We start from the raw sequence: 259,221 nt of genomic DNA, 5'->3' as shown, positions 1-259,221 counted from the left end.
CCACCCTCCCATCCCACTCCCCATGCAGCCCACCCACCTCCCGTCCTTCCCATCCCTCCCAGCCCCGGGCCTCAGGCTCCAGTCCCTCCCCACGGGCTGCTCACCCCAGCCTGCCCCGGAAGGCTTTGGGGCCATCTTTCTCTTGGAGATGCCCCTCCCCAGCTCCATCCCTGCTCTCCAGCCCCCCAACCTCCTCTGGACACAAACAAGAGGCACTACAGGGATGGCTCCACTGCTGTTCATTGCGTTGGAGAAGCATGGAATTGCCAGGAGGAGCAGAAACACTGCTGGGGCTCCTGAGTGGGGCAGGAGAGGAGCTGGGCTGTCTGGAGGGGAAGGCAGCCTGGGGGGAATTTCTAGAGGATGTCAGAGGGGGCATGATGCCTTAAGATTTTAGCCTTTCTGTTTTTCATATCCGGTTCTGCATTAGTGCATAACTCTAAACTCCATGGAAAGTGTTAGTTAACTGTCTGCACATTTTGGTCAGACAAAACAATCCCTCTAGGCCTGAAGTTCAAGGACACTCTACTGCCTCAGGCCCAGAAAAGTACAGACAAAAATGAAGTGGGGGAGGGCAAAATGGGGCTAAATGACTTCATTACCTGAAGCTGTAATTGGAGGATTAACCCTTGATTTGTAAATGGACCAAACTTAGATCTGTCTGAAAAACTCATGACCATTGTCCATTTTGGGTGCAGCCCCTCTCGGAGGCTTTGAGAGCCCAAGGTGAACCTTTTGAAGGCCTTTCATCAAAGCTTCCTTTTATTCTCTTCACCTGCTCTGGCCTCTGTTCCAGGGAGCCAGCCCAAGGCATCAGGCAGACAGGGGCTGGAGGGGGCAGGAGGGCTCTGGGTGCCACCAATCCCAAATCTCCCACTGGAGAGCAGCAGAGCCCAACAGGCCACACCTGCAGCCAGGGAGAGGCCAGGGACTGGGAACCCAGGAACTGGGATGGGATGGGATGGGATGGGATGGGATGGGATGGGATGGGATGGGATGGGATGGGATGGGATGGGATGGGATGGGATGGGATGGGATGGGATGCGATGCGATGCAATGCGATGCGATGCGATGCGATGTGATGTGATGCGATGGATGAGGAGTGATAACAAAATCAGACAGAATAAAGTTGCTAACACACACCAGTGGTGTTACCAAGGGAAGTATTATGCAGCAGGACATGCAGAAGGATCTCTCAATTTTTTTGTGTGTGTTGTGAGACTTTACAACCATGTTTTTATTCATTATAACCACATATAGACATTAAAAAGTTTTTCTTTTCTTAAGAACACTGTGAAAAACGCCAATCACTTGTTTTTAAAATTTTTAAAAGTTTAATAGTAATTAAATGGTTAAAGAAATGGTAACACAATTAGAGTAATAACAATTTGGACATATTGAATTAAGACATCATGGGACAATAAAAACAAAGAGTTACGGATGTCCAGGTACCTTTTTCTGGTCATCACGAGCCCGAAAAAGGACACCCCTTAACAAAGGATTAACCCTTAAGAACAATGACCCGTTGCATATTCATACACTTCATGCATGATTTATAGATTCCATTCAAACACAGGATTCCATCTGGTCAGTGTCAGCTTCTTCCTTCTAATCCTAACAGCACCTCCAAGGCGGGAAGAAGTTAGTTTCTTCTGATAAGAAGGCAATAAATTCCCTTTCTATGAAAGATTTAGGTGTCCTGTGGCTGCTATCTTGCTGCGAGTCCTTTCTGTTAAACAAAGCATCTTACATAACATAGTTTCTATTTTAACAATTTTCATAACCTAAAACTGTATTTAACACAGGACTTAAGAGAATTAATACAGCATTACTTTCAAACACAACACATACAATATTCATTTTAATATTTGCGAAAAGCCAATCATAAAATACATGCATTTTTCACAACATCTTAGACAAAAACATTAATACCAGTTTCCTAGAACTCCCTTCCATGCATCCACTTCCTACTGGGAGTCCTCTGATGGCACTGGAGATTCATTGAGAGGGGCTTCTAGTGGTTGTATTCACTGAGTGCTGTGATATTAAAGATGACCTTGCCTTGAACTTTTCCTTTGGCCATGTGCTCTTGCTTCTTGTTACAGAACTTACCCCAAAACCATTGCAGGCCTCCAAATCTGTTTCTGCACTGGCTCCAGCCACCAGGGTCCACATCTTTATGTATGTTTATCAATTTGCCCAGTTAATCTTTAAGCAAATTCAGGAGAGTTGAAAAAGTTTATTCTCTCTTCTTTATCAATCCCCTGCACACCAGCCCAACCCTCCCACCCTCGCTCCCACCCCAGCATTTCCACTGCTCTCTTCCCCTGCACATCTCACTCCTCCCCACTGAATCCTTCCCACTGCAGGGAGCTGCTGAGGAGCCACATGGTCCATCCCTGGATTCTCCAAGCACTGACTGCCCATCCATTCTGACCACAGCCAGGGCCACATCCCACTGCCTGCCCAGCGTCCATCCATGGAGGTGACCACCGTGTCCCCATCTCCTGCCTCACCCACTGAAGGAGATGATCTGTGTGAGACAGATGTCACCAGTGCGGCCATACACAGTGTGACACTGCTCATCTGCCTCTGTGGGCTGGCTGGGAACGGGGCTGTCATCGGCCTCCTCAGCCTGAAAAGCAGGAACGCTGGCATATTTGACCTGGCTGTCATTGACTTCCTCTTCCTCCTCTTTGCAGTGCCCTCTGCCCTCTTCATCCTGGTGGAAGATTTGTCTTGCTCTCCCATCCTGCCCATGATGTACATGAACTTCGTTTTCCATCTGTCATTGGTCTCCTACTACTGGCGCTGTTCCGGCTGACACGCAGCAGCCCAGTGCGTTATATGCACAACTTCTGCAAGTTCTGCTGCCGCTGCGACCTTCCTCTGCATCTGGTGTGGGTGGTGGACACTGTCCAATACTGGGCCATCTTTGCTGTCTTCACTGTCCTTCCCACGGCAACATTCCTGTGCCCAACACAGCAGCAGGAGCTCTGCAGGGCATCTCTTATCCCTGTGTACACCATCACCCTGCTCCTCTTTGCTGTACCTGTGGTCATTTCTCACACAGTTGATTTCATTAAGGCCAAGAGGGGTTCCCAGCAGCAGCAACCCAAGAGGCGTGACATCGTTATCGTCATCATTGTGCTCTTCACTTTGCTCCTTAGTCTCTGCAATTTCCTGCAGCAGCTCAGTTACACGGTTGTGCCCTCCCAGGTTGTTTTCCTGCTCACCTGTGTCTACAGCAGCATCAAACCCTTAATCTACCTCTTGGCAGGGAGGTGCAGGAGGCCCTGCTCTGTGGAGTCCCTCCAGCTCTCCCTCCAGAGGGTCTTTGAGGAGCCAAAAGACAAAAAAGCCCACAGAAAGGATAGTGCCATGGACACGGGGGTCTGAGCCGGCTGATCCCTTCCACTGCTCTGCTGAAGGACCCGGGGAAAGTGGCTGAGAGATTCCTTATGTCTCCTTATTAATCAATATCCATGGGATCATCCTCCTCGTCATGTTGTATTTCTGCAGGAGAAGGGAGTAGGAGCATTGCCTTGGGTGATTTTTGTGGGATGCTCTGCAGGGAGCACATTGCAGCATGGCTTTCCTCCTCCCTCCTGGATCCACATGGCTCCAAGCAGTGCAGCTGGGCTCAGTGCTGTTCCCCAGCTCTATTCCCCATGGAATGACCCTCATGGCCTCGGCCCCAGGGAATGAACTCCATCTCCTTTGGCTCAGCAGATGAGTTCCATGGTGTTTTCAGGGAGCTCTTGCCTGCAAAGAATGGGACACCTTCATCCCTGGGGACACACCCAGCACTACAGGGTGGCAGTGATTTCCCAAATCCCTGCAGGGCTGGTGCCTCTGGATGGCAGGAGAGGGGTTGGGATCACAGGGAGCATCCTTCCCCTTCTGTCCAGCAGAGCCAGCCCTGCATTCCCTGCTGATGGGAAGGGACACCAGGTAGGGCTGCAGAGCTGGGGAGGGACAGCAACATTCCCTTATCCTTTCTGTGGGAATGTCTCACATTCTTGAATTCCACAATTAAATCCTTCTGAATATCAAAGTGCCGGATGAAAGGTGAACTCTGCTGAAGCCTGGAACAGGTGAACAAAAAGAGCTTTAAACATGGAAATTCCCATCACCAGATGCTTCGACCATTTAATTGCACAGAAATTAGAGGGTTATGCTGCTCTTCTGCAGAATGGGGCCATCCATCCTCTGGTTCCTCAGCATCAGTGTCCAGGGAAGCCCTTGGGCACCTCCATCCTGAACCTGGCCACCCTCAGGAGGAGCTGCACAGCCACTCTGCACAGCAGCTCCAGACACAGTCCAGCCTCTCCTGATCTTTGTTTCCCGAGCGGTAATTCCTGACCCAGAATTTGTGGAATAAATAACATCCAGGCTTCACTGCAGGGCTGCTTTGGTAAAACACTGTCCAAAATGGTTCATTTCCTTCTTTTATCCCATTCTAAAGCCTCTGGCTGGTCTGGGAGCAGGACAGGTTCCTGTCTCATACCAGAGCCCTTCCTAAGGCACGTGCCTGCAATGGTTGGGATGATGTTGGCAGTGCCAAGAGCTCCTGATTCCTGCTGGGAGAGACTTGGGCAGCAGCCACATCTCTTGCTCAGGGGGAAGTTGTCCCTCCTTTTCCCACTGCCTTAAATCCAGGGAAAACCAACATGTCACTGCTTCTGGAAAGGGAAGTGAGAATGAAAGTCATGTGTGCAGTCAGGCTTTGGAGACACACATGAGGTTAAACACATAAGGAGCGTTTATTAACAGAGTTGAGAGACTTTGATTTTCAGATGGTTTTTCTCTCCCTGACTCCCATTTCCTGTCCATTGGAAAGTCAAAACTTTCCACGGTGGAACCCCTTGTCCAGGGAAAAACAACTCAGCCAGGGCGTCCCTCCCAAGGCAAGTGCAGAAGGACCATTATCCTTCCATGTACTTATTCTGCTTCCCAGCATGTTCCTTGTCTCCAGTGTGATCCAAACCACTCCCGACCTGAGCTTCCTTTCAAAAGAACAAGACTTCAAAGCAAAAGTTTTCCTGGCTGTACCTGCCCATGGAAGAAGGAGAGATGGAATGAGATGATCTCTACCGTTGGTTCCAACCTCTCCTGTGGTGACTTTATGAGCTGAATTGTGTCCCCATTCATCTGTTTAGCCCAGAAATAGGTTTTGCACATTTCAGTACTGGTTCTTGAGCAAAGAGGGGAAGAGCAGATGCAGCAGTTTGTTTCCAGAAGCTGCACTCACTCCTCCCCATTCCTGCTCCCAGACCGTGCTGTCTGCAGCACAGACATGCAGCACAGAGCTCTCCTTTGCTTTTGGGTTTTTTCAGCTGGCTGAGGCAGAGAAGTTCCCTGGACTGTGATTTTCCTTTTGCTTGGAACTGTTCAAACCTGCTCTGGACTAAAAACCCAGAAGAGCACTGGAAGCTCACACCTGTGGCTCACTGGGGCCTGGGACACGGCATTTTCCAGCACCAGAGGGACTGATAACGGACTGAGTGAGCCAAACTAAACTCCACAACAAGGACTGTCTGAATTTGCCAACCATTCAGAACAGCAAGAGATTTTATTCTTTAATATTGTTTTAATTTCTTCTCCTTGTGTACACTTTGCTTGTTAAATAAACAGATTTTTCCACTTTTCTCTCAGGAAATCTTTTGCTGAACCAGCTGGGGGAGGGGCTGCTTGAATTTGTTTTCTAGAGAGATCCCATTTGAAGGTTTCCTCCCAAATTTGCCCAAAACCAGCACACAACCCAAACCATTCCATGAGGATTCCGTGTGTCACCAGTAACAGCCCCAGGCAGGAGTTCCCCTTCTGCACACAGCACCAGCCTGACAAAGCTCAAGGAGCATTTGGACAATGCTCTCAGGCACAGGCTGGGATTGTTGGGGTGTCCTGTGCAGGGCCAGGAGCTCAACTCCATGGTGCTTGTAGATCCCTTCCCACTCTGGATATTTTACTAGTCTATATTGTGATGACTCTGTTACATGATGATTCCACCTGATGATGGTTCCACTGTGTTGTCCCTATGCCCTGGCTCTGGCACTAAAACCTCAAAAGCCATCTGCAAGGCAACACTACCAGAGGGGGTGAATTCCTTTGCACAGCTCCCAGCCAGGCAGTCAATCAGAGGGAGGGCACTGCTCTGGGCACAGTTGAGCAGGAGAGAGGGGTGGGGGCAAAGACGGAGAAGTCAAACGCCCTCAGCAAGAGCCAGTGCCCAACATCAGCAGTGAAGAAGGGGAAGGAGATGACAGGAGCAGCAGGAGCAGGGCACAGAGCTTCCCTGGCAGCTGTTTCCATGAGCAGCACAGGAGCCTGGCCAGCAGGGCCAGAGCAGAACAGGTCAGGCTGAGCACTGAGAAGGGGCAGCTCAGCACCAAGGCCATGGGCACCAAAGGGCAGCAATGGAGGGTGGCAGTGAGCAGGAAGGAAAGCAGCCAGAGCAGGGCACACAGGAGCACCGGGAAGCACTGGGAGCAGGGGCAGGGCCAGCAGGACACGGGAGGACAAACAGAGCTGTGACAGCACTGAGGGCTGTCAGAGAGGAGACAGCAGCAGTGAAAGCCAAGAGGATGGGGACCTTCAGCCCAGCTGTCACAGCCCACGAGCCCAGCTGGTGGCAGAAGCTCTCTGGGACAGAAAATATCCCCAGGCTGATGGTGATGGAGAGCAGGAAGGTGGAGCCAGCCATGGCCAGGCTGAGCACACAGGGGGTGATGGGGTTCCTGTGGATGCAGAAGCTGAGGAGCCAGAGCACAGCCCCACTCCCACCATCCCACACAGGCACAGCAGCAGCAGCAGCAGCAGCGGGACAGGCACTTTGCTCCACTGCCTGTTGTCACACTGGCTCCAGTTGTCGTGGCTCTCCTCATTCCAGCTCCCCTGGGATGCCTTCCCACCGGGCTGGCTCCAGCAGGCAGGGCTGGCTCCCTCCGTGCCAGGGGACAAAGTGCTCATGGGGACACCTCTGCTGCTTCTCCTGCCCTCACACAGCTGCAGGGGTGACAAACAGACACACCAGAGCAACGCTGCTGTCCCCCAAACGTGGCTTTTCCCATCTTTTCCCACCCACAGCTTCCATGTGGAGCAGCACAGGGAGGGGTGAGGGACTTGACAGATGGCAAAGAGGATGTGGGAGCCTGGTCCTGTGTGCCTGGCACCAAAGCCAGGGAGATACCTCCTTCCTGGCTGTGGAAATGACAGAGCTGGAGCAGGAAAACAATTGGAGTAGGAGAGGATTGCCCATGGAGATATCAGAGAAATAATGCCTTTGGGATGGATCTGAGCTGGACTCTCAGGTGTCAGGTGTTGATATCACTGAGCTGCTAGATTCCTTCAGCAGGACACTCCTTCCAATATTCCCTCCTTTTCCCACAGTGTTTATGGGTTTGAATTCCCTACAGACCTCAATTCTGCCCCCAAAATCAATAACCGGGTTCTACCCAATGAGGGGGCCCTGATGAAGGTGGAAGAGAAGAGTCTGACCTGGTTTCCTCTGGCAGCCTGGAGAACTTGCCTGCAGTGCCCTGCCCTCAGCTGCCAGGCTCCAGCTGCTGTCCCTGGGCCGGGATCTGCAGGAGGTTCCCTGGAATGGTCCCTTGGGAATGTGGAGCGCAGCCCGCGGGCTGAGCCCGAGCAGCGTCCGGCGCGGGCTCTGTCCCAGCTCCTGCCACAGCCCCTGCTCTCCGTGCTGCCTCGTGTTCTCCAGGGCTCTCACACACAGGCAGCTGCCTCAGAGCCTGCCACGGGCTCAGGGCTCTGCTCCTCAGCTGCTCTTCACTCTGCCCGGCAAATGAGCAACGGGAGAGAGCCTCAGCAACCACACCTGTGCCCAGAGCACTTGGGCTCCATCTCAGCTGCATCTTTCACTTTAAAGCAACCCCAATCCCAAAATCTTGTCTTTTGAACAGCCTTAACTTGCCCCGTTTCGTACCTGTGGTGGATCCTTAGGATCCTGCGAGTCCTAAATATCGTTGAATGTCCTGGTAAACTTCCCCTTGTATATCACATTTTCAGTAGTGCTTCACCTTCACCAAACAGTTTTTAACAAGATTAATGCAATAATTAATTTTGTACATGAGCTGGAGCACTGGCACACAGCAGAGGGATGATTTAGGATTTCAGCAATGGCATTTCTTCTGAGAAGAGGCAAATCCATGCTGCTCTCTTGGCTTTAATCCTTCGAAAGTTGCAGGTTTCATCTGAGTCATGCTCTACACTCCCATGGCAGTCAGACACCAGCCTACAGTGAATTCCAAGGAATTCCTGGAAAGCTGAGGTGAGATGATTCCCACCCAGGCTGACATGTGCCTCAGGGATCTGGGATGCTCCTCCTGCAAACTGCTGGCCCTGGAGCCAGAACTGTCACCTCTCTTCCCTGCTGACACCGTGTTTGTGTCCCCAGCTATGGAATCTCACATCCCCTCACCAGCCCAGTCCTTTCAAGGGCAAACACTTCATGATCCAGGAGCTGATGGGGCTCCAAGGAGAGGTGGAGAGGGACTTTGGACAAGGGCATGGAGTGACAGGACAAGGGGGAATGGCTTCCCACTGACAGAGGGTGGAGTCAGATTGGATATTGGGAAGAAATCCTTCCCTGTGAGGGTGCTGAGGCCCTGGCACAGGCTGCACTGTGAGGCTGTGGCTGACCTTGGATCCCTGAAAGTCGCCAAGGCCAGGCTGGATAGGGTTTGTAGCAATCTGGTATACTGGCAGTTATCTCTGCTTTCAAAGGGACAGTCTGGGATCAGGTGTCACAAACGACCCCAAGTGTTCCCAGAACCGAGGAGGAGCAGGAGCAGCTCTGGAGAAGGGCTGGCAGGGAGTTCACAGCACCCTGGTCCCTGATAGCTTTCACTGCATCATCAGGGGGATTGGCAGTAATTAGGGTGGGCTCCAAGTGCTGATAGCCTGGCTGCAAGCAACTGAGTGCTGTCCTTCCCTTGAGCTGTGCAAGCCTGGGGGAGAATGCAAAAATGGGAATTCTTGCCTCAGTTTTGCTTCTTCGGGCAAAGGGGTAGTTTTGGCAATGGTTCTGGAGCTTTTCCTAGAATGGGAGCAGTTGCTGACAAGCAGCCAGACTCTTCACCAGCACTGCCAGCACTGTCAGCAGCATTCCAGTGCCACCAGCACCACCAGCATCCCTCTGCTGCTGGAGTGAAAATGAGCCCTCAGGGAAGAGAAATGAGGAATGGTAGAGAGAAGGCAGTTGGAGAATGAGACATTCTGCAGGGAAGGAATGTTTCTCATCAGAAGAAAATGAGAAGCCATTTGCAAAGTTCAACATGTGGACATTTGACCAAAGCCAATTCCTTTTTGGACAAGAAAAAAAAAAAATCAAGATATATAACTCTGAGGGAGTGGAGCTCTGACGCAGCTGAAGTTGTAAAACAACTTCCGACTGCCCTATGGCCCCACCGAGCCTTGGGGAGCAACACCCGGACAGGGAACACAGAGGAGCCAGCAGGATGGGAGTGGGGAGCTCCTGGTGACCTGGGCACTTTGTTCTTCATGTCCCTGACCTGGCAGGAGCCGCTTTAGGACATGGATCCCAAAGGAGCAAGAGGGACCAGGAAGCGCCGCTGATCTGCACAGAGCCCTTTGCCTGCTGCTGCCCCACAGGGAACAGGTCAGTGGAATGTTTGCCTTCCTCCCTACCCCACCTTCCTCTCCTGCAGCAGCTGCTCTGTTCCTGACACCCTCTCCCAGTGACTGCAGGGCCCTCCCCAGGTCCCCCATCTTCTGTCCTGTGCCTTACTTTCACATTCTCTGCAGAACAGCCCAACCCTCCCACCTCACTCCTTCCCACTGAATCCTTCCCACTGCAGGGAGCTGCTGAGGAGCCACATGGTCCATCCCTGAATTCTCCAAGCACTGACTGCCCATCCACTCTGACCACAGCCAGGGGCCACATCCCACTGCCTGCCCAGCGTCCATCCATGGAGGTGACCACCATGTCCCCATCTCCTGCCTCACCCACTGAAGGAGATGATCTGTGTGAGACAGATGTCACCAGGGTGGCCATACACAGTGTGACCCTGCTCATCTGCCTCTGTGGGCTGGCTGGGAACGGGGCTGTGCTCTGGCTCCTTGGCTCCCGCTGTTTCTCCAGGAACAGCACCATCTTTTACATCCTCATGCTTACTCTTCTGGACTTCCTCTTCCTCCTCATTCTGTTGCCCTCCCCTCTTCTCTTCCTGCTGGGGAATGTGTCCTGCTCTGTCACCATGCCCTTGCAGTATGTGTGGTTTCTTTTCAGGGTGCCACTGGTGTCACACACCTTTTGTCTGTACACACTGACATCCATCAGCATCCTGAGGTGCCGCTCCATCCACTGCCCGCTTTGGCTCTGCTGCCACCGTCCCCAACACCTGTCATGGGTGGTGCTTGCCCTGCTCATCACTTTCATCACTCTCTTTGCCACCATGATTTCTCTGTGTTTTGTCCAGCTATCTGAGCACTGCTGGGTGTCTCTCATCTCTGTGCACGCCTTCAACCTTCTCCTCTGTGCTCCCGTCGTGCTCATTTCCAGCACAATCCTCTTCATTAAGGTCAAGCCTGGCTCCCATCAGCAGCAACCCAAGATACTCAACATTGTTATCTGCCTCATTGTGCTCTTCACTCTGCCCCTCAGCCTCTGGAATTTACTGCAGTACCTCGGCTACACCATTGTGTCCTCCCAGGTTGTTTTCCTGCTTGCCTGCATCCACAGCACCATCAAACCCTTCATCTACTTCCTGGTGGGGAGGTGCTGGAGGCCCTGCTCTGTGGGGTCCCTCCGGCTCTCCCTCCAGAGGGTCTTTGAGGAGACAGACACTGCCCACAGCCATGATCCTGCCATGGACACAGTGCTCTGAGCCTGTTGAATCTTCCCGCTGCACTACTGAGGGACTCTGGGACTGTGGTTGAGGGACTCCTTAATGCACCTGATGATTAAATATCTAAAGTGTCACCGTCCCTGTGCTGGTGCATCACCCAACCCCTTTCCAATGAGGGCAATGGCAGATTTGTCTTTACAAACATGCTGTGGGTCTGCTGGTAGATACAACTAGCACTGGGAGATAAAAGAAACAATGGGAAGGATTCCACTGATTGATGAATGGAAGAAGATATTTCCATCTACTAATAAACTTTAGATTTGCTGATAAATGAAATTAGACATCAAAACGTGAAAGGAAGAATGGGGAAGAAAAACCCCTAAATTGTATAATAATTAAAAATTAAAAGGACAGGTTATACATTAGAGGGAAATCGTTAGCATCAGGTGTATTAGGCAGTCTGTACCTCTCAAGTACCTGAGCCAGTGGGGAAAGGGAGAAGGGAAATGCGGCCAGGAAATTAGAAGAAAAAGGGAGGCTATGTCCTCCAAATTTTGAGACATCCCAGAGGAATGCCTCATAGCCTCTACCTTCAGTCAAATAAAGTCAAAGGACTCCTCAGTCTCCTGTTTGGACATAAACCTCTGATGTTTGTGGATTAATTTTCCTAAAATCAGGTTGGACATAAACCTCTGATGTTTGTGGATTAATTTTCCTAAATCAGGTTGCACTGGGATCTCAGAAAGGCTCCTTAGGCCTCAGCCTTGAGGAGCAGCCCCTGGGCTCAGCTCCTGTGGCGCTGATCAGAAACACCCTCTGCTCCCAGCAACTGCTGCTGTCCAACCTCCTCCTGGGCTTTCATCAACAACCTTGGAAATTCTTGTACTGCCCTGGATGCCACAACATCCCTGCTCTGCCACTGTCCCAGGAAGATGCCGGCCCCAAGTGTGGCCAGGCGGAGCCATTGCTGTGAGTGCCGCCCATGCCTTGGGGCCCTGTGAGCAGCGGCCCCAAAGGAGAGCCTTGGAGCTCTGCTGGGCCCAGCAGCGCTGAGCAGAAGCTCCCTGGCACTGGGGCCTCTCCCAGCTGGGATCTCTCCCGGCTGCTGCCCTGGGCTGATCCCCGAACGCCGATGGCTCCTGGGCCCATCCCCCCAGGGCTCCAGGCCCAGCCCTTGGCCCAGGGAGGAGATGCAAAGGGATCCGCAGGGAGCATTTCACTGCCTGCCAGGGCAATTGCTCACAGGCACCTTGCACTCACTCTGCCTGGCTGGCTGGCTGTGTGCACACACGTCTGCATCTGCTGGGGCAAATGGGGCAGAAATGCTGCTCTCTCAGCTGTGTTAGTACCTGAGACATCTCACTGGGGCAGGCCTGTGAAGAACTGTAAGGCGTAGGTTAAATGCTCTTAAGGGATATTCCTCTGTTGAATGGCTAATTTTAAGCTATAACTGAAGTACTGCTAAGTTGGAGTGCTGTAAATCTTTTAGGCCATTTTCCTTTTTATACTTACCCTCCTTTTTATCCTTTTCTTGCATCCTTTTCTCACATGCCTTGCACTCAGACACCAACACACACAGGGACAGCACTTTGGTGTGCTGTTGCTTATTATTAAACCTTTTTACTGATTTTACTGGTTTTTACTGCTTGCCTTGCTGGTGGTTTTGTGCCTTCAGAAATTCTTCCTCTGCCCTGGCTTTGGCCTCTCCCTCAGCAGGCTCAGATGGTGCAGCTCCAAGGGGAGGAGCAGTCCGTGCTCCTCAGCACAGCCACCCCCTTCCAGGAGCAGGGTGACATCTGTGTTTGTCACCGTTGTCTCCACGGGGCATCAACCCCCTCCCTGTGGCTTGTCTGAGGTCTCTGAGCTGGGGCTGTTCAGCCTGGAGAAGGGAAGGCTTCAGGGAGACCTTAGAGCCCCTTCCAGGGCCTAAAGAGGCTCCAAGAACTGGAGAGGTGCATTGGAGAAAGGCCTGAAGTGACAGGACAAGGGGGAATGGCTTCCCACTGCCAGAGAACAGGGTTAGGGGGAATATTGGGAAGAAATTCCTCCCTGTGAGGGTGCAGAGGCCCTGGCACAGGTTCCCGGCGATGCTCTGGCCTCCCCATCCCTGGAGGTGTTCCAGGCCAGGCTGGATGGGGTTTGAAGCAGCCCAGTCTAGTGGAAGGTGTCCCTGCTTGCAAAGGGTGAGATGAGGAAAAAACAACCACAAGTATTCCCAAGGCTGACGAGAAGGATGAGCTCTGGTGAAGGGCTGCAAGGGGCACCCCAGCACCCCAACATCTGTTCTCCAATAACTTTTATTGCATCATCAGGGGTACTGTCAGTAAGAAATGTGGGCTCTGATTCTGATAACCTGCTGCAAGCCTGTCGTGGTTTGGCACTGGCCAAACGCCAGGCACCTGTGAAAGCCGTTCACTCACCTTCTCCTGCTCTCAGCTAGGCAGAGGAGAGGGAGACAAAAATTAACAAAGGGCTCATGAGTTGAGATGAGAACTTGGAGAAAAAACACTTCAAGAGTAAAACAACAGGTTCAAATTTTCTGGTAGTATATAAATTTATTATAAATAGAGGCAGAGGATGATAATGAGAAGCAATAAAAATATTTGAACCACTTTTTTTCTCCCCAGGCCCTCCCTCCTTCCCACGAACAGTGCAGGGAGACAGGGGAAAGGGGTTCTTTACCAGCATTGAAGCACTGCCAATAAAACACTGCCTGGGAAAATCAGGTTATACATTAAACTAAGATAGAGGACATATTCTGGTAGGAATTGAAACAAACAAAAAACCAATCGCATAACGTAATAAATTGGAAGCATTTGGAGAGTATCTATTAAAAATCTCGGATATTATAGTGAATGAAAATGCCTAAAAATTGATGTTTCTTTGGACATGCCTATGGCAAATAAATTTCCAATATGTTCACAATTTTGACTCAAAATTGTTATTAGTCTAACACATTTATTCGGTTAGTCTTAAAATGTCTTGGTGTCAGAAGGGACACAGCCATGGCTTGTGCTCCCTGAAGCAACCATGATCCCCAGTGCCCAGAGTTGGGATGGCACAGACAAGATGGCCAAGGGGCTCAGCATTCCCCACCGTGAGTGCTCTGTGAGTGTTACAAAAAAGATCTCCCCAGAGATATTTAATTTTTAATTCTGTGAGCAGGTGCAATGGTGTCTCTTCCTTCAGAAACTCTTCCTCTCCGCTGCCTTCAGCTGCTCCCTCAGCATGCTCAGGTGGTGCAGCAGCAAGGAGAGGAGGAGGCCGTGATCCTCAGCACAGCCACCCCTTCCAGGAGCAGGGTGAGACCTGTGTTTGTCACCATGGGCTCCACGGGGCATCACCCCCCACCCTGGGGCTTCCCTGAGGCCACCAGCCCCACCACACCCCACACCTTCTCTCCAGCCCCACCACACCCCACACCTTCCCTCCAGCCCCACCACACCCCACACCTTCTCCCCAGCCCCACCACACCCCACACCTTCCCTCCAGCCCCACCACACCCCACACCTTCTCTCCAGCCCCACCACACCCCACACCTTCTCTCCAGCCCCACCACATCCCACACCTTCCCACCACATCTTCCCAGCAGCTCCATCATGTCCCACCCGTCCCACACCACCCTCCCATCCCACTCCCCATGCAGCCCACCCACCTCCCATCCTTCCCATCCCTCCCAGCCCCGGGCCTCAGGCTCCACTCCCTCCCCACGGGCTGCTCACCCCAGCCTGCCCCGGAAGGCTTTGGGGCCGTCTTTCTCTTGGAGATGCCCCTCCCCAGCTCCATCCCTGCTCTCCAGCCCCCCAACCTCCTCTGGACACAAACAAGAGGCACTACAGGGATGGCTCCACTGCTGTTCATTGGGCTGCAGAAGCATGGAATTGCCAGGAGGAGCAGAAACACTGCTGGGGCTCCTGAGTGGGGCAGGAGAGGAGCGGGGCTGTCTGGAGGGGAAGGCAGCCTGGCGGGAATTCCTAGAGGATGTCAGAGGGGGCATGATGCCTTAGGAGTTTAGCCTTTCTATTTTTCATATCCTGTACTGCATTAGTGCATAACTCTAAACTCAATGGAAAGTGTTAGTTTATTTTCTGCACATTTTGGTCAGACAAAACAATCCCTCTAGGCCTGAAATTCAAGGACACTCTACTGCCTCAGGCCTAGAAAAGTACAGACAAATGTGAATTGGGGGAGGACAAACTGGGGCTAAGTGATTTCATTACCTGGAGCTGTAATTGGAGGATTAACCACTGATTTGTAAATGGACCAAACTTATATCTCTCTGAAAAACTCATGACCGTTGTCCATTTTGTGTGCAGCCCCTCTCGGAGGCTTTGAGAGCCCAAGGTGAACCTTTTGAAGGCCTTTCATCAATGCCTCCTTTTATTCTCTTCACCTGCTCTGGCCTCTGTTCCAGGGAGCCAGCCCAAGGCATCGGGCAGACAGGGGCTGGAGGGGGCAGGAGGGCTCTGGGTGCCACCAATGCCAAATCTGCCACTGGAGAGCAGCAGAGCCCAACAGGCCACACCTGCAGCCAGGGAGAGGCCAGGGGCTGGGAACCCAGGAACTGGGATGGGATGGGCTGGGATGGGATGGGATGGGATGGGGTGGAGTGGGGTGGGGTGGGGTGGGGTGGGGTGGGATGGGGTGGGGTGGGATGGGATGGGATGGGATGGGATGGGATGGGATGGGATGGGATGGGATGGGATGGGATGGGATGGGAGAGTGGGATGGAGATAAAGATGAGGTGTGATACCAAAATCAGACAGAATAAAGTTCCTAACACCAACTAATGGTGCTAGCAAAGGAAGTATTGGGCAGCAGGCCATGCAGAAGGATCTCTCCTTATTTCTGTTTGTGTTGTGAGACTTTACAACAGTGTTTTCATCCACTATAACCATACATAGACATTAAAGGTTGTTCTTATCTAGTACCTAAACAGCATTTTCCTAGAACTCATTTCCATGCATCCTCTTCCTTCTGGAAGTCCTTTGATGGCCCTGGAGGTTCATTGAGAGGGGTCCCTGGTATGCGTGTTCACTGAGTGCTCTGATATTAAAGGTGACCTTGCCTTTAACTTTTCTTTGGCCATGTGTTCTTGCTTCTTGTTACTGAATTTGCGAATTTTCCCTAAAGCCCTGGAGGCCTCCTTATCAGTTTCTTCGCTGTTTCCAGCCAAGATTACGATCCTGTGTTCTCCTGAGGACCACATTGGAGTTGGGCTTTCCTCCTCCCTCCTGTGTCCTAGAACTCTACAGCCAGGAGGAGCAGAGACACTGCCAAATTCTCAGTTGGAGTGGGGCAGGATCCTGGTTTGGGGAGGAAAAGGGAGCTCCGGGAGGATGTGGGGTTTTGGAGGTGGTTTCGGAGTGGTCAGGAGAGGGTCAGAGTGGATTGGAGGGGGTCTGGATCCCAGCAGTCGTCGAGGAGAGCAGAGCCTGACACACCACACTCAGAGAGGGGCAGCGGCTCCATCTGGGAAACCTGTGGGATGTGATAGGGTGGGGTGAGGATGGAGAGTGGGGTGGGGATAGGAAGCAAAGATGAGCATGGGATGGGGATAGAATTGGGAGAAGCACAGCTCTGCTTCCTTGGGCCCACGCCATGTTTTGGCAATGATCATGGAACGCTATTCCCAGATTGGAAATTACTCCTGGAGAGCACCCAGCTGCCTCACCTGCCCTGCCAGCACTGCCGACATTTCAGTGCCACCAGCACCACCAGCATCCCCCTGCTGCTGGAGGAAGCACGGCTTCTCAGGGAAGAGAAATGAGGAATGCTACAAACCTGTTGGGAGAGGGAAGGCAGTCCAAGAATCGATCTTCTCCTGGGAAGTACAGTTTCCTATGAGAAGGAATTGCACAGCAATTCACAAAGTCCATTTGAAAAAATTGAAAAAAAATGAAGATCAGTAACCCCAAGGCTGCAGAACTATTATGTAGCCAAACTTGCAAAACCACTTTTGACTGCCCTGTGACCCCACTGACTCTGGGGAACAACACCAGGACAGGGAACAGAGAGGATTCAGAGGGTCAGGAGGGGGGAGCTCCTGGTGATCTGGACACTTTCTCCTTCATGTCCCTGACCTGGCAGGAGCTGCTTTAGGATATGGATCCCAAAGGAGCAAGAGGGACCAGGAAGCGCCGCTGATCTGCACAGAGCCCTTTGCCTGCTGCTGCCCCACAGGGAACAGGTCAGTGGAATGTTTGCCTTCCTCCCTACCCCACCTTCCTCTCCTGCAGCAGCTGCTCTGTTCCTGACACCCTCTCTCGGTGACCACAGTGGCCTCTCCAGCTCTCTCCTTCACTGCCCTGTGCTTCCCATCTGTGTCTTCTTCTGAACTCCCAAGCCTCCTACCTTTGTCTCCCAGCAATTTTCACTACTCTCCTCCCCTGCACATCTCACTCCTCCCCACTGAATCCTTCCCACTGCAGGGAGCTGCTCAGGAGCCACATGGTCCATCCCTGGATTCTCCAAGCACTGACTGCCCATCCACTCTGACCACAGCCAGGAGCCACATCCCACTGCCTGCCCAGCATCCATCCATGGAGGTGACCACTGTGTCCCCATCTCCTGCCTCACCCACTGAAGGAGATGATCTGTGTAAGACAGATGTCACCAGTGTGGTATGATTCATGCTAATAAAAATTGGAACAGTAATCAATATTGATACAGTAAATAATATTTGGGAATAATAAAATCGTTAAAGTTGTAATGCCAAAGAAGGGAGGGAGAGGAGGGGCTCCACCACTCCCCCCTCCTGGCAGATGTTCAGAAGGACAGGAGGAAAGAAGCTGAAAATGCAGTTCCTAAAAATGAGCAGAAAGGCAGCAATACCTGCTTGGGTCCCAGAAAATGCTAATTATAAGGGACTTATTGTCTTGATATGTAGATGCAGTGATACATTAGTCTTAGCTTACATTGAACAGGCTTGGTGCGCATGTGTAACCCAAATGTGAATTAAAGGACACAGAGGAAGACTACAAAATGAAGATCAGACGTCCCCCAAAGACTTGTGCGACCACCGAAATGAGTGGTGGCACATGCACGGTAAAGTGGTGATAAGGGCAGAGATAGAGATATGACAAACCGAAAATGGGAGGAGATGGCGTTTGCACATGGCATATAAGGAGGAATCTTCAGTTGGCAAGCTTGTACTTGATGTGGCAAGGGTCCCAGAACCCTGCACTCCGTACCCCGTGGTTATCATTTGCCTATGTGCTATTATTGGAACCAAATTATCCCTTCTTTTCATCAAATTATATTCTATCCAATTTTATATTTTTTTATTTTAACTATTTAATTAAAATGGTTACTACTTTTAATATTGTTTGGTTATTATTATGATGGGATAATTGTGCAAACATAACACTCTGCAGGGAGCACATTGCAGCATGGCTTTCCTCCTCCCTCCTGCATCCACATGGCTCCAAGCAGTGCAGCTGGGCTCAGTGCTGTTCCCCAGCTCTATTCCCCATGGAATGACCCTCATGGCCTCTGGCCCAGGGAATGAACTCCATCTCCTTTGGCTCAGCAGATGAGTTCCATGGTGTTTTCAGGGAGATCTTGCCTGCAAAGAATGGGACACCTTAATCCCTGGGGACACACCCAGCACGGGGTGGTGGTGATTTCCCAAATCGCTGCAGGGCTGGTGCCTCTGGATGGCAGGAGAGGCGTTGGGATCACAGGGAGCATCCTTCTCCTTCTGTCTTATAAAAAAAACCCCGAAATCTTTAAGCTTTGGAGTTTTTCTAATACGAGTACTGTGCTCACACTGAGTTGTAATGCTGATCTCTGACCATGGTGGGCAGTCGAAGCCCGAAGCGCTGCACAAGCTCCGGGAAGGCGGGACGGAGGAGGAGCTGTGTTGGAAAACCAGAATGTGTCTGAATGTGGGGATGGATTACAAAAAAAAATTCAAAATCAGTAACTCAGAGGCTGTGGAACTCCAAGCAAGCCGAAGATGTAAACCCACCGTGCCCAGGCACTGAGACATACGAAACAGCAGCAGGTCATGGCACAGAGAGGAGCCGGCTGAATGGGGAGCTCCTGGTGACCTGGGCACTTTCTCCTTCATGTCCCTGACCTGGCAGGAGCCGCTTTAGGACATGGATCCCAAAGGAGCAAGAGGGACCCGGAAGCGCCGCTGATCTGCACAGAGCCCTTTGCCTGCTGCTGCCCCACAGGGAACAGGTCAGTGGAATGTTTGCCTTCCTCCCTACCCCACCTTCCTCTCCTGCAGCAGCTGCTCTGTTCCTGACACCCTCTCCTGGTGACTGCAGGGCCCTCCCCAGCTCCACCCTCCTCTGCCCTGTGCATCCCATCTGTATCTTCACACTGAGATCAACTGAAATAAGCTTTCTAACACAATGGGAAGCATTTGGAAGCCGGAATTCTTTACCTGCACAGCATGCACAGAAGGATCTCTCCCTGATCTGTGTGTGCTGACAGGGGTTACAACAGGGGTTTTATCATAAGTATGTGAAAAATGCATGTATTTTATGATTGACTTTTCACAAATATTAAAATGAATATTATATGTATTGTGTTAGAAAGTAATGCTGTATTAATTCTCTTAAGTAGTGTGTTAAATATAGTTTTAGATTATGAAAATTGTTAAAATAGAAACTATGCTATGTAAGATGCTTTGTTTAACAAGAAGGGCTTGCAGCGAGATAGCAGCCATAGGACGCCTAGATCTTTCAGAGAAAGGAAATTTATTGCCTTCTTATCAGAAGAAACTAACTTCTTCCCGCCTTGGAGGCGGTGTTAGGATTAGAAGGAAGAAGCTGACACTGACCAGACGGAATCCTGTGTTTGAATAGAATTTATGCATCATGTATGAAGTGTATGAATATGCAACGGGCTATTGTTTTTAAGGGTTCATCCTTTGTTAACGGGTGTCCTTTTTCGGGCTCGTGATGCCCAGAAAAACGTACCTGAACGTCCGTAATTCGTTGTTTTTATTGTCTCATTTTGTCCTAACCATTTTATTACTATTAAACTTTTAAAAATTTTAAAAACAAGTGATCGGCGTTTTTCACATTTTGGTAGCAGAGGATGGTTACTAACACATCGCTGCCGGTGCTTCAGGAGAGTCAGAGTGAGGAAGGCACGCCCTGCCCTCTTTGGCAGACTCGCTCTGTTTCCTTGGAAGTGACCGACAGACGCAGGTTACGGTCTGTGGACAAAAGAAGGCAATAAAACAAAGAGAAGGGAAAAAGGCTCCCTACAACTGCAGTAATTGGCCCCCTAAGACTAGTAGTGCCCATTAGAACCCGGGAAGGAAAAAGGATTGGTAAGTATTTCTCGGGGTGGGGGGGAAGGAACGGGGGGATGAATGTGTGGGCATGGGAGGCGGGCTGGTGGTCCCAGACCTGCCAAGTGAGTGCGGGATCTCCTATGCTGTGTTTTCGACTTTTCGCGAGAAAAATGGCCAGTAAAGAGACGAAGCGAGTGATAAGAGAGTGAAAGAATCCCCCGGGGTAACTGGGACTGGGTCTCAGGGAGGGGTTGGACCACTCGGAGGTAGGGAGCAAGGTTTCCTAGCCCAATCCACTAGGAAACGGGACAGGAGGGACCCCTAAAACCTGCTGTGTTGAGGGATTTATATTCCAAGAGCATCCAAGAGCAGGGTTGAGCAGAATTCTGTCGGAGTGAGGATACGCCCGAGAAGACTCAGGGTGGGACAACACAGCTAGATTGAGGGATGAAAATTTGACCCAACAGCATCCAGGGTTGGACAATACAGCTGGATTGAGGGAGGAAAATTTTGCCTAACAATATCTGGGGTTGGACAACACAGCTAGATTGAGGGATATAAAAGTGGCCAAGAACATCCAGGGTTGGACAACACAGCAAAACAAATTAAATGCTCAAGAGCATCTGTAGTTGTACCACACCGCTGGGTTGAGGGACAGAAAATGCCCAAGAGCATCTGGGGTTGGACAACACGGCAGGACTGAGGGAAAATTACCCGAGAGCATCTGGGGTTGGGCAACATGGCAGGATTGAGGGAAAAATTGCCCAAGAGCATTTGGGGTTGGATAACACAGCTGGGTTGAGGGATATCCAATAGCACCGGGACTGGCCAGGAACACCTAAACTTGAAATAGGTGATGTGAAAGTAAAAGGTACCTTATTGTTGTTTTGTGGTGTGTGAGAGTGACACACACACAGAGTCAGCCTCAGCTTCCTGGGCAGGTGGGAAGGGGGAGGCAGTGGAAAGAGGAGTGAGTGACCTGCACACCAGGCTGTAGCTCCCGGGTAGGTGGGGGCTTCTGGGCCGAAGAGGAGTGAGTGAGCTGCGAACCAAGCTAGCGTTCCCTGGGCGTGAGGGGCCGTAGCTGAAGAGTGTGGAAGACACACAGACAGCCTCACAGGTGAACGGGCACCGGAGGCAGCCAGAGTCAGGCCCGATGACACTGAGACCTGGAGGCAAACCCTAAGGCGAAAGAGGGGGCCACAAGGACCTGTGATTTTCTAGCAATAAGGATCCACTTTGTGTCTTGAGGATGTGAAGGAATGTGTGAAAGTGAATGAGAAATAAAAGTGAGTGAATGTAGACGAATGAAAGTATAGGTAATGTAGATTGTGCATTTTAAGCCTTACCATATCTCCTTGGAGGGAGGTAGATTGTATTGAAAAGCAGTGTGAGAAAAAGGGGGTTTTTTGGGTATAAGTAGTTGAAAGAAAAGTGGCATTTAAGTTGTTAGTAAAAAGTGAAAAACAGAAGCAAGAGACAAATAGATAGAATATTGAAAAATGAGACAGAAATCCAGTAAGGTGGATACAGGAAAAGAAAAGCAGGAAAAAATTACCAACAGAAATACCCCAAGATAGCACTTTGGGAGTTATGTTAACAAACAGAAATACAAATCCTTGCAAAATACAGGGTATGCAGAAGTTAATGAGAAAAAACATGCAAACTTGTGAATTATATACTTAAAAAGAGCATTAGAAAATTTAACACAAAAGAAAGGAGTTATATATTGATTCAAGGTATGCCTTTAGAGTAGTACATACATTAAGAAAAAATTTAAAAAGGGAGATTACTTAATTAAAGAAGAAAAAGATTCGTACATGAGAAACTTATTTTTGAGGTTTTAGAGGCATTAAAATTACCTAAGAGAGATAGCAATAGTACATACAAAAGGACACCAAAAGGTAAAGACCCAGAAATAAGAAGAAATAATTTGGCAGATCAGGAAGCTAAAGATGCAGCAGAAAATAGAGCTGAAAGAGTTAATATTAACTCCAAATGAAGAAAAATTGGAAATTCCAAAGTTTAGAGAAGCAAAAAAAGGGAATTAAAACAAGATAGGTGGTGAACAAGATAAATCGGGGAAATAGAAACATCTTGATGGAAGACAATTAGATAATAAAGCACTTACTAGGGAATAGCGGAGGACATGTATCAAAAAGCCCGGTGAGATACTCAGGCTTTGTGTGACCATATTTTTAAAGAACTGTGGGTGCACTGAGACTTTAAGAGTAGAAAAACAAGTACCTGAAACGTGTATAATTTGCCAAAAGAGAAATAAAAGGGTGATGAGAAAAACAATATGAGAAGGTTGTGAGTTAGCTCGTCGACCATTTCAAAGTATCCAAGCAGAAGTTTAGATTTGTTAAGCTCTGGATTTATTTGTAAAAACCGTTTAATCCAGAAGAAAAAGAGTATACCACATAATGGGGAGGGAGGAGGCTGTAAGAAAATAACAATGTTTTGAAGAGCATTAAAAGCAAAACGGGGAAAGTATAAAGCTGAGAACAAATCACCTCATCCATTCCCGCTCGTTCGTTCCCCCACCCGTTCGCACCACCCCTCCCAGCCCCTGTGCCGGCTACGGTACAGTCCGTCTGTCCCAGTCCGTCTGTCCTGGTCCGTCTGTCCCAGTCCGTGTGTCCCGGTCCGTCTGTCCCGGTCCGTGTGTCCCAGTCCGGCCGCCTGGCCCGCGGCCGCTCCGCAGTTCGTGCCGGGGCTGGGGGTCTGTCCTGCCGTGTGCACCGTGGTTACCGCGCTCACCGCACCGAGGTGGGGGTCCCGTCTGTCCCGTCTGTCCCGTCTGTCCCATCCCCGGCTGCCCCGGCTCTGTCGGCTCCCGCCGCCGCAGTCGGGGTCAGTCCCAGCTCTGTCTCTGCCGGATCAGCCACCGTGTGGGGGCATCCACGCTCCAGCTCGGCCTGCACCAGAACAGCCCTCGGGCCACCCCGGCTGCACACCCCGCCTTTGGAGCACCCACACCCTGAGCTGGGCCGATCCCCTCGGGCCACCCCGGCTGCAGACCCCGCCTTTGGAGCACCCAGACCCTGAGCTGGGCCGATCCCCTCGGGCCATCCCGGCTGCACACCCCGCCTTTGGAGCACCCAGATCCTGAGCTGTGCCGATCCCCTCGGGCCATCCCGGCTGCAGACCCTGCCTTTGGAGCACCCAGACCCTGAGCTGTGCCGATCCCCTCGGGCCATCCCGGGTGCAGACCCCGCCTTTGGAACACCCACACCTTGAGCTGGGCCGAGTCTCCCCGTCCTGCCCTGAGCTCCGTTCCCTTGGTAACCACAGCTCCGGCTGCTCAGGAGAACTCTCTATAGAAATCACCTTATCGAAACACTAAAAGTTCAGTTGAAAGAAAGCCCTCTCCAGATTCCTCCTAAAAATACGGGAGAAAGGCTATAGAAGATAAAAATCCAAAAAGAATGGGATAAAGGGATCGGTCTATTTCCATTAAGAGAGGTTCTCATAGGAGGGCACAGATCAGAGGTTTTAAATGCTCCTTTGACTTCGTCTGAGGTCTGAAATTTTAGGAAATAAATGAAAGTGATCCCATAGGCATAGCTGAACAATTAGACCAATTTTTAGGTCCAAACATTTATACTTGAGAAGAGATGTGGTTGGTAATGGAAATAATGTTTTTCTCAAGAAGAAAGGCAATTAATCAGAGCAACTGAAATAAAATCTTAGGGAAAAGATAATCCACGGAGACCCCCAGAGAAGACAAAATGCCAACTGTATCTCCTGAGTGGGGTTAAAATAATGAGGAGGGTAGTAAATACATGAATAATTATTGTAATTACATAACCAAGAGAATAAATGAGACAGCATATCAAAGCAAAATGTGAAAACAAAAGGTTTTTGAGGGACAGCTTTTAGAGGGGAAAGAAGGAACTCCAACTAAATAGATAAACAAACTTGAGAGAATAAGGAAAATGGTCCTAGGTAAGCGGAAGATCTGGAAATCTTTAAAGAAATGGGCACATAAAAAAATAAGTCATAAGCTCTAATTTTTTTGGGGGGGACAAATACCATCTGTAGCCTGTGATAACTTTAAAAGTGGGTCCCCAAGAAGAAGAATTGGAATTTGTAATAGACACAGGGGCAGAGAGAACCTGCCTGTTAAATGTTCCAAAAGGTTATAGTGTGAGCAAACATATGGTGAAAGTAACAGGGCAAAAAGAGAAAGTTTTACATTTCTAGTCATTAAAGATGTGGTAATTGAGGGAAGAAACTAAAATTTAGATGGGAGATGTGTTATTGGTACCAGGGGCAGGTAGCAATTTATTGGCAAGAGTCTTACAGGTGCCATTAAGAATAGGAGTTATATCAGAAAACAGGAAAATGACAGCTAGAGTTTTGAAATTAGGCCAAGAAGATGAAGAAAAAAAAAATCAACAAAGAAGTTTAGGCTGGAGAAGGAAATAGGAGAGGATTAAATACCGACCCCATAAGGGTTACAATTGAGAGAGAAGAAAGAGACAAGTTGAAGTACAGATGTAGTTGGGAAACTCTGAGATGTTAGAATGTGACGTGATGACATCTTGGTGCTAGAAGAGAGTAGAAGTGTGAATGAAGGTTTTGCATGAAAGGCAGAGAAGTGTCTTAACACATGGTTGTTAAGAGGTTATTCAATACCACTGGGGTCCAGAAAGGCCTTAGCAGAACGGGCCCTGCTTGAAGAGAAAAGAGGATAAGTTGACTAGAGAAAGAAAAAGAATATCAGGAGCACCTGGGGACGCCAGGTTTGGGGTTGTCAGTTTGGGAGGTGTCTGAGCGCTCCCTACGAGCGGCGGGGTCTCGGGCGCTGCGGCAGGGACCGATCCATGGAGGTGACCCAGGCGGTGCTGGCAGCACAGGACACAGGTTTGTGGCCAGGAGCGGGCCGGCTCCGGGGCGGAACTGCCGGGGGGCTCCCAGACTGTCGGGGTGCCAAGTCCAGGATGGCAGTGTCAGCCCGGTAAGTGGGCCGAGAGAGAGAAGGAAAGAGAAAGAGAGAGAAGAGAGAGAGAGAAGGAAAGAGAAAGAGAGAGAAGAAGAAGGAGAGAAGGAAAGAGAAAGAGAGAGGAGAGAGAAGAGAGAGAGAGAGGGCAAAAAGACCCAAGGCATAACCCCAGGGTCCCCATGCCTGTGGCTGCTCTCCCCTGCTCTGGCCCTGCAGCCAAGGGGCAGCACCGGGGAAAGGCCAAGAACAGCACTGACAGCAAGGCTGTGAAGAGAGGGGGAAGGGGCCAGCACTAAAAGATAAAATCAAAGCAGAGATTGATGACTCTCCAAACCTCACAAAGTAGTTTGTTTGTCTTAAGTAAGAAGTTTTTTGGTTTTTTTCTTTTGTGTCATTTGTTTGCTGTTATCGAGAAGGTTTTATTCCTAAAGAAGAAGAGGCTGCTGTAGAGAAAGCTTTTAGATAAACCCAGAAAGTTTAGAAAGAAAGCGAATAGTAAAAGTTAATGCAGTATAATCTTTCCTTTATTACTATGCTATTAAGAAGTCCTTTCCAGGTACTACTGAAGCAACAATCAAAATCATGGAAAGAGAGTGAATTCATACCAGCAGAATCAAAGGACTTGTGAAGAAACCTGAAAAATGGACTATCACATTTAAACCGGGTGATACCGAACTGACTTTCCAATGGAGACTGAGTGGTAATAGTTTGGGAAAACCCAAATGATCCAAGAAATGTACAAAGAATAACATTGAATTAAGAAATAAGATAACACTTATAACACTAGTTTCGATCACTACCTGAATAAAACATCTCCTTGGGGAAGGAATACCTCAGATAGAAGGATCAAGAATGTTTTTGTATTCTGACCTTAGCCTGAGAATTGTACAGGGGAGAAGGGGAATTACCATTTCCATTAGTGAACTTTATTTGATTCATTCCCATACTGGACATGCTAGCTGGGTTATAAGTAAATGCTTAAATTGTGAGAGTAATTTCTATTGTGGTTCACAAAATTTATGCTCTTATTGCAAGAAGTGTTAAAGTAATAACATGGTTTTGTGGATGGGAATTATTAGTGCCTGTTGAATGAGAGATACCTGAAGAACAGTAAGAGACCACAGTTAAAGGGTGTCAAAAACAATTTGCCTGGAAATTAGTTAAGAGAAAGTAACAAGGAAATAGAGGGCAAGACCAGATTGGTGTCTGTATTCACCACCGAGAAGATCAAATACACCTGCTGTGGGTTGCAGCCTCACAGGCATGGGAGGTGGGAGTATAAGCCATACTGGACCTCTGTTATTCCTGTTTCTGGCACTCATTTGTTGTCTTTTCCCTTTCGTGGCACCAGCAAGATCGTGTCACAAATGCTACAAAAAGCATCACATGGCAAGACACCAAAGTTCCTCCTTTATTACACACACCCATGTCAACAGCCACTGTTATAACCCATCCAAATTAGAAACCTGTAGGCAAAACGGAGTAAATTATTGGATTACAAGAAACTTAAGAAAAAGTGGTTATAGATTTAGAACTGAACGTTCAAAAGAAGACAGATGGATTTGTTTTAAATCTAATCTTGAAGATACGGTTCAAGATTTGGTAAAAAAACAAATAATAAACGAAAAGGTAAAACCAGCACAGCAATCTAACTCTGTATTGACTCCAAATTATCTCTTGAGTCGTACTACAAGACTCCAAGCACTTAGAGAAATTATAGCAAATAAGGCTGCCCAGGCATTAGAGTTAATATTAGGTCAGCTAAGCCAAACAAAACCTGTAGAGTATTAGAATAAGTTGGCTTTAGACTATTTATTGGCCAAAGAAGGGGGTATTTGAGGAAAGTTCAATATACCAGATTACTGAAAATTGATGACCACAGAAAAGTCATTCTAGCAAAAGCAAAAGAAGTCAAAGAATAAAAAATTATATATGCATATAATAACTGAGGTACCAGTCCAAAAATTAGAATACAATATTAAAATCTAGCTGGTGGGGTAATGTATTAGAAGAAATTAAGATCTTTCATTTTGCGTTACAACCGTTTTTATATTTCTTCCTTGTGTAATCCGCTGTTTTATTTTGCCAGCATAGTCCAGAAGATGCAAATAGATAAGAAATATTGCTCAAGCCAAATGATTTACAAAGAATAAGAGTGGGGATTGTGAAAAATGCAGATATTTTAAGATTGGCTTTTCGCAAAAATTAAAATGAATATTATATGTGTTGTGTTAGAAAGCAATGATGTATTATTTTCTAAAGTACTGTGTTAAATATAGTTTTAGGTTATAAAAATTGTTAAAATAGGAACTAAGCTATGTAAGATGCTTTGTTTAAAAGAAAGGACTCGCAGTGAGATAGCAGACACAGGACACCTAGATTTTGCAGAGAAAAAGAATTTATTGCCTCCTTATCAGAAGAAACTAACTTCTTCCCACCTCGAAGGCACTATTAGGATTAGAGGGAAAAAGTTGATGTAGACCAGATAGAATCCTGTGTTTGAATGGAATTTATGCATCATGTATGAAGTGTATGAATATGCAATGGGCTATTTTTTTAAGGGTTAATCCTTTGTTAACAGGTGTCTTTTTTCAGGCTCATGCTGCCCAGAAAAAGGTACCCAGACGTCCGTAACTCTTTGTTTTTATTGTCTCGTATTGTCTTAATTCAATTTCTCCAAATTGTTATTACTCTAATTGTGTTACTATTCTTTTTAACCATTTTATTACTATTAAAATTTTAAAAAATGTTAAAAACAAGTGATTGGCATTTTTCACACTTGCTGTAGTTTAATACAATTCTAAACTTTTAAGTGAAGCGTCGTTTCTCACAAGAAAGAAAAAGACCACTTGATTTTTAGGGGAAAATGAAAAAAATCAAGATCAATAACACAGAGGCTGTGGATCTCTGAGCAAGCCGAAGTTGTAAAATCACCGTGACCCAGGCACTGAGACTTTCGGAACAGCAGCACGTCATGGCACAGAGAGGAGCCGGCTGAATGGGAGCTCCTGGTGACCTGGGCACTTTCTCCTTCATGTCCCTGACCTGGCAGGAGCCACTTTAGGACATGGATCCCAAAGGAGCAAGAGGGACCAGGAAGCGCCGCTGATCTGCACAGAGCCCTTTGCCTGCCGCTGCCCCACAGGGAACAGGTCAGTGGAATGTTTGCCTTCCTTCCTACCCCACCTTCCTCTCCTGCAGCAGCTGCTCTGTTCCTGACACCCTCTCCTGGTGACCGCAGTGCCCTCCCCAGCTCCTCTCTATTCTCCTGTGCATCCCGTCTGTGTCCTAATACTGAAATGGGCCACAACAAACTTTCTAACACAATGCAAAGCATGAGGAAGCAGGAATTCTTGACCTGCACAGCACACAGAGGGATCTTGCCTTGTATTGTGTGTATGGTGAGATTTTACAACAGGGAATTATTCCATTAGAAACCATGTAGGCATTTAGATTTTTTTTTTAATTAATACATAAACACAATTTTCCTAGAACTCATTTCCATGCATCCACCTCCCCCTGGAAGTCCTTTCATGATCCTGGAAGTTCATTAAGCAGTGTCTCTCTGGGGGTCACTTTCAATGAATGCTGCCATATTAAAGGTACCCTTGCCTTGAACATTTCCTCTGGCCATGCACTGTTGTTTTTTGTTCCAGAATTTGCCCCAAATCACTGCAGGCCGCCTTATCTGTTTCTGCACTGCTTCCTGCCATGTTTGTCATCCTGTGTGCCAGCCTTTACATCCTGTGAGAAACAAACACTCACTTTTTAAAATTTTAAATGGTCAATAAACCTTAATAAAAATGCAACTAAAGGACTAAATAAGGAGAAGCAGGCCTGGGAGCTTCCCTCATGGCTGCCCACCACGTCGCTGGCTGATCTTCAAGATGGATGCTTCACCTTGGATACCCCAGGGGCTGCATCAGCTAAACCTGGCCCCTCCCAAAGTCTGTCAGTCAGCCCTTCTTTGTGTTTATGTCTGGAGCCTGCTTTCCTGCAGCTTGACTGGAGGGTCAGGTGTTCTCATGCTGCGACTCTTCCCCCCCCAGCAACAACCTTTTGTACAGCCCTTCTTTCCACCTGTTCTAGATGACTCAGGCTCTCTGATGGCAACAGTACAGAGGGGAGAGAAGGGGACTATGGGGGGAACAGGGGACATCTAAACAACAGACTACAATAACATAATTATATATCAATAAAGCTTCTCTTAATATTCACACAGTATTAATCCCTTAACTGTGAGAGCCAATCATCTCATTATCCATCTATAACACATCCTTTAAAATTTTGGCAACTTTTCTTTTGAAGAAATTCAGAAGAACTGAAAATGTTTATTCTCTGTGTTATTTATCAGCATCCTGCCAAACAGCCCAACCCTCCCACTTCCCTCTCCCACTCCACCATTCCCACTGCCCTCCTCCCCTGCACATCTCACTCCTCCCCACTGCATCCTTCCCACTGCAGTGAGCTGCTGAGGAGCCACATGGTCCATCCTGGATTCTCCAAGCACTGACTGCCCATCCACTCTGACCACAGCCAGGGGCCACATCCCACTGCCTGCCCAGCGTCCATCCAGGGGATGAGCATCACGTCCCCCCTGCCATCTCACCCACTGAAGGAGATGATCTGTGTGAGACAGATGTCACTGATGTGGCCACACACAGTGTGACACTGCTCATCTGCATCTGTGGGCTGGCTGGGAACGGGGCTGTGCTCTGGGTCCTGGGGTTCCGCATCCACAGGGACACCATGAAACCCATCACTGCCTACATCCTTGATTTGGGCATCATCAACTTCCTCTTCCTCATCTTCATGGTCCCCTCCACTCTGCTCTTCCTGCAGGAGCATTTCTCCTGCTCCTCCATCATGCCCCCAGCATCCATACGCTTCCTTTTCCTCCTCTTCCGGATGTTCCACAGCGTAGGGCTGTACCGGCTGACAGCCATCAGCATCGAGAGGGGCAGGTCCATGCTCTGCCCACCTGGCCTCTTCTGCCACCTTCCCCAGGGCCTCTCATGGGTGGTGGTCAGTGCCGTGCTCTGGGCCCTTTCCATCACTGCCATCGCTGCCATTTCTGCAGTGAATTCCCTGTGCCAGTCACAGGAACACAAGCTCTGCTGCCGCGGGGCTCTCATCTCCCTCTACATCCTCAACTCCCTCGTCTTTGCTCCATCCATGATCGTTTCCAGCACAATCCTCTTCATTCACTTCAAGGGTAGCTCCCAGCAGCAGCAATCCAAGAGCCTTGACATCATTGTCTTCCTGGCTGTGCTCCTCACTCTCCCCCTCAGTCTCTGGAATTTCCTGCAGCAGCTCAGCTACACCACTGTGTCACCCTGGGCTGTTCTCCTGTTTGCCTGCATGCACAGCAGCATCAACCCCTCATCTACATCTCAGTAACAAAGTGCTGGAGGCGCTGCTCCATGGGGTCCCTCAGGGAGTGCCTCCAGAAGTTGTTTGAGGAGCCAGAAGGGAGCACTGCCCCCAGTAATGATGCCACCATGGACAGGGGGGTCTGAGCCTGTTGAACCCTTCAGTGCCCCCATGCAGGACCATGGGGCAGTGACTGAGGATCACCCTCCCACCCTTATTCCTGCAGGGAAAGGGAGAACAGGCATTGAAAAGGGTCATGTGGGAGGGATGCTCTGCACAGAGCACATTGGAGCATGGACTTACTTCTTCCTCACAGGTCCTAGAGCATTTTACCCCCAAATGCATCCTTCCCAACACAGCTGTGACCCCAGAATTCCCCCTGGCACCTGGTTCCTGCATCCCACTGAGGTCTGATATCAATAAACAGCACCGTGAACCCTGTGCTGCCTTTGCCCCCTCTGCCAGGGCTTCCCGGCTTCCTCTGGCTGCTGCTGCCAGCCGGGAATGTGGCTGGAGGGAGGGGACAGAGAGGAAGTTAGCCAGGAATTCTGTGACTGCTTAGAAATTTCTGTAATGAACTATGTTTAATTAGTCAAGGCTTATTTGACTGTGGTTTTTTAACTGGTTTTGATTTAGATCTCTATTGGCTGAGTGTCAGTATTAAACTTTGTCAGCGCATACCCCATAGAGAACTTACTCAATAGATGGAGAAAAGAAATCAATAAAGTACTTTGAATGGTTATCATATAACCAGAAAAAATTGGATGTCATAGAATAAGAATGATATCTTGAGAAGGTTAGGATTTCAAAGGCCTAAGCATACCAAAAGATGCAATAAAAAACTAGCAAGATATAAATTGCAATGGCAATAAGAGAGCCATATCCAAGTCGTGTACGTTACATTTATAAAATGTTGTTTACTGAAAAAAAATCCTGCTTATACATTTAACTAAGATAGATGGCATATTCTAGTACTAATTAAAAGAAACAAAACACCTATACAATGACGTAAGAAATTGGGACCACATTTGGGAGTATGTATAAAAAATCCTTAATATTATATTGCATAAACATGCCTGAAATGTATTTTTTTTCTTTAAAGCTGTCTCTGGCAAATGTATTTCCAATATGTTCACAATTTTGCCTCAAAATTGTTATTAGTCTAACACACTTTTGCTGTTAGACTTCCACATCTTGGTTTCAGAGGGGACACAGCCATGGCTTGTGCTCCCTGAAGCAACCATGATCCCCAGTGCCAGAGCTGGGCTGGCACGGACCCGATGGCCCAGGGGCTCAGCATTCCCCACCCCGAGGGCTCTGTGAGTGTCACAGCAGAGATCTCCCAAAAGATCTTTAATTTTTAATTTTGAGAGCCAGGTGCAAAGGTCTTTCTGCCTTCAGAAATTCTTCCTCTCCGCTGCCTTCAGCTGCTCCCTCAGCAGGCTCAGGTGGTGCAGCAGCAAGGAGAGGAGGAGGCCGTGATCCTCAGCACAGCCACCCCCTTCCAGGAGCAGGGTGACATCTGTGTTTGTCACCATGGGCTCCACGGGGCATCACCCCCCTCTCTGGGGCTTCCCTGAGGCCACCAGCCCCACCACACCCCACACCTTCTCTCCAGCCCCACCACACCCCACACCTTCTCTCCAGCCCCACCACACCCCACACCTTCTCTCCAGCCCCACCACACCCCACACCTTCTCTCCAGCCCCACCACATCCCACACCTTCCCACCACATCTTCCCAGCAGCTCCATCATGTCCCACCCCTCCCACACCACCCTCCCATCCCACTCCCCATGCAGCCCACCCACCTCCCGTCCTTCCCATCCCCCCCAGCCCCGGGCCTCAGGCTCCAGTCCCTCCCCACGGGCTGCTCACCCCGGCCTGCCCCGGAAGGCTTTGGGGCCGTCTTTCTCTTGGAGATGCCCCTCCCCAGCTCCATCCCTGCTCTCCAGCCCCCCAACCTCCTCTGGACACAAACAAGAGGCACTACAGGGATGGCTCCACTGCTGTTCATTGCGCTGCAGAAGCATGGAATTGCCAGGAGGAGCAGAAACACTGCTGGGGCTCCTGAGTGGGGCAGGAGAGGAGCGGGGCTGTCTGGAGGGGAAGGCAGCCTGGCGGGAATTTCTAGAGGATGTCAGAGGGGGCATGATGCCTTAGGAGTTTAGCCTTTCTATTTTTCATATCCTGTACTGCATTAGTGCATAACTCTAAACTCCATGGAAAGTGTTAGTTAACTGTCTGCACATTTTGGTCAGACAAAACAATTCCTCTAGGCATGAAATTCAAGGACACTCTACTGCCTCAGGCCCAGAAAAGTACAGACAAATGTGAATTGGGGGATCCAAACTGGGGCTAAATGACTTCATTACCTGAAGCTGAAATTGGAGGATTAACCCCCGATTTGTAAATGGACCAAACTTATATCTGTCTGAAAAACTCATGACCATTGTCCATTTTGGCTGCAGCCCCTCTCGGAGGCTTTGAGAGCCCAAGGTGAACCTTTTGAAGGCCTTTCATCAAAGCCTCCTTTGATTCTCTTCACCTGCTCTGGCCTCTGTTCCAGGGAGCCAGCCCAAGGCATCAGGCAGACAGGGGCTGGAGGGGGCAGGAGGGCTCTGGGTGCCACCAATGCCAAATCTCCCACTGGAGAGCAGCAGAGCCCAACAGGCCACACCTGCAGCCAGGGAGAGGCCAGGGAATGGGAACCCATCGGGATGGGATGGGATGGGATGGGATGGGATGGGATGGGATGGGATGGGATGGGATGGGATGGGATGGGATGGGATGGGCTGGGCTGGGATGGGATGGGATGGGATGGGATGGGATGGGATGGGATGGGATGGGATGGGATGGGATGGGATGGGATGGGATGGGATGGGATGGGATGGGATGGGATGCAATCAAGAGTGGGGTGGAGATAGGGATGAGGTGTGATACAAAAGTCAGACAGAATAAAGTTCCTAACACCAACTAATGGTGCTACCAAAGGAAGCATTAGACAGCAGGACACGCAGAAGGATCTCTCCTTATTTCTCTGTGTGTGTTGTGAGACTTTACAACACTGTTTTTCTCCATTATAAGCATACATACATAGTAAAATTTTTTCTTGTCTAGTACATAAACACCATTTTCCAAGAACACATTTCTAGGCATCCACTTCCTACGGAAGAATCTTTTATGTCCTGGGGTTCATTCAGAGGGGACTCTGATAGTCATATTCACTGAGTGCTGTGATATTAAAGGTGACTTTGCCTTCAACTTTTCCTTTGGCCATGTGCTCTTGCTTCTTTTTACAGAACTTGTCCCAAAACCACTGCAGGCCTCCTTATCTGTGTCTGCACTGGCTCCAGCCACATTTATCACCCTAGGTCCACATTTTATATTAATTTATCTCTCTGACCAGTTAGTCTTGGAGCAACTTCAGGGGCGTTGAAAATGTTTATTCGCTCTAATTTATCAATCCCCTGCAAAGTAGCCCAACCCTCCCACCTCCCTCTCTCACCCACCATTTCTACCACTCTCCTCCCCTGCACATCTCACTCCTCCCCACTGAATCCTTCCCACTGCAGGGAGCTGCTCAGGAGCCACATGGTCCATCCCTGGATTCTCTAAGCACTGACTGCCCATCCACTCTGACCACAGCCAGGGGCCACATCCCACTGCCTGTCCCACATCCATGCATCCATGGAGGTGAGCACCGTGGCCCCTATTTTAACCTCACCAACTGATGGACCTGGTCAGTGTGAGATCAGTGTCTCCAGCGTGGCCATGGACTTTGTGACGCTGGCCATTGGCCTCTGTGGGCTGGCTGGGAACGGGACTTTCCTCTGGCTGGTCCACATTAATGCCATCACGAATTCATCTTCTACCAAGCCATCGCCGATGTCCTCTTTCTCATCTTCATGGTCCCCTCTACCCTGCTTTTCCTTGTGGAGGAAGTGTCCTGTTCTGCTATAATGCCCCCAATGTATTTGAGCTTGCTTTTCCAGCTGTCGCTGTTCACCTACACCATGGGGCTGTACCGGCTGACATTCATCAGCATCGAGAGGTGCAGGTCTGTCCTCTGCCTGGTATTCTGTGGCTGCCAATTTCCTGAGTGCTTGCTGTTGGTGGTGATGAATGTCCTGTTCTGGGCCCTCCTCTTCATGGTCATTGCTGTCAATCCCATGGTGACTTCCCAGTGCCAGTCACACGAGCAGGAGCAATGCTGGGTGGTTCTCACCTCCATGTACTCCCTCAATGTCTTCCTATTTGCTGCACCCATGCTCATTTCCAGCACAATCCTCTTCATTCATCTCAAGCCTGGCTCCCAGCAGCAGCCACACAAGAGGCTTGACATTGTTGTCTTCCTCGTTGCACTCGTCAGTCTGCGCCTCAGTCTCTGGTTTCTCCTGCAGCAGCTCGGTTACATCACTGTGTCCGTTCAGGTGGTTTTCCTGCTCACCTGCATCACCAGCAGCATCAAACCCTTTCTCTACTTCTTGGTGGGGAGTTGGAAGAGAGACTACTCCATGGGGAGCTGCTGGAGACACTGCTCCATGAAGAGCTGCAGGACGCACTCCTCGATCCAGTCCCTAAGGGAGGCAATCCACAGGGTGTTTGAGGAGCCAGAAAAATACACTGCCTGTGGAGATGATCCCTCTGTGGACACGGGGGTCTGAGCCTGTTGATTCCTCCTACTGCACTGCTGAAGGACCCTGGGACAGTGGCTGAGAGATTCCTTGAGTCTCCTGATCAATAAATACCCACAGGATCACCCTCCCTGTGCTGCTGCATCCCCAGCCCCTTTCCAGGCCGCTCTGGGCTCTGATCCATGCTTGGGAGGCCTCAGCCTTGAGGAGCAGCCCCTGGGCTCAGCTCCTGTGGCGCTGATCAGAAACACCCTCTGCTCCCAGCAACTGCTGCTGTCCAACCACCTCCTGGGCTTTTATCAACAGCCTTGGAAATTATTGTACTGCCCTGGATGCCACAGCATCCCTGCTCTGCCACTGTCCCAGGAAGCTGCCGGCCCCAAGTGTGGCCAGGCTGAGCCATTGCTGTGAGTGCCGCCCATGCCTTGGGGCCCTGTGAGCAGCGGCCCCAAAGGAGAGCCTTGGAGCTCTGCTGGGCCCAGCAGCGCTGAGCAGAAGCTCCCTGGCACTGGGGCCTCTCCCAGCTGGGATCTCTCCCGGCTGCTGCCCTGGGCTGATCCCCAAACGCCGTGCACACACGTCTGCATCTGCTGGGGCTAATGTGGCAGAAATGCTGCTCTCTCAGCTGTGTTAGTACCTGAGACATCTGAGCGAGTCAGGCCTGAAAGGAACTATAAGACATAGGTTAAATGCAGTTTAGAGATGTTCCTCTGTAAAATGGCTAACTTTAAGCTATAACTCAAATACTGCTAAATTTGAGTGCTGCAAATCTTTTAGGCTCTATTCCTTTTTATCCTTACCCTCCTTTTTACCCCTACCCTGTGTCCTTTTCTCACATGCCCTTGAACACACACAAACACACAGAGGGATAGCACTTTGGTGGGCTGGTGCTTATTATTAAACCTTTTTACTGATTTTACTGGTTTTTACTGCTTGCCTTGCTGGTGGTTTTGTGCCTTCAGAAATTCTTCCTCTGCCCTGGCTTTGGCCTCTCCCTCAGCAGGCTCAGATGGTGCAGCTCCAAGGGGAGGAGCAGTCCGTGCTCCTCAGCACAGCCACCCCCTTCCAGGAGCAGGGTGACATCTGTCTTTGTCACCGTTGTCTCCACGGGGCATCAACCCCCTCCCTGTGGCTTCTCTGAGGTCTCTGAGCTGGGGCTGTTCAGCCTGGAGAAGGGAAGGCTTCAGGGAGACCTTAGAGCCCCTTCCAGGGCCTAAAGAGGCTCCAAGAACTGGAGAGGCGAGTTGGACAAAGGCCTGAAGTGACAGGACAAGGGGGAATTGTCACAGACATCTTTTCCTAAAAATCCTTTCTTTAGGATTTTTCCTTCTGGGAAGCTGAGGCCCCAGAGAAAGAATGTAAACAGTGGTTATCTGGTGCTGTGGAATGCAAAAGGTGCACCTGTGATTGGCCCATGTTGCTTGTGTACAATTAAGGGCCAATCAAGAATCAGATCTCTCTGGGACAGGATCAGAGAGAGCTCCTTTGTTGATTCATTCTTTTTGTATTCTTAGCTTACCAAGTTTCTGAACTTTCCTTCTATTCTTTTTAGTATAGTCTGAATGTAATATATGTCATAAATTAATAAATCCAGCCTTCAGATCATGAAGTCAAGATTCTCGTCTGTCTCTTCACTCCTGCAACCCTTGCAAGCCTGGCAACAGAGAATGGCTTCCCACTGTCAGAGAACAGGGTTAGGGGGAATATTGGGAAGAAATTCTTCCCTGTGAGGGTGGAGAAGCCCTGGCACAGGTTCCCAGAGATGCTCTGGCCTCCTTATCTCTGAAGGTGTTCCAGGCCAGGCTGGATGGGGTTTGAAGCAGCCCAGTCTAGTGGAAGGTGTCCCTGCTTGCAAAGGGTGAGATCAGGAAAAAACAATCACAAGTATTCCCAAGGCTGAGGAGGAGGAGGATGAGCTCTGGTGAAGGGCTGAAAGGGGCACCACAGCACCCCAACATCTGGTCTCCAATAACTTTCATTGCATCATCAAGGGTACTGTCAGTAAGAAATGTGGGCTCTGATGCTGATAACCTGCTGCAAGCCTATCATGTTTTGGCACTGGCCAAACGCCAGGCACCCACAAAAGCCGTTCGCTCACCTTCTTCTGCTCTCAGCTGGGCAGAGGAGAGGGAAACAAAAATTAAAAAAGGGCTCATGAGTTAGGATGAGGACAGGGAGAAAAAACACTCCAAGAATAGAAAAAGTGATTCAAATTTAATGGTATTGAGTAAATTTATAATTAACAGATTCAAAGGATGATAATGACAAGCAAAATAAACCTTTAAAACATCTTTCTTTCCCCTAGACCCCTCCATCGTTCCCACCAGCAGTGCAGGGAAACAGGGTGAGGGGGTTCTTCGCCAGCATTAAAGCACTGCCAATAAAACACTGTTTACCTGGAAACGACCCGTGTTTTCCATTAAACAATAAGGGACTGCATATTCTGGTAGGAATTAAAACAAACAAAACACCGATATCAAAATATAATAAATTGGGAATACTTTGGAGAGTATCTATAAAATGTCTGGGATATTATAGTGCATAAAAATGCCTGGAAATTGTTGTTTCTTTGTACATACCTATTGCAAATAAATTTCTAATATGTTGACAATTTTGACTCAAAATACTTATTAGTCTAACATGCTTTTGCTGTTAGACTTAAAATGTCTTGATTTCAGAGGGGATACAGCCATGGCTTGTGCTCCCTGCAGCAACCATGATCCCCACTGCCAGAGCTGGGCTGGCACGGACACGATGGCCCAGGGGCTCAGCATTCCCCACCCCGAGTGCTCTGTGAGTGTCACAGCAGAGATCTCCCAAAAGATCTTTAATTTTTAATTTTGAGAGCCAGGTGCAAAGATGTCTCTGCTTTCAGAAATTCTTCCTCTCCACTGCCTTCAGCTGCTCCCTCAGCAGGCTTAGGTGGTGCAGCAGCAAGGAGAGGAGGAGGCCGTGATCCTCAGCACAGCCACCCCCTTCCAGGAGCAGGGTGACACCTGTGTTTGTCACCATGGGCTCCACGGGGCATCACCCCTCTCCCTGGGGCTTCCCTGAGGCCACCAGCCCCACCATACCCCACACCTTCTCTCCAGCCCCACCACGCCCCACACCTTCCCACCACATCTTCCCAGCAGCTCCATCATGTCCCACCCCTCCCACACCACCCTCCCATCCCACTCCCCATGCAGCCCACCCACCTCCAGTCCTTCCCATCCCTCCCAGCCCAATTCCAGCCTGGAATTGCCAGGAGGAGCAGAAGCACTGCTGGGGCTCCTGAGTGGGGCAGGAGAGGAGCGGGGCTGTCTGGAGGGGAAGGCAGCCTGGCGGGAATTTCTAGAGGATGTCAGAGGGGGGCCATGATGCCTTTGGATTTTAGCATTTCTATTTTTCATATCCCTTACTGCATTAGTGCATAACTCTAAACTCCATGTAAAAGTGTTAGTTAACTCTCTGCACATTTTGTCAGACAAAACAATCCTTCTAGGCCTGAAATTCAAGGACACTCTACTGCCTCAGGCCCAGAAAAGTACAGACAAAAGTGAATTGGGGAGGGCAAACTGGAGGGCAAGAAATTTCTTCATTTCCTGAAGCTGTAATTGGAGGATTAACCCCTGGTTTGTAAATGGACCAAACTTATATCTGTCTGAAAAACTCATGACCATTGTCCATTTTGGGTGCAGCCCCTCTCGGAGGCTTTGAGAGCCCAAGGTGAACCTTTTGAAGGCCTTTCATCAATGCCTCCTTTGATTCTCTTCACCTGCTCTGGCCTCTGTTCCAGGGAGCCAGCCCAAGGCATCAGGCAGACAGGGGCTGGAGGGGGCAGGAGGGCTCTGGGTGCCACCAATGCCAAATCTGCCACTGGACAGCAGCAGAGCCCAACAGGCCACACCTGCAGCCAGGGAGAGGCCAGGGAATGGAAAACCATTGGGATGGGATGGGATGGCATGGCATGGCATGGCATGGCATGGCATGGCATGGCATGGCATGGCATGGCATGGCATGGCATGGCATGGCATTGGATGGACATGGCATGGCATGGCATGGCATGGCATGGCATGGCATGGCATGGCATGGCATGGCATGGCATGGCATGGCATGGCATGGCATGGCATGGCATGGATGAGGAGTGATACCAAAATCAGAATAATTTTCCTAACACCAATTAATTGTGTAACCAAGTGAAGTATTGGGCAGCAGGACACACAGAAGGTTCTCTCCTTATTTCTGTGTTTGTAATGAGACTTTACAATATGTTTTCATTCATTATAACCATACATTAAAAAGTTTTTCTTATCTAAAACACCATTTTCCTAGTACTCATCTCTATGCATCCACTTCCTCCTGGGAGTCCTCTGACGGCCCTGGAGGTTCATTGAGAGGGCCTTCTGATGGTTGTATTCCTTGAGTGCTGTGATATTAAAGGAGCCATTGCCTTGAACTTCTCCTCTGGCCATGTCTGCCATCTTCTTGTTACAGAACTTGCCCCAAAAATACTCTGTGCCTCCCTATCTGTTTCCCCACTTGTTCCAGTCATGTTTATTACCCTGGGTCTATATTTTTGCATACATTTATCTATTTGCCCAGTTAGTCTTTAAGCAACCTGTAAAGAGCTGATAATGTTATTGTCTGTTATCAATCCTCTGCATACCATCCTCAGCCCAACCCTCCTCCTTCCCTTCTCCCACCCCACACCGCCTCCCCTGCACATCTCACTCCTCCCCACTGAATCCTTCCCACTGCAGGGAGCTGCTGAGGAGCCACATGGTCCATCCCTGGATTCTCCAAGCACTGACTGCCCATCCACTCTGACCACAGCCAGGGGCCACATCCCACTGCCTGCCCAGCGTCCATCCATGGAGGTGAGCACCGTGTCCCCATCTACTGCCTCACCCACTGAAGGAGATGATCTGTGTGAGACAGATGTCAGCAGCGTGGCCATACACAGTGTGGCACTGCTCATCTGCCTCTGTGGGCTGGCTGGCAACGGGGCTGTCATCGGCCTCCTCAGCCTGAAAACCAGGAACTCTGGCTTCTTTGACCTGGCTGTCATGGACTTCCTCTTCCTCCTCTTTGCGGTCCCCTCTGCCCTCCTCATCCTGATGGAAGACGTCTCCTGCTCTCCTATCCTGCCTTTGATGTACATGAACTTCGTTTTTCAGCTTTCAGTGTTCTCCTGCTACTGGGCACTGTACCGAGTGACAGTCGGCACACGCATGCGACACATGCGGAACTTCTTAAAGCTCTGCTGCCGCTGTGTCCCTCCTCTGCGACTGAGGTGGGTGGTGGACACTATCCAATACTGGGCCTTCTTTGCTCTCTTCACTGTCATTCCCTCAGTGACATTCCTGTGCCCATCAAACCGGCAGGAGCACTGCCGGGCAGCTCTCATCTCCGTGTACACCCTCATGCTGCTCCTCTTAGTTGTACCCATGCTCGTTTCAAGCACAGGTGATTTCATTCAGGCCAAGTGGGGCTCCCAGCAGCAGCAGCCCGAGAGGCGCGACATCGTTATCTTCATAATTGGGCTCCTCACTCTCCTCTTCAGCGTCTGGAATTTCCTGCAGGATCTCGGTTATATCACTGTATCCTCACAGGTTACTTTCCTGCTCGCCTGCATCCACAGCAGCATCAAACCCTTCATCTACTTCTTGTTGGGGAGGTGCTGGCAGCCCTGCTCCATAAAGTCCCTCCGGCTCTCCCTCCAGAGGGTCTTTGAGGAGCAGAAAAAAAACACTACTCGCAGGAATGATGCCACCGGGGACACAGGGGTCTGAGTCTGTTCATCCCTCCCCCTGCTCTGCTGACCTTGGACAGTGACTGAGGAATTCCATAGGTCACCTCATTAATCAACACCTAATGGATCACCCTCCCTGTGGTGCTGTATTCCTGCAGGAGAAGAGAGCAGGGGCATTGCCTTGGGTGATTTTTGTGGGATGCTCTGCAGGGAGCACATTGCAGCATGGCTTTCCTCCTCCCTCCTGGATCCACATGGCTCCAAGCAGTGCAGCTGGCCTCAGTGCTGTTCCCCAGTCTATTCCCCATGGAATGACCCTCATGGCCTTGGCCCCAGGGAATGAACTCCATCTCCTTTGGCTCAGCAGATGAGTTCCATGGTGTTTCCAGGGAGCTCTTGCCTGCAAAGAATGGGACACCTTAATCCCTGGGGACACACCCAGCACGGGGTGGCAGAGATTTCCCAAATCCCTGCAGGGCTGGTGCCTCTGGATGGCAGGAGAGGAGTTGGGATCACCAGGAGCATCCTTCCCCTTCTGTCCAGCAGAGCCAGCCCTGCATTCCCAACTGATGGGAAGGGACACCAGGTAGGGCTGCAGAGCTGGGGAGGGACAGCAACATTCCCTTATCCTTTCAGTGGGAATTTGTCACATTCTTCAATTCTAGAATTGAATCCTTCTGAGGAAAGTGCAGGGTCGATAGTGAACTCCACTGAACTCCTGTGCCTGTATCCATAAAGTACACGGAACATGGAAATTCCCATCTCCAGATGCTTGGACCATTGAATTGCACAGAAATTAGGGGATTCTGCTGCTCTTCTGCAGAATGGGGCCATCCATCCTCTGGTTCCCCAGCATCAGTGTCCAGGGAAGCCCTTGAGCACCTCCATCCTGAACCTGGCCACCCTCAGGAGGAGCTGCACAGCCACTCTGCACAGCAGCTCCAGCCACAGTCCAGCCTCTCCAGATCTTTGTTTCCAGAGCGGTAATCCTGGCCCAGAATTTGTGGAATAAATAACATCCAAACTTCACTGCAGGGTCTGCTTTGGTAAAACACTGTCCAAAATGGCTCATTTCCTTCTTTTATCCCATTCTAAAGCCTCTGGCTGGTCTGGGAGCAGGGCAGGTCCCTGTCTCATACCAGAGCCCTTCCTAAGGCACGTGCCTGCAATGGTTGGGATGATGTTGGCAGTGCCAACAGCTCCTGATTCCTCCTGGGAGAGACGTGGGCAGCAGCCACATCTCTTGCTCAGGGGGAAGTTGTCCCTCCTTTTCCCACTGCCTTAAATCCAGGGAAAAGCAATGTGCCACTGCTTCTGGAAAGGGAAGTGAGAGTGAAAGCCATGTGTGGTGAGTCAGGTTTTGGAGGCACACATGAGGTTAAACAGCTAAGGAGCATTTACTAACAAAATTGTTAATAATTGACAGAAGAAAGAGACTTTGACATCTGAAAAGGTTTTTCTCTCCCTGACTCCTGTTTTCGTGCCCATTGGACACCAGAAACTGTCCATGGTGGGACCTCTTGTCCATAGAAGAGCAACTCAGCCAGGGAGTCCCTCCCAAGGCAAGTGCAGAAGGACCATTATCCTTCCATGTACTTTTTCTGCTTCTCAGCACCTTCCTTGTCTTGTGTGTCACCCAGGCAACTCCCTACCTGAGCTTCCTTTCAAAAGATCAATACTTCAAAGCAAAAGATTTCCTGGATGTCCCTGCCCATGGCAGAAGGAGAGATGGAATGAGATGATCTCCACAGTTCCTTCCAACCTATCCCGGAGTCACTTTATGAGCTGAATTGTATCCCCATTCCTCTGTTTAGCCCAGAAATAGGTTTTGCACATTTCAGACTGGTTCTTGAGCAAAGAGGGGCAGAGCAGATGCAGCAGTTTGTTTCCAGAAGCTGCGCTCACTCCTCCCCATTCCTGCTCCCAGACCGTGCTGTCTGCAGCACAGACATGCAGCACAGAGTTCTCCTTTGCTTTTATGCTTTTTCAGCTAGCTGAGGCAGAGAAGTTCCCTGGACTGTGGTTTTCCTTTTGCTTGGAACTGTTCAAACCTGCTCTGGACTGAAAACACAGAAGAGCCCTGGGAGCTCAAACCTGTGGCCCACCGGGGCCAGGGACGCGGCATTTTCCAGCACCAGAGGGACTGATAAGGGACTGAGTGAGCCAAACTGCACTCCACAACAAGGACTTGCTAAATTTGCCTACTCTTCAGAAGAGCAAGAGATTTTATTGTTTCATATTGTTTTCATTTCTTATCCTTGTGTATACTTTGCTTGTTAAATAAACAGTTTTTTCCACTTTTCTCTAAACAAATCTTTTCCTGAACCAGCTGGGAGGGAGGGGCTGCTTGAATTTATTTTCTAGAGGGATCCCATTTGAAGGTTTCCTCCCAAATTTACCCGAAACCAGAACACAACCCAAACCATTCCATGAGAATTCCTCATGTCACCCACAACCCCCCCAGGCAGGAGTTCCCCTGCTGCGCACAGCATCAGCCTGGCAGAGCTCAAGGAGCATTTGGACAATGCTCTCAGGCACAGGCTGGGATTGTTGGGATGTCCTGTGAAGGGCCAGGAGCTCAACTCCGTGACCCTTGTAGGTCACTTCAAACACAGGATTATATATTGTTCTATATTGTGATGACTCTGTTTCACGATGATTCCACCTGATGATGACTCCCCTGTGTTGTCCCTATGCCCTGGCTCTGGCACTAAAGCCTCAAAAGCCCTCTGCAAGGCATCACTACCAGAGGGGTGAATTCCTTTGCACAGCTCCCAGCCAGGAACTAAATCAGAGGGAGGGCACAGCTCTGGGCACAGGTGAGCAGGAGAGAGGGGGTGGGGGCAAAGACAGAGAAGTCAAACGCCCTCAGCAACAGCCAGTGCCCAACATCAGCAGTGAGGAAGGGGAAGGAGATGACAGGAGCAGCAGGAGCAGGGCACAGAGCTTCCCTGGCAGCTGTTTCCATGAGCAGCACAGGAGCCTGGCCAGCAGGGCCAGAGCAGAACAGGGCAGGCTGAGCACTGAGAAGGGGCAGCTCAGCACCAAGGCCATGGGCACCAAAGGGCAGCAATGGAGGGTGGCAGTGAGCAGGAAGGAGAGCAGCCAGAGCAGGGCACACAGGAGCACCGGGAAACACTAGGAGCAGGGGCAGGGCCAGCAGGACACGGGAGGGCAAACAGAGCTGTGACAGCACTGAGGGCTGTCAGAGAGGAGACAGCAGCAGTGAAAGCCAAGAGGATGGGGACCTTCAGCCCAGCTGTCACACCCCACGAGCCCAGCTGGTGGCAGAAGCTCTCTGGGACAGAAAATATCCCCAGGGTGATGGAGAGCCGGAAGGTGGAGCCAGCCATGGCCAGGCTGAGCACACAGGGGGTGATGGGGTTCCTGGGGATGCAGAAGCTGAGGAGCCAGAGCACAGTCCCATTCCCACCATCCCACACAAGCACAGCAGCAGCAGCAGCAGCGGGACAGGCACTTTGCTCCACTGCCTGCTGTCACACTGGCTCCAGTTGTCATGGCTCTTCTCATTCCAGCTCCCCTGGGATGCCTTCCCACTGGGCTGGCTCCAGCAGGCAGGGCTGGCTCCCTCCGTGCCAGGGGACAAAGTGCTCATGGTGACACCTCTGCTGCTTCTCCTGCCCTCACACAGCTGCAGGGGTGACAAACAGACACACCAGAGCAATGCTGCTGTGCCCCAAATGTGGCTTTTCCCATCTTTTCCCACCCACAGCTTCGATGTATAGCAGCACAGGGAGGGGTGAGGGACAGGACAGATGGCAAGGAGGATGTGGGAGCCTGGTCCTGTGTGCCTGGCACAAAGGCCAGGAAGATACCTCCTTCCTGGCTGTGGACAGGACAGAGCTGGAACAGGAAAACAACTGGAGAAGGAGAGGATTGCCCATGGAGATATCAGAGAACAAATGGCTTTGGGATGGATCTGACCTGGACTCTCAGGTGTCAGTTGATATCACTGAGCTGCTGGATTCCTTCATCAGGACACTCCTGTTTCAATATTCCCTCCCTTTTCCCATATTATTTATAGCTCTTAATTCCCTACAGGCCTCAGTTCTGCCCCCAAAATCAATAACCAGGTTCCACCCAATGAGGGGGCCCTGATGAAGGTGGAAGAGAAGAGTCTGACCTGGTTTCCTCTGGCAGCCTGGAGAACTTGCCTGCAGTGCCCTGCCCTCAGCTGCCAGGCTCCAGCTGCTGTCCCTGGGCTGGGATCTGCAGGAGGTTCCCTGGAATGGTCCCTTGGGAAAGGGGAGCGCAGCCCGCGGGCTGAGCCCGAGCAGCATCCGGCGCGGGCTCTGTCCCAGCTCCTGCCACAGCCCCTGCTCTCCGTGCTGCCTCGTGTTCTCCAGGGCTCTCACACACAGGCAGCTGCCTCAGAGCCTGCCACGGGCTCAGGGCTCTGCTCCTCAGCTGCTCTTCACTCTGCCAGGGAAATGAGCAACGGGAGAGAGCCTCAGCAACCACACCTGTGCCCAGAGCACTTGGGCTCCATCTCAGCTTCTCTTCCATTTTAAAGCAACTCCAATCCCAAAGTCTTGTCTTTTGAACCGCCTGAACTTGTCCCCTCTCATTTCTGGGCTGGATCCTTAGGGCCCTGCACTACAAATATGCTGTTAAACTTAGATTTCTGGTTCAAATCTAGTTTTCCCCCTTGTATACTGTAAGTTCAGTGGTATTTCACCTTCACCATACAGTTTCCAAGAGGATTCATACAATAATAAATTCCGTGCATGAGCTGGAGCACTGGCACAGAGCAAAGGGATGATTTAGGAGTTCAGCCATGTCATTTCTTCTGCGAAGAGGCAAATCAATGCTACTCCCATGGTATTGGAATGTTGGGGGACACAAGACAGATGATGGACTTTGGACTTGGCTGACATAAGAAATTTCATAACAGGATGCCTTGGCAAAAGCAAACAGAACTTTGAAAATTAGACCTAGATTGCAAAAGAATAAATCAGGCAGTTTTACCAGAAAAAGAAAATCCCATTAAACTCTGCAAGCAAGAGATGTTGTTATATGCATAAGGTTGTGTATGTGATTTTAACATAACCATTCTAGTACACATTACGAGTCTCCCTGAAATAGTATATAAACGTTTGTATCCCACAATAAAATCATATTCTGATCACCGAGTCAGTTTCTCCATCTCTCTCCATTGCTGACAGCATGGCTTTAATCCTTCGAAAGTTGCAGGTTTCATCTGAGTCATGCTCTACACTCCCATGGCAGTCAGACACCAGCCTACAGTGAATTCCAAGGAATTCCTGGAAAGCTGAGGTGAGATGATTCCCACCCAGGCTGACATGTGCCTCAGGGATCTGGGATGCTCCTCCTGGAAACTGCTGGCCCTGGGACCAGAACTGTCACCTCCCTTCCCTGCTGACACCATGTTTGCGTCCCCAGCTATGGAATCTCACATCCCCTCACCAGCCCAGTCCTATCAAGGGCAAACACTTCATGATCCAGGAGCTGATGGGGCTCCAGGAGAGGTGGAGAGGAACTTTGGACAAGGGCATGGATGGAGTGACAGGACAAGGGGGAATGGCTTCCCACTGACAGAGGGTGGGTTTAGCATGGATATTAGGAAGAAATCCTTCCCTGTGAGGGTGCTGAGGCCCTGGCACAGGCTGCCCAGAGGGATGGAGTCAGGTAAAAACAAACACAAGGGCTCCCATGTCTGAGGAGGAGGAGGATGAGCCCTAATGAAGGGCTGGAAAGGGGATCACAGGAGCCCAAAATCTGGCCCCTAATAGCTTTCATTGCATAGTCAAGGGGATTGGCAGTAATCAGAGTGGGCTCCAAGTGCTGCTGACCTGGCTGCAAGCAACTGAGTGCTGTCCTGACTTTGGGCTGTGTGAGCCTGCATTGCAATGACAGAAATGAGAATTCTCAGCTCAGTTTGCTTTCTTGGGCACAGGGGAGGTTTTGGCAATGATCCTGGACCTCTTCCTAGAAGGGAAGTTGTTTCTGTGCACTCAGATGCTGTGAGCACTTCCAGCACTGCCAGCAGCATTCAGTGCCACCAGCCCCACCAGCAGCTCTCTGCTGCTGCAGGGACAATGACCTCTCAGGGGAGATAAATGAGGAATGGTCAAAACCTGCAGAGAGAGGGGAAGTATTTGGAGAATGTCCCATCTGAAAGAGTTTTTGTAATCAGGAGGAAACCAGGAGCCATGCAAAGAAATCTGCCTGTTGAGCTACTTCCTCTATGGCAGAAAAACAGTCAAAACAAGTAACTCCGAGGAAGTAGCCGAAGATGTAATTTCCTACTCCCTCCTGACTCCATCAAGCCTTGGGAAACAACACCAGGAAAGGGAACAGAGAGGAGCCAGCAGGATGGGAATGGGGAGCTCCTGGTGAGCTGGGCACTTTCTCCTTCATGTCCCAGACCTGGCAGGAGCCGCTTCAGGACATGGATCCCAAAGGAGCAAGAGGGACCAGGAAGCGCCGCTGATCTGCACAGACCCCTTTGCCTGCTGCTGCCCCACAGGGAACAGGTCAGTGGAATGTTTGCCTTCCTCCCTACCCCACCTTCCTCTCCTGCAGCAGCTGCTCTGTTCCTGACACCCTCTCCTGGTGACTGCAGGGCCCTCCCCAGCTCCTCCCTCCTCTGCCCTGCACTTCCCTTCTGCATCTCCTGCTGAACAGTCCAAGCACACTGCTTCCCTCTCACACCCCACCATTCCCACTGCACTCATGCCCTGCACATCTCACTCCTCCCCACTGAATCCTTCCCACTGCAGGGAGCTGCTGAGGAGCCACATGGTCCATCCCTGGATTCTCCAAGCACTGACTCCCCATCCACTCTGACCACAGCCAGGGGCCACATCCCACTGCCTGCCCAGAGTCCATCCATGGAGTTGACCATCGTGTCTCCATCTCCTGCCTCACCCACTGAAGGAGATGATCTGTGTGAGACAGATGTCACCACTGTGGCCACCCACAGTGTGACCCTGCTCATCTGCCTCTGTGGGCTGGCTGGGAATGGGGCTGTGCTCTGGCACCTTGGATCCCACTTTTTGTGCAGGAACAGCACCATCCTTTACATTCTTGTGCTGACTTTTTTGGACTTCCTTCTCCTCCTCTTTGTTTTGCCCTCCACCCTGCTCTTCCTGCTGGAGAATGTGTCCTGCTCTATCATCATGCCCTTGCAGTACGTGGGGTTGCTTTTCAGGCTGTCAGCGGTGTCACACAGCGTGTGGCTGTGCACACTGACATTCTTCAGCATCAAGAGGTGCAGGTCCATCCACTGCCCACTCTGGCACTGCTGCCACCATCCCCAGCAGCTGTTGAAGGTGATGCATGCCCTGCTCAGAGCCTTCTTCATCACTTTCATCATTGTCATTGCCATAATATTTTCTCCATGCATTGTCCTGCTATCTGAGCACTGCTGGGTTTTTTACATCTCCATGCACGCCTTCAACCTCCTCCTCTGTGCTCCCTTCATCCTCATTTCCAGCAAAATTGTCTTCACTCATTTCAAGCATGGCTCCCATCAGCAGCAACCCAAGAGACTCGATATTGTTATGTGCCTCATTGTGCTCTTCACTCTGCCCCTCATCCTCTGCCATTTCCTGCAGGAACTCGGCTACACCGTTGTGCCCTCCCATGTTCTTTTCCTGCTCATCTGCATCCACAGAAGCATCAACCCCATCATTTGCTTCTTGGTGGGGAGGTGCTGGAAGCCCTGCTCTGTGGGGTCTCTCCAGCTCTCCCTCCAGAGGGTCTTTGAGGAGCCAGAAGAAAACACTGCCCACAGCCATGATCCCACCATGGACACGGGAGTCTGAGTCTGTTGATTTCTCCTCCTGCACTACTGAAGGACCCCGGGACAGTGGCTGAGAGATTCCTTGAGTCTCCTGATCAATAAATACCCACAGGATCACCCTCCCTATGCTGCTGCATCCCCAGCCCCTTTCCAGGCCGCTCTGGGCTCTGATCCGTGCTTGGGAAGCCTCAGCCTTGAGGAGCAGCCCCTGGGCTCAGCTCCTGTGGCGCTGATCAGAAACACCCTCTGCTCCCAGCAACTGCTGCTGTCCAACCACCTCCTGGGCTTTCATCAACAGCCTTGGAAATTATTGTACTGCCCTGGATGCCACAGCATCCCTGCTCTGCCACTGTCCCAGGAAGCTGCCGGCCCCAAGTGTGGCCAGGCTGAGCCATTGCTGTGAGTGCCGCCCATGCCTTGGGGCCCTGTGAGCAGCGGCCCCAAAGGAGAGCCTTGGAGCTCTGCTGGGCCCAGCAGCGCTGAGCAGAAGCTCCCTGGCACTGGGGCCTCTCCCAGCTGGGATCTCTCCCGGCTGCTGCCCTGGGCTGATCCCCGAACGCCGACGGCTCCTGGGCCCATCCCCGCAGGGCTCCAGGCCCAGCCCTTGGCCCAGGGAGGAGATGCAAAGGGATCCGCAGGGAGCATTTCACTGCCTGCCAGGGCAATTGCTCACAGGCACCTTGCACTCACTCTGCCTGCCTGGCTGGCTGTGTGCACACACATCTGCATCTGCTGGGGCAAATGTGGCAGAAATGCTGCTCTGTCAGCTGTGTTAATACCTGAGACATCTCACTGGGGCAAGCCTGGAAGGAAGTATCAGGCATAAATAAGTTTAAATGCTGCAAAGTGATATTCTTCTGCTGAATTGCTAAGTTTAATGTATTACTCAAGTACTTTTAAGTTTGAGTGCTGTAAAGTTTTTGGGCCATTTTCCTTTTAATCCTTCACTGTCTTTTTGTCATATGCCCTTGAACACACACAAACATACAAATAGGGGTAGCACATTGTTTTGCTTAATATTAAACCTGGTTTTTACTGATATCCTTGCTGGTGGTTTTGTGCCTTCAGAAATTCTTTCTCTGCCCTGGCTTTGGCCTCTCCCTCAGCAGGCTGGGATGGTGTAGCTTCAAGGGGAGGAGCAGTCCGTGCTCCTCAGCACAGCCACCCCTTCCAGGAGCAGGGTGACATCTGTGTTTGTCACCGTTGTCTCCACGGGGCATCAACCCCCTCCCTGTGGCTTCTCTGAGTTTTCTGAGCTGGGGCTATTCTGGGGGTCTCTGAGCCTGGAGAAGAGAAAGCACCAGGGAGCCTTCACCTTGGTGCTGCCATGTTCTTTCTCCTCACATGTCCTCACCTCCCTCTCTTCTCTGACTAGAAGAAAAACTGCTGCCCTTAATAACCGTTGCCAACAACTTCTACCCGTTCAAAGATTCTTCCTATATTCTGCAGTGCCGAGAGGTTGGTCGTGTCCAGGATCCACACTGAGAAATTGCTCGCCATGTTTTCACCAGCACCCACATGATCCTGCCACCACCACGCAGGCAGCAGCCGCCGCCACTGGTGCTGGTGCAATTCAGCACATCTCTATATGTGGGGTGCTGAGAAGGCGTAGCTGCCACTGCTGCCCCTGCCCTTCTGCCACAGCACGGCTGGCTCGGGGCAGCCAGGCAGGCAAGGCTTGCCACAGGCCACACCAAGATGGCAGCGGCCGCCGCAGGATGGCCCCAGCAGCGGTGCCTCGCCATCCCTGGTAAAAACTCTGTGTGTGCTGTTTTGATTTTCTTCTTGAAAATGTCTTCACGGAGGTGTCACCAACCTCTCTAATTGGGCCAGCAGCATGTCCATTTTCTGAGCCATCAGAAACTTGCCCTGTCAGACATGGTGGAAGCTTCCAGCAGCTTCTAACAGGAGCCCCTTCCTGTGGCTCTCTCCTCCTACCAAAAAACCAGGCTGTGCCAAATCAACACAAAGCAACTGTTTGTGGCCCTTCCCTTGGGCAGTGTGAGCCTGCATTTGAATAAAACAAATGGGAATTCTTGCCTCAGCTCTGTTTCCTTGGGCCCAGGGCAGGTTTTGGCAATGATCCCAGACCTCTTACCAGCAAGGGAGTTCTTTCTGACAAGCAGCCTGATGCTCCAGCAGCACTGGCAGTGCTGACACCATTATGGTGCCACCAACACTACCAGTATCCCTCTGCTGCTGGAGGGATTATGACCCTTCATGCAAGAGAAATGAGAAATGGCAGAAACATGTCAGGAGAGGGAAGGCAGTCAGAGAATGGGACATGGTCCAAGGAAGGAGAGTTTCGAATCAGGAAGACAAGACGACCGATTCTGTTCTTTGAGTGGAGTTTTGACAAAACTCACTGCCTTTGTAGCAAAAAGAAAACCAACCCAACCCAACCAATGGAAGTGAAACTCTAATGCAGCCAAAGTTGCAATTTCTTACTCCCCATGACCCCACCAAGTCTTTGGGATACAACTGTGAGATAGGGCACGAAAAGAGTCAGTGGGATGAGAATGCAGTGCTCTCGGTGACCTGGGCACTTTCTCCTTCATGTCCCTGACCTGGCAGGAGCCGCTTTAGGACATGGATCCCAAAGGAGCAAGAGGGACCAGGAAGCGCCGCTGATCTGCACAGACCCCTTTGCCTGCTGCTGCCCCACAGGGAACAGGTCAGTGGAATGTTTGCCTTCCTCCCTACCCCACCTTCCTCTCCTGCAGCAGCTGCTCTGCTCCTGCCACACTCTCTCAGTGACCGCAGGGCCCTCCCCAGCTGCCCCCTTCTCTGCCCTGTGCATCCCATCTGTTTCTTGCCAATGAAATCGGCTGAAATAAACTTTCTAAAACAATAGGAAGCATTTGGAAGCAGGAATTCCCTACCTGCACAGCACACACAGAAGGATCTCTTTTTGATCTGTGTGTAACGAGACCTTACAGCAGGGGTTTTATCCATTATAACCATACATAGATATTTAAAAGTCTTTTTCATCTAGTACATAAACACCATTTTCCTAGAACTCATTTCCATGCATCCATTTCTTACTTGGAGTCTTTTGATGCTTCTGGAGGTTCATTGAGAGATGTCTCTGGTGTTCGTATTCACTCTGATATTAAAGATGACCTTGCCTTGAACTTTTTCTTTGGCCATATGCTCTTGCATCTTGTTATGGAACTGGCCCCAAAAATACTGCAGGCCTCCTTATCTGTGTCTGCACTGGCTCCAGGCACATTTATCACCCTAGGTCCACATCCTTACTTCCTTTAATCTTTTAGTGGCCCCCCACTTAGGGGCCCCTAATCTTTGAGCAACTTAAGGGGAGTTGAAACTATATATTCTCTCTTATTTATCAATCCTCTGCAAACCAGCCCAACCCTCCGACCCCACCGTTTCCACTGCCCTCCTCCCTGCACATCTCACTCCTCCCCACTGAATCCTTCCCACTGCAGGGAGCTGCTGAGGAGCCACATGGTCCATCCCTGGATTCTCCAAGCACTGACTGCCCATCCACTCTGACCACAGCCAGGGCCCACATCCCACTGCCTGCCCAGCGTCCATCCATGGAGGTGACCACCGTGTCCCCTCTTTTCACCTCACCGACTGACACACCTGCTCAGTGTGAGATCAATGTCTCCAACATGGCCACAGACTTTGTGATGCTGCTCGTTGGCCTCTGTGGGCTGGCTGGGAATGGAGTTGTTCTCTGGCTCCTGCATGTTAATGCCATCACCCACTTCATCTCCAAACAGGCCATCATCGACTTCCTCTTCCTCATCTTCATGTTGCCCTCCACCCTGCTTTTCCTTGTGGAGGAGGTTTCCTGCTCTGCTATAATGCCCCTGATGTATTTGAGCTTGCTTTTCCAGCTGTCGCTGTTCACCTACATTATAGGGCTGTACCGGCTGACGTTCATCAGCATTCAGAGATGCAGATCCATCCTCTGCCTGGTATTCTGTGGTTGCCAACTTTCCGAACACTTGTTGTGGGTGTTGATGACTGCCCTGTTCTGGGTCCTCCTCTTTGTTTTCATCGCTGTCAATCCCACGGCGACTTCCCTGTGCCAGTCACACGAGCAGGAGCAATGCCAGATGGCTCTCACCTCCATGTACGCCCTCAACCTCTTTCTATTTGCTGTACCCATGGTCATTTCCAGCACAATCCTCTTCATTCATCTCAAGTCTGGCTCCCAGCAGCAGCAACACAAGAGGCTTGACGTTGTTATCTTCCTCATTGCACTATTCAGTCTGCCCTTCAGTCTCTGGTCTCTCCTGCAGCAGCTCGGTTACACAGTTGTGTCCTCCCAGGTGGTTTTCCTACTTGCATGCATCAATAGCAGCATCAAACCATTTATCTGCTTCTTGGTGGGGAACTGGAAGAGAGACTGCTCTATGGGGAGCTGCTGGAGACAGTGCTCCATGGAGAGCTGCAGGAAGCACTCCTCCATCCAGTCCCTAAGGGAGACAATCAACAGGGTCTTTGGGGAGCCAGAAGAAAACACTGCCTGTGGAGATGATCCTGTTGTGACCAGCGGGGTCTGAGCCTGTTGATCCCTTCCACTGCACTGCTGAAGGACCCCGGGACAGTGGCTGAGAGATTCCTTGAGTCTCCTGATCAATAAATACCCACAGGATCACCCTCCCTGTGCTGCTGCATCCCCAGCCCCTTTCCAGGCCGCTCTGGGCTCTGATCTGTGCTTGGGAGGCCTCAGCCTTGAGGAGCAGCCCCTGGGCTCAGCTCCTGTGGCGCTGATCAGAAACACCCTCTGCTCCCAGCAACTGCTGCTGTCCAACCACCTCCTGGGCTTTCATCAACAGCCTTGGAAATTATTGCACTGCCCTGGATGCCACAGCATCCCTGCTCTGCCACTGTCCCAGGAAGCTGCCGGCCCCAAGTGTGGCCAGGCTGAGCCATTGCTGTGAGTGCCGCCCATGCCTTGGGGCCCTGTGAGCAGCGGCCCCAAAGGAGAGCCTTGGAGCTCTGCTGGGCCCAGCAGCGCTGAGCAGAAGCTCCCTGGCACTGGGGCCTCTCCCAGCTGGGATCTCTCCCGGCTGCTGCCCTGGGCTGATCCCCGAACGCCGACGGCTCCTGGGCCCATCCCCGCAGGGCTCCAGGCCCAGCCCTTGGCCCAGGGAGGAGATGCAAAGGGATCCGCAGGGAGCATTTCACTGCCTGCCAGGGCAATTGCTCACAGGCACCTTGCACTCACTCTGCCTGCCTGGCTGGCTGTGTGCACACACGTCTGCATCTGCTGGGGCAAATGTGGCAGAATTGCTGCTCTCTCGGCTGTGTTAATACCTGAGACATCTGACTGGGGCAGGTCTGGAAGCAAGGTTAAGGCATGAGATACCATTCCAGCTAAATGATGTTCATGTCCTTTCTTTGTTAAATTGTTTATTTTCATGTACAAAAGCAGGAATGGCTGGCGGAAGCAGAGACACTGCTCATGGTCCTGGGTGGAGCAGGGCAGGAGCGGAGCTGTCACAGGGGAAAAGATGGAGCCAGGGAGGGTCTGGAAGTTCTCAGAGGGGTCCAGAAGGGTAAGAAGGTTCTGTAAGTGTCTGGAGGAGGTCAGGAAGGGTCTGGATGCTGCTGATCCCAAATGTCCCAATTGGAGGGCTGCAGAGCCTGATGGGCAGCGCTTCAAGGTGGGGAGCAGCACTGGATGGGGTGGGATGGCATGGCATGGCATGGCATGGCATGGGGAGAGTAGTGGAGATCAGAATGGGAGTGATACCAAAATCAGCCAGAATAAACTTTCAAACACAATGGGAAGCATTAGGAAGCAGGAATTCTTTACCTCCAAAGGACACACAGATTGATCTCTCCATATTTCTGTTTGATGTGAGACTTTACAACAGGGTTTTTATCCATCACAACTACACAGAGTCAATAAAGTGTCTTTTTTTATATAATAGATAAACATCACTTTACTAGGACTCATTTCCATGCATCCATCTCCTTCTCCAAGTCTTCTCCTGATCCTGGAGGATCATTCAGAGGGGTCTCTGGTGGTTGCATTCACTGAGTGCTGAGATATTAAAGGTCACCTTGCCTTGAACTTTTCCTTTGGCCATGTGTTCTTACTGTTTGTTACAGAACTTGCCCCAAAACCACTGCAGGCCTCCAAATCTGTTTCTGCACTGGCTCCAGGCACATTTATCATCCTGTGTGATCCTGAGGAGCACACTGGAGCTGGGCTTTCCTCCTCCCTCCTGGGCCCTAGAACCCTATGGCCAAGAGGAGCAGGGACACTGCCGGGGGTCCCAGATGCATCAGGGCAGGATCATGGCATTGGGGGTGGAAAAGGAGGGCCTGGGGATGGTGTGGGGTGTTGCAGGCGGTTTCAGAGGGGTCAGGAGAAGCTCGGAGCGGGTTGGAGGGGGTCTGGATGCCGACAATCCCAAATCTCCCCACTGGAGGAGAGCAGAGCCTGACAGGCCACGCTCAGAGTGAGGAAACAGCTCCATCTGGGAAGCCAGTGGGATGTGATAGGATGGCATGAGGATGGAGAGCGGGGTGGGGATGGGGATGGGGATGGGGATGGGGATGGGGATGGGGATGGGGATGGGGATGGGGATGGGGATGGGGATGAGATGGGATAGGATAGGGAGCAGCTGAGTTGTGCTTCCTTGGGACCAGAGCATGTTTTGGCAATGATCCTGGAGCCCTTCCTGGAATGGGAGTTGCTTCTGAGAAGCACCCAACTGACTCATCAGCACTGCCAGCATTGCCAGCATTCCAGTGCAACCAACTTCCCCCTGCTGCTGGAGGAACAATGAGCCCAAAGGGAAAGGAAACAAGGAGTGGCAGAAGCCTTTCTGGAGAGGAAAGGCATTTGGAGAGTGGGACACACTGCAAGGAAGAAATGTTTCTAATCAGCATAAACTTATGAGCCAAAGTGTTTCATTTGGAGCTTTTGACAAAAGTCACTTCCTCTGTAGCAAAAAAAAAAAAAAAAAAAAAAAAATCCACCCAGGATAAATATCTCTGAGGAAGTGGAGCTCTGACATAGCCAAAGATGCAATTTCTCACTGCTCGGTGACTGCACTGAGTCTTGGAGGGCAAACACAGGATTGGGCACAGACAGCAGGTGGTGGGACATGAGTGAGGATCTCCTGATGACCTGGGCACTTTCTCCTTCATGTCCCTGACCTGCCAGGAGCCGCTGTAGGACACAGAGGAGCAAGAGGTACCAGGAGGTACCAAGAGGGACCAGGAAGCGCCGCTGATCTGCACAGACCCCTCTGCCTGCTGCTGCCCAGTGAACAGGTCAGTGGAATGTTTGCTTTCCTCCCTACCCCACCTTCCTCTCCTGCAGCAGCTGCTCTGTTCCTGACACCCTCTCCCACTGACTGCAGGGCCCTGCCCAGCTCCCCCCTCCTCTGCCCTGTGCTTTCCTTTTACATCCCCTGCCAAACAGCCCAACCCTCTCACCTCCCTCTCCCACCCCACCATTTTCACTCCCCTCCTTCCCTGCACATCTCACTCCTCCCCACTGAATCCTTCCCACTGCAGGGAGCTGCTGAGGAGCCACATGGTCCATCCCTGGATTCTCCAAGCACTCACTGCCCATCCACTCTGACCACAGCCAGGGGCCACATCCCACTGCCTGCCCAGCGTCCATCCATGGAGGTGAGCACTGTGTCCCCATCTCCTGCCTCACCCACTGAAGGAGATAATACATGTGGAATTGATATCACCGATGCGGCCGTAGTTGGCATCATGCTGCTCATCTGCCTCTGTGGGCTGGCTGGGAACGGGGCTCTGCTCTGCCTCCTCAGGTTCTGCAGGAACGCCATCACAGTCTATATCTTCCATTTGGCTGTCGCCGACTTCATCTTCCTGTTCTTTGTGGCCACCTCCCTCCTGCTCCACCTGCTGGAGGAACTTTCCTGCTACACTATTACACTCCGGGAGTACCTGAAGTTGTTTTTCCAGCTCTCGCTGTTCTCTTACACCACGGGGCTGTACCTGCTGACAGCCATCAGCGTCGAGAGGTGCACATCCGTCCTCTGCCCGCTCTGGTACCGCTGCCACCGTCCCCGGCACCTATCAGGGTTCATGACTGTCCTTCTCTGGACCCTCCCCTTTGTTACAGTGGTTATCCTGTGCCTGTCACTGAGGCCCCAGCACTGCCAGGTGTCTCTCATCTCCATGAATGCTCTCAGCCTCCTGCTCTTTGCTCCAGCCATGCTCATTTCCAGCACAATTCTCTTCATTAAGGTCAAGTGTGGCTCCCAGCAGCAGCAACTCAAGAGACTTGACATCGTCATCTTCCTCACTGTGCTCTTCGTCCTCCCCTTCACTCTCCCACTCAGCCTCTGGAGTTTTCTGCAGCAGTTTGGCTACACCATGGTGTCAGCCCAAGTGGTTTTCCTGCTCGCCTGCACCCGCAGCACCATCAACCCCTTCATCTGCTTCTTGGTGGGGAGCTGCAGGTGGCCCTGCTCCATGGAGGGTTGCAGCAGGCCCTGCTCCATGGGGTCCCTAAGGAAGGCCCTCCTGAGAGTCTTTGGGGACACAGAAGAAAACGGTGCCCGCAGCAATGATCCCATCATGGACATTGTGCTCTGAACCTGTTGATTCCTGCCACTGCACTGCTGAATAACCCCGCGACAGCAGCTGAGGGATTCCTTGAGTGACCTGATCAATAAATATCCACAGTATCACCCTCCCTCTGCTGGTGCATCCTCACCCTCTTTCCAGTCCACGCTAAGATCTCATAAACGCTCCTGGCCAATGAATTCCGTTGTGCTGATGCTTAGTATTAAAGCCAGTTTTTACTAATTCCCTTGGTGGTGACTTTTTCAGCGATCTCAAACACTCGTTTGGAGCGCTCTCGCGGTGTAATCCCGCAGGAGAAGGGAGCAGCGGCATGTGGGAGGGATGCTCTGAGGGGAGCACACGGGAGCAGGGCTCTCCTCCTCCCTGCCGGGTCCTGGAACTCCATGGCCAGGAGGGGCAGAGCCACTGCCGGGAGTCCCGGCTGGAGCGGGGCAGGAGCGGGGCTGTCGGGGTGGAAGGTGGCCCGGCGGGGGCTGGTCTGGGGTGTCCGAGGAGATGAGGAAGGCTCAGGAGGGCATCGCAGGGATCGGAGGCTGCCTGGCTGCTGGCGATCCCAAGGCTGGGCACCGGAGGGCAGCAGAGCCCGACGGGCCGCGCTCGGAGCAGGGAGCGGCCGCCGGCCCGGAAAGCGGCGGGATGGGTGAGGATGGGATGGAGAGCGGGATGGGGAGCAGGGGTGAGGATGGGATGGGGACAGGTCGAGGAAGCTCAGCTGAGCGTCCTTTGGGCCTTTGGGGAGGTTTTGGCAAGGATCCCGGAGCTCTTCCCAGAATGCGAAATGCTTTTGAGAAGCACCCAGCCGCTTCATCATCAGCGCTGCCGGCACTGCCGACATTCCAGTGCCACCAGCACCACCAGCATCCCTCTGCTCCTGGAGGGACAGTGACCCCACAGTGAAGGGAAATGAGGAATGGTAGAAGCCTGTCGGGAGAGAGGAGGCACTTGGAGAAAGGGACATTCGACAGGGAAGGAATGTTTCTAATCAAAAGGAAATGATGAGCCAATTGCAAAATTCAGTTTGAGGAGTGTCTGGCAAAAGCCACTTCCTTACTGGAAAAAAAAAAAAAAAAAAAAAAAAAAAAAAAAAAAAAAAAAAAAAAAAAAGATAAATGACTCAGTAGAAGTGGAGCTCTGACGAAGCCAAAGATGCAATTTCCGACTCCCCCGTGATTCCACCAAGCTTGGGAAGCAACACCAGGACAGAGCACAGAGAGGAGCTGGCTGGGCATTTGGAGAGTGGGCAGTGAGGACCTCCTGGTGTTGACCTGGGCACTTTCTCCTTCATGTCCCTGACCTGGCAGGAGCCGCTTTAGGACATGGATCCCAAAGGAGCAAGAGGGACCAGGAAGCGCCGCTGATCTGCACAGAGCCCTTTGCCTGCTGCTGCCCCACAGGGAACAGGTCAGTGGAATGTTTGCCTTCCTCCCTACCCCACCTTCCTCTCCTGCAGCAGCTGCTCTGTTCCTGCCACCCTCTCCCACTGACTGCAGGGCCCTCCCAGCTCCTCTCTCTCCTCTGCCCTGTGCTTCCCTACTGCATGTCCTGGCAAACAGCCCAACCCTCTCCTACCCCACCATTCCCACTACCCTCCTCCCCTGCACATCTCACTTTTCTCACCTGAATCCTTCCCACTGCAGGGAGCAGCTAAGGAGTGTTGTGGTCCATTCCTGGATTCTCCAAGCACTGACTGCCCATCCACTCTGACCACAGCCAGGGGCCACATCCCACTGCCTGCCCAGCGTCCATCCATGGAGGTGACCACCGTATCCCCATCTCCTGCCTCACCCACTGAAGGAGATGATCTGTGTGATATTGATGTCACCGATGCGGCCAAAGACAGTGTGACACTGCTCATCTGCCTCTGTGGGCTGGCTGGGAACGGGGCTGTGCTTTGGCTCCTCCAAAGGAACCCTACCACCAGTTACATCATCAACCTGGCCTTCGCCAACTTCTCCTTCCTCCACTTCATGGTCCTCTCCACCCTGCTCTATCTTCTAGAGGAATTGTCCTGCTACACAATCATGCCCCTGGTGTTCATGAGGGCACTTTTCCCACTCCTGCTCTTCTCCTACAACCTGGGGCTGTACCTGCTGACAGCCATCAGCATTGACAGGTGCACGTCTATCCTCTGTCCACTCTGGTACCGCTGCCGCCGTCCCCAGCGCCTCTCATGGGTGATGTGTGCCCTCCTCTGGGCCCTCTGCCTCACTGTCATTGTCACAATGACTGCCCTGTGCCAGTCACGAGAGCATGACCACTGCCAGGTGTCTCTCATCACTATGTACGCCCTCAACCTCTTCCTCTTTGCCCCAGCCATGCTCATTTCCAGCACAATCCTCCTCATTAAGTTCAAGTGTGGGTCCCAGCAGCAGCGACCCAAGAGACTCGACATTGTTATTTTCCTCGTTGTGCTCTCCTTCCTCCTCTTTGCTCTCCTTCTCAGCCTCTCCAATTTCCTGCAGCAGCTTGGCTACACCATTGTGTCCTCCCAGGTTCTTTTCCTGTTCGCCTGCATCCATAGCAGCACCAACCCCATCATCTACCTCTTGGTGGGGAGGTTCAGGAGGCCCTGCTCCGTGCAATCCCTACGGCTCTCCCTCCAGAGGGTCTTTGAGGAGCCAGAAGAAAACACTGCCCACAGCCATGATCCTGCCATGGACACAGCCTTTCCAACCTGTTGATTTCTTCCACTGCTCTGCTGAAGGACCTTGTCAGAGTGGCCGAGGGTTTCTTTGAGTCACCTGATTAATAAATATCCATGGGATCACCCTCCCTGTGGTGCTGTAATCCTGCAGGAGAAAGGAGCAGGGGCAATGACAGTGGCCATGTGGGAGGGATGCTCTGCAGGATTCTCATTGGAGCATGGCTGTGCTCCTCCCTCACAGGTCCTGGAGCACTGTTCCTCAAATGGATCCTTCCCAACACAGCTGTGATCCCAAAATTCCCGCTGGCACCTGGTTCCTGCATCCCACTGAGGTCTGATATCAATAAACAGCACCGTGAACCCTGAGGTGCCTTTTTCCCCTCTGCCAGCGCTTCCCGGCTTCCTCTGGCTGCTGCTGCCAGCCGGGAATGTGGCTGGAGGGAGGGGACACAGCCATGGCTTGTGCTCCCTGCAGCAACCATGATCCCCAGTGCCAGAGCTGGGCTGGCACGGACACGATGGCCCAGGGGCTCAGCATTCCCCACCCTGAGTGCTCTGTGAGTGTCACAGCAGAGATGTCCCACGAGATCTTTTATTTTTAATTTTGTTCCTCTCCATGCCTTCAGCTGCTCCCTCAGCAGGCTCAGGTGGGGCAGCAGCAAGGAGAGGAGGAGGCCGTGATCCTCAGCACAGCCACCCCCTTCCAGGAGCAGGGTGACACCTGTGTTTGTCACCATGGGCTCCACGGGGCATCACCCCCCTCCCTGGGGCTACCCTGAGGTCACCAGCCCCAGCACACCCCACACCTTCTCCCCTGCCCCACCACACCCCACACCTTCTTTGCAGCCCTACCACACCCCACACCTTCTCTCCAGCCCCACCACACCCCACACCTTCTCTCCAGCCCCACCACACCCCACACCTTCCCACCACATCTTCCCAGCAGCTCCATCATGTCCCACCCCTCTCACACCACCCTCCCATCCCACTCCCCATGCAGCCCACCCACCTCCCCTCCTTCCCATCCCTCCCAGCCCCGGGCCTCAGGCTCCGGTCTCTCCCCACGGGCTGCTCACCCCAGGCTCCCTCACACGGTTTTTGGGGAGTGTTTCTCTGGGACATTCCCCTCCAGGGCTTCACCCGCCGTGTCCCGTCCCCCAGCCTCCCAGGAGAGGGACCAGAGGCGACAGCGGGATGGATCCATTAGCGTTTATTGGGGCAGAGGGATGGCCAGGAGTGGACACACAGCCGGGGATCCTGGGAGGAGCGGGGCTGTCAGGGGGGAAGGCGGCCCTGGGAGGGGATCTGGGATCTCAGAGGGGATCGGGAAGGGTCCGGATGCCGGCAATCCCAAATATTCCCACAGGAGGGCAGCAGAGCCCGGCGGATCGCGCTCGGAGGAGATGCCGGCTGGGAAACCGGCGGGGTAGCACGGCACGGCATGGGATAGGTACGGGCAACAGGGAAGGGGAGCCGAGATGAGCATGGTTTGGGGGTGGGACTGGGGTGAGAATGCAGATAGGATGGGGATGCAATGATAGGGACAGGAATAGGGACAGGGAGAAGGACATGGAAAGGGATAGGGATAGGGACAGGGACAGGGACAGGGACAGGGACAGGGGTAGGGACAGGGATAGGGACAGGGACAGATGGGATAGGGATAGGGATAGGGATAGGGATAGGGATAGGGATAGGGATAGGGATAGGGATAGGGATAGGGATAGGGATAGGGACTGGGACCAGGACAGGGATAGGGATAGGGACAGGGACAGGGACAGGGACAGGGACAGGGACAGGGACAGGGACAGAGATAGGAACAGGGGTAGGGATAGGGATAGGGACAGGGACAGGGACAGGGACATGGATAGGGATAGGGATAGGGGTAGGAATAGACACAACAACATGGATCAGTGGGATGGGAAAAGGAATGGAAAAGCTGTGGGATGCATCCTGACTCACAGCTGCAGGAAGATGACCTGCAGGCCTGGCTGGGAGTGAGGGTGGGCAGCTGAGCATGAAGCCAGCGTGGGCAGCATGGCTGGTGGCACCACAGTGGCCTCTCAGCTGGACACTGTGGTGGTCCCTGTCTCCTCAAAGACCCTCCGGAAGGCGACCCGGAGGGACACGACGGAGCAGCGCCTCCAGCAGCTCCCCACCAAGAAGTAGATGAAGGGGTTGATGCTGCTGTTGATGCAGGCAAGCAGGAAAACCACCTGGGAGGACACGACGCTGGGGCTGAGCTGCTGCAGGAAATTGGAGAGGCTGAGGGGCACCCCAAAGATGAGGAAGAAGAGCACAGTGAGGAAGATAACGACGTAGAGCCTCTTAGGCTGACGTCTCTTGGAGCCACACTGGACCTTGATGAAGAGGATCACGTTGGAGATGACCATGGGTGGAGCAAAGATGAGGAAGCTGAGGGCGTACATGGAGATGAGAGCCACCCGGCAGTGCTCGTGCTCGTGTGACAGGCACAGGGAGGTCACCACGACCATGACAGCGATGGAGAGGGCCCAGAGCAGGGCACACACCACCCACGAGAGGCGCCGGGGACGGCGGCAGCGGTACCAGAGGGGGAAGAGAATCGAGCCACACCTCTCGATGCTGATGGCCGTCAGCAGGTACAGCCCCATGTTGTAGGAGAGCAGCGACAGCAGGAGAAGGGACCTCAGGTACTTCAGGGACACAACAGTGGAGCAGGACACGTCGTCCAGCAGGTAGAGCACGGAGGAGGGGACCATGAAGAGGAGGAAGGTGAAGTCGGCGACGGCCAGGTTGAGGATGTAGACAGTGATGGGGTTCCTACGGATGTGGAATCCCAGGAGCCAGAGCACAGCCCCGTTCCCAGCCAGGCCACAGAGGCAGATGAGCAGAGTGACACCATTTACGGCCACATCGGTGACATTGATCCCACAGGAATCATCTCCCTCAGTGTCCATCAGGGAAGATGAGAGAGGTGGGGATGTCTTGTTCAGCTCCATGGTGGGAGGGGGGATGTGTCCCCAGCTGTGGGCAGAGCAGAAGGGGGTTAATGGGACCCCAGGGGATGTGACAAGGAGGGGATCCCAGTGAGGCGGCACAACAGGGCTGGGGACAGGGGGGCCGTGGGATGGCTGGGGGTGAGGTGAGGGCAGGGGGAGGGTTGGATCAATCCAGCCATCCCGATTGAGGACAACCATGGGAGCGGTGAGAGGGGCTTTGGGGACATCCAGGGAGAAACAAGCAGTGCCCAGGGCTGGACTCTGGTCCCAATCCCCTACCTTTCCTTGGAGCCAACCTGTTGGTGTGTCCGAGCAGGGCACGCTCCCTCCCTCCGGTGCTCCTCACCACGGTCTTCTCCAGTGAGGAAAACTGAGGTCTCCACGTCCTCAGAAGCTCCAAGCAGCCTATTTGTCCCCAAATAAAACTGCTCTTTGGGGCGTTTCTGCACAATCACAGGTCAGGCACTGAGAGCACTGGGCAGTTGCACACAGGCTGCCTCTTCTCCCGTCAAAATTCTCTTGGTCTTGCGGGAAAGGAAATGTTTTGTCCGAGCAAATACCCCAGAGGACGAATAGTGCAGCAGTTACATCTCACTGTGAAAGAATCTTGATGCTTTTAGGATTGAACCTGATATCTCATTAGACTGGTAATTGCCACCTTCCTAATTGTTTGATAGTGCTCCAGCCTCCTCTCCCCATCCTGCCCCGATGCTGGCATCCTTCTGAGATTGTTCATTACCGCGTGCATTTGCCTCCCAGCGTGAGAATCCCTCTCCACCAACTTCATCCTGCTCCAGGCCTGGGTGAGAATTTGGAATTTGTTGTCTGAGCCATCACTCTGGATTCACTCCAGTTGGTTTGGGGGCCCTCCTGGACCGGCTGGTACTCACTGAGAGAGCCTGGAGAGGCTGGTGGCAAAGTGGGGGGGTGACAGGGGACAGCACACCCCACATCCCTGTCTGCAACCCTACACAAGAAGCACCCATTCACCCCCACCAAAAAGTTTTGGGGTGGCAGAAGAGGGGAGGGGAGAGGGTCTTGGGCACATCCAAACATGGGGAGCATGGGTGACATGGCTGCTGGGATGGCATGTCCCTGAGCAAAGCGGGGTGTCACAGCCTGTCCCAGCCGGGTTGCAATCACTAGGAAAAGACAGGAGTGGGTGGCTGTCCCCTCACCCCGGTGCCGGGCACAGAGAGCCCGGCGGGGCACAGCACGGGTGTGACAGCCGGCCTGGCGGTGACAGCGGGGGCCAGGGCAGTGAGTCACTGCCACCCCCGTGCCTGCTCCACCCCTGGACTTTGCCTCCCGCGGATGCTCGGGGCAATAAACCCCAGGCTTGGAGGCGTCGGGGAGGGCACCGGGGTCCCATCGCTGGGGGCTGCGCTGTGCAGGGGGATCTGCACGAACGGGATCGGGATGGGGTGTGGGATCTGGAGTCGGATCAGAGAATGGAGTGTGCCTGAGTCGGCGGGCCGGAGTGCGAGGGAGCGGCACCCAGGCAGGCAGGACAGGCAGGTGGCAGCGTGACGCTTGTGCACGGCGCCGGGAGAAGGTCACCTGTGCGCCAGGACACTCGTACGTGTGTCCCGACCGCTGTCACAGCCCCGGGCGGGCGGGCGGGCCCGGCGGGCGGGTGACACGGGTGACAGCCGCACCCTGGAGCGGGCGGGCGCTTCCCGCCTGCCCGTCCCCATCCCTGTCCCCGCCGAGGCCACTCGGGCTCCGTGGCCCCAGCGGACACCCCCATGCAGCGGGAGCGCGGGGAGCAGAGCCCAGGAGCCCCTGAAACCGAGGTCAAGGCTGTCGTCGTCGGGGATGGCGGCTGCGGGAAGACGTCGCTGCTGGTGGCCTTCGCCAAAGGGGACTTCCCCAAGGTACGGGATGCCTGTCCCCTGGGGGGTGCGGGACTGTCCCCGGGCCTGCGGGAGCGGTGGCGGGCAAAGGGCGGTGGGACAAACATGGTGGCAGCAGCGGGGCCCTCTGAGGCGGGACATGGGGACGGGGGGACAGGGGCTAGCCCAGCTTGGGGCTGATGGGGGTCTGTGACACCTCTGCCTCTCTTGGGGAGTCCTGGGGGAAAACAGGGTTTGTCACTCGGTGAGGGCACATAAGGGACTCGGGGAGTGCAGGGAAGGGGGGCAGCCACAGAGACCCCAGAACCCCTGTCCTGAATCCCCAGGTCCCCCTGGAGCATCCATGTGCCCTGGGATGGGGACAAAGGTGGTTCCCATCCCTCTGCCCCGGGGAGGATGCACCATTTCCTGCTGCCTGCTTCCTTCCCTGTGCTCTGTCCTGTCCCCACTGGGGTCCCCTCTGTCACTGCCCCCCACAGCCGCCTGTGTGACCTGTGTCCTGTCCCCTGCCAGGTCTATGTCCCCACCGTGTTCGAGAAGTACACAGCGTCCCTCCAGGTTGCCGGCAAGCCCGTGAAGATCCACCTGTGGGACACAGCAGGTGGGACAGCAGGGGACAGCCCGGGCTGGTGTGCCCCCCACTCTCCCACCCGGGCGTTTTGGGGTGTCCCACACATGTGGTCATGTTTTGTCCCCTCCAAGGGGTCCCCATCACCGTGGCAGAGGCGGGGTTGACCCACAGCCATCCCCACAGATGTCACTTTCACGGTGTGTCATGGTTTCCTTCTCCACCCGGCAGGACAGGAAGACTACGACAGGCTTCGCCCTCTGTCCTACTCAGATGCCAACGTTGTCCTCATGTGCTTTGATGTCACCGACTCCAACAGCTTTGACAACATCCTAACAAAGGTAACGCAGCCCCGGGGGTGCCGCCTGTCACCTGTCCCCATCCCTGGGTGGCATGTGCCCATCCCGGGGTGACATGTCCCTTCACAGTGGTACCCGGAGGTGAACCACTTCTGCAAGGGGGTCCCGGTGCTGCTGGTGGGCTGCAAGACGGACCTGCGGCAGGACCAGGAGGCGCTGCAGAAGCTGAAGGACGGGCGGATAGAGCCCGTCTCCCGCCAGCAGGTGGGTGTCACCTCCGGGTGACAGGTGACACGGCACAGGACAGGACAGCGGGGTCCTGGGGAGGTGTGACTCTGTGTGTGTGTCCCCGCAGGGAGAGGCCATGGCCCGGCAGGTCCACGCCGTGTCCTACATGGAGTGCTCGGCCAGGTACCAGGACAACGTCGGGAACATCTTCGTGACAGCCTGCAATGTCGCCATCAGCGCCGCCCGCCGGAGGCAGCGCAAGGCGGGACCCAGGAGGGGCTGCGCCATCCTCTGAGCCCCCCGGCTCGGCACAGCCCCCTCGGACAGCCACTGCTGTCCCCGAGCTCCGACACCTCTGCCTCCGCCACCGGAGCGCCGCCGCCACCCGCCCGGCCCGGGGCTGGCACCGTCGGTCACCGCGGGGTGACAGCAGGAAAGCATTCCTGGCATGAACTGTCACACGCCTGCATCCCAGAGTTCCTTTCCAGCTGGGGATGCCGCTGGGGATGTCCCTGTCCTGCCAGGAATCCATCCCAGCGTCCTGTGCCAGCACCCCCTGCCAGCCGGGCTCTGGGGACACAGAACTGATTTGGGGCTCCCCTTCCCGCTGGCAGGCCAGCGCCGGAGGGGGACACGGGGTCACTGCAGGGCCATCCTCTGCCATTAAAATGACTCAAAACTCATCGGCCTGAGCGGTCCCTGGGGCAGGGGCAGCCCCTGCATGGCCTGGGGGCGTCGGGGACCCTGGGTGGGTGTTGGGGACACAATGTGGGCGTCAGGGACATGGTGTGGGTGTCGGGGACATGGTGTGGGTGTCAGGGACATGGTGTGGGTGTCGGGGACATGGTGTGGGTGTTGGGGACAGGATGTGGGTGTTGGGGACATGGTATGGGTGTCAGGGACATGGTGTGGGTGTCAGGGACATGGTGTAGATGTCGGGGTTATGGTGTGGGTGTCAGGAACATGATGTGGGTGTTGGGGACATGGTGTGGGTGTCAGGGACATGGTGTAGGTGTCGGGGTTATGGTGTGGGTGTCAGGAACATGATGTGGGTGTTGGGGACATGGTGTGGCTGTTGGGGTCAGGATGTGGGTGTTGGGGATGTGGTGTAGGTGGGTGTTGGGTTCCCGCCATGGGCCCAGGTTGGATGAGAGACCACCGGGATGGGGTCATCATCTGATTTTGGGTTGAGGTATGTGTGGGCATGTGTCCAGGTGTGTGCTGCACATACAAGTCTATAACCACATGTATAGTTATATATATATGCTTTATATACATATTTCTATATAATGTATATCTAACTATAGAGTTAATGTATAGCCATCCATATCCCTATATTTATTTTATATATCACTGCATACAGTTAGGCTGTAACTATCTATAGAACTATGTATAGTTTATAAAACACTGTTTATAGTGTATAACTAAGGAGCTGTACTAGTTACCCAGGTGGATGTAGGTGCCTGCCTGTGTCTCTGCATTCAGACCCCCATATAGGCGTGTACAGCCGTGCGGGCACCCGCGAAGCCCGCGGGGACACCGAGGGGCCTCACGGCGGAGCGTTTTGTGCCACGAACACCCCAAAATCCCACCGGGGCTCCCCCTCTCCGGCCCCCCCGCCAGGGGCGTGGCCACGTGGGGAAGGGGCGTGGTTATGGAGGGGGCGTGGTTTGTGCGGGGGTGGGCGGGGCCGGGCCCGAGACGCGCGCGCGCGGGGCGGGGCCGGGCCGGGCAGCGCAAGGCGCACGCGCGGGCTGTGGGGGGGCCCGTGCGCGCGGCGCGTGCGCGTGGCGTCGGTGTGTATGTGAGGCTCTGACGGGTTCAAAATGGCGGCGGCGGCTCCTGTGTGAGGAGGGGGAATCGCGTCCCGGCCGGGGGGCGGCGGCGCAGGGGGGGCACCGCGCGGGCGGGACGGGGCGGGCGGCGCCGGCGGAGCCCCGGCACTCGGCGGCGGGAGGGGTGCGGTGGCGGTGGAGGCGGCGGCGGCGGTGGCGGGGGGACGCGGGCCGCGGCGGCGGGGGGCGGCCGGCGGGGCTGTCAGCGCCCGCTGCCCGCGCCGGGAGCGGCGGGGCCGGGGGCGCGGCGGGCCCGGGGCGCGATCGCTGCTGACCGGGGGTTCCTCCTCCTCCGTCTGTTCTGTTCCCCTCACCCCGTGCCGGCGGTAGAAGAGGACAAAGGCGCAGGAGAGACCTGGTGAGCACCGCGGGGTCACCGGCGAGCCCCGAGTTTGTGCGGGGCCCCGGAGCGCGGCCGGGCGGGAGCGGGCGCGGGCGGCTCTCCCCTTGCCGGGCCCCGGGAGGCCGCGTCGGGAAGTTGAGGAGGGGGCGGCGGGTGCCGGCTGACAGCTCCCCGGGGACCGTCCCTCCCTCCCTCCCGCCTCCCGTCCTGCCCCGGCGGGGGCGGGCTGGGGTGGCCCGGCGGGCCGGGGCTGGCCCCTTCCCCCGCGGCGGGGCCGGCGCGCCGAGCTCCGCTTGTCCGGTTGTTTATAAACAGAGTTCAGCAAGTGTGGGGAACTGCCTCCTTCGTCTGAGCCGGAGTCCGTGCCGTGGCTCCAAGGGAGGCAGGGGTGGGGAAGGTGCTGGCGGGACCGGGAGCGCTCGGGGGTCGGGGAGGAGCAGGATGGAGCGAGTTCGCCCTGCGTGGTCGTAGCGGTTCTGTAACACTGAGGGGATGGCAGATCCCCTTCCTCGATCCTATTCCCCGATTCTCCTCCCCGAAGGTCCGACTTAGGCGTAGTGTTGGGGATTAAGAGCCGTGCCATACCCAGGCTTTGGTTGGTTTCTGTCCCTTTAAAAAAAAAAAGTGTAGGTGCCATCTGACGCCCTGGGAGGTTTTCCCAGGTTGGTTTGAGGTGTCACAAGGTGGCACATTTGGAGAGCTCAGCATTTAGGTCTCCTCCAGCCAGGAGTTAGATCCCTAACTGCTCCCCTGTTTGGGTGCTAGGTGTAAGAGATCCCATATGCCTTCCCCGCTCATGGGACACATCCTGTAGCACTGTAGTTTCTCCCGGGTGCCACGGTACAGGATATCCCAAGGCCAATGATTGTGTTGTTTGGAAAAGGATTTGACTGCACCTTCCCTGGTTTTTATCCCACTGTGGGCCAGAGGAGCCGCTGGTGGTAGTGTGGAGCCAGGGTGGGAGACCTGCAGCTCCTGTTGTGTTACAGGAGAGCTGGTGAAGTCCTTTACCCTGACATTTATTCTGAGTTAAAATGGGAGCCTTAGAGGTTGGCATGGGCTCATCCACTGGGTTCTCCCAGCCCCCAGGGCAGGGTGGGGTTGGCCCCGAGAGGAGAAGGGAAGTGAGGGGTGTGGGTGTCCCTGTGCCTTTTTTCACTGTTTGCCTCTGGCTCCCAAGGAGGAAGAGGACGACGACAGCAGCCCTGGCGTGTCCTTCTCGCTCTCCTCCGAGGAGTCGGAGATGGAGCCCGAGGAAGAACGGATCCGATACAGCCAGAGACTGGTCAGTGGTGCCCTTGGGACAGTCCTGTTCCAGGCTTGCTTCTCTTGCAGCTGCAGAGGGGAAGGGCTTTTCCTGGCAGCAGGGTTGAACCACCCAGATGCTGCCTGCTCAGAGGTGTGGGTTTGGCTCTGGTGGCTTTGTGGGTCCTTTTGTGTCACTGAGTTTGTCCTTACGAAGGGAATTTGGCTGCTGAGCTCTGGAAAGGGAGATTGGAGACTGAAGCTGGGGAAGGAGCTTTGGGGTAGGAACATGAAACTGGTGTCAGTGTAGTTTCTGTCACAACAGGTTTTTTTATGTGTGTTTGTGACAAGCAGAGGACCTGAAACACTGTGTGTTACCAATCTTGGTTTAGGTGGCTGTGAAAGCTGAGGGAACCAGCTCCAGCTTCAGGCTTCAGTTTTCCTGTGCCTGTATCTCTTCCCAGTGTTTTCTTCTGAAGGGAGCTGTTCCAGCATTCAGGTCCCAGTCAGGCCCTGTCAGGAGCTCTGGTGTTTGTGCTGGGACTGCATTAATCCAATGGAAATTGGGCTGTAACTGGGAGCAGCTTGGGAGCAACTGCTCTTAGAGTCTGAGGTGGTATTCCCAGAGATCCCAGGGAGGGAGGGAAGCTGCTGTGCCTCCCACACTGTTTTGAGGCAGCTGCAAGCCCCCAGGGAGGGCAAGTGGCAGCTCTGTGGTGGAGGGAGTCCCTCTCTGAGTCACATCTGTACCCCTCACCTTCAAGGGGCTGCCCATAAAGGTGAATCCTTATCCTTTAATTCTCTGGAATCATTTGGTGTGAGGCTGGGTGGTTCTTGGCATTAGGCTTTGTCCTCAAGATGAGCAGTTCTGGGTGCTGGGGAGTTCCCCAGTGCTTTGGTGGATGTTTTAATTTGGCATCAGTGCAGTCCCACCTCCTCCCTCATCCTGACACATCTATTCCCACAGCTGTGCAGGATGCAGCTCAAGGTGCTGGTTTGGCTGGGGAGTGATCCAGGACTAACCCAAAACATCTGGATAAAGATGTGGCAGGTGAAAGGGGCTATCAGCCAGGAACTTGTCAGTTGAAGAATGCTTATCATCTCTCAAATGGAAATCAGGAGGAGCTGGTGTCCTGGTGCAGGTGGGCTGGGCTCCAGCAGGATGTGCTAAGCTGGATAAATGCCTGCAGGCTGATGAGCTCCGTGCTTAAGGGGTTTGGGAGGGCACATGGGCAGCAGGGTGAGACTCACCTGGACTTGTGTGCTGTCTGTGCTGGCCTGAGGCCCAGGAGGAGGCATGACCCCTGTGGGGTGGCTGAGGCTTAACTCCTACCTCCTGCCATGCTTTTCCTGGAAACTTCCAGCTCATTATGTGCTCCTGATGTGTCAGTGATGCTCTCTTGCTGAAGGACCCTTAAAAGATGATTATTTTTCTTCTGTAGAGCATGATTTGACTTATTTGAATATCCCACATATGCCTTGGCCTTGGGAGCTGGGTTAGTAGGCCTGAATGAGAAGTTCCAAGTAGGGAAGCAGTGAGCTGCTGGTACAGTGTGTTTCTGCTGCTGTCAGCTGTGTTTCTGGTCTGTGACTGGGGCTCAAATAGCAAAAAATAAAAAACCAGTATTTTAAAAAACCAGTCCAGGTGTGATAGTAGTTCTACCAGCCAAACAACCTGAACCTGAAGTTTATGGTGGTGAAGGAGCTGAATTAATTGTGTGGTTTGATGGTGCCAGCTGAGATGGCAGAGGCAGTTTGTTCCCTGGTGTGTCAGGTAATCACACTGGCAGCATCCTTTTCCTGACTAGTTTCTGTGGGACATAGATGAAATCTTGAGTGTTCTGTGTTATTCTATTTAATTTGCACTAATGTTGCCTTCCCCTGCTTTGACAAAAATCTGATGTGTGTCTGTTTTGTGAATGAATCTATCAGTGTTGGTGAAAGATCTGGGTTTGGAGGAGAATTTCACCTCTTCTTCAGGTGTGGTAACCTTCCTTCAGGAATTCTCTGCTGGTCACACATGCCTGTGTGGCACAGTGACACTGACTGGATGGGCTGCACTGCCCTAACTGTACTCGTTCCCTAGTTCAGGCTCTGCATCCATGACTGCCAGGGTAACACAGGCCTGGGTGAGGGCTCTGGACTCAGGGATATCTTGGGAGGATGTCTTGCACCCATCCATGACCATCTGTGGGAGAAGCTGTGTCCTGGTGAGCTCTGGGAGGCTCACACAGGCAGTGTGGAGTGTGGAGAGGACACAGAGGAGCAGGTTATGGGCTATCCATGCTCCTCACCAGACACTGGGAGCAGTGCAGATGGGACTTGCAGGCACTGTGGAGCAGTTTCCTGCTAATTCTGTGTGAGTGTTGTTCTGCCCAGCTCTGTAACGAGGCAGATCCTGGGGCTTGGGCTGAGGTTCCAGCATTTCAAGCTGGAGTTGTGTGTTTGCAGGCCCTTAACCAAGGAGCTGAAATGCTCTATTGTGTCCTGAGCCTGAGTGACAGTCCAGCCCTGGCACTAACAATGCCACAGTCCCTCTCTGAGACTTGGAAGTCTCTGCTGGCTGTCACTGGGTGGTTGCACCCAGCCCATGTCACACCAGGCTGTTGGGCTCCCACGAGGAGCCTGGACTCCTGAAAGGCTCTGCAGAAAAAGATCCATTGGGCTGCTGCTCACAGAGGCTGCCTGCCCTTCTGCAGAGCAGCCCTGCCATGTTCCTGGGTGCTGGAAGTGTGAGGAAATCTCACCTTCTGCCTGCTCCAGGGCTCATTTTGGCAGGGCTGTGCTGTGAACTGAGACTAGCAAGGCCCTGTGAATTGCAAGCTGGGATTAGCACATTACCACAGTGCTGCCATGTGCTTGCAGTGACAATGTTCAGGGTGAGAAATGAAGGGCAGCAGCGCTGGATCACTTCAGAATGACTTGGGAGCACAGCAGGGGAGGGCCATTATCCGAAGGACAAATCCTGCTCATCACAGCCTTCCCAGCAGTCTGGATCTCAGGGTGTGGTTCCCAGTTAGGATTGCCGGGGTGGTAGAGCTGGTTGAGGAGGTTTTCTCCCTCAATCAGTGAGTGCTCCTGGAGCTGATGGCCCTGAGGTGAACATTGCCTCAGGGAATTGTGCATCATGCCCTGGATAGAAGTTGGCAGGGGGGAGGCACAGTCCCAGCTGTTGTCTGTGCTGGGGTAGTGAGCAAACCTGACGGGGCTGAAAGTCTGAGATGGGGAGACAGGGTGGGGTAGGAACCTCTTAAACTGGCTCTGCTGCTGGAGAGAGCCCGGGGAGGAGCCTCGCCCTCCCTGGGGGCTCTGTGGGCTGAGCCACAGCCCCTGCTGGGGTGTTGGGCCCCGGTGACCATCCCTGGCTGGGTGCAGTGTCACCCTTGTGGCTGTGGGAAGAGCTGTGACACCCACGAAGGGAAATGGGCTCGTGGAGCAGGAGATCAAAGTGCTGTGTGTGCTGGAGAGTTAGGGAGGTGAGAGGGAGCTGGAGTGCTGTGCTCTATCCCATGGTCTGAGGCAGTCTGTGTCCTGCCCTAGCACTGCCCTGCCCTCTGGTCAGATCCTTGTGTGAAATCTGAGAGGAGGCTCTGCCTGTCCCTACCAGCCAGAGCAGAGGCCTCTCCTGTAAACAGCAGTTACCAAACCTGCCCTTACATGTCTGTGTCCACCCCGAGAGAGCTCAGATGGGCTTTGCAGCATGTGCAGCCATCAGCTGGGGGGTGAAGCCTGGGGAGTGTGCAGGACAAGGTTTTTCCTACAGCCTTGCATGCTGTGGAGTGATCCCAGCTCAGCCCATGCCTGAGGGATGGCACTGCTGGCTCTGACCAGTGCCCAGATTCCCAGCAGCTGGAATCTTGTGGTTTCCAACTTGTTTGTACCCTTTCTGCAGGATGATAGTTCTGCAGGGTGATAGTTCAGGACACAAGTCCTGCAGGAAGGCCCACACATGTTGACAGGACACTTGTGACATGTGACATTTTTTCTCACAGGATAGGAATAAATTGAGGGATAAATGGCCTCAAAGCTGAGGGAGGGATGTCAGGGGGAGCAGGCTGTGGGCTGCCTGTGTCAGGTAAGATGGGAAAGAGGAGGATGCAGCTTCCTACCTTCCCTGTGTTGCTCCATCTTGAGTGTTTCACAGTATCCCAACAGTGGGATGTGAGGAGCAATCCCATCAGGACCAGCCCAAGTTTTGGTTTGTCCTGTAAAGCTGCTCACTGCCAGGTAATGATCCCTGGGGATTGCTGGTGTTTGTCACCCCCAGGTACTGGGGGGGGGTGACAGAGGCCAGTCCTGCTGCATTCTGGCTGTTCCAGGGCTGCTCCCACTGATTGGGGACTCACATGAGTGCACTGGGGTGACCCTGCCTGTGTCAGATACTGAGCATGGGATGAGCCCCAGGCACTGGGTTGAGAATTTGAGTGGTTTTACATCACCTGCCCCTTCTTCCCCACATTTGAAATGTGACACTGGCAATTCCTGTCAAGCCAAGCTCCTTCCTGGAGTTCCTCTGTGTCCTCTGTGTGAAACCCAGCTTGGCCAAATGTCCCTGCTGGACACACCTCAGCTGCCCAGTCTAGTCAGGACCCGGGCAAGGGGGGTAATTAATCTCTCCCACATGCCTCAAACTGGAGGCACTACAAATGAGTCATTCCCAATGACCCAGGTGTAATAAATGAGCTCTAAATAATTCAGGGGCTGTTCAGATTTGGTCTGGGCAGGGCTTTGGTGGAAACTAGCAGCAACTGAAGGCTATTCTTGGAAAGCTTTAGAAATCCCTTTGAGCACTTAGATCCTGCCAGATGCATGACTGTGCTGGTCCCTGGGAGAATACGTCCCTGAAACCAAGTGGATGCAGTTCCCTGCCAGCAGAGAGGGATGCAGGAGGTAAGGATCTGCTGCATTCTTACTGTCCCAAGCCTGGCTGTGCCCTGAGTGTGTCCTGGAAGCTGCAGTGTTGACTAAGCAAGGAGCAAAATACCACAGAAGCACTTCAAGTTACCTGTGAGTTACCAAACAATCTCTGCAGGCTTCATTTATGTTCCTATACTAACCAGGAATAAGTTTTCCCAGGATTACCCCAGCTGGAGGTGACACTGACAAGTCAGGAGAGCAGTCCCTGTGCCCCCAGTGCCTTTTTAGTTATGTCAGGAGGCACCCAGATGTACAGCTCACTGGCTGGGTTTGGGGCAGGAAGGGCACATGTGGGAAAGTGGTGATATTCTCAGAAGGTGCAGAAACAAGGTGCTGCACTCATCTTGTCCTCTGAAAATGTATAAGGAAGCAATTCTCTTCAGGATGAGATCTCTGGTGCTGCTGCTGAGGGAAGAGTGTTTCTGTTTCCAGAGGAGGAAATGATGGCTGAGCCTTGGGGGCTGTGAGGAACTTTGGTGTTGTTCCTCCCTTTCCACAGTGGCCTGCACTCCCTGAGCTGCTGATGCTCCCTGTTTACCTCTTTTCCCAGTTCTTGGCAGCCAGGTGGGGAGCATCCAGAGCTGGCTGTGACTGTTGCTTTCTGCCACTTGAGGTGGTTCAGGTGAACCTGGTGACAAAGTGTATCCTGGGAATCCATGGATGATATGGGTGGAGAGGAGGTGGAGCTGTTGGACACATCTGTCCCGTTCCTGTGTCCATGCTTGTGCATCTCTGTTGCTGTAGCAACAGCACTGGGAGTAAACAGCAATGAGCTGGCTTTCCAGGGATTCTGAATCCCTCTGGAAGTTCCAGGAACTTGGACCAGAGAAGTTTTTGGGTTGAGATTTGCTCAGGGTTGCAGGGTGGTAGATTTTTCATATTTTAGCTGTTGCTCTGTACATGTATGAGTTTTATTAAAGCTGCTCCTTTAGGTCAAGGAGGAGGCTCTGTGAGCTTTGTTCATGCTGCTCCTCAGGGCTGGGAGCTGAGTACACAATCCTGTTGTGTTTTAGCCAGCCCTGACAGAGTTTGGGAGAAAATACTGCTTGAGAAAAGTCCTCCTTGTTCTTCCATGTACCCCTGGCTCCTGGGAGCTGTAATCTTGGGATAGAGCTGAGGCAGCTGGAAGTGGAAAGGAGAGGGCTGGCAGTGCATGCTCCTTTAAGGTCAGGCTGCCTCAGTGTCTTTAATTTGCTGTGCATAAATATTTCCATGTGTCACTGAGCCCCTTTGCCCCATTTGGAGTAAGGAAGGGACGAGTGCTGGGCTCCTTATGGAGGAGAGGGGGAGGGAGTGTGTGCAGGGATGGTGTAACAGCACAGAGTCCAGAGGAAATATCCTTCCTAGGAGCTGGATTCCCACATTGTCCATGTTCTTCCCAATGGCCCTGGGCTGTTTTCCCTCTCCCTGAGCATCCTCAGCCCCATAGCCTGCAATGCAGCCAGCCTGCTGCTGTTCCCTTTAAAAAACGGTGTCAGCTGAGCAGGAATTGCAGTGCAAACCTCAAAGCTTCCTGCGTTTTTGTTATTCCAGTACTCCTGTGGTCCAGCTTCTCTCAGGCTGGGTGATGGGACAGAACTGGCAACAGGTTTTGGCAGAGCTGGGTGGGGACACTGAGAAATTCGGAGGGTGAGCACTTCCCTCAATAATAATAAAAAAAAGATTAAAAAATCCAAGCTAGCCCTGTGATCTCTGTGTGTTGGAGACAGAGAGGTCTCCAGCAAGGAATGAAGTCACTGAGGGCTGGCCTGCTACTGCTGCATCAGCTGCACCTCTGAGGGCATATGGCTCTGTCTGTCCCTTGTCCTGGGTCTCTGCCTCCTGGTCTGTGTGGGCTCAGTGCTGGGAATATGGACTAAATGTGTATCATTTTCAAGCCAGCCATTTTGGAGCAGTTTGGTCTGTTTTGTTCCATTTGGGGGGAATCTGTTGCCTTCCTGCACAAAGCAAAAGGAGGAGCAGAGCTGGTACTGCTCATCTACCTCACTGCACAGGGCTCGTGCTGGGGATACCTGACAGGGAAAGGGCTGCACACAGGCTTTTTTCTTGGATTTCTACTGATTGGGAAGGGAGTGGGATGTAATTCAAGAGGTTTTCTCAGTCTTCTCCAGAAATGAGAGGGCTGAATACCAAAGGATGGTTTTTAGCACTGAGGGTCAGCGCTCAGCCTTGAAATGGTGTGGATGGTTTGATGGTCCTTCAAGAGGTTCTCCAGGCTTGCATGGAATCCAGGCAGGATTTCTCCTGATGCCATGGCTGGTGGTGGCAATGGGCAGTCTGGGGGTTAGCAGTGCCATCAAAGCCCTTTGGGACAGTGGCTGTGTGTGACAGAGGATGCAGGTGACTGGAGTGAGGAGCTGTATCCTTTCCTAGGAGCAGTGCCTCCTTTTTGGGACTGCTGCCAGAGCTGCCCATCTGTGATCTGATCTAGCATGTTCCTCTGCCTCGTGGTTTTGCTGCTGTTACTGGTCACTGTGTGCTTTGGGAGCAGCTGTGGAGCTCTGCTTGGCCCCTCCATGCTCCCTCCCCACCTGCCTTGCTCCAATTCCTCAGTTACTCCTCGTGTACGTTCGATTTTGTAACCCAAAAGTACAAAGCAAAGCGTTCTCCCCGGTCATTCTGAAATGCTGCCAGCCTTGCTCGTGATAGGAATCCCTCCTGGAGCTGGGAAGCCTGGAAGGGCTCCAGTTTTGTGTAGATCCTGTTTGCTCCTCAGCCTGCTGCTTGGAGTCTGTCTTTGTCCAGGGATGTGCCACCTGGGATACACCCATTCAGCACTCCAGCTTTTGAGAGAAATGGGAGGTGGTGAGGGGCATTAAACTTGAGTTAAGCTCAGTGGTTCCTCTTGTCTGGGTCTCTGCAGGGGATTGTGCTGTTGTTTAGATCCTAAGTGGTGCCTGCCATATCTGGGGGAGCAGGGAGTCCAGGGTTAAGGTGGGAGAGGCGCAGAGGGCAGGAGCCTGCTGCTGCTGTGCTGGTGCTCCAGAGCTTAGAGCCCAGCCCAGGAGCTGAAGTGGGAGGTGCAGCCTTGGAGGGGAGAGGGATATAGAAAGGAAAAGCTCTTGTGCTTAAGATAAGCAGTGACCTGGCAGGCTGCTGATTGTCATAATCTTGGTGCCTTGGTTCTTCACACTCTATCTGGAAACTCTGGCAAGGGAGGATCTTCCCTGCATAGCCCATTCTGGCATTGGCACCTGCTGTGCCCTGGCCTGTCTGATCACAGCCTGGCTGCTTCCCTGCCTGTCCATCCTCCTGTCAGGCTGCCTTGTGGCTTCCTGGAGAAATAGATGTTGTTCTTCCCACTTTGCCACTGCTGAAATTGCTGGGGATTCTCAGCACAAGGTCTCAGGCAGAATCCTGGGCTTGCCTGAGGTGCTCACTAGAGATCAGAACACCCATCAAGAGATTCAAATGTTGCAGATCTGGATTTATCTAGGCAAGAGCCACAGTTTGCTGTAAAAATATGTGAGAAGTTAAATTCCTTAACTGAGGAGAGTTGAGCTGGTTGATTTATTATCAATTTGGGGGCATTTCAGCAGAGTAAACCTGCAAAGGGATGGGGTAAGGAAGAAATGCACTGTTCTATGGATACACTGGGAGCCAGGGAGAAGTTAAAACCTGCAACAGGGGGATTTTGGGATTGGAAATGGAGGTGAAACTTTCCTGCATTCTTCATGTCAGAGGAGTAGAAGAGAGTTGTGGGAGACTTCACACAGGCAAGCTGCTCTGAAAAGACAACAAGCAGAGGGAGAGGAAAAGTGAGAGGGGTGCTCTGGTCTCCTGAGGGGGAAGGAGCTGTGGCATAGCAGGAAGAGGTTCCTGGTGACTGGGAGATGGAGCTGAGGGAGGGGATGGCAGCAGACAGGACAGGAAGTGACTAAAATACTGTGGTGTGTGTTGGTTGTTGGTTTCACTCTTTAAATACATGAGGCTCTTTCAGCGAAAGGACGGCTTGTTCTTTTCTTCAAATGTGACCTTGTACTCGTTCTCCCCTCAAAAAAACCTCACAGGAGAGGAGTTTTCTGGCTCTCTTCAGCTGACTGTCAGCTCCTTTGCTGTTAGAGGGAGCTGTGTTCCATGGAGGCAGCGCTTGCTGATGGAAAGAGGTTTCCAAGGAAGGATTTTGGAGAATGCCACTGTGGAGATTTCCCTGGAATCCCTGGGTGAAGGAGAATGGAGGTGAAAGAATCAGAATAGAAGGGATATCTGTCAGCAGGATTAATATTCATGCTTCCTATTTCCTCCATTAATTGAAAGGTACCCAGGAGGGTCAGAAAGAAATGGTGAAGGACAGCTATCTTAGGTGGGAATTGCTGGCTGGCTGGTCTTGGAGGATGAATAAAGTGCCTTTATCTTGACCCTGCCTGACACAGAGAGAAAAGGTTTGGACCACTTGACAGTTCTTCCTTAGTAAAACTCTCAGCAGGATGAAAAATGCCTGAATTCTAAGAGAAAGCTGGGAAAACAAAGTGATATTTAAATATTGCTGCTTAGTACTGAATTCTGAGGTTGTCCTACAGATAATGTGATGTGCCTGACTCTGTGCCCTTTCTTCTCTGGAGCTGAACTCCACCCAGAACGTTCTCACAGGTGGCAGTTTTGGGGACATCTGCTGATCTCATTTTGGGAAGCTGTGTCCCTGGCTGAACTGGTTGATGCTGGAAGGTCTCCCAATAGTGGAGTCACTCCCAGGAAAAAGCAGTTCTGGTCTAAGAGTCCAGGCCTGTGAGTTGCTGATGTTCTCTGGATGGGCTGTAGGAACGTGCTGGGAAGGGATACTCAGCCAAGCCCCATCCCTAGCACAGGCTGTGGGACAAGGGTGGCCCAGCTCTTCCTGGGAAGAAGTCACACTTGGTGCTGTCAGAAGGATTGGCACAGCTCTGTGTGTGCAGTAGTGGCAAGGTTAGGTTGGCATTAGCTTGTCATGGCTTCGCAGGTGTCACCTGTAGCCAGTTATTTATCCAGGCAGCAATTTCCTGTGTGGCTGCGTGGCACATCAGAAGCAAGGGGGTTTTGGAGCATCCACTGAGCACATCTGTCCTCATACAGAGACCCAGTTTGGGGACATGGGGTCTGTGGTTTGTGTCACTGTGCTGTGAGGAAGCTGCAGGCTCCAGGAGGGGAAGACTCCCGCAGCTGCTGCCTCTCCCATACCGCATGCCTGGAAGCACAGAAGCCTTTCCTTCCTCCTGCCTGCTCTGGGGCCCTGAAATATTGTTTTTCCCCACCCTCCCAAGACAACAATGACATGAAAGCAGTGTGGCCCCGGCTGGGTCCAATGGGATGGGAGCTGTTTGCATTGTGCTTTTGGGTCCTCAGCCACGCTGGGACCCTGCTCTCCTCATGCTGGGCCAATTAGGAGGCCAGACTCTGCCCTGCCCATGGGAACAGGGCAAAGCTGATCTGCCTGGGAGCTGGAGGGGGTTTGTGGCTGATGCTTTGCTGGTGACAGGAGCAATAGACTTTGGAATTTGCTCGGCTGGAGGACACAATCCTCTTCCTTCTGTGTTTTGCATCCTTGTTTCCTCATTGCAAAGGATTCAAGTTTAAGGTGTTCCTGCCTGTTTCCTGGTGTTTGCACTTCTGTGGTGTGGCTGCCTTATCGTGGAGTGGTTTGGGTTGAAGGTTCCAACCTGTTTGCTTTGGAGGCTGTGCTGTGAAGGAGATCTGGGAAAGAGTCTGAACAGGGCCCTGATCCCACAGTGCATCTCCAGCATCCACCCATGGCACCACAAGGATCCGAATCAGGCCCAGCCACGTGGTCACATTTCTGTTGAATGAGCTGCTCTACACAGTCCAGAGCTTGGCTTGGTGCCACTTCCAGAAGAACAGACAATGCCTGGTCATCGTGTCTGTGGCTGGAGCTGCATTCCAGCCTGGGTATCCCGAGGTTTGTCCTCCAATGGGGCTCACCTGAGTTCCAGCCCAGTGCAGTAACCCCTGCTCCTGGTTAGCCAGGGGAGTCAAGTATAATCTGTTAAGGGAGTGGTTTGGACATAGCCTCTTCTTGCCAGATTTTCCATGCCAAACCTTTTCCTCCCAAAAGGTGAGGTTTTGAATCCAGCAAAGACAAAGGAGCTGCTTTTCCCCCTAAAAGTGAGTGTCTGGAGTAAGGGAGAAGGTCCAAAAGCAGCCTGGTCCTGCTTGATCCCAAAGCAGGTGATACCATGGACTGCAGAATCCTCCTCCTCTTTGTGCACATCCTCTCTGACAGAGCTGCCTGCTGGGATCTGTAGTCCTAGACTTGCCTCGGATTGGGAAGAGTGAAACGTTGGTGATGCTGGAAGGTGATTCACATCCTTACCCGGCATAGGTGTGCCTTGAACTTCCCTGGTGTGCTTTAGTAAGGAATAGGATGAAGTGCGCCTTGCCCCAAAATTCTGGGTACTTCAGGAAAAGCTGCGTTTGAGGTTTGCTCATTGTCCCTAAATCCTGCACAGGCCAGAGGCCCTCTCTGCTCTGTGCCCTCCTTTTAAAGCTGAGTACTACACAGGCTTCATGGATTCCATGATTTTTAAGGATAAGTGCGTTATGAGGTGGGCTAATCATCCATTATAACACAGTCATAACACGTTTACATGTCTAACTTCAAGTTCTGATACATCCTCTTGGAAGGGCCAGCCTCAGTTTAAAGGCAGAGGAACATTTGGGAGTTGCAGTTTTTGGTGAGTGCAGCCCCAGCCTTAGCAGTGTGAAAATCCAAGTGTTCCCAAGGAATAGGTCACTTCTGCTGGTGCCACTCCCATATGTCTGTGCTTTTTAAATGCATTTTCCTGCCTTTATACAAGTATCTCTGTAAAAACCCACAAGTAAAGTGAGTTTTTGTGTTGTTAAAAACGGGGAGATCCCACTCATCTTTAGTGGATGGTTTAAGACAAAGGACAGCAGCCCTTTTCCAGACTGTTTAATCCTCGGGGCCATTGGACAGACGCTGGCTGCAGGATCCTGAAGACTCTGCCTGAAGTGCCCCATTCAGGAGCAGCCAATTGTTGGTGCCTGGCTGATGAGGTGTTTGTGTCCCAGTCACTCGGGGGTTTGGTAGGGAGGTTGGAAAGCTGAGCACCGTCAATGGGCTGTGAACAATGGCTGAGTGACTCTGTCTTGATGGCAGGGGAACTCCTTGTGCATCCATCAGCCTGCTTGAAACTGGGAGTTAAAATTAAATGTTGGAGGGGGTGGGGGAAAAGCCTTTTTTTTGTGTGTGTCCCTACGTGCTCCTGCACTGGTTCATCTAATTAATCTAAAAAAATTATTTAAAGCAGTGCTTCTGTACGAAGGAGCTCATTCCTCTTTCTCCAGTGAGGTTATGGCAGGCTGGTTCTGGTGGCGGTACTGGGGATGTGACACTGCCCCTCCCTGCTGCAGGCAGGTGCCAGCAGCTGTGTCACCTCCTGCCCCATCCCGTCCCTGGCTGTCTGCTGGCCCTGCAGTTGGTGTGCACGCTTGATAATGGGAACATCCCTAATTAGGGGAAGGCAGCTTGGCTAATGCAGAGCAGGTTTGCCTTTTATCTGAGGGGATTTAGGGAGCATTCCCACGCAGGGCTCTGCTCTCTGGCCAGGTGGCCAGCAGCTGGGGACAGTAATTTCTTCCAGATCCAGCAATGTCAGAAGAGGATGTCTGTCAGGAATCCTTGTACAGATGTGCTTACAAGACCCTCTAAGAAAATTGTTCCTTCCACTCTGCTATTCTTCTCCACACAAACAAGAGAATAAATCAGCTTTCTGTGTACAGGCACAGCCAAAGATGAAAACTTGCGAGTCTTTTTTTAAATCATTGTTGTTCTGGCAGAGGTTTAAACTCACAAGTGCCTTTACCTCTAGTGCAGCAAAATACTGATGCACCTGTAAAAGTGGGGAACTGATTCTTTGTTCTTTGCCTCTGTTACACTAAACTCTCTCCCCTCCTCCCTTATTTCCGTGTGAGAGTTCATTAGGAGTGATTATCTGTCTCATAAAGCCCAATTAACACAAATCTGGATGGAGGAGGGGCCAAGCTGATGTTTCCGTGCTATGTTTTGGGTTCAGGACAGACCTGAGCTCCCCTAGAGGCCGTTGCTGAGCTGTGTTAGGCTGGGATGAGGCTCTGATTGTTCCTCCTGCTCCATAGCTTCCCTTCCTGGTCCATAACTTCTCCCTTCCCGGTGTTCTCCCCTCAGCGTGGCACGATGCGGCGGCGTTACGAGGACGACGGCATCTCCGATGATGAGATTGAAGGGAAGAGAACGTTTGACCTCGAGGAAAAGCTGTCCACCAACAAGTTCAACTCCACTTTCGTGGTCTTCATGGAAGGCAAAGGTTTGTCTTGGGGCTGCTGGTCCCAGGGAGTGTGTGTGGGGAATGGCATGGAAACTGCTCGCTCTGGAGAGCATGGAGCTGGTCTGCAGCTTGCTGGGACACGTGGCAGCCAGGAATGGGAGGGTTTGCCTGGGTCAGCACCTGTAATTGCAGCCACGTGTCTACCAGATCCTTAGTTCAAGGACTGTGTGGGATGTCTCCCCTTCCTTTCAGCACGCACACGGCTTCGTGGGATGGCTTTTCATCACACAGCCCCTCATGAGGATTTACTGGGAGGGAGGAGCGCCTCTGCAAGGCATCTCTAGCTTGGCTCTAAGCTTTCTAGGGAAGTGAGCACCAAAATCCAGGCTGTTCACCTGTCAGGAGCAGCCTGTTGGAGCAAACCCTCCTTAGGGGCACTGTCTGAGGCTTGTCAGCAGCACACACCCTGCTGCCTCTGAGAACTGCTGCAAAGGAGTTCCAGGATTTCTGAAGGAGTGTAGAAAAGTGAGGAGCAGGGTTGGTCTAGGGATCTCCACAGAACCTTTTCAACCTGAGCATGTCTAGAACACTCTGAAGGAGTTTCTCCTAAACTTTCCCTCTTCTTATCTGCCCACACCAGACTTCACAGTAGAGTACATCCAGCGGGGTGGCCTGAGGGACCCACTCATCTTCAGGAGCTCCGACGGCCTGGGGATAAAGTAAGTGCTGGGAGCATGGAGTGGTGGGTGACTCTGGCCAATTCCTTCATCTCTCCACACTCTGTGGGATCTGCTCCTGGCTCTGCTAGGCTGGTTTGACTCTCATCTCCACGCTTTTCTTTATGTGCAGTGGACAGAGAGAAATATATTCCAGCTCAGTTATCCCCTTCTTCCTAGTCTGTCTGGACTGAAAATGAGAGGACTGAATTGGCTGTAGGTGATCAGAATTCCACCAAATGTCTGGAAAGTCCCACTGCTGCTCTGATGCAACATCTGGCTGGGTTTCTTTCCTAGTAACATAGGCATCTATTGCCAGAGAATCAAACAATTTGTAGTATTTCTGGCATTTTCCAGAATTCCAACCTGATTTTCCGAACTTCTAAGCTTCTGTCTGCCTCTCTTGCTGCAGTACATCCATTGAGGTTTGCAGCTCTAAGTGTAAACTGGGTCAGTGTTTTTGGGGTTGATTAGAGGAAATAAATGACCCCTCACAAACTTTCAGAGCTAGTACCAACAGCACTGCTCTGAAACCATGAGGTTCCATAGCTGTGAACTGATGGATGACATCTCATCCAGTGCAGGATGTTCTTTGCTGGGGTGAATTGGGTAGGAAGTCATGCCAGGCTCAGCCTAACTGCTGGGTGACTTGGGAGGGTGGAGATTTAATACTGGGTATTACAGTGTGGCTGAAACTGGATTTCTCCTGAGCTTTTGGATATTTCTCTGGGTCAAGAGCTGCTCAAATGGCTGCCAGCCTGCTCTGCCTGTGACAGCAGTGTTTGTACAGAGGAGGGTGCCAGTACAAACATTGGAGTGGTTCTGCTGTGTCAGTGGAATATACTGCGTGTCCTGCTCTGGCCGTGCCTTTGGACTGGGATAACTCACACAAGCAGCCTTTAAAATGAGAGATGGGATTGCTTAGTTCAAGGCCTCCTGGCTCCTTTGCTAGAAGTCACTGTACAGCAGCTCTGGGAATGGTACATCCTATTCCCAAGCCTGCTTCCCAAGCCAGAAGTTTGTCCTAGTGTTCACCCCAATCCTGTGCCCCTAGAGATCCTCTTCCATGGCCTTCTCCAGCACCAGATCAGCACAGATGTACCTTCAGGGTGCCAATTCCTGGGTCACAGAGTGCAGCCAGAAGCACTTGATGGTCTTTTTAGCCAGATATTTGTCCCACAGGATGCCGGATCCGGACTTCAGTGTGAACGATGTGCGGCTGTGTGTGGGTAAGTGTCCAGAGCCACCCTGCACTCCCTTGTGTGGCTGGGGTCTTTAAGGATCCCGCCCCCTGGAGCCCGTGAGGCACAGGGACAGCTCAGTGACGTGTCTGTCACTGTGGCAGGGAGCAGACGGATAGTGGATGTGATGGACGTGAACACGCAGCGGGACATCGAGATGTCCATGGCGCAGTGGGCGCGCTACTACGAAACGCCAGAGGAGGAACGGGAGAAACTCTACAACGTCATCAGCCTGGAGTTCAGCCACACCAAGCTGGAGAACCTGGTGCAGAGACCTGCTACGGTGAGTGGGGCTCTTCCTCCCCAGGGATCTGCTTTCCCTGGAAGTCTGGAGGCGAGGTGCAGCCTGGCATTGGGATGTGGTAGAAGAGCTACTCAGAACACACATGGGCCCAGCAGGGATGTCAGTCTGGAAGCTGCTGGAGCTGATCTCCTAGTCAGGCTGTGGTGACCATGGCCAAGTCCCTGGCATGTCACTCTGTGGAGAGATAGCCTGTTTGTTGGCTGTCAGCAGTTAGAAATATGGAAGTCTGAGTTCTGCACAGTGTGGTAGGGAGGGTTCCTGATGCAAAATGCTGAAATCTCTGAGGGGAGAGGAGGCCAGCACTGGAGGTGTGTTGGAAGAGGGGCAGGAAGCTATTTTGTGCTGGGAAGATGAGTTGTGGGAGGTGGGATGGGTGGGATGAACATCTTGAACTACCTCTGCAGTCAGCAGAGTGGAAGTGGCAGCTGTGTGGGGCCAGTTACTTCTCTCTGTTAACTGCAGAGGGAACCTTGACATCTCTGACTCTCCTGAAGTTTAGGGAGTTGAATCTCACCCCTAGGAGACACTGTGTGGCATATTTTTTATGGAAGTCCAGAGCTGGCATCTGAACACCTGATCCTGAGTGCTTTATGTGTAGGACTGTCCCAGAAGCACACTGTCCCAGGACCAAAAAGGGATTTGCCAGCATGGTGTAGCAAAAGGTTTTGCTGTGCCCCTTCTCTCTGCTCATGTCTCCTCCCTCTCTGCTGTAGGTGGATTTGATTGACTGGGTTGACAACATGTGGCCCAGGCACCTGAAGGAAAGTCAGACAGAGTCTACCAATGCCATCCTGGAGATGCAGTATCCAAAGGTGCAGAAGTAAGTGACTTCCTGAGCTGTGGCAGGCAGCAAACAATCTCTTGCAGGAAAACTGCCCAAGGGAGCAGCAGTGTGTACCAAGGGGAAGGAGGAGGATCAGTCTCCCAGCTTATTTTTGTGGGTGACACTTGTAAGGCTGCTGCAGTCACTTCTTGAATCCCCTTTAGCTGTGTGGAAAAGGGGCTGAGTGGTTTGTTACACTGCTCTGAACCATTGGCCTGGGTTTGGGGGACCCTTGGAATGTCATATCTGCTCCAAAGTGTGGATCACCATTCATTTTCACCTTCTCATCTTGTTTTCCACCAGATACTGTTTGATGAGTGTCAAGGGCTGCTACACAGATTTCCACGTGGACTTTGGTGGCACTTCTGTGTGGTACCACATCCACCGAGGGGGAAAGGTAGGACAGTGCCTATTGGGACAGCTATAGGTGCTTTAGGAAAGTGGCTGTTGGTCTGTTTTTGTGTAAATCCTTGAGGATGCAGGTCCCAGACAGCAAATTGAAATCTTTTCCACCCTAAATTTATCTATATTGCATGTAGCCAGACAGGTGCCAATCCCTAGTTCAGGTGTAGCTCTAACATGTAAATCAAAGTCAGTAAATCTCCTTGTCACTCTGGTGGCTTTCCTGGGCTCTGTATCTCTTGACACTGATGTAAATCATAGCTTAAAAAGCTTCCCAAGCTCAGGCTACCTGTAACACTCTGTGTCAGGCTGGAAAAGGCCTTGCTCACCCTCTCGAGGGGGGCAGCTGTTGCAGTCATTTTGCTGGGAAGTTCTTAGGGAGAGGGATGAGGAAGAGATTCAGATGTTGGGCAGAAGCCATAGCTGTTCATTTTTTGATGACTTAGATGAGTGTGTTGTCTTTATTTGCAGATCTTCTGGCTGATCCCTCCCACACCCCAGAACCTGGAGCTCTATGAAAACTGGCTTCTCTCAGGGAAGCAGGGAGACATTTTCCTTGGGGACAGAGTGTCAGAGTGCCAGCGCATCGAGCTCAAGCAGGGCTACACATTTGTCATCCCCTCAGGTACCCTCAGGGTGGGCAGGGACATCCTGGTCTTGGCCAGGGTTGTGGCAGCACTGAAAATCCTGGGACACTGGCAGGATTTAGCTCCCTCATGAGTCAGTGGGGGAGGGAGATGTGATGTGGCTCTGTCCTCTTGCTTGCCACCTCCCAAAACACGCCTGTGATGGCATTGTGGATCCAGCCCAAGTGTTAGGAAAGCTGTGGCTGGCTCATATCACATTTGATTAATTATTAAAGGAGGCTTTCCCAGATCCTGTCATGTTGACACATGGAACAGTGTAGGTTCAGGACAGGCTGGCTCAAGGCAGCTCCTCAGCTTCCTGGGTGTCTTGTGACAGAGCTGTGGCATACAGCAGGACCAGGAACAGAAAACACCAGGGGTTGCACAACTCACTCATTTGAGTCCTGTTATCACAACTGACACTTTCCTGAACTGAGTGGCTTTGCCTTAAGGAAACCCACTCTGGAATTCCCCAGATGTTGGACTTGGCTGGATTGCTTAGCCTTGGAGATAAAGAGTGGAACTTGAGTTATTTTGAAGGTGTTTAGAGTGTTGGAACAGACTTCAGAAGGCTGTTCCCCTTGGTGCTAGGCCTAATGTGATTAGGAAACAATCTAGGATGACACCAGAGTGACAAAAAGCTATGCATGATGGATCAGAAGGATTCTTCCAACTCTTTCTCCCCAAGGTTGGATCCATGCTGTGTACACTCCCATGGACACGCTGGTTTTTGGTGGCAACTTCTTACACAGCTTCAACATCCCTATGCAGCTCCGGATCTACAGCATCGAGGACCGCACACGGGTAAGGACCTGTGGGAGACCCGTGCTGGACACTGGGCCACTCCTGGTGTGCCATCTGTCATCTGAGAGCAGCAGTGGGAAGGAGGCCTGACAGATGCTCTTGCCTGTTTTGCAGGTCCCAAATAAATTTCGTTATCCCTTCTATTACGAGATGTGTTGGTACGTGCTGGAGCGCTACGTGTACTGCATCACCAGCCGCTCCCACCTGACCAAGGACTTCCAGAAGGAATCCCTCAGCATGGGTAAGTCCAGCCCTTATGCCTTCCTTACCCCTATCCAACTGGCTTCTTGCACCCTCCTCCTGGGGCACTGGCTCAGCAGTGTGCCAGGCAGGGGAGGGCTGGGTGGGGATTTTTTTGGGCATGAAGTCACAACCAGCCAGATTTCTGCTTCCTCCTCTGGCCCTGCAGCAGCCCAGGTTCCTCACAGCTGTGAAACCAGCACACTACCAGTTCAGAGCCTTATACAGAAGAGGTGGGGGGAAGTTGCTGTGGCCACCACGGTGCTGTGGGCAGGAATTCTCTCTGGCTGGCCAGGGCCTTCTGCACACAGGGTTTGAGGGGCTGACACTGTTACTTGGAGGTCTCAGCGACCTCACGGTCATGAGTGAGTCCACATCCTCTTTATCGCATCTTGAAAGCAGCATCAAGATCCTGAGCCCTCAGCTGGGGATCCCAAGCCCTCCAAAGCAAAATGAGGTTGAATAGGGCTTTAAGCAATATGATGAAGTGAAAGATGTCCAGGCCCATGGCACGTCCAGGCCCATGGCACTGGGGTTGGGCTAGATGACAGTCCAGGTCCCTTCCAACCCAATTCCATGAAATTAAGTCTACGACATGAAATTCAGTCCAGAGCATTTGCTATTTCTTCCTCTGGGACCTTTCTCCATATCTGGTGCCCTGCATTCCCACAGACAAGCCAGGAATGGGAAGGGTGTTTAGCTGTTTTCAGCTTTTTCAGCTTCTCTGTTCCTTTCACCTCCTACAAATCTGTTGCTCCAGCATCCCTCATGACTGGGGGAGATCCCACTAAACACAGAACACTTCCTGTGATTGCTCTCCTGTTTCTCCATCATGGCAGATATGGAGCTGAGCTCCTCGGACTCGGTGAACATGGAAGAGGAGGAGGAGGAGGATGATGATGAGGATGCAGCAGGGAAGGAGTCCCGGCGCCCTGCGACCAGAAGGTCCATTCTCACCAGCCCCATCGCCAACGGTGCCAGCGTGGACTACGACGAACTGGGCAAGAGCTGCCGGAGCAGCCTGCCGGCTCTCAAGAAGACCCCATCCATGGACTCCTCTGACTCCAGCCGCGGCTCCCAGAATGGCCAGGCCTGGGAGCCCAGCGGGGGCAGCCCCCGCAAGAGCAGGAGGGTGCACCTGACCCAGTTTGAGCTGGAGGGGCTGCGCTGCCTCGTGGACAAGCTGGAGTCGCTCCCTCTGCACAAGAAGTGCGTTCCCACCGGCATCGAGGACGAGGACGCCCTCATCGCTGATGTCAAGGTAGGGATGAGAGACTGCAAAGCACTTCCCACAGGGAAGCTGGGCTTCACCTCACCCTGCCCTTGTCCTGGGGCGGGATTGGTGTCCACCTGTTCCTCTGTGTGAGGCTGATGTTACCCCTGAGAGACAGCGCTGGGATATGGGGTTGGGAAAGCAGGAGGGTGGCTGTGCCCTGGCTGTGTGCCTTATGGCTGTCAGTGCAGGAGTGCTTGTGGATGATGCAGTTCACTTCCAGTTTTGGCTGTGGACTCTGTGACAGTTGGAACCTTTTCCTTGCCCCAGTGAATTTGGCTTTGTTCCTTTGAGTTGTTTGCCCAGGGTGTGACCTGGAGTTGAGAGTCAGTTATTTTGGGCTGGTGAGGATTGTTTGGATTTTATTTGCCTTCATCTGTTGAGCTGACCCAATGAGCCTTGGTGTTTTAGCTGTTTCAGCACTGAATGGGAATGTCAGCTTCACTCTATCCCCAGAAATCCATTCTAGTCCTTAAAAAGTTACCTTCTGCTCCACTCCATGATGTTGGTGATATGTACAGCTGTTTGCCTGTACCAAAGCTGACGTCTAGATAGGGTCATGCATGTGTCCTTTTCTTTGCCATTGTTTGTATTTTCAAGTGCTGTCTCCTGGTGTTTTTTTGTGAAATGTTCAGGTAAATCCAGAGCTCTGCTGTGTTGGAGCAGAGGGTGTGGCTCTGGGTTCTTGGCTGAAAGAGTCTAGGTGCTGTTAGGGGCTGATTTTCTGGTTTTTGTGGCTTTTCAAGCATCCTGTGTGTGCTGTGATCTTTGAGAATGTGATGTGTGTGTTTCTGAGCCCTGTATGGTGCTCTGGAGGAACCTGAGCTTGGAGCTCTGTGTTTCACCCTTGGGCTGATGAAAGGAGCCTGGTGTTGGGCATTTTAAAGGCAGAGCCTTAAAGGTTATTGGTGTTCAGTTGGAGTTTGAGACCTGATCAAAGAATCGGTTCGTATTTTGGAGGTAGTAAAGGTGTGCCTGTGGCTTTGGTGTGACCAGGCTGCTGTGTCCAATTGTACCTCGCAGATGAGCTGTGAGTGACAGCCTTTGTGATCCTAGACAACTTCCCTGAGGATTTCTTCCTTAGAGCTGGCTGTCCTTGGAGGTTTGGAAGTATCCCGAGCTGCAGGACTCTGTCCCTCAAGACTGACATCCTCAAGGCATCAAGATCCTTAGTCACAGCCTCCAGTGGCTGGGGAAAGTGGGACAAGTTTGTCCAACCACAGCAAAGCTCTACTTTGAAAACCCATTTTCTATAGAGGTGATGGAAGTGGCCAGTAGAAGTTGGCTTGTAAAGCCTGGGAAGGGCTTAAGACATTTCTAGCTAAAACTTCTAGCTGGGGCCACCAATCTGCAGCAGGTACTTTTGCCCTTGTGTCACCAGGTAAGGTCATTGATGGAGCTGGGATCTGGCCAAGATGGGGAAGCTGCACTTTGGTCTGTGCTCCCCACGGTCAGAACATGGTGTTTTCTCATCCAGACTTGCAGGCGTGCCACCCTCTGCTATCCAGTGTACCCAGGCACTCCAGGAGCAGAAAAATGCTGCCTTTTCCCACAGCCTTTTGTATGGTGATCAGGATTTCAGGGTGTCTGTGTTTTGGGTCACGTGGAGAAATATGTGTCCTGTCACGAGTTCAGCCTGGAGCGTCACTTGGTGGGATGTGACACTTTGGATTTGACAATGTTGTGCTTTCAGCTCTGTGGCAGGAATTGTCTGAAAATTCTCAGTGTGATGGAGGTCATTGGAAGGATCATTGACTAAGAGGGAATTTCTGAGAGGTCCTGTTGTATTTTGACTGCTTCCATCCATGATTTCTGACCTCTCTGTGGTGATTTCCATGACTGGTTTTGACAGGAGGATGGTCATGAGGCAGCTGACTGCAGGTCTAAAGCCAGGTGCCTGTGTCCTGGCATAAACAGGTTATATCTGTGCTGTGCATGGCGCTGTTGGAGCACCAAGGATTGTAGAAACAAGATAAGCCTCTCCCTGAAGTGCTGGTCCTGTCTCCAGGACCTCGCCTCAAAACCTCTGGTGTGGCATTGGTCACTGTCTGACTAGGCAGTGGGCAGAGAGAGAATTTGGTGAGGAATGGGGATGGAATCCTCAGGGATGGGTGAGGAAGTTCAGGATGGCCTATGAGCTGTGCCAGGCAGGTCTCCCATGGTGGGATGGCAGCACTGGTCACACTCCTTCCTGCGGGTCGGAGAGAGCCCATGCCGGGGACCCGAGAGTGTCACTGGTTGCACAGTTGGTGACAGTCCCGGGCCAGGTCAGCATGTGACTGGCTTCCTGGGAACACAAAGCTGGAGTTGCCTGCGGATGCTTTGGATGCATCAGAAGTGGGAGCAGCCGCTGCTCCCCTGTGCTGTTTGGTTTTATTTCTGGAGTTTCCTCCATTTTAATTGCGATGTATATCTGGGGGGCGTCTCCGGGGGCTGGGATTGCTTGGGGACACCTTGATCGCCCGGAATGGATCTGTCCCCCTCTAGCGGTTTGGTCCCCGGTGCCTTTGGGAATGTGGCTGCTCCCAAACTTGGCTGGCGGGATGTTTGTCCCTCCAGGTCGGGAGTGTGGGGGCGCAGACCCTGGGGGGAGCGGCAAGGGGATTGACCCTTGCCTGCATTCCAAAGCCCCGTTCTCTCCAGCGGGGTCTCCCAGATCCCGAACCCGCCTCGGAACAGACAAAACAAAGGCGCCGGGGAGGCTGGGCCCGAGCGGGACGGGGTAAGGGCTCTCCGCCACGCTCTGCCCGGCCCCGAGGAGCCCGGCGCCGGCCTCTCGGATTGCGGCGGCGGAGGGAGGGAGGGATCCCGGGGAGGCCGGTGGGCAGCGCCGCCCGGACCCTGCGCCAATCCCCGCCGTCCCGGCCCCTCCCGGCGCTGCAGCAGCGCGGCTCTGCCCTCCGCTTCCTCGCTCCCTTTTTCTCTTCTGCCATCTTCCCGTTGCAAAGCATTGCTGGGAACCGCATGTGGGTGACGCAGCAGCATTGTCTCCGGCTCAGGAAGCTGCCGCCGCCGCTGCCCAAGGGCTCGGCAGGAGCACGCGGCCGCCAGTGCGGCTGCTGGGGGCGGGGAGGAGCCGGGGGCGCTCGGGGCGGGGGGCGCAGCTGCTCCCCAGCCATGTCCCCGCACACCGGGGGTCCGGCCGGGGTCTGAGCCAGCCCCCGGAGCTGTCCGGGGAGAAGGGAGGGGGCCCCAGCCCTCGCAGTGCGGGCACCGAAACAAAGAGGGCTCGGCAAACTTCACCCCAGAGTCTCGGCAGCTCCAGCGGCGCAAGGTCAGGCAGCTGGCAACGCTCGTGGCGCGGGGAGGGGACGCGGGGACGCTCCTGTCCCGGACAGGGTGGGAGGGGACCGCGGGGGGACCCTTGCTTTTCCGGAGGGGTCCCTGGCCGGTGCTTGGGCTCACCTCTCCCGTTCCCGGGGCGCTCTCGCCGGCGCCGCTGCCGAGGCGCTCCGGCCGTGTGAGCGCAGGGTCCCCTCTGCCGCGTCCCGCCGGCCACAGCGCCTCGGGGCACAGGGGACCAGCGGCCTGTCGCCCACCCCGGCTCCGAGCCAGATGCAGCCGCAGGACCCGGGAGCCCCCGCGGTCCCTCGGCTCCGTGGCGGGGAGCGTGACTGAGCCGCCCCCACTCCCGCCCCGTCCCCGGTGCCACGGGCAGGCGGACGCTGCGGTCCCACGATGTCCGTGTGGGAGCTCCGAGCCCTGACCTTTCCCTCGGCGTCTGCTCGCGGGGAGGCGGAAGGTCTGAAGGCGGCACGCTGCGCTGCCGGGGAGCCCAGGGGAGACTGCGGCTTCCTGCCTCCCAGACACACGGAAAACCGGGCGGGGGGCACGCCGGGCACCCCCTGCCCTGGCCCTGCCTGGCAGCGGGAAGCACCGCCCGCCCGCCGGGATGCCGGCAGGAGCCTCCTGCCTGCGTAACCATGGCAACGTCAAGTAAATAAAGCACCTTTGCAACCAGCAAATTCGGTGGGGAGTGGATGTGGGGAGGGGGCCGTGCTGGAGGGTGCTGAAAGGACCGGGGTGAGCGCGGGAGCCCCATGTACCGGGAGCGGGGGGCTGTCGTGCCTGAGGGCAGCGTGCCAGTCCGGTCGGTGCCGAGGGATCTTTCCCTCCAAGTCAAAGCCAAATCCCGAGGCAGTGCGGGGGAGCAGCTCTCAGCTACCGGCAGTTTGTGCCAGGCCACGGAGGGGATGCTGGGGTATCACATCCTGCTGCTGCTGCTGCTGCACCCTCCAGGCTGCCCCGTGCCTGGGGAGCAGCTGGGGGTGATGATGCTGATGAATCCTTCCCCCCAGAATCCCCCCAGTTTGCCGAATCTTGGCGCTCTCTACTTCCACCGCCGCCCAGCGCGGGGCCTCGGGGCTGAAATGCAGTTGATGAAAGCGCTGGTGCAGATCGACTCGACAGAGCTTGTCTGTCTCATGTGGGGAGGAGGGATGGTTGCTGGCGGGCGTGGGGAGAGGAGGGCTCCTTCCCAGCCGCCTTTGAAACATGCTGGCCTTGGCATCTGGTCAGAGCCTGCCTCGCTGGCGGGAGCTGTGTTTCCCTCTACTCACACCTGTGCTTTTTGTCTCTCTGCTGTGTTCCTCCCCACTTGTCTCTCCATTAGCTGCTGTTGGAAGAATACGCAAACAGCGACCCCAAACTGGCACTTACAGGCGTCCCCATCGTCCAGTGGCCCAAGAGAGATAAGGTAGGAGGGGACCCAGATGGGTGTCACGTGTTGAGTCATTTGCCAGGCCTGGGGTGTGGTGGCACCGCTTCCATACCCACCTTGGGAGCAGTGCCAAAGTGGGATGTTGGGTGCAGCCACCTCCATGGCACTGTGGGCAAAGCCAGAGATCTCCCACTGTGCTGGTTATCCCAGCTCAGCTGATGGGTGGTAACCAGATCAGCCTTGGCTGCTCCATGTTCTCCAGCCCTTTGGTTGTGCTTGGTGAGCCTTGTTGTGGGAGGAGGGGGCGATCCTGCTCTCCTAGGAACTCTCTGAATTGATAGGGAGAACCCTGGATGGCTTGAGGAATGTTATGTGTCAGGGAAGGCCTCACTGTGGTAGGGTGGGTGAGGTGTGGCATTGATGGTCAAGAGCAGTCCAGCCCCTCACTCTAAGGTGAACATGTCCCTTGTGTCCCTGTCCCTGTTCTAGGATTGGGTCTTACAACCCCAAGCAAGGCAGCACTCTCCCAGGAGTCTCTCCCTGGGGATAGCAGTTAGCTCTTCAGCAATGGGACCTTTCCATGCATCCCTGCCTTTCCCTGTCCAGCTGTGCTCATAGCCCAGGGCCCACAGCTGAGCTGCAGCCCAGGCTGAGCTCGCTGGGCAGATGGAGGCACGGAGCAGCCGGACTTCCCCTCTGCAGGCTGCCTTCCTGTGGCCTGCCAGGATGGCTCCCAGAGGTCACTTCTTCCTTCCTGCCAGGAGATGGGCTCACAGGCAGGCTATGGGAAAAGCAGGACCCCCTCACCCTGGGAAGGATGGATAACACCCCGTTAGGGAGTCTGGAGACAAATGAGCCTCTTGGATTGCCCTTTGGAGGTGCCTGCCCTGCCCAGGGGACACAGAGTGATCCTTGTGCAACACAAGCATCTTGGGCAGCTTTTGTGGGAGAAGTGACCTGGAGATGTGTGCACGCTTTGGGTGCAGCACTGAGAGGCCTGGCTCCATCCCTGGGAGCCTGCCCTTCCCCAAGCCCACCAGCTGTGGTGCACAGCCCAGCACGGCCAATCCCAGAAGGATGCTGCAGCCAGCAGATTTCCTGTCAGGGCTGATGGGATGCAGGGTGACAGCTGGAGAGCTGTGCTGTCCTACCTGCACTGTAAACAAGGAGGGTGTGGGTGTTCCCAGTGTGCCTTGAGCTCGGGAAACAGTGACCAGAGCTGTCCCCTTGTGCAGTTGGCAGAGTGATACAGAGAGGGCAGCCTGGGTGGACCTTGTCATTCCTTGCTTTGGTAGAAAAGCATGGATGGTGTGGGATGCTTTTGGGACTCAGCAGCCCTTTCCAGACCCATTTGAGCCCTAGCAGGGGGTGAGATGAAGGGGAGCTCTGGCTGTGGGGTGGTGTGATGGGTTAGGGAGTGTGCTCCAGGAGAAGTGGCAGGTCAGCACTGATCGAGGCCCCTTTGGCTGTGGAGCGCTGAGGGAGCAGAGCTGCTCTCTGGCACAGAATCTGCAGTGGCAGTGCAGGATCCAGGGATCAGAGCCTTCCAGATCCCAGCAGAACACAGCACTCCCCTCTCCTCACCCAGTTCCCTCTCTCCCTGTCACCAGCTGAAGCTCCAGGCCCGGCTGCGGGTGCGCCTGCCCACCATCCCCATCACCAAGCCGCACACCATGAAGCCAGCACCGCGCCCCACTCCCGTCAGGTCCACGGTGTCCCCCATCGTGTCAGGCGCCCGGCGGAGGCGGGTGCGGTGCCGGAAATGCAAGGCCTGCATGCAGGGCGAGTGTGGCATGTGCCACTACTGCAGGGACATGAAGAAGTTCGGCGGGCCCGGCCGCATGAAGCAGTCCTGTGTCCTCCGGCAGTGCTTGGCGGTGAGTCCCAGTTGGATTCCTGGGGGATAGCTGGTTGCTTCTCCGTGGTTCAGGTAGTAGGAGAGGAAAGAAGGAAGGCTGTCCCACTATGCCCTGGTGTCAGCCCTGCTTTCCTTTGTAGCCCAGGTTGCCTCACTCGGTCACGTGTGCACTTTGTGGGGAGGTGGATCAGAACGAGGACTCGCAGGACTTTGAGAAGAAGCTCATGGAGTGCTGTGTCTGCAACGAGATTGTTCACCCTGGCTGTCTGCAGGTGAGCAGGGCATGTGCTGGACAAAGGGGGACTCTGCTGTGGGGCTGGGCTGCTGCTGACCCCCTCCTCTCATTGCAGATGGATGGGGAAGGACTTCTCAATGATGAGCTCCCCAACTGCTGGGAGTGCCCCAAGTGCTACCAGGGTGACGACGCAGAGAAGGGCCAGGTAAGGAGCAGGGCAAGGATCTGTGTCCTCCATCCCTCCCGCTGCATCCTGCCAGGGATGTGTTCAACCAGCATGGGCTGGGGGAGGTGCAGTGATAAGTGAGAATGAGAATCATGGGGGTGCAGCACTTGAGGGCCTGAGCTATTCCACTGTGGGAGACACTGGACTGTTATGCACAGAGTGGAAGCCACCCCCAGCCTCAAAGGACACCCCTTTTGAGAAGGGGTTAGGATAATGCTTGTTGCTGGTGTGGGTGGACTCTGGTCCTCGTGGTACTTAGATGAGCTGTGGGAAAGAAATTACTTACTCTGAGGGTGGTGAAACCCTGGCAGAGATTAAGCAAAGAAGTTGTGGATTCCCCATCCCTGGAAGTGTTCAAGGCCAGGTTGGATTTGGCTTGGAGCAACCTGATCTAGTGGAGGGTGTCCCTACCTAACCCAAACCATTCTGTGATTTCACTGGGCACTGCTGGTGCAGATTCTGCCTGCACTGTGGTGTTTTCCTGGGGAAGAAGAGAAGGAAAAGCCTTCCCCAGGCCTCATTCCCGCTAACCAGCCGCCCCCGTTCCCCGCAGAAGCGGAAGGTGGAGGAGAGCGATGACGACACGGCGCAAGCCAAGGTGCTGCGGCCCCTGCGGAGCTGCGAGGAGCCCCTGACCCCCCCGCCCAACTCGCCCACCCCGATGCTGCAGCTGATCCACGACCCCGCGTCCCCCCGCGGCGTGGTGACACGCTCATCCCCGGGCGCCGGGCCCAGCGAGCACCACAGCGCCAGCCGGGACGAGCGCTTCAAGCGCCGGCAGCTGCTGCGGCTCCAGGCCACGGAGAGAACCATGGTGCGGGAGAAGGAGAACAACCCCAGCGGCAAGAAGGAGCTGTCAGAGGTGGAGAAGGCCAAGCTGCACGGCTCCTACCTCACCGTGACGCTCCAGCGCCCCACCAAAGATGTCCACGGCACTTCGATTGTCCCCAAGCTCCAAGCCATCACGGCCTCCTCGGCCAACCTGCAGCACTCTCCGCGCGTGGTGGTGCGCCACGCGCCCGCCAGGATGCCCCTGCGGAGCGGGGGCGATGACGAGGCGGCCGCCGAGGAAGAGGAGGAGGAAGAGGAGGAGGAGGATGAGAACGCGGAGGAGGGGGGGGCGGCGCGGCTGAACGGGCGCGGGGGCCGGGCGCAGGAGGGCGAGGAGAGCTGCGTGCAGCGCGAGGTCTGGATGTCCGTGTTCCGCTACCTCACCCGCAGGGAGCTCTGCGAGTGCATGCGGGTGTGCAAGACCTGGTACAAGTGGTGAGTGTGGGGACACGTCCTGGGGCTGGGAGTACATCTGTGGCGGACACCCAGAGGGAGCAGGGTGAGAGCTGTCACCTCAGTGCCCTCCTGTCGCTCCCAGAGCCAGGCAGTGCCATTGTAGCCAGCCCTGCTGCCTCTGCCATGTGTGTACCCATCTCTGTTGTTCTCTTCTGTCTTCCTCCTGTCCCCTCAGCTGTCCCCTGCCGTGTCCTTGTGGGATGCCAGTGCCCTTCCCTCGCCCATCATGCTGATGGTGCTTGCCCTTCCTGGCCTCCCTTGCTGCCTCTCCTCCCAGCAGGCAGGGAAGGCAGGCTGAGGCGGGATGGCTTTGCTGGCTGGAAACGCCTCGGGGGACAGCAGGCCCAAAGAAGACAATGCTGGCACCAGGACAGCTGTGCATGGAGGGCTTGGGAACAGACAGCAATGGAAACTGGGAGGTTTCTAACAGCTGAGCAGCAGGGATCGCCTGCTTTGATCAGCAGCTGGTGGCAGTGGTGTGGTGGAGGAGTGTCCCCTCGCCTGCACCTTCAGGGACTCAGCTAAGCTGCCATCAGGTCCCGGCTCTCCACAAATTCCAATGGGAGAGGAAGAGTTTGCTCCTGGCAAAGGAGTGAGCTCCGCTGGGGCTGTGGGGTGGGACACAGTGTTTTGCCCACCGGGAGTAAGGATCCTTAAGATCAGGAGGAACACCCAGATGGGGACAAGCAAGCCTGCAGCTGCAACTTGGAGTTTTATTTTGGGGCAGTAAAACCCTGCTGGGGCTGTGCTGGGTGGCCCAACACCTTCAGCAGCCTCCCATGTTTGAGGAAACCCATGGGAACCAGGAGGGACAACCTTGTTCTGTGGCTGGGCCACACCAGGGCTGGGCTCCTGGAAGCTAGGCAACCTGCTCGTTGTCTGTTATCCCATGGGACTCTTGGGACTCAACTTTCAGCTTTGTCCTTGTCCCCAGGTGCTGTGACAAGAGATTGTGGACAAAGATAGACTTGAGCAGGTGCAAGTCCATCACCCCGCAGGCACTGAGCGGCATCATCAAAAGGCAGCCAGTCAGCCTTGACCTCAGCTGGACCAACATCTCAAAAAAACAGCTTACATGGCTCGTCAACAGGCTGCCAGGTGAGTGTGGGCTGGGGAGGGGTCCCTTCCTCTGCCACCAGCCTTCTCCAAGGCTTCTTGAGGGCTGGGTCATGGGGAGAGATGCCCCACAAGCCTGGGAGCTCCTAGGTCCCATCACCCAGCAAGTGTCCCACCCCAGGCAGGGAGGGGACCTGCATCCTCATGTGCCTGGAAAAAGATGGGTGAGATCTGGGATGCCTGGGAGCCTACCAAACCTGTCTAACTTGTTACCTGCCTCCCTTGTGCCAGGCCTGAAAGACCTCATCCTAGCGGGCTGTTCCTGGTCTGCAGTCTGTGCCCTCAGTACCTCCAGCTGCCCCCTTCTCAGGACCCTCGATCTTCGGTGGGCAGTAGGAATCAAGGACCCTCAGATCCGGGACTTACTCACGCCTCCAACAGACAAACCCAGTAAGCTGCAGCTGCTCCCCTGGGGCTGCCTGGGCTCAACAAGGCGAGGTCACCAGGGCAGCCTGTCCACTCCGGTTCTCCCTGTGCCCTTGCAGGTCAGGACAATCGCAGCAAACTCCGCAACATGATCGACTTCCGGCTCGCCGGGCTGGACATCACGGACGCCACGCTGCGCCTGATCATCCGCCATATGCCCCTGCTCTCCCGCCTCGACCTCAGCCACTGCAACCACCTCACGGACCAGTCGGCCAACCTCCTCACCGCCGTGGGCTCCTCCACACGCAACTCCCTCACCGAGCTCAACATGGCAGGTGCGTGCCCTGCTCCAGGTGCCCCCTGGGTTTCCCATTCCTCCTCCCGGTGCTGGCTGCTGGAGGCATCCCCCTCACGCTCCCTGTGCTCTCTGCCCACAGGCTGCAATAAGCTGACGGACCAGGCCTTGCTGTACCTGCGCCGCATCTCCAACGTCACCCTCATCGACCTGCGGGGTTGCAAACAGATCACCCGCAAAGCCTGTGAGCACTTCATCTCGGACCTGTCCATCAACAGCCTCTACTGCCTGTCCGATGAGAAGCTGATCCAAAAAATCAGCTAGAGACCCTCCCCGGGGCAGACTGAGGAGAAGGAAAAGAGCCCATCCCACCCCTCTCGGAGAGCCCCTCCTCCAGCTCCCCCCCTTGCCCTGCGTGTCCTGCCGCTGCCTCCCACCTGACTCGGCAGGCAGGGCCGGCGCTGGCCTCGCTCCGCTGTCCTTCCTCCTCCTCCTTCCCCGGGACTTCTGCCGAGGAAGATGTCCCGCCAGGCTGGCCAGTACCAGAGGAGGAACGGGCACATGGCAGGGAGCCTCGCCCCGGAGGCTTGCCGCTCCCGAGGCGGGGCTGTGACAGAGGCCTCTGTGCAGAGAAATGGGGCACCCTCTCCCCCCAGCTTTTCCCCTCGTCCCCGTCGTCTCCTTGCCTTGAAACACTTGTCACTTCCCCGGCAGCACAAAGCTTGAGGGTCGAGGTCTCTCCGAGGAAGCAGGAGCAGAGCCAGAACACCCCGTCCCCCTGTGTGCCGCCACCAGCCCGGTGCTTCCCTGCGCTCTTCCCCCCCTTTTCCCTTTCCCTTCGCCTTCCCCTCGACTGGCTGCAGGGACTGCTATCCATGCCCCTCCTCCTCCCACACATCCGGGCGGTTCTCTGAGCACCCAGGGCAGGAGCCCCGTGGCCGGGGGTGTCCCGGGAGCAGGGGCTGGGGGATAACTCGTCTGTCCGAGGGGATGGAGCAGGGGAGAACCCACAGGTACACCAGAGCTCAGGGAGGACTCGGGAAGCATCAGCCAGGGGTGAGTGAGCGCGGGGCGGGGACAGGAGCTGCCTCCTCTTCCTGCCCAGCTGCCGGCACCACGAAGCACTCTGGGGCCGGAGGGGCGAGGGCTGCTCCGCGGCCTGGGACCGAACTGGCATCGTCCTCTCCTTCCCCCCACCCCCTTTTTGCTGCCGATTTTCCTTTGCAATGAATGGTTGGTCCAAAGAACCTCTCTCTAGGGCAGCAGAGAGCTTTTTGCACTTTAAAAAAAAACAACAAAAAAAAGACAAAAAAACAAAACAACAAAAAAAAAAAAAGACAAGAAAAAAAAAAAAAAGAAAGGAAAAAAGGTTGGAATCTTCTTTTTCTGGGTCACTATTTTATTTCCCTCCCTGTCCTGCCTGGGCCTGGACGCTCCCCCTCTCTGTCCCCCCGGTGTCAGCACCCTGCTCTCTCCCTGGCAGCGTACCGATAGCACAATCCGGGGTGTCCCCTCCGTGCCACCACCGGTCCCCAGCCCCGCAGGGCTCCCCGGGGGGGCAGCCCGCACCCCCCCCTGCTGCTTCAGAAGCAATAAAGGAGGAGAGGCGGCCCGCGGGCTCTGTCCCCGCAGGGGGACACTGGGGACAATCTCGCAGTGCCTGTGACGCGGGGCAGTGCGGCCGAAGCGGAGCCGGAGCGCTCGGAGCAGGAAACCCCCCCAGGCGAGAGGAGGAGCCTTCGGCCTCGGCCGCTCTCGGCGGCGGCTCCCGGGAAAAGACATCGGAAGAATTTAAGCTTTTCTTTTTCCTTTGGATTCCTTTTGAGTTTTGCAACGCGAAAGAAAAATGTCCAGAGCTGGGGTTGAGAGGGGCGAGGTGCTCCCTGCTCCGCGGGGACAGCACCCTCTGCCCGCCGTGTCCCCGCCCTCCGGCCGCAGAGACTCCGGCGTGCCACCCTCCTCACCACCCCGGCGTGGTGCAAATCCACGGGGAAGAAAAAAAGAGAATTATATATAATAAAAATCACTTAGTGATTTAAAACCAACCCAGCCTGCTCCCTAAAGACAACTCCTGCAAGCAAAGTCACTTGTTTAAGGGTTTGGTTGTGGTTTTGTTTTGTTTCGATCTCCCCTTCCCTCCCTTCCTCCTTCCCTCCCTTCCCCGGAGAAATATTGTAAATATCTATTTTTTTGTTGGCGATTTAGAGTCCATCTCTGATGTTTGTGCTTTAAAATTAAATGTAAGCATTAAGGGTAAAAGCAAACCAAGTCTTGCACTCTCTCAGCTGGCGTTGGGGGTTCTTGGCTGGGGTAGAGGGAGGGCACCTACTGGGCAAGTGGGTTTGGTTTTCTTTATTTTTCCTTTTTTTTATTTTTAATTTTTTTGTATTTTGGGGGGGGGTTTGCTTCCTGAGCCTTCTCCAGTGCTGGATTTTTAGATAGGCTCTTTGTTCATGCCATATTAGCACCAGGCTGGGCAAGCTGTTGTGTGGGGAGGGAAAACCCCAACCTCCCACGGGAAATATTTTGTTTCTTGGAGGTGGATTTTTGGAATTAAAAAAAAACCTGAAAGAAAAACCAAGACCAACTAAAATCCCTGAGTGTGAGCTCTGCCCAGTTGTCTGTGAGGAAGTGGAGGGGACAGGCCAGGGCTGGGACCTCCTGTGTCCCCCCTGTCCCCAACACTGTGGCTTTCTCAGCTGCTCGAGAAGAAACTGGAGCACCATCAGTGGTGGCAGCTGTCCCGGTGTCCCCACTGTGTCCTGGCGGGTGGTGGCAGCTGTCCAGCTGTCCCGGTGTCCCATCACCCCCTGCTAGGGCCACAGGTCCTCAGAGGCCTGTGGGGCTCTTGCCCTCCACATCCCTTGGGAAACCTGTCCTCTCCCAGGAGCTTCCTGGACCACAGGGTGACATTTAGTGTCCCCACCCTGTGGGGATGTCACGGCCCAGGTCCCCGCGGCAGCTGGGCTGTGACATTTGCATGGCAAGGCACACGGCAGGTGACGCCATCCTCCACAGGTGGCTAAGGCCACTGTCACCCACCCTGTGCCCTGGTCCCCAAGTGCCACCACGTGCCTCCCCCGATGATACACCAGATTGAAGCAAATCTCAGCGCCCCGACCCCCTGCCTGTCACCTCCAGATGTCCCCTCATGGCCCTGGGGACAGGGACCCTGCATGTGGTGTCACACCTGCTGCCACACGTGGCACATGTGGTCACACACACATGCAGTGTGGAATGACACACATGATGTCACGCACACACAGAGCCACTGTCACACACCCATGCTGTCTCTCACAGTGTCACACACAAAATGGCACACACAGAGACACCGTCACACCCGTTGCACCCCAGGCTGCCACACACGTGGTGGCACACAGGCATCCAGTGCCATGGATCCTGTGTCACACCCAGTGTCACACACCCAGTGTCACACACACACACACATCCAGTGTCACATACACATCCAGTGTCACACACACATCCAGTGTCACAAACCCCGTGTCACACACATATACCCAGTGTCACACACACACACACTCAGTGTCACACATACATCCAGTGTCACACACCCAGTGCCAGACACATACACCCAGTGTCACACACACACACCCAGTGTCACACACATACATCGTGTCACATACACCCAGCGTCACACACACACTCAGTGTCACACATACATCCAGTGTCACACACCCAGTGTCACACACACACCCAGTGTCACACACATACATCCAGTGTCACACACCCAGTGTCACACACACATACACCCAGTGTCACACACACACAGTGTCACACACCCAGTGTCACACACACATACACCCAGTGTCACACACACAACCAGTGTCACACACATACAGTGTCACACATACACCCAGTGTCACACACCCAGTGCCAGACACATACACCCAGTGTCACACACGCAACCAGTGTCACACACACCCAGTGTCACACACACACAACCAGTGTCACACACACATACACCTAGTGCCACATACATATACCCAGTGTCACACACACGGCCAGTGCCCCAGCCGGTGTCCCGGCCCCTCCCGGGCGGGCGTGGCGGTGGCGGCGCTGCTGTCCCCGCCCAGCCCCGCTGTCCCCGCCCGCGCCCCGGTGCGGCCGCGCCCCGTTCCGCGCTCCGCTCCCGCCGCTCCGGGCGCTGCCGCCGCCGCGTCCCGGGGCCGCCGAGCCCCTCCCGGCCGCTCCCCGTTCCTCCGCCCGGCTCCTCTCCGGCCCCGTTCCGCTTCCGGGCGCGGTTCCGGTTCCGGGGCCGGCGGGTCGGGTCGGGCCGGGGCCGGTGCGGCTCCGGCGGCGGGGCCGGCGGCGCGGCACGATGGCGGACCTGGAGGCGGTGCTGGCGGACGTGAGTTACCTGATGGCCATGGAGAAGAGCCGCGCCGCGCCCGCCGCCCGCGCCAGCAAGAGGATCGTCCTGCCCGAGCCCAGGTGAGGCCCCGCCGCTGCCCCTCCGCTTGTCCGTCTGTCCGTCCGTCCGTCCGCCACCCACCCCCGGTCCCTCGGTCACCCCTTCCCGGTACCGCTCGCACGCGCCCGCGGGTCACGAACACCTCCCGCACACGTGTGTGCCGGTCACACCTGGCCTGACACACGGACATGGACACACGGACATGCACACACAGGGACAGGCACACACGGGTATGGACACACGGACATGGACACACACGGATACGGACACAGGGACATGGACACACGGATATGGACACACGCGGATATGGACACGGAAATAGACACACAAGTGTCACGCCTGTTGCACAGACAGACACACAGACATGGACACACACACACGGATATGGACACACAAGTGTCACACCTGTTGCACAGACCGACACACAGACATGGACACACGCACTTCCTGCCTGACACAGGGACGCACAAACACAGACACAGGGACACACACACTTCCTGCTGTCCCACCCAGCCGTGTCACACCCATGTGTACACACACACACACACCTGTACCCAGGTGTGCCAAGGGTCACAGTCCCCCATCCCCGTGCCAGACCCGGTACCCTCCTGTGCCTTCACTGCCAGGCACCTGTGAGGTTTTTTTGGGGGTGACACTCGTCCCCACCCTCCTTTGGGCCCCAGTGCGTGGGACACGCTGTGGTCTGGCGCCCACAACGTGCCCCGCTGGGGTGGGGACACACGGGATGGCAGGACACGCGTGCCACCGGGGCTTGGGGACACAGGAGGAGCAGGAGGGGAGGGTGGGGAGCAGGCGTCCATCGGGGGCACGGCTGAGCCCCTCTGGTGTGTCCCCAGCATCCGCAGCGTCATGCAGAAGTACCTGGAGGACCGGGGAGAGGTGACATTTGACAAGATCTTCACGCAGAAGATCGGTGAGCTGGGGACACGGGGGCTGTGGGGGACACGGGGGACACCTGGGCCAGCAGCCACAAGCCCAGGGGCAAGTGTGGCTGGGCTGGGGACGGCACTGGTGGCCACCGTGACAGCAAGAGTGGCCACGGGGATGGCAGAGGGGGTGTGGGGCCAGGCTGGGCAGGGGTGCCGGGGGGCTGCGCCACGCTCCCCACCCTGTGTCCCCTGTCCTGTCACTTCCCCCCACGCCAGCGCAAACCGTCCGGGGCAGGAAGCGCCTCTCACTTCCTCCTGCTGTTCCGGCGGTTTCCGGGCACGTCCGCCCTGCTCCGTGTGCCCGCCCGTGCCCCTGCCCCCACGGTGCCCCACGGCAGCCCCTCACTGCCCCAGGGGGCTGCTCCCACGCCAGCTGGGGCCTGGCACCCTGTCACCCTGCCAGCTCCGCACTGGTCCCTGCTTGGCACTTCCCCAAGCCTCGCACCGGGGTGGCAGCAGGGCTGGGCAGGCCCAGGGGATGTCCCTGTGTCCCTTGGCCTGGCCCGGGGGGCTGTCACCTCTCATGCTGTGGCTCTGTCCCTGTAGGCTACCTGCTTTTCCGGGATTTCGCCTTCAACCAGGCCGAGGAGGCCAAGCCCCTGATGGAATTTTATGAGGAGGTGAGACAGGGGGACTTGGGGACAACCCCCTGGTGCACCAGCAGTGGGGTTGGTACCTCCTTGGACACGGTGCCAAGGGCACCACCTGAGGTGACAGTGCCCAGGAGCTGGGAGACACTGCCTGAGGGGATGGGATAACCCTTCCCATGGGACCTGGCACCCAGAGGGGCCACAATGCCCAGCATTCCTTGTGCCCCTGTGCCACTGGAGCTGTGCCCTCTCCAGATCAAGAAGTACGAGAAGCTGGACTCAGAGGAGGAGCGGGCCGCCCACAGCCGCCACATCTTCGACCATTACATCATGAAGGAGCTGCTGGCCTGCTCCCACGTGAGTGCCCTGGGCAGCAGGGTGGCAGGGGTGTCCCCGCTGTGCCCACAGTGTCCTCAGGGGCAGCCCCACACCCCCCACAGGCTCCATCCCGGGAGCCACATCCCAGCCCCACGGATGGGGGTTCCTCTGTGGCCTGGTGCAGCCCTGCCTGGCCACTGTCCCTTCTGCCCGAGGTGACACGGTCCTGTCCCCTTCACAGCCCTTCTCCAAGAGCGCCACAGAGCACGTCCAGAGCCGCCTGAGCAAGAAGCAGGTGCCCCCAGACCTCTTTCAGGTGGGCATCACCTGACACAGGGAAGGGGTCCTTGCCACCTCTAACACTCGGAGAGTTAATCCTTAGAGGGGGCTGGGGGTGACAGGAGCCCCTGAAATGGGAGAGGTGTGTCCCAGGAGGAATGGAGACCCCGAGGGATGGTGAGAGGGTCCCCAGAATGCTGGGAGTGAGGGAGAATTGCTTGTAGTCCCCATAGGGTGATGGGAGACTGGGGGCTACCCTGGGAGGTAGCAGGGTGTCCTCAGAGGGAGGTGGTTGCGACCCTGGATGTCACCCTAGGGGTGCCCAGGGCTGGTGGTGTTTGGGTTCCCAGAGACTGAGGTGGCAGAAGCATCCCCAGGGGCCTGGGAGTGGCAGTGGGGGAATGTGAATTCACAGGGGTAGAGGAGACCCCACCTAATGATGGGATCAGGGTGACCTGGGTGGCCCCAGGGACCCAGCACTGAGCCCTGTGTCCTCCCCAGCCCTACATTGAGGAGATCTGCCAGAACCTGCGTGGGGGCATCTTCCAGAAATTCATTGAGAGGTGAGCTGGGAGGAAATTCCCGTGCAGATTGGGGTGTCCCATCCCACCGTGTCACAGCCCACACTGGGGACTTGGGGGCCTCTTCCTTTCCCAAGTGTCCTGGGGGGTGCTCCCTGCCTCCAGACAAATCCAGGGAGTCTTTGAGGGCCATGTTTCTCCAGGATCTCCACTCTTGCCCTCTCTGCTCTTCCTTGCAGTGACAAGTTCACGCGGTTCTGCCAGTGGAAGAACGTGGAGCTGAACATCCATGTGAGCAGGACCCCTGTCCCCCACCTCCCAGGGAGCGGGATGTGCTTCCAGGGAGCCCCTGTGTCCCTCACCTGGGAACACTGGGGCAGGGCTCGGTGTCCAGGCTCACGCCATTCTCCTCCTCAGCTCACCATGAACGACTTCAGCGTTCACCGAATCATCGGCCGCGGCGGCTTCGGGGAGGTCTACGGCTGCCGGAAAGCGGACACGGGCAAAATGTAACGGGAATGCCCCGGCACCCAGGGGCCCTCCTGGGGTTTGGGGTGCTGGGGGGCCCAGTGGCGTTGCTGTGGTGACACGTGTTGGGGAGCCGTGGGTGGGAGGTGGGTGCTGGCCCTGCTGTGGGGACACGGTGGCCGCAGGGACTCCGTGTCCCCGCCAGGTACGCCATGAAGTGCTTGGACAAGAAACGCATCAAGATGAAGCAGGGCGAGACGCTGGCCCTCAACGAGCGCATCATGCTGTCCCTCGTCAGCACTGGGGTGAGGAGACACGGGTGCTGGGCTGGGGACAGGGTGGCAGGGGACGGGGACAGGGAGGGTGACCCCGTGTCTCCCGCCAGGACTGCCCGTTCATCGTGTGCATGTCCTATGCCTTCCACACGCCCGACAAGCTCAGCTTCATCCTCGACCTCATGAACGGTGAGACCCCTGCCCTGAGCCACTCCCGGGGCACAGAGACCCCTGCCACAGCGCTCTGGGTGACAGCCAGTCCCTGTCCCCACAGGGGGGGACCTGCACTATCACCTGTCCCAGCACGGCGTCTTCTCGGAGGCGGAGATGAGGTTCTACGCGGCCGAGATCATCCTGGGCCTGGAGCACATGCACCGCCGCTTCGTGGTGTACCGTGACCTCAAGGTGACCGTCCCCACCCGCAGGACATCCCCAGGACATCCCTTTAGCACCCCCTGCACTGCCCTGTGGGCACCCTCAGGTGTCACAAACCCTCCCCTCAGAACACTGTGGGAGTGCCCAGAAGGCACTCTCAGATCTGATGGACACCCCAACAGCAAAATCCGTGGGCACCCTGAGACTTTGGGAGCACTCAGACACCTCCAAATCCCAGAGAGCCTCCCAGGCTCACCACCCCATACCCACGGGCCACTCTGGGGCTCAGGGTGTCCCCCGGTGTCCTCACAGCCAGCAAACATCCTCCTGGACGAGTTTGGCCACGTCCGCATCTCCGACCTGGGCCTGGCCTGCGACTTCTCCAAGAAGAAGCCCCACGCCAGCGTGTGAGTGTGCCCACACCCCTGCCCGCCCTGCCTCCGCGCCCGGGGCGGCCCCTGACCCCCCTGTGCCCCCTCCCCAGGGGCACCCACGGGTACATGGCGCCGGAGGTGCTGCAGAAGGGGGTGGCCTACGACAGCAGCGCCGACTGGTTCTCGCTGGGCTGCATGCTCTTCAAGCTGCTCCGGGGGTGAGTGCAGGCTCAGCTGGGCACAGCTGGACACAGCTGGGCACAGCTGGGCACTGCTGAGCCCCCTCTCCCTGCACGCCGCAGGCACAGCCCGTTCCGGCAGCACAAGACGAAGGACAAGCACGAGATTGACCGGATGACCCTCACCATGGTGGGTGGGGGTGGGGGCACTGGGGGGCTGTGGGCAGGACGTGGGAGGCACACAGGGGGTCAGGGATGGCCGGTCTTTGCCTGGAGCACGTGTCTGTGCCCAGCTGTGTGTCACCGTATGTCCCTGTCCCCGCTCAGCTGTGATCTCATGGAATCTCCCACAGGCTGTGGAGCTGCCGGACTCCTTCTCCCCAGAGCTGCGCTCCCTGCTCGAGGGGCTGCTGCAGCGGGATGTCAACCGGCGCCTGGGCTGCATGGGCCGAGGGTGAGTGTCCCACAGGACCCCAGGGGATGGGACAAGGTGTGCTTGCACAGTGTCCCTGCGGCCACGCTCACCCACCCTCCTCCTTCCGCAGGGCGCAGGAGGTGAAGGAAGAGCCCTTCTTCAAGGGCCTGGACTGGCAGATGGTGTTCCTGCAGAAGGTGAGGGGGCTGTGCCCATGGCTGGGGACAGGGACAAGGACACAGAGGTGGGCAGACCCCGCTCTGACCCGCACTGCTGCCCACAGTACCCACCGCCCCTCGTCCCACCCCGCGGCGAGGTGAACGCGGCCGACGCCTTCGACATCGGCTCCTTTGACGAGGAGGACACCAAGGGCATCAAGGTACCGGGTACAGAGGCCAAGCCTGGGGGCATAGGGTGTCCCACTGCCCCTCACCTGGGCATAACTCCAGCATCCCACCCTGCCCAGCTGCTGGAGAGCGACCAGGAGCTGTACCGCAACTTCCCGCTCACCATCTCGGAGCGCTGGCAGCAGGAGGTCACCGAGACCGTCTTCGATGCCGTCAACGCCGACACCGACAAACTGGAGGCCCGCAAGAAGGCCAAGAACAAGCAGCTGGGCCACGAGGAGGGTGAGTGGGGCCGGGAATGCCCGCCCTGAACCACCCCTGGGCACATCCCCGTGCTGATCCTGCCTGCCTGTGATCCCAGAGTACGCCATGGGCAAGGACTGCATCATGCACGGCTACATGGCCAAGCTGGGCAACCCCTTCCTGACGCAGTGGCAGCGCCGCTACTTCTACCTCTTCCCCAACCGCCTGGAGTGGCGCGGGGAGGGCGAGTCACCGGTAAGGGGGGCACGGCACCGGGGGCAGGGCTGGGGGCGCCCTGGGGACCGGGCTGAGCCTGTCCCCCCAGCAGTCCCTGCTCACCATGGAGGAGATCGACTCGGTGGAGGAGACGCAGGTGAAGGAGCGCAAGTGCATCCTGCTCCGCATCCGCGGGGGCAAGCAGTTCGTGCTGCAGTGCGACGTGAGTGTCACCCCCTGTCCCCCTGGCTGCTGGCCACCTCCTGCTGCCTGCTAGCCATCCCTCCTGCTCCCTTCCTAGCCATCCCTCCTTCTCCCTGCTGGCCATCCCCCTGCTGCCTGCTAGCCATCCCTCCTGTTCCCTGGTAGCCATCCCTCCTGCTCCCTGCTAGCCATCCCCCTGCTGCCTGCTAGCCATTCCCCCTGCTCCCTGCTGGCCATCCCCCTGATCCTGCTAGCCATCCCCCTGCTCCCTGCTAGCCATCCCTCCTTCTCCCTGCTGGCCATCCCCCTGCTCCCTGCTAGCCATCCCCCTGCTCCCTGCTAGCCATCCCCCCTGCTCCCTGCTAGCCATCCCCCTGATCCTGCTAGCCATCCCCCTATTCCCTGCTAGCCATCTCCCCTGCTCCCTGCTAGCCATCCCCCCTGCTCCCTGCTAGCCATCCCTCCTTCTCCCTGCTGGCCATCCCCCTGCTCCCTGCTAGCCATCCCCCTGCTCCCTGCTAGCCATCCCCTATTCCCTGCTGGCCATCCCCCTGCTCCCTGCTGGCCATCCCCCTGCTCCCTGCTAGCCATCCCCTATTCCCTGCTGGCCATCCCCCTATTCCCTGCTAGCCATCCCTCCTGCTCCCTGCTAGCCATCCCCCTGCTGCCTGCTAGCCATCCCCCTGCTCCCTGCTAGCCATCCCTCCTTCTCCCTGCTGGCCATCCCCCTGATCCTGCTAGCCATCCCCCCTGCTCCCTGCCAGTCATCCCTCCTGCTCCCTGCTGGCCATCTCCCTGCTCCCTGCTAGCCATCCCCCTGCTCCCTGCTAGCCATCCCCTATTCCCTGCTGGCCATCCCCCTGATCCTGCTAGCCATCCCCTGCTCCCTGCTGGCCATCCCCCTGATCCTGCTAGCCATTCCCCTGCTCCCTGCTAGCCATCCCCTGCTCCCTGCTGGCCATCCCCCTGATCCTGCTAGCCATCCCCTGCTCCCTGCTAGCCATCCCCCTGCTCCCTGCTAACCATCCCTCCTGCTCCCTGCTGGCCATCCCCCTGCTCCCTGCTAGCCATCCCCCTGCTCCCTGCTAGCCATCCCCTATTCCCTGCTGGCCATCCCCCTGCTCCCTGCTGGCCATCCCCCTGCTCCCTGCTAGCCATCCCCCTGCTCCCTGCTAGCCATCCCCTATTCCCTGCTGGCCATCCCCCTATTCCCTGCTAGCCATCCCCCTGCTCCCTGCTAGCCATCCCTCCTGCTCCCTGCTAGCCATCCCTCCTGCTCCCTGCTAGCCATCCCCCTGCTCCCTGCTAGCCATCCCCCTGCTCCCTGCTAGCCATCCCTCCTGCTCCCTGCTAGCCATCCCCCTGATCCTGCTAGCCATTCCCCTGCTCCCTGCTGGCCATCCCCCTGCTCCCTGCTAGCCATCCCCCTGCTCCCTGCTAGCCATCCCCCTGCTCCCTGCTGGCCATCCCCCTGCTCCCTGCTAGCCATCCCTCCTGCTCCCTGCTAGCCATCCCCCTGCTCCTGCTAGCCATCCCCCCTTGCTGGCCACTTGCATGTTTAGTCCTTCAAGCCACTCCAGGGCATCAATACTGCAAACGTGGGGCAACCCCACAGCCCTGGCATGCTGGGTTGGTCCAGCCCTGCCCTGTGCCCGCTCCTGAGCCATTTGCCTGCCCCGCAGAGCGACCCCGAGCTGGTGCAGTGGCGGAAGGAGCTGCGGGAGGCGCAGCGCCAGGCGCAGCAGCTGCTGCAGCGGGTGCCCCGCATGCAGAACAAGCCGCGCTCGCCCGTGGTGGAGCTCAGCAAAGTGCCCTTCATCCAGCGCTCCCACAACGGGCTCTGACCCCTCCCCGCGCCCCCTCACCCCTTCCCACCCCACCTCTAATTTATTGGGTTGGGTTCCCGCGTGTCCCCTGCTCTCCGGGGAGGGGACGCGCCCGGTGCCGGTGTCACCCGGCGGCGCGGTGACACAGCGGGCACGCGGCCTGGCACCTTCTCCCCGGTGTGCCCCCGGCCCTGCAGGAACTCTCCGGCTCAGATGAAGGCAGCCCCCGTCCCTCCCGCCCGCTCCCCAGGGCCGTGTGTGCCAAAGGGGCCGGCGGGGTCCCCAGCCGGCATGTCCCCCCTCCCCGTGTGGCTGTGCCCGTCCCGTGGGTGGCACCCCTCGTGTGCGTGTGTGGCAGTGAGTGAGTGAGTGAGTGAGTGAGTGCCCAGGGGGACCCCCTGTAAATACTGTGCCACGGGTCCCCTGCGCCCCCCGCTCTGCCACTGCCCCTCCTGCCCTGATCCAGGGCACCCCCAGCCCCTGCCCCCCTCCTGAGGAGAAGGGAGCGGGTGGGACCCCCTTAAATCAGCCACGGGTGGGCACGGGGTGCCCCTGCCCCCCAGTCCCAGCAGTATCTGTAAATATTAGTCTCTGGTCGCTCTGCTCCCGGGGCTGGGGGGCACCGGGCAGGGGGGGCACGGGGCAGGGCAGGGGCAGTGGGTGAGTGAGGTTTTCATGAGCAGAGATGTGAGAATGCCAGAAAAAAAGTTTTTATAATAAAAACATCGAAAAACACCATCCAGCTCCACCTCAGTGTGGGAGGGAGAGATGGCTTCACACTCGCTGAGGGTGGCATGGAGTCCTTGTCACCTCCTGTGGTGTGGGAGATTCCTGATTGTCCCCCTGTGGACACACCAGCACTTTGGGGACATTCTGGAGCATCCCCAAGCTTCACAGGATGGGGTCCCGGGCCAGCATGGGCTGCTGGAGGTTGTGTCCCCCATTGCTGCTCTGTCCCCAGGGATGTCACTTGTCACCAGGCAGTGCAGGTGCCACCTCTCCTGCCCACACCCTGCCTGAGGGCAGCGTGTCAGGGTGCGGCACAGCCGGGCTGGTGCTCCAGCATTCCTGGGGATGGGATGGGATGGGATGGGATGGGATGGGATGGGATGGGATGGGATGGGATGGGATGGGATGGGATGGGATGGGATGGGATGGGATGGGATGGGATGGGATGCACGACGGTCCTGAACACCAGGTACCCCTCCACTGATGTTATGATGTAAAGGGGTCAGGGAGCCCCGGGTGTGTGCTCAGGGTGCCCAGCAGGAGATGCCAGGCACCATCAGACCCTGGTACCGGGGATCAGCGAGGAGCCAGAGGGTCCCTGGCTGCAATCCCGATTGGCGAATGTGAGAGGGTGCAGCCCCAGGCTGTGTCCGGTGCCGGTTCCAGTCGCATTCCCGGTGCTGCTGCAGTGGCGGTGCCCACAATCGCCGGCGCTGGTGCCGTTCCCGGTGCCTGCTCCCATTCCCGGTGCCAATAACGTTTCCGGTGCCCCACTCCCGACCCCTCGTTCCCTTTCCTGCTGCCGTTCCCGTGCCCAGTGCCAATTCCATTCCCGTACCCGGTGCCTGTTCCCCTTCCTGGCGCCCCGTTCCCGCTCCCTTTGCCGTTCCCGTGCCCGGTGCCAATGCCCGTTCCCTTTTTCCGCTCCCTTTCCCGTGCCCGTTCCCGGCTGCGATGCCGTCCCCGTTTCCCGTTCCTGGTGCCGCTGCCTGTTCCCGGTTGCCGGTTGCCGGTTGCCGGTTGCCGGTTGCCGGTGCCCGGTGCGGCCCCGCCCCGCGCCGCCGCGCTGCGCCGCCGCCGCCCCCGCGCAGCCATTGCGGGCAGGCCCCGCGCTGCGGCCCGGTCCGTCCGCCCCGGCGGCCCCGGGGACATGGTGCCGGGATGGCCCGGCCCGCCGAGACCTTCCCGCTGCACCGGCTCGTCTGGCACAACCGGCACCAGGCGCTGGACAGCGCCCTGCGCGCGGGGACGGTGGGAACGGCGCCGGGAGCGGCACCGGGAGCGGCGCCGGGGAGCGGGCACCCCCCACGCACCGGCACCGGGAACGGGAGCGGGCGGGAGGGGAGGGGAGGGAGAACGGCGGGGCCTGCAGCGCGGGGAGGGGGGGACTGGGAATGCTGGGGGGGACTGGGAGCGCTGGGGAAAACCGGGAATGCTGTGCGCGGGGGGGGGAGGGGGGATGCTGGGAGGGCTGGAAGGACCGGGAGCACTGGGAGATACTGGGAGCACTGGGAGATACTCGGAGCACTGTGGGGACTGGGAGAACTGGGAAATACTGGGAGCACTGCGGGGACGGGGAGCACTGGGATATACTGGGAGCCCTATGGGGACTGGGAGCACTGGGAGATACTGGGATCACTACGGGGACTGGGAGCTCTGGGATATACTGGGATCACTGCAGGGACAGGGAGCCTGGAGGGACTAGGGGCATTGGGAGGTACTGGGAGCGCTGGGAGGTACTGGGAGCGCTGGGAGGTACTGGGAGCACTGCAGGGACTGGGATCCTTGAGAGACTGGGAGCACTGGGATATACTGGGATCACTGTGGGAATGGGGACCCTTGAGGGGCTGGGAGCACTGGGATATACTGGGAGCACTGCGGGGACAGGGAGCCTGGAGGGACTGGGAGCACTGGGATATACTGGGAGCACTGCGGGGACAGGGAGCCTGGAGGGACTGGGAGATACTGGGATCACTGCGGGGACAGGGACCCTTGCAGGACTGGGAGCACTGGGAGATATTGGGAGCACTGCGGGGACTGGGAGCATTAGGGAAGGCTGGGGACACCGGGCACTGGGAGCACTGGGAGCACTGGGAGCATTGCAGAGGGACTGGGAGCGCTAGGGGAGGTGGGGCACAGGGGATGGGAGAACTGGGAGCGCCGGGGAAACTGGGGCCACGGGGGACTGGGGGAACTGGAGGGAGGCTGGGAAGACTGGGAGCACAGGGAGCTGGCGGCACTGGGTGGAGGGGACAGCACTGGAGCATCTGGGGGAACTGGGAGTGCTGGAGCAAGACTGGGAGTGGTGTGGGGACTGGGAGTACCGGGGAGACTGGGACTCGGGGACTGGGAGCACTGGAAGAACTGGTGGCACTGGAAGGACTGGTGACACTGGGATAATAAGGGACTGTAGCACCAAAGGCCTGGAAGCAGCCGGGAGCACTGGGATGGAGTTGGCTGCACTGGGAGAAGGGGGGGCTGGGAGCACAAGGCCTTGGGAGCATGGGGGACACAGGGTGAGCACTGGGGTGGCACGGGGAGGGGACAGTGACCCCAGCACCCTTGCAGCACGACGTGGAGCTGACAGACCCGCGTGGCCGCACGCCGCTGGAGCTGGCCGTGTCCCTGGGCCACCTGGAGTCGGTGCGGGTGCTGCTGCGGCACAACGCCAACGTGGGCCGGGAGAACGCCAACGGATGGACGGGTACAGGCACACCTCGGGGACTTGGGGACACCAGCCGGGGCGGCGGGTGGCCTCCAGCTGATGGCACCCCGTGTCCCCAGTGCTGCAGGAGGCGGTGAGCACGGGGGACCCCGAGATGGTGCAGCTGGTGCTCCAGTACCGTGACTACCAGCGTGCGACGCGGCGCCTCGCCGGCATCCCCGAGCTGCTCAGCAAACTGCGGCGGGTAGAGCCCCCAGAACTGCACCCTGCACCACAGAGACCCCCAGGGACACCCACCAGCCCCATCCCTTGGCTCCAGACTCCCCACCTCGCCAGTGACTCCAGCAGAGACCCCTCAAGTCTCCCCAGGAGCCCCTGTCTTCTCCATGACCCCATTCTTTCCCCAGGGACACCTTGCCTATCCAACCCCACTTCCTCACATTGTCCTGATCCACACCCAGGACCCCAATAGGGATCCCCACCCCTGCTCTCCAGACTTCCCACATCCTCAGTGGTCTGAGAAGGGACCCCAAATTCTCCTTAGAAGCTCTCATTGACTCCATTCTTTCCCTGGGGACCCCTTGCTTATCCTTATCCTGTGGGACTCGCTGCTTATCCTTCCCTGTGGACCTGCACTAGTGGCCCCATTCTCTCTGATCCCTACCCAGGACCCCAGTAGGGACCCCCATATCTTCACCCCAGACTCCCCCCCTCCCCAGTGACCCTATCAGGGAGTCCCCAGCCCCTCCACATCCCCCACCATTCTTCTCATCCCTTCCAGGCATCCGACTTCTACGTGGAGATGAAGTGGGAGTTCACCAGCTGGGGTAAGCGTGGCTGGGCTGGGAAGGGGAAGGGGGTCCCCAGGGCCCCCCAGCCGCGGGGCTGACGTGTCCCTGTGCCCGCAGTGCCCCTGGTGTCCAAGGTGTGTCCCAGCGACGTGTACCGCGTGTGGAAGCGTGGCGAGAGCCTGCGGGTGGACACCACCCTGCTGGGCTTCGAGCACATGACGTGGCAGCGCGGCCGCCGCAGCTACATCTTCAAGGGGGAAGGTCAGCTCCAGCCCCCCGCGGGACCTCTGTCAGCCTGGGGAGCCCCCAGACCCTCTGCACCCCTGGCTGGATTCCCTGGGGGCCTCCCAGTCTTTGTGGGGAGCACTATAAGTGCAGCCCTGTAAACACCCCAGATTCCCTACAGGGACTTGCCTGGAGATTCCCCAGACCCTCTGCACTATGAATGCTCCCAGATCCCCTCTAGGGACCATGTGGGATTCCAGTTACCCCCTCCCAAGGGGAACACCTCAGTTCTTTTACCAGGCACCCCCAATTCCCCAAGGAAACCTTAATTCTCCCTGAGGGAACCACCTCAGCTCCCGCATGTACAAGGGACCCCCAATCCCCCCAGCCCCCCAGTGTCCCCCAGGCCTGGTGTTGTCACATGGGGCTGAGCCCTGGGTGTCCCCACGCAGACGAGGGGGCTGTGGTGATGGAGGTGGACCACGACAAGCAGGTGGTGTACACGGAGACGCTGGCGCTGGCCCTGCACGAGCCCGAGCTGCTGCTGGCGGCCATGCAGCCCAGCGAGGAGCACGTGGCCGGCCGGCTCACCTCGCCCATCGTGTCCACACACCTGGACACCCGGAACATCGCCTTCGAGAGGTGCAGAGGGGAGGGAAGGAGGGAAGGGAGGGAAGGGGAGGTGTCAGCGAGCAGGGGCCATGCGAGGGGGAAGCGTGGGCGAAGGGGAAGGAAGCGCTGGTGCAAGAGGGTGAGTGAGGCCTCCCTGCTCCCCCAGGAACAAGTCTGGGATCTGGGGCTGGCGCTCGGAGAAGATGGAGGTGGTCAGTGGCTACGAGGCCAAGGTGAGTACAGAGACATGGGGGACACGAAGGACAGCCCGGAGTGTGGCAGGCCTGACGGTGTCCCCACGCAGGTGTACAGTGCCAGCAACGTGGAGCTGGTCACCAAGACCAGGACGGAGCATCTCTCCGACCAGGACAAGTCACGCAGCAAAGGTGACAGCCCTGTCAGCCAATCAGGGGGCCTGTACACAGTGGGGACACGCCGCCTTTCCTGGGTGGCACAGGTGTCAGGTGTGGGACACTGTGGGTGTGACATGTCAGCTGTGGGAAACTGTGGGGATAATGTGACAGGCATGGGACAGCGTGGAGTCTGCCACCCATGAGGGGTGTGACCGGTGACAGCCCTGGGAGTCCTTCCCACTGCCCACTGCCCACACCTCACCCTGCACCCCCTTCTCCCCCCAGGCTCCAAGACCCCCTTCCACTCCTTCCTGGGCATTGCGCAGCAGCACGGCACCCACAACGGGGTGAGTGGCCATCCCGGGCGTCCCTGGGGACACTGGGGGTGTCCAGGGGGGCTGAGCGGTGCTGCTGTCCCCTCAGGCACCCGTCCTGCAGGCTGCCAGCCCCACCAACCCCACGGCCATCACCCCCGAGGAGTACTTCGACCCCCACTTTGACCTGGAGACCCGCAACATCGGGCGCCCCATCGAGATGTCCAGCAAGGTGCAGAGGTGAGGCCACCATCCCGGGGTGGGAACAGAGTCCTCGGGGGCCATGTCAGTCTGTACCTCGGGGGTGTGGCCAGGGCGGTGGCACACAGGGGTGGTGCTGGTGGCCCTGGCAGTCCCCGTGCCCACGGTGGTGCCCGGGCAGGTTCAAGGCGACGCTGTGGCTGTGCGAGCAGCACCCGCTATCGCTGGCGGAGCAGGTGACGCCCATCATCGACCTCATGGCCATCTCCAACGCCCACTTCGCCAAACTGCGCGACTTCATCACCCTCAAGCTGCCCCCTGGCTTCCCTGTCAAGATCGGTGAGAGGGAAAAACTTCCATTTGGGGCAGGATTAACAGGGGCAGGAGTTCATGGGGCCTCAACTGGCGCCTGTACCCACAGAGATCCCCCTGTTCCACGTGCTCAACGCCCGCATCACCTTCAGCAACCTGTGTGGCTGTGACCAGCCCCTGGGCTCCGTGCGGATCTGCGCCCCCCAGGAGCCCCCCGGCGCCCACCCCCCCGGCACCCAGCCGTCGGGGCCCAGAGGTGAGCCTGGGGGGCCGGGAGGGCTGGGATTCCATGGATACGGAGCAGGGTGGCTGCGGGGTGTCACGGGATGCCGTGGGGTGCTGTGGGGCACCATGGGGCACCATGGGGTGCCACGGGGACAGCCGTGGGCAGTGCTGACGGTTCACCGTGCGTGGCAGCGTGGCCATTCCCATGCGAGGTGGAGGCGGGCGTGTTCGAGGTGCCGGCGGGGTACACGGTGCTGGGCGCGGGGCGCAGCGAGCCCCTGCGCGACGAGGACGACGACCTGCTGCAGTTCGCCATCCAGCAGAGCCTGCTGGACGCCGGCACCGAGACCGACCAGGTGCGGCCACGCCCCCTTCCTTACCTGGACACGCCCCACACACACCTAGGCACGCCCCTAACGCATGGCCACACCCCACAGGTGACCATCTGGGAGGCGCTGACCAACACCCGCCCCGGCGCGGAGCCGCCGCCCTACGATGAGGACCTGCAGCTGGAAAGGTGAGGTTCCATCCGTGGGGGCGTGGCCTGGGGCGCCACACCCACCTCACCTGGGCAGGGCCGAGATGGGAGGGGCAGGGGTGAAAGGTGTCGGGGTGGGGCAGGTACAGGGTCCATGGGTTAGAGGGGCAGGGGCTAAAGGTGTCCGGGTGTGGCCAGGGGAGGGGCTGAAAGGGAGGAGCTTCTTGCTGCCCAAAGGGTGTGGCCATAATGGGCGTGGCTAACCGCTGGGTGGGGCATGTGGGGAGGGGCATTGCTCTCCAGGCCATTTAAGGGCTGTGAAGGAGGTGTGGCCTCCAGGGGTGGGGCAGAGGTGTGCCAGAGGGGGTGTGGCTGCTATGACATGGGTGTGACACCCACGACACGGGTGTGGCTGCCGTGACACAGCAGTGTCCCCACTGCTGTCCCCTGCCCAGGGCGCTGCAGGAGAGCATGCTGCTGCAGGCGGGGCCCAGTACGGAGCCCCCGGCCGCCGGGAGCCCCCCGGGAGCGGGCGGCGGGAGCCCCCCGGGCCCGCCCGGGTACGGCAGCTTCGCGGAGCAGCTGCGGCTGGCCATGGCGCTGTCGGAGCGCGAGCAGGAGGAGCGGGAGCGGCGGCGGCGCGAGGAGGACGAGGAGCTGCAGCGCATCCTGCGCCTCTCCCTCACCGAGAAGTAGCGCCCGGCCCGGGGCGCTGCACGCCGGCACGGGGACGTCCCACGCGGGGACCGGGGTGTCCCATGTGGGGTCAGCCCACGCACGGACGCAGATGTCCCACGTGGGGACACCCCTTGCAGGGATAGGGACACCCCAGGCAGGGGACACCCCGGTGCGGGCGCTGTCCCACACCAGGATGGCCCGGGGCGGGCACAGCCCTGCCTGGGGAGCAGCCGGTGCCGGGACGGCCCCCCCGTGACGGGGACCCCCCTGATGTGGGTACAGCCCCCCACAGGGGATTTGATCCAGGGATCCTCCTACCCCCGGGACCCCCAATCCAGGGCTCTTCTCCCGCCAGGCTCAAACCTCAGCCCAGGGACCCTCACCTGTGCCCAGAGCCCTCCCTAGGGAACCCCTCCTCTTTGGTGTTGTACTGTGACCCATGGGGGGCAGGACGGACCCGGGGGTCCCCGTGGGATGCAGGTGACCCCTATTTTAAGGCACTGCAGTGTTGGGGGGGACTGCTGGGGGGACCCCCAGGCCTCATCCTTTGGGGCAGTGGGGGGGCAGGGGGGCCCCGAATGTCTGTACATATACATATACATATATTATATATATATATACACACGTGTGTCCGTGCCTGGGGCGTCATGGGTGGGGTGTCCCAGGGGTGGGGCCTGGGAAAAGGGATGGATCCTGCAGCTGGGGTGGGGCTCAGGTGATGGGGCTCATCCAGTGAGCGTGTGGGTGGCACTAGTGGGCTGCTCCTCCTCAGCTCACCCCAAATCTGGCCCTGTGCCCCCATTCCTGGCCCAAGGAATGGTTTATTTTGTTTATATTACATGGGAAAAGACCCCTGCCCAGGGAGGGGGGCTTGGCTGGGGACCCGTGGGGTCACAAGGGGCTCTTTGGGGCTGAGCTGCTGGGGACACTTGGGGTATTCCCATAGGCTGAAACCCGGAATGTTCCCAGTGCCGTGTCCCTCAGGAGATCCACGGTTTCTGGGGATCGGGGGAAGGCATCACACGTTCTGGGCGCCTGGGGGAGGGTCTCAAGAGCCAGGGAGCCTCAGATGGTCCCCACTTTTGGAGGATCCGGGGGTGTCTCAAGTGCTGGAGGGTCAATCCCGCCTTGCCCGCACGGATGTGGGGCCCGGGGGGCGCTCCGGGGGGCGCGGCCGCGGCGTTCCCGTGGCGGGGGGAGCCGTGCCGTGCCGGGACGTGCCCGCGGCCGTGCCCGCTCCCGCTCCCGTTCTCGTTCCCGTCCGGGCGGGGCAGCGGCGGCGCTTCCTGGTGCGGGGGGGCGGCGCGGCGGGGCATGGCGCTGGTGACGGTGCGGCGGGCGGGGGGCTCCGCCGGCGGCCCCGCGGTGAGTGCGGCACCGGACGGCGCATCCCGGCGGGGACGGGCGGGGGGTCCCGGTGCGACCCGGGAGGTCCCGGTGCGGGCTGGCACGGGGGCGCCCGGGGGAGTGCGGGCTGGCCCCGAGCCGCGGGGGCCCCGGTGCGAGGGCACGGGGCGGACCGGGGCGTCCCGGAGCTCCTGCCGTTCCCGGAGCTGCTGCGGGTCCCGGTGCCCCGGGGAAATGGGCCGCTCCGGGGATCCCGGTGCCGGGAGTGCGGGCTGCGCGGGGCTTTGTCGGGCGGGGGTCCCGGAGTGAACCGGGGGTTCCCGGAGCTCCGGAAGGTCCCGGCGCGGAAGGTGCCGCCGTCCCGGGGGTGCCAGCGCGGGCCGGACGGTGAAGGTTGCTCCGGTCGCTCCCGGTGCGGGGTCATCCCAGGCGCTTCCGATGGGACTTTGATGGGAGTTTACCGGGAGCGGGGCTGCCCCCAGCACGCCTCGGTGTTTCCTGTGCTCCCGGCTGGGGTTTCCCCACAGCTGAGGGAGGAATATGGAGTGTGGATGGGGGTGTTTGTCCCAAGCTGCTCCCACTCAGTTTGCCACCTCTCCCAGTCCCTTCCTTGTCCCGGTGTCCCCTAGTGCCCCCCCCCCATGACCACTGGGCCTTTCTGGGTGTTCATCCCAGGCCCCCCTTGCAGCGCTTTCACCCAGCTAGGGATGAGGGGCACAGGGACGAGACAGCCCCCCGCCATCCCGAGGGGGTCCCCAGGGATCCATCTCCACAGTGTGACCCCCAAATGGTCCCTATGTCCCCGCTGGGTCCCACACTATTTGGTGGGTTTCGGGGGTCACTGGACTGCGGTGTCCCTGCTGGTGGGGGCTTGTGGGACCCCCGAGCCTGGGGTCACATTTCCCTCTGGAACCACCTCCCAATTTGCAGGAGGAAGATGCTCCCAGACGCGGCCAGCTGCAGCGACGGTGAGAGGGGCTCCAAAACCTCAGCGTGGGGGACACTGGGGGGGATGGGGACACAGTTCCCCCCTTGGGGGAGCACTCTGGGGGTGCCCCGGGTGCTCAGGACCCTCCTGCCCCCCAGGCAGAGCTTCGTCATGGTCAAGGGGGCTGCGCGGCTCCTGCCTGCCGAGGAGCCCCCCCCGGCCGAGCCCCCTCCGGCCGAGCCCCCCTGCCAGGCCCCGGGACAGCAGGAGCGGCACCTGCACCTCATGATGCAGCTGCTGCGCCCCCAGGACGCCATCCGGCTGGTAGGACAGGGATCCACCCTCCAGGAACACGGGAATGGCGTGGGGACAGGGAGAGAGATGGATGGGGTCAGGAGCAGGGACAGGATGGGGATGGGGATGGGTTGGTATGAAGGTGGGGACAGGATGGGGAGGAAGGGTATGGGAATGCAATAGGGATGGGGAGTCGATAGGATGGGATGGGGATAATGGGAAGCAGTAGCATCGAGGAGGGGGGGATGGGATGGGATGGGATGGGATGGGATGGGATGGGATGGGATGGGATGGGATGGGATGGGATGGGATGGGATGGGATGGGATGGGATGGGGATGGAATGGGAAGTGATGAGGAGGGGATACGGCCCAGCGCGGTGCTCCTCCCCGGTCCCTGGGAGCCCTGGGAAGGGGCAGATCCCCCGGCATTCCCGCCGTTCCGGCAGGCGGTGCGGCTGGAGTCGGCGCGGCCGCGGCGGGTGCGGTACCTGCTGCTGGTGCGGCCGGAGGAGGCGGGAGCCGAGGCGGAGACGGCGCTGCTGGGAGTGGATTTCGCCCACGAGGGGTGAGCGGGGTGCGGGGGGGCCCGGGGAGGCGTCGGCACCCCCTGACCCCTGCTTGCCCCAGGGCCAGCCGCTGCACCCTGGGCATGGTGCTGCCCCTCTGGAGCGACACCCAGGTGTTCCTCGACGGCGATGGGTAAGGGAGAAAGGAATTTTGGGACAGGGAGAGAGTTGGAGGGGTCGGGGTGCCCACTCTGACCTATGTGTGTCCCCCTGATGCCCAGGGGGTTCAGCGTGACATCAGGGGGAGAGACACGCATCTTCAAGCCCATCTCTGTGCAGACCATGTGGTGAGCAGGGCCTGGGCGTGACCATGGGGGACGTGGGGACCACCCTGGGCACGGGGGGGTGTGGGTGGCATGGAGAGCACCACGGGGGTGGGCACCACCTCGGGGACTGGGGGCACGGGCACTGCCAGGGGCACAGGGGATCTCAGCTGCACAATGGACATGGGGGATGTGGCACTGCTAGGGACACAAGGGGTGCTGTCACCATCCTGGGCACAGGGGATGTGGGTATCATCATGGCCACAGTCACGGGGAAGGAGCTGGGAAGGGCTTGGGTGGCACCCACACGCTGGGGACGGCCAGTGAGGGGGACACAGCGGTGGGGGTGGCACCGGGGAGGCGGTGGCAGCGCAGGGTGGCAGGTGCTGTGCGGCAGGGCCGCGCTGCAGGAGCTGCACCGCGCCTGCGAGGACGCGGCCCGCGGCGGGCACATCCCCGGCGGCCCCGCGCTGGCCTGGGCCCGCGGCTACGCGGCGGCGCTGGGCTCGGAGCAGAGCTGCCTCAACGAGTGGCTGGCCATGGCCGACCTCGAGTCCGTGCGCCCCGCCTCGCCCACGCCCCTCCGGTAAGCTCCCGCCACGCCCCGCCACACCCTGCACCCGCTGGCCAATCGCTGCCGCGCCTGGCAGGGCGTGGCCCGGGCGGGGCAGGGGACAGCGGTGACACGGTGGTGCCGGTGCTGGTGGCAGGCCGGCCATGCCGGAGCTGTCGGAGCAGGCGGTGCGGGCGCTGCTGCGGGAGGTGATGGCCACCGCCGACCTGGAGAACGTCACCTCCAAGGAGGTGGGTGGCATCGGGGTGGCAGCAGGGTGTGCTGGGGACAGGGCGGGCTGGCAGGGCCATCCCTCACCCATCGCGGCGCCCAGGTGCGGGAGGAGCTGGAGCGGCGCACGGGGCACAGCCTGGCCGAGCACAAGGACTTCATTGACAACGAGATGCTGCTGGTGCTGGCGCAGATGGATCGGCCTTCCCGCGTCTTCCCGCACCTCTTCCTGGTGGGCAGCGGGCACGGCGGGCGGGGCGGGTGGCACTGTCCCCTCCCCTCACCGCTGTCACCACGCAGGGCTCTGAGTGGAACGCGGCCAACCTGGAGGAGCTGCAGCAGAATAGGTGAGCACAACGTGGCACCGCTGTGGGGTGGCACCATCGTGGGGTCACCACAGGCCACCCCGGGGGTGTCACTCGTGTCCCCACAGGGTCACCCACATCCTGAACGTGGCGCGGGAGATTGACAACTTCTTCCCGGCGCTGTTCACGTACATGAACGTGCGGGTGTACGACGAGGAGGCGGCCGAGCTCCTGCCCCACTGGAACGACACCTTCCTCTTCCTCTCCCGCGTCCGGTCAGTGACACCATGGGGGACACCGGGGGCACAGGGGCTGGAGGTGGTGGGGGTCAGAGGGGGACACAGGGAGAGGTTTTGAGGTGCTGGGGCATGGGATGCTGGGGAGCAGTGGGGTGGCTGGGGACACTGGGAGCTCTGAAGACATTGGAATGGCTGGGGATACGGGGAGACCTGGAGACACTGGGATGGCTGGAGGATGCTGGGAGCTCTGGGGACACTGGGATGGCTAGAGGATCCTGGGAGCTCTGGAGACATTGGAATGGCTGGGGATACGGGGAGCTCTGGGGACACTGGGATGGCTGGGGATACGGGGAGCTCTGGGGACACTGGGATGGCTGGGGACACGGAGAGCTCTGGGGACACTGGGATGGCTGGGGATACGGGGAGCTCTGGGGACACTGGGATGGCTGGGGACACGGAGAGCTCTGGGGACACTGGGATGGCTGGGGACACGGAGAGCTCTGGGGACACTGGGATGGCTGGAGGATCCTGGGGACCCTGGGACATCTCGGAGACACTGGGAGCTCTGGGGACACTGGGACACCTTGGGGACCCTGGGACACCTCGGGGACACTGGGAGCCCAGCGGACACGGTGTCCCCGAGTGCCCGGTGCCGTGGTGCCAGCGGCGGGTGCCGCAGGGCGGCGGGAGGCCGGGCGCTGGTGCACTGCCGCATGGGGCTGAGCCGCTCGGCCGCCACGGTGCTGGCCTACGCCATGAAGGAGTTCGGGTGGCCCCTGGAGCGGGCGCTGCGGCACGTCCGGCACTGCCGGCCCGGCGTCCTGCCCAACCCCGGCTTCATGCGCCAGCTCGACTTCTACCAGGGCATCCTGAGCGCCAGGTGAGTGGGGACACATGGGGGGGGACACCTGGGTGGGGCCTGTTGTGACCAAACCTCGTTGTGTGGGTGGGCGGGGCTTCAGTGCCCGTGCCCTACCTGGAAAGATGTGGGACATTTTGTGGGGGAGGAGCCCGTGGGAGCCCCACCCAGCCGAGGGGGTGTGGCTCCCAGCAGGGGGAGTGGCCAGGTACTGATTGACAGCTCTGTGGCAGCCGGCACAGCAGCCTGTGGGAGCCGCGGGCGGCCGAGGTGCCGCACCCCGAGGACGACACCGCAAGGGACACGAGTGGCCTGTCCCCGCTGTGCTCCCCGCTGGCGTCCCCACAGCCCTCTGAGGAGGAGGCAGCTGCAGGGGGGCTGCTGGGGACCTCCCGGCGCCCCCGTATCTCCCTGTGCTCTGTCATGCGGAGCATCAGCCTGCTGGAAAACCCCGAGCCCCTGGAGCCGCTGGGGGAGCCCCTGGCCGGGGAGGTGAGCAGGGGTCAGGGCAGAATGGGGGTCCAGCTGTGGGGTGACAGCAGCATGGCATGACCCCACTGTCCCCCATCAGGTGTTTGAGGCCTCGGAGGAAGCAGAGGGTCCCTCCCCGAGGTCACGACCCTCGTCCCGCCCGCGCCGCGTGGTGCGCCAGGCCAGCCTGGATGGTGGCCCCGCTCCGTTTTGTGACCACACCCATAGTGATGACCACACCCATGCACCTGGCCACGCCCACACAGATGAACCCACGCCTTAATTTGGGGGGCATGAGACAGGACCTACTCACTGCCATAGCAACAAGGGGATGGGCGTGGCCTACGCATGTGGGCGTGGCCGGAGAGCCGGAACGTCCCGCCCACGCCCTGCCCGCACCCTGGGGCTGGGACGTGCCTCTGCCCCAGCCCCACGCACACAAACACCGACACTGCTCCTGCACTGGCAATAAAGCGTGGAAATGGCAGCCCCTGGTGGCTTTGTGACCCTGAGCACCTGGAGGGTGGGCTGCTGTCAGTATGGACCGGAGTGAACGCTCTGGGGACACCGGGCGGGCACAGGGACCCAGCGGCGCCATTTTGTGCGGCACGGGGGAACTACAACTCCCGGCGGCCTTTGCGCGAGGATCACAACTTCCGAGTTGCCATGGCAACCGCCGCGGCCTAGGCCTGGGCTGGAAGCGGGACCGGGGCAGTCCCGAGGACTGAAGCACACAGAGAGCCCGCAGCTCGCTGTGGCCGTGGTGGAGGGGAAAGCCAAGTGCTCCCCCCGCCTCTCCCTGAGATGGTGTCAGCCCCCTCCCACCATGGTGTCCCTCCATGTTGTCACCCCTGGCCCACAGGACACCTTCCACTAGCCGAGGTTACTTCATGCTCCTTTGAACAAGGGCCTGGACACTCCCAAGCCTGGGGCAGCCACAGCTTCTCTGGGCAATCTGTGCCATGGCCTCACCACCCTCACAGAGAGGAATTTCTTCCTAAAATTCCACCTAAACCCTCCCAGGGAAGGAGGTTCCTGGCTGGAAGTTGTCCCTGAGGCTGCTGCTGTCCATCTCCATCTCCCAGGGCTGTTCCTGCAGCTGGAGCCATCCCAGAGACTTCCCCCTTTCCTGGGACACCCACCAGGCTGGGACTGACCCTCTGCCAAGGAAGGAGAGTGGGAATCTCCCTCCTTCTTCCCACCAGGAGGGCACAGCCCTGGGTTGGCTGGGTGTAGGATGCTTATTTTTGGGAGATTTCCTAAGCACCTCCATTCTGTGCCCAGCAGAGGAATTATGTCCTGTCTGTAGAAGATATCCAAGGGACTGCAGCTCCAACAGCAAGACCAGATCCAGCTGGATAATGCAATCCAGAGGGTCAGGAGCCTGCAGTGCAAGTGGGATGGGAGTTCTGAGTGACCCCCCACCCATCCCACCCCATCCCACTTTATCCCACCTCAAATTACTGCTGGCTCCAGTGCTCCATTGCAGCCAAAACTCTACCTCTACACTAATTCATAAATAGTATTCTGTGAGGATAGCTAGAAAAATTTAAAAATACTAATTAGCAGCATTAAAAAAAACAATTAAAACTGCTAAAATTAAAAATATGTCACTACCAAGAGAAAAAACTATCTATTAAAGTCCACCATATAAACATCCCTATCCCCAAAATTAAAGCTGATAAAAAGCATCAAAGCAATCAAGAAAAAATAAGTAAATACATTCTAGTGGGTGCAGTAGCATTTAATCAAAGCTAGACCCACCACAGATAGAAACAATTTATTTTATTGATGAAACAACAGAAAGAGCTGGTGAATTAAGTCATTGATAACCTGAATAATTAACAGACACATGCTGTTATTTTTGATTCTGCACACAGCAAAGCTGCTAATTTGGGCTATTAAACATATGAATCCCACAGGACACTCTTCCCACCCCGCTGCAGGACATCCCCACCATCCACAGCCCCCTGAGCTCACTTTAAGCTGATTTTATACCTCATTCTTCATTTTTTCACCCCATTCCTGGGGAAAAAAATCCCACCTCCCTTTCTCCACCCAAGAACACATTTTTCTCCCTGAGTCCCAGCTGAGTGACATCAAACTGTGAGATGGACACCTCACCTGGCTTTTTTTGGGGGGGATGCAACTCCCTGCCCTCCCCCTGCACCCCAAGGGCTTCACCCCACCCCGTGCCCCCCAGACAGCACACGGCACCCCTTCCTTCGCTCACACCAGCTTTAATCCACTCGGGGTCCCTGCAATAGGGTCTTGGGGTGTCGGGAATGGTTTCTCTGCTCCCTTGGCGCAGCCGCTCAGAGCTCGTACTCGTGCCACAGGCTGTGGGGACACAGCGGGGTCATTGGGGAGGGCAGGTGCCATCCCACCCTAGCCCATCCCAGCCTATCCCACACACACCTGTAGGTGACATCGGGGTTGTCGCGGTGCTCCAGGAGGGCGTCACGGATGGGCCCGGGGGGGCTCAGCCCCAGCTCTTGTGCCCGCTCCCAGCGCTGCAGGCGGGTGATCCCTGCGGGATACCGGGGGCTCAGCGGGGCCGGGGGGAGCCCGGGACCACCGGGACAAGGGGGGGAACCGGGGGCGCTCACCGCTGCAGGGTCCGTACTCCCAGGCGAGGTCGAAGCGCCGCAACATCTCCATGAGCGCCGGGTCCGGGGGGGGCTGCGAGGGGCCGCGGTGACAGTCCCGCACCTTCAGCTGCGCCTTGTCCTGGTCCTGGTCCTTGTCCTTCCTGTCCTTGAGCCGGCCCGGGGGCCGCCCCGGGCCCCGCCGCCGCCGCCGCCGCGGGAAGGAGTCGGTGATGCGCCGGGGCTGCTCCATGGCCCTGCGCGACATGGAGCTGGCACGGCCCCGCCGCTACCGGGAACCGGGCGGGACCCGCCAGTACCGGGAACCGGCGGCAGGGACCCGCCCCTGCCCGCGGCCGGGCGGAAGCGGCGGGGCCGGCCTGGGACACCGGCCATGGGCGCCTCGGCCGCTGCCACCTTCGGCCGCTGCCGCCTTCGGCCACTCTTGCAGTGTCCCCTGTCCCCCGCCCCGCTCGGCACCCCCCGGCTGTCCCCGGGTGCTGTCACCTCCCCATGCTGTCCCTGCCAGCAGCCGCACTCGGCAGTTCCGGTCACCCCGAGGGCACTGTCACCTCCATCCCAGTGTCCCCTGCTCCCCTGGCACTGTCACTCGAGTCAGTGACTGTCACCCCAGGCAATGCCACCTCCCATTTGTGCCCACTATGCTTTGGCATTGTCACCCATGTGACAGTCCCAATCACCTCAGGCACTGTCACCCTTGTGGTTTCCCCCTGTCAGCCTGGACATTGCCACCCCCATCCCAGCACTCCCCACCAGCCTGAACACTGTCTGTTCCCATCAGCCCCCCAAACCACGACTCACGCTGTGACACTGTCACCGTCTGCCCTGTCCCACTCTGTCCTGTGTGTCACTGGTTGTCCCACCCGTGCCTGCCTGTCCCACCCCCAGCTGTGGTGACACCACCCTGGTTCAGGGGGTGACACCGCAGGTGCCACCAGTGCAGATTTGCCTGCGGCTTTCAGCCCTCCCGTGGGGGACTGAGAATAACTGAGATGCTTGGGGTGACTCCCAGGGGATCCTGCCGTGTGCCTCAGCGGTGACACGTGAGCCACCAAGCTGTGTCCCCGCTGTAACCGTCAGTGCTGAGGGGACACAAAACCCACAAAACTCCACACCGCTGTTTAATTTGATGTCACCACAAAGAGGGGACAGCAGGGCCTCAGGGCACGTCCCTGTCCAGGCCGGGATTGTGCAGGATGTAGCGGCAGACCCCGGGCAGGCGCCGGTTCCCCAGCATCTCCTGCAGCTGCTGCATGGGCCGGTTGCCCAGCGCCGTGTGCCCAAAGGTGGGGAACCCGCGGGCGTGTGCCCGCTGCGCCGCCACCGTCAGCGCCACCTGCATGTGCCCGTGCCGCCGGTGCTCGGGCAGGGTGTAGCTGTGGGTGCCCGTCCCGAAATGATCCGTCAGCACCCAGGCCACGGGCTGCCCGCTGCCATCCTGCAGGCACACTTGCGGGAAGCGCCCCAAGATCTCGGCCAGGAAGCGCCGGCTGCGGGCGTTGCCCCCGTAGGGCCACGTCTCGTTGAGCAGGTCCACGTGCGACGGGCTCAGGGAGCCCACGCGCACCCCGGGGGCTGGCCTGGGTGAGGCAGGGGTTAGTGGGGGGCTCGGGGGTGTCCCCGTGTGGGGATGAGGGTGGGGGGCTCTCACCGGGGCTCCGGCATGCTGCTGGGGTCAGGGTGCCAGTAGGAGTAGTACTCGACAATGTCCAGCTCCACACCCTTCTTCCCTGCCAGCTCCTGGGACACCGTGGCCAGCCCGTCCTGCAGCCCTGGGGATGGGGGTGTCAGGGGGTTCTGTTCCTCCTGTACCCCACCATCCCTGTCCCCAGCACCCCTGTATGACCCCAGTGTCCTCCTCAGTGTCCCCAGGGCCTACCTGCAACACCAGCCTCTATTCCCAGCACCCAAATCCCTGCTTCCAGCGTGCCCAGTACCCCAATCCCACTCCCATCATCCCCAAGTCCATCCCGAGCACTCCCAGTGTCCCCAAGGACCCACAAATCCATCTGCAATGCTTCCCAGTGCCCCAGCATCCTCAAATCCAACCCCATTACTCCCAGTGTCCCCAAGGACCCACAAATCCAGCTGCAATGCTTCCCAGAGCCCCAGAATCCCCAAGTTCAACCCCAGCACCCCCCCCACAGGACCCTGCTTCCAGGGTGCCCAGCAGTGCAATTCCCTGCTGCTCCCCAGCACCCCCAAATCCCACCCCAACACATCCCACTGGTATCACCCACCAAACCCCATGCCAGCACACCAAATCAGGCCTCCAGAGCTCCCCAGCACCCAAACACCCATCCTCAATGTCCTCCAGCACTCCCAATCCCCTCCACCAGTACCTCCCAGTTCCTCCCTGTCTCCACCAGCTCTCCCTGGTGTCCCACATTCCCAGTACTGCCCAGTCCCTCCCCAGTCCCTCCCCAGGATGTCCCCAGGCCACCGATGAGGGTGAAGGCGGCGTCCCAGCGCAGGCAGCCGGGGGTCTCCAGCAGCGCCCGGTACGCGCCCAGGTCCCGGTAGAACGCCGCCTGCGTGTTCCAGTAGCCGTCATTGGCCGGCACCTGGGGGCACCCACGGCTGCTCTGAGCGCGCCTGGCACGTGCCAGGGCACCGTGTCACCCCTCTCCTGCAGTGTCCCCACTGGCCACCTCTCCGCTGGGCCGGGCCAGCACGGCGCCGAATTCAGGCCACTTGTCCACCAGCACCTCGAACTGGCCAGGGTTGCCCCGGTTGATGTTCAGCACTGCCCCGAAGACCTGGGGGAAAGGGGGTCAGCCATGAGGGACAAGGAGGGGACAGATGGGGGTCAGGGATGGGGGCTTGATATGGGGGCAGTGTGGGGTCAGAGCTGAGGGGAGGGGGGCAGGTGTGCAGAACAGGGCAGCAAAAAGGGTCCCTAATGACACGGGGGTCCCCATCACCATCAGGGGTGGTATTGGGTTCCCCCTCACGGCAAGGGGAATATTGGGGTCCCCATCACAGCAACAGATGAGTGACACTGATGTCCTAGTCATGGCACAGGGCAGGGGTGACAGCAGGGTCCCTGTGACTGGCAGGGTGGGGGTGGCATTGGTGTCCCAGTCATGGCACAGTGCAGGGGTGACAGCGGGGTCCCCATCACCGGCAGGGCGATGGGCAGGCTCTTCCTTAGGATCCCCTCCAGTTGCTGCAGATGGGCAGAGCACGTCAGGATCTTCATTGTCCTGCTGAGAGACCCTCAGTCACAGGGGGACAGGGCCACCAGGCATGGCCCCTGTCCCCATCCCTTTCCCCACAGCCCCCATCTCCAGCACTCACCCTGCAAGAATCCTGAGTCTGTGTGTTCCGGGGGGCTGTGGAGTGCGAGTCTGGAGACAGTGTGGCGCTTGGTGACAATGGTTACCGCAGCTGTCATGGGCCAGCGAGTGCCCCCTGCCTTGGGGGGCAGCGGGCAGGGTCCATCCTGCTGAACACTGGGCACCGGGCCAGCCCCGTGGCCACCTGAGGACGGGTGCCTGGCTGGGACACGCTGGGACATTGCCCCAGTGCCACCAGCTCCCCACGGATCCTCGGTGTCCCCACCTGCCCCACGGTCACGAAGCCATGCAGATCCTGAGGTGCCCAGCCCAGCTGCAGCTCCTGGAGGAGACCCTGAGGAAGAGCCTGCCCACCACCCTGCCGGTGACAGCCACCCCGAGGCTCCCTCTGTCCCCTCTGCCCTGTCCTGCTGGTGACAGTGTCCCTGGGAATCCCTCTGTCCCTCTGTCCCTCCCTCTGTCGGTGGTGAGGACCCTGGGGTCTCCTTTGTCCCCTCACCCTTGTCCTGTCAGTGCTGCTGATTCCTGGGACCCCCCTGTCCCTGTCCCTGTCCTTGTCCCTGTCCCTGTCCCCTGTCCCCTGTCCCCTGCCTTGCCAGTATGAGGACCCTGGGACCCCTCTGCCTCCCCACGTACCCTGGTGGTGACAAGGACCCCTGTGTCCCCTCTCCCCTGCCCTGCTGCAGACAGACACCCTGGGGTCTCTGCTGCTCCCTCTCCCCTGCTAGTGAGGGACCGGAGGGACTCTGGGCACCGTCTGTCCCCTCTGCCCTGTCCTACAGGTGACGATGACCTTCCGTGCAGGTCCTGGGGACAGTGATGACGGTGGCCAGGGGGAACCCGGCCTCCCACGAGGTGCTGGTGGACTCCTGGCCCAATTTCAGCATCGTCCTGACCCGCCTGCGCCCAGAGGTGCTGCCCTGGGTGCTGCCCCTGCCCTGGCAGCAGCACCCCACACCCCAGGGGCCCGGGAACTGGGGTGCCACCCTCAGCTCCATGTCCCTCCCAGGACCACAGGGACCCCAGGGACTACTACACCAACCAGCTCTCCGTGTTCTACCGGGACAAGGGAGCCCTGCAGGCACTGCTGGAGGGCACTGAGGCCCTGACCCGGGAAAGAGCCTTCCAGATTCTGGGTAAGGATGGCACTGGGAGGACACTGGGCTCCTCTACCCTCCTTCTGGGTCCCCTGTCTGGCTGACAGGGTGTCCCAGGGATGCAGGATGGGCTGGACCAGGCCGTGCAGGAGGTGGCCAGTGCCAGGGGCCTGAAGGTGGAGACGATCCAGTACCGGGCGCTGATGAGCCCTGAGCCCCCCCAGCCCCGCAGGCAGTGAGTGAGGGGCACTGGGGGCACAGGGGGCACTGGGCGCACACGGGCACTGAGGGACCAGTCACATCCCTGGGTGGCACATGGAGACCTGTCACATTTCTGGGTAGCACAGGGGGGTCATAGTCACCTCCCTTGGTGCCACAGCAGTCCCCAAGCACATCCCTGACAGGCACAGGGTGACATGAGTGGGATCACTGAGCACACCCCTGGGTGGCACAGGGGTCCCTCAGCACTTGCCTGAGTGGCACAGGGATCACTGGGTGACATGAGAGGGATCACTGAGCACACCTCCGGGTGGCACAGGGGTCCTCAGTCCCTCTCCTGGGTGTTATGAGGGTCTCAGAGTCCATCTCTGGGTGGCACAGGAGTTCCCAATCCCACCCCTAGGGGAAACAAGGGTCCCAAATTCCATCCCTGGGTGGCACAGGGGTCCCTGAGCACTTGCCTGAGTGGCACAGGGATCACTGGGTGACATGAGTGGGATCACTGAGCACATCCTTGGGTGGCACAGGGGTCCCCAGTCCCACTCCTAGGCGTCATGAGGGTTCCAGATTCCATCCCTGGGTGGCACAGGGGGCCTCAATCCCACTCCTGGGTGGTATAAGGGTCCCATATTCCATCCCTGGGTGGCACAGGGGTTCCCAAATCCATCCCTTGGGGAAACCAGGGTCTCATATTCCATCCCTGGGTGGCACAGGGTGCCTCAATCCCACTCCTGGGTGGTAAAAGGGTCCCATATTCCATCCCTGGGTGGCACAGGGGTCCCCAGTCCTACTCCTGGGTGGCATGAGGGTCCCAGATTCCATCTCTGGGTGGCACAGGGGTCCTCAATCCCACTCCTGGCTGGTATTAAGGTCTCATATTCCATCCCTGGGTGGCACAGGGGTTCCCAATCCCACCCCACCTGCCATCCCGGCTGGAACCAGCGTTCAGCATTTCCCCCTCTGCCATGCCCTGTTGCAGGATGCCCCCGGGCCTGCGCCTGGCGCCCGTGTCCCCATCCCACATCTCTCTGCTCAACGCCACGTGGGCACTGGGGGGCAATGCCCGCAGCCGGGCATTCCTGCTGGGGCTGGTGCGGGCGCTGCCCTCCGCCTGCCTGCTGGGCCCGCGGGGCCGCCCGGTGTCCTGGAGCCTGCTGGACGGGCAGGGCTGCCTGCGCCACGGCTACACCGTGCCCGCCTGGCGCGGCCGCGGCCTCACCGGGCTCACGCTGAACGCGCTGGGCCGGGAGCTGCACGCCCGCGGCTTCCCCATCTACTGCGCCGTGCTGCCCCACAACACGGCCTCGCTGCACGCCCTGCAGGCCATCGGCTTCGAGCCCCAGCCCGGAACCTTCCACATGATCCTGGGCACCCCCAAGTAGTGCCCAGGGAAGGGGTGCCAAGGTGGGGAGTGCTTGTCCTCCTACCTGGATCCCCACCCTGTGAGAGAGGGGAACACCCCGATCCCCACACTTGGAGCCCTTCACTCTGATCCCTACTGATGGCACTGATGGGAACAGCCCAAATTCCACACGGAGCCGTGACCGGGGTGCGGCACGGGCGAGGCGGGGGGCTGGAGAAAGGCTTTTATTCGTTCATACAAGAATAGATCTTCTGCAATAAATACCCCAATAAATAAACATCTCCAATAAATAAACACTCATAGACGCACCGGGACAGCGGCCGCGCCCCACGGCCTCGCCCCACCGCCCATCGATGGGCACACATGGGGAGGCGGGGCTTGGTCAGGGGGCGGGGCCTGATGCGGGAGGAGGCGGGGCTTGCTACACAGGCGGGTGGGCGGGGCTTATTGCCGTCTGGGGCGGAGCCTATTGCTCCGGGGGCGTGGCTTGCTGCTGGCTGGGGCGGGGCTTATTCCTATGCTCAGAGGGCGTTGGTCCTTTTTGGGATGGGCGGGGTTTTCACCCACTCTGGAGATTTTAGGGATGGGGACAGGCAGCCTGGGGGTTGGGGACACCATGGAGGGGCATTCGGGAGTCAGGACACCTGTCCCTTAAGACACAACATAGTGACGGGAGGGGCTGCGAGGTGACTGTGGTGGCACTTTGGGGTGAGGAACTCCACCCCTTAAGGCACAGCTGGGTGATGATAAGGACGTGGGGTGGTTTTGGCAGCACTCCAGAGTCAGGAGACAGTTTTGAAGGGACGCTGGTTGTGAAGAGGGGACATGGAGTGGCTTTGGTGGCATTTGGGGTCAGGAGACGCATGCCATACAGCAGAGTGTGGTGACAGAGGGGATGTGAGGTGGCTGTGGTGGGTGGCACTTGGGGTCAGGAGCCCCTCACTTAAGGCACCGTGGTGAAAGTGGGATTGTGAGGTGGCTGTGGGGGCACTTGGGGGTCAGAAACCCTATTTCTGAAAGCACACTGGTGGTGGACAGGGAACATGGGGTGGCCGTGGTGGCACTTGGGGTCAGGAGCCCTGTTCCTTAAGGCACAGTATGATGATGATGATGGAGGGGCTGCAGGGTGGCTGTGGTGACACGTGATGTCAGGAGCCCCATCTTTCAAGGCACTGCCAGGTGATGATGAGGTTGTGGGGTGGTTTGGGGGTTGGAGCCCCATTTCTCAAGGCACACGGGTGGTGGAAGAGGGGACCTGCGTGGCCGTGGTGGCACTGGAGCCCAGCAGGTGCTCAGAACCCCCTCGCCTCCAGCCGCAGGGTGACCACAGCGGGCGGCACCTTCTTCTTGAGGCGGTTGAAGTCCTTGGCCGAGCGCCAGAGCCAGGTCTGCAGCTCCTTCAGCAGCCAGAAATCATCCATCTTCTTCAGGAAGTCATTGGGGGCGGCGTGCGCACCGGGGGGCCCGGCGGGCGGCGCGGCGGGCCCGGCGGGCAGCGGGTACCCCAGCGAGGACATGACGCCGCCGATGCTGAGCACCAGCCCCTGCAGGCTGGCGCAGAAGTGGGCGAGGCGGTGGCGCAGCTCGGCCGTGCCCACCTGCCCGTCCAGCAGCCGCAGGTAGCAGAGCAGGCGGCTGTAGGCCCGGTAGTTGGCGGCCAGGCGCGCGTTGTCCGTCAGGCCCCGCCACAGGTCCAGGTCCACGGTGGCGCTGGGCACGCGTGGCTCGGCGCGCACCAGCCGCGGCGGGTTGAAGTCGGGCTCATTGAACGGGGGGCCCAGGTAGTTCAGCTGGAAGGGAACGGGGGGACAGGGGTCAGGGATACAAATCCACGCCGTGCCCAGCTCCACGTCCCGCTCATCCCGCTCATCGCGGCTCTCCCTTCTCCCGTCACGTCCCCCTCGTGCCCTGCCCCAGCCGGAGGTTCCAGCGCGGCCCGGGCGGTGCCACCGTCACCGCTTGGCACCGAACGCGCCGGGCCCGCCGAGGGCACGTCAGGGCAGGGACGGGGAACCTCCGGGTGAGTCGGCGACGCCGGCGGGGAGGGAGAGGCGGATGCCCGCGCCCATGACGGAATCACGGGCCGAGGGGAGGGTGCCCGGGAGCCGCCCTGCGCCCGGGGGGCGATGAGGCATTTCCGCGCCCTCCGGCGTGGGAGCAGCTGGGCACGGGGTGGATATCCCGGGGGGTGCCGCGTCAGGGACTCACGTAGGTGCCGGCGAGGGTGCGGAGCTGGTGCTCCAGGTAGCGGGTCAGGTCGTACGTCTGCTGGATGGACTGGCCGGCGCCCAGCTCCTCGGAGCAGTTCAGCGCCGGCAGCGCCGGCAGGTTGCAAAGCGCGGCGCACAGGAAGGTGAAGATCCCCCAAGAATCACCTGTGGGAGACACACAGCGCCTCAGGGCGGGTGACAGGGACGCTCCGTCTCCGTGTGTGCGGCGCTGAGCCTGCAGAGTATCCCCGAGTCACCGGTCTGAACCCGGGGAAACTGAGGCACGGAGGAGGGGAGGGTGGGATCCCCCTCACCTCACCAGCCCCCGGAGCAGCAGGAACCCCCCATCTCAGCGCGGTGACCCCCGGCTCCCCTCGGAGCGCTCCCGCCCGCGGCTGCACCAACAATCCTTTATATGGTCTGGAGCAGCGCGGCCGCGGCATTCCCGCCGGGACACACGCCTGGGATATATTTGGGCACCGCCAACGCCGGAGCGGCCCGGGCACCCAGCGGGGACCCCCGCCGAGGGGCCACCGGGAATATGGGGGGGAGGGGGTTGGGAAGCGGCTCCTCGGAGCGGCCGGGGCGCGGGGTGACCTTTGCGGAGGCACCGGAAAGCGCCGGCGGGGTCCCCGTCATCACCGGCCTGACGTCAGGGCGGCCCCGGAGCGCGGCCGGCGGCTCCGCAAAGGTCACGGCCCGCGGCCAGCACGCTGCGGCCAGCTGGCACCCCCGGCTCGCCACAGCCGGCCTTCCCGGCAGCGCTTCCCGGGAAAGCCCGGCCGCTGGCACGGCTCGGCACCGCGGGGCTCCCGCTGCGGGCAGCCCCCCGCGCCCCGCGCGTCACCGCTCCCCGTCACCGGCCCCGGGTGACGCACGGGGGCCCTCGGGGACACCCCGGCTCCGGCCACAGCGGCATCACCGCCCTGGGTGTCCTGCGAACCGCAAACCTCGCTGTGGGGGATGCGAGTCAAAGGGTGTGCAGGGCACTCCCACACCTGGGATACACACCAGAGGTGTGCAGGGCACTGTCACACCTGGGATGCACACCAGAGGTGTGCAGGGCACTGTCACACCTGGGATGCACACCAGAGGTGTGCAGGACGCTCGTGACACCTCTGGGATGCGTCCAGGGCACACCTGGGATGCACCTGATGTGTGTGCATCACACAGGCGTGGGGGCACTTTCCAGACGTGTGACACCATGCAGTGTGACACCGTGCACACGTGTGACACACCACACGCATGAGACACCGCCCAGGTGTGTCATCTCCCACACGGGCCCGTGACACGTGTGGCACTCACAGGACATGCCGGGCGAGCATGCAGCGTGCTGTGCACGTACCCCATCGGGGGGGACACACTGTTACGTGCCACCCACATGTGACACGCCGTGCACACACCACACCACACCGTGCTGTGACGCCCCACATGGCGCCACGTGCCCCCGTGTCCCCCGTGCGTGCATCCCGGTGTGTCCCGGTGTGTCCCGGTGCCTCCCGGTGCACGGAGCGTGCGGCCGGCTCCCCGTGCGTGCGAGCGTGGGCCGGGGGGGGCGGGGGGGCCGCGGTGACTCACAGCACACAGAACCCCCCCCCGGTGTTTGCTTTGGCCGGACCCTCGCCCGCCGCCGGCTCCGGTTTCCAGGCGGGATTTACACCCGCCCCGGCCTGGCCGGTGCCAAACCAAACACAGCCGGGGAGCGGGATGGGGGGGATGGCAGGGATGGGAGATTGGGATGCAGCCCTGGTGGATCCCGGGCAGGTGGCCCGGACACAAGGATGAGGATGATGATGATGGAGGTGGGTGTCTGAGCGGTGGGAATGGTGGGATGCACAGAATGGATGGCGCTGAGCAGTGGTGCTCATGACACAGTGACAAGGGCACAAGTGATCCTGGCACAGCTGTGACAGTGACTGGGGCACAGCACTGACGGTAACCATGACACACATGACACAGCAGTGACAGTGACACTGCACGTTAATGACGGTGGCCATGGCACAGCAATGACAGTGACCGTGGCACGGCACAGACGGTGGCCATGACACAGCAGTGACAGTGACCGGGGCACAGCAGTGACAATGACCGGGGCACAGCAGCGGCGATAACAGTGGCACAGCAGTGACGGTGACTGTGGCCCAGCAGTGACAATGGCCCAGCCACAGCCGGTGCCCCCGCTGTCCCCTGCCCACCCTGTCCCCGCGGCTGGCGCCGGGCACCCACCGGCACAGACAGTGGAGGAGGGAGGCTCCAGCCGGCACAGCTGGATCCCGGTGACGTCGGAGAGGAAGAGCCCGAGGGTTTCAAAACCGGCCCTGGAGCGCGGCCAGGATGCTCCCAGCCCACGTAAGCAGCTCATGGCGTGCCTGCCCGGGGTCACCCGCTGGGCCCTGGGGACACCCGAGCAGCCGGGGTGACGGGGGGCCAGGGCAGCGGGCACCCCCTGCTCTGCCAGCACACCCAACAGGACACACCGGCGGTGCCACGGACGCCCACCGCACACGTGGCAGCGGGGACGCGGCTCGCCCCCTTTGGGGTGACACCGGGGACCCCCGGCCTGCCACCCGCCCGGCAGCGCAGGCAGCGGCGCTGGCCAGACCTCCCGGCCCGCGGCCGAGGCAGGAATTCGGCCAGGGAGACGGTGAGCTGTTCGCCGGGCATGCTGTGGGCAGAGCCGCCAGGGCTGCGCGACCACAGAGCCGCTTTCCCGAAAGCCGGGCGGCGGGGGCGGCGGCGGGAAGGGGAGACCCCCCGGCCCCGGAGCCCCCGGCCCAGGACGGGGCCGAGGCGGCCCCAGCGCCGCGGCGGGAGCTGCCCTGTATCTGATGGGCCGGCGGCCAGCAGAGCCCCGAACAGCCCGCAGCCCCGCTCCTGGGGCCAGCACGGGAGGTCTGGCGGTGGCCAGGCATGGCTGTGGCACAGAGGACAAAGCAGCCCTGTCCCCGCTACCCCAGCCATTGTCCTGGCCACCAACGGGCACCGCTTAACCCTTCACAGCGGTTTCCCAGCCCAGTGTGGCCGGCAGCTCCGAGGGGCCTGGAGTGGGTGACACTCATGGACAGCGGCCTCTGTGTCCCCACACTGCTGGCATTTAACCCCGCCGTGTCTGGGGAGGTGACACCACAGCACAGCAGTGTCCCTGTGGAGCTGGCACGGTGGGGACACGGGGATGCTCACCTTCCACACCCAGATACCACAGACACGGCATTCCCCAAGCTCCAACAGGAAGAACACGTATGCCCTTGCTCCCCAACAGCACCCACGGCCACCGCAGCGGGGTCCCCATCCCATCCATCCCATCCCATCCCATCCTATACATCCCATCCCATCCCATCCCATCCAATCCATCCCATCCCATCCCATCCCATCCCATCCCATCCCATCCCATCCCATCCCATCCAATCCATCCCATCCTATACATCCCATCCCATCCCATCCATCCCATCCCATCCCATCCCATCCATCCATGGCAAAGCTGCCGTGCCAGGGTGGGTGGTGGCGCGGGGGGCTCAGGCCCCGCATCCCCCCCGGTGCGGGCCGTGCCTGCTCTCGCTCGCTCGCGGCGCTGAGTGTTTACATCCTGTCTCCTCCGTGTGTTTATAAATGCGGCCGCGCACGGGAGACTCCAGCGAGGCCGTAATTAGCTGGGCCTGGATTTCCCATCCAGCTCTGGCTCCAGCCAGCGGCACCATGGAAACACCCCCAGCGGCGAGGGGGGCGCAGGCCCCTAATCCCAACCAGACCCCGCTGCCCCACACGCATGCCCCGAGAGGCACCTCCATCCCTTCCTGCCGCTCCCAGAGCGGGTCACGGAGCCACAGAGCCCTCCAGGGGCATTCTGGGGGCTCACCAGCACAGAGCCAGGCTCCAGCGGGGCAGGGGACACCCGGTGCCAGCCCACGTGGCACCGCAGAGCTGTGGGTGACATGCCCCGGCACCTCCGGCCCCGCTGGCACTGCTGGCATCGCCTGACACGGGGACACCGCCTGCCTGGCCGGCTCAGTGTGGCACCAGCGCTCCGGTGGGCACGGCCATGCCCTGATGTCCCCACAGCACCCTGCTGAGGCCTGGGACGCCTCCGTCACCCACAGGCCACGTGCCACACGCAGCCACAGCGCTGCCGGGCCAGCCGCTTCCCAGATATCCCAGATTTCCCAGCCAGCCCATGCAGGAACGCATCCCCACCAGCCTGCCCTCGCTGGGACGGCGGTGCTGGCACGGTGGCACCGGGACGCCGGCGCTGCAGCCCCGGGGAGCGCGGGGGGATGATTTATGGGGCTCGGTGCCACTTAGCAGGGCATAAATCTCCCCCCAGCGCGGCCCTGTAAGCAGAGCCCTCCGCATTTCCCTGCGGAGCCTGCGCCTAATGCAGCCCAGATGTGCGGCCGCCACCGTGCCCTCGCACCGCCCGCTAAACAGGGACACCGGGGATGCCGAGAGTCCCGACGCCGCCCGGCTGGGGATGTCCCGGAACGGGAACGGGGTCCCGCCGGCCGAGCTCCGGCGCTGCGGCTCCTCCTCGGCGTCCCCTTCCCCGCCCGTCCCCGCAGGCCTCGGCACCGGCCGTGCCACCGGTCCGGCCACGTCCGCCGGGCCCGGCGGCGGCGGGAAGGGGGAGAGGAAGGGGCGAGGGAGGGCGACGGAGCCGCCGGGGATCCCGGCCTCGCTTTTCCGGTTCCCCGGCGCTCGCCCCGCCGTGCCCGTCCTGCGTCACGGCGGCACCGCGGGAGCCGGAGCCGAACCCGGCGGCGGCCTCGTGCTGCCCCGGCCCCGGTCCTGCCGCCCGGGACCCCGGCGAGCCTGGCGGCGCCCACACTTTGACCTTTTAAGGGTGTTTTCCAGCATTTTCCGGGCGAGCAGCCCCCGGTGCCGGTGTGCCGCCAGGCCGGCCGGCCCCGCTGCTGCCCCGGGGGTGCCGGTGGCCGCCGGGGCCGAGGGAACAAAGCCGTCCCCTCCCCGGCACCCCAACCCCGCCGCCGCGTCCCGCAGGAACGACGCCGGCTCCAGCGGCGGATCCCGTGTCAAGCCCCGAAATGCAGCCCCGGGCAGGAAAACTAACTCTTGCAGCCCCCCATAAATCCCACCGACTTTCCTTTTCCTCCCCTCTGTCGGTCCCGGGGTTTAATTCTCCGTGCTCAGCGGCGGTTCCCTCCCTGGTAATCACAAACATGCATGGAAAAGAGGGAACGAGAGAAAGGGGGGAAAAAAAGAGAAAAAAAAAAAAAAAAAAAGAAACAACAACCCAACCTAGAGAGGGGAAAGTCTTAAATCAATCCCAAAGCCAGACAGACGTTTTAATCACATCAAATTAAAATCAGCAGTCGGTTTGGAAAGGGGGAAAAAACTGCCGGCAGATGCAGGCAGGGGAGTTGGGGCAGCCCCCCGCCCCGCACCCAGCGCCGCGGGCTTACCTGAGAGCTCCCCGGTTACATTTAGCATAGTCGGGGCGCAGGGGGATTTTGGGGGGCTCGGCTCTTGCTCGGCTCCCCGAGCCCGCCCGCTCGCCTCAGCCCTGGCTCGCTGCTTCGCTCGCGCTCAGGGTTGGGTGGTGGTTTTTTTTTTTTTTTTTTTTGGGTTGGTTTCTGGCTTTCCTTTTTTTTTTTTTTTCTTTTTTTTTTTTTTCCCTCGGTCTCTATTTGTTTTGGTTTGGGCTCGCTCGGGTGTTAGGTGGAAAAAAAAAAAAAAGAAAAAAGCGGGGCGGGTTGGGTGGGTTTTTGGGGTGTGGAGGGCTCGCGCCGCGCTCCGGCTGCCTCGCTCGCCGCCGTTCCCCCCTTCCACCTCCCTTGATTTGCTCTTTTGATTGGGGTCCAGGAATGCAGGAATAAAAAAAAAAAAAAAAGAAAAAGGAAAAAAAACTGGAGCTCGCATCCACCCTCTCCAAGCTGCTGCCTCCTTCTTTCCTCTTTTTTTTTTTTTTTTTTTTTTCCAATTCAAGTGTTAAGCAGAACCAGGTTGCTTTCAAGAATGTATTTGATGCAATTGTACACAAGAGCGGGCTCCATTCATTCCCTCCCTCTCCCCCCCGGCCCCGGCTTCATCCCCCCTTTCCCCATCCCCATCCCGGGCTCGCGGCACCGGGCAGAGGTGGGGAGGCTGGAGCCGAGCCCCGGCGCTGCGGAAGGCGGAGGGGAGGGAAGGGAAGAGGGGGGTCCCCCGGGGTGCCGCTGGCCGGCTGGGAAGGGGGGGACCCCCGCTTTCTGCCTCGCTGCGCCCCCGGTGCGCTTCTGGCTCCCGCCCGGCTTTTGTTAAAGTGGCAGCGGCGGGGCCGGTGCGGGGCCGGTGCGGGGCCGGTGCGGGGCCGGTGCGGGGCCGGGGGGGTCTCCTACCTGCTCTCAGCTCCATGCGGGACGGGCGCGGGGCCGGGGCGCTGCGTGCGTGCTCTGGGCTCCCCGGGCGGGCAGGCAGCGGTCCCGCACACCGGCCCGGGACTGCGGCTCCCATTTGCCGCTCCGAGCCCTCTCGCCTCTCCTCCTCCCCGCGCACAGAGCCGAGAGCCCGGTCCCGGGGGGAGCACGGGGGGGACGGGACGGAGGGGGGGTCCGGGGAGGGGAGGACGGGGGGGGACGGGGCGAGGTGCGGCGGAGCGGCTCCTCTGGCGGGGCCGGGGCCGGGGGGGGCGTGGGGTGCCAGCCTGCCCCCCCTTCCTTCCCCCCCCGGGGCAGCGGGGAGGAGCGGCGGAGGGATGGGGCCGGCCGGTGCGGGAAGGGTGGCGGCGGGGCGGGGAGGGGGGGGGGGTCCTCGGCTCCTCGCTGGCACGGCCAGCCCCCTCCCCTCCGGCCGAGAGAGGGGGTCCGGGGCCCGCGGACCCCCCCCGGCTCGGGGAGCCGCAGCGCGGCGGGCGCTGCCCCGCCGGGACGGCGGCAGGTGAGCGGCGGAGCGGGGGGAGCGCGGCGGGGTCCCGGCGGCACAACCGGAGCCCCCCGGAGCGGCGGCGGCGGCTCAGCCCCGGGGGACCCTCCGTCCCGAGGGGGGGCTTCGCTTCTCCCCGCGGCCCCGGGCCCCCCCAGCCCCTTCCCTCTGGTGCCGGAGCCGCTTTCTTCCCGGTTATCCTCCCCCGTTAGGACAATCCCCGTCCCGACGCCCGCGGGGCCCTTGGCAATGACCGCGGCGCTGCCCGCAGCCCACCGGGGGTGAGCGGGGTGGGCTGGGGGGGCGTGGGGAGACCCCCAGGGCCGAGCGGAGCCGCCACCGGAGGGGAGGGGGGCGACCCGACAGCCGGAACCCCCCGTCCCTTCCCCTCGTGCCCCTCGTCCATGAGTGGGTGCTGCCGCGGGGCTCTCTCGGCGGGGAGAGGAACGTCCTGGCTCCCCCCAAAAAAAGCTTTGTTTAAAACAAAGGCGCTGGGAGCGCCGGGAAGGGCCGGGAGGTAACAGGCGGATTCGCTTCCACTCCAGACCCCGGCCCCGGCCAGGTCCGAGCCCTCCCGGCTGCCATCGCATCCTCCCGGCTTTCCGCGGGACGCGGGGTGCACAGCAGGACCCTCTGTCCCCAAGCCCACCGGGACACTGGGTGCTGAAGTCATTAGCAGCAGTTTGGGGACCCCCCGTAGGGACAAACCGCACACGGACGCGCTGCTGGCTGATTTATGGCTCGGGAAGTGCGGATTTGGTGTTGAATCCATGAGGACGCGCCCAACAGACATGTCAGGGGTGGCGAGGGGGGCTCTGGATCCCCTCCCCCGGGTGAATGGGGGACGCCCCGCAGCCCCGGGGATCCGGAGGGGCTGCGGCGGTGCCGGACGGAGCTGCCCAAAGGATCCGCGGCTGGGGGGAGCCCCGGCCCGGCGCCCCGGCAGCGTGTCTGGGGGGGTCCGCTCGGCGTGGGGCCGGCCCCTCGCCCCCCCAGCCGCAGGGCAGCGTATCTGGTTTCCCCCCCGAGCCAGCAGATCCCGCCAGCAGCGCTGGAGCAGTTGGGAAAAGCCGCCGGGCCGTCCCCGGGGGTCTGCAGGCTGCCGAGCCGCGGGGCTGCCGAGCCGCCTTCCCCCCTCCCCAAAGCCAGCGCTGCGCCCGGGGCTGCGGGGCTTTCCGGCTGCCACGGCTCCCGCTGGGCCCACACCTGAGACAGGAGAGCAGCAGGAGGAGGAGGGAGCCCGGCCCGGCAGATGCAGCTCCCGAGCCGCTCTCCCTGTGCCAGCCAGCGGTGCCAGGAGGGAGCCCCGGCCCCGGGACAAAGCGGGCACGGGGCACGGGCAGGTCAAGGCGCTGCGAAGCTTCATCCTCACATCCTGTTCCTCCTCCTCCTCCTCATCGCCCGGAGTGGGTGAGGCCGTGCCCGCCCTGCCCTCGGGGCCGTCACCGGGCAGCTGAGCTCACCTCCGGCCTCCCAGCGCTGCCCTTGGCGGCCGGAGGAGGGAGGGAGGGATGGGGCTGCCCGAACCCCGAAACCCCGGCTGCAGCCCCGGAGCGGGGCTCGGGCTGAGAGCCTCGGGCAGCGCCCGGCTCCGTGGGGACAGCGCTGGGGCGCGGGCAGGGGCACGGAGCGGCCATCCGGCTCGGCGTGTCCCCTCCTGCCGGGCTGGCAGCGGCAGCCCAGCTGTGGCCGTCTGTCTCGCCGAGCCGCTGCCCGGGCGAGGGCGCCGTGCCATGTGCCGGGAAGGGAGCCGGAGGAGCGGGAAGGAGCCGGGACACGGCCCCGAGCCCGCCGGGTGCGAGGGAGCAGCGCTGTCACCTTGCCCGGTGTGAGCTGCCCGGCCCCAGGGGGAGCTCACCCACCCCCCGAGGGCTGCCAGGCTCCCGCTCCCGGCCCCATCCAGCCCATTCCCGGCGAGAGGGAGGGGTGGCCCGGCGCTGGCCCCCGCTGAGGTGTGTGTGTCACGACCGCAGCCAGCTGCGTCCTCTCCGCAGCCCCATAAAACGCCGAGCCCCGAGGCCAGAGCCCCTCCTGGGGACGGCGGCTCCAGAGGAGCCCGGCTGCGCTGCCAGAGCTGGAACGGAGGCTCCCACACAATCCCACCCTCCTCCTCCTCCTGGGAGGAAGGGAAGCAGCCAGTGCTCACCCCAGGGGTGGAGGAGCCAGATCCGGCTGGAGCCCGAGCCCAGACCAAGGCAGGCCTGGAGTCCCTGGGGCTCCGTGTGGCTGTCCCAGCACTGCCCCTACACGTGGCTGGGCCAGGAGCTCCCGTACCTGCAGCCACAAATCCCGGGTGAAAGGCACCGAGCGCTCCAGCCAGGGAAAGGAGGAGGAGAGGCTGTCACCGTGCCCTGGAGGAAGGCAGCCACGGGACAAGGGCTCTGCAATGGGGCCCCTCGGCTCGGGCTCTGCGGCCACCGGGGCCGGCAGGAGGGAAGGGGAGCAGCGGCTCCGGCACGGGCGGGAGCGGCGGGGGGACCCTGCTGGGAGGCGACTCGAGTTCCCGACAGCCACATCCCCCCTCCCCCGGGGCCACGGTCCGGAGCTGCTGCTCCGCTCCGGGCTGGCTGCGGCACAGGCTGCGGGCTGGGCTGGTGTCACACTGCTGGGACAGTGTCACACTGCTGGGCCAGTGTCACATCCCCGAGCCAGTGTCACACTGCTAGGCCAGTGTCACACAGCTGGGACAGTGTCACACAGCTAAGCCAGTGTCACATCTCTGAGCCAGTGTCACATCCCCGAGCCAGTGTCACACTGCTGAGCCAGTGTCACATCCCCGAGCCAGTGTCACACTGCTAGGCCAGTGTGACACAGCTGGGACAGTGTCGCACAGCTGGGACAGTGTCACACAGCTAAGCCAGTGTCACATCTCTGAGCCAGTGTCACATCCCCGAGCCAGTGTCACACTGCTAGGCCAGTGTCACACAGCTGGGACAGTGTCACTCCCTGGGACAGTGTCACACTGTTGGGCTGGTGTCACATCCCCAAGCCAGTGTCACATCCCTGGGCCAGTTTCACACTGCTGGGCCAGTGTCACATCCCTGAGCCAGTGTCACATCCCTGCGAGTGCTCATGGACACACGGGAGGAACTGGGCCGACAGGAAATATCCCTGCCCATGACAGGGTGGGCTTTAAGGTTCCTTCCAGCCCCAACCATTCTGGGATTCTATGGACCACCCATGGATACACCTGGCCAGCCCAGAATTTACAGTGTACCCCCACTGGAGAATTCTGGGAGACCCCCAAAAATCCATCCCTGGAAGTGTTGAATGGGGCCTGGAGCAACTTGGTCTAGTGGATGGTGTCTCTGCCCAAAGCTTTAAGGTCCCTTCCATGCCCAGCCATTCCATGATTCTATGGGAGGCACAGCCAGCAGCACCTCCAGCATGGAGAGAGACCCTCGAGCATTAACTTACAGCATTCCACTCCCCTGTGGAAGCAGAGATAGGGATCCCCAAATTCCCTATCCCGGGAGGCAGGGATCCCCAAAACACCGGATCTTGGGAAGCACCGGAGCGGCTCCGGGGAGTTGCAGCCCTTCGGGGGGAGCACCGTGCCCCGGGAATGCGGGAAGCGGCAAAGGGACCAGGAGGTGCGGGCAGTGCGGCAGAAGGGCGGCCTGGCCCGGGGTGCTGCCTGGAATGAAGGGACGGTCAGGGTGCTGGGAGGCACAAGCACCGGGGAACGATCCCGGCAGAGCCCCAGGACGGGTCGGGAGGCCCCGGGAAGGAGCCGGTGCGGGGCTGAGCGCCGGGAGCCGCTCTGAGGGGCGCGTCGAAGCCCCATTGGCTGAGCCGCACGTCACTTCAACCTGCGCCCAATAGCGCGCTGTGGAAGGCGGGGCTTATCGGCGGGGCAGCCCCGAGAGCCGCCGGGCCGAGGCCCCGCCCCTCCCGCCGGTCACGTGAGGCTATCGCGCCGTGCCGTCACGCGCCCCCCTCAGCGCGGACCAATCGGCTGGCGGCGGGGGCGGGACAGAGCGGCGCCCCCGGCCAATAGGGAGGCGGCCTGGGAGGGCGGGCGCGGGAAGCCGGGAAGGCACCGGCGGGGCGCGGCGGGGAAGAGGCCGGAACCGCCGGGAAGGGACGGGGCAGGGGGGCTGGGGAGCACCGCCGCGGGGCCGCTGCGGAGAGACGGCACCGGCGGGGCAGGGAGGGAACAACCACCGCGGCGGGGGGAGCGGCGAGGCCCGAGCGCAGCCCGCTGGGGGCGTGGCATAGCCCGCACGCTCCGCTAGGGGGCGTGGCCTGCGGGCGAGAGGGCGGGGCCCGGGGGCTGGCGCGAAGGCCCCACGTGCCCGCCCGGTGCCGGTACCGGTGCCATGAAATGTGTGATCGCCGGCGGCAACGTCAAAGGTGAGCGGGGCCGGGGGCCCGGGAGCGCGGCGTGCCCGGGAGCCCGGCCTCACCCCCGCACCCTCTCCTTCCCAGTCCTCGGCCGGGCCGTGCACTCCCTGTCCCGCATCGGCGACGAGCTCTACCTGGAGCCCACCGAGAGTGGGGTACGCAGCACCGAGGGCGCTGGGCGGGAGCTGGGGGGCTGCTGTGCCCCCTCCCTCCGTGCGGGCAGTGCCAACACTGTGACTGTGTCCCCAGCTGTCCCTCCGTGCTGTCAACTCCTCCCGTTCTGCCTTCGCCGCCTTCCTCTTCGCACCGCTCTTCTTCCAGCTGTACGAGCCGGGCAGCGCCGGGCCCGACACCGAGCTCTTCCGATGCAAAGTGCACATGAAGGTGCCGTGCCCTGCCCGGGCCCCCCCACAGCTCCTCGGTGTTCTGGGGACCCCGGGCAGGTGACAGTCCCCATATCCATCCCCACAGTCCTTCCTGGGCGTCTTCCGCTCGCTGCCCTCGCTGGAGAAGTCGGTGGGGAAATGCCTCATCCTGCTGAAGCCCCGTGCCAGCCGCCTGGTCCTGCAGCTCCACTGCAAGCACGGTGAGTACCGGCGGGGACAGCCTGGGGGGTGACAAGGTGAGTACCGGCGGGGGTGCTGGCACCGCCTCCCGCCCTGCTGAGCCGCTGTCCCCCTCGCCACCAGGTGTCACCAAGACACACAACCTGGCCTTCCAGGAGTGCGAGCGGCTGCAGGCCGTGTTCGACACGCAGCGCTGCGCCAGCCGCCTCTGCGCCCCGGCACGGTGAGTGAGGGGACACCACGGGGGTGGCACCGCGGGGGCACAGTGGGGTGAGGGCGGATGGAAGGAGGGACCCCGGCCGGCCCCACAGGATTTGGGGTGCTCAGCCCCCTCCCGTGCCCCTCAGGCTGCTGGCAGAGGCCGTGGTGCACTTTCCCCCGACGCTGGCTGAGGTGACACTGGGGACTGGCACCGGTGGCAGAATCAGCCTGCGGAACTACGTGGAGGACGAGGCAGGTGAGTCCTGCAGGGTAAGGGGCCCCCTCCCCACCTTGGGGTGCCCTCCAGCCCCCCACCCACCCCGCCCCCCCCTGCAGAGCCGAGCAAGACGATGGTGACGGAGCTGTGGCTGGCTGAGGACGAGTTCCAGTCGGTGGCTGTGGCCCCGGGCTCCCACATCACCTTCTGCCTCAAGGAATTCCGTGTGAGTCCCCTGCCGAGCTCCCCAGCCCCGTGTCACCCCCTGGTCCCCCTCACCCTCCCCTTTGTCCCCAGGGCCTGCTGAGCTTTGCCGAGGCCGCCAACCTGCCCCTCACCATCCACTTTGACGAGCCCGGCAGGTAGGAGCGGTCACCACGTCCCCACCCTGTGCCAGCCCCGTCCCTGGCACCCCCTGAGCCCCTCTGTGTCCCCAGGCCGGTGATCTTCACCCTGGATGACACTGTCCTGGAGGTTCACCTGGTGCTGGCCACCCTCTCTGACCTAGACAGCAGCTCCCAGTGCCCTTCCACCAACGGGTGAGTCCCAGATGAGCCCTCCAGCGGCCACGGGCAGGGAGCAGAGTGACCATTCCCAATCCTCTCTGTCCCCACCAGCGTGTCCCACCTGCCTGCCCCGCCAGACGACTTTGGTGACGACCTGGAGTCCTACATGGCAGCCATGGAAACCAGCGAGGGGTGCTCAGAGGGACCCCCCAGCCCCACCTTCCCCCTGCGCACCCCCCAGCCAGCCAAGAGCAAACCCCAGCAGCAGCAGGAGGAGGAGGAGGAGGAGGAGGGAGCTGTGCCAGGGACCCCCCCGCACAAGAAGGTGAGGGATGGGTGTGCCTGGGGGCAGGGGGTGGGCAGAGCCTCCTCCTGACCCCCCATTTCTCCCCACAGTTTCGCTCCCTGTTTTTTGGCTCGGTGATGACACCAGGAAGGCCTGGTCCAGCCACCACCCAGGAGGTGCTGGCGGAGGACAGCGATGGAGAAAGCTGAGCCCCCGAGTCACTGCCACCCCCAGCCTCCATCCAACCACCAGCACAGGCACCCCCCAGTGACCCATTACAAGTTTATTCCTCAAAAAATCCTCCTGCCCCCCCCTCCGCTGCCACCCCAGGGCTGGGCTCTGGGCTCCCCCCTCGCCCCAGCACTCCCTGCCCTGGGCCTGGATTTGCTTTGGTGGAGCGTGGCGGGGGGGGGGCAGGATCCTACAAATAAAAAAACGAGTCGAAAGAAAAGCGACCTGATGCTTGGGCGGGGGGCTGTGGGGCGTGGGCAGCACGGGGGCGGCTCCCAGCTCATTTCTTGGCTTTGGCAGAGTTTCGGGGAGGGGTGACGGGGCGCCCGGCGGGGTTCAGCCCGCTGAACTGCCCGTATTTGCCTTTGTTCTTGTCGGCCGGCTTCAAAATCTGCGGGCAAAGGGGGAGAGAAATCAGTGAGCTCCCGCCCCGGCTCTCCACTCTGCAGGAGGGCAGAACTCCCTGCAGCCCTCCCTGCAGGAACCAGGGGTGTTTCCCCTCCTGGGCTCACCTGGAAGGAGCACATGAGGGTCTCATCCACGCTCATCATGGCGCCGGCGTTGTCGAACTCGCCGCAGTAGTTGGGGGCCGAGAAGAGGGTGACGAGCTGGCGCTTGGCGAAGAACTCGTAGCCGTCCTCCACCACCTGGGGGGCACATGGAGTTGGTAAAAATCCACTCCCCATGGCCGGTATCCACCTGCCCTGGCTAATTCCCAGTGCCCCAGGCTGAATATCCAGCCCTCTCTACCAGGGTGAGCACTCCCTGCCCTGCAGCAAACAGCCACGGCTGGGACAAACACCAAACACCCACTGCCCCAGGGCAGGTATCCATCATCCAGAGTGATTATCCAACCTCTGGGAGGAAGAGCCACATCCAGGGGTGACTATTCATCCCTCCTGGGCAAAAACTTCAGAGCAAATACCCAAATGCTGAGGTTAATCCCAAATCCCAGGGAAAACACCCCCAGAATTCCACCCCACACACTCCTGGGGTGCACACTGCCCTTGAAGGGGAAATACTCGGGGTAGAACCACCTGGCACCCACTGGAGACCCAACCCCACGTGTGCCCAGTGTCTGGGGACCCACTGGTACCTGGTGTGCCCGGCAGATGAGGTCCAGGTCGTGCTTGTGCAGGAATTTGGCCACCACCTCGGCGCCGAAGGTGAAGGAGACCCCACGGTCGTTCTCCCCCCAGCCCTGCACGTCCTTGTCGGGGTCGGACCAGAGCAGGTCACAGAGCAGCCCCTGATCCGGGACATCCGTGGGCCGCATGATCCGCCGGATCTGCTCCATCGACTGCAGGTCTGGGGACAGCCCTGCGGGAAAGGGACACCCCCAGAGCTCAGCAGGGACATCCCACCCCTCCTCCAGCCCGCCCGGATCCCTGGCAAGGGCCATTCCCACCTCCGTGGCAGCAGAAGATCTTCTCATCCACAATGGCGGCGATGGGCAAACAATTGAAGCAGTCGGTGAAGGTCTTCCAGAGCTTGATGTTGTATCTTCGCTTGCCTGAGGGGGACAAAGGGGGCTTGGAGATGACCCTGGGGACAGCAGGACATGGAAGGGCAGGAAGAGGGAGGGAAGGAGCTCCCAGGTGGGGTCAGTGTGGGACAGCACTGGGATAACAGCGGGAAAGGGGGAGCCCAGGGATGGCAGCAGGGTTTGGGGGGCACAGCCTGGGCACTCACACTCGTCATAGAAGCCATAGATGCGGTTGATGCTGGCACACTCGTGGTTGCCCCGCAGCAGGAAGAAGTTCTCGGGGTACTTGATCTTGTAGGCGAGCAGCAGGCAGATGGTCTCCAGAGACTGCTTGCCCCGGTCCACGTAGTCCCCCAAAAACAGGTAATTGCTCTCGGGGGGGAAGCCCCCGTACTCAAAGAGCCTCAGGAGGTCGTAGTACTGCCCGTGGATGTCACCTGGGGAGGGACACAGGCTGTGAGTGTCACCCTGCAGCCCCCCATGCCACCCCAGCGCTGCCCAGCAGCCACGCAGGCCTCACCGCAGATCTTGAGGGGTGCCTCCAGCTCCAGCAGGATGGGCTGGCTCAGGAAGATCTCCCGGGATTTGAGGCACAGCCCGCGGATCTCGTTCTCCGTCAGCTGCACGTTCTTCCCCGGCCGCGACCCTTGGACTGCTCCCAGCGCAGAGAACACGATCAGGGATCCCCAAGAGCTCGGGGACCCCCAGAGCACCCCAGGAACCCCCGCTCTGCCTGCCCCAGCCCTCCCTGCCCGTATCCTCCCCGCCCTCCAGGCCCAGCTGCGGCCCGCAGCCCCTTGGGGACAGCCCCGTCCCCTCCCGTTCCCCTCGGCGGCGCACACACCCCCTGGGGCCCCCATTTCCTGCAGCCCCGTCCCGCGGGGCACAGACCCATTGGGGATCCCCCCTCACATTCCCCGCGCCCTGCGGACTCATCTCCAGCTCCGCAGATCCCACAGGGACCCCCCCAAAACCCCTCCCGGCCCTGACCCCCCCCAAACCACCGCGGCCTAACCCGCCCCCGCCAGGCCTAGGCCGGGGACCGCCCCGCGGCGCCGGGACGCGGCCCGAGCCGGTCCCGGGAGGTTCCCCGAGCGGCGAGAGGGCGTCCCGGCGCTCGGGGGGCGGCGGGGGCCGCTCACCCTCCAGGAGGCGGCTGATGATGGAGTCGAGGTTGAGCTTCTCGGTGTCCGCCATGGCCGCCCGCGCGCCGCCCCGCCCCGCGCGCCCGCCCAGAGCGGCCCCGGTGCGCGTGGCGCCCCCTGCCGGCCGGGAGGACTCAGAGCAGCGCGGCTGGGCCCGTGTCCCGCTGTCCCCCTGGCCCGTGTCCCGCTGTCCCCGTGTCCCGCTGTCCCGCTGCCCCCCTGTCCCCCTGTCCCGTTTCCCGCTGTCCCCGTGTCCCGCTGTCCCCGTGTCCCGCGGTCCCCCTGTCCTCCTGTCCCGCTGTCCCCGTGTCCCGCGGTCCCCCTGTCCTCCTGTCCCGCTGTCCCCGTGTCCCGCTGTCCCCTCTACCACGCCGTCCCAGCCTCGCAGGGACAGCAGGGACCCACGGCGGTGTCACACAGGCAGGGTGACGGCCGTGGAGAGGGGACACGCTCCTCAGAGGGACATTCCGGGCAGGGGAACGTCCCGGGAAAGGTGACACACCGGGCAAAAGGGACATCCCGGGCAGAGGGACATGCCTGGGATGGGGAACGTCCCGGGAAAGGGGATACCGCGGGCAGGGAGCCTTCCCTGGAAAGGAGAATGTGCTGGGCAGGGGGACTTCCCTGGAATGGAGGGCTTCCCGGGAAAGGGGACATCCTGGGAAAGAGGACATTCTGGGAAAAGGGACAGCCTGTGAAGGGGGACATCTGTGGGCAAGAGAACAACCCGGGCAAGTGGACACGCCGGGCAAGGGGACGCGGGGGACAGCGGGGACTTGGACTCGTGCCCTGGGCCTGGGGACACAGGGCTAGAGAGGGAGGGGAACAGCCTCGGCACAAACAGCGGCTACCGGGACTGCGAGGGGACAGGAGGGGGACACGGAGGCCACCGGGGATCCGCATCCCATTCCTGGGAGCACAGGGACAGCGGATGCTTGGCAGAGCCCAGGGATGTCCCCACCCGGGGGACACCGTCGGGAGCGTCACCGGGCCGTTGCCGGGAGATTGTTGCCACCCCGAGGTCCCCGGTCACACCCCGCAGGGCGGGCTCCCACCGGGGACACGGGGGAGGGTGACACATTTGTGCCACCGCTCATGAAAGGTGGCAGGGATGGGGTTATGGCTGTCCCCTGTCCCCACTGGCTGTGCCACGCCGTCCCATTCCCTGGGTGCCACGCCGTGCCACGCCATGCCATTCGCTGTGTCCCATTCCATGTCGTGCGGGGAGGTCGCGAATAGCTCCCGGGGCCTGCCCTGACATTTCTGCTCCGCGGTGTCAGTTTTACTCCCGTCCCCGGCTGACCCTGGGCTGGCCCCGTCCCTGCCCCGGTCACTTGTCCCCCTATCCTTGTCCCCGTCCCTTGTCCCGCTCCCTACCCCAGTCCCTTGTCCCCGTCTCCCGGCCGTGGCACCCCGGCCCCGCTGTCCCCTCCCTTCTGCCACCCCCTTCGGTGTCCCGGTCCCCCCGGTGCCCCCGCCCCGCCCCGCCCCGCCCCGCCCGAGCAGGACACGGCGCCGCCGCCACCGCCGGGACCGGAACGGGCAGAGCCGCTGTGCTAAGGCTGCGACAGCACCGGGACCGACACCGGGAAACCCCGCCAGAGCCCGACCCCGCCGCGACCGGAGCGGGGAGAGCCGCAACACCAGGAGAAACCGACACCGACAGACAGACACCGACCGACACCGACGGACACCGACAGACAGACACCGGCACCGGCACCCCGGTGGGTGCTGGTGGCCGCGGGGGTGTGGGTGGGTTTGGGGGTGCCGGTGCCGGTACCGGGGGCACGGGCTCAGCGGGATGGGGGCGGGGCGTGTGCGCACACCTGTGGCACGGTGCAGGTGACAGGCGGGTGACAGGTGGGTGATGATGTCCGTGACACGGTGACAGGGTGCAGGTGGCAGGGCGGTGGCCCGGCGCAGGTTAGGGGGTCTGGGTGGCAGTGCGGGTGACAGGGTGTGGGTGGCAGGGTACAGGTGACAGGTAGGTGATGCGCGTGACAAGTTGTGGGTGATAGATGCAGGTGACAGGGTGCCGGTGATGGTGCGGTGTCACGGTGTGGGTGACAGGGTGGGAGTGACAGGTGCGGGTGACAAGACCCCGGTGATGGTGCAGGTGACGGTGACAGCGTGTGGTGGGTGACAGGGTGCACGTGACGGTTCAGGTGACAATGAGAGGGTGGCGGGAGGCGGGGGCGGCGCGGGTGGCAGGGAGCGGGTGACAGCGCGTGCGGGACCCTGCGGAGCGCCAGCCGCGCTGGTGGCCCCGCGCCTGCCGGTGGCGGTGACGGTGACAGTGACAGTGTGACAGTGACGCCGCGGGCAGCTGGAACTAAGCCGGGGGACGTGCGTGCTGGCAGCTGCGCCGCGCTGGGGACAGGGGGACAGCAAGGGGGGAGGGCGAGGGGCGTGCCCGGGCAGGGGACGCGGGACAGGGGGACAGGAGAGCCCCGCCAGGCCGAGCCACCCCCCGGCTCCCGCTGAGGCAGCTCGCTGCTGACGGGGACAGGGACACGGACAGGGGTGCCAGCGCCTGGCGCGAGGTGGCAGAGGGGACAATGGGGCTCTGTGTCGCCTAATCCGGGGCACGGGGCCGGGGGTTGGCACCCCGGGGTGGCGCGGGGGGGGTTTAACGGCCAGACCGGCCGGTGTCCCCTGCGCCAGGCGTCCCCGAGCCCTCGTCCCCTGCGCGCTCTCAGGCCACGGCTCCCACCCCAAGGTACCGGGCGACACCGCTGTCCCAGCTTGGGGACAGCGCAGCACCTCCCAGCCGGGATGGAGGGGACAGGGCGGGCCCGCGGCTGGGGCGGGCGCGGGCTTTGAGGGACCCCCGCGAATGGGTTTTGGGGGGTCCTCGTGCCACGCCACCGAGCCGTGTGTCCCCAACGCTGTCACCGGGTGCCGGGCTTGGGGACAGCCTGGTTGCCAGCGGGCACCGCTCAGCTCCGTGCCTCAGTTTCCCTCTGTGCCCAGCTTTGCCGCGGTGGCACCTGCTGGGAGCGGGGACACCCGGGGGGGGGGGTGGGGACACCCCTGTCCCCGGGTCTGCACCCCCAGGGCACCTTGGCACCCCCGGGACCGGGAGGTGCCCCCGGCTGTGCTGAGCTGGCACGGGATTACACTAAGCCGGAGGTGCCACCGGGGCTGGCACCGAGGGGACAACCTGAGGCCACCGCGATTGGCACCAAGGGGTCAATCTGGGGCCACCAGACCTGCCAACGAGGGGACAAGCTGGGGCCACAGGGGCTGGCACCGAAGGGTCAGTCTGGGGACACTGGGACTAGCACTGAGGGGACAACCTGAAGACACCGGAGCTGGCACCGAGGTGTGCCCAGGGAGCGTGCCAGGCTCTGGCGGGTGCCGCAGGACGGGTCCCCCCCTCCCCGGGAGCTGGGTTGGGGCTCCAGCACGGCCGGGGGTGGCCGGGGAGGGTGGCATGTTCCCGGGGAGCCGCGCTGACTCTGCCTGTCCTTCTCTTGCAGCCCCTCTGCCACCAGGATGGTGAGTGGCCCCGGGTGCGGGTCCGGGCGGAGGTGGGTGCCCATCCCGGGTCCCGGCGGTGCCGGGCACTGGCGCGGGGCAGCGGGCAGCGCGGCGTGCTGTGCCCACCCGCCGCGTGACCCCGCGGGGACAAGGGGACGCTTTGTCCCGGAGCTGGCGGCCCCGGCGGCTGGCACTGCTGCCCCGCTGTCCCCGAGGTGGTGGCGCCGTGCCCGGCGCCCGCAGCCCCCCAGCGCCCCCGCCCCACGGTGCCAACTCCCCGTGCCCACCCGGGCTCTGTCCCCGTGCCAGCTCCGTGCCGGACCCGTGACAGCCCCGTGACAGCCCCTAACCCCACGCCAGCCCCAGAGCACCCCCTTACCGCCGTGCCAGCCCCGTGCCAGCCCCGTCCCTGCTCCCGCAGCTCTCGACGCCCCAGGCGAGCCCGGAGCGGGTGCCCAGCCCCGAGGAGCAGCAGTGGGCAGGGCCCGAGGCGCTGTGCCCCGGCTGGCTGGAGGACGAGGCCCCCGATGACGAAGTGCCCGGGGACAGCGAGGACCCCGACGGTGCCACCCACGCCTACGAGCGGCTCCAGAGCGCCCTGTGCCAGGAGGGGCTGCCCCCCACGCTGGACTGCTCCGCGGAGCCCCGCACGGGTTGGGGACACGCGGGGCGCCGTGCCAGGCTGGGACACGGGGGTGGCAGGGACCGGGCTGGGGATGGGGGCACGGTGCCAGGCTGGGACACGGGGGTGGCAGGGATAAGGGTTATGGGCTCGGTGCCAGGCTGGGACACGGGGGTGGCAGGGAGAGTGATGTGGACTCAGTACCAGGCTGGTGACACGGGGGTGGCAGGGACAGCGATGGGGGCTCTGTGCCATGCTGGGGACACGGGGGTGGCAGGGATAAGGGTGGCAATGGGGATGCGGTGCCAGGCTAGGGACACAGGGGGTTTGGGGGCTCCCAGCCACACCGGGGTGCCACGGGCAGGGTGGCGCCAGGGTCCCCATCCCGGCGCTGTTAACCCTTCCCTTCCTGGCAGGATTTGGCCCGCTGGACATGACCGTTTGCATCCTGGGCTCGCCCATCCCCTTCCTGCCCGTCCTGCTGGAGGGTGGCACCCGCTGCCCAGGTGGGTGCCATCCCCTTGTGCCCACACCCGCCTGTGCTGCCTGACCCGCACTGTGAGGGAAACTGAGGCAGGGGAGCAGGGCGGCAGCAGCCCCCCGTCTCCCGTTAATCCCAGTACACACCAGTTTAGCAGCAAGTGCCCTACCCCCAGCACCACTCCCTTGGGGGGCAGTTTGGGGCAGGGGGTGCCCACCACCGTGCCCACCGCCGCGCCCACCCGCAGGTGCCATGGTGCTGTGCCTGTCCCCCTCCTGGGCCAGCCGGGTGCCATCGGAGTCGTGCCCGGGCGCCTGGTCCCTGCTGCTCTCCCGGGGCGTCTCCTTCAAGGTGGGGGGGCACAGCGCCCTGGAGAGCTTCGTGCCGCCCCGCCGTGCCAACTACGTGACGGGCACCTTCGCGCCGGGGGACCCCGAGGGCGGCTGGGTGGGCGAGCTGGCCCGTGACCTGGACTGCCCCACGGGGGGCTCGGTGCCGCTCGCCCACCGCCTGGAGGACACGCTGCTCGCCCGCTGGGTGCTGGCGGCTCGTGCCAACCTGCCCGTGCCCCCCACGCTGGCCTTCGTGCTGGGCACCAGGGGGGACCTGCCCGCCCTGCCCGCGGCCCCCGGCGTGAGGCTGGTGAGGCTGCAGGACCCGCAGGGCCAGCAGAGCCTGGTGCAGGAGGAGGTGGGCGCCTTCCTGGGGGGCACCGCCATGGAGCCCTACGGCCAGGTGGGCACGGCAGGGCGGGCGGCGCTAGTGGCGCCGGGGTGCGCTGGGGGACAGCGAGGAGCACGGGGTGGGGTGGCTGTGAGGGTGGCGACCAGGTGGCACTGGGGGGCATGGGGTGGCAGGGGTGGGTGCTGGGGGTGGGGTGGCACAGGGTGACAGCGATGGGTGCAGGGGTTGGGGTGGCACAGGGTGACAGGGGTGGGCACAGGGGGTGGGGTGGCACAGGGTGACAGCGATGGGTGCAGGGGGTGGGGTGGCACAGGGTGACAGGGATGGGTGCAGGTGGCACAGGGTGGCACGGGGTGACACGGAGGTGCCCGCAGGTGTTGGTGCGGCCGGCGGGGTGGCGGTGGCGGGGGACAGGCGCCCGCAGCACCCACAGGAAGGAGGAGGGCGCGGCGGTGGCGCAGGCGGTGGGTGCCCTGCTCCGGGGGCTGACGGAGGAGGACAGCGTCCTGCTGGAGGCCATGGTGCCCACCGCCCGCCTGCCCGTGCCCCCCCCACGTAAGGCCCCCGCCCTCGGGCGCCCACCACCCTGGGAGGGGGGGGAAGAGACCCCCGGGGTCCCACGGGTCCCTGCAGCTGTGCCGGCCACGTGTCTGTGCCCTGGGGCGGGTGGGTGGCGGCCATCGGGGTGCCCAAATTACTGGGGTCCTGGGGGAGGGCACTAGGGTCACACCCACGGTCCCCTGGGTTAGGGGTGGGGGGACAGATCGCCACCTTGGACCCCCACAGACCCATGGGGAGAGGTGGGGAAGGTCACCCTGGACCCTCATTGTCCTCTGTGGTGGGAGGGAAAGTCACCCTGGACCCCCACGGTGCCCTGGGCTGGGCAGGGTGTTGGGGTGACCCCCTGTGACTCCCCACAGTCCCGTGGGGCTGGGGATGGCAGTGGCCATGCTGCACCCCTCATTCCCTGGGGCTGGGCTTGGCCGGGGCCACCGCGGTGCCACAGGGAGCCCCAAAAGGCCCCGGAGGAGGAGGAGGAGGAGGGGGAGGTGGGGCAGGGCGGCCCCGTCCCCGCATGGCGGCCGTGCCTGCCCTGTCCCTTGCCCCCCAGGCAGCCCAGCCCCGCGGCTGCCCATGGCCCTGCGCATCTGCACCCTCGTCTGCAGGTCCTGGGGGGACCGGCCCCAGCTCTGCCAGGTACGGCCTGTCCCCACACCCCGTGTGGTGGCTCTATGTGTCCCCAGCCTACGATGGCTGTCCCCGTGTCCTGGTGGCCCCGTATGTCCCCAGCTGTGGTGGGAGGCTGTCGCAATCTGTGTGCTATGCCCTGTGTGCCTGTCCATGTCCCCGTGCCCTGGTGCGTCCCCAGGACTGGTGGCCACCCACACCCACGCCTCGGGTCAACGTGTCACCCCACGTCCCTATGCCCTGGTGGCAGCTGCGTCCCCAGGCTATGGGTTGGCACCCATACGCCGGTGGCAGCCGGTGTCCCCACACACGTGGGTGTCCCCGTGTCCCCACGCACAGGTGGCCTGCGCCGTGGGACGCGCGGAGAGCCCGGTGCGCCACGGCGCGGCGCTGCCGCAGGGCCTGGACTCCGGCCTGCAGCAGTGCGGGGTGGCGGCCCCCGGGCAGCGACAGGCGCTGGCCACGCGGCTGCGGGAGGCCACCGAGGCCGCCGCGGCCGCCCTGCTGGCCAGCGAGGCCGAGCTGAGCCCGCGGCAGCGCGGCGGGGACCGGGCCCGCACCGACATCCTGGGTGAGCACGGCGCGGGTGACACCGCCGGTGCCCGCGGTCACCCCGCGGTGCTGAGCGCGCCGTCACCGTCCCCAGGCGTGGATTTCCTGCTGGCGTGCGTGGATGAGGCGCTGGAGCTGGTGGCGCTGGCCGCGAACGGGCAGCGGTGCCTGGAGACGTGCGCGCTGGCCGAGGCCATGGGGCGCGGCGTGGGCGAGCCCCGCGGGGACGTGCCGCGGCTGCTGGCCGAGGCCATGCTGCACCGGGCGCAGCGACACCTGGTCGAGGGCAAGGACATCCTGCTCATCGGGGCCGGCGGCGTCAGCAAGAGCTTCGTGTGGGAGGCGGCCCGCGACTACGGGCTGAGGGTGAGGGGCTCGGGGTGCCGGGGGACGGCACGGCCCGGTGAGGGGCCGGCCGTGCCCCCGTGACGCCTCTCCGCGGCCGCAGATCCACCTGGTGGAGTCGGACCCGGAGCACTTCGCGGCGGGGCTGGTGCAGACCTTCCTGCCCTACGACAGCCGGGAGCACCGGCGCGACGAGGAGCACGCGGAGCGGGTGCTGGAGCTGCTGCGCTCCCGGGGGCTGCGGCCGCACGCCTGCCTCTCCTACTGGGACGACTGCGTGGTCCTGGCGGCGCTGGTGTGCCAGGGGCTGGGGCTGCGCGGCCCCGCGCCCGCCGCCGTGCGGGTGGCCAAGCAGAAGAGCCGCACGCACCGGCACCTGCAGCGCTGCCGCCGCGGCCGCCCGCCGCCCGCCGCCTTCGCCGTGCCCTGCCGCCGCCTGCGGAGCCACGGCGACGTGGAGCGGGCGGCGGGCGCCGTGCCCTTCCCCGCCGTGGCCAAGCTGGAGTTCGGCGCGGGCGGCGTGGGCGTGCGGCTGGTGGAGAACGCCGGGCAGTGCCACGCTCACGCCGCCCGCCTCTGGAGGGACCTGCGCGACGACGCCGACCACCCGGGCATCGGGCTGGGCTGGGGCAACGCCATGCTGCTCATGGAGTACGTGCCGGGCACCGAGCACGACGTGGACCTGGTGGTCTTCGACGGGCGGCTGCTGGGCGCCTGGGTGTCGGACAACGGCCCCACGCGCGTCCCCGCCTTCCTGGAGACGGCGGCGTGCCTGCCCTCCTGCCTGCCCGCCGACCGGCAGGCGCAGCTGGTGCGGGCGGCGCTGCAGTGCTGCCGGGCCTGCGGGCTGCGCGACGGCGTCTTCAACGTGGAGCTCAAGCTGGGCCCGGCGGGGCCGCGCCTGCTGGAGATCAACCCCCGCATGGGGGGCTTCTACCTGCGCGACTGGATCCGCGAGGTCTACGGCCCCGACCTGCTGCTGGCCGCCGTGCTGGTGGCGCTGGGGGTGCCGCCCGTGCTGCCCGCCCGGCCCGCGGCCCGCACGCACCTGGCCGGGGTGATGTGCCTGGCCTCGGAGCACGGTGACACCCTGGCGGGCGGCGGCGGCATGGAGGCTCTGCGGGAGCTGCACGGCCGCGGGCTCGTCCGCCTCAACCGGCTCTTCGAGGAGCCCGGGGGCGCCGGCGAGTACGAGGAGCCGCTGCTGAGCGTGGCGTGCGCCGGGGCCACGCTGGCCGAGGCCTGCGAGCGCCTGCTGGGGCTCTGCCAGGGGCTGGGCATCGACTCGCCGCGGTATCCCGTGGAGCATTTCTTGTCCCACTTCAAATAGCGCCGGGCAGGCAGCGGGGAGAGCGGGGGAATGCGTGCCCCGGCACACCCGGCACCGCTCCCGCCGCCCCGCCGCCCCTCCCCGGCATCCCCCCGGCACCCCTGGCCTGGCACACCATGTCCTGGCAGCCCCACACCGCCCTGGATCCCAGGCACCTGCCCTGCCACCCCATTGCCTGGCATTCCCATGTTCTGGCACTCCATCCCCTGGCATGCCCTCGCTCCCCTGGCAGCCCATCCCCTGACATCCTGGCATCCCATCCACTGGGATGCTCCCATTAACCTGGCACTCCATCCCCTGACATCCTGAAACCCCATCCCCTGGCATCCCCCACTACTTTGACACCCCAATCCCTGGCATCCCCCATGTCCTGGCACCACATTCCCTGGCATCCCCGTCCATCCTGGCACTTCCTCATCACACTGACACCCCTCACCTGAACATTCCCCCTCTCCCAGTCCAGGCACCCCATCCCCTGGCATCCCTCCATTACCCCAGCACCCCATCCCCCTGCCCAGCACCCCATTCCCCGCTTCCCAACGTCCCTCCCTGTCCCTTCTGCCCTGTCCCTACAGTCTGTCCCTGAAGCTGGGGGTCTGTCCCATGCCTGGGGACACACAGGGGGGACACTGTCCCCTGCTGTCCCCGTGCCACCCCCAGGGTGGGGCAGCCAGGACCCCCGAGGCAGCCAGGCCACCCCATGAGAGCAGCAGGTGACACGTGAGGTGTTGGCACCTGCTGGCATGGGGACACCCCACAGGAACAAACCGTTATGGGGAGGGAGACCCCATAATGACAACGAATTATTGGGACATCCCATAATAACAAAGAAACGTGGGGAGACCCCACAATAACACACCAGCAAGGGGAGACGCCACAGTAACAGACTGAGGTGGGGAGGCCCCACAGTGACACCCGGGAAGGGAAAACCCCACAATAACAAATGGGGAGAACCCACAGTAACAAACCCGAGTTTAGGGGAGACCCTACAGCAGCATACACTGAAAGGGGGACCCCACAATAACAAACCGGCATGGGGAGACCCTACAGCGATAGACCTGCACCACGGACCCTACAACAACAGAGGGGCACCCAGGGACTCCCTGGAGCAGCTCAGAAATCCTCTGGGAAGACTTGTGTGACGTGATATAGGGCTGTCACTGGGAAGGCCCTACAGTAACACCGGTGACCCCACACTAACACCCAGCCCCTGTAATGCCCGAGATCCTACAACAACACCAGCCACCCCACTCTAACACAGAGCCCTGCAGCGCCCCTGACCCTACAATAACAGCAGAGACCCTGCAATAACACCCACATCCTACAGCCCTCGCGACCCTACAATAACACCAGAGATCCTACAATAACACAGAGCCCCTGTAGCGCCTGAGAGCCTGCAATAACACACAGCCACTGTAGTGCCTAAAACCCTCCAATAAACCCCAGTCCCTGCAGTGCTCCTGGCCCTACAATAACAGCAGAGACCCTACAATAACACCCAGTCCCTGCAGTGCCCCTGGCCCTACAATAACACCAGCGACCCTACACCAACACCAGAGACCCTACACCAACACGCAGCCCCACAGCAGCAGCAGTGACCCCACACCCACCCCAGTGACCCCATAACCAGCCCGGTGCCCCGCAGCCCCACTTGTGCCTTCAAAACCCCACCGGGATCCCCACGTGGGGTCACCGGGGTGCTCCCCTCTCTTCCTGCCCCTCCTCTGACGTCACGGCGGCGCCGCTGACGTCAGCGCGGCGCAGGGGGCGTGGCGGGCCGGGGTCCCCAGTAAAGGCTGTGAGCGGCCGCGCTGTCTCTGTGCTGTTCCTGCGCCACCCGCGGGACCCCCTGTCCCCGTGTCCCCCGCGCTGGGGACACCCCGGTGACGCGCGGGGGGCGTGGCCGCGGGAGGGGCGTGGCCGCGGGCGTGGCCAGCGCGCGGGTTCCCCGGGCCCCGATAAGGCGGTGACACGGGGGCGTGGCGGGGGCGTGGCCGCTCTGGGGGCGTGGCCATCGGGGCGGGTCCCCGGGGGTCCCGGCACGGCGCCGTCATGGCGGGGGTGTTCGACATCGACCTGGAGACCGAGGAGGGCAGCGACGGGGACGAGCCCGAGCTGGGCGCCGTGAGCCGGCAGCGGGGCGCGGGGGGCACCGGGGCTGCCGCCGGCACCGGGGCTGGGGCGGGGGGCGCCGCGGGGACGGGGGGCACCGGCAGCGGGACGGGGGTGGAGGCGGCGAGCGGCACCGGGGCGCAGTGGGGACGGTGGGAGCGGAGTGTCGGGGTGCGGGGGGTCCGCTCGGTGCCGGGAGCGGCGGGCAGGGGCTTGGGGGGGACGGCGGCAGGGCAGTGACCGGGGTCCCGGCGGTGGCGGGACGAGGGTGCAGCCGGGTGTCCGCGGGGACGGGGTGCCGGGGCACCGGGGGCAGCCGCGGATCCCGGGCGGGCAGCGGGCGGCTCCCGCTGGGCAGGGCCCGGCCTCGGCCCCAAAACATCCGGCTGGGCCGGCTCGGCGCTGCCTCGCCCCGCGCTGCCGCGTCCTGCCCGCGTCCTGCCGTGTCCTGCCGTGTCCTGCCGTGTCCTGCCCGTGCCGTGCCCGTGTCCTGCCCGTGCCGTGCCCGTGTCCTGCCTGCCGTGTCCCCTCCTTGCCCTGTGTCCCCTCCCTGCCGTGGGTCCTCTCTGTGCCGTGTCCCCTCCTTGCCATATGTCCCCTCCCTGCCATGCGTCCCCTGCTCACTCTGACCGCGAGTTCCCTCCCGCAGGAGATGGAGCTGGAGCCGCGGGGAAACGGCCTGGAGTAAGTGGGGGAGCCTGCGGGGGATGTGCAGGCGGGGGACAGGCGGGGGACAGGCGGGGGACAGGCGGGGCACAGGCAAGGGACAGGCAGGGGACTGTCCCCCTCACCCCCTCTCCCGCCAGGCCGGTGGGACACTATGAAGAGATCGAGATTTCCGAGAGCAGCGTCAACAACGGCCCCGAGCACATCGGCCCGCACTGCTTCGAGCTGCTCCGCGTCCTGGGCAAGGGTGGCTACGGCAAGGTGGGGACGCGGCGGGGCCGGGGACACTCTGGGGGGGCTGCAGTGTCCCCCGGGGGCGTCCCCAACCTTCCCCGCCCGTCCTTCCAGGTGTTCCAGGTGCGCAAAGTGCAGGGCACCAACACGGGCAAGATCTTCGCCATGAAGGTCCTGAAGAAGGTAGGGGCGCCCCGGCCCCCCCCGCCCCCCCGGGGACCCCCCCCGCTCACCGCCTCCCCCCCAGGCCAAGATCGCCTGCAACGCCAAGGACACGGCGCACACCCGGGCCGAGAGGAACATCCTGGAGGCCGTCAAGCACCCCTTCATCGTGGACCTCATCTACGCCTTCCAGACGGGCGGCAAGCTCTACCTCATCCTGGAGTGCCTCAGCGGTGCGGGCGGGACCGGGGCAGCCGGGGGTTGCTCCAGGGACGGCTGCAGATTGTCCCAGGGGGAGCTCAAGGGCTTCCAGGAATGGCTCAGGGTGTCCAGGGATGGTTAAAGTGTGACTTGGGGTGGCTACACTGTCCAGGGAGGGTGTCCAGGGTGTCCAGGGATGGTTAGAATGTGACCTGGTGTGGTTAAAGTGTCTAGGAATGGCTCGGGGGATCCAGGGATGGTTAAAGCGTGACCTGGGGTGGCTGCAGCGTCCAGGGATGGCTCAGGGTGTCCAGGGATGGTTAAAGTGAGACCTGGAGTAGCTACAATGTCCAGGGGAATGTCGAGGAGTGGCTCAGGGGGTCCAGGGATGGTTAAAGTGGGACCTGGGGTGGCTACAGTGTCCAGGGAGGGTGTCCAGGGGTGGCTCAGGGGGTGCAGGGATGGTTAAAGTGGGAACTGAGGTGGCTCAGTGTCCAGGGAGGGGGTCCAGGAATGGCTCAGGGTGTCCAGGGGTGGTTAAAACGTGACCTGGGGTGGCTACAGTGTGTAGGGAGGGTGTCCAAGGTTGGCTCAGGGGGTTCTGGGGTGGTTTAAAGGTGACTCAGGATGGCTCAGATATTCCCAGGGGTCATTAAAGAGTGTCCAGGGATGGATAAAGCAGGACCTAGGGTGGCTATAGTGTCCAGGGAGGGTGTCCAGGGGGGGCTCAGAGTGTCCAGGCATGGTTAAGACATGACCTGGGGTGGCTGCAGTGTCCAGGAAGGGTGTCCAGGGGTGGCTCACGGTGTCCAGGGGTGGTTTAAGGGTGTCCAAGGTTGGCCCAGGGGGTTCTGGGGTGGTTTAAAGATGTCCAAGGATGGCTCAGATGTCCCCAGGGGTGATTAAGGAGTGTCCAGGAATGGCTCAGGGAGTCGAGGGACGGTTTAAGGGCATCCCAGGATGGCTCAGATGTTCCCAGGGGTGATTAAGGAGTGTCCAGGGATGGCTCAGGTGTCCAGGGATGGTTTAAGGGTGTCCCAGGATGGCTCAGATGTTCCGAGGGGTGATTAAGGAGCGTCCAGGGATGGCTCAGGAGGGTCCCTCTTGGGCTCTTTGTGCAGGTGGAGAGCTCTTCATGCAGCTGGAGCGGGAAGGGATCTTCCTGGAGGACACTGCCTGGTAGGGATGAGGTGGTGGTGGTGGGTGTGGACGGGGTGGGCACCCCAACATGGCTCACAGGCACCCCAATCCCACTGCAGCTTCTACCTGAGCGAGATCACGCTGGCCCTGGGTCACCTGCATTCCCACGGCATCATCTACCGGGACCTTAAGCCGGAGAATATCATGCTCAACAGCCAAGGTGGGTTTGGGGGCAAACTGGGGAGCCTGGGGGGGTTCTCTGGGGGCACTGCTGACCCCCCCACGTCCCTCAGGTCACATCAAGCTGACGGACTTCGGGCTGTGCAAGGAGTCCATCCACGACGGGGCCGTCACCCACACCTTCTGCGGCACCATCGAGTACATGTGAGGTGGATGCAGCACTGGGGGGAATTTGGGGGGGTCTGTGCTGGCCCCCCATCCGCTCAGGGCCCCCCTGTACCCCCAGGGCCCCCGAGATCCTGGTGCGGAGCGGGCACAACCGGGCGGTGGACTGGTGGAGCCTGGGCGCCCTGATGTACGACATGCTCACCGGATCGGCAAGTGCCACCGCTGCTCCCTCCCTGCCTCCTCCCTGGGGACTGGAGGGGACATCCCGGGGTGACCTCGGCTCACCTGGCTCCTCACGGCCCTCCCATGCCCCCACAGCCGCCGTTCACCGCCGAGAACCGCAAGAAGACCATCGACAAGATCCTCAAGGGGAAGCTGGTGCTGCCGCCCTACCTGACGCCCGACGCTCGTGACCTCCTCAAGAAGGTGCCCCCCAAATTTCCTCCCCCACCTTTATTTATGTAGGTCCTCCCGCCATTCCCATCTCTATCCCTGTTTCTCTCCAGTTCCTGAAGCGGAACCCCAGCCAGAGGGTTGGGGGTGGTCCTGGTGATGCAGCTGATGTGCAGGTACAGGGGTGGGCAGGGGGTGCCCGGGGACACCCCCCGAATGCTGCCTGACACCCCCAAACCCCACAGAAACAGCCTTTCTTCCGCCACATCAACTGGGAGGACCTGCTGGCGCGCAGGCTGGACCCGCCCTTCAAACCCTGCCTGGTATGGGGGCCCGAGGGGGGAGGCTGGGAATGTTTTTGGGGGGCCCCGTGGGAGCAGGCGCCGTGTTCCGTGTTCCCGCAGCAGTCGGAGGAGGACGTGAGCCAGTTCGACACGCGCTTCACCCGCCAGACCCCCGTGGACAGCCCCGACGACGCTGCCATCAGCGAGAGCGCCAACCAGGCCTTCCTGGTAGGGGGGCACGGCCCCGGGGGGGACCCCTGGCACGGCCAGGCCCCCCCGTGACACCCCCAAACCCACAGGGCTTCACCTACGTGGCCCCCTCGGTGCTGGAGAGCATCAAGGAGGGGTTCTCCTTCCAGCCCAAGGTGCGCTCCCCGCGCCGCCTCAACAGCAGCCCCCGCACCCCCGTCAGGTACCGGGGCACAGGGGGTGCCTGGGGTGGGGCTTTGGGATGGGGGTTTTGGGGTGGGCACCAAGGTGGGGACACGGGACAGTGCTGGGGGTGCAATGGGGGGGCTCAACCTGTCCCATCCTGGGGTACGGAGAGGCTGTGGGACAGTGGGGTGAGGGTTTGGGGTGCTTTGGGAATCAGGGTGGGCCCCAAGGGGGTGAAGAAGGAGTAGGGGAGGTCCATGGAGTATGGGGGGAGGTGGGGCCTCCGGGGGTGGGGAAGGAGCTCCATGGGCACTGTCTGACCCCCATCACCCCCTCCTGTGTCCCCCTCAGCCCTGTGAAGTTCTCCCCCTTCGAGGCGTTCAAGCCGGTGGCCCCAGGCGACCCCATGGAGCTGGGGCCCCCCCAGGCGCCCCCGCCCGAGGGCACGGCCCCCCTGCCCATCAAACCCTCGGGGGGCGCCAAGAAGCAGAAGGGGGGCCGGGGGCGGGTGCCCAGGTAGGGGTGGGGAGGGTGGGGGGTTTAGGGGGGCCTGGTGCTCCCCATGGGGTGGGGGGAACCCCACGGTGCTGCTCGTGCTCCGGGGGGCTCATCCCCCTCTGGAACAGCCCCCTGCCCGCCGGGGTTGGGGGCACGGGGAGAACCCCCAGCGGTGTGGCCCCCCAGGGGTGTGCCCCCCTGGGCGTGGCCTTTTGGGTGTGGCCCCTCTGGGGGCACGGCCTTTGGGGTGTGGCCCCTGGGGCGTGGCCCTGCTGCTGGATGTGTGCCAATAAAGGACTTGCTGAGGCTGTGCTGGTCCCTCTGCTGGGGCTGGGGGGGCTGGGGGAGTTGCCCCACCAGGGGAGGGTCCAGGCTCCACTCCCTGTTTTCTGCCCCGCCCTGTTTTAGGCTCCTCCCACTTACCACACCCTTTTGTTGGCTCCACCCCCTTCTCTGCAAACCACGCCCCTGATCTGCTCTGTCCCCAGAGCTGCTCTTTTATTGGTCAGTGCAAATTCGGACAAGGCCCCTGCAGCCAATCAGGAGCCTCGGCTGGGGGCTGGCAGGGGACAGAGAAGGGGTCCCTTTGCTGGCAGGGCAGTGGCACTACAGGGAGGTGACAATACAGGGTGGTGACATTCCAGGGAGGTGACACTACAGGGCAGTGACATTACAGGGCAGTGACATTACAGGGAGGTGACATTACAGGGAGGTGACATTATAGGGAGATGACACTACAGGGAGGTGACATTACAGGGAGGTGACACTACAGGGAGATGACATCAAAGGGTGGTGACGTCAGGCCGGTGATGTCACAAGGCGGTGACGTGTGGCCGCGCGTCCCCCCATGCCGCTGTCCCCGAGAAGGCGTGCAGGTCACTGAGCAGGGCCTCGGCGCTGCCCCCCGCCGCCTGCCCCTCACTCAGGGGGCTCTCCCCGCCCTCCGGCGCTGCTTCAGCCTCATCCTCATCCTCCTCCTTCTCATCCTCCTCCTCCTGCTCATCCTCCTCCTGCTCATCCTCCTCCTCCTGCTGCTGCGGCCGCCGCTCCAGGCTCCATGGCATCAGCTCCTCATCCTCGTCCCGCACGGCCACCTCTCCGTGGCTGTCCCCGCGGGTCACGGCGGGGTCCCCCGGCGAGCGCAGCCGGTGCCACCGTCCCCGCAGCAGCTGCAGCGCCCGGCGGCCCAGGGGCCGGGGGTGGTAGCGGCCGGCCGAGAGGCGGCACAGGTGGTGCCAGGCCAGCGCCAGCCCCAGCGCCAGGCACAGCAGCAGCCCCAGCAGCGCGGCCACCGTCCGGTCGTTGCGGGCCACCGCGGGGTCCCCGGCCGCCACCGGCGCCGCCAGCAGTGCCAGCAGCGGCAGCAGCAGCAGCGGGTGCCATCGCGGGGCGGCCTGCGGGGAGGGCAGCGGGGTCACAGCGCGCCAGGCACACGTGGCTTCCCGGAGCTGGGACGCAGGGAAGGGCCGGGGCAAGGTACAGGGCACAGGACAAGGGCCGGGGAGGGGGAGGTGACCCCGGGGAGGAAGCCGTGGGTGGCGGGTGCAGCAGCACCCAAAGGTGCTGGGCGAGAGGAACCGGGTCCTGCCACCCCGCATGGATGCACAGCCCCCCGAGAATCCCCTGCCCACAGGGCTGCAGCCCCGCAGCACCCCCTGCCAAAGCCCCAGGGCCTCCCAAAGCCAGCACACACAGTCTTCACAGCCCCCAACCCCACCCCAATACCTGACCCACCCCCAAGCCCACCATGCTCCCCTGAAGGACCCCCCCTCCTTCCCACCAACCCCTCCGTGCTCCCCTTATCCCCCAAACATTCCAGACTCCCCTTACCCTCCCCATTCCCCCAACCCCACCCTGGCTCCCTGATCCTGACTCCCCCAGCCTGTCCCCCATCCCCTGGGCTCCCAGCCCCCCCAATCTCCCACCCTGCCCGTTTTTGGGGTGCTCACCATCAGCGGGGTGCAGCCAGAGCGGGTCCCGATGCTGCGGGTGCGCTCCGAGATGGGGGAGCCCCCCCCAACTTCCTGCCCCGTGCAGCGGATGTGCCGAGCGGGGGGGGCCGAGCCCTGCACCCCCTCACCCCCTCTGCAGCCCAAAATGCCGCCGGGTGCCCCCACAACTTCCTGCCGAGGCGCTGAGCTCCCACCCGTGACCGCCGCGCCTTCCTGCCTGCCCTGCTCTGCCACCCCGCAGGTGGCCCTGCTGCTTTCCCTGTAAATCACCCCCAGCACTTTTCTTATAAATCCTTTATTTGGAGTGAAAATATAGATTTTGACCCTGCACTGGAATGGAGAGCGGGGGGGACATGAGGAGGAGGAGGAGGAAGGGAGGAAAAGCCCCCAAAATATAGGGGGGACGATATCTCACAGTTTAGGAAGGCAGATCATGCCCTGCCCCACAGAAAGGGGGAGACCCCACACAGGGATTGGGGCGTGCAGGGGGTAATCTTTGATCCCAGGAGCAACCCCCAGCCCGAGGAACGGGGGCAGGGGTGGAGAATGGTCCATGATTCGGGGGGGCAGCACCCAGTAAGGCAATGGGGGGAAGCGGGGAGCTGCCAGAGGGGCGGCCAGCCCCCCAATAGGAGAAGGGCCCGGAGCGGGGCAAGGGGGGCACCCCAGGGGGGCGAGATGGTTCAGGGGGGTCCCTGGGGTGCAGGCGTGGTCCCTGGGGCGGTGGTCCCTGAGGGGGTCCCTACACGTGGCCGTTCTCCAGGCGGCTGAGCTGCTCCTCCAGGCGGGAGATGCGCTGGCCCTGCTCCGCCACCAGCGCCCGCAGCGCCGCCACCTCCTGCAGCACCTCGTCCAGGCGACCTCCCTGAGGGACAGCCCCGTCACGGGACACGCCCCGCAGAGCCACACCCACTGCCACACCCACTGCCACACCCACCCACACCGACCCACACCGACCACACCACTCGGTCCCATTCCCGCTTGTCCCCCCTGTCCCCCTGTCCCCTTACCGTGGCGCTGCCGGAGCCCAGCACCGGCGGGGCACTGAAGCGGGCGGACGCGGGGGCCGCGGGGGGCGTGGCAGGTGGCGTGGTGGCCCCGGTGGTGGCCCCGGCGGTGGTGACGCGGCTGTCGTGGAGCAGCGTCCGCCGGTTCACCTTGAGGTCCCGCTGCTTGCTGGGGACGTAGGCCTGGCGCAGGGACACCAGCACGGGCCCCGCCGTGCGCCCTGCCACCCACTCCTCCGCCTCCATGGCCGCCTCGGGGCCCGCCGTGTCCGGGTACAGGTCGTCCTGGAACAGGTCCGACTGCCCCCAACAGTGTCACAGGGGTGCCATCCTCAGGGGGACACCCAGAGACACCACGGCCTCACTGGGGACACCCATTGCTCCCATGTCCTGCTCAGGGACCTCACACGCAGACCCCACAGGGACCCCCACCCACACTGATTAGGGACCCCCTGCCCAGTCAGCAAGTCCTGCCCAGGAGCCCCAGACAGCCCCGTGTCCTGCCCGGTGACCCCTCTCGGTCCCCCTGGGAACTCCCACCACCCCACATTCCCCCGTCCCCACCCACCTTCCTTGGCACGGTCATGATGATGGGCTCACACTTGCGCTCGTGCAGCTTGTAGAACCTGCCACGAGAGCAGAGGGGGTCATGGAAGGTTCTGGGGGGTTCTGGGGGTCCCTCACCTTGTTCCCCATGCCCACCTGGCAATCTCACACTTGCTGACGTCCAGCCCGCGCTTGGGCATCCAGCCCATTCCGCGCTGGGGCTCCTTGCTGGTGAAGGTGTTGAGGAAGTGGATGTAGGGCGGCTCCTCCGTGATCTCGAAGTAGCGGATGCTCGAGTCCCCCTGGGGACACGCCGTTAGGGGGGACCCTGGCTTGGGGGTGCCACCAAGAGGGGTGGGGGCTCCCTACCTTGCCGCAGACGTACACCACGCTGGTGTCGGGGTCGTAGAAGGGCAGCAGAGCCCCGTTGCTGGAGTCCAGCTCCTGCAGCCCCATGGGCTCCTCCAGGTTCTCCTGGGGTGGGATGGGGTGTCAGGCACGCAGGGAACCCCAGGATGGTTTGGGGAGCCCCGGGGTGGCACTCACCGTGTCCCAGAGCGCCAGCTGCCGCTCGCTCATGCGGCTGAAGCCGGTGGTGAAGATCTTGCCGTCGGCCAGGAAGATGGCGCGCATGGGACGGGCCCCCTCGTGTGCCCGCTCCTTCTCCTGCGGGGCACGGCTGTCACCGGCGCCCGTGGCACCCCAGGGACAGGCACCGAGGGACAGGGGACAGCGGGGACAACCGGGGGACAGGGACACCCACGGAATATGGGACAACGGGGCGCGCCGAGGGACAAGGGCAGGGAGCAGGGGATTGTCCCCAGGAAGCAGCACAGGGCAGTGCCCCGGTGACACGGGCCCCCCGGGGGGGTGGGGACACTCACGGCCACCACGGTGCCGCGGCGGGGGTCGATGACACGGACGCTCTTGTCCTTGCAGGCGGTGCAGAAGCGGGAGCCATCGCGGCTCCAGCTAACGCTGTAGATGAGGTCGGGGTGCAGCCCGTCCAGCCGGTACAGCTCCTCGGCCGTGCCCACGTTCCAGATCAGCACCACGTTGTCACAGCCTGGGGCACATGGCAGCCGGGGTCACCTCGGCCGCGCGGCCCCCTCCCCGCACCCGCCGTGCCCCCCCGTACCCGCGCTGAGCAGGACGTTGCGGGCCGTGGGGTGCCAGGTGACGATGCCGACGCGCTTCGAGTGGCCCTCCAGCACCACCACCGGCTCCGTCAGCGGCTGGCTCAGCCCGTTCTCGGGGATCTGCCACACCTGAGGGGACAGAGGGGACGGTGAGCGAAGCGGGGTGACCTGCCACCCCCCGGGGTCCTGGGCCACCCCTCACCATGACGGTGCAGTCCTCGGAGCCGCTGGCGATGACGTGGTCGTTGTGGGGACACCAGTCGATGTCGAGGACGGGGCCCGTGTGGCCGCACACCGTGGGGTACGACTTGTCAATGCGTCCGGTCTGGGGACAGAGTGACAGCGGGGAGGGGGTCACCCACGGGCACAAACCCCCTTCCCCGCGTCACCGCCCTGCTGTCACCTTGTGCAGGGGGAGGACGAGGAAGGCGCCGCCGCCGCTGGCCTCCACGATGATGGCGACGAAGGAGGGGTTGACGGCGCAGAAGGTGCTGTCCCAGGTGACGCGGGACACGCGGATGTCATCGTAGCACTGGTCCGTCTTCACCGGCTGCCCGAACACGTGCCGGAATTTGCTCTGCCGCACCACCTTCCGGAAGGACATGGCTGGGGAGCCCCCGGCTGCGGTCAGGAACGCTGGGATGGCACCCCAAAATGGGAGCTGGGGACGCCAGGGAATGGGGTGTCCCCTGAAGTGGGTTTGTCACCGTCTTCCAGCCCGGTAAAGGGTGACGCAGCCACTCCTGGGGGACACACCCCTGTCCCTGCCAGCTCCCTGAAGGGAGCTCGGGGAGCGCGCCAGGAATGGGGGCTCTGAGTGAGACAGGGAGTGTCCCATTCGGGATGGGGACAGGGACAAGGGTGTCTTCCTGGAAACACGGGTGGGGATGGAAAGGAGGGCAGGGACAGCCCCAACCGATCACGGGACAGGGGTGGCCCTGCTGGATATGGGGTCAGGGACAGGGAAAGGGATGGGACAAGGACAGGGATGAGGGGGCACGAATGGGGCCGGTGGTGGCCGCGGGGATAGTGACGAGGACAGGGACAAGGATGGGGACAGGAAAAAGGATGGGGACGGGGGCGGGGTCAGGAATGGGGCCGGTGGTGGCCGCGCTAGGTACAGCAACAGGAATGGGGACAGGGGGACAGGGACGAGGATGGGGACATGGACGGGGAAGGAGTGGCCCGGCTAGGAATGGGGACAGGGATAGGGAGAGGGACAGGGATGGGGACAGGGACAGGGGGTGGCCCCGCCGGAACGGGGATGGGGCTCCCGGGAAGGCGGATGGGGGGGCCGCGCCCGGCGGGTCCGGACGGGGCTCGGTGCCCGGTGCCGGTGCCCGCACTCACCGGCGGGTCGGTGCCCGGGGCCGGTGCCGGTGTCGGGGGCGGCGGGAGCGGCGGCGGCGGCGGGGGCGGGGCAGGAAGTGACCGGGGCCGCCCCGCGCCTGCGCGGCTCCGGGGCGGGGGCACCGGCGGTGGGGGGGGGGGGAGACCGGGGGCGCCCCATGGACGGGGACACCGGGGACACCCAATGGACGGGGACACCCCATGGACGGGGCGCCCCATGGACGGGGACACCCCAGGGACGGGGACACCCGGGGTACGGTGCCCGTGCACAGCGCCAGTGGGGGGCACAGCGGTGGCAGTGGCGGGTGGCACAGGGGCAGTGGCAGCGGGTGACACGGGGGTACTGTCACCTCCACAGTGTCGCCCTTTTGTGTCATCCCGGGGTGACACGGCAGCCGGGGTCACCTCCCGGGCCGGGCTCTCATTTTCGGGGGTCCCTCCGCTCTGAAGCCCCCCTGTGACACCCTGTGCCCACCCAGTCATGTGCTGGGGACACGCCACCAGTCCCCATCCGGGGGGACAATAAATCACCTACCTTAGGGGTGGAGGCAGCTCGGGAGAGGTGCCAGGTGAGGGGACACAGTGGTGGCATTGCGGTGTCACCGCTTGAGATGTGACTTGGTCTGGGTACACCGTGGTGGCTTTGGGGTGTCACCTGTGGGAGCAATGCTGGGGACACTGGTGGCTGTGAGGTGTCACCTCTGGGAGCATTGGGCAATGCTGGGGACACTGGTGGCTGTGGGGTGTCACCTCTGTACTCAGGGCCTCGGTGGTGGCCCCGGGGCGCTGCTGGGGACCTGTCCGGTGGCCGTGGCTGTTTCCTGCCATTAATCACCGCTAATTGGCTTTGCCCCGGCGGGCCCGCGGCGGGGGGAGCCGGGGGGTCACGGGGGGTGTAAGAGGATTTCCCGGCTCCTTCCTCGGGCTCGGCCATCCCGGGGTCCCGCTCCGTGCCCGCCCGCCGCCCACCCGGCCCCGGCCCCATGCCACGCTCCCGCGGGGACAAGGGGACCCCCAAGGACAACAGGGACACGGAGCCCCCGCAGAAGGGGAAAGGGGGGCACGAGGAGGGGGAGAAAGCCCCCAAAGCCCCCGAGGACGCCGGCGCCCCGGCCCCCAAGAGCTCCGGCTCCGAGTCCCGGCACGGCGGGCACGGGCAGAAGGGCGGGAAGAAGGGGCCCGTGGACCCCCACGCTGCCGCCATCAAGACCTACTCCCCCTTCCTCAACACCGTCTTCGGCAAGGTGGGGACACCGGGAGGGGACATGGGCATCAGGGTGGGCATGGAGGGACCCTGGAGATGGAGGGGAGGTGAGGACAGGGAAGGTGGGGACAGGGATAGTCCAGGAGCCCCTGCAGATGGAGGGGATGTGGAGCATTTGAGACTTGGGGACATGGGAACAGTGGGGCTGTTCCAGGTCCCTGGCTATGGAAGGGACATGGGGAAAGTGGAGATGGGGACAGGGACAGTCCAGGAGCCTGCAGATGAAGAGGGCAATGAGGCAGGGTGGGCCTGGGGACAGTGGGATGGGGATGTTCCAGAACCCTGGGAATGGAGGGGACATGGGGCCAGTGAAGATGGGGTTGGGACACTCCGGGACCCTGGGGATGGAGGGGATGTTGGGCACTGGGGACATGGTCAGGCCACTCTGGGTCCCTGGGGATTAAAAGGACATGAGGACAGTGGGGACAGAGTCGGGGACATTCTGAGACCCTCGAGATGAGGACATGGGGACAGTGAGAATGGGCTCAGGGACCGGCTGGAAACCTGGGGATGAAGGGGACATGGGGGACTGGGAACAGGCAGGGACATCCTGGAGTTGTGGGGATAGATGGGACATGGGTGCTGGGAATGGTGTTGGGGACACTCCAGGGCCCTGGAGACAGAGGGGCCATAATGAGGGGACACCTAGAGCAGGGGCAGCCGAGCTCTGTGGGGGTAAAAATGCTGCCCCTCCACCTCTGGAGTACAACCCCCCCTCTGTGGCCACCCAGCACACCCCATCCAGAGCCTGGGGGTCCCGGGGTGGGACACCCCTGGGGTGGGTGACGAGCAGGGACACGGGGACCGGGACAGGGCGGGTGGGAGGTGCAGGCACGGGGCAGGGCGGGGCTTTGCCTCCAATCCCACTAATCCTCCGCTGGAGTTAATTTTGGCCCACGCTTAACAAAGGTGACACGGAGGTTTGGGGGGGCAAGGAGGGGGATGGACACGGAGCTGGGTGTCATTCTGCTGTCACCCCTTCTGTGTGTCCCATGCAGGAGCGGGAGCTGTCACCGGAGGAGCTGGATGGTGAGCAGGGGGGACGGGGTGGGGACACGGGCCTAGGGGAATGGCGAGGAGGGATGGATCTGCCGTGGAGGGATCTGCCTTGGGGACAAGGCCATGGAGGGGTCTCCCACATCCAAGAAGGGACCTGTCCCGGGGTGACATGATGTCCATGTGACCCTCCACTCCTGATGCTGTCCCTGTCCCCACCCGTGGCCGTGCCCAGAGCTGCTGGACGCCTTCAAGGAGTTTGACACGGACCAGGATGGCTACATCAGCTACAAGGACCTGGGCGCCTGCATGCGCACGCTGGGCTACATGCCCACCGAGATGGAGCTCATCGAGATCTCCCAGCACATCAAGATGAGGAGTGAGTGGGCTCGGGGGCACAGGGAGGGGACCTGGGGTCCCTGGGGTGCTGAGGGTGTCTGTCCCCTTCCCGCCACAGTGGGCGGCCGCGTGGACTTCGAGGACTTTGTGCAGATGATGGGCCCAAAGCTGCGGGAGGAGACGGCGCACATGGTGGGCGTGAGGGAGCTCAAGATCGCCTTCCGCGAGGTATGGCCACCACCACAGGGACAGCGGGCATGGTGTCACCTCCTCAGGGACACCACAGCCAGGAGGGGACAGTGACCCTGGAGAGACCCTGGTGGGGACAGTGATGATGGGGACATGGCGGGGATGGTGATCACGGGAAGAGCAAGGTGAGATGGTGACCATGGGGTGCCCATGGAGGGGACACTGACCATGGGAAGACCACAGTGGTGACCACAGGTAGGAGAAGACAATTACCATGGGGAAACCATGGCCATGGGGCGACCACAGGCATGGAGGGGACAATGATCAGGGGGGAAACAATGACCATGCTGGTGACCACAGGCATGGAGGGGACAATGACCCTGGAGAGACTCTGGTGGGGACAGTGATGATAGGGCATGGAGGGGATGGTGATCACGGGAAGACCATGGCAAGATGGTCACCATAGGGGGAACCATGAGGGGACACTGACCATGGGAAGACCGTGCTGGTGACCACAGGCAGGAGAGGACAATGACTGTGGGGAAACAATGACCATGGGGTGACCACAGGCATGGAGGTGACAGTGACTGTGGGGAAATGATGACCATGGGATGACCACAGGCACAGAGGGGACACTGACCAGTAGGGAATGATGACCATGGTGGTGACAACGAGCGCAGAGGAGACAGTGACCACAGGGAGCCTGGGGGTGCTGGTGGCCGTGGAGGGAGGGTGACCCCAGCCCACGGGTGCCGCAGTTCGACATGAACGGGGACGGGGAGATCAGCACGGCCGAGATGCGCGAGGCCATCGCGGCGCTGCTCGGGGAGCAGCTGAAGGCGCAGGAGGTGGACGAGATCCTGCAGGACGTGGATCTCAACGGGGACGGCCATGTGGACTTCGACGGTGAGGGCTCCCCCTTCCCCTTGGGGCCGCGGCAGGGCTGAGCCCCGGGTCCCTGACGTGCCGTCCTCGCCCCGCAGAGTTCGTGATGATGCTGTCGTCCCGGTAACGGAGACACCGGGCAGGAGGGGACCCCCGGATGGCCCCCCAGCCCCTCTCAGCCCCTCCCTGCCCGGCCGACCGACCCGAATGCTCTGCCAATATCGGGGATCAGAGGGAACAGCTGGAGCGGAGCAGCTGGCAATGGGGCAGAGGCGACACCCCCGACCCCAAGAGACAGCCCCGACCCCAAGGGACAGCCCCGTCCCCAAGAGCCACCGGCGGTGGCGGCAGAGCCGGCGGAGGCCGGGCCCCAATAAACCCCTGTGACCGGAGCTGGAGGAATGTCTGCTGGTTGTGGGGTCACTGACCCCCCGGTGCCACCCGAGGGTGGGGACAGCGGGGTCCCACGGAGGACAAGGGGAGGGCTTGCCGGGGGGCGTGGCTGCAGGGCCACACCGCGCACTCCCATTGGCTGGATCTGACCCGCTGCGATCGACCAGCCAATCAGCACGCTCCAATTTGAGGTGGGTGGGGGAATACCAGCACTCCCGGAACTGCCACTCAAAGCAATTGGCCAATCAGAGGCCCCGTACCATGGGGGCGGGGAGGGTATGGGGGCACCTGTGTCACTCGCGGGGTGTCCCCACTATCCCTGGGGACATCCCCGCCCATGGAAGTGCCCCCAGGGGGTCCCAGGGCCACTCAGGACCTCCCCTCCTTGGATGCCACCCCCCCAGAGCAGGTGACCCCCTGGGCCAAAATGGGTCCCCCCAGAGTCACCCAGGGTATCCCCAGCACCCCAAATCCAGTGAGGAACACAGGGGGACACAGGAGACACCCCCAATCCCCCCCACCAGGGCAGCAGAACCGGAGGAGTGGACAAGGAGGCTCCTGGAGAATCCCATGAATGGGGTTCAAGTCCCTGTTTGGGTGCTGCCACTCAAGTCCCTATAGGAGTAGGGGGTCCCCCCCAAAATCAGCCACAGGGAGGGGCTGGACCCTCCCCACAGAGCAGGTGCAAGGTTGGGGCATTCACAGATTTTAATTTAGTTCTTTTTCTGGAGACAAAAAAAAACCAACCCAAAAAAAGAAAAAATAAACTAAAAAGGCATCAAACGCCCCCAATTTCAGATTTGGGGGTGCAGAGACTCCCCCCATGGCGCATCTCCCCACCCCTGTAGTGTCTGGGGGTGCAGGGGTCCCACTGCACCCTGGAGAGACCCCCCCCCCCCCAAAACCCAGGCCCTCCCCCTGCCCTAAACCTACAGGGAAGGCACCTCATGGGGGGGTCCCCACACGTGGGGGCCACCCCGGGGAGGGCGGGGACCCCCCAAACTGGGGGCTGTGGGGAGAAGGGGACCCCGATTGCTCTCTACATATATATAATATACACCTATAGAACAGGCTGGGGGGGTGTCTGGCCCCCCCCGGACCCCAAAAGCACCCGAACTCCTGGGGGCAAAGGGGAACGGGAATAAAAGGGGAGGGGGGGAGACCAAGGCCAGCCTCGGGCTCGCCCCGCTGCGCCTTCCCCGGGGCCCCCCATCCCAGGGGCGGCCGTGCCCCCACCCCGGGGTGCCGAGGAGGTGGGTGGGACGAACGGACCCCGCCCTGCTCCAGCTCGGATTTGAGGGGGGCTGTGTTGGCTCCTGCTCCCCAAGGTCAGTTTGGGTGGGCTAAGGCAAAGCCCGGCCGGCGCTCACGGCGAGGCACGGGGACACACGGTTAAGACAGACGGATGGACAGGGGGGGTCCTGGCCTTCATCCCTCCCCCCTCGCCGCTCCTCCTCCTCCTCCTCCTCGCCGGGCTCAGAAAATATCCGGGCACAAGCTCCAGTCCTGCTTCTCCTTGCTCTCCCAGTAGCCCCCCTTGTAGACGTGCGCCAGCTCCTGCGTCACCGGGTCCTTCTTGCGCTCGAACCACAGCGGTTTGTAGGGATCGTAGGGGGTCCCTGGGGAAGGGGGGGACACAGCGGGGTGAGGGCCTGCAGGGGACACTAGGGGGGACACCCCAGTGTGACAGCCGTGCCTTACCGTCCTCGGTGGCGCGGGCGGCCTCGGCCTCGCGGCGCTTGCGGGAGAGCCGCTGCTTCTCCTCCAGCCGCTGCTTCTCGGCGTTGGCCTCGTCCCACCGGCCGTTCTCCATGAGCCGCTGGTCCGGGCGCCACCGGCTGTCCGTGGGGGCTGTCCCGTTCTCTGGTGCATTCAGGGTCAGCGCCAGCTCCGAGAAGTAGTACATGTTCTCTGCGTACTTCCTACGGCACGGCAAGGAACGCGGCTCAGCGCCAGCCCCGCGGCCCTGCTCCCCGGGATGCCTCGTTCCCGTTCTCCCCACTCACGGCAGCGGGTTCCGCTTCCACAGCAGCACCCGGCTGTCCTCGGCCTCGTGGGCTCGTGGCCGCGCCTCAGCTCCGTTCTCCCCTGCTCCCAGCTGGACCTTGTAGCAATCCATCTTCTCGTCCCACGTGCCCAGCAGGGCAAAATGCACCTTTCCCGAGGGGTCCATCACCTCCCCGGTGACCTGGTGAGAGAGGAGACAGTCTGGATCAGGACACATCGGAGTCATGAGCAGCCTGGTGTGTCCCATGGCTCCGTGTCCCTACCTTCCTCGCCACATCCCGGGAGAAGTAGCTGTAGGGGACAAACTTGAGGATGCACTTGTCCCCTGTCTTGTGGTTGACGATCTCGATCTCACCTGACTGTGGAGGGGAGAGGAGAGTCAAATCCACCCATGCCCCATTCCCTGGGGATCCACACTTCCCTACACCTCCCATCCATGACTTCCCACCTGGTCTATCCAGAGCTTCCCCACGATGATGTTGTGCACGGTGGTCGTCACCTTTTTCCATGTGTAGTGATTGCCGGAGGAGTGGAAGACGCAGTGGATGGTGCCTGAGGGAGGGAGATCGTGCTGGGAACCACACCTGGAGCCCTGGGTGGTCCCGAAAATTCCACACCCTCCTGGAGTGCTCACCCAGAGGCATGATGGAGAGGTATTTCCCTCGGAATTTGCTGGTGATTTTGATCTCCTGGCGCAGCGTCCAGCCGTTCTTGGAGTCGGCGTGGTGGGCGGCGGCCGGCGGGTGGTGGCTCACCTGGACACGGGATTGATTGGGGACAGCTCAGTGCCGGCCATCCCAACATCCTGGGAAAGGCTGGCAGAGAGGAGCCGGCCCCACCTGCTCGCAGAGGGAGCGGTATCCGTTCTCCTCCAGGCGATCCAGCTCGAAGGTCTCCCCCAGGAGCGGGTTGAAGGGTTTGCTGGTGCGGAAGACGGTGGTGGAGTAGGAGGAGACGGTGAAAGCGGCCACGTAGCACAGCTGCTCCAGGGAGCTCTCGCACCGCGCCGCCCGATCCAGCAGCTCGTGGTACTCCAGGTCCTCCGTCAGCCGCTGCAGCATGGACAGCGGCTCGTTGAAATTCACCTGGAAGAGGGAATGGGTCAAAAAAAGGGGGTTCTGGGGTGCCCCGTGCCCGCCCACCGGCTGCATCTGTGCTCACTGGCATGGGAATCTTGGACAGCTCCTTCCCGATGCAGTTCTTCATGATGCTCCAGAGGTTGAGGCTGTAGTTGGGTTTGTAGGGAATGCGGGTTCTCTTTTCCTTCTTGGTGTCCTCAACCTGGTGCTTGTACTAGGGAGAGGGGAGGCAAAGGCTGTTATATCCCTGTGACCCCACAAAACGCTTCCATGGGAATTTGGGCACTCCCAATCCATAAAACCCCATCCCACCTGCTCATCCAGGCTGATGTCACTGCTGGTGCCGCTGATGTTGCTCCCAGTTCTCCTGGGAAGGGGGAAAGGGGGTGAGCATTCCCGAGCAGGGCAGAGCAGCGAGGGGATTCCCCTCTCCCCCAGAACTCACTTGTGGCCCATGACATCAGGCATGGGGAAGATCTCCGGGGCGTCAAAGAACTCATTGTTGTCATCGTCCTCGTCACTCAGGTCGCCTTTGGCAGGGCAGCACAGATCTGGGAAAGGGGACAGGGCAGGTGAGGAAGGAAGATCGTTCCCCGTTTCCCGCTGAAGGCTCCCCTGTCACCATCATCCCCACCCCAGCCCTGAGGGGTGTCAGATAAGGCTCAGAGGAGCCAGTTTGGACCCTGCTGGGGATGCCAGAATCACTTGGCTACACAGATGAACTGGGACAGACAAATCCCTTGGGATCAGCACAGTGAGAGAAGCTGAGCCTAGCTTGGAAAATCCTGGGAATCATCTGGGAGACACTTGGGCACAGCACTTGTCCCTCCCTACCTTTGCCAGAGCCTGCAGTGCCGGGCGTGCTGGCAGGGAGCACTGTGGCCCCCCGGAAAGCCCTTTCCAGGTGGTTGTGCTGCTTGGCCAGCTGCTCCAGCGTCTCCTCCAGCCGGATCCGCTGGTCCCGTTCCTGCTGCAGCGACTTCTGCCACTTCTTCCCGTGCGTTTGTGCCAGGAGCATGAAATCCCGGCAGGCCTGCGGGGAAACCGTGCTCAGCATGGAAATGGGGATTTTTCCCACTCTGGGATCCCTGGGACGGGCACTCACGTTGATCATGGCGTTGGAGGTGATGCGGAAGAGCGTGGCCCGCTCGTTGACCTGCTTGATCTTGTCCGTGCTCTCCGGGGGGAGCCGCAGGGCCTCGAGCTCGCTGAGGGAGCGCTGCAGGGCCGTGCCGTGCTTGGCTATCAGGTCGTTGCAGGTGCTCAGGTCCTCCACCTTGCTGGATAAAATCTTCAGGGTGTTCTGCAGCTCCGTCTTGTCCGTCTGCGACACCGACTCGTCACCGGAGTCATCTGCAGGCGGGAAGGGACCAGAGTGTGGGATTGTCATGTCCAGGAGCTGGTGGTGGGGCTGCCAGGAAGGGCACAGGGGATCCCCAAACCCCTGAGGTCTGATGGTCCATCTCTGTGCATGCCAGTATGTTTGGGTCACATGTGCATGGACACAGCCATCCCCTTCCAAACCTTCTTGCTGGAGATGCCGGGATGCTGCCCAGGGTACTGGGATCCTGCTCTAGGTCCTGTGGGACCCGGGGATCCTGCCCTGGGGGCACTGAGTTTGTGAAGAACTCAAAGGCTGCCCTAAGGACATTGATGCTGCCCTGTGATCCTGCCCTGGGATCATGCTTGGGGGGCACTGGGATCCTGTGCCCTGTGGGGCTGGGATTCTTCTCTCTGGGCATTGGGATCCTGCCCATGGTCCTGTGAGGCACTGGGATCCTGGGGACACTGGGATGCTGTGGAACACTAATATCCTGCCCTGAGTCCTCCAAGCACTGGGATCCTGCTCTGGGATTCTTGCCACCTGTGGGGCTCTGGGAAGCTGGCACTGGGATCCCACTCTGAGGACGCTGACCCTGCCCTGGGCACTGTCAGGCAGTGAGATTTCACCCTGAGTGCACCCTGACCCTGCCATGGATCCAGGAAATCCATACCTGACTCCTCCAGCATCTTGACAGCCTTGGCCTTGGCGAGCTCGAGGGCGGTGACCCAGCGCTGCCGCTCCACCTCGGAGCTGGCCTTGAGGTGGTAGGTCTGGGCTCCACCGTTGGAGATGATGAAATTGCAGGAATCCTCCACGCTGATGTTGGCCGTGGCCAGGTTGATGGTGCCGCGGCACGTGTGGCCCATCTCCGCCTTGGATCTGCAGGGGAAGGACACAGTGAGGGAAGGACAGGGCTGAGATCCCCAGGACAAGGCTGTGCTGAGGGAAGGACAGGGCTGAGATCCCCAGAATCCCCAGGATGAGGCTGGAGTGAGGGAAGGACAGGACTGAGATCCCTGGGATGAAGCTGTGCTGAGGGAAGGACAGGGCTGGGATCCCCAGAATCCCCAGGATGAAGCTGCAGTGAGGGAAGGACAGGGCTGAGATCCCCAGGACAAGGCTGTGCTGAGGAAAGGACAGGGCTGGGATTCCCAGGATGAGGCTGCCTGAGGGAAGAACAGGGTTGGGATACCCGGGATGAGGCCATGGTGAGGGAAGGACAGGCCCGGGATCCCCGGGATGAGCCCTGGGGGCTGTGCAGGGGGCTCGGCATTCCCAGTCCGGCATTCCCAGCCCAGCAGCCAGGGCTATTAATAGGGAGGGTGTGCTGGCGCCGGAGCGGGGCCAAGCCTGGGGATGTCGCTTTTGGGGGACAAATCCACAGCACCCAGGAGTGGCCTCGGGGATCCTGGAGCCTCAGGGATCCGGTGCTTCCCGGATCCTGGCACAGGCTGGGACAAGGGTGAAGTCCCAGCAAGGCCGCGCCAGGCTGGCACTCCCCTTCCACGTCACCGGGTGACAGAGGTGACATGCAGCCGGGACACCCCCGGCCCGGCGGCCCCCCGTTGGCCGCGGTGTAACCGGAGCCCGCAGCTGCCCGAGGCTCCGGTTCCCCATCAATAATGGAGCGACAAGGCCCCCCCGGGCAGGCTCAGGTGTCCCCGCGGGTGACAACACGCGAGGCCACCGAGAAGAGCGGCTGGGAGGGACAGCGGGACCGGGAGCTGCGGGAGGCTGAGGGACTGCAGACCCCCGCCCCCAAATACCCACGGGGACAGGGATGTGACAATCCCGGGGACAGACAGGTGACAACCACGGGGACAGGGATGTGACAACCGCCCCCCGCTCCTGCTGGCACGGACCGGCGGCGGGGAGTGGGCTAAAGACCCCCTCCCCCGGCAGGAGCAGCCCCGGTGACCGGGAGGTGACATCCCCCGTGACACGGAGGTGACAACCGCGGGGACAGGGAGGTGACAGCCGTCCTCCTTCCCAGCTGGCACCGGGGCACGGAGCGCTGCCCCGCTCGGTGCGGGGGCCCCACAGCAGCTTCCCTCCCGCCGCGGGGGCTCAGCCCGGCGCCAAGGTCACGGGGGGCCCGGGGGGCGGCGGGGCGGCTCCCGGTGCGTACCGGTAGTAGCTGAGCAGCCCATTGCTGAGCACGAACCAGCGGCGCTGGTATCCCTTGATGTAGTTGGTCCATTTGAAGAGCCAACCCTCGCGAGCCGAGCCGGGACCGGCCCCGCCGCCGCCCGCGCCGGCTCCGCCGCCTGCCGACGCTGTCGGTGCCGCCGGCGCCGCCGTCGGTGCGGGCGCCGCCCCGACGCTCGCCGCCGGTGAGGGCAGGGCCGGGGGCGCGCCGGGGGCCGCGGGCAGCGCCGCGGGCCCGGGGGGCGCGGCCGGGCCGGGCCCCGCGCCCGCCGCACGCAGCTCCGCCATCGCCGCCGCCGCCGCCACCGCCCCGCCGCGTTGCCGTCACTCGCCCCGCCCACGTCTGCGCCCCATTGGCGGCCCGAGTGCCGGGGGGGCGGTTCGCGCGTTGCGATTGGTCGAGAGCGGACTCCTCGGCTGTCAATCAGGTAGGGAGCCAATGGGAGGTGAGAGCGGCGCGCCGCGCGTGCTGACGCCGAGCGGTGAATCACCCGCCAGTGATTGGTGGAGGGGCGGGGCTTCGCACCAGGCGCGCTGCCATTGGCTGATGCGTAACCACGCCCCCTGCCCGCTGCTCACGGAGGAACTCCCGGGATTCGAGGGTTCGAGACCCGCCAGGGGACAGAGCGGGAACACCGCGGGGACACGGCTGGGTCGCGCAGGGGGTGGCAGGGCCCAGAGAAGGAGAGGCCAGGCTGGCAGCCGTATACAATTCATCTTTATTTACAATACCCTATAAAAATGTAAATTTAGAAACTTTATTGTCATTAACCAGAACCAAAAACTGGGAGGGATGGGGAAGGAAAAAAAACAACAAACAAAAAAATTACTGCAAGCAAATGAAATAAGAAAAAAAGCAAAAAAGAGGGGAAAAAAAAAAACAAAAAAAACCCAAAAAAAAACCCCAAAACAAAAAAGCAGGGAAAAAAGCAATAAAATAAAATAAAAAATAATAAATGAACTTTCCACTTGATCTGTCAGAGAAAAAGGACAGGGAAAGGGCTGGGAGCAGAGGAAGGGGCTGGTTAATGCCAGGAGGAATTCTGGGGTGTAAAATCCCTACATGTGCAAATCTCTTGGTTTTTTTTTTTTTCTTTTTAAAAGCAAAAAAAAAAAAAAAAAAAAAAAAAAAAAAATTAAATTTATCCCCCAACCACCACCACCACCTTCCCGAGGAGCAGCACAGCTGAAGCCACCCGGATCTGATCCGGAGGGGACAGAGACCCGGCTGTGCCCCCCACCCCGGAGCTGCTGGGCTGATCCTGGGGGGAGGGAAGGAGCCGAATTTTGGGAAGACGAGGTGAGTGTGCGAAACAAGTGTGTGAAGTGTGGGGAAGGGCAGGAAGCAGAGCTCAGTGCTTGTGGGAAGGGCTGCAGAAGGAGCAGGGAATGAGCAGAGAACCCCTGGCCATGGATGTAGACCGAGTGGCTCCCCGCTCCCCAGGATCCTCAGTAGTGTGTGTGGGTGTGGGGGGGTGTGTGTGTGTTTGGGGGGAAGCAGCAGTTTCTGGGGGTGCAGAGGGAGTCGTGGGGAAATTGGGAGCAGCAGGGAAAGGCAGCACTTTGTGGGAAAGGGGGGAGCAGCCAAACATCCCCCTCTTCCTGCTGATCCAGGGATTGGGGGGCGGATGCGCCCCATGTGCCAGGCCGGGCGTCGGGGGAGGTGTGGGGTGAACCGTGTGCCCTCCGTCCTTCCTTCCATCCTTCCTTCCTTCCATCCTTCCTCTGGAACATTCCAGTGGTGGCGAGGAGCCACGGAGATCTACCGGATCCCCTGCACTAAGCTGGAACCAGGGAACATCAGAGGTGTGATCAGAGGGAGGCAGCAATTCCCCTCTCCCCGAGCTGCTCCTCCCCACTCCAATCCTTCTCCAGCTGCACCCCCACCTCTGGTTTCCCCCTTCTCCCAGTTCCCTGCTGGCACAGGGCCACATTCTCATGGGAAACGAGGGCTGGCACTCACTGCAATTTCGTCTCCAGCAGGTTCAGCTTCTGCTGGTCAACGTAGCGGGAGAAGAGGGAGATCAGGTTGGAGGGGATGGACACGGGCTTTGCCAAGGCTCCCTGAGGGATCCGCAGCAGCTCCCGGGTCGCCATCAGCATCAGCTCCGTCCTGCCGGGAAAACGGGAGGGAGGAGGGAGCAGTGAGAGGTGTGGGGGTTCCAGGAGCCTGGAGGGTGCCTTTGCCACCCCAAGGGGCTGGGAATGTGGTGACATTCCAGGCAGGAGCATCCCAGCCCGGGACAGGGAGTTACCATTGGTTGTCCTGCATCAGCTCTGTGTTTGTGTCCGAGCTCTGCAATTCCTCCCCTCGGCTCAGGACCAGGTACAGCAGGGACAGACCAAACTGTGGGGACAGGGAGGGGATCTGTCACCTCCAAGCATTCCTTGAGAGAGCTGGAGAATCCCCAACACTTCCCAACCCTCCTGGAATGCTGGCACGAGCAGGAAGATCCCTGCCTGCTTTTGCAGGAGGAGGTGGAAGAAAAGACCACAGATCACGCCTGGCCCAGGAGGGATTTACTGGAGCAACATTCCCACCCCAAATTCCAGGACTGGAGCATGGAGCACAGCAGGACAGACCCAGAAGCTGCTGCCAGGCTGAAGCAGAGCCCAGGGCCACCCCAGACCGTTAATTAATGTGCCAGACACCCTCGTTAATTAGCAAGGGGAACACCTCAGTGCTGAGAAGCTGCTGGAGCAATTCCCAAGGCTGGGAAGAGGTGGGAATGAGGAGCACCTTGTTTTGGAGCACAGCAGTGAGGTGCAGGTTGGTGGGAGCGGCGGCGCTCTGAGGTAGGTTGGTGAGCTGCTGCACAAGGCTGGTGACTGTTCCCAAGGGAAGGTGGTAGAGGACGTGGGAAAAGGGCCTCAAGAGGCAGGGAAGCACCTATGGAGAAAGGAACACAGCTGGGAGCTGCTCACCTTTCCCTGTGCCTGGCTGGAACTGCAAACAGCTTCTCTCTCCAAACATCTGGCACTATCCCAGGAAAGGCAGGAATGCCACCCTGCAGATACACAGAGCCCTCCCAGCCTCTGGAAGCTCACCTCATCCTGAGCATCCTTCTTGATGAGGAAGGGCAGGTTCCTGGCCGTGGCCATGAGCACGTCGGCCGCTTGCTCTGGAGCCAGGAAGGGCAGGATGCGGGCCACCAGGCGCTTTCCTTTCCGGATGCACATGATCTGCATGAAGTGGTCATCGCTCGGCCTGAGCAGGGAGGGAGGGAGAAAGGTGTCAACCCTCACCTGGGAGCATCCCAGGGCTATCCCATGGCTGGATCTGCCCCAGCACCAGGTGGAAAACACACCTAGCGGGCCTGAAAAAACATCCCTGAGGTGGGAAAAACTACATGGGAAAGATATCCCTGATCCTCAACTCTGCCAGAGGGAGAGGATGGAAGTTGTAACTTTGTAACTACAGTGAAGGTAAAATGGCTAAAAAAAGGATACTTCAGCCCCCTGCCAGAGCCAAACAGATCCATGGAAAACTGGTTTCAGTGACCCCAGAGTGCTGGAGCTCCCAAATCCCGCTCACCTGTCCTGCCCAGGTGCCTTCCCCCTCAGATTGTCATACATGTCACAGATCTTCTGCTTCCTCTCCTCCATCAGGGCTGGCCGCTCCCCTTCCAGGCTCAGGAGGTAGCGGCGCTCGTAGTCCTCCACGTCCAGGAGGAGGCTGTACGTCTGCAGGAAGCATGGATCATTCAGGGAACCATGGAATGGGGGGGGCTGGCCCACTTTTGATCCCACCATGGACCTCTGAGGGTCGGGACAATCCCCCTTAAACTCACCTTCTCAATGGTGACGAGTGTCTGTCGCCTCTTATCCCGAACCTGCTTCTCCTTCGTCTCCTGACAGGGATGGAAGAGGGAATCAGGCCCGTGGGAAGCAGCCACAGAGCTGCTGGAAGGGAGGAAGGCCAGGAGGAACTCACATCATCCTCGCTGCGGGACGTCACCACGGCGTCGATCATCTTCCGGGGGTTGTTGACACTGGAGACGGTGAGCTTTCCCAGCGAGCCCTCAAACTGCACTGCAGGAAGGAGAGAGCAGGGAAGCCAAGGGATGAGTCCCCTCAATCCCTGGGTAAAAGGAGCCCTGGGGCTGCTGGAGGGCTTTACCTGGCTTGTAGGTGTGCTCCAGCTTGGCCACCTGAGGGGTGATGAGTTTAGTGCGCTCCTTCTTGGGGCCGTCACCGTGCACTTCCTCGGCTGCTGCCAACTTCTCCAGCTTCTGGAAGTAATTCTGAGGCAGGGAGAGGAAATGTTGAGTGCCTTCTCCCAAAAAACCATTGGCAATCTCCCTGTCCTCAGCTCCACCATCTTCTCAACATCAACATTTAAGCCATAGCTGAGTCCCTCCTCCTCTCCAATCCCTCAGGATGATAGAGGTCAAGGCTCCTCCTCAGCCCTCTCTCAGGACAATGACATATCCATTCTCCTTGTGAGGTTCCCAGTCCTTCCCAGCTCATCCCAGTTAGCCTGCCTTGCTCCCTTGGCACCATGCCAGGACCTCCCCACCCCATCCACCCCATTTTACAACGGCAGAACTTTGCTGACTCACATCCTGCACCAGTTCCTCTTCTCTACTGGGACCAGCTCACCAACAGATCCCAAAAAACCTCTGCCGGCTCAGGAGAGGAGCCAGAGCTCTCCCACCCCATTCAGGTCCCCAGTGTCCATCCCACACATTTCTCTCTCTCCCTGGGGATCCACAAACAGTTCACTGTTGCTCTATCTGCTCCAAGTCTGACTTTACCCAGCACTGTCTGACACCCCCTATTCCCAAACTGAAAAAAAGCAGGAGCAATCCCTCCCTATCCACCTTCACTGCACTGCTTGGATTCCCACAGGGTTCACCACCACCATTCCCAGTCAGACCAGAGTCAGCCTTTCCCTGACAAGGATCTCTCTTGAGTTCTCCATTTAGCATCTCCCTTGTCTCATTCCAGAGGTTTTATCCTGGTTCTGTCACATTTCTGATGGAGAGGAGCTGCTCTCCTGTTATCCCAGACCTATGAAACCAGTGCACCCCAACATCTCCTCACTCCTGGAAATCTCACCCAAGAAGGAGTCAGCTCATCCCAGGGATGCTGATCCCACTCTGTCCCTCCGCCTTCCTCTTCCAGGGAGGAAAACAACCCACTGCCCTTCTCCCTCCCACATTCCCTTCCCACCCAATCTCCAATGGCCAGGGGGAAGGTGCTGCTCTGAGTACCTGATAATAATAATCATCCAGGTAGGGATCAGTGCTCTGCAGCTGCATCATCTGGATCTTGGACACCCAGTCCTTCTCCCGCTGCAGCATGAGGTTGGCGTAGGGATCCTTACGGATCTGCTCCTGATGGCTGCTCCGGTGGCCCCCTCGGTCCCCCCCGGAGCCGTTGAGGCTCCGGTGCTGGCTGGCAGGAGAAGAAGGGCACGCGTGAGCACACCGGAGCTACAGGAAGGGACAGAGAGGGGGGACAGGTGACCCCGGAAGCAGGACACGTCCCCGTGCCGCGCGGCCCCGGCCCCGTGCCCGCACTCACTTGCGGTTCTGCTGCTGCCGCTGGTGCAGGAGCCGCCGGTGCTGCGGGTGCAGGTGGGTCGTGTCCGGCCGGAACATCTGGGGCTGAGGCCTGGGGAAGGAAGGAACGGTCAGGGAGGGACACGGGGAGCGGCTGGGACACGGGGACAGGGACAGCACCGACCTCAGGTTCTGCAGGTGGGGTCCGGGGCCCGGAGGGTGCGGCAGCTGCGAGGGGGGCGGGGCGGGGGGAGCCCCGAAAAAGGCACGGAACCCTCCGGCCGGGGACATCATCTGCCCAACTCTGCCCTGCAGCAGCTTGGGGTTCACCGAGGGCAGCGGGCTCCCCACCAGCCCGGACACGCGGGCAAACTGGCTGGGGGACATTCGGCCGGCCTGCGGGACACAGAGGACACCTGGAGTCAGCCAGGCGGGAAAAGGATCTGGGATGGCGGGCAAGAGGCACGGAGCGCCAGGTCCCGGAGCCACGCAGAGAGAAAGGTGGGATAAAGCACAGGAAGGAGCTTTACCTGGGCTCCTCCGAGCAGCTGGGCTCTCTGCAGGTGTGTGAGGACGGGAGAGACGCTGTGGGGGAACGGGTGGCCCAGGAGGGAGGAATTCTGGGGAAAGAGTTGGGAAAAGGGACCCCAGTCACAGACCACGACTGGCAGATGGGACAAACCCCAGGATGGCCAAGCTCCATGGGGTGGGGATGAGCCACAGGAACACAGGGAGATTTTGGGAGGGCTGGTCATCAATCCCCAAAGAGATGGAGGAGGGAAAGCTGGATACCGGAACACTGCAGAGCTGGTTGGGGGACATCCTCTCTCCATAGGGAGCGGGATAACGTTGCTGCATGGTAGCTCGGATGTGGACAGGCTTGGGACACAGGATCTGGGGGGAGACAAGTGGCACAGTCACTCCCCCTGGGAAGCAGCTTGCACCCTTGGGAGCAGTGGGAAGCTGGGAAGCGAGGAGATACCTGCTGGTTGAAGCTGGGGATGGCGGCCTGTTTGGGGGGGGTGCCGATGGGAATGGCCCGGACAGGGGGGCTCCCGATGATGGGGGAGGAGGAGCGCCGGGGCAGCGCCCGCTCCGAGGGATCCCGCTCCTCATCCCGAGCCTGCGGAGGCCGCTGGGGCAGGGCATAATCCAGCACGGACACCGCGGGCATCTCCTGCAGGAGAACGGGAGGGACACTCCCTGGAGCCACAGGCTGGGACACACAGGAGGGTGAGTGTCCCCCCTTCCCCCTGCCAGCTCTCACCCCCACTGTGCTTCCCTGGGATCTCCACAGGAGGCTGGGCATTCCCGGAGCACCCAGACTGCCGAGAGCGTCCCGTTTGGGATAACAGGGCGTGGGGCGGGAATGCTGGGTCACCTCCCAGCCCGGCAGAGCCAGGGGAGGGTTGGACACGCAGCACTTCAAAGCATGACTCTTAATGAAACCACAACAACACAAAAATCCTCTGCCTCCAGGCATCAACATTCCCAAATCCTGCTGGGAGCCCTGAAATCCTTCAGACATCACCAGGCATCCCAGAACAGCCGAACTCCATCATCCCAGCCCTCCAGGGTCCGAGGGGTGACAGCTCTGAGGGTCCCCCACAAGCCACAGACACAGAGGAGGGAAGCAGGACACTCCACTATCCCAGGACCAGTCTATCCCACCCAGCTGGCTGCCACAGGCATTTGGGATCAGCAGGGAAGAGCCCCCTGCCCCCAGCCCCCTACCTGAGCGAGGAGCGGCCCCCGGATGCGCCGCAGCATGGCCGAGCTGTCCCAGATGCTGGAATTGAGCCCTCCAGGCTGCTGCAGAGCACAGGGAGAGTCAGGACAGCGCTGCGGGATCCATCCCCACATCCCCCCGGATCCTCCAGCCCGCTCCCACCTGCGGGGGATCCCTGGTGTGCACGGCCTGCATGATGGCCGGGTCCTCCAGCTCGCTGTCGATGACGAGGCGCGTCAGCCGCTCGGCCAGCGCGTCCTCGGGGTCGCCCAGGACGTCCCCGTCGTTCCCAACGGGACCGTCCCGCTCCCGGCTCGAGCTGGCCTTGTCCTCCAGCTCCGCCAGCCGCTCGTGGGCTTCCTGCCAGTCGTCATCTGCGAGGGGGCACAGGGTGAGGGCCGTGGGCAGGGGGCACCTGCGGGGTCAGGGAGCTCTGGGGGTGACACTCGGGGTCTCACCGACGGCGCCGGCCCCGAAGGTGTCATCGTTGAACTGGTCGATGTCTTCATCCTCCTCCCCCAGGGCCTGGAAGGCATCTTCATCCTCGTCCAGTGGGCAGTCCTCCAGGGACTGGGACAGCCAGGAACGGGGTCAGCCCCACTGGACCTCCCTGACGACCTCCCAGCCCATTGTACCTATACAATACACCCCCCCACCAGCGATATGCCCCCCAGCCCCATTATCCACCCCTGGGAATCCCCCCAACCCATTATTCCTATGCAGTGACTCCCCCAAGCCATTACATCACCCCAATGACCCTCCACACCTAGAGAGTGACCGCTCCCGTTATACGCTCCCCCAGCCCGTTCCAGGTCCCCAGTGTCCCCCAGACTCCTGGTGCCGCCCTGGAGCCCCCTCCCAGCTCCTCAGACCCCCTCCTCGGCCGCCCTCCCCAACTCATTTCACTTCCCCGGCCCCAGCCCGTTATACCCCCCCCACCCCGTTACACCGCCCCGGTGCCGTCCTGGCAGGGTTCTCCCGCAGGCCCCGCGGGGCCCCGCCCGCCCCGGCCCCCCCACGGCCCCTCCCCGCTCACCGGGTACCGGAACATGGCGGCGCCGGCGCCCCCCGCCCGCAGGCTCCGCGCCACCCGACCAGGCCCCGGGCCCCGCCGCGCATGCGCCGCCGCGGGCGCAGCCGCATGACGTCATCGCCGCCACCGCCCCGTGTCCCACCCGCCCGGTGCGCGCGTGGGGGCGGGGCCAGCGATGGCCACGCCCAGTGTAGACCACGCCCTCTCGCGTGTGTTTCTTAAAGGGGCAGCGTCCCTTTTTCTCCCGCGCACAGCGGTGACACCCGTACGGCCCCGCCCGCAGCCGTGCCCCCCAGTGTCACCCCATCCACAGCCAATGCCACCCCGTCCACAGCCAATGCCAGCCCGTCCACAGCCGCAGCACTGCCCGCCCAGCCCTGTCCCCAGCTGTGTCCCATCCCCAGCCATGTCCCCCACCCGTGTCCCCTGTCCCCAACCGTGTCGGGACCCTTGTCGCCAGTCACGACCCTCAGTTGTGTCCCCTAACTGCAGCCATGTCCCCAAGCCGTCCCCTGTGCCAGTTCATGCCCAGCCGTGTCCCCCAGCCGTGTCCCGAATCCACAGCTGCGTCCCCAGATGTGACTCCTATCCACAGCCCCGTCCCCCTGAGCCGTGTGCGCCGAACCCAGCCATGTCCCCAGCTGTGATCCACATCCCCAACCGTGTCCCCAGCCGTGTCCCCAGCCATGCTCCCTGTAACCAGCCGTGTCCCCAGCCGTGCTCCCTGTCCCCAGCCGTGTCCCCAGCAGTGCTCCCGCCGCAGCCACACGTGGCAGGGGGTGACACGTCCTCACCGTGTGACCCCCGAGAGGGACCAGCTTCCTCATGGCCTCCACACCCACACCCCAGCCCACCTCTGTCACCTCCCGGGGGGCCCGGGGGCCGCCCCCAGCCGCCGCCCGCAGCGGCCCCGCTGTCCCCGCGTGTCCCAGGTGAAGAAGGGGCGGCTCCAGCTCGTCCCTCCCTCCCTCCCTCGGCGCCTTCCCCGCACCCGTCACTGGGGATTAGCGCAGGGACAGCCCCGGGCTTGGCCACAGGCACAGGGGACAGGGCCACCCGGCGCCTCGCCTGGATGTAGGAGGCCCGGCCGAGCGGCGAGGAGCGAGGGTGACACCGCCCATCCCTGCGCTGGGCGAGCACGGGGACCCCCCCGCGCCCCCCCAGCCTCCGGGGGCACCATGAAGGACCGGCTGGAGCAGCTCAAGGCGGTGAGGGACCCCAGGGGCGGCAGGGCACAGGGGACACCCCCAGGGGCACCCTCAGGAAAAGGGTGGCACCGGGATGGGGGGCCCCGAGACCCCACCCCATGGCGGGCAGGGGCATCGCGGGGAGAGGGGACCCCAAAAACCGGGTCTGGGGTGGCTGGGGACGTCACGGGGTGGATGTCACTGAAATGCCACCCCACGGTGTATGGGGGTGTCACGGGGATGGGGGAGCTCAGGCCCCATCCCATGGTGGGCTGGGGTCTCAGGGACACCCCAGTCCATGGTGGGTGGGTGGGGACACCACGGGGGGCTGGCATCGACACCCCACCCTGGTGTGCGTGGGTTGTCAGGATGGTCACCCTACAGCAGATGGGGGACCCTGAGCCTGCCTGCAACGGGGGTCTCAGCTGGGAGGGACTGGGGTGCCATCCCTGCGAGGTTTGGGGGCACAGTGGGTGTTTTGGGGTGACGTGACCCCCCTAGCCTTGTCCTGTCCCCCCACGCTATGGGGCGCACCCCCTGGCCTGTCGGGGGTGTCCATCCCGCGGGGACGGCGGTGGATTTGGGGTGCCCACACCCCACTGTGCCCCCCACACTTCCCCACCGTGCACCCCACACGTCCCCGTGTTCCCGCCACCATTGCCGCTTCCTTCTCCCTTTTCCCGCTCCGCCTGGGGCCCCACTTCCCCCCGGGCCCTCCTGGGGGCTCCCCCTGCTCCCCAAGAGCCATGGGGGTCCCAGCAGGCCCCTAGCTCCCGGCCGGGCCCCTGGGCATGGCAGGGAGGCTTGGCAGGGATTTACCGGGATTATGGAGCCAGCAGATAAAGCCTTCGGGGGGAGTGAAGGGATTAATTTTATTTTTACTCCGGCAGCAGGAGGAGGGGGGTGGGGGGTCCCAGCCTGGGGTCTGTCCCCGTCTCCAGGACACCCCAACAGCACCCCCGGGGTGCTGGTGGAGCTGAGAGGGCGAGGGGAGGCAGAAGGGCTGAGGCTGAGTTTTGGCAAGGGCTGGATTTGGGAGCACATGGGTGGGGGCCTGGGCACCACACCAGGGTGAGGGGCAGCAGCCACCTTCGTGCCCCCCAGGGCTGCCCCAGAGCTGCCATGGGGCCACGGTTTGGGACATAAACCCCGTCCTGTCCCCATGCCATCGCTGTCCCCGTTCCCTCCCTCTGGCCGAGCCCAGCAATCCCTTAATTCCCAGCCACGTGTGGCCAGATGTGAGCTGGGCTCGCCCCTCCCGCTCTCCCCCGCTGCAGATGTCCCCCCCTGTGTCACCACAACCCATGGCTGCTCCCCCCGTGTCCCTGTCACCCCCGTGGGGGCATCTGGGGGCGCTGGCAGGGCACGGGGTCCCCCCTGAGCGCCGTGTCCCTACAGAAGCAGGATGCAGACGACGAGGAGGAGCTGGAGATCGCCGTGGACAACACGGCCTTCATGGATGAGTTCTTCTCGGAGGTGAGGGAGGGCTGGGAGCAGGGCTGGGGGGTGTAGGGCTGCCTCCTAACCCCCCAAAATCCTCCCGGGTGTGCCCAGATTGAGGAGACCCGGCAGAACATCGACAAGATCTCGGAGAACGTGGAGGAAGCCAAGAAGCTCTACAGCATCATCCTCTCAGCCCCCATCCCAGAGCAGAGTGAGTGCTGTCACAGTGTCCCCACGGCCTCCCCTGGCCACGGGGACCCTCCCTGGGGACACTCCCACGGTGGCTCACACCCGTGATCCCGCAGAGACCAAAGATGACCTGGAGCAGCTGACGACAGACATCAAGAAAATGGCAAACAGCGTCCGTAACAAGCTGAAGAGTGAGTGGCCCTGTCCCCACCGCTGTGTCACACGTGTCCCTGTCCCCCTGGCACTCTGGGACCGTGGGGGTGGCAGTGGGAAAGGTTCCTGGTGAGCTGAGGTCTGTCTCTCTCCAGGCATGGAGAGGAACATCGAGCAGGACGAGGCACGATCCTCCGCTGACCTCCGGATACGCAAGTCCCAGGTGAGCTCCAGCCCACAGCCAGTGTCCCCAGGTCCCACCCTGTCCCCCACGGGCTGGGGACGTGGCATATCCAGGGGTCCCCAACAGCACTCAGTATCCCAGGCTTTGTGTCCCTCTGCCCTGTCCCCAACCCTCTGCCCTGTCACCCTGTGCTGGGACATGCCACATCCAGGGTCCCCTGGGTCTCATGCCACTGTCCCCACTCCCAGCGCGTTTTCCCGTCCATCCTGGGACCAGGAACACACCATGCCCGGAGTGTCACTGATGTGACTTCCCATCCCCTGCTCCAGCCCCTCATCTTGTCCCCTGGGCAGCGTGTCCTCACTCTGTCCTCACTCCTGTCCCCTGTGAGACATATCCATGGGGATATGCCATGCCTGGGGTGTTCCATATCCCCGTCCCCAGGACCAGGTCCAGTCCCTCAGTGTCACACCGTGCCCTGGGTGTCCCTGTTCCCACCCTCACACCCCTGTCCCTGTCCCCAGCACTCGGTGCTGTCCCGCAAGTTTGTGGATGTCATGACCAAGTACAACGAGGCGCAGGTGGATTTCCGGGAGCGGAGCAAGGGCCGGATCCAGCGCCAGCTGGAAATCAGTGAGCGACCCCGGCATCAACCCCCACCTCCTCCTAGAGTGGGAGGAGCCAAACCACACAGGCCCCTCCCATTTGACCAAGTTTAGTCAAGTGGGAGGAGCCAGACAATACAGACCCCACCCCCTATTTCCCACCTCTCTCCACGTGCCCGCAGCCGGCAAGAACACGACGGACGAGGAGCTGGAGGAGATGCTGGAGAGTGGGAACCCCTCCATCTTCACCTCGGGGGTGAGCCCTGACGTGGGGGACACCGGGGGACACGGGGGTGTGTCCCAGGGCCAGGCCCCCCCGCTGACGTGTCCCTGTCCCTGTCCCCGCAGATCATGGACTCGCAGATCTCGAAGCAGGCGCTGAGCGAGATCGAGGGGCGGCACAAGGACATCGTGCGCCTGGAGAGCAGCATCAAGGAGCTCCACGACATGTTCGTGGACATCGCCATGCTGGTGGAGAACCAGGTACGGGGACACGCAGGGGCCTGGCCACGGGGACACGGGGACACGCAGGGACCTGGCCACCGGGACATGGCGACATGCAGTGATCCAGCCATGGGGACACAGGGACACACAGGGACCTGGCCACGGGGACAGGCAGGGACCTGGGTATGGGGACACAGGGACGGCAGGGACCTGGGTATGGGGACACAGGGACATGCAGTGACCCGGCCATGGGGACACAGGGACACACAGGGACCCGGCCATGGGGACTCAGGGACACGCAGGGACCTGGCCACAGGGACACAGGGACATGCAGTGACCCGAGTGTGGGGACACTGGGACAAGTGGAGACCTGGCCACGGGAACACAGGGACAGGCAGGGACCTGGCCATAGGGACACAGGGACATGCAGTGACCCGAGTGTGGGGACACGGGGACAAGTGGAGACCTGGGCATGGGGACATGGGGACAGGCAGGGACCTGGGTATGGGGACACAGAGATAAGCAGGGACCCGTGGGCAGTGTGAACAGGGACCTGAGCATGGGGACAAGCAGGAACCTGGCCATGGGGTCACAGGGATGACCCCGTTGTGTATGGGGACGTGGACGTGAGCCATGAGGGGCTTGGGCACAGGGTCACAGGGATGAGAAGGGATCCACGTATGGGGACACACAGGGACCTGTGCACAGGGTGACCAGGGACAAGCAGGGACCTGAGTTGGGGGGTCACAGGGACCTGCACAGGACCATGGCGTGGCCCAGGGACCTGCACAGGGGGTCCAGGCATGGAGCAATATGGGCTGGGGTGTGACCACGTGTTCTCATGGAGCCACCCACCACCCCGTGGTGGTCTGGAGGGGACACAGCAGCGTCCCCCAGCCTGCGGTGGTGCTGTCCCCTCTCTCAGCCCCTCTCTGTCCCCCATGCCACGTGAGGAGCCGCTGTGTGCCCCGGGGATGGGTGAGTACCTGTGTGTGTGGGTGTGCCACATGCTGTGGGGCTGTGTCACCGTGTCCCCACCATGTCACCTGTCCCTTCTCCCCCAGGGTGGGCTGCTGGATAACGCAGAGCCGAGCACGTGGAGCAGAGCACAGAGATGATCCCATGCCAGGTGGGTGGGTGCTAGCACCCCGGGGTGCTCTCAGTGTCCCCCCTCTCTCTGTGTCCCCCGGGTGCTCCGTAGGGAGCCATGATCGACCGCATAGAGAACAACATGGACCAGTCCGTGGGATTCGTGGAACGGGCCGTGGCTGACACCAAAAAGGCTGTGAAGTACCAAAGTGAGGCCAGGAGGGTGAGACAGACCGACAGCCCCTTGTCCCCTGCATAGCCCCCAGTGTCCCCTCTGTAGCCCCCAGCATCCCAGAGGTACCCCCACTGTTGTCCCCTCTGGCCCTCGTTGTGCCTTCACATCCCAGTGTTCCCAGCATCCCCCATATCCTCCAGCAGCCCCGAGACCCCTTTATTTCCCTCAGTCACCTCCTGCTCTCCCTCAGCCACCCCTCCTATCCCCCAGCTGACCCCAACAACTCCCACCTGCCCCCAGTGACTCCATGGGAGGCTGGCAACTCCGTCCCTCTCTGTCCCACTTCCCCCCTGAGCCCCCTCCCACCCTCAGGTGTGATGAGCTGGTGAGGACTCAGCCCCTCCGGCCCCATCCCCAGGGCTCTGCAGCACCTCGGTGCCCCTGTGTCCCCCCACACGGGACAGGTGTCACCACCCCCAACTTGCCCCTGTTCCCCCAGAAGCTGCTGGCTTTGGTGGCAGTGGCCGTGCTCTTGCTGGGGACAGTTGCCCTCATCATTGGACTCTCGGTGGGGCTGAACACGAAATAGCCCCTGGGGCGGGGGTCTGTAAGTGTTGGGGGGCAGGGGACCCCCACTGCGGGGACACAGAGCCCTGGGGGATCCCAGTGCCATCTCCTGCTTTGGGGGCTCCAGGGATTTGGGGCTGGGGGCGCTGCCTTCCGGCTTTGGTGATGTCGGGTCTGCGGTGCTGGGGGTGTTCTGTGGGGGTCTGCAATGTTTGGGGTCTCTGGTGCTCTGGGGTCTGTGGTTTTGGGGTCTGCAGTGCTCAGGTGTCTGTGATGCTCAGGGATCTCTGGTGGCCAGGGCTCTGTGCTGTTCGGGGTCTGCAGTGCTTGAGGGTCTGTGTTCTTTGGGGGTCCCTGTTGCTTCAGGCTCTGGATTTTGTCTCTTCCCCGCCATCCCCGCTCCTTCCTTCCAGCCGCAGTCCCCGTTCCCTTTCCTCCAGCTCCCCTTTCCCTCCTCCAGACGCTCCCGACGCTCCCAGCGATGTCACCTCCCGGCGGGATCCTCCCCGGCTCTGATCCTGGACCCCTCCTCTCCCTGCTCCTCCCGGACCCGCTGCTCCCAGCCCTCCGTGTCCCGGTTCCCGCCGCCGGCTCCAGCACCGCCGCCTTTCCCGCCCGTCCTGCTTTCCCTGGGATCTGCCCCTCATGTCCCCACGGAAGGGGCCAGGATTCCGTCCGTGGGGACGCGGCGAGGGGCGACAAGGACACAAATCCGAGAGCCGGACGCTCACCCGCGCGGGCATCCCGGTGGAATGAGGGCGGGGATATGGACAGGACACGGGGTTTGGTGGCACCAGTGTGGTTTGTTGTCCCCGCCCCCTCTTGGCTTTGATGTTTGGCGGGAGGATGTGTTATCACGGATATTAAACTCCCGCTGTAATAAAATCCCGCCGATCCCGCCCCGCGCCTCCTCTCCGTGCTGGCACCGGGAGCACCCAAAGCCCGGCGCGGCTCCGGCTCAGCTCCCGGTGCCCGGGGACCTGGGGGCTGCACCGGCCCCGCTTCCCGGTGCTGTAGGGCACGAGGAGGAAGCGCGGGGCTGGGGACACGCCCAGCTCCGAGCCCTGGCCACACTGTCCCTCCCCCACCAAGTTTTTGGGTAAGTCGTGGTGATTGGTCACCTGTCCCAGGGCACGCTGGCACTGTCACCTCCCTGTGCCACGCAGAACCAGCTCATACCTGCCCTGCCACCTTACCTGCACCCTCCTCAGCCTGTCCGTGTCCCTTGCCCTGTCTCTGTCCTTTCTGCCCCCTCCCCAGCCCCATCCTTATGCCCTGTCCCCCTCCCCATGCCGTTCCCTGTCCCTGTCCCCTCCCCAGCCGTGTCCCTGCCTCACTTTCCCTGTGTCCCCGAGCAGAAGAAGATCATGATCATGTTGTGCTGCATCATCCTCGCCATCATCCTGGCATCCAGCATCGGGAGCATCTTCGCCTGAGCCCCCCACCCGCTGCCCTCCAGGTGACAGGGACGGGGCTGGGGGTGGCACGGGGGGTCCTTGGCACACCCCAATCCCAGGGAATGGGTTTGGGCCTCACCAGGGTTGGATTCACCTGGGGATGCACTGGGAACCATGTCCCCTTCCTGAGTGTCACCTCACCCTCCTCCCTGTCACAGGTGGCCTTTCCCCCTCCTGGCCCCCTGCCCGGATGATCCACGGGAGAGACCCCGGCCCAGCCCCGATCCCCGAGGACATCCCACGTGTCCCTGGAGGAGTGGAGCCCCCCACTGCGCCCCCTGCTGCCCTCCCACACCCCCCTCCTCCTGCTCCTCCTCTCGGGTGACAGTCGGTGGCCGCTGTGACAAGCAGCCCCTCCTGGTGGCACGGAGCGGCCGGAGGGGCCGTGTCCCTCGCGGGGGGGGACACAGGGCTCTGCCTTGCCGGGGCGGCCGGAGGAGCCTCTCCCTGTGCTTGGAGCTCCTTGGATGTGCAGCCACCCACGCTGGAGCCTTCCTCCTCAATAAAGAGCTCACCCACACTCTGCCTCCCGGCTCTGACCTGATCCATGGGTCCCTCAGGGTGCTCCCAGCCCTAAAATCCATTTCAGGATAGAGAGCCTCGTCCTCCAAACTGCAATCCATGGATCCCCCAAACAACTCCACACTTCCAGCTCCAAACCCCACCTTGGGATAAAGATCCTCATCCTCCAAACCCTGATCCATGGGTGCCTCAGGCTGCTCCCAGTCCTAAAATCCACTTCAGGACAGAGAGCCTCGTGCTTCAAACCCCAATCCATTTATCCCCCAGCTCCATGCTTCCATCTCCAAACCCTGATCCATGGGTCCCTCAAGATGCTCCCAGCCCTAAAATCCACTTTTCAGGATAGAGAGCCTCGTGCTCCAAACCCCAATCCATTTATCTTCCAAACAGCTCCATGCTTCCAGCTCCAAACCCCACCTTGGGATAAAGATCCTCATCCCCCAAACCCTGATCCATGGATCCCTCAGGATGCTCCCAGCCCTAAATTCCACTTCAGGATAAAGATCCTCATCTCCCAAACCCTGATCCATGGGTCTCCCAGGATGCTCCCAGCCCTAAAATCCACTTTTCAGGCTAGAGAGCCATGTTGTTCAAACCCCAATCCATTTATCCCACAGCCCCTGCCTTCCCAGCTCCAAAACCCACTCCAGGCTCTTGTGGAAACGTTTAATCCCAAAAGGAATCCCATCCAGCCCCTCCTCACACCCTGTGCTTCAGGAAAAACTTGCCCCAGTAGCGTCCCTTGAGCTTCAGGTCGTAGGGGCTCAGGTACTTCCTCATGCCCAGCATGTTGGAGGTCACCACCCGCTCGAAAGTCCAGGGGTTTTGGTTGTCCAGCCTCCTCTGCTCCTCCTCCCGCCGCATCTCCTGGAGGCTCTCCCGGCTGACGGCCACGGCCGGGAAGGGCAATTTCTGCGCCACGCGGTCGAGGAAGGGCCGCACCTCCCCGAACTCGCAGCGCCCGCCCACCTCCACCACCAGCCGGCCGCTCTTCACCGCCGTCACGTAGCGGTCGACGGGGCCCTTCCCGCCGCCCATGCGGTGCCCCAGGCTCTTCTTCGTCACCGACTTGTAGGGGGCGGGCACTCGCCACACGGCGAACATGGATTTGGGGTCGATGCTGCGCCCGATGGTCAGGCGGATCATCTCGAAGTGGCCCCAGTGCAGGTACCCCCCGCCCAAAGCCTGTGGGGGGACACGGTGCGACAGCTCAGCGACACGCAATCCCGGCCTCTGGAACGCACCCCCCGCTCCGTTCCGTGCCTGTTCCCGCTCACCAGGATCCCGTACTGCCCCTGCGTGAAGTCGGTGGCCACCTGGGACGGGCCGCGGATGTCACGGAGCCGCCGCGGCTCCCGCCGGACCTTGGGCACCGCCGGCACCTTGTCTATGAACTTCAGCTTCGGCTTGTCGGGGATGGTGATCCCTGCCGGGGAACACCGGGATCAGCATCCCCGGGAACACACCGGGGAGTGCCCCCGCCCCGCTGTGCGGGATCTCCCGCCGTCCGTCCCCCTCACCGCTGTAATCCGGGGGCAGCCTCCACTTCTTCAGCCCCGCCCGGGGAACCGCGACGCCGCCGGGACCTGCGGGACAGAGGGGGGGTCTCGGGCAGGGGCAGAAGGAGAGGGGGAACCCTGCGGGGCCTCCCCTTCCCGCTCTCAGGCCACCACAGCCCAGCCGGGAGTGCCACCAAGCCCTCGGTACCTCCCCGGTGTCAGCCCTTCCACGTCCCGCCTGAGCCCCCCCGCCAGCCTCAGGCGCCCAGGAAGGTCCCCCCGGCCTCTGAACCCCCTGCAAGGCACGGGCGGCCCCTCGGAGCGCGGCCAAGCCCCTCTGACCTCCCCCGGCCCGGAGCAGCCCCGGGAGCCGCCATCGCCACATCGCCGGGACACGCCGGAAGTGCCGCAAGGGCGCCGCCATTGGTCCGTCCTCAAACACGCCCCGCCCGGGGTCCGGCCGGGAAACGCGGCGGGAACATTAGTTCCGCATGGAAACGCGGCGCATCCCGTTCCCAGCCCCGTACCGGGCGGGGGTCACCGGCGGGCGACACCCCCGAGGGTCCCGAGGGAGGTGCTGGAAGTGGCCTGGATGTGCTCCCAGCCTTTGTGCTGGGCTGGTGTGCTGGGTTTATGGGGATAGGTTTCATACTCTTCCCAGCGGCTGGCACGGCGCTGGGTTTGGATTCGGGATGGGCGATCTGCGGCCGTGACGTCACAAAAGGGGTGAGCGCTGGGGCGAGGCGTGGCTGTGATGTCACACAGGTGCCCCCCCCCCGCAGCACTGTGACATCAGCACGGTGTCTCCACAGGACACGTGCCACCACCCCTGGCTCCCAGTGCGGCCACGATGGGACACGGATGAAGCCATGAGTTTCCTGCTCCCCTCGCTCGTCCTGCTGGTGGCCGGTACGGCCGTCCTGCTGGCCGCCCGCATTTGGAAGGCGCGGAAGCGCCTCGGGAGCCGGGCCGGGGCGTCGCGGTGCTGCCGAGCGGCCCCGGAGGCTCTCGGTGCCCCCCGGGCTGAGGAGCCCCCTGCGCACGGCCCGGCTGCCCCGCAGAGCCCCCTGTACATCCCCTGCGGCTGCGGCCCCTGCTGCACCCCCTGCGCGACAGCGGCGCGGGAGCTGCAGGACCTGGTGACGCCGCTGTGGCCCGAGGTGTCCTTCCCGCGGGACGCGGAGATGTGGCAGCTGTCGTGGGAGGATCTGGAGCAGCTGCTGGAGCAAGGCCGCTTGCCCTGCTGCGCCTCCTGCGGCTCCTCCGGGAGCCTCCATCCTTCCCACGGCCCGGCTGGAGAAGGCGCCGTGGACACATCGGGCTGCTCCCTCACAGCCGCGGGCATGAGGAGCAGCCGCTCGGCCCTGAGGATGCACGTGGCCAGGAAGAGCCTGGAAGTGAAGCTGAGAGCGCAGCCCCCGGCAGTGCGGCGGTCCCAGGAGCGGCTGGGGCAGGGCGAGGCGTCATCCCCTTCCTCCGAGAGCCTGCCCGGCTCCGAGAGCCCCGGCGGGAGCTGCCAGAGCCCGGACGCCGAGGAGGCCTCGGACAGGTCCTGCAGCTCGGCCGGCTCCGCGGACATCAGCGGGGCCCGCTCGGCCCTGAGGATGCACGTGGCCAAGAAGAGCCTGGAAGTGAAGCTGGGAGCGCGGCCTGCCCCCGTGAGGAGCTCCCACCGGCGGGCGGCACAGCAGGAAGCGGCCCGGCGGCCCTGGAGCCCGGCCCGCAGCGCTGCAGGGCAGCCCAGCCGCTCCGAGTCGGAGAAGATCCTCCAGAGGCAACGGGAGCTGGAGTTCCCCCACCTCCAGGGGACCCCCACAGGCAGGATAAGGCCCCTGCTGGCAGCTCAGATGCTCCTGAGGATGCTCTGTTATAAATAAATCCGCATTTCCCCACAACACCGAGTTTGGGATGGGATGGGGGGTAGGCCCACACAGTTTGTGGTGACTGAGAGTCGGGCTGGGCCCAGCCTCATCCCCAATGGCACAGCTGTGAGCAGCACTGAGTGCCATGAGCCAGGGAGTGCCCAAGGCACTGAGCAACCACAAAGGGAGCAGCGGGCACACAGGTGCAGGGCATCAACAGGAGAGGATAAAAGGCTGGGCTAAGGAACAGGGAGGGCAAATGCCTGCAGCCTTCTGAGGTGAGAGGTATTGCTCTGCGTGGGTCGAAGCCCGCTGAAATTGTGTGGTATACTTTGTGTGGCCATCTCACTGTCACAAGAGGGTTCCTTCCTTCCCAGTAGCTGGCTTTGGATCAGGATGGGAATGCTGAGGATCACACATGGGTGCTTTGGCTGCTGCTGAGCAGGGCTTGCTCTCCTCGCAGAGTTTCCTGCTGGGGAAGGTGGGAAGAGTGTCCAGGATCAAATCTCTGGGAGACTCTGGAAACAAGCCCCAGGTGGGTGCAAGGGGCAGACCTGTCCCACCCAGCTTGCCCTGTGGCCAGCACCCTCCTCCCAGCTGTTAAAGCCATTGCTGGGGCTGGTTTTCCATCCCCGTTCCCAAGAGGATCCCAGGGGAATGCGCTTTGTGCTGTTCCTTGCAGCCCTGGCCCTGCATGGGGTGCTCTGGGTGAGGGGGTGTTTGGGGGGACCTGGCTGCCCTCCCTAGAGAGAAGGATCATGGGGGTCCCCAAATCCCTGTCCCATCCCTACATGTGCTCGCTGTGCCAGGCTCTGTCACCAGTGGCCACATGTGGCTCTCAGTGCTGGCCGCTGTCCTGGGGTCTGCGCTGGCAGGGATGGGACAGGGATGGTGACACCACCTGGAGCTGGGAACCGCCCTGCAGGTGAGGAATGGGGACACCGTGTGTGCCCCTGATGGGTGTAGGGTGACAGTGAGGGGACCCTCTCAGCCCTGTCACCCTGCTCTGAGCTGGGTGACACCCCCAGCCCCAATTCCACTTCTTGCCACAGCATCCAGCACAGGAATGTCCTGCACTTGGCCAGAGGGCCCCTGGCTGTGGCAGCAGGCCCTTCTCTCTGCCTGTGGAATGTTCCTGCCCCAGGGAAATGGGGTTCCCTCCCAGAGCCCCGGATTCCTCTCAGGATCCCCAGCTCTGAGCCTCCCTGTGACCCCCATGGTGAGATCTCTCCATGAGGGATTGCAAGCAGGCGGTGTGGTGTTGTCCGGATCAGGATGGGGTACAGGGGTGTCCCCCATCAATTTGGGGGTGCAAGGTGCTATCGTGTGTCCCTCTCATTCCCAGGGTGTTCATTATTCCCTGATTTCAGGTTTAATCCTCTGCCTGGAGCACTTGGCTCCTTCTCTGCGGGACTGGATGCCCTAAATATGGGGAATGAAGACAGCTTGGGGGGAAAGTGTGGGGGACCCCCTCCACTCCTCCCCTCCTGCAGCAGGGGTCCGAGATATTCAGGCCCACCCCTTCCTGGGGAAGGAGATGCAGGGAAATCAGGAAATCACGCCTGGGCAGTGCCCAGCTCCGTCCTGGTGCCGCCCCTGCCCCCGCCCGTGCCCCCGCTCTGCGGGGAGGAGCCGCAGGAGCCTAATGGCCCTTGATGGATTTTTCTTCCAGGAATTCGCTGCGGGGTGGTTTTGATTTTTCTTTTTCTTTTTTTTCCTCTCTCTTTTTTTTCCTCCCTTTTTAATTTTTTTCCCCTTTCTGCGCTCCTGTAAACACGACGTGGAGCTGGAATGAGGGGGGGACACGCAGCTTGCGGGGGGCTTTCGGGGGAGGGCTGGCACCCCGATTTCCTTAACTCCCTTGAGTGAGGGTTTGGGATGAGCAGCTCTTCCCCGCGGGGGGAACACGGTGTCCTGGAGCCCTGCCCGGAATGGGGGGGCAACACTGGGAATTGCCCCATAGAGCCTGGGGACCCCACGGAGCATCTTCCCGCCCCACGGAGCATCTTCCCACTCCACGCAGCCCCACTTCCCGCCCCTCCCGCGGTTTTGGGGGGCTGTCCTCTCCATCCCCCCGTGTCCCCCCGTGTCCCCCGTGGGCTGGGCGGTGCCCCGTGGGGGGGATGCCGCAGCCGCTGACGTCATGGTGCTCAGCCAATAGGCGCGGGCTGTGGCGGGGTGGGGCGGGGGCGGCCCCGGTGGGGACCGGGACTGCTCCGGGGGGTCCCGGTGCCCCCCGCTCTCCTCATGCAGGGCATGGGGAGCCTCCGGCTGGGCAGCCGCGCCGTCATGTACACGGCCGAGACCCTGCCCAAGGGCAAGAACCGCGTCATGGGGGTGAGTTTGGGGGGGTCGGGAGGAGAAACGCTTGGAAAATCCTCCCTCAGCCCTTTCCCGGGGGATTCCCGGGATCCCTCGGGGGGTGCTGTATCTCTGGAGAGGCGCTGGGATTAAGGCATCCCCCATCCCCAGGGTGGCTCTGTGGGCGGGGGGTTGAGTTGACCCCATTCCCACCCATCCCGCTCTTCCAGACCATCCAGATTATGATGGGATTCCTGCACATCGGCTTCGGGATCGTCCTGACCACGCTCACCAATGTCTACACCTCTGTCTTCGTCATCGGAGAGATCCCTTTCCTGGGCGGCGTGTCGGTGCGTGCCAGGGGGCTGGGAAGGGATTCCCATCGGGAAAAGAATGCCTGGGGTGTGGGATGCCCACCGGGAAGGGAATCTCACCAGAGAACAATGCCCACAAGGGAGGGAATCCTGATGGGGGGATGGCAGCAGGTGGGACACCCGTTGGAAGGGATGCCCACCGGGAATGATGCACCTGCGGCTCTCGAGGCTTCGGCAGCTGGAGAACAAGGGCAGGGGGGTCACTGTGTCCCCTGTGCCCCGTTGGTGCCACCTGTGGGCAAGTTTGGGGTGCCCGGGGTGCCCTCAGGGCCAGCTGAGCCCCGTCTCTCCTGCTGCAGTTCATCATCTCCGGGTGCCTCTCCATTGGCGCTGAGAAGAGCCCCACGGAATGTGCGGTGAGTTTTCCCGGGAGCACACCGGGAGTGATCCCATGGGGTGGGTGGAGTGTCCCTCTGGGGTTTTAGGGGGATCTGCCACCCCCCCAAACCCCCTGGGTGCCCACAGGTGAAGGGCAGCCAGACCATGAACGTCATCAGTGCCATCTTCGCCCTGCTGGGAATCGTGGCCTTCATCGTGGACCTCAACCTCAACGGGCTCTACCGCTCCAGCCTCAACCCCTGCAGCTATCTTATCCTGGTAAAATCCCACTTGCCACAATTCCTGCCCCTGGGAATCCCCCGGGACCTTTTCTCCAGCCCTCCAGGGGTGTGGTGTCCTTTCCCAAATCCCTGTTGGGGTGGCGGTTTCTCCTCTGCCGGCGCGACCTATTTTCAGCTGGTACCTCGGGAGATGAGTCACCCCTGGAAGCATCCACAAGCCGTAAAAACGGCGGCATGGAGGGCTTGGAGCGAGACCTTGGAGCTGGGCATGCACAGGGAGGGGAAGGGGAAGCCACAGAATGCTGCCCTGTGTGGGATTCATCCTCCTGGGTGCTGCTGGGGATGGGGGGACTGATGGGGTTTTCCCCATCCTGGAGCTCGCAGGGAATGGGATTTCCATCGTGCTGCTCATCTTCACCATCCTGGAATTCTGCATCGCCGTGGCCACCGCCAACTTCTGGTGCCGGGCCACCCGCCTCAGCTCCAACGAGGTAAGGTGAGGGGGTGCCAGGGACGGATCCCAAAAGCTGCATCCCATGATCCCAGTGTTTCCCATAATCCCGGTGTTTCCCAGGCCATGCTGATCGTCCCCAGTGCCACCCGTGTGGATCTGGCCGTGCCGCCGGCGGAGCTGCCTCAGCCTCCCAGCTACAGCGAGGTGATCCAGGGAATAAAGGGTGGAATCAGCATTGGGATGGCTCCTGGGATGACAGTTTTCTCCCTGGGGAAACATCCCACCCCAATCCCCAGGGAGCATCCATCCCTCTGCTCTGGGAATAGGGAAGAGATCGCAAACCCCTGTGGGTGGTGAGTCCCCCCAAATCCTGCCCCCTTCCCAAAACACCTGCTGGTCTCTTTGCAGCTGGCTGCTCCTGAAGTCTGACACGGAGGATGTTGGAATGGGATCCTGCCTCCATCGCTCCTAAATTCCAGGGCTACAGCATCCTCCTCCCACTGTGCTGCTGGCTGGGAAGTGCTGGTCCCCCCCAAAAGCCAGGGACACCCCCAAATTCCCTGCCCCTCTGCCCCTGGGCCTGGCCTGAGGGGCTCCAATGCTGGCTGCTGTGGGAAGGGGCTTCTCCAAGGGGGAAAATCTTGGGCAATTCCTGCCTGTAAATCCCTGGTGGGATGCTGGGGTTCACTCGTGTCGGGGTTCAGGAATTCCTGGTGGTTTGGAGTGACCCCGATGTGTGCTGGGAGCCGGGCGGGTCACTGGAGCATCTACCTCGGCTCGTCCCCTGTTGGCTTCATCTTCTCTTGGGAATAAACGCTCTCTCCGGGCTTGTGTCTCCTGAATTTGGGAATTTTCAGTGTGGGATCAACACTTCCCCCTCACAGAGCTGCTGCCCCTCAGGAAAGAGGCTCATCCTGCCTGATTTAGGGATACTTGCTCTCTCTCCTGAGGGAGTTCTGTTCCCCTGAATTCCTGGTACCTGCTGGCTTTCCATGAGGGGAATTCTGCTCCCCTAAACTCCTGGCACCTGCTCCCAGCCGAGCTTTGCTCCTCTAAATTCCTGGTGCCTGCTCTCCCGAGGGAATTCTGCCCCTCAAAACCCCTCTCCTGAGAGAATTCCATCCTCCTGAACCCCAGTACCTGATTCTAAGGGAATTCTGTCCCCATAAACCCCTCAGTTCCCACTCTCCCGAGGGAATTCTGCCCCTCAAATCCCCTCTCCCAGGGGAATTCTGCCCCTCAAAACCCCTCTCCTGAGAGAATTCCATCTTCCTAAACCCTGATAGCTTATTCTCAGGGAATTCTGTCCCCATAAACCCCTCAGTTCCCGCTCACTTGAGGGGATTCTGCCCCTCAAAGCCCCTCCCCTGAGAGAATTCCATCCTCCTGAACCCCAGTACCTGATTCTGAGGGAATTCTGTCCCCATACACCCCTCCGTTCCAGCTCACCTGAGGGGAATTCTGCCCCTCAAAACCCCTCTGCTGAGGGAATTCTATCCTCCTAAACCCTGGTAGCTTATTCTGAGGGAATTCTGTCCACATAAACCCCTCAGTACCTGCTCACCTGAGGGGATTCCGCCCCTCAAAGCCCCTCTCCTGGGGGGAATTCCATCCTCCCATACCCAGTACCTGATTCTAAGGGAAATCTACCCCCGTGAACCCCTCCGTTCCCGCTCACCTGAAGGAATTCTGTCCCTCTAATCCCCTCTCCTGCTGGAACTCCTCCCTCCAAACCAGGGTACCCTGTCTCCCGGGGGGAATTCTGCTCCCCAGACCCCCTCACCCCCCCGTTCCAGCTCGGTCCCGCTATATTTAGCGCGGCTGGAGCAGCCGGCGGCGGTGCCGGTGACGCCAGCACAGCGCATCCCAGCCCGGTCCTGCCGCCGCCACCGGAGAAGCTGCCCCGGGGCTGGAGCTGCTCCGGGAGGTGACACGGGGACACCGGTGTCGTGTGCTCCCTGCTCCCACCATCCTGGGAGGCGGGAATGGGGCTGAGGGGCGCTCCCGAGCCTTATCCGTGCGGCAGTTCCTAAAAAATTCTTTATTTTCAGGGCTCAGGGATCATTTTGAACAGGAGCAGGTTTGTCAGCTCCTGACAAGCTCATTTATGGCTCCACCCTTGATTGTCCAGCATCTGTGGGAATGCTGGTGGGTTTAATGAGGTGAGGATGAGCATCCAGCAGCATCGAGGTATTTAGGGAGCATCCCAAGTTCATGGAATGGAAAGGTGGGATGGAGGTGAGGAAAGAGATCCCAGTGCTGATTTTCCAAGGGATGGGAACATCCTAGTGAGTTCCCCAGTGCTCTGGGGAGGATCCTCTTAATTTCTGGGCACAGGATCCATCCCAAACTTCCCCTCCAGTGCCAGAGTGGGATCGGTGACCTCCTCCTTGAACGTTCCCTTAGGTTTTGGGGTGACTTCAGTGTTTTTCTTCTCTTTTCCACACTCCCTCACAATGCTCCGGCTGCTCAGCCAAAGCCTCATGGATTATTCACTCCCTGTCAGTTATTTCTGTTCCCGGCTCTGAAAAAATAATGAGCCTGATCAGTAGGAAAAGCCCCAGGGATTTGGGGAGCAGGATGAACAGGCTGCCTGTGCTCAGCCCGTGGCCGCAGCCCATTACAGCCCCGGCTCCTCACCTGCGGCTCCAGAGCATCCCGACCTCTCCTGGCTCCACCGGGACCAGCACGGAGCCATTCCACCTCCCATCCAAGCTCTGTGGTGATTTCCTGGGAAAGAGGCTTCCTCCTCTTCCACCAGCATCAGGCTCTGTTTTCCTGGAGTATCCCAGTGTTTACATGTAGCTTTTCCAAAAAAATGCTGGAAAAAGTGTTTAAGGCTCCATGGGAATGTGGGGGTTTCAAATATATTTTTATTTGTAGGTGGGAATTTGCAGATCCAGGGGGAGTGGAGACTTCCAGGAGTTGGGAATAGCAGGTAAACCATTACAGCCCCGGCTCCTCACCTGCGGCTCCGGAGCATCCCGACCTCTCCTGGCTCCACCGGGACCAGCACAAAGCCATTCCACCTCCCCTCTGTGTTTTCTCAGTGTGGTGGTTTCCTGGGAAGGAGGCTTCCTCCTCTTCCACCAGCATCAGGCTCTGTTTTCCTGGAGTATCCCAGTGTTTACATGTAGCTTTCCCAAAAAATGCTGGAAAAAGTGTTTAAGGTTCTATGGGAATGTGAGGACTTTAAATATATTTTTATTTGTAGGTGAGAATTTGCAGGTCTAGGGGGAGTGGAGACTTCCAGGAGCTGGGAGTAGCAGGTGACAGGGACACCACAGAGTTTTGTGTCCCTGCTGGTGGTGATCCCTAAGGAAAACCAAAACCCTTGGAGGAGCTGGAAAGGGGAACTGTGACATGGACTTACGTGTCCCAAAGGCTCTTCCCCTTGGGAAGAGGAGGATCCAGGGAGACCTTGGCAACTCTTCCAGCACCTAAAGGTGCCCCAAGAGAGCTGGAGAGGGACTTTAGGAGAGCCTGGAGTGCCAGGACAAGGGGGAATGGCTTCCCACTGCCATGGGGTGGGTTTAGATGGGATATTGGGAAGAAATTATTCCCTGTGAAGGTGGTGGAATGTATTTCCTGGGGGAGCTCTGGCTGCCCCATCCCTGGAAGTGTTTAAGGTCCCATTCCAGGACTGCCAGTGGAAGTTGACGCTGGTGAAGCCTTGGAGAAGTTTTCTGGAACTTTTCTGCAGGCTCAGGAGTTCTCCTGGGAGTGAGCGGATCAAAGGCTGGAACGTCACGTGCAGGGGTTGATGGACACATCTGGGACAGGGTTTGGGAGCGATGTCACCGTGTCCCAAATGCCAGGTATGGATCACCCCAGCAGGCAGTAATGCCCTCCCCAACCTCCTGCCTGCTCCCTGTTCCAGATTCCCTTATCCAGGAATGGACACTGGGATGTTTAAAGCCAAAAACCCTGAAACCTTTCCCAGAAAACATGACTTTCCTTCTGGAATCGGTATGGAAAGAGCCTTGTGGGAAGCAGAAACACCTGGAAGCAAAGCAAAATGTTGATTTTTGGTATTTTTATGGGGATATAAAGCTAGTCCCAGGAAGCAGCAAGTTTCTTTGGAGAGCTTTTCTCCATCGTAATCTATTTTCTTTGGAAAAAAACTCACAGATTTTGGGGTTGGAAAAAGAATTTTGGTTCCACCAGGCTCATAAATTTTGTCCTGTGCTGGTGGGAGGGAATTTGGGAGGGTCTTGTTGATCCCCCCTGAGCATCCAGTCAGGCTTCCCCCATCCAAAACTTGCCCTAGAAAATAGGAAAATGAACATTAAAATCCAAGGAATGTGTTTTATACATCCGCAAAGCCAAAAATTCCTGCAGAGAAAAGGTTGGAAAGCTCCACCACCCGGCCCTGCTGCTCCCCTGCATCTGCTTCAAAGCTTCACCTCCTCTGGAATCTGCTTCCAAAACAAATCCTGACATCCTACCTTGGGCTCCTGCCATCCCCAGCTGGCCCGGGGTTTATTTAGGAATGGGGAAAGTGCTTTTTCCATGGATCACCCGCTTGGAAAGTGGGGTTTGGGGGGCTGAGGGCAGTCATGGCTGTTACTGGCTGCAAGGCTGGAACTTGAGGAATGCTGTAGGAATCTGGAAAGGCGGATTTGGGAGGAAATCCACCGTGCAGGGTGGTTTTGGCTGGGAATGTGAGCCGTGGATAATGGTGGAGGATACCCTGGCTGCCTAAAGGCTAAAGAGGGGATCCCAGAATTTCCACGGGGGCTCAAGTGTTCCTTCCTGGGGCTGGAACGAGATCCCTGGGATTGTTAGCATTGGAGTGTTGAGAGGGATGAGGCACCAGCAGGAATTAAAGGCTCTGAGGCATCAGGAATGTGATGAAGAGGCTGAATCTCATCCATGTCCATGTTTTTCCTGGAAAGCCGTGCTGCCAGATGCAGCCCTTTACAAGGCCAAGTGCATGCTTCCATCAGGGATGCAGGACGGAGGAAGGTCATGGGTGGGATGGAGGAACGCCATTGGAGCCGGGATGGAGGCGTGAGCTGCTGCTCTTTGCTCTCCAGGTCTGTTCTTCCAGCTCTTTTTTGGGATGTGATTCGGGCCGGTTTGGAGGGGCTGTCCCGTTCCCTGGTGTGTGGGAGCGTGGGGAGGGTGCGGAAACCTGGAATGGTTTGGGGTGGAAGGAAACTTAAGGATCATCCAGTTTCACCCCTCTGCCATGGGCAGGGACACCTCTCATAGCCCAGGTTGTTCCAAGCCGGCCCCGGGGCTGGAAGCCGCTCCCGAGCTCTGGAAGCGCGGTGATTCCAAAGGCGGCCTCTCAGCTCCCTCTAGAGCCAGAGAGAAGGAAAAAACTTCCAGAAGTTGCTCCACCTGCTCCTGAAATCGTCGCCTGGAGGGTCCTGTCCTTTCCCAGGCAGAGAGAGAGGTGTTGGGGTGATGCCAGAATCCTGGACCTAAAAATTCCCGTTCCACCAGGAAATCCCTACCCTGCACACATCAGACATCCAGGAAACCCGGGGGGTCCTCCAGGTCGGCATGGGTTATCCCAACGCTCCTGGAGAAAAGGACATGGCTGTTTTCTGGGAGGAGGAAAGGATGGAGGCAGGAAGGGGCCTCCAAATCCCTCGGGATCCCCTCGCCGTGTGTGGTGGCTCCATTCCCAGCCTGAGCTCCCGTTTCCCATCACAAATAACAGCATCTCCTTTCCCTCTGACTCCCAATGGAGATGGCCAGAGATCCCTGAATCCCTCCTGCGTGTCCTCACTGGGGACAAACGCACCAGGATGGAGGAGGGTGAATTCCCAAAAATGGCAATAAAGGAGCTTCCTTTACAACAGGGTTTGTAAAGTTCCCTGTCTCAATGAAGTTTTCCTAGGAAGTGGCAGGGTTAGGTTATCAACACCTCGTTAGGTACCAAGCTAATTGCAGGAGCGATTCCCAAGCAAAGCATCCACAATTTGGGATGGAAAGGGGGTCTTGGAGCATCCTGAGGGAAAAGCATCCAACCTTCCCTGTCCCTCCCTCCCTCTTCCCGTGCAGGATTTTGGGAGCCTCTGCTGGCAAAGCCGCCCCATTGAGCAAGAGGGCCCTGACGAGAATTCCCTGAGCGAGCTTCCCGCAGGGAGCAAAGGGCAGTGGGAGCGTGTCCCTGCCTGGCCAGCACCTCCCGGGGATTTCAGACAGCAAAGGGACCACGGTGAGGAGGAAGGCACCTGGGAATTCCTGCAGTCCCCTGGGCCGGTTCCCGGGCCATGGCAGCCACCACGGTGACGGACGCGGGCAGCGTGAGGATCATCACGGAGGTGATCCCAGCCACGGATCCCCGGGCGGCCCAGCTGGCCTCAGGCTCCCAGGCACCTGCCAGGACCTCATTCCAAACACAAGGCTTCCGCAGGGCTCATCCCAAGGTGTTGGGGGTGAGACACGGCCTTCCAGGGGCCCAGCAGGACTGGGGATCCGCAGGGATTGTCCTGCTGGATGTTCTCCCTGGCTGGGTGGAGGGGATGTTGGGATAGGTGCCTCTCCCAGTCCCTTCCTGGCACTGTGATGTGGGATTGGGCTGGGATGTGCATCACAGTAACGGGATCGGGATCCATCTCCCTCATCCTTCCCCAGACCATCCACATCTTCACTGGAATTGTCCACATCTGCTCCGGGATCATCCTGACACTGTCGGAGCACAGGAACCCTTCCCTCCCTGTGGCCAGCGGGGTCTTCTTCTGGCTGGGGATCCTGGTAAATTGGGATGAGGACATGGGAATCTCAGGGAATCCTGGTGAACTGGGGACAATATCCAATAACCATTTCACCCCATGTTCTGGGGTGTTTGTGCATCCCTGAACCCCAGTTCCCACCAGAAAGGGTGCCAGGGAAGGGTGCCTTGCTGCTGACACCAATTCCCACTGTTTTCCAAGTAGCTCCTGGTCTCGGGCTCATTGCTGGTGGAAAGTGAAAGGAGAGACAGCCCTGTGCTGGTAAGATCCAGGTTGGGAGGGACAAGGTGTCCCCCCATTCCTTATGTCCTTTCCAGCTCCTGCCAGGACCCCTCCACAGCCTGGATTCATCCCACGGGATCCACAGGCCCGTCTCCCCCTCGGGAAGTGCCCAGCTCTCCCACAAGGAGCACAGGATGGAGGTCGGGGTCACTGTGAGGGGGATGAAAGGTTCAGGGGCCCTCATGGCTTTGGAATCACTGTGGGATGAGGAGGATAAAAGGTCCAATGAGGCCTCATGGCTTTGGAATCACTGTGGGATGAGGGGGATAAAAGGTCCAAGGAGGCCCTCATGGCCTTTGGAATCACTGTGGGATGAGGGGGATAAAAGGTCCAAGGAGGCCCTCATGGCCTTTGGAATCACTGCGGGATGAAAGGTCCAGGAGACCCTCATGGCTTTGGAATCACCGTGGGATGAGGGGGACAGGACTGGGTGGCTTCTCCAGGAGATCTGTGCTCGTGGTTGGATGATCCCTGCGGGAAGCAGCCCTTCCTGGGGCCCGTGTCACCGGGTGCTCCCTGCAGGTCAAGGCCTGCTGTGTGCTCAGCGTGGGCGTTGTCCTGGGCACGCTGGTGGCCATCGGGATCCACGGCACGGCCGTCACCCGGATCACGCCCGGCTGCGAGAAACCCGAGCCCTTCCGGACCCGCCCGGAATGGTGCCTCCACATGGAGAGCAAGGTAGGACACCGGGATTGCGGGGGAATCCCAGTCTGGGTGAGGTGCTCAAGGATCCAGGTCCTGTTCGGGTGGTGGATCCCGGGATATTCCTGTGAAAAATGCCAGTCATTTGTTTTTAGAATTTTAAAAGTTTAATGGTAATAAAATGGTTATAAAAATAGTCATATAACTACAGTAATAAAAATTTGGACAATTGGGATTAGGACAATACAAGACAATAAAAACAAAGAGTTATGGATGGTCCAGGTACCTTTTTCTGGGCAACGTAAGCCCAAAAAGAGACACACATTAACAGAGGATTAACCCCTAAAAGCAACAGCCTGTTGCATATTCATACACCTCATACATGGTGCATAACTTCCATTCAAACAAAGGATTCTGTCTGGTCACTGTCAACTTCTTCCTCTTAATCCTGACAACTGAGCGAGGCAGGAAGAATTTAGTTTCTCCTGATAAGGGAGCAATAAATTCTTTCTCTGAAAGATTTAGGTGTCCTGTGGCTGCTATGTCGGTGCAAGTGCCTCATTCCTCTCTTTTAAAAAAAGTATCTTACATAGCACAGTTTCTATTTTAACATTATGTTGTAATCTAAAACTATATGTGAAAAATGCATATTTTATGATGGGCTATTTGCAAATATTAAAATGAATATTATATGTGTTGTGTTAGAAAGTAATGCTGTATTAATTCTCTTAAGTACTGTGGTAAATATAGTTTTAGGTTATAACATAAAGTTAAAATAGAAACTGTGCTAAGTTAGATACTTCTTTTTCTAAAGGAAGGGCTCACACTGAGATAGCAGTGACGGAACTCCTAAATCTTTCAGAGAAAGAGAATTTATTGCTCCATTATCAGGAGAAACAAACTTCTCCCTGCCTCGCTCGGGCAGGATGACGCTGTCAGGATTAGGAGGAAAAAGTTGACACTGACCAGACAGAATCCTTTGTTTGAATGAAATTTATTCATCATGTATGAGATGTATGAATATGCAACACGTTATTGTTTTTAAGGGTTAATCCTCTGTTAACGGGTGTCTTTTTTCGGGCTTATGCTGCCCAGAGATACCCGGACATCCATAACTCTTTGTTTTTATTGTCTCATATTGACCTAATTCAAATTGTCCAAATGATCATTACTCTAATTGCATTACTATTTTTATAACCATTTTATTACTATTAAACTTTTAAAATTTTAATAACAAGCGATGGGCGTTTTTCGCATATATTTAACACACTAGTTAAGAAAATTATTATAGCAGAACTTTCCAGCACAACACATATAATATTAATTTTATTATTTGCGAAAAGCCAATCACAAAACAGGCATTTTTCACACTCCCGTTCTCCTCCTCCTGGCAGAAGCTGAGCAACGGCCTGGATTCCATCCTGGCGCTGCTCGGCCTCCTGGAATTCTGCGTGGCCGTGGCGGTTCTGGCGTTCGGATACGACACGGTCCGGCAGCACACGTACACCCAGCTGGTGAGGGAGGCGGCAATCCTGCAAATCCCGGGAATGCTGATCCACCCCTTCCTCCCCTGTCCCTCCCGGACATTTCCCTGGATTTCCCTGTGTTTGCTTCCCCAGGCGCTGTAGCCACGGCCCAGCCCCGCACGTGGAGCCCCCTGGGATGCCCTCAGCGTGTTCAGTCCCCAATAAAAGCCTCTCCCCCAGCCCGGCCCGCCCGTGTCTCCGGGGGTTACTCGGGGTGCTGGGGGGCTCGCCCCGGGTGTGTTTGGGGCAGTTCGGGGGGTCCCGGTACCGGCGGCCACGGTGGTGGGCGGAGCTGCCCAGCACAAACATGGCGGCCGTACCCCGTGCAAAGATGGCGGCCGCCGCCGTTCATGGAGGGTGCTGCCCAATACAAACATGGTGGCCGTGCCCGCTACAAACATGGCGGCCGCCACCGTGCCCGGAGGGTGCTGCCCAACACAAAAATGGCGGACGGGGAGGCGCTCTGGCTTCGCGCTCCTGCGGCGATCGCCGCTCTGACGTCATCTGTCCGCGACGCCGTGGGGCCGCGTGGATCATGGAGGGGGAGAACGGGGGGACCCCGGCACCGGGAGCGACCCCCGAGGGGCCCAGCGGGGCCGCCGCGGCTCCGGCTCCAGCCGCGGCTCGGCGGCGGCGGAAAGGCGGCAAGAAGCGGCAGGAGGCGGTGGTCACCATCCCCCGGGGCAAGCCCAAGTCGGGACGCGTGTGGAAGGATCCCGGGAAGAAGAGGTGCGAAGGGAGGCGGGGAATGAGGGGCAGTTCTTGGGGGGCTCTGGGCTCCAGAAGGGCTCTTTGGGGGGGGTCATGTGGTCTGGGGGAATTTTGAGGGGGACAGGGTTGTTTGGGGGCTTGTGAGGGGGTTCCGGAGGTATCCATGGGCTTTAGGAAGAATGCAGAGGTGATTGGGATGACTTGGAGGGGATGCTGAGGATGCCGTGGGATGCTCCGCGGAGTTTCATGGAATTCTAGAGAGGAGCTGGAGTGGCCCCGGCTGCATCCCGGGCTGTTTGGGGATCCAACACCCCCCGTGTGCCCGCGCAGGTTCTCCCACATGATCCAGGACAAGGCGCTCCGCAGCTCCTGGGCACGGAAAATGAAGGAGAGGCAGGAGAGGAAGCTGGTCCGGGATCTGGCACGGCAGCTGGAGGAAGCCAAGCAGAGGGAGAAAGAGGTAATGGGCTCGGGAGCTGAGAATTCCCATCTTTCCCAAGCACAATCCCATTCTCTGCCCTTTTCCCAGGCCTCAGAGCTGTGGCAGAGCCCAGGAAAAAGGGATGGAGAATTCCCTGTCCTGGTGCCAAATCCAGTCACTGACGGTCACATGCCCCAAGTCACTGACTCGGAATAAACCCCCTGGGTCAATTCCAGCCTCACCCGGGGTGGAAAAGCTGCTGGAATGACAGATTTCACACTTGGCTGGGCTTTGGGTTTAATCCCAGGGGAAGGGATCCTCAGGGAATGTTGTGGTGCTGCTCCTACAGGAAAAGAAGCGGCGGCGGGAGGAGAACCTGAAGCGGCGCCTGGAAAACGAGCGGAAAGCCGAGATTGTCCAAGTGGTGAGTCCCCTGTGCCAGCTGGGAACAGCCCTGGAGCACCCCACAACCTCCAGCCCCCACGGATCAGCCTCTAGTTTGCTCCAGTTCCTCTCCCTGTCTTTGTCTTTGGAGGAGCCTGGGAGGACTGGGAGATTCCTAGTAAAGCCAGGCACGCTGGAAGTGTGTTCCCTGTGTTCTCCTAAGCTGAAGAGTACCAGAACTCAGGGATAATGGGGTGGTGGAGCGAGGAAAATGCTGCACTGGTGGGGATCCATGTGGGGAAATTGTGGCTTTTCCATTGGGAAGAGACCTGGGAGCTCGGGGTGGGTGTGACAAAGACCTCACCTGTGGGTGAGGATGGGGTTCGTTTTGGGATAAATCCCTTCCTAGATCCTGAAGGTGCTGGGAGGCTGGGAGCCCTCCATGCCCATTCTGCCTCATTCCCACACTCTGCTCCATTCCTGGAAGTGCTCCAAGACAGGGCTTGGAGTACCCTGCACCAGTGGAAAGCATCCCTGCCCACGGCCAGGCGGGGAACTGGTTCATCCCTAAGGTCCCTTCCAAACCAAAGCATTCCAGCATCCTGTGATTCCATGGGATCTCCTCTCCTTTCCCGTTTCCCAGATCCGGAACCCCCTGAAGCTGAAGAGGGCCAGGAAGAAGCAGCTGAGGCGGGTGGAGAAGCGGGACACGCTGGCCCTGCTCCAGAAGACGCCTGTGAGGCGCAGCACGGCCACAGAGTGAGGCAGGATTTGGGATCCTGCTCCTCCCCAGGGGCTTCTCCTCAGCTTGCCAGGCTGGAATCGCTGCCAGGACCCTCAATGTTGGACAAACAACGGGACAGAGCTGGGGGCGTGCATTCCACAGGCACCAGCTGTGGGATCCCCCTGTGGAATCAGGATGCGGCCGGTGCCGGAGGCTGGAACAGAACTTTGCTTTCCCAAATTTGCCTTGTTCTTATAAAAATGAAAAGGAACTGAGACAGATTCGCCTCCAGTGGCTCTGGGGATTGAGGGCTCCTGCTGGGGCCTTCCCTAAGGCATTCCTAGGATTGGAGTGTGCCATGGCCCCTCATTCCAATTCTCCAAAGAGGGAATTCCTGTTGGGAATGAGCCCCAGAACGTGTCAGCAAGGAAGGGGGCATGGTGTAACACACCCTCCTCTGGGGGCAACGCTGGGAATTTGGCAGGGGCTGGAAGTTGGAAATCCACGTGGATTTCTTAACATTCCTGGTTTTTCTTGGTCCATGGACACCCCTTTCTGCATTCCTGGGGAGGGATGCGGCTCTGAGCTGGGATGGGGGGGACAAAGGGGTGCACTGGCTGGAAAATGGCACTGCAGGAATCAGCACGGAGCCCTGGGATGGGAATATGGAGCCCTGGAGCTTCATGCTGGGGTGGCAATTTTGGGGGTGGCCCTGAACCCTGAATTGGAATGGGGTGTGTCCCACCCGTGTCCAGGAATGGGGAGGTGCCACAGGGAAAGTGGGGACTGACAAGAATTTCGGGGTGTGGCCGGTGCCAGGCAGGCACGGGGTCATGGGGCAGGAGGGCTCTGCCCTCGCCATTCCCGGGTTAATGATTTCCAAGGAATCCTCAAGCCTTTCCCGGTGCAGAGCCCACGGCCCAGGCTGTGCCCAGCGGGGTAAGAGAAGGGGAAGCTCGGGCCCTTGGGGGCCGATTTCCTGCTGTCACGGCTGTGGGAGGACCACGAGAACCACGAGTCTCCTCCCAGGGCTGGACCGGGGCCAACATCCCAGTTCCCAGCCTGCCGTGCTGCCCGGAGCGGGAGCGGGGTGCACACAGCACCGGGGGGCTCCGAGCCCCTGGATCCCCACCCTGCTCGGCTCCGGGGTGGGCAGGAGGAGGATAAGGAGGGGGAGGCAGTGGGTGCTGGGAATGGCGGGGCTGGGAGACACAGGGAAAAGGGGTGTCCCGGCTGCCGGGTGAGTTTTGGAGCAGGGATGTGGGTTTAGAGGGTGGGAGGGGTGAGGAAGGGAGGGGATGGGGACGGGGAAGGAGAGGATGGGGATCATGGAAGGTGGGAACCAGGGAAGGAGGGGACAAGGACCAGGAAAGAAGGGACAGGAACCACAAGGGAATGGGGACATGGGAAAGAGGGATAGGGACATGGGAAGGAGGGATGCTAGCAGAAGTATCTGGACCTCAAACCCCATCCTGGGGGTCTCCCGTGATGGTCCCTGGGGACAGGCCCCGGCTACCATTCCCCTCCTGGGCATGGCAATCCCTGTGGGACACTCAGGGTGATTCCCATTGCCAGGTACACCATGGTGGAGGTGACGGTGACGCCGCAGTCCTCGCTGGCCGACCGGCCGGTGCAGATCCGTGTGCGGGGACTGTCCCCATCCCAGCTGGTCACGCTCCGGGCCTGGCTGAAGGACGAGCAGGGCGAGTGCTTCCAATCCCGTGCCTTTTTCCGCGCCGATGGAGCGGGAGAGGTGGATCCCGGGCTCCACGCCGCCCTGGGGGGCAGCTACTCCGGGCTCTGGCCCATGGGGCTCCTGTGGTTCCTGCAGCCCGACTCGCTGTTCCGGCGGCTGGTGAAGCGGGATGTGGCTGGCAGCCCCTTCCGCGTGCGGCTGGAGGTGTGGGACGGGCTCAGCCTGGGCACGGATCCGCGGGAGCAGCCGCTGGCATCCTGCGAGGCCGAGCGCTGGTACGTGGGCCCCGGAGTGCAGCGGGTGCCCATCCGCGAGGGAAGGGTCCGTGGCGCCCTGTTCCTGCCTCCTGGTGAGCACTGGGCAGCGGGGAATTTGGGATATCACACCTAGGGAGTGGGGAATTCGGGATATCACACTAGGGACTGGCAGGGTGTGTGTTCTTGGGAGACCTTCGGTGCCCAGCCTTGGGACCCCTGGGATACCCAACCAGTATGCCCTTGGGATACCAGACCGTGGGAGCCCTGGATACTGATACTGAGCTTTGGGATCCTGGGGATGCCAAACACTGGGACCCTGGGAAACAACACTAGGATTCCTGGGATGCTAAACCATAAGATTCCTGGATTGTCCAGCCCTGGAAGCGCTGGGTTAGCAAACCTCAGGACCCCTGGGATGCCCAAAGTTGGGATCGATTCCTGGGTTGTCCAGCCTTAGGATTCCTGAGATATCAAACCTTAGGATCTTGGAATGCCCAACCTCGGGACCCCCAGGATACAAAGTTGGGATTCCTCAGTTGTCCAGCCTTGGGATCCTTGAGATATCAAACCTGGGGGTCTTGGGACCCCCAGGACACTGGACCCTGTGCCCTCTGGGATGCCCAGCCATGGAACCTCCGGGATGCAGGACAGCATGGGTGGCTCCTCATCCCTGACATTCCCCCTGTCTTCCCACAGGTCCGGGCCCCTTTCCCGGAGTCATCGACCTGTTTGGGGGTGCGGGGGGCCTGATTGAGTTCCGGGCAGGGCTCTTGGCCAGCCGGGGCTTTGCCGTGCTGGCCCTCGCCTTCTTCGCCTACGACGACCTGCCCCGAGTCCTGGCCCAGCTGGACCTGGAATATTTCGAGGAAGCGGCTGAGCTGCTCCTCCGGCATCCCAAGGTGAGTCCTGGAGTAAAGAGAAAGGCACCTGTCAGCCAGGATGGACTGGGGATTGGGGGCAACCTGGTGAGCAGGACGTCCAGGTGACCAGGGATTGTCCTGGGCACCAGGAATGTCCTGGGGACATCCTCATCCTGGTGAGCAGGATGTCCAGGTGACCAGGGGTTATGTCCCAGGGACTGGGGGATATCCCATGAGAACATCCTTGTCCTGGCACCCAGGGATGTCCCAGTAAATGTATTATCCCTGTGTGTTATCCCAGCTGGCTCCATTTCCTCTTCCTTCAGGTCCGAGGCCCTGGCCTGGGTGTGGTGGGCGTCTCCAAAGGCGCGGAGGTGGCCTTGGCCATGGCCACCTTCCTGCCACAGGTGGCGGCCACGGTGTGGATCAACGGCACAAGCTTCCTGTACGGAAACCCGCTGCTCTACAAGGAGCTGCGCATCCCTGCCATCCCCTACCACACCGAGCGCGTCCTGTTCACCGAGGTGGGAGCCATGGACAACTCGGCCATCTTCGACGACCCCCGGGACGCCGCGCACCGCGCCTCGGCCATCCCGGTGGAGAGGATCCGGGGCAAGGTGCTGTTTGTGGTGGGGGAGGCCGACCGCAGCTTCAACAGCAAGCTCTTCGCCGAGCTGGCCCTGGCGCGGATGCCGCCGGAGAGCGGCCGGGTGCTGTCCTACCCCGGCGCCGGGCACCTCATCGAGCCCCCCGGGTCCCCCCTGTGCAGCAACTCCGCCATCCGTGGCACCCCCAAACCCGTGGCCTGGGGGGGAGAGCTCCAGCCCCACGCCCGGGCGCAGGAACATTCCTGGCAGGAGATCCTGCAGTTCTTGGAGCTCCATCTGGGCTCGGTTGCCGCCATGAAGCTGTGAGGGGGGGGGAGAAGGGGTGGTGGGATTGTCACTGTGGGGAATAAAGTGTCACCACTGGTGGCTGCTGCCTGTGCTCCTGGGGGATGATGTGTGGGACAAAGGTTGGACACAGATTGAGGAAATCTATTGGAGATATTTGGGAGATACATGTTGGATACATATGGGATATACATCAGATTATATATATATATATAGGAAATATATTGGACATATATGGGATAGATATATTGGATATATATTAGCTGTATGTTGGACATATATATACGATATATATTGGATACATATGGAACATGTAGAACAGACAGCCCAGACATATATTGGACAAATATAGCACATATATAAAATACATATATAAAATAGATATTAGACACATATATATGACATTTATGGGGTGCATATATATATATATATATATATATATATGGCACATGCAGAACATATATTGGCCATATACCAGCCCAGCCGTGGCTCTGGGGCCACACTGCTCTCTCTGCAGCTGCCCCCACTTCCAGGGGAGGTTTGAGGGAATCACATCCAGCCCCTGGCTCCTCTGTCCAGGATCCCTGTGCTCCTGGGAGCTGGTGTGACCCCGTTCCCACACCCAGGGCATGGGACAGGGAGTGGCAGTGACTGTCACTCCGGGAAGGGGTGATGCGGTGTAATCTGCAGTAAAGATAAATCTCAGAAATGAAACTTGGGGAAAGGTAGGCATAGGGAATGCACAGGGAGGACTTTGGATCCCCTGTGGCACTGCCAGCAGGGCACAGCCAGGGCACAGCCAGGATTTGGGGTAACTGGCTGATTTCCAATCTCTCAGGCGTCACTGGGACCGTGCCACTGTGTCCCCTGGTCCTGTGGCTATTCCAGGAGTGGCGTGTCCAGATGTCACTGCTGTCCCCACTAGCTCTGGGGAGGCGGACACACACCAGCCTTCTCCTTTCCCCCTGGATAACTTGATCCAGCTGGGCATCCTGCCTGGCACCAGTTTCATTCCCTGTTCTCTGGGACAGCCTCCAAGTGTGGGATAAGCTTGGTTTGTCCCTGGTCACTGTGACACAGCCACAGGAGGTGACCACAGGGCTGGGGCACTGAGGTCACTGGTGGCAGGGGAGCGAGGAGCCCTGGGCAGAGCTCATCCCACAGGATCAGCTGATCCTGATCCCCCCCCGCATCCCAGCCATCCGGATATAAATCCACACCGCAGAGCCCCGTGCTCCGTCCGTGTCACAGCCATGGGACGGAGCTGCTCCTTCCTCCTGCTCCTCTTCCTCCTGTCCCCGTGGCCCAGAGCCACCATGGCACTGCTGCAGTACCGCCACGACTGCGGAGAGCTGGGAATGCAGCTCCTGGTCTTCCCGTCCCATGGCCGCACCGTCCGCTTCAAGGTTCTGGGTGAGTGCGGGGCTCCCTGGATCCCCTTGGGTGCTGGATTTCTCTGGAACTCCCCTCAGCCCTGGAGTGTTCTGTGGTGATGTTGTCCCAATGGGATGAGCCCAATGGCTTGGATGAGCTGTTGTTGCTGCCCGGGGAGTTTCCATGCACATGGATGTGTCACATCCCTGTATCCATGGTGTCCCTCCAGACGAGTTTGGCTCCCGCTTTGACGTGGCCAACTGCTCCATCTGCCTCCACTGGCTGAGTTCCAGGGAGGACGGCTCTGTCATCTTCTCCTCTGGCTACAATGGCTGCCACGTCCTGTTCAAGGTGACGCTCCTGTCCCCTCCATGGTCCCCTCCAGCAGGATGGGGGTGACTGTCCCTCGTGTCCCCCCTCAGGAGAACCGCTATGTCCTGCGGGTGCAGCTGGAGGAGCTGCTCTCCGGCGGGATCCCCGTCACCTCCTACGAGGTCAACATGACCTGCCCCAAGCCAGGCGGCTCTGAGGCGCTCCCAGATGGAACCCAGGGGACGAGCCGGGACAGCCCAACGCTGTTCTCCCACACCGGCCTGCACCAGGTCTCGGGCTCCTCCCTCACCCTCACAGGATCCCACTTCTCAGCCCAAGATCTCGTGGAGCAGGTTCACGCCGTGGGACAGTACCAGCCCAGCCCAGCGCTTCCCGGGATCCACCACCATTCCAGTCCAGCCCACTCGGGGCTTCTGTCCCAGCCTGCTGGGGTTCATCCTGTCAACCCAATCCAGGGAAGCTTGTTCCACCCAGCGGTGCAGCCCGCCCAGCCTGGGGAGCAGAGCCAGCCAGGGTTCCTTCGCCCAGTGCTCGTATCCCAAAACCATCCCAGTTTGGGGCATCAAGGGGGGCAGAGCCAGCCGGGGCACCTGCATCCAGGGTCTGTATCCCAAAATCAGCCTGGGATTCGCCCAGGGTCTGTATCCCAAAACCAGCCTGGGATGATGCATGCTGGGGGTCAAAACCAACCTGGGATTCGCCCAGGATCTGTATCCCCAAATCAGCCTGGGATTCGTCCAGGGTCTGCATCCCACAACCAGCCTGGGATTCGCCCAGGGCCTGTATCCCAAAATCAGCCTGGGATGATGCATTCCGTGGGTCAAACCCAACCAGGCATTCGTCCGGTATCTGTATCCCACAACCAGCCTGGGATGGGGGGGATACATCATGGGGGTCAAAACCAACCAGGGATTCGCCCTGGGTCTGTATCCCAAATTCATCCTGGGGGTCAAAACCAACCAGGGATTCGCCCTGGGTCTGTATCCCAAATTCATCCTGGGGGTCTAAACCAACCAGGGATTCGCCCCGGGTCTGTATTCCAAAATCATCCTGGGGGTCAAAACCAACCAGGGATTCGCCCCGGGTCTGTATTCCAAAATCATCCTGGGGGTCAAAACCAACCAGGGATTCGCCCAGGGTTTGTATCCCCCAACCAGCCTGGCTTGACCTCCACCGGTGCCCAGACTCCAGCAGGATTCCAGCGCCCAGGAGGTCAGCCCCTAAACCAGCCAGGAATATCTCGTCCCAATCATCCCTCCAACTCCCAAACCGGGTTCCCAGGCCACGCTGGGCTGTTCCATCCCAGCCCAGCTTTGGTGCACCCAGGACTCTCATCCTGGCCAGGTTTCATCAGCCCTGGACCCCAGGCTGAGCCCCAGCCCGGCCTGGGACTCCCTGGGCTGCGGCCCCAGCCTGGATTGCTGCATCCTGGGATTCACACCCAGCCCAGCCTGCTGCAGCCCACAGCGCTCTTCTACCCCTCGCCGGGGGCAGGTAAGGCAGGAAGATGGGATGCTGGGACAAAGGGAAACGGCCTCAAGGCGCTTTTTCAACCCACGTTCCTGCTGTGTTCCCTCTTCTGCTTCCCTCCAGGAATGCAGCTGACCCGGGAGCAGTGCCAGGTGCCGGTGGGCCGCATGCCGTGCGTGGCTCCACAGGGACGGGATGCGTGCCTGCAGGCGGGATGCTGCTACGACGACATGGACCGCACCACGCCCTGCTATTACGGGAATACCGGTAGGGATACCCGGAGGGCACGTCCCAAAATCCCTCCCCGGCGCCGGGAGAGGGTGCTCAGAGTGACGGAGCCTCTCCGTGGTGTCGCAGCCACCGTGCAGTGCCTGCTGGAGGGACACTTTGTGCTGGTGGTGCCGCGGGGAATGGTGGCCCTGCCGTACAACCTGGACACCGTGCGGGTGGCCGGCGGCCAGGCGGGGTGCGAGCCCCGCCACGTGTCCGAGGCCTTCGTCATGTTCCGCTTCCCGGTCACCCACTGCGGCACCACCGTCCAGGTAGGGCAGGGAAACCCGGAGAACCCCCAGGTGGGCACGGTGGGGTCACTCCAGGATAGGAGTGCCCCCAGTCCCTCCAAAACTTCAATGAAAAACCCACCCACATGCTGCCTCCTGCCTCAAATCCTGATCTGTGCATCCCCAGGATGTTCCCCATTCTGGTGTTCCCTGCACAGGTGATCGGGGACACGCTGGTCTATGAGAACCAGCTGATCTCCACCATCGATGTCCAGGGATCCCCCCGTGGCTCCGTCACTCGGGACAGCGTCTACATGTAAGGGGAGAGGGTGGAAAAATTGAGGCAGGGAGCCGGGATTTCCCCTCGGATCAAACCATCCCTCCCTCCTGCCATGTCCCTGGTGGTGTCCCCACACTTTGGGCTGAGGGGGCTTTGGTGGAGGATCTGATGCAGGATTTGGGAGTCTCCCACCTTTCCCTCTTTTCCCCAGTCTCCGAGCTCGGTGCATCTACAATTCCAGTGACCTCCTTCCCTTGGGAGTGGAGGTGGCCGTGCCCCCCACATCGGCCCCCCTGGCCATGCTGGGCCCGCTGGCGCTCCAGCTGCGCATTGCCACTGGTGAGTGCTCCCCATCCTGCTCCCCAATCGCTCCCCATCCCGCTCAACCCCTCCCAACATTCCCACAGACGAATCCTACAGCTCCTACCACGCTGTGGGTGACTTCCCCCTGGTGAGGGTGCTCCGGGACCCCATTTATGTGGAAGTCCGGCTGCTCCAGAAGACAGATCCCAATTTGGTGCTGGTGCTGCACCACTGCTGGGCCTCTCCCGGCTCCCACGCCGCATCCCAGCCCCAGTGGCCCATCCTGGTGGAAGGGTGAGTGGAAAAGGATGGGAAGATGGAAGTGAGGGGGTCACTGTGCTGACACAGTGTCCTTGTTTCCCACCCAGGTGTCCCTTCCAAGGGGACAACTACAGGACACGGCTGATTCCGATGGGTCCGGCCTCTCCGGAGCTGCCCTTCCCGAGCCACTACCAGCGCTTTGTCATCTCCACCTTCGCCTTTGTGGAGCCCCCCAAAATGGCTGTGCTGGAGGGGGAGGTGAGAGGGATCCCCCTGAATCCATATGTTGGGAATGCCTCAGTGTTGGGAATCTCTCATCCCAATACCCCCAGACCCACCCCAGCACTGAGCTGCCCACAGTCCTTTCCTGTTGGGAAGATCACGCTGCTTTTGGGAGGTTCCTCAAGGCTTGGGGATGCTTTTTGGGGGTGGGTCTCTTCAGGCTCGGGGAGCCTTTGTGGGGATCCCCAGGTGAGGCTGGCATTCCTGTGGCTCCCAGGTGTACATCTCCTGCAGCGCCTCCGTGTGCCACCTGGCCCAGCCGGAGCCCTGCCGGCCCTCCTGCCAGCTGGGAGTGCCCTCACGTGAGTCTGGGAGCCTCCAGGGATTTGGGAAGACCTCTACGTGCCCCTCTCTTCCCAAGCCAACCTGCTGCTCCCCACAGGAGCACGGAGGTCTCCAGGGGACAGGAGGACAGGTGACAGCATGGGGACAGTCACATCCCAGGGATGCATTGTGTTTCCTGAGGCTCCCAAGAGAGGGGGAACTCAGCAGAGAGGCTGAGGGGTGAGTGCCTTCTGCTCCCTAAAAACCCCTTCATCCCAAACACCCCTTCATCCCTCTAAATTATCTCTTCCCCCTTTTCCTCCTTCCAGCTCCAGCCTCTACCTGGATGCTATTGGATGTCTCTGGGAAAGCTGGAAAAATAAAACCAGTGCAAAACACGGCTCTAAGTGTGGTTTGTCCTTTGGAGGGAAGGAAAGAGGGACCCTCATCCCCATTCCCAAACTGGCAGCAGCCACAGACCCTCCCAAATCCCACCCTACTACACCCCAGCCCTTCACAGGAGCCTTTTCCAGCTGGGATGACAGGGAATAATTCTTTATTTCCATACTGAAACTAAGTAACTGCTTACAAAACTGCACAGTCTTCCCTCCCCCCCTCCCTCCTTCCACACATCCCGGCTTCTCACGTCCACCAGCACCGGGATTGAGGTTTTTTGTCAAACCAGTTACAAGCACAAAACAATCTAAAGGCGGAAAACACACAGAATTGGGGAAAAAAACTAAACAGTAAATCCATGGAGCACGGGGAAGGCAATGTCTGACTTCCCTTACACCAACAGCTACAACAGGGGAGCTTGATAATCCCACATGGATAATCCCACTTGGATATTCCCACCCACCTCCCACCCCCAATCCCAAAAAATCCCAGCCCCACTTCCAGGGCTACAGGCTGTAGAACTTGAGGCTCCGGTCCATGCCTGTGGAAGCGATGAACTTGGCATGGTGGCCAAAGGCCACTCCTGTGGTCAGACCACTGTGCTCTGAGGACAGAAAACAATCCATGGTCACAATTCCGAGTGGATTTGTCCCATTCCTGCCCCAGCCACTTCCATGATTCCCAGAGCTCCTCACCTGTGAAGTGGAGGATCTCTGTCCACTGCTTGCAGATGTAGATCTGGACATCAGTCCCACCCAGCGCCAGGTAGGTCCCGCTCTGGTCGAAAATCAGGGATTTCACCTGCGGAGAAGAATCACAACAAGGCATTGAAAAAGCTCCCAAAAAGGCTTTTCTGGGATGCCACAACCCCTGGAGCAGACAGGGACATCACACACCTCGAAGTTGTTATCCAGCTGCAACGTCTTGAAGTTCTTGAGCTTCCTCAAGTCCCAGAGTTTGACGGAGGAGTCGTCGGCTGCCGTGGCCAGGTAGTATCCGTTCTCGGAGAAGGCGATGCTGGTGATGGGGCCCGAGTGTCCCGGGAAATTGGCCACGTTGGTGCGTTCCTGGGGACAAGGTGGGCACAGGGAATCACAGAGTTGGGATGTGGCATAATTCCCAACCGGCCTGCGCGGTCACGGCGTCACCAGCGGCTGCTCTGCAGCTGGAACCTTGGGATTTTTGGAGAAACCTCCAAAAACATTCCTCAAAGTCCTGCTCCTTGGACTGATCCCCAAACCAAGCTCAGACACCCCAAACCCTTGTTCCAGCACATTCCCATCAGCCCTCACCTTCAGATCCCAGATCTTGATTTGGGAATCCATCGTTCCTGTCCCAAAAATGAGCCCGTCCGGGTGGAACTGGGCACAGGTAAGAGCTGTGGAGACAGCAGGAGAATCAGAGGGCTGGGAAGACTCAGAGAGCTGGGGAAACTCCCAAGAGGGTTGGGAAAACTCCTAAGAGGATTGGGAAGATTTGGAAGGTCAGGAAGGCTCAGGAAGGTTGGGGAGACTCCCAGGGTTGGGAAGATACAGGGAGCTGGGAACACTTTGAGAGTTGGGAACACTCAATAAGGTTGATGAGATTGGAAAGGTTGGGAGGACTGAGGAAGGTTGGGAAGGCTACCAACACCACTCCAAAGGAGTTCCCATGAACTGCAGAAGCCAAGGGATGCCCAGAATGGGGAAATCAACTCCAAAGCTTACCACATCCAGAGCTCTCATCTGTCACCTTGGTGAGGACACGGCCGGTCTGGATATCCGAGAAAGCCCAGTACTGGGAGAGAGGAAGAGCGTTGGATATGGGAGGGGTGGGAAGCACAGGTGGGATCAGTGGGATGGGGAGGGATTCACCTGGTCATCCGAGGAGCTGAGCAGGTAATCACCCGTGGCGTGGAGGCTGAGCCCGGTCACGGAGCCCTCGTGGGCACGGACCACCTGCACACAGGAGGCGTTGGGAACAGACCAGATCCGGATCGTGGCGTCGGGAGAGGCCGAGAACACCAAGTCCTGCACAAGGACAACACCAGAAAGTTCACACGGGAGGAATTCACCTCTCTGAGGGCTCCCAGCAGAGATTCCAGCAGAGGAGGGTGCTGATATCCAGACTTGAGGCATCCTGGGAGTGAGGGAAGAGCCAGACGCACCTGGGATGGGTGGAAGACGACGCTGGTGACCTTCTTGGTGTGGCCCTTGAGCGTGGCCAGGATCTGCTCCGAGCTCTTGTCGAACACGATGACGTTTTTGTCGGCTCCACCTGGAAAACCGAGCGGGAAGCGCTGGGATGGGAGTGTGGGGCCAACCAACCCCAAATCCACCTGCCTCATGTCCCTTGTCCTCCTTCAAATTCCCAAAAACACAGAGAAAGCGACCCACTCCCAGTTGGGAAACCCCCAGGAAAGCTCCCTTACCAGTGAGGATCTTGTTGGTGTCGGAAGGACACAGATCCAAGGCAAGAATTCCTGGGATGCTGGCGCTGTGCAGGCCCTGTGTGAGCGAAGAGATCCCCAAATCACTGCCACAGGCAGCAAAACCCTCCCAAAAGGAATAAAGAAGCAATTCCCAGCTCCGTGTGGGGGTTTCCCAGTTCTTTCCCATCCCAGCACTCACCACATGTGAGGCCACCTGCCGGTACTTGCTGAGCTCCTCCGGCTTCACCAGCTCCTCCGGGACCGTCTTGCCCCTCTAGAAAAAACAGGGATAAACATCAGCCTTGGCTGGAGCACAGCACATCCCAGCTCCCTCCAAATCCTTGGATAAGGCCGCTCACCTTCTTACGCTCCGTGGTCAGCACCGTGGCCTTGTCTTGGAGCTGGAAAACAAGAGGAGGGTGGGCACAGCCCGGGAATTCTGCGATGGGGAGATGGAGAGGGGAACGTGTGGAACACTGCCCCTACCTTCTGGATGATCTCCGGGGTCATTCCCGCCAGCTCTCCCAGATCCATGGCCTCGCCAGCGCCCTGTGTGGCACAGAGAGAAGGGACATGCAGAGAGGGAATGTGGGAGCAATGAGTGGGAAAAGGGCTGGGAATGAGGGGGAAAAGGGCCGGGATGGGGAGCAGGACTCACGGCCACGTTGGGCTGCGCTGACGGCACCGCCTGGGGCACGATGAGCCCGGCCTGAGGCTTCAGCGTGGCCAGAGCTGCAGAAACACAACAGGTTTAGAGGAAAACAGGGATAAAACACTTCCCAGCACCGCTTCCCGGGAATGCCAGGTGTGGGAATGCCCCGTGTTGGTGTCACCTTCTCTGGCGGCCGTGACCTCCTTGGTGAGGCGGGCGATGACCCTGCAGGCGGCGTCGTGCTGGTAGAGGGCGTGGGACAGCTCCTGGCGCGTGGTCTGCAGCTGCTGCCGCAGCGTGAAGCTGTGCAGCATCACGGCGTCCTGCGGGAGCGCCGCCGTCAGCCGGGAACGGCACCGGGACCATCCCAGCAACCCCCCGGTGCTCACTCACCCACTCGTCCTGCAGGGCCTTCAGGATGGCCGGGATGCTCGTGGCCGAGGGCGGCTTGGGCCGGATCGGGTGGGCAACTGCAGGAAAGATGGACGGGTCATCCGTGTCCCCGATATCCCTATGGATCGTCACTCCCATTCCTTGACTTCCCCATTTCACCATCCTTTCTTTACCCCTCTCCATCCTGCCCTCCACAGCTGAGTTTGGCACCTCGAACCCTGGAACACCTCGGGCACCGCCATTCCCGCCCCCGGGAGAGCCGCTTTTCCCGGGAGAGCCGCTTTTCCCGGGAGAGCCTTTCCCACGCCCGTTCCCGGTACCTTTGATGTCGATGAGCTGCTCCTCGGACAGCGGCTGGTTGTTGACAGGGTCGGTGCCGTTCTCCGCGATGTATTTCTCGATCAGCCGCCGCTCGTACACGTGGTTGGACACCGGCGACACACACGGGTGCTCCGGGACCTCGTTGGAAACTGCGGGGGGAAGGGAAGGATGGGACGGGACGGCAACGGGGGTTTGGGAACTCCGTGCCCGGTGATCCCCCGGTGACCCCGGCTGTCCCCGCCCCGCAGCCAGGGATCCCCCGTTCGGTAGCGCTCTCCCCCCGCACTCCGTGGCCGCTCTCTCCGCACTCACTGGAGCAGATGAGCGCCATGGCGGAGGCCGGGGGGTCGCGGCTCTCCGGTTACGGCCCCGCTGCCCTTCCGAGGCTGTTTCCGGTTCTCCTTTCCGGTCCGGGGTCCCGGTTCCGGTTCCGGTTGGCGCGCGCGGCCCCCGCGCCGCTCCCGAGCGCTCACGCGGGCGCCGCCGCCGCCGGAACCGGAAGCGCTCCCGGCACTCCCCGCGCTCCCCCCGCCGGCGGGAACGGCGCTTCCCGGCGTGCACCGCGCGCCGCCGCCCGCCTGCGGCTGTTGCCATGGGGACCGCGCTCCCGGCATGCCCCGCTGCCGTCCCGGGAACTACAGCTCCCGGCGTGCCCCGCGGCGGAGCCCAGGGAAGCCCCGGTGAGGGGGGGTCGGGGGGGACCCTGGGGTGGGGGGCGGAATTCGGGCAAAATTGGGGCAAATTCGGGGAAAGCTGGGAGGGAAATGGAGGGAGAATGGGCGGGGGATGCTCCAGAGGGGGATAGGCGGGATGAGGGAGCCGCGGGGAGGGTTCCGGGGGGGGATCCCGGGGGAACCGGGGGGATCCTGCGGGGTGGGGGGGGGACAGTGGGAGGTGGGTACAGAGGGGCCTGGGGGGATCCTGGGGGGATCCGAGGGATCCCGGAGACCCCGGAGATGTGGGTGGGGTGCGCACAGAGGGATTTGGGGGTCCAGTGGGCATTGGGGAGATCCAGGGAAGTGTGGGGGGATTTTGGGGATCGTGGAGGGTGGAGGGCCCGGGGAGGGGGGTCGGGCACAGGGGCGATCGGGGGCTCCAGGGGAATGGGGCACACTGGGCGGGGCTGGGCACACTGGGACTGGGGATATCCCGGGGGGACTGGGGAGAAGTGGGGAGCAGGGGGGGTCTCGGGGGTGGCAGTGGTGGCAGTGTCCCATCCCGGAGCGCCCTGCTCCCTCCTTTGGGAAGGGGTGCCCCCCCTTCCCAGCCAGGCCCGGTGCCCTTGGCTGTGTCCCGCTGACTCTGGTTGATCCCAAAAATAGCCGGGACACCCAGGCCTGTGCCGAGGGGGGGCATGGAACTGGGCTGTGGGGCCTCCAGCCTCCCCTCCTGCTTGGGGCACCCCAAAGCCAGCAGGTGGACCCCAAAACCAGCAGGGTTTCCCCCTCCCAGCACCCTCACGTGTCTCTTTCCCCACAGATCCCGGGTTCCAGGATGGGGAGTGCCGTGGGGCACCGGGCCCTGCTGGCCCTGCTGCTGTGGATCCCATTCCTCATGGGATCGGCGGGGGATGGAGCCAAGGATGGCCCGGAGGGATTCAGGGGACACGCCACCACCTCTGATGACTTCCTGCTCCGGCTGGGAAGGTCCACTTGGGACACCCTGGAAGGCTGGGTGGGACACCAGCCCCTGCGGATGGTGGCGGAGGTGGGATTGCTATTCCCAAACCTTCCCTGGAGCTCCTTGTGCAGGGGCACAGGACGTTTTCCCACTCCCTTATCCCCATCTTTCCCCGCAGAGCCTCTCCACCACCCTGTGGATCGTTTCGTCTGGGATCTCAGCAGCCCTGAGCACTCTCTGTGGGATCCTGGGGGATCTCCTGGCCGCCTCCAGCATCAATGGTGAGTGGGGCTCACCCCGTGGGACAGCTCCTGCCCCCATTCCTGGTGCCACCGCTGACCCCCAGATCCCATTCCCAGGCCACCGGCTGGTCCGAACGGCGGCGCTGGCTCCCGGGGAAGTGCAGAGGGTGCTCCTGTGGGCCGTGGCCGCCCTGCTGGGATCCTGGGTGCTGACCCGGCTCCGAGGGCTGCTGCTCCCGCTGCTCCGTGGCCTGAAGCTTTTCTTCTTCCTGGGAGCCTTCCTGCACGTGGCCGCTTCCCAGGAGAGCCCCACGGTGCAGGCGGGAATGCTGCTGGGCCTGTGGCTGCTCTACACCTTCCTGGGCAGCCTGGTGGCGTCCCCTGATCCCAGTGCCCGGCTGGATGCGGCCGTCAAGAGCCTGGAGTGGAAGGTGGAGGAGCTGCGGCGGCGCCAGAAGTTTGGGGGGCCCCGGAACCGGGAGGATTGAGCCCCCCTGAAGCTTCCCCAAAGCTTGGCTCCACCATCCCAAGCATCCCAAGCATGTGTCCCCCCGCTCTGCTGAGCCCCCTGCACACCCTGCTCTGCTTCCCGGTTCTCCCAGGGGTCCTGGGGGCCCCCCATCCCTCTGGGAGCACCCCAGAATCGGGGGCCGTGCCTTGCCACACGTGCCACAAGTGCCTTCACCCCAAAAGCCCCCACACGCCCCAAGAGTGGGAGAAGAGCTCCCACATTCCCTGCTCGCCAGGGATGTTGGCCCAGCCCAGCCGGCTTGGGGTGCGGAGGGGATCCCGTTCCCCGTCCCGGGGGCTCTGCTTGTTTTGGGGTCCCCTCACTGTCAGGTTTCGGGTTTTAAGCTGCTTTTTAAACGGTTTTGATAATGTGGTTTGGAATAAAGACGGATTTATCTGGCCTGGCCCTGCTGCTTTCCCAGGGGAAGGGGGTCAGGCTCAAGCCGGCCCCCAGTCCATTCACAGTGGGAGGGGAGGAGGAGGAAGATGAGGAAGGTGGTTTATCCATGCCAGGATCCCACTGCCCTCCAGCTGTTCCTGCTGTGCTTCCCGCTCGCACCGTGCCCCTCGCCATGGATGTCCTTGTCCTTCCCAGGTCCCCAGTGTCCCTGGTGGAACAGGGAAAGATGGATGGCAGCTGGGGGAAGAATTCCCACCCTCCTGCTCTGCTCCGGGGGTGTCCGGTGCTGGGTGGGGCTGGGAATGGGATGAGGAGCAAGGACTGAGATGGGGATGAGGAAGAGGATGAAGACTAGAGATGGCGATGGGGAATGGGATGAGGGTCGGGAATGGGGAGCAGGGATGGGTATGGGGAATGGGGTGAGGATGAGAATGGGGAGCAGGGCTGGGAATGGGGAGTGGGCTGGGAATGGGGAGTGGGATGAGATGGGATGTGGCTCGGGCTGTGGAGCAGGAGCCGGAGCACCGGGCACGGCCGGGCTTTAGGACCCGGCGGGACGAGGCGGCGCCGGTGCCGGTCCCGCCCCGGCCCCATTGTCTCGGCGCGGGGGCGGAGGGACGGGAGGCACCGGCGGAGCGGCAGGAGGCACCGGCGGCACCGGCACCGGCGGCACCGGCGCACGGACCGAGCCCCCGCTGGCCATGGCCTCGGCGCCCCGGCTGGCGCTGCTGGCCGCCGCCCTGCTCTGCGCCCCGGGTAAGTGGGAACGGCACCGGGAAAGGCATCGGGAACGGCAGCTGGCACCGGGAACAGCACCGGGCACCGATTCCGACCCCGCTCCGCGCCCCTCCCGCCGTCCTGCCCGGATCCGCTCCCGCGTGGACCCGCAAGCCGGGTCGGTTCTCCCCTTTTCCCCACGTTCGGGTCCCTCCGTTCCGCCGGGATCCAGGGAGCCGGGGCGACCTCACCCCCTCCTCCTCCTTCCCCGCGTTCCCCGGGATCCGCGTCCCCCATCCGCGGGGATCCGTGCCCCCTCCGCCGCCTGGGATCCCGAGGGGATCACCCGGGGAACGCTGGATCCGCTGGGATCTCGAGGGGGGAATCTCCTCCCGGTCCCCACGGGAACCCGCTGCCCGAGGGGCTCCCCTTTCCCCCGGAACCCGGGATCTGCCTGGCCTCTCTCCCGCACGCCTGATCCCCTCGGTGGGATCAATTCCCGGCCGTGAGGAAGCCCTGCCCGGGCATCCAGGTGGGGTCTGCTCCGTGTGGTGAGGGATCCCTTTGATCAGGGCACCTTGAGCCTGGATCCCACCCTGCAGGACACGGTTCCAACCCTCTCCCCAGTGGGGAATGCATTCCCACAGGGAACAGCTAGGACTGGTGGAAGCGAGGGGCCCCCCAGTCCTGATGCAGGGATGGGATAACCCCGGGATGGGGCAACCATGGCAGGGGTGACCTCAGAATGTGGTGGCCCAGGCAGGGGGTCACTCTGTGTGCTGCCACAAAGGTGGGCACAAAGACCCCCAGCTGCACACCCCATTCCCACTGTGTCCCTGCGGGACGTGACACGTCCTTGTCCCTGCAGTGAGGGGCGACGGGGAGCCCCCGGATCCCGTGTTCCTGCCGGTGGAGCTGGAGGTCCTTGGGGTGCCCGAGTCCTACCGGCTGCAGAGGGTGGATCAGGACGTGGCCCCCAACTCTTCCCTGCACACCCGCTCCGAGGCATTCCTGCTGCTCCGTGCCGGATCCCAGCCCCTGTTCCAGGCCACCTACCCCCCGTTCAGCATCCGCCAGGTAACCAAGGGTCCTGTGTCCCCGGGGCCACTCCTGGGTGTCCCGGGCCCCACCACCATCCTGGTGTCCTTACAGGAGCTGTCCACGGAGAGCGCCCCCAGCTCAGCTTGGGCCATCCGTGCCGTGTCCCTGGAGAGCTCTGTGTCCCCTGCTGAGCCCGTGGCCCGTGTCCTCTTCCATCTGTATGGGCCCGACTGGATGCCTGGGAAGCGGGATCATGCCGGGGCCCGGAATCATCCCAAGGACTGGGACCATCCTGGGCTCTGGGATCACCCTGACGTCCGGGACCACCCTGGGGGTCAGGGTCACCCCAGGGCCTGGGATCATCCCAGGGAGCAGGACCACCCTGGGGTCCAGGATCACCCCAGGAACTGGGATCACCCTGGGGATCATGACCACCCCAGGGACCAGGACCACCCCGAGCAGCAGGACCACCACGGAGTCCGGGATCACCCCAAAGACCAGCACCACCCTGGGACCCACGATCACCCCAAGTACTGGGACCACCTCAAGGACCAGGACCACCATCAGCAGCAGGACCACCCTGGGAATTGGGATTCTTCAAGGGATTGGGATCACTCTAGAGCTCGGGATCTCCCCTGTGCCACCCTCCACGCTCACCACCGCGGGCGGGTGGCCCGGGGGACATGCCGCCTGCAGGTCAGTGCCACCCTGGGGACCCTGGGGACCCACGGCTCCCCCCCAGCCTAATCCCAGGACTCCCCTGCAGGCCCCACTAGGCGTGTGCGTGGTGGAGCTGGAGATCCCTCCACGCTGGTTCTCCCTGGGATCCCTCCATTCCCACCGGAGCCGCCGGCGAGATTCTGACCCCGCGGAGCCTCCGGAGCGCCCGGAGCCGGCTGAGCTGCACTACAGCGTGGGGGAGTGCGGGGCTCGGGAGCGGGAGGCTCCCAGATTCCTGGCAATGCTGGAGCTGCGGGCGGGAGAGCCGGAGCGGCGGCAGGAGGTGCGGCTGGACGAGAAGGTGCTGCTGCGTGTCCCCAACGTCCCCCTGCGGCCCGGGCAGCGCTTCACGGCCACCATCGCCCTGCACCACAACTTCACCGCCGACAGCCTGACCCTGAGGTGACAGCGGGGACAACGGGGACACCGGGACACTGTGGGACATTATGTGACACTATGTGAAAGTGTGTGACAGTGTGTGACTGTGAGTGACACGCTGTGACAGTGAGCGACACACTGTGACAGTGAGCGACACACTGTGACAGTGAGCGACACTGTGTGACAGTCTGTGACATTGTGTGGCAATTTGTGGCAGTATGCGAACATCTGATACCATGTGCACTGAGTGACATTGTGTGACAGTGTGACTGTGACATTGTGTGGCACCATCTGATACTGTGTGACATTGTGTGACACTGTGTGACTGTGAGTGACACTGTGTGACAGCGAGTGACAGCGAGTGATTGTGGGTGACACCGAGTGATTGTGGGTGACTCTGTGGGACACCATCTGACACTGCACGACGCTGTTTTAACACTGTGTGACACTGTTTTAACACTGTGTGACATTTTGGGGCATTGTGTGACACCATCTGACACTGTGTGACACCACATGCCCCACAGGATCAAGGCCAAGAAGGGCCTGCAGGTGGTCTCCGCCCGCCCCACAATTCCCAGCACCTGGAGCGTGCACCTGGAGCGTTCCCGTGGTCCCAAGCACTCCACGGCCGTGGTGATATGCCGGCGGCTCGGTGACATTCCTGCTATCCCTGACAGCTCCAGGTAGGGAATATCCCAATCCCCCCTCCCAGTGGGAATTGTGGGTTGTTCCATCCTGATCCCGGTGCGGTGCCGCAGGGTGTCCGAGCCGGCCGAGTTCCTGCACCTGGATGTGGCTGTGGAAAACGGGACAGCGGGGCTGGCACCGGCGCGGCCCCTCACGTGGCAGGTGGAGTATCCCGGCCAGGATCCCGAGGCACAGAAGGACAAACTGGTCTGGGAAATCCAGGTGTCAGAGCGGGACATCCGTGCCCTCGTCCCGCTGGTGCAGGTGGGTGTCCCCATCCCATTCCAGCCCTCCATCCCGCGGGAAGCGCCCCCTCATCCCGCTGTGCTTCCAGGAGCTGGAGATCCTGAACACGGCGCCGCTGACCGGGGTGCCCCGCGTTATCCCGGTCAAACTGGTGGCTGTGGAAGCAGGGGGTGCCGTGTCCGAGCTCACGGATCCCGTCGGATGCGAATCCGCTGACAAGCAGGTGCTGCAGGTGAGTCCTGCTATCCCCTCGTTATCCCGCCTCACCCTGGGACATTCCCATGGCATTCCACGTGCCCTTGCAGGTGTCGGATTCCTGCGACCTGGTGTTTGTGGGGGGCAAGGAGAGCCGAGGGGCGCGGGGGGCCCGCGTGGATTTCTGGGTGCGCCGGCTGCGGGCGGAGCTGAGCTTCTCCGTCTGGGCTCCGCTGCTCCCACTCCGTGTCCAGCTGGGAGATCCCATCCTGGAGCAGCTCCGTGGCTGGAAAGTGCCCGGGGGGCCTGACAGGTGAGGCCTACAGAATGGGATGGTGGGAAAAGGGGGAGACAGGATGGGGCTGGGACCTGACGTGTGGGGATGCATCAGTGAGCCCCAACACACTCCTGTGTCCCGGGATTCTCGTCACCCTGTTGTGGAATCTCTGTCACCCTGTCCTGCAATCCCTATTCCCCTGTCCTTGGGGAACCCCTTGTCACCCCATCCTGGGACTCTCCTCACCCTGTCCCTGTCCCCTGTCCCCAGTGCCATGGTGGAGTCCGAGGACGCTGCAGAGGAGCCGGAGCGGCGGGCGCGGGGCTGCCGGCCCCAGTTCCAGCGCACGGCGCTCCGTGTCCTGGCACACTTTGTGGCCCACCCCCTGGATGGTGGCCGTCACCTGTCCTACCTGCCCGGCCCCGAGTGGCTCCTGGATGTCACCCACCTGGTGGCTGCCCGGACCCGTGTCCAGGACCCCCGCGTGGCCTCACTGGAAGCAGGGGCCGTGGTGATGGGCCAGGAGCCTGGAGTCACCTCCGTGGAGGTAAATGGGGGATGTTTGTGGGATCCTGGGAAGATTTGGGGGTGTGGGAGGATTGCAGGGATGGAGCTGCAGGACTGGAAATGATCCCAGTGGGAGCTGGGCAGGATACAGGGAGGGAGGGGACAGAGGAGTTGGCACAGGATGGGAAGAGGAAACAGTGGCCGTGAGGAATGTTGGAGGACTCACAAGGTGCTTCCAGGTGCGCTCCCCGCTCTCCGACTCCATCCTGGGGGAGCAGACGCTGGTGGTTTCTGAGGAGAAGGTGACGGTGACAGAGCTCCGTGCCCAGGTGGTGGCTGGGCTCTCCTTGTCCCTGCGGACAGAGCCGGATCATCCTGGCGTGATCACCGCCACCGTCCTGGGGACACCCACGCTACGGGCCCTCAAGCAGGTGAGACGGGTTGGGGGTGACCCCAGCCTCCCCAGTGTCCCCCAAACCTCTGCCATCCCGCTTGTCATCCCGCCAGGAAGCGACCCTGTCCATCTGGCTGTCCTTCTCCGACCACACGCTGGCCCCACTGGAGCTGTACGGGTGGCACGACGTGGCCTTGACCGTGACGTCCCTCGACCGCGCCGTCGCCACCGTCAGGGGCTCCCCTGGGGTCCCCGCTGCCCACCCGTGGGTGGTGGCCGAGGGGCCGGGCCGGGGGGCCCTGCTCCAGCTCAGCCTGCACCCCCCGGATCCGTGCCGGCGTGGCCGGCACCGCGCGGCCGCCCTGGCCACGGGCACGGCCTGGCTCGAGGTGGGGGTCCCCTCTCCCGGGAGCCCCCGGCCCTTCCCGCGGGCCGAGGGCGCCATGTCCGGGGAAGCGGTGACCGTGGGACAGAGGGACCCCGCGGGCGTGGGGCCAGCCGCCACCAAGCTCCAGGGGTCTTCCTCGGAGGAGGAGGACGAGGAGGAAGGCTACGGACGCAACCGTGCCGGCACGGAAGAGGAGGAGGAAGATGAGGAGGAGATAGTGAAGGCTCCGGAGCGGGTGACAGACCTGGAAATCGGGATGTACGTGCTCCTGGGAGTCTTCTGCCTCGCCATCTTCATCTTCCTCGTCAACTGCATCTTCTTCGTGCTCCGCTACCAGCAGAAGGAGCTGCCCGAGCCGGGCGGGGCCCCCTCGGCCCCACAGCCCCACAACTGGGTCTGGCTGGGCACCGACCAGGAGGAGCTGAGCCGGCAGCTGGATCGGCAGCAGCTGGACCGGCCGCAGCCGGATCGCCGGCAGCCGGAGCCCCCGGCATCCCCGGGCCCCCCCTGCGGCTGCGGGGGCCCCCCGGGCTCCGGCGAGGATGGGGCTCCCCCCGGCTCCCCGGCCCCGCCGCCCCGCAAGGAGGGCTCGGCCCCGGGGGGCGGCCGCAGGAAGCGGGTGGAGTTTGTCACCTTCGGGCCCCCCCGTGTCCCCGAGGAGCCCCCCCCGGCCGCCCCCCACGTGCAGTCCATCCTGGTGGCCAGCGAGGACGACATCCGCTGGGTGTGCGAGGACATGGGGCTGCGGGATCCCGAGGAGCTCCGGAGCTACATGGAGAGGATCCGCGGCAGCTCCTGACCCCGAGGGGCGACTCCCGGACCCCCCAATTCCCGGGCAAACCAGTAAGGGCCCGACCTCCTCTCCATGCCGTGCTGGGGGGACACCGACCCCCTTCCCAGCGGGATGGGCCGGGGACCCCTGGTGGCCTCCTGGGACCACCCCGAGGTGCCCACAGAGGTGAGGGGGGATCTCCCAGCCCTGTCCTTATAGGGGCTGGATCCCGGCGGCACCGGGGAGGAATTTGGGATGCTCTTACTGCTTTGGGTCTCATTGCGACATGGTGTTCATAGTGGTGATGATGATGGTGGTGATGATTCCTGTGGTCTGATCCCGGGGAGGATCCCGTATCCCCCCACCTTCACCCCGGCCACGCATCCGTTTTGTACACATTTTTTATCGGGAACGCCCGGGAAGGGGCTGCCAGGGGCTGGTATTTATGGAAAATTTTTAATTCTGACGTTGTTACAAAAATAAAGTATTTAAAAAAACAATTGGGATTCTTCTCTGTGCCCTCTCTTGTGATCCCGACAGCGGGTCCCACCCTGCCCCCATGGCAGTGCCAGGCTCCTGGGAATGGGCACATGCCCTTGACCTTGGCTCCATGTGGGAGCTGGTCACGGGATTGGATCCAGGGCTGGGCCTGGCTGTGGCCCAGCTGGGGTCACCTTGGGATAAGGGATCTCCTTCCTCCCTCTCCTGCCATCTTCCTCCTCCACCTTTCCAACCCTAACACCAGCCTGGTACTGCATGTTCCCAACATTCCCAAATGTCCCCTCAGCACCTCCCTGTATTAGTGGCCACGGGGATTCCCACTCTTCCAGCTTCCCAATAAGTCCCAGCAATCCCAAGACACCCTGGGTAACAGCAGGAGATCCCCCACCCCGTCATCCTGCTCCCAGCTTCCCCAAACTTCCCAAAACCCTGCTGAGACAGGGTGACTGGAGTCCTGCCCCCCCCTTCCCAGCATCCTGGGCCCCCAGGTGTCCAGCTGGATCCCAGCCCTCACCCACGGTGGGGATCAATGTCTCCTGGGATGCCCCACCTCCCATCCATGGAAATTCCAGCCTTACCCTCGCCTAATATTCCTGGAGGGTTCTGAGGTGATCCTGCATGTGCTGGAAGACGCTCAGGATGTGGAGCTGCAGGTAACACTGACTCCAAAAAACAGGGAGGAGAGGGGAATTCCTGGCTCTTCATCACCCCACAGATGTCCCACACCTCAGGGAGCCCTGAGCCCCCTGTGCCGCCACCCCAAATCCACGACCCAGAGGCACAAACGAGCTGCAGATCACGATGGCTCCACCAGATCTGTGTCCCCCGGGCTGGGAGCAGCAGACCCACGAGGCCCCTGTGCCCCGGAGGGTCTCTGGGCTCCCCAAAACCCTGCTTCCTCCCCGCCAGGGCAGGATGGAGCCACCCCATCACCTCCTCCACCCCAGAGCACTGAGTCGGCTTCCTGCCCACCGCCACAGTCCCGGAGCTGCCGGAGCGCAGGGGCACGGCCGAGCCACGTCCCCAGGCTGCTGAGAGGGGGACCCCTGAATCCCAGAGACCTGAATCCCATGGGGATGCCCCGCTGATGGCATGGGGGGGCTCTGCCTGCTCTTGGTGGCTCTCTCTGCCGTGGCACCTGCACGAGGTACGTCACTGTCCCCATCCTGGCCCTTGCTGTCGCTCTCTTGGGACCTTGGGGTGGTGGAGCCACAGATTTGGGGGTCGGGGACCTGCTACCTGTCTGGGAGGGGGAGCACTGGGGGCCCTGGGGGGTCCCCAACAGGGGTGTCAGTGGTGGAGGATGCTGCCCCTCAACACACTCAGAGGGAAAGGGATGCCCTGAAAGGATGTCCTAAGGCTTGGGGATTCTCCTAAATGTTAAGGTCCCCTTGGATCCCCCAAAAAGCACCCTGGGAACCCCTAGAAGAGGACCCCAAGCCCCTAAAGGTGCTCTCAGAGCCATTCCACCTACAATCCCTCTGGGAACAGGGTGACACTCAGGGCCTGAAGCCCATCCTGTCTCTCATGTCCCCCTGGATGGTTTTGGGATGTGATGCCACCTGTCCTCCCCACCCTGGCAGGATTTGGGATTGTTCGGCTGCCAAAATGTCTGCCAGGAGCTGCTTCGAGGCCTCCAATTGATCAGGAAATGGCCCCATCACCCCATCACCCCATTTCCGCCCTCGTCACACCTCCGTCCCCACCTGGAGCAGCTCATTCCCACCTTCTCCCCTCACCCCAGGCCTTTTCCTTGAACATTGTAACCCCAATCCACACTGCACCAGCTCTGGTGGCTCTCCCCAGGATTCCCACCCAAGCAGCCCCAGTGGATCCCCCCCCACCCAAGTGGATGCCTCACTTCTGGGGCTGAGTCCTTCCCCCTGGAGGAGCCAAATGGGGCATTTTTAGGGATAACTGGATCACCCACTCACCTGTGGCTCTGGAATGGGTGTAGGCAGGTGGGTACGGACAGGTCCAGCCCCTCTGTGTCTGCAAGGATGAACCGGAAGGCGGGAACAACACGGATGCAGGATGGCGTCCCAAATTTCAGCTCTTCCACCGCTGAGTCGTGTCCCAGTATTCCCATATTTAAGGCCAAATTCTCCCAGCAGATCCCACACCAGGATTTAGCCCTGAGAAACTTCCTGGGGCACACAGGGATTGATTTTTGGGATGCAGCAGCTCCATGACCATTTTGCCAGAGCCCGGGGGCATTCCCGCTGTGCCACTCACAGCTGGGAGAATCCTCTTGGGCACATTTTGGTGGGTTTGGGATGCACCCTTCCAAACTGGGAATCCTGGGGGACTCAGTTCCTCATCCCTGTGTCCTTTCTCCCCACAGTCCCCACAGAAACGACGGAACCTCCCAGCACTCCGGCAGGGAACACCTCGGTGACTCCAGGTGAGTGTGGGAGGGTGAGGGACATCCCTACATCCACTTTTCGGGATTCTGGGATGACACCAGCTCACCCTTCCCGGTGTATCTCGCAGCTCCCAGAGCGCTGCGGCTGGCGGGTGGCCGGGGCCGCTGCGAGGGCCGTGTGGAGCTGGAGCAGGAGGGGACATGGGGCACGGTGTGTGACGATGGCTGGGACATTGCCGACGCCGACGTGGTGTGCCGCCAGCTGCGGTGCGGCCGCGCCACGAGAGCCCCCGGCAACGCCGCCTTCGGCCGCGGGCACGGCCCCATCCTGCGGGATGACGTGGGATGCCAGGGACACGAGAGGCACCTCTGGGAATGCCCGGCCACCACGACGGAGCATGACTGCAGCCACAAGGAGGACGCCGGCGTGGTTTGCTCAGGTGGGTTTGGAACATTCCAGAGCTGGGGATGTGCATGGCGCATCCTCACCGCCGCGCTCTTCCCGCAGAGCACCAGGAGTGGCGGCTCTCCGGAGGCCGGGATGCGTGTGCCGGCAGGGTGGAGGTGTTTTTCCGAGGCACCTGGAGCACGGTGTGTAACAGCACCTGGTACGACACGGAGGCCACGGTGCTGTGCCGGTCGCTGGGATGCGGGGATGTGCTCCAGCGGCCGGCCTTCCCACACACGCTCCCCGGGAAGATGACGTACATGTGCGAGAGCCTGCAGCCCTCGCTGGAACAGTGCCGCTGGACCTTCAACAAATCCGCGCCCTGTTACCAATCCGGGGCTGCCGGGGTCATCTGCAACGGTACCGCATCCTTCCCGATGGGATCTGAGGCACGGCCTGGGCCCGGCTCTCTCCCAAGCATCTGATTTCCGTCCCTGCTCTTTCCAGGCTCCCAGGGTTTGGAGATACCAACACCCACAGTGGCTGAGGTGACGCCCAGGAATGTCACTGTCCTGCAGGGTGAGTGTCCAAGACCTCGGCCATTCCGTGGGATCAGGGTACAATTCCCAGGAGGTAAGATTCGTGTGGGATGAGCTGTGTCTGTTCTCTGTCCCAGCTGAGGAGGGGACCCCGACCCTGGGGACACCACCGGTGGACAGTCTCCTCTTTGTCCTGTGCCTGGTGCTGGCCGCGCTGCTCCTGCTCTCCGTGCTGGCCTTTTCCGCTGCCCTGCTGAGGCTGAGGAAGAGGAGTGGTAAGGAATTCTGGATTTGGACATGGAACTGGGACACAATCCTCACTTTTTGGGCTCAGCTGAGCCATGGAGTGTGTGCATCCCCTTGTCCCCACAGCCATGTCCTCCTTGGGAACTCCCATGCCAGTCCTGGTGACCCACAGCTCCCAGAGCCCCAACGCACCCTCCGGGATCCCCAACGACTACAGGCAGGCTCCCACCAGCCTTCCCAAAGGATCAGGTGGGTCTGGCAGGTCCTCCCAGGGGCTGTGGGGCCAGAGGTGCCGGCTTGTGACAGATGCCACATCCCCTTGTCACCCCCCAGACTGTCTGGTCAAAGCCATTTCCAAGGATTCTGATTCCGACTCGGAATATTATGAGTTCAGCAGCAAGCCTCCCATCGCCCTGTCCACCTTCTACAGTGAGCATCCCGCTTTCTCTGGGATCCCTGAGGCCCTGTCCCGGGATCCCTGTCACCCAGGATGTTCCCACCCCTCTGCCCTTCCCACAGACTCCCTGCGCCGGCATCCCAGGGAGGATCTCCTCCATCCGAGACCCAGCCAGGAGAGGATGGAGCCATTCCCTGCGGATGGTATGGCACAAGGAGGGTCTATCCCATGGATTGAAGGGTGGCCATGCCCTTTTCCAATCTCTTTGTTCCCACATTTGATGCCCCTGTTCCCACAGAGCCGGCCAGGCCGGGCCCCCCACTCCGCAGCTCCTCCAGCTCATCCTCATCCACGGAGCCCTATTGGAATGGCAGCATTCCCCCCGCTGTCCATGGCTACAGCACAGGTGGGAAGTGTGGGAGCAGGGATGGGAGCAGGGATGGGGAGACACCAAGGATGGGATAAAGGGATGCAGAGACCCCAGGGATGGGGAAGGAATGAGGGTTCAGGGACCCCAAGCAGAGGAGCAGGGATGGGAGCAGGGATAGAGGGACCCCAGGGATGGGAAGATGGATGGGTTCAGCCTCAGTGAGGGAACGGGACCCCAGGGAGTGGGAGCAGGGCTGGGCAGTGCCAGCCAGTGACTCTGCTCCTCCCAGCGCCCCCAGCTCCCCCGGCAGCGCCCGCCCCAGCGCCCTCCCAGCCCTGGGCACCTGCGGCTCCGGCAGATCCCGATCCCGACGGCAGCTCCAGCACCTCCTCGGGGGAGTGGTACGAGAACGTGCAGGAGAGGGAGCCCCCCGGAGACCCCTTCCCACATCCAGGTGAGGATTCTGCGCTGCTGGTGGGGCACATAGGGATCTCCAGGCGTGCCCAAATCCTCCTGACAGGCTCTGTCTCTGCAGGCTGGTCAGATCCATCCTGTCCCTCGGGGGAACACGGGGAGGATCCCGACTTTTCCGAGGGCAGCGACTACGACGACATCCAGGACTCTGCCTACTGAGCCTGCCCCACCACTCCAGAGGCCGAATCTCCTGGAATTCTCCAGCTTTCTCCTCCAGAATTCTCCAGCCATCTCCTCTGTGCTGCCATTAAAAGCTTTTCCCACCGTGTGCCTTGTCCATAGGGGTGTCACCAGCCCCACAGTGAGGCAGGACCACCAAGTGCTCCCACTCATTCACTAAGTGACGCAGAAATGGCCAAATACCCCACTCCCAGCCCACAGGAGCAGGGAAGGGGGAGGCAGGGCCCTGATCCATCTCTATGGCACCAGGGGTGGAAATTAAACTGCAGGAAGGGCAGACATGGAAGTCCCATGTGTCCTCCCAGAGCTTGCCTACACCCTTCTGGGACAGTCCCCATCCTGGGAACATGCTGCCCATAAATCCTGTCCAGAAAGGCTCCAGAGATGCTGGAAAGGAAGCCACTGAGGTGCCACCCCAAACCCATGGGATGGTGCCCTTCAGTACCTCCCAATCCATCCATATCCCAGCAAGAAACTGGAGACAAGCAGCTTCCTGGAGCCAAGCATCATCCTAGCTTTGGGATTTGGGGTGCTCCCAGCTGAGAGGGGGCACACACCCACCCATCACCCCGGGACTGGGACCCCTCTGCCCCTTCCCTGCCGTCCATCCCATCCCATCCCATCCCATCCCATCCCATCCCATCCCATCCCATCCCAAGCCGGCTGCTCCCGCCCCAGCCCTGCCATCGGATTTCTGCCTCCCCGAGGAGCAGGTCGGGGTTCAGCTGCACCCCAAGTGGAAAATGTGGGCCCCCCCACATCCTCCAGCTGTTTGTGAGCGAGAGGCCCCGCACAAAGGAGCCGCAACAACGGAGGAAATCCCAAAATAGCAGCAAAACCCCGACAAAGGGCACGGCGAGGCGCGGGCTGCGAGCGCAGCGGGCACGGGGGGTGCCCCAGCCCTGCTTCGGGTGCCGGGGGGCTGGGAGGGAGGTGATGGTGCCGGGATCGCTGGGATTGGGGCATGGAAAAGCCTGGAGGGATCGATGAATTGCGGGGGTCCTGATGCCCTGGAGGGGTCCCAAAATTCAGGGTGTGGATGCACTGGGTGGGATCCCGATGTGCAGAGGAGCAGCAGCGTGCTGAGGGTGCTGATTCCAGGGAGGGCAGCAATCCCCTGGGGATAACAAAGCCCTGGAAGGTTCCAAAGCCCTGGGGGGCACCAATTCCCTGGGGATACCCACATCCTGAGGGCACCAGTGCCCTTGGAGCTGAAAACCCAGCCAAGGTGTCACCTCCACCCCCTCACAGCCTCATCAGCGCCAACCATTCCTCCGAGCTGCTCCCGCCCCGAAAATCCCCCTTTTCCTCATCATTATGATCCCAGCAGCGTGCCGGCAGCCGACAAGCCCCTTCCCGCTCGCTCCAAAGGCAGCTCCTGCTTTTTGAAAGGCTCCTCACGGCTGGCAGCGTTGTCAGCACCTCCCAGCGCCCCCCAAACCCCCCCCGGGAAGGGATTCCAATCATCCCGAGCTGCCACGGCACGCTCAGGATGCTGAGCTGACTCGCAGCGCCCGAGGCAAGGCGGAGGCTCCATCCGAAGCCAAATCCTCCCCCTGGGATCTCATGGCCTCCAGAGGCAGTCACGGCTCTGAGGGGAGGGCTGGGCCCCAAGCACCCCATATCCATGAGGGTCACACACCCCTGGATAACAGGATCTTTTCCAGAGGCACAGAGTCCTGGGATGTTTGAGGGGAATCCCAAATTTCAGGTTGATTTTGGGGGATTGCAGCTTGCAGACCCTCCACTGAATCCTGGGAGCAGGCATGGGAATTGCACCCCTTTTGCAGGGAATTTTCAAAGCCAAAGTGGGTGGTGGGCAGGTCTAGGACCCCCACGTGGGATATTCCAACAGGGCCTGTTCCCATCAGGATCAGCAGAATCCCTGGGATAACAGGGATGGGATCTCAGCATCTGGGTGCTACAGGCAGCACCCAGATGCCGAGATCCCGCTCCAGGGCTGGGGACTGGAGCATCCACGGGTGCTGGAGCAGGATGGGATTGGAAGTTCCATCCATCTCCCCTTCCAGCAGGAATCCACGGAGTCAATGGAAAACAGCTGCCTCATTAGCATGCCTGACCTGGATTCAGAGCATTTAATTAGGGCACAATCAATTAACGCCTCTGCCCTGGCCGGGTCCAGCACCGCTGGTGCCCCACGTGCCCTTGCAGGGGTGTAGGGTGTCCCTGGAATGCCAGAGCCTGGGATGTGCCTGCATAAAACCTTCCCCCATCCCATTCCTGGGGGTAATCACAGGGTTTTGGGGGATGCCAGGATGGGCATCAACTCCTCTGTAACCCTGGGGGGCTCGGGGACCCCCAGATCTCCCTCGGCACTGGATATATTCACTACCTCCCTTCCCAGAGCTGCAGAGACCCCGGGGATCTGGTGGGGGCTGAGCCCCACACTTTTCTCACCCCTTTCTTCTCGTGCTTGGCGGGACCCAGGGAGGCAACAGAGTCTTCAAACGGGCCCAGGGGTGACGTCAAAAAACCACAGAGGGAGGAAAAACAGCCGGTTCCTGTCCGGGCCCCCTCCCTCGCCTGCTCCGGGCCGGGCAGCGGAGGCGGCGCAGCCTCCGGAGCCTCCCGTGCCCCCATGGCACCAGTGGAGCCCATGGCAGCCCGGCTGCCCGTCCTGTGCCTCCTGCTGGGAATGTGGGGTGAGTACCGGGCACCCTGACCTCGGTGCACCGCGCAGATCCCGTGGCAGAGCCCTCCCGGTTCTCCCGCTCCGGGCGGGATCCGCACCTTGAGCCAGGCACAGTTTGGGGCTTGGGGTGGGAAGCGCCCTGGTGACCCCCAAACCCCCGCCCACATCACCCTGGGGGTCCCCAGGGTCCCAAGATTGAGCCCGTGGTGCTGAGAGCAGCCAGGTATCCCCACATCCTCATTCCCTGACAGCTCCCGCCCTTCCCTTCGTCTTCATGGCACCATTCCCGAACATTCCACCCAGGAGCGGGGCTGATTAGCGGTAACTTGCAGGGCCCTCGTCTTTTCTCAGCCATAAAAATCCCCCAGCAGACAAGTGGGGAGGCAGCAAATCACCTTTCTTCCTCAAAAATCCCAGTTTTCCCACAAAATCCGCCTTTTCCTCAAAATAACCGTGAATGGGGTGAGCAGCGGAGCCGCTGTCCCAGGCTCGGGTCCGCAGGGTGGGATGCGGGATTGACGCCCCATTTCCGCTCTTTCTTGCAGCCATTCCTGACCATGGAGGAGCCACCTGGATCCCTGGAGGTGAGAATTTGGGAGCAGTCCTTTGGGAATGCCTCCAGAGCTCCGTGAGCATGGCGAGTGCTGGAGTTGCATCATCCGGAAGCGGCGTCTCGGGGTCCCAGCTCAGGCCCCCACATTCCCTCGACCCCTCCACGCTCCCATTCCTTGCGCTGCTTCCCAAGGCCCCCACCAGGGTCTTTTCCATCATTCCCAGGGTGAAAACCTGCTGGGAAAGGAAGGAAAGCTTCCAATGATGGTGTTTTCCTGGTGTTTTCCCACAGAATCCGACCTGAGACTCACCAGAGGAGGCTGCCGCTGCACTGGGATACTGGAGGTGAAATGGGAAAACCAGTGGAGACCGATTTGCTGGGAGAGCGTGAGCGTGGCCGACCTGGATTGGATCTGCCAGAGGCTGGAGTGCGGCCCCAGGACCTCTGAGCCCTTGGAGTTCAACATTCCTGGTGGGAAAGGGCTACAGAGTCTGGCCAGGAGGTGCAGTTCCCCGCCTGAATGCCAATGGGAGCTGGAAAACTGCACAAATCATGTCATTGTTGCCTGTGGAGGTGAGCCTGGACCCCCAGCCCGACCACCTCAATCCCTAGGGATCATCCATGTTCACGTGGCCCCTCTCTTCTCATTCCAGAGCCGGTGAAAACCACTCCCAAGCCCCCACCCACACCCCCGACCACCACTCCGGAGCCCACGGGTGAGCGCCTCATCCCAAGGAACCCACAGCCTCAATTTTGGGAACTTCCCGCTAAATAGTGGGAAAATTGCCATCCCAATCCATAACACTTCCTCTTCCATCCCCAATCCCTCTCCAGGACCCCCCAGGCTGCGGCTGGTGGACGGGAATTTCAGCTGCTCCGGCTTCCTGGAGCTGCACAAGCGGGGGCTGTGGGGGGCCGTGGCGAGCATCCCGCGCTCCCGGACACATCTGGTCACCCTCATCTGCCAGGAATTGCGCTGCGGCACTGCTGGGAGCAGCCACGGCGAGCCGGACCCAGGGATCCACCTGCCGGTGCGGTGGGAGGCGGTGGAATCCTGCGGGAGCCGCTCCCTGCTGGACTGCTTCAACAGGAGCAGCTCCCGGGGGAAAGCGCCCGCCTTCATCACCTGCTCAGGTGAGAACGGGCCTGGGGCGCCCGCCATTCCCTGCTCCTCCGCCCCGGTGGGATACCCCGGGGGGATTTTGGGGCCCGGAACCGAGAGCCAGCCCCATCCCAGCCGGCCCCATGGGCCCCATCCACCCACTCCTGCTCTTCCTCTCCGGGGTGCGAAGGCAAAACAGGAAATCTCGGTTCCTGGCAGTGCCGAGGAGGGAGAGCAGCCATGGCAGCATCCCAAATTCCAGCTGGGGTGGGGAACACTGGCAGGCACCAGGCCGAGCAACTTCCATGCCTCGGGCATTTTCCTGAGCACCTTCCATGCCTTGGGCATCTCCATGCTCCCATCATCTCCCTGCCTCGGGCATGTCCCCGGATATCTTCCCTGCCACAGGCATACCCCTTCTTTTCCATGAGCCTCTTCCCTGCTACAGGCATGTCCCTGCCAGAGCATCTTTCCCTTGCCATGAGCATCTCCCAGCCACAGGCCTCTCCCTGTCGTTTTCCATGAGTGTTTCCCTGGAAATCAGCTCCGTGCCAGCTCCATGGCACAGGGAGCCAAGCCATGAAGCTCAGAGCAGGCTCCTTGTGAGTCCTGCCATCTGCCCAGCTTGGAATCCCGTGGGATTTGGGGGTTTAACGGGCTGTGGCAGCTGGCAGAGCTGGCTTCCATGCTGCATTTCCCATGGGAAGAGTTCAAAGCCCTTCCATGCCTGGATTGGTTCAGTCCCTGTGGCATGAGGGGTGATGCCGGGAGCATCCCTGTGCCAGGGGCTGCTGCTGGGAGAAGGAGCAGAATGTGACAGCAGTATCCCTGTGGATATCATCCCTGTCTGCCTGTGGGTCCGACTCCTCTCTCCCTGTGGTTCTGGCTCTTCTTCCCACACGTCTGACCCATCTCCATGGATCTGACTCCCTTCTCCTGGTAGCTCTGACCCCACTCCATGGATCTGACCCCTGTTTTCCCATGGGCCTGATCTCCCTGTACCCATGGATCTCCTCCCTCTCCTCGTGGATTTCACCCCCTCCCCACAGGTCTGGCCCCTCCCTGTGGACCCAACCCCTCTCCCTGTGGATGTGCTCTCTCTCCCAGATTCCCAGCCGCGGGCCCTGCGGAGGCTGGCAGCCGGCCCCACGCCGTGCGAAGGGGACATCCAGGTGTTCCATGAGGGACAGTGGTGGGATCTGTGTGAGTCCAGAGCAGCGCAGCGAGACAGGCACGGCCGGCAGATCTGCCGGGAGCTGGGCTGTGGGAATCTCACCTCCAGCACGGAAATCCGGGAGCCTCCCTCGACAGGAGTTACCTGTGGGCTTGAACCCCTGCACCTCTGCCAGCCCAAGCCTGGGAATAGCCGGAGCTGCTCCCGGACCAGAGTTGTGTGTAAGCCACGTGATCCATGCTGGGAGCCGGAATTCCCACTCCTATGGAATGGGCAGGGATGGGGGGGACCAAATCCACGTGGGATTTGGGTTCCTGGAGGGGTAATGGATGTTCACATCTCAGCACCAACCTCCAGCTGGACACATCCAGTGACACCCGTGCTCTTTCCAGGCCAGGACTCAAAGCCGCTTCCCACGGGAACATCTGCTGGAACCGTCGTGAGCATCTGCCTGGCCCTGCTGCTTTTCCTCATCCTTTCCCTGATCTGTGGCCCTCCTGCCTATCGGAAGCTGATGAAGAGAAGTAGGGGACAACCTCGGGATCCTCATCCTTCTTTTCTTCCTTCTCCCGCTCCACCATCCCCACGTGCTGGCTCAGGGCTGGCAGCTCCATGGATGCTTCCCTAAACTCCTTGGGGCAGAATTTGGCTGCTCAGCCTGACGGATCCCCCTGTCCCATTATCCCCAGACCTGCCCCATTGTCCCCAAGCCTGTCCCACATGGAGTGTGGGAGCGGGAAGAGGGATTAAGCTCCAAGCGGACACAAAAGAGCAGGTGGAGGATCCTGGGGGGGGGGGATTATTGGGAAGGGGGGGATTATTGGGGGTGACATATGGGGCTGGCAGGGGGGAGGCAGCTGGAGGAAGGGTCGGGAAGATCCTTGGAGACACAATTCCCCCTCTCTCTCAGTTTCCAAGAGGAAGCAGCGCCAGTGGATCGGCCCCACGGGACTCAACCAGACGGGTGAGGAGCTGCTGGCTGGGGAGCTGGGAATGGGGTTTGGAGTTCCTGGGGATGGATCTGGGGTCTGGGTGAGCTGTTCCCCCCTGGATCCTGGCACAAGGGCCCTGGATCTCACTTCCTTTTGGAATATAACTCACCATGGGGATGCGGGCTTGGAGCAGGGACCAGTTTTACTCAGCCCCTTCCCGGGTGGGTTTGCTCCCTCCAAGCTGGTGTTCCAACCCCAAAATCCCAATCCTGCTGTCTTCTCCAGTGTCCTTCCACCGCTCCAGCTCCGCTCCGAGGCCTCGGGGACAGGGAGGGGACAACGACTACGCTCAGCCCCCCAAAAAGAGCTCCCAGCTCTCTGCTTACCCAGGTCAGTGCTGGAAGTGGCTCCTCCCCGTTCCTTTTCCATGGATGTGCATCCAGTGAGGGGTACCCGTGCTCTCCACAGCTCTGGAAGCAGCGTGCCGGCGTTCCAACCCTCCGGACAACTCCTCGGACAATGACTATGACCTGCACTCCGCCCGCAGGGTGTGATTCCCTGCTTCCCAAAGGAGCTGATCCCACCTCCCACCTCAGCTTTGGAGGCATCCCAGCATTCCAGCATCCTCCCAGGAGCACTTCCCAGCCTCCTCATGGGAGAAAAGGAGGTTTTTGTTTGGGTTTTTTTAAAGTTATTTATAGGAATTTAAGAGGTTCCCACTATCCCTTTGGAATAGTGGGATCACCAGCTTCTCCAAACCAGGACAATGAGCTGGGATGATGGATAAAGGATAGGGATGCAAGGGTGGGCATACTGAGAATGAGACTGAGATATTTAACAACAAATACCTGTAATAAAATTGGGGTTTTGTACTAATTACACCTTGTCCTCTTCCTTCCATTATTCCAGTGTGACTCCAAACCCCCAGTCAGAAGGGAAAAGTGAGACAGGGAAACTCCTTTTTCCCTGGTTTTTATCCCAGGGATAAATGCAAGAAAAGCAGGAATTGAAGCAGGCTTGAAGATGTTTCTGGGAGGGGGTGAAAGATTTCAGTGATGAGATCCCTAGGAAGTTGGATGCCAGGAAGGGATAAAGGGATCAATCCTTATCCGGATGTTCCGTTGCTTCCCAAAGTAACCAGGGCCACGACTCCACAGTGCAATTAATTCATCCAGTTTTATTACTCTAATTAATCCCAGGGATGGAATTGCTTCCATCAATCCCTCATCCTAGTCCATTAGTAACCGTTCCTTATAAATAACTTAAAGGGATACAGGCAGGATTTGAAGGATAAAGTGCTGAGCAAAGCAAATCCCGTTTCCATCGTTTGTCTTTCCCTCCGTTTCCAAGTGTTTCCTGAGAAGGGAGATGTGAGGAGCCTGAAAAACCACACGGGAGGTCGGGAACACTGGAGGCCGCCCAGGCCCGGGTGGGAATCACCAACTCCCACTGACAGCCCTGGAATGCTTTGGGTGAAAAGGGATCTTAGGGATCAGCCACTTCCAATCCCTTTCCACTTGCTCCAAGTCCTGTCCAACATGGCCTTGGATATTTCCAGGGATGGAGCTGCCATGACTTCCCTAGGAAATCCATTCCAGGGTCTCATCACCATCACAGGGAAGAATTCTTCCCAAAATCCCACCTAAACCCACCCTTTGACAGCGTGAAGCCATTCCCCGTTATCCCATCACTCCAAGTCCTTGTCCAGTTCTTTTGGAGCCCCTCTAGGCACTGGAAGGTGCTCCAAGGTTCCCCTGGAGGTTTCTCCTCTCCGGATTTCTGCTGGTCTGGCTCTGCCTCTCGCTCCGACCTCCGGAGCCGTGACTTATCCCGTGTAATTCCTTTGCACCGACGGATCCAGGAGCAACACTGCAATCCCTCCTCTTCCTCAGTCCCCAAAAAAAGGAGGAATCAGCACAGGATGCTCCCCAGAAGTCCTGGATTAGTATCCAGGCCAGGTAGGACGCTGAGGGTTCGGAGGTGGGGGGTATCCAAAGGGTGGGGGAGGCCCGGGATAGGGAGCCTGCGTTGGGATCGGGAAATTCGGGAGAGGGGGCTGAGTGGGGTACGGACACTGCGGTCTCCCTGGTCCAGGTGGGATGTAGGGAGAGTATCTCGGTCCGGCAGGGGGAGGAGAGGGCTGGGGAGCAGGATAGGGCAAGGGCTGTGCTGGGCCCCGGGATGGAGACCAGGAAAAGCCTCCCGAGGTGGATCTGGGATAGCCTGGCGCAGAGTCAGCAGCGGAAGCCGCCGGATATCCGGGAGCTGGAGTGAGAGGGTAGGGAAAGGAGGGCTGGGAGCTGGGCTGGGAGGAAGCCACGTGTCCCACGGTGCCCGGGGATCCCGGGAAAGGGGCGGGAGGAAGCGCTCCGTGGGCAGAGGGGCCGGGAGGAAGGGCTGGAGCCGGGCTGTAGGGAAGAGGGAAAGCCGGAGATCCCGATGGGAAGGGCTTTGGTGGATCCGTGGGAACGTGAGGAGGAGGAGGACGAGGAGGCTGAGAGTCCCTGGGGCGCTCCTGGGATCCCTCCGACTTCCTCACGATCTCCTGCAGCTTCTCCACTCGGACCCGGCGCAGGTGGGACAACTTCCTCATCCCAGAAAACTGCTCCAGGAATGTCTCCAGGGGCACCTCCCCCTCCAGGAACTTCTCAGCCATTTTCTGCAAGAGAGGAACAGCCTTGGGCTCATTCCTGCATCCCTGCACTCCAGCCCTGCATCCCTCTGCTCCTCTTCCCTAAAATCCCGATTCAGGTCTCTCCCACACACAAACAAGGATGGATCCAAGTTCTCTGGAGAAAACCCAGCAGACTCCAAAGATAATCCATGATTTTAGGGACTGGGTTAAATTGTAAGTCTTCTGAGGATGAATCACTGGAATTTCCAATGGATTTAAGGCCTAAGCTCACCTCAGATTCCTCTTCAATCTTCTGGCTTTCCACCTGGAGGAGATCCAGCAAAGTCTGCGGCTGCAGGGCTGCCGAGAATTTCTCTGGGGAAAAACAAGCAGGGAAAGAAAAACCAAGGAAAAATCACTATCACAGAACAGAAACCATGGAAAAACCAGCAAAGAGCCCACAGGAAAGGGCTTAGGAACTGCTGATGGAAGGAGGGAAACCCGAGAGGAATAACATCCTCCATCTCTCCGGCTGCTGGAAAAAAGAGGGATATCAGTTTTCCAGGAAGCAGAATCCTTCCTGGGCCAAGATGCCAGTGCTCACCCAGCTTCTCCTTCTGCTCCCTGCACCTCCCAGCCAGCTCCTGCAGCTCCTGGTATTTCTTGGAGAGGTCGCTGCGCCCCGTCTCCAGCGGCGCCTGGAACTTCAGGTTCTGCTCGGCCAAGCTCCGGTTGGCAGCCAGGGCCATCTCCCTTTCCAGCTGCAGCTCCTGCACCTGGGGAATTTGGGATGGTGAGCACAGGAAGGGGACAAGGACACCCCGGGGCCACCTGCTGGCACAAACCTCCTGGGATTCCAAAGCCAAGCGCTCGATCTCCTGGGAATCCTCCTGCAGCTCCCGCAGCTCCTCCACTGTCCGGTTCCTCAGCGTGTCCATCCTCCCAGATTGCTGGGATGTGGGAAAAGAGGCAAATCAATTCCCAGATCCAACTGGGAACAGGTTTCCAGCTGAAATCCAGGGTGGTTAAAGCCCCTGGAGCAGCTGCACTGGGTTCCATTAACCATTCCCACTAACTCCTGCTTGGGAAAAGACTTTTCCCCCTCTCCCAAGCCTATCTGGGTGGAATTCTCTGTGTCTCACGGTGTTTTTTCAAGGAAAACTCCACCCACAGCCCCAGCTTGCAAATTCCAGCTGGATGTCTTCATCCCACTCCAGAATCCACCTCATTCCAGGCTCCATCCCATCCCACCAAGGAAACTGGGATCTGACCATATCCCACCATGCCCACAGGGCTGGGCAGGACCTCAGGATCATCTCATTCCACCTTCCTGCCACGGAATTCAGTGTAATTAACAAAAAGATCAGGGAAATTATGGACTTCTTGCACCACATCCATGATTCACCCCGAGTATTCCCAGCTGTCTGATATCTTTAGCAAGTATCCCGCGTGTGGTGTAAATTCCAAGAGGTGGGATGGAATAATGTGGGAAATGTCCTAAAAACCAAGGAAACACAACACACCTGCGCTGTCCTATTCACTCCAAGCTCCTCTACCTCTCATCCCAAGGATATTTCACCGGGAATGCCGCAACAGCCACGCTGAGGCTCAGGGTTGCCCAACCCACGATCCAGACGAACCTGTCCGAGGGAAAAACTTGGAATTAAATCCCGCACTGCAGGTGTGGGGCAGAAATCACCTGATTTGGGTTTTTAGGGGGGTATCAGCGAACTTTCATGGAGTTTAAGAAGGAGAAGAGGGAACGGTGGCAGTGGGAAAGCCTGGGGTGGGGTCTGGGAAGCATCCACAGGCGCTCAAGGAACTGGACGCCAAAGGCTGCCCACTTGCGGGGCTGCAGCGAACTCCGTGGCGGGAGCAGCGGCATTATCCCCGTTATCCCGCCGTTATTCCCGTTATTCCCATTCCCGGCCCTCTCCCGGACTCACCAAAGCGCCGCCACGACCCTCCGGTCGCCGCCGCTTCCGGCTTCCGGAGCAAACCGGAAGTGGGCGGAGCCACGCGGAGGGGCGGGAGGGGTGCTCCCCCCCCTCGGGCGTGAGGGGGATGGTTCCTCCCAGTGCCGCCATGTTGGGGGGGGCAGGAGCACGCATCAATTTAATGGCATTTTTTAATCAATAATCGCTCTTTGGCTACCCGCGGGGCTCTCTCCGAGCTGTAGCTGCTCTAGGAATTATATCCTTCGTGTTTCCGGGCTGTAAGGCGTTCAGGGAGAGCTGGAGAGGGGTTTTGGAGGAGGGCGTGGAGCGACAGGGAAAGGGGGAAAGGCTTGGCATGGCCACAGGGCGGGTTTAGGTTGGAGATCGGGAATATTTCCTTCCCTGTGAGGGTTGCAAAGCGAGATGCCCAGAGAAGCTGCAGTTGCTTCATACCTGGAAGTGTCCGAGGCCAGGTTGGAAGTGGTTTAAGAAGCACATACAGACCTCGGCAATATCCCCAAAAATTCAGAAAATGTCGGGTTCTTCCAGGCGGATCAAAGCAAATTCCTCTGGAATACCTGGTTAGCTCCTCCTTTCATGACACAGGAGTATTCCTGAGAAAGCTCCAGTCCCATCACCCAAATTTTTCAAAACATGCTTGGAAAATGCTCCACTTTTCCACCTGGAACTCCACATTGCCAAAACCCAAGTAGGGATGGGGCAGGGGAAGAGCTCCATGATTTCTGCTCCTTCTGGAGACTTTGGAAGTGTGGGCAAGGTCACCCAGCTGTTCCAGAAGTGCTGGGATATGGAAAAGGCACCTCTGACCCCATCACCTGAGAGTTGTTGTGGAACAAATGGGAGTCATATGATCCCAAATAATTCTGGAGAAATCAAGGGCAATTTGTTCCCAGCGTGGCTGATAACGGGGTCAAACCCCCAGTGCCATGGGAAAGAAAAGGGATTTGGCTTGCCAAAAGGAAAAAAACATTTTCCAGGCTTCTTTTGGAACGGTTTCCACAGACCTGGAAAAGCTGGAAAATGTTTAATTAACATTTTATATTAAAACAAGGTTTGAGGAGAGGGGAAAATTGTGTTTGGATTTGCACGGAAGAAATGGAAAAATACCCATTTGAAAGTGTTATCCAGAAATAAGTCTGGGATAAACAGGTGGGTTTGGAAGGATATTTCCAGTAGCTGCTTATTAATATCCTTAATTTCCACAAAAGATGGTTCCACATGTTTTTTTCCCTTGGATGATATCTTAATCCCAGCCAAAATCACCCACAGCAGGTAGGAAAACGTGACCTGAAGTCAGAAAAGAACCCTGAGGTCCTGTTCTGCCAAATTCCATTCCCACAAGGATCAGCCAACATCCCTGGGCTTCCTTGATAAGTTAATCAAATATTTTTAATCCAATCCTGGAAATTTGACACCTCAGGAGCGTCAAGTTTCCCTCCTTTCATCTGACAGCTCCGATAAAGCACCCGTGTGATAAAAGCCTTGAGGGAAGGGACAAGAAAAACTGGGAACAGGGCCTGGAAAAGTTGACTTCATGAATCCATTTCCAAGAAAAGCTCTGTCTCCATAAGGGGAATTTTTTGGGAGGTTGCAGAGATAAAATTAAGGAAGTTTTGTCCGAACGAGTTTCGATGTCCCAAAAGCCTGAAAATCCCTGTTTGATCCGCAGGGTCATTCCCATGAAAGTTAAATTCATCCCAAGGGGTGTTTCCACATCAAAAATAACATTTAAAAATCTGAATTTTCCCGGTAAAAGCCTAAATTCTGGGAGGGGTTTATTGCCTGGGAATCCTCACCCAGCCCGGCTGCATCAACAGGGAGGGAAAGCTTCCAGATCCATCTTTCCAGCGGGGGGTTTTTGGGATCTCGGCATGCTGTGGTGCCCTCTGGTGCCAAGGAGAGCTGTGGCAGGGAGGCCACCTGCTCCCATCCACAGAGCTCCCAAGCACCGGGATGGATTATTCCAGGATCCAGCATCTCCTGCCCTCCATTTCCCCACCAAGGTCAGGAAAATCCAGGATTTCTCTCCCAGGAAGGAAGCCATCTCACACCCTAAAAGGGGTTATTTTTCCATCCTCCCGGATTTTAGTCTGGATTTAATTAGTGCTAAATAGCAATTCCCATTTTTTTTCCCCAGTCCTGAGTTCCACAGCTTCTTCCTTCTGTGGGTATCATCCATCCTAAAATCCATCCCTGTTGGATCCATTGTTCTGCTTGGATGGGATTTACCAGCAGCACAATAAGCTTGTCCTGGAACTTCCCATAATTGGGCAAATGTGGTTTTTTTTTTTTCCCCCATTGAGAAAACAGGAATCCTGATCCCTAAGGAAGTCAATTCTGAGAATTTAATGGATAAATATCTCTGGGAAAGCTTAATATTTGTGTTTTCTCTACTATTCTGGCCAAAAAAGGAGGAAAACTTGGTAACTCCAAAATCTACAGGGACACATTTCAGGTTGGTTTCCCCAACCTGGCTTTGGACACTTCCAGGGATGGGGCAGCCACAGTTTCTCTGGGAAATCCATTCCAAGGCCTCACAGGTACGAGGTTCTTCCCAATATCCTGTTTTCCAGTTTGGGGCCATTCCCCTTCTTCTGTCACTCCATTCCCCTTCTTCTGTCACTCCATTCCCACATGCAAAGTCCCTGAACTGGGGGAAAACTGGGACGAGCTGGGGGAAAGCCAAGCTCTGGATGAAGGTCACAGGAGTGGGATTGGGCAACTTGGCTTCGGTCACGTCACCACGTGCTGGATCCTTGGCTCCTGAACGGTCACCTTGTCCTGGAGGAGATCAAAGGCTCCCTGAGGCTGCAGCTGGCATTCCTCCCTTGGAATCAGCCCCATCCCAGCTCAGAATGATAAAAGAATCTGAGGGCATTGTGCTAGGTTGCACTGGGGGAGCAAGATGAGGAAGAACCTTGATGGGGAATGTTGGGAGAAAAGGGATGGAGCACTGGATTATCCTTGAGGAAAAAATAAAGGAGGGTGGGATATGTTGTAGGGGGCTGGAAAGGAGAAAGCCTTGGCTGATTCCCAGAATGGAAAATCTGGACCTGGCAGCCTGAAAATCCTTCATGGAGCCTTGGCAAGAGGAGAAGGACCTGGAGAGACCTTGGAGTCTCTTCCAGCACATTAAGGAGTTCCAGGAGAGCTGGAGAGGGACTTTGTAAAAGGACCTGGAGTGACAGGAGAAGGGGGAACAGCTTCCTAGTAGTAGAGGACAGGTTTCGATGGGATATT

The 259,221-nt window shown here is 59.8% G+C and overlaps 39 protein-coding genes and 2 pseudogenes across 47 annotated transcripts; 28 read left to right on the top strand and 13 right to left on the bottom strand.

The window, feature by feature from the left end:
• The first annotated feature begins 2,479 nt into the window (after nt 1–2,479).
• LOC131084520 (mas-related G-protein coupled receptor member H-like) lies at nt 2,480–3,399 on the top strand. Its single transcript, XM_058026063.1, is given in 2 exon segments — nt 2,480–2,807; nt 2,810–3,399. Coding segments are annotated over 2 exon segments (918 nt in total).
• Nucleotides 3,400–9,953: 6,554 nt separating this feature from the next.
• Nucleotides 9,954–10,871, top strand: LOC131084523 (mas-related G-protein coupled receptor member H-like). The gene has a single exon (XM_058026065.1). It carries the CDS (start codon nt 9,954–9,956, stop codon nt 10,869–10,871), a length of 918 nt encoding a protein of 305 aa, XP_057882048.1.
• An 18,113-nt stretch (nt 10,872–28,984) lies between these two features.
• On the top strand, nt 28,985–30,561 carry LOC131084524 (mas-related G-protein coupled receptor member H-like; the record flags this gene model as incomplete). The annotated part of the gene is given in 3 exon segments (XM_058026066.1): nt 28,985–28,997; nt 29,661–30,424; nt 30,427–30,561. Coding segments are annotated over 3 exon segments (912 nt in total), but the record flags the coding sequence as incomplete, so codon positions are not given.
• Nucleotides 30,562–34,104: 3,543 nt separating this feature from the next.
• On the top strand, nt 34,105–35,081 carry LOC131084513 (mas-related G-protein coupled receptor member D-like; annotated as a pseudogene).
• Nucleotides 35,082–39,904: 4,823 nt separating this feature from the next.
• On the top strand, nt 39,905–40,825 carry LOC131084518 (mas-related G-protein coupled receptor member H-like). Its single transcript, XM_058026060.1, has one exon. It carries the CDS (start codon nt 39,905–39,907, stop codon nt 40,823–40,825), a length of 921 nt encoding a protein of 306 aa, XP_057882043.1.
• A 2,560-nt stretch (nt 40,826–43,385) lies between these two features.
• LOC131084907 (mas-related G-protein coupled receptor member A-like) lies at nt 43,386–44,401 on the bottom strand (annotated as a pseudogene).
• Nucleotides 44,402–47,660: 3,259 nt separating this feature from the next.
• Nucleotides 47,661–48,691, top strand: LOC131084514 (mas-related G-protein coupled receptor member B4-like). The gene has a single exon (XM_058026057.1). The coding sequence runs from the start codon at nt 47,661–47,663 to the stop codon at nt 48,594–48,596; it is 936 nt and encodes a 311-aa protein (XP_057882040.1). The 3' UTR covers nt 48,597–48,691.
• A 3,443-nt stretch (nt 48,692–52,134) lies between these two features.
• Nucleotides 52,135–53,112, top strand: LOC131084511 (mas-related G-protein coupled receptor member A1-like). The gene has a single exon (XM_058026055.1). It carries the CDS (start codon nt 52,135–52,137, stop codon nt 53,110–53,112), a length of 978 nt encoding a protein of 325 aa, XP_057882038.1.
• Nucleotides 53,113–56,198: 3,086 nt separating this feature from the next.
• Nucleotides 56,199–66,007, top strand: RHOD (ras homolog family member D). Its single transcript, XM_058026054.1, has 6 exons — nt 56,199–56,944; nt 64,522–64,638; nt 65,131–65,218; nt 65,417–65,526; nt 65,614–65,748; nt 65,840–66,007. Exons 1-6 carry the CDS (start codon nt 56,201–56,203, stop codon nt 66,005–66,007), a joined length of 1,362 nt encoding a protein of 453 aa, XP_057882037.1. The 5' UTR covers nt 56,199–56,200.
• On the top strand, nt 58,888–59,911 carry LOC131084517 (mas-related G-protein coupled receptor member H-like). The gene has a single exon (XM_058026059.1). It carries the CDS (start codon nt 58,888–58,890, stop codon nt 59,818–59,820), a length of 933 nt encoding a protein of 310 aa, XP_057882042.1. The 3' UTR covers nt 59,821–59,911.
• On the bottom strand, nt 61,844–62,761 carry LOC131084522 (mas-related G-protein coupled receptor member H-like). The gene has a single exon (XM_058026064.1). The coding sequence runs from the start codon at nt 62,759–62,761 to the stop codon at nt 61,844–61,846; it is 918 nt and encodes a 305-aa protein (XP_057882047.1).
• Nucleotides 66,008–67,497: 1,490 nt separating the features above from the next.
• KDM2A (lysine demethylase 2A) lies at nt 67,498–101,046 on the top strand. The gene is made up of 22 exons (XM_058026395.1): nt 67,498–67,558; nt 67,878–67,905; nt 69,071–69,175; nt 82,211–82,349; nt 82,951–83,029; nt 84,209–84,255; nt 84,372–84,550; nt 85,285–85,391; nt 85,698–85,791; nt 86,268–86,421; nt 87,111–87,226; nt 87,341–87,467; nt 88,306–88,727; nt 93,352–93,435; nt 95,010–95,276; nt 95,398–95,529; nt 95,608–95,697; nt 96,272–96,984; nt 97,940–98,103; nt 98,353–98,511; nt 98,607–98,822; nt 98,925–101,046. Exons 1-22 carry the CDS (start codon nt 67,539–67,541, stop codon nt 99,104–99,106), a joined length of 3,624 nt encoding a protein of 1,207 aa, XP_057882378.1. The 5' UTR covers nt 67,498–67,538; the 3' UTR covers nt 99,107–101,046.
• Nucleotides 101,047–103,086: 2,040 nt separating this feature from the next.
• Nucleotides 103,087–111,488, top strand: GRK2 (G protein-coupled receptor kinase 2). Of its 2 annotated transcripts, none has more exons than XM_058026172.1 (21): nt 103,087–103,234; nt 104,072–104,148; nt 104,711–104,784; nt 105,010–105,111; nt 105,314–105,388; nt 105,853–105,914; nt 106,112–106,163; nt 106,290–106,381; nt 106,546–106,645; nt 106,726–106,804; nt 106,890–107,020; nt 107,303–107,397; nt 107,475–107,582; nt 107,667–107,733; nt 107,897–107,997; nt 108,089–108,155; nt 108,242–108,337; nt 108,425–108,587; nt 108,667–108,803; nt 108,877–108,987; nt 110,651–111,488. In XM_058026172.1, the coding sequence occupies exons 1-21, from the start codon at nt 103,122–103,124 to the stop codon at nt 110,810–110,812; spliced, it is 2,064 nt and encodes a 687-aa protein (XP_057882155.1). In that variant the 5' UTR covers nt 103,087–103,121; the 3' UTR covers nt 110,813–111,488. The 2 variants fall into 2 exon arrangements, with proteins under 2 accessions (XP_057882155.1, XP_057882154.1); XM_058026171.1 differs by having other exon boundaries at nt 108,874–108,987.
• A 1,125-nt stretch (nt 111,489–112,613) lies between these two features.
• On the top strand, nt 112,614–118,956 carry ANKRD13D (ankyrin repeat domain 13D). The gene is made up of 15 exons (XM_058026018.1): nt 112,614–112,774; nt 114,092–114,227; nt 114,308–114,432; nt 114,970–115,015; nt 115,097–115,240; nt 115,657–115,846; nt 115,983–116,049; nt 116,121–116,202; nt 116,455–116,516; nt 116,593–116,723; nt 116,866–117,023; nt 117,106–117,252; nt 117,414–117,577; nt 117,659–117,738; nt 118,155–118,956. Exons 1-15 carry the CDS (start codon nt 112,685–112,687, stop codon nt 118,393–118,395), a joined length of 1,863 nt encoding a protein of 620 aa, XP_057882001.1. The 5' UTR covers nt 112,614–112,684; the 3' UTR covers nt 118,396–118,956.
• Nucleotides 118,957–119,691: 735 nt separating this feature from the next.
• On the top strand, nt 119,692–124,889 carry SSH3 (slingshot protein phosphatase 3). The gene is made up of 14 exons (XM_058026355.1): nt 119,692–119,742; nt 120,655–120,692; nt 120,811–120,976; nt 121,393–121,511; nt 121,574–121,645; nt 121,734–121,799; nt 122,173–122,361; nt 122,486–122,579; nt 122,663–122,791; nt 122,860–122,906; nt 122,993–123,139; nt 123,783–123,983; nt 124,196–124,454; nt 124,534–124,889. The coding sequence occupies exons 1-14, from the start codon at nt 119,692–119,694 to the stop codon at nt 124,714–124,716; spliced, it is 1,761 nt and encodes a 586-aa protein (XP_057882338.1). The 3' UTR covers nt 124,717–124,889.
• Nucleotides 124,890–126,198: 1,309 nt separating this feature from the next.
• POLD4 (DNA polymerase delta 4, accessory subunit) lies at nt 126,199–127,296 on the bottom strand. The gene is made up of 3 exons (XM_058026358.1): nt 127,043–127,296; nt 126,852–126,963; nt 126,199–126,773 (listed from the first exon to the last, which is right to left on the bottom strand). Exons 1-3 carry the CDS (start codon nt 127,287–127,289, stop codon nt 126,749–126,751), a joined length of 384 nt encoding a protein of 127 aa, XP_057882341.1. The 5' UTR covers nt 127,290–127,296; the 3' UTR covers nt 126,199–126,748.
• A 905-nt stretch (nt 127,297–128,201) lies between these two features.
• LOC131084701 (glycine N-acyltransferase-like protein 3) lies at nt 128,202–130,244 on the bottom strand. Its single transcript, XM_058026357.1, has 5 exons — nt 130,167–130,244; nt 129,694–129,801; nt 129,486–129,606; nt 128,694–128,814; nt 128,202–128,622 (listed from the first exon to the last, which is right to left on the bottom strand). Exons 1-5 carry the CDS (start codon nt 130,242–130,244, stop codon nt 128,202–128,204), a joined length of 849 nt encoding a protein of 282 aa, XP_057882340.1.
• A 383-nt stretch (nt 130,245–130,627) lies between these two features.
• Nucleotides 130,628–133,039, top strand: LOC131084700 (glycine N-acyltransferase-like protein 3). The gene is made up of 5 exons (XM_058026356.1): nt 130,628–130,705; nt 131,146–131,253; nt 131,351–131,477; nt 131,556–131,673; nt 132,637–133,039. Exons 1-5 carry the CDS (start codon nt 130,628–130,630, stop codon nt 133,037–133,039), a joined length of 834 nt encoding a protein of 277 aa, XP_057882339.1.
• A 1,273-nt stretch (nt 133,040–134,312) lies between these two features.
• CLCF1 (cardiotrophin like cytokine factor 1) lies at nt 134,313–141,671 on the bottom strand. Of its 2 annotated transcripts, none has more exons than XM_058027001.1 (3): nt 141,557–141,671; nt 135,229–135,395; nt 134,313–134,810 (listed from the first exon to the last, which is right to left on the bottom strand). In XM_058027001.1, the coding sequence occupies exons 1-3, from the start codon at nt 141,669–141,671 to the stop codon at nt 134,313–134,315; spliced, it is 780 nt and encodes a 259-aa protein (XP_057882984.1). The 2 variants fall into 2 exon arrangements, with proteins under 2 accessions (XP_057882984.1, XP_057882986.1); XM_058027003.1 differs by lacking the exon at nt 141,557–141,671 and adding an exon at nt 140,642–140,692.
• Nucleotides 141,672–146,266: 4,595 nt separating this feature from the next.
• On the top strand, nt 146,267–148,426 carry RAD9A (RAD9 checkpoint clamp component A). The gene is made up of 11 exons (XM_058026024.1): nt 146,267–146,435; nt 146,511–146,581; nt 146,676–146,810; nt 146,898–147,012; nt 147,116–147,215; nt 147,340–147,449; nt 147,530–147,636; nt 147,708–147,772; nt 147,848–147,949; nt 148,028–148,241; nt 148,313–148,426. The coding sequence occupies exons 1-11, from the start codon at nt 146,402–146,404 to the stop codon at nt 148,409–148,411; spliced, it is 1,152 nt and encodes a 383-aa protein (XP_057882007.1). The 5' UTR covers nt 146,267–146,401; the 3' UTR covers nt 148,412–148,426.
• Nucleotides 148,427–148,470: 44 nt separating this feature from the next.
• Nucleotides 148,471–151,143, bottom strand: PPP1CA (protein phosphatase 1 catalytic subunit alpha). The gene is made up of 7 exons (XM_058026025.1): nt 151,062–151,143; nt 150,440–150,571; nt 150,126–150,356; nt 149,842–149,946; nt 149,530–149,753; nt 148,946–149,080; nt 148,471–148,824 (listed from the first exon to the last, which is right to left on the bottom strand). The coding sequence occupies exons 1-7, from the start codon at nt 151,114–151,116 to the stop codon at nt 148,714–148,716; spliced, it is 993 nt and encodes a 330-aa protein (XP_057882008.1). The 5' UTR covers nt 151,117–151,143; the 3' UTR covers nt 148,471–148,713.
• Nucleotides 151,144–152,625: 1,482 nt separating this feature from the next.
• CARNS1 (carnosine synthase 1) lies at nt 152,626–160,738 on the top strand. 3 transcript variants are annotated; one of them, XM_058027161.1, is made up of 10 exons: nt 152,626–152,788; nt 154,547–154,597; nt 154,969–155,200; nt 155,586–155,675; nt 155,898–156,385; nt 156,709–156,889; nt 157,446–157,531; nt 157,862–158,093; nt 158,169–158,440; nt 158,523–160,738. In XM_058027161.1, exons 4-10 carry the CDS (start codon nt 155,603–155,605, stop codon nt 159,747–159,749), a joined length of 2,559 nt encoding a protein of 852 aa, XP_057883144.1. In that variant the 5' UTR covers nt 152,626–152,788; nt 154,547–154,597; nt 154,969–155,200; nt 155,586–155,602; the 3' UTR covers nt 159,750–160,738. The 3 variants fall into 3 exon arrangements, with proteins under 3 accessions (XP_057883144.1, XP_057883145.1, XP_057883143.1); XM_058027160.1 differs by having other exon boundaries at nt 152,732–152,788; nt 154,547–154,565; XM_058027162.1 differs by lacking the exon at nt 154,547–154,597.
• Nucleotides 160,739–161,792: 1,054 nt separating this feature from the next.
• Nucleotides 161,793–166,184, top strand: RPS6KB2 (ribosomal protein S6 kinase B2). Its single transcript, XM_058026281.1, has 15 exons — nt 161,793–161,873; nt 162,511–162,545; nt 162,668–162,788; nt 162,876–162,944; nt 163,009–163,156; nt 164,246–164,303; nt 164,384–164,484; nt 164,558–164,648; nt 164,731–164,821; nt 164,931–165,038; nt 165,119–165,181; nt 165,251–165,328; nt 165,410–165,517; nt 165,589–165,701; nt 166,016–166,184. Exons 1-15 carry the CDS (start codon nt 161,802–161,804, stop codon nt 166,182–166,184), a joined length of 1,425 nt encoding a protein of 474 aa, XP_057882264.1. The 5' UTR covers nt 161,793–161,801.
• Nucleotides 166,185–166,672: 488 nt separating this feature from the next.
• PTPRCAP (protein tyrosine phosphatase receptor type C associated protein) lies at nt 166,673–168,669 on the bottom strand. Its single transcript, XM_058026672.1, has 3 exons — nt 168,581–168,669; nt 168,112–168,247; nt 166,673–167,556 (listed from the first exon to the last, which is right to left on the bottom strand). Exons 1-3 carry the CDS (start codon nt 168,667–168,669, stop codon nt 166,975–166,977), a joined length of 807 nt encoding a protein of 268 aa, XP_057882655.1. The 3' UTR covers nt 166,673–166,974.
• Nucleotides 168,400–172,217, bottom strand: CORO1B (coronin 1B). 2 transcript variants are annotated; one of them, XM_058026000.1, is made up of 11 exons: nt 172,157–172,217; nt 171,210–171,412; nt 171,009–171,131; nt 170,806–170,935; nt 170,552–170,733; nt 170,214–170,333; nt 170,037–170,141; nt 169,824–169,969; nt 169,690–169,747; nt 169,125–169,421; nt 168,400–168,979 (listed from the first exon to the last, which is right to left on the bottom strand). In XM_058026000.1, exons 2-11 carry the CDS (start codon nt 171,408–171,410, stop codon nt 168,857–168,859), a joined length of 1,485 nt encoding a protein of 494 aa, XP_057881983.1. In that variant the 5' UTR covers nt 171,411–171,412; nt 172,157–172,217; the 3' UTR covers nt 168,400–168,856. The 2 variants fall into 2 exon arrangements, with proteins under 2 accessions (XP_057881983.1, XP_057881984.1); XM_058026001.1 differs by having other exon boundaries at nt 171,210–171,467; nt 172,157–172,212.
• A 922-nt stretch (nt 172,218–173,139) lies between these two features.
• On the top strand, nt 173,140–176,016 carry CABP4 (calcium binding protein 4). The gene is made up of 6 exons (XM_058026806.1): nt 173,140–173,400; nt 174,419–174,449; nt 174,652–174,795; nt 174,874–174,983; nt 175,703–175,850; nt 175,928–176,016. Exons 1-6 carry the CDS (start codon nt 173,140–173,142, stop codon nt 175,954–175,956), a joined length of 723 nt encoding a protein of 240 aa, XP_057882789.1. The 3' UTR covers nt 175,957–176,016.
• Nucleotides 176,017–176,912: 896 nt separating this feature from the next.
• Nucleotides 176,913–182,892, bottom strand: OSBP (oxysterol binding protein). The gene is made up of 14 exons (XM_058025953.1): nt 182,761–182,892; nt 181,303–181,511; nt 180,414–180,661; nt 180,143–180,341; nt 179,754–179,859; nt 179,621–179,675; nt 179,391–179,522; nt 179,069–179,314; nt 178,864–178,984; nt 178,678–178,781; nt 178,493–178,588; nt 178,229–178,410; nt 177,924–178,144; nt 176,913–177,841 (listed from the first exon to the last, which is right to left on the bottom strand). The coding sequence occupies exons 2-14, from the start codon at nt 181,496–181,498 to the stop codon at nt 177,699–177,701; spliced, it is 2,049 nt and encodes a 682-aa protein (XP_057881936.1). The 5' UTR covers nt 181,499–181,511; nt 182,761–182,892; the 3' UTR covers nt 176,913–177,698.
• A 584-nt stretch (nt 182,893–183,476) lies between these two features.
• Nucleotides 183,477–191,124, bottom strand: PATL1 (PAT1 homolog 1, processing body mRNA decay factor). 3 transcript variants are annotated; one of them, XM_058025949.1, is made up of 19 exons: nt 191,053–191,124; nt 190,475–190,586; nt 190,179–190,390; nt 190,022–190,099; nt 189,270–189,464; nt 189,080–189,181; nt 188,818–188,907; nt 188,472–188,683; nt 188,310–188,399; nt 187,997–188,180; nt 186,901–187,024; nt 186,715–186,812; nt 186,572–186,631; nt 186,316–186,464; nt 185,829–185,988; nt 185,521–185,670; nt 185,036–185,127; nt 184,744–184,893; nt 183,477–184,564 (listed from the first exon to the last, which is right to left on the bottom strand). In XM_058025949.1, exons 1-19 carry the CDS (start codon nt 191,065–191,067, stop codon nt 184,543–184,545), a joined length of 2,295 nt encoding a protein of 764 aa, XP_057881932.1. In that variant the 5' UTR covers nt 191,068–191,124; the 3' UTR covers nt 183,477–184,542. The 3 variants fall into 3 exon arrangements, with proteins under 3 accessions (XP_057881932.1, XP_057881934.1, XP_057881935.1); XM_058025951.1 differs by having other exon boundaries at nt 190,022–190,096; XM_058025952.1 differs by lacking the exon at nt 183,477–184,564 and having other exon boundaries at nt 184,740–184,893.
• A 984-nt stretch (nt 191,125–192,108) lies between these two features.
• STX3 (syntaxin 3) lies at nt 192,109–198,973 on the top strand. 2 transcript variants are annotated; one of them, XM_058025955.1, is made up of 11 exons: nt 192,109–192,257; nt 193,635–193,712; nt 193,791–193,890; nt 193,985–194,059; nt 194,177–194,244; nt 194,730–194,838; nt 194,993–195,066; nt 195,159–195,293; nt 196,456–196,566; nt 198,444–198,544; nt 198,701–198,973. In XM_058025955.1, the coding sequence occupies exons 1-10, from the start codon at nt 192,228–192,230 to the stop codon at nt 198,519–198,521; spliced, it is 858 nt and encodes a 285-aa protein (XP_057881938.1). In that variant the 5' UTR covers nt 192,109–192,227; the 3' UTR covers nt 198,522–198,544; nt 198,701–198,973. The 2 variants fall into 2 exon arrangements, with proteins under 2 accessions (XP_057881938.1, XP_057881937.1); XM_058025954.1 differs by lacking the exons at nt 198,444–198,544; nt 198,701–198,973 and adding exons at nt 197,018–197,125; nt 197,546–197,633.
• A 743-nt stretch (nt 198,974–199,716) lies between these two features.
• MRPL16 (mitochondrial ribosomal protein L16) lies at nt 199,717–200,981 on the bottom strand. Its single transcript, XM_058025956.1, has 4 exons — nt 200,906–200,981; nt 200,585–200,650; nt 200,342–200,490; nt 199,717–200,249 (listed from the first exon to the last, which is right to left on the bottom strand). Exons 1-4 carry the CDS (start codon nt 200,946–200,948, stop codon nt 199,764–199,766), a joined length of 744 nt encoding a protein of 247 aa, XP_057881939.1. The 5' UTR covers nt 200,949–200,981; the 3' UTR covers nt 199,717–199,763.
• Nucleotides 200,982–204,548: 3,567 nt separating this feature from the next.
• LOC131084980 (membrane-spanning 4-domains subfamily A member 15-like) lies at nt 204,549–206,935 on the top strand. The gene is given in 8 exon segments (XM_058026738.1): nt 204,549–204,655; nt 204,657–204,762; nt 204,957–205,076; nt 205,400–205,456; nt 205,566–205,697; nt 206,038–206,151; nt 206,235–206,318; nt 206,523–206,935. Coding segments are annotated over 8 exon segments (741 nt in total). The 3' UTR covers nt 206,544–206,935.
• A 5,409-nt stretch (nt 206,936–212,344) lies between these two features.
• On the top strand, nt 212,345–215,358 carry LOC131084905 (membrane-spanning 4-domains subfamily A member 4D-like). Its single transcript, XM_058026671.1, has 5 exons — nt 212,345–212,509; nt 212,709–212,828; nt 213,011–213,067; nt 213,611–213,766; nt 215,125–215,358. The coding sequence occupies exons 1-5, from the start codon at nt 212,345–212,347 to the stop codon at nt 215,356–215,358; spliced, it is 732 nt and encodes a 243-aa protein (XP_057882654.1).
• Nucleotides 215,359–215,791: 433 nt separating this feature from the next.
• CCDC86 (coiled-coil domain containing 86) lies at nt 215,792–217,791 on the top strand. The gene is made up of 4 exons (XM_058026840.1): nt 215,792–215,985; nt 216,298–216,427; nt 216,738–216,812; nt 217,416–217,791. Exons 1-4 carry the CDS (start codon nt 215,792–215,794, stop codon nt 217,533–217,535), a joined length of 519 nt encoding a protein of 172 aa, XP_057882823.1. The 3' UTR covers nt 217,536–217,791.
• Nucleotides 217,792–218,444: 653 nt separating this feature from the next.
• On the top strand, nt 218,445–221,223 carry LOC131084868 (acyl-coenzyme A amino acid N-acyltransferase 2-like). The gene is made up of 4 exons (XM_058026629.1): nt 218,445–218,644; nt 219,072–219,541; nt 220,146–220,348; nt 220,636–221,223. Exons 2-4 carry the CDS (start codon nt 219,079–219,081, stop codon nt 221,221–221,223), a joined length of 1,254 nt encoding a protein of 417 aa, XP_057882612.1. The 5' UTR covers nt 218,445–218,644; nt 219,072–219,078.
• Nucleotides 221,224–222,455: 1,232 nt separating this feature from the next.
• On the top strand, nt 222,456–226,506 carry ZP1 (zona pellucida glycoprotein 1). The gene is made up of 14 exons (XM_058026670.1): nt 222,456–222,615; nt 222,806–222,927; nt 222,999–223,250; nt 223,530–223,754; nt 223,927–224,047; nt 224,254–224,403; nt 224,488–224,646; nt 224,737–224,921; nt 225,098–225,195; nt 225,371–225,498; nt 225,567–225,756; nt 225,831–225,981; nt 226,223–226,307; nt 226,388–226,506. Exons 1-14 carry the CDS (start codon nt 222,456–222,458, stop codon nt 226,504–226,506), a joined length of 2,145 nt encoding a protein of 714 aa, XP_057882653.1.
• A 302-nt stretch (nt 226,507–226,808) lies between these two features.
• Nucleotides 226,809–230,867, bottom strand: PRPF19 (pre-mRNA processing factor 19). Its single transcript, XM_058026011.1, has 16 exons — nt 230,754–230,867; nt 230,441–230,590; nt 230,121–230,197; nt 229,909–230,050; nt 229,734–229,807; nt 229,562–229,624; nt 229,435–229,476; nt 229,275–229,349; nt 229,076–229,151; nt 228,812–228,921; nt 228,519–228,674; nt 228,372–228,441; nt 227,958–228,043; nt 227,562–227,732; nt 227,361–227,466; nt 226,809–227,269 (listed from the first exon to the last, which is right to left on the bottom strand). Exons 1-16 carry the CDS (start codon nt 230,770–230,772, stop codon nt 227,172–227,174), a joined length of 1,515 nt encoding a protein of 504 aa, XP_057881994.1. The 5' UTR covers nt 230,773–230,867; the 3' UTR covers nt 226,809–227,171.
• A 208-nt stretch (nt 230,868–231,075) lies between these two features.
• TMEM109 (transmembrane protein 109) lies at nt 231,076–233,213 on the top strand. The gene is made up of 4 exons (XM_058026012.1): nt 231,076–231,121; nt 231,921–232,148; nt 232,240–232,342; nt 232,421–233,213. The coding sequence occupies exons 2-4, from the start codon at nt 231,936–231,938 to the stop codon at nt 232,789–232,791; spliced, it is 687 nt and encodes a 228-aa protein (XP_057881995.1). The 5' UTR covers nt 231,076–231,121; nt 231,921–231,935; the 3' UTR covers nt 232,792–233,213.
• A 490-nt stretch (nt 233,214–233,703) lies between these two features.
• TMEM132A (transmembrane protein 132A) lies at nt 233,704–239,996 on the top strand. Its single transcript, XM_058026218.1, is given in 12 exon segments — nt 233,704–233,910; nt 233,912–233,969; nt 234,799–235,007; nt 235,083–235,667; nt 235,738–236,093; nt 236,594–236,752; nt 236,828–237,020; nt 237,091–237,234; nt 237,308–237,510; nt 237,745–238,021; nt 238,221–238,412; nt 238,489–239,996. Coding segments are annotated over 12 exon segments (3,657 nt in total). The 3' UTR covers nt 239,563–239,996.
• A 1,132-nt stretch (nt 239,997–241,128) lies between these two features.
• Nucleotides 241,129–244,974, top strand: CD6 (CD6 molecule). The gene is given in 13 exon segments (XM_058026669.1): nt 241,129–241,187; nt 242,036–242,109; nt 242,381–242,440; nt 242,530–242,903; nt 242,906–243,209; nt 243,297–243,368; nt 243,466–243,603; nt 243,701–243,823; nt 243,908–244,003; nt 244,094–244,174; nt 244,270–244,377; nt 244,631–244,795; nt 244,877–244,974. Coding segments are annotated over 13 exon segments (1,752 nt in total).
• Nucleotides 244,975–247,612: 2,638 nt separating this feature from the next.
• CD5 (CD5 molecule) lies at nt 247,613–251,963 on the top strand. Its single transcript, XM_058027079.1, has 10 exons — nt 247,613–247,658; nt 248,194–248,232; nt 248,493–248,774; nt 248,855–248,917; nt 249,036–249,335; nt 250,411–250,698; nt 250,870–251,001; nt 251,388–251,441; nt 251,695–251,799; nt 251,878–251,963. Exons 1-10 carry the CDS (start codon nt 247,613–247,615, stop codon nt 251,961–251,963), a joined length of 1,395 nt encoding a protein of 464 aa, XP_057883062.1.
• Nucleotides 251,964–252,566: 603 nt separating this feature from the next.
• VPS37C (VPS37C subunit of ESCRT-I) lies at nt 252,567–256,015 on the bottom strand. Its single transcript, XM_058026475.1, has 6 exons — nt 255,970–256,015; nt 255,547–255,663; nt 254,869–254,973; nt 254,628–254,799; nt 254,316–254,398; nt 252,567–254,068 (listed from the first exon to the last, which is right to left on the bottom strand). The coding sequence occupies exons 3-6, from the start codon at nt 254,959–254,961 to the stop codon at nt 253,352–253,354; spliced, it is 1,065 nt and encodes a 354-aa protein (XP_057882458.1). The 5' UTR covers nt 254,962–254,973; nt 255,547–255,663; nt 255,970–256,015; the 3' UTR covers nt 252,567–253,351.
• Between the last annotated feature and the right edge of the window lie 3,206 nt (nt 256,016–259,221).

The sequence above is a fragment of the Melospiza georgiana genome, chromosome 6, assembly GCF_028018845.1.
Source record: "Melospiza georgiana isolate bMelGeo1 chromosome 6, bMelGeo1.pri, whole genome shotgun sequence".
In the NCBI taxonomy this organism is placed as follows: domain Eukaryota; kingdom Metazoa; phylum Chordata; class Aves; order Passeriformes; family Passerellidae; genus Melospiza; species Melospiza georgiana.
Note: the sequence above shows the minus strand (reverse complement) of the source record. Positions and strands in the feature narration are given on the sequence as shown.

What these genes read in the sequence shown, in the direction of transcription:
- CABP4 (XM_058026806.1), top strand. Translation starts at nt 173,140, where the DNA reads ATGCCACGCTCCCGCGGGGACAAGGGGACCCCCAAGGACAACAGGGAC. An exon ending in TCAACACCGTCTTCGGCAAG is followed by an intron (nt 173,401 to 174,418) that starts GTGGGGACACCG and finishes TGTCCCATGCAG; the next exon opens with GAGCGGGAGCTGTCACCGGA. An exon ending in CCAGCACATCAAGATGAGGA is followed by an intron (nt 174,796 to 174,873) that starts GTGAGTGGGCTC and finishes TTCCCGCCACAG; the next exon opens with TGGGCGGCCGCGTGGACTTC.
- POLD4 (XM_058026358.1), bottom strand. Translation starts at nt 127,289, where the DNA reads ATGTCGCGCAGGGCCATGGAGCAGCCCCGGCGCATCACCGACTCCTTC. An exon ending in GGAGTACGGACCCTGCAGCG is followed by an intron (nt 126,964 to 127,042) that starts GTGAGCGCCCCC and finishes GGTATCCCGCAG; the next exon opens with GGATCACCCGCCTGCAGCGC. An exon ending in AACCCCGATGTCACCTACAG is followed by an intron (nt 126,774 to 126,851) that starts GTGTGTGTGGGA and finishes GTGTCCCCACAG; the next exon opens with CCTGTGGCACGAGTACGAGC.
- LOC131084522 (XM_058026064.1), bottom strand. Translation starts at nt 62,761, where the DNA reads ATGGAGCTGAACAAGACATCCCCACCTCTCTCATCTTCCCTGATGGAC.
- RHOD (XM_058026054.1), top strand. Translation starts at nt 56,201, where the DNA reads ATGGAGGTGAGCACTGTGTCCCCATCTCCTGCCTCACCCACTGAAGGA. An exon ending in CCACCTGTGGGACACAGCAG is followed by an intron (nt 65,219 to 65,416) that starts GTGGGACAGCAG and finishes TCCACCCGGCAG; the next exon opens with GACAGGAAGACTACGACAGG. An exon ending in TTGACAACATCCTAACAAAG is followed by an intron (nt 65,527 to 65,613) that starts GTAACGCAGCCC and finishes GTCCCTTCACAG; the next exon opens with TGGTACCCGGAGGTGAACCA.
- OSBP (XM_058025953.1), bottom strand. Translation starts at nt 181,498, where the DNA reads ATGGGCCACACGTGCCGCGGCACCATCAACCTGGCCACGGCCAACATC. An exon ending in ACCGCTCCCTCTGCGAGCAG is followed by an intron (nt 178,985 to 179,068) that starts GTGGGGCCGGCT and finishes TCCCGTGTCCAG; the next exon opens with GTGAGCCACCACCCGCCGGC. An exon ending in GGAAGCTCTGGATAGACCAG is followed by an intron (nt 178,589 to 178,677) that starts GTGGGAAGTCAT and finishes TCCCCTCCACAG; the next exon opens with TCAGGTGAGATCGAGATCGT.
- TMEM109 (XM_058026012.1), top strand. Translation starts at nt 231,936, where the DNA reads ATGGGGAGTGCCGTGGGGCACCGGGCCCTGCTGGCCCTGCTGCTGTGG. An exon ending in CCCTGCGGATGGTGGCGGAG is followed by an intron (nt 232,149 to 232,239) that starts GTGGGATTGCTA and finishes CTTTCCCCGCAG; the next exon opens with AGCCTCTCCACCACCCTGTG. An exon ending in GGCCGCCTCCAGCATCAATG is followed by an intron (nt 232,343 to 232,420) that starts GTGAGTGGGGCT and finishes TCCCATTCCCAG; the next exon opens with GCCACCGGCTGGTCCGAACG.
- LOC131084517 (XM_058026059.1), top strand. Translation starts at nt 58,888, where the DNA reads ATGGAGGTGACCACCGTATCCCCATCTCCTGCCTCACCCACTGAAGGA.
- LOC131084701 (XM_058026357.1), bottom strand. Translation starts at nt 130,244, where the DNA reads ATGAAGATCCTGACGTGCTCTGCCCATCTGCAGCAACTGGAGGGGATC. An exon ending in CGCCGCCTTCACCCTCATCG is followed by an intron (nt 128,815 to 129,485) that starts GTGGCCTGGGGA and finishes CCCCATCCCCAG; the next exon opens with GGCTGCAGGACGGGCTGGCC. An exon ending in AGCAGCATGCCGGAGCCCCG is followed by an intron (nt 128,623 to 128,693) that starts GTGAGAGCCCCC and finishes TGCCTCACCCAG; the next exon opens with GCCAGCCCCCGGGGTGCGCG.
- CARNS1 (XM_058027160.1), top strand. An exon ending in CCATGGAGCCCTACGGCCAG is followed by an intron (nt 156,386 to 156,708) that starts GTGGGCACGGCA and finishes AGGTGCCCGCAG; the next exon opens with GTGTTGGTGCGGCCGGCGGG. An exon ending in CCTGCCCGTGCCCCCCCCAC is followed by an intron (nt 156,890 to 157,445) that starts GTAAGGCCCCCG and finishes CTTGCCCCCCAG; the next exon opens with GCAGCCCAGCCCCGCGGCTG.
- PRPF19 (XM_058026011.1), bottom strand. An exon ending in AGGCCCTGCAGGACGAGTGG is followed by an intron (nt 230,051 to 230,120) that starts GTGAGTGAGCAC and finishes GCGCTCCCGCAG; the next exon opens with GACGCCGTGATGCTGCACAG. An exon ending in AGAGATCCTCCACTTCACAG is followed by an intron (nt 227,270 to 227,360) that starts GTGAGGAGCTCT and finishes TTCTGTCCTCAG; the next exon opens with AGCACAGTGGTCTGACCACA.
- STX3 (XM_058025954.1), top strand. Translation starts at nt 192,228, where the DNA reads ATGAAGGACCGGCTGGAGCAGCTCAAGGCG. An exon ending in AGCCCCCATCCCAGAGCAGA is followed by an intron (nt 193,891 to 193,984) that starts GTGAGTGCTGTC and finishes GTGATCCCGCAG; the next exon opens with AGACCAAAGATGACCTGGAG. An exon ending in TCCGGATACGCAAGTCCCAG is followed by an intron (nt 194,245 to 194,729) that starts GTGAGCTCCAGC and finishes CCCTGTCCCCAG; the next exon opens with CACTCGGTGCTGTCCCGCAA.
- LOC131084518 (XM_058026060.1), top strand. Translation starts at nt 39,905, where the DNA reads ATGGAGGTGAGCACCGTGTCCCCATCTACTGCCTCACCCACTGAAGGA.
- VPS37C (XM_058026475.1), bottom strand. Translation starts at nt 254,961, where the DNA reads ATGGACACGCTGAGGAACCGGACAGTGGAGGAGCTGCGGGAGCTGCAG. An exon ending in TGGCTTTGGAATCCCAGGAG is followed by an intron (nt 254,800 to 254,868) that starts GTTTGTGCCAGC and finishes CAAATTCCCCAG; the next exon opens with GTGCAGGAGCTGCAGCTGGA. An exon ending in GGAGCAGAAGGAGAAGCTGG is followed by an intron (nt 254,399 to 254,627) that starts GTGAGCACTGGC and finishes GTTTTTCCCCAG; the next exon opens with AGAAATTCTCGGCAGCCCTG.
- CORO1B (XM_058026000.1), bottom strand. Translation starts at nt 171,410, where the DNA reads ATGTCCTTCCGGAAGGTGGTGCGGCAGAGCAAATTCCGGCACGTGTTC. An exon ending in TGGTGTACGTCTGCGGCAAG is followed by an intron (nt 169,970 to 170,036) that starts GTAGGGAGCCCC and finishes GCGTGTCCCCAG; the next exon opens with GGGGACTCGAGCATCCGCTA. An exon ending in TCATGACCGTGCCAAGGAAG is followed by an intron (nt 169,422 to 169,689) that starts GTGGGTGGGGAC and finishes TGTTGGGGGCAG; the next exon opens with TCGGACCTGTTCCAGGACGA.
- MRPL16 (XM_058025956.1), bottom strand. Translation starts at nt 200,948, where the DNA reads ATGTGGCGATGGCGGCTCCCGGGGCTGCTCCGGGCCGGGGGAG. An exon ending in GCTGCTCCGGGCCGGGGGAG is followed by an intron (nt 200,651 to 200,905) that starts GTCAGAGGGGCT and finishes TCTGTCCCGCAG; the next exon opens with GTCCCGGCGGCGTCGCGGTT. An exon ending in GCTGCCCCCGGATTACAGCG is followed by an intron (nt 200,491 to 200,584) that starts GTGAGGGGGACG and finishes GTTCCCCGGCAG; the next exon opens with GGATCACCATCCCCGACAAG.
- LOC131084523 (XM_058026065.1), top strand. Translation starts at nt 9,954, where the DNA reads ATGGAGGTGACCACCATGTCCCCATCTCCTGCCTCACCCACTGAAGGA.
- RAD9A (XM_058026024.1), top strand. Translation starts at nt 146,402, where the DNA reads ATGAAATGTGTGATCGCCGGCGGCAACGTCAAAG. An exon ending in CGCCGGCGGCAACGTCAAAG is followed by an intron (nt 146,436 to 146,510) that starts GTGAGCGGGGCC and finishes TCTCCTTCCCAG; the next exon opens with TCCTCGGCCGGGCCGTGCAC. An exon ending in GGACCCCCCCGCACAAGAAG is followed by an intron (nt 148,242 to 148,312) that starts GTGAGGGATGGG and finishes TTCTCCCCACAG; the next exon opens with TTTCGCTCCCTGTTTTTTGG.
- LOC131084514 (XM_058026057.1), top strand. Translation starts at nt 47,661, where the DNA reads ATGGAGTTGACCATCGTGTCTCCATCTCCTGCCTCACCCACTGAAGGA.
- CLCF1 (XM_058027001.1), bottom strand. Translation starts at nt 141,671, where the DNA reads ATGGGAGCCGCAGTCCCGGGCCGGTGTGCGGGACCGCTGCCTGCCCGC. An exon ending in CCGCATGGAGCTGAGAGCAG is followed by an intron (nt 135,396 to 141,556) that starts GTAGGAGACCCC and finishes TGTCTCCCACAG; the next exon opens with GTGATTCTTGGGGGATCTTC. An exon ending in GCACCCTCGCCGGCACCTAC is followed by an intron (nt 134,811 to 135,228) that starts GTGAGTCCCTGA and finishes GTTCCCTTCCAG; the next exon opens with CTGAACTACCTGGGCCCCCC.
- LOC131084700 (XM_058026356.1), top strand. Translation starts at nt 130,628, where the DNA reads ATGCAGATCCTGAGGTGCCCAGCCCAGCTGCAGCTCCTGGAGGAGACC. An exon ending in TGACCCGCCTGCGCCCAGAG is followed by an intron (nt 131,254 to 131,350) that starts GTGCTGCCCTGG and finishes TGTCCCTCCCAG; the next exon opens with GACCACAGGGACCCCAGGGA. An exon ending in AAGAGCCTTCCAGATTCTGG is followed by an intron (nt 131,478 to 131,555) that starts GTAAGGATGGCA and finishes AGGGTGTCCCAG; the next exon opens with GGATGCAGGATGGGCTGGAC.
- ANKRD13D (XM_058026018.1), top strand. Translation starts at nt 112,685, where the DNA reads ATGGCCCGGCCCGCCGAGACCTTCCCGCTGCACCGGCTCGTCTGGCAC. An exon ending in GGACAAGTCACGCAGCAAAG is followed by an intron (nt 116,203 to 116,454) that starts GTGACAGCCCTG and finishes TTCTCCCCCCAG; the next exon opens with GCTCCAAGACCCCCTTCCAC. An exon ending in CCGGCACCGAGACCGACCAG is followed by an intron (nt 117,578 to 117,658) that starts GTGCGGCCACGC and finishes CACACCCCACAG; the next exon opens with GTGACCATCTGGGAGGCGCT.
- PATL1 (XM_058025949.1), bottom strand. An exon ending in GGGGGCCGCTCCTCGCTCAG is followed by an intron (nt 189,465 to 190,021) that starts GTAGGGGGCTGG and finishes GTTCTCCTGCAG; the next exon opens with GAGATGCCCGCGGTGTCCGT. An exon ending in CACTCGTCACCATTGAGAAG is followed by an intron (nt 186,465 to 186,571) that starts GTGAGTTTAAGG and finishes TGCTTCCTGCAG; the next exon opens with ACGTACAGCCTCCTCCTGGA.
- CCDC86 (XM_058026840.1), top strand. Translation starts at nt 215,792, where the DNA reads ATGGAGGGGGAGAACGGGGGGACCCCGGCACCGGGAGCGACCCCCGAG. An exon ending in CCAAGCAGAGGGAGAAAGAG is followed by an intron (nt 216,428 to 216,737) that starts GTAATGGGCTCG and finishes CTGCTCCTACAG; the next exon opens with GAAAAGAAGCGGCGGCGGGA. An exon ending in AAGCCGAGATTGTCCAAGTG is followed by an intron (nt 216,813 to 217,415) that starts GTGAGTCCCCTG and finishes CCCGTTTCCCAG; the next exon opens with ATCCGGAACCCCCTGAAGCT.
- SSH3 (XM_058026355.1), top strand. Translation starts at nt 119,692, where the DNA reads ATGGCGCTGGTGACGGTGCGGCGGGCGGGGGGCTCCGCCGGCGGCCCC. An exon ending in GCTCCGCCGGCGGCCCCGCG is followed by an intron (nt 119,743 to 120,654) that starts GTGAGTGCGGCA and finishes CCCAATTTGCAG; the next exon opens with GAGGAAGATGCTCCCAGACG. An exon ending in CAGGGCATCCTGAGCGCCAG is followed by an intron (nt 123,984 to 124,195) that starts GTGAGTGGGGAC and finishes GCTCTGTGGCAG; the next exon opens with CCGGCACAGCAGCCTGTGGG.
- LOC131084511 (XM_058026055.1), top strand. Translation starts at nt 52,135, where the DNA reads ATGGAGGTGACCACCGTGTCCCCTCTTTTCACCTCACCGACTGACACA.
- CD5 (XM_058027079.1), top strand. Translation starts at nt 247,613, where the DNA reads ATGGCAGCCCGGCTGCCCGTCCTGTGCCTCCTGCTGGGAATGTGGG. An exon ending in AGCCACCTGGATCCCTGGAG is followed by an intron (nt 248,233 to 248,492) that starts GTGAGAATTTGG and finishes GTTTTCCCACAG; the next exon opens with AATCCGACCTGAGACTCACC. An exon ending in CTCCCGGACCAGAGTTGTGT is followed by an intron (nt 250,699 to 250,869) that starts GTAAGCCACGTG and finishes TGCTCTTTCCAG; the next exon opens with GCCAGGACTCAAAGCCGCTT.
- GRK2 (XM_058026171.1), top strand. Translation starts at nt 103,122, where the DNA reads ATGGCGGACCTGGAGGCGGTGCTGGCGGACGTGAGTTACCTGATGGCC. An exon ending in AAGAAGCCCCACGCCAGCGT is followed by an intron (nt 107,398 to 107,474) that starts GTGAGTGTGCCC and finishes CCCCCTCCCCAG; the next exon opens with GGGCACCCACGGGTACATGG. An exon ending in AGTTCGTGCTGCAGTGCGAC is followed by an intron (nt 108,988 to 110,650) that starts GTGAGTGTCACC and finishes CCTGCCCCGCAG; the next exon opens with AGCGACCCCGAGCTGGTGCA.
- LOC131084905 (XM_058026671.1), top strand. Translation starts at nt 212,345, where the DNA reads ATGGCAGCCACCACGGTGACGGACGCGGGCAGCGTGAGGATCATCACG. An exon ending in TCTTCTGGCTGGGGATCCTG is followed by an intron (nt 212,829 to 213,010) that starts GTAAATTGGGAT and finishes TTTTCCAAGTAG; the next exon opens with CTCCTGGTCTCGGGCTCATT. An exon ending in GGAGAGACAGCCCTGTGCTG is followed by an intron (nt 213,068 to 213,610) that starts GTAAGATCCAGG and finishes TGCTCCCTGCAG; the next exon opens with GTCAAGGCCTGCTGTGTGCT.
- PPP1CA (XM_058026025.1), bottom strand. Translation starts at nt 151,116, where the DNA reads ATGGCGGACACCGAGAAGCTCAACCTCGACTCCATCATCAGCCGCCTC. An exon ending in CATCAGCCGCCTCCTGGAGG is followed by an intron (nt 150,572 to 151,061) that starts GTGAGCGGCCCC and finishes CGCTGGGAGCAG; the next exon opens with TCCAAGGGTCGCGGCCGGGG. An exon ending in GGCACCCCTCAAGATCTGCG is followed by an intron (nt 150,357 to 150,439) that starts GTGAGGCCTGCG and finishes GTCCCTCCCCAG; the next exon opens with GTGACATCCACGGGCAGTAC.
- PTPRCAP (XM_058026672.1), bottom strand. Translation starts at nt 168,669, where the DNA reads ATGGACCATTCTCCACCCCTGCCCCCGTTCCTCGGGCTGGGGGTTGCT. An exon ending in CTGCACGCCCCAATCCCTGT is followed by an intron (nt 168,248 to 168,580) that starts GTGGGGTCTCCC and finishes TTTGGGCTGCAG; the next exon opens with AGGGGGTGAGGGGGTGCAGG. An exon ending in CTGGCTGCACCCCGCTGATG is followed by an intron (nt 167,557 to 168,111) that starts GTGAGCACCCCA and finishes CCCTCCCCGCAG; the next exon opens with GCCGCCCCGCGATGGCACCC.
- KDM2A (XM_058026395.1), top strand. Translation starts at nt 67,539, where the DNA reads ATGGCGGCGGCGGCTCCTGT. An exon ending in TCCTCCGGCAGTGCTTGGCG is followed by an intron (nt 95,277 to 95,397) that starts GTGAGTCCCAGT and finishes TTTCCTTTGTAG; the next exon opens with CCCAGGTTGCCTCACTCGGT. An exon ending in ACGACGCAGAGAAGGGCCAG is followed by an intron (nt 95,698 to 96,271) that starts GTAAGGAGCAGG and finishes CGTTCCCCGCAG; the next exon opens with AAGCGGAAGGTGGAGGAGAG.
- RPS6KB2 (XM_058026281.1), top strand. Translation starts at nt 161,802, where the DNA reads ATGGCGGGGGTGTTCGACATCGACCTGGAGACCGAGGAGGGCAGCGAC. An exon ending in GTGATGCAGCTGATGTGCAG is followed by an intron (nt 165,182 to 165,250) that starts GTACAGGGGTGG and finishes CAAACCCCACAG; the next exon opens with AAACAGCCTTTCTTCCGCCA. An exon ending in CGCCCTTCAAACCCTGCCTG is followed by an intron (nt 165,329 to 165,409) that starts GTATGGGGGCCC and finishes GTGTTCCCGCAG; the next exon opens with CAGTCGGAGGAGGACGTGAG.
- ZP1 (XM_058026670.1), top strand. Translation starts at nt 222,456, where the DNA reads ATGGGACGGAGCTGCTCCTTCCTCCTGCTCCTCTTCCTCCTGTCCCCG. An exon ending in CTACCCCTCGCCGGGGGCAG is followed by an intron (nt 224,404 to 224,487) that starts GTAAGGCAGGAA and finishes TGTGTTCCCTCT; the next exon opens with TCTGCTTCCCTCCAGGAATG. An exon ending in TGGCTGTGCTGGAGGGGGAG is followed by an intron (nt 225,982 to 226,222) that starts GTGAGAGGGATC and finishes TGTGGCTCCCAG; the next exon opens with GTGTACATCTCCTGCAGCGC.
- LOC131084868 (XM_058026629.1), top strand. Translation starts at nt 219,079, where the DNA reads ATGGTGGAGGTGACGGTGACGCCGCAGTCCTCGCTGGCCGACCGGCCG. An exon ending in CGCCCTGTTCCTGCCTCCTG is followed by an intron (nt 219,542 to 220,145) that starts GTGAGCACTGGG and finishes GTCTTCCCACAG; the next exon opens with GTCCGGGCCCCTTTCCCGGA. An exon ending in TGCTCCTCCGGCATCCCAAG is followed by an intron (nt 220,349 to 220,635) that starts GTGAGTCCTGGA and finishes CTCTTCCTTCAG; the next exon opens with GTCCGAGGCCCTGGCCTGGG.